This window comes from Cadophora gregata, assembly GCF_030347475.1.
Source record: "Cadophora gregata isolate MNR1 chromosome Unknown scaffold_19, whole genome shotgun sequence".
Classification (NCBI taxonomy): domain Eukaryota; kingdom Fungi; phylum Ascomycota; class Leotiomycetes; order Helotiales; family Ploettnerulaceae; genus Cadophora; species Cadophora gregata.
In genome coordinates, this window is record NW_026695942.1 from 1 (window position 1) to 229,811 (window position 229,811).

The following is a 229,811-nucleotide window of genomic DNA, read 5'->3' on the forward strand; positions in this document are numbered from 1 at the left end:
TCCCTAACCCTAACCCTAACCCTAACCCTAACCCTAACCCTAACCCTAACCCTAACCCTAACCCTAACCCTAACCCTAACCCTAACCCTAACCCTAACCCTAACCCTAACCCTAACCCTAACCCTAACCCTAACCCTAACCCTAACTAATCACCCTAACTAATCACCCTAACTATCACCCTAACTATCACCCTAACTATCACCCTAACTATCACCCTAACTATCACCCTAACTATCACCCTAACTATCACCCTAACTATCACCCTAACTATCACCCTAACTATCACCCTAACTATCGTTACAAACTTACCGCGAAGCCGTTATATATATAAGATACCGTCAAATTTACGGCGAAGCCGTGCAAGGCGTAGCCTTGTTTATTATATATTATATATTATATATAATACTTAGGGTCAGGCTTAGGGTCATACTTAGGGTCATACTTAGGGTCGATTTTACCTATTATACCGTCAAATTTACGGCGAAGCCGTTATATATATAAGATACCGTCAAATTTACGGCGAAGCCGTGCAGGGCGTAGCCCTTTATATTATATATAATATAATATTCAGACTTAGGGTCAGACTTAGGGTCACACTTAGGGTTATACTTAGGGTCATACTTAGGGTTATACTTAGGGTTATACTTAGGGTCATACTTAGGGTCGATTATACCTATTATACCGTCAAATTTACGGCGAAGCCGTGCAGGGCGTAGCCCTTTGTATTATATATAATATAATATTCAGACTTAGGGTCACACTTAGGGTTACACTTAGGGTCATACTTAGGGTCGATTATACCTATTATACCGTCAAATTTACGGCGAAGCCGTGCAGGGCGTAGCCCTTTGTATTATATATAATATAATATTCAGACTTAGGGTCACACTTAGGGTTACACTTAGGGTCATACTTAGGGTCAGACTTAGGGTCACACTTAGGGTCACACTTAGGGTCATACTTAGGGTAATACTTAGGGTTAATTTCACTTATTATACCGTCAAATTTACGGCGAAGCCGTTATATATATAAGATACCGTTAAATTTACGGCGAAGCCGTGCAGGGCGTAGCCCTTTGTATTATATATAATATAATATTCAGACTTAGGGTCAGACTTAGGGTCACACTTAGGGTCAGACTTAGGGTCACACTTAGGGTCACACTTAGGGTCATACTTAGGGTTAATTTCACTTATTATACCGTCAAATTTACGGCGAAGCCGTGCAAGGCGTAGCCTTGTTTATTATATATTATATATTATATATAATGCTTAGGGTCAGGCTTAGGGTCATACTTAGGGTCATACTTAGGGTCGATTTTACCTATTATACCGTCAAATTTACGGCGAAGCCGTTATATATATAAGATACCGTCAAATTTACAGCGAAGCCGTGCAGGGCGTAGCCCTTTGTATTATATATAATATAATATTCAGACTTAGGGTCACACTTAGGGTTACACTTAGGGTCATACTTAGGGTCATACTTAGGGTCAGACTTAGGGTCATACTTAGGGTTAATTTCACTTATTATACTGTTAAATTTACGGCGAAGCCGTGCAGGGCGTAGCCCTTTATATTATATATAATATAATATTCACACTTAGGGTCAGACTTAGGGTTAAGGATAAGGTTAATTAGATACATAGTATCTAATAGATACTATGTAATTTACTAGCGCAGCGGATATTACAGTAGTAATATTAACCTTACTTAGGGTGAAGGATAAGGTGAAGGATAAGGTGAAGGATAGGGTGAAGGATAGGGTGAAGGATAGGGTGAAGGATAGGGTAGAGGATAGGGCTAGATATAAGGCTGAAAATCAAAGGATAATCGAAGAATCAAAGGTAAAAGAATAAAGATAAAGGTAAAGGTAAGAGATAAGGTGAAGGATAGGGTAGAGGATAGGGCTATACTTAAGGTGAATAAAATTTATTAGAGCCGAAGCTTTGAAATCAAAACTTGAACCTTATAACCGATGCTTTGAAATCAATAGATTAAACCTTATAACTAATACTTTGAAATCAATAGATTAAACCTTATAACTAATACTTTGAAATCAATAGATTAAACCTTATAACCGATGCTTTAAAATCAATAGATTAAACCTTATAACTAATACTTTGAAATCAATAGATTAAACCTTATAACTGATACTTTGAAATTAATATTTTAAGGGTTAGGGTCGGACTTCGGGTCGAGCTTAGGGCCGAGCTTAGGGTCGAGCTTAGGGTCAGACTTAGGGTTATATAGAAGGCTATTCCCTTTCGATTATTCACTCTTCATCACTCTCTTAACTATCATCACTCTCTTAACTATCATCACTCTCTCGACGATTATCACTCTCTCGACTATTATTACTCTCTTACCTTATCTTTCTAAACTATTACTCTCTTACCTTATTACTTTCTCACCTTATCCTTCTGAATTATCACTCTCTCAACTACTTTACTATTATCGACCCTATACTTACCTTATCCCTGCCCTAAGCCTTACCCTAGGCCTCTCCTATCTACCTTACCAGCGCCTACCTTACTAGCGCCTACCTCACCGTCGCCCTCTCCGATTTTTTACCGTTTATTCTTCACTTACCCCCCTATTTCAGCACCTAAGGATTAATTTCCACCGTCTAAAAATCGATTCTACCGGCTAGTTTTCGAGATATCATCACTTTTATAAGTTATCTCGCAATTCTACTGATAAATCACTAAGTTTTCATATTTCCCCTGATTTTTACCCCGCACTTTACCCCGCAATTACCCCTCTACCCCTCTTTTACTATGCTGTTCGAATGCCCCGCGTGTAAAAATGAATATATCGATATTCTCGATCATATTCGTAAAAAACACCCTACTGATTCCTTTACAGAGCTTCAATTACAGCCTATAGGCCTTGTTCCCTGCCCTACCTGTGCTACAGCGTGTAAAGGAGCCCACGGGATTAAGACTCATAGCGCTAAAATCCACGGAATCACCGGTAGCTCTAGGGTATCAACGCAGCACCGAATCCATACTACCCCCTCTGCCTCAGCACCCTTAGACGCTGAAATCAACGATTCTATAGGCACCCCCTACCCTGTAATCGATTTCCCTCAGCTACTAGCACCCTTTCGAGCCGCTACCCCTAAGGCCAGAGCCTCTCTAGGCCTTTCAGGCTCTGAATACCCTACAGCTCCAGGGGCTACAGGCCTGTATAAGTCGCCTCCAGCACCTACAAGCCGAAATCTCAGTACCCCTCCACCCCTACCAAGCCCCCCATTCGATATCTACCCAGGCTTTACAGGCTCTCCGTCCCCTGTAACTTCAGCACCAAATAGCCCTAAATCGCCTACCTACGCCCAAGTTACCGCCACCCCTCTAGGCTCTAAGCCTTCAGCACCTACAGGCTCCAAGCACCCTACGGCTTCAGGCTCTAAGACCCCTGTACCTTCAGTACCTACAGGCTCTAAGCACCCTACGGCTCCAGGCTCCAAGTACCCCGCACCTTCAGCACCTGCAGGCTCCAAGACCCCAGCACCTTCAGCACCTACAGGCTCTAAGCACCCTACGGCTCCAGGCTCCAAGTACCCCGCACCTTCAGCACCTGCAGGCTCCAAGCACCCTACGGCTCCAGGCTCCAAGTACCCCGCACCTTCAGCACCTACAGGCTCTAAGCACCCTACGGCTTCAGGCTCCAAGTACCCCGCACCTTCAGCACCTGCAGGCTCCAAGCACCCTACGGCTTCAGGCTCCAAGACCCCTGTACCTTCAGTACCTACAGGCTCTAAGCACCCTACGGCTCCAGGCTCCAAGTACCCCGCACCTTCAGCACCTGCAGGCTCCAAGACCCCAGCACCTTCAGCACCTACAGGCTCTAAGCACCCTACGGCTCCAGGCTCCAAGTACCCCGCACCTTCAGCACCTGCAGGCTCCAAGCACCCTACGGCTCCAGGCTCCAAGTACCCCGCACCTTCAACACCTACAGGCTCTAAGCACCCTACGCCTTCAGGCTCCAAGTACCCCGCACCTTCAGCACCTACAGGCTCTAAGACCCCTGTACCGTCAGTACCTACAGGCTCCAAGTACCCGACGGCTCTAGGCCCCGACCTCCCTACAGGCACCCGAAGGATTCAGACCCCACGGGGTATTTGGTACTCGATTCCAGGGGAAGTAGACGCTATACTCCCAGCGTACGACGGCCCTACAGGCCCTGAACCAGACTCCCTCCCAGGCTCTCGACCCCCCACGCCTACAGGCTCTACGTCACCTACATACGCCCAAATCGTCGCTACAGGCTATATACCCCCGAAGCCGTCCACTAAACGCCCTGCAAGAACACCCTCCCCAGGGGCTCAACGCCCTACGACACGCCAAAAGATAGGCCCTACGCAGCCTATAGAGCCTATAATCAAAGACAGCTCGTCCGACGAAGATCTTTATAGTGCCTCTACAGCGCCATCGTCCCCTACCCCTAGCTTTGAAGACGCTATCTCAACGCCTATACCAACTACACCTACCGATAAGACGCCTACCACACCTAGCCTACCCTCTGATAGCCCCTACTTCCCTCGACTATCACGAGTAGGCTCCCCTATAAGCAACCGAAGCTACTCACCCCTAGAACCACCCCCTAAAGCTCCCCAAGCTTCAGCACCCTCTCACGCTAAAGAGCCTATAATAATAAGCTCTTCTCCCCCAACAACCCCTACAACACACCTACCCTCCAAAACTACCACAACTCACCTACCCTCTAAAAACACCACAACTCACCTACCCTGCGAAACCTCCACACCTAGCCTACCCTGTAACCCAACACTCCAGGGCCGTACTATAGGGCCTACAGCGTCTAAACGCCCTATATCAACACAAGGCACAGCATCTTCAGCGCCTAAACGCCCTAGAACGTCAACACTAAAACGCCCTACCGACCCCCTCACATCTGAGCTACCCTTTGGATTACAACAATCGATCCACTGCCCCCAGCCTCAGGCTACCTCAGCACCTACACCCCTACACCCACAGGCTTCCTCAGCGCCTACACCCCTAGACGAGAGCGCTAAAGACCACTTGAACGCTATAAGCTCAGCGCTAAGAAACCCCTATATGCAATCCCTCATGAGATATAGCACTATTAAGGTCCCTGAAACACGTCTCCACGCCAGGCAAGCAGCGCTATTTACAGAGGCCGCTAATCGAGCGGCTTTAGCGTTCTTACGGCAGCCTAGAGAGAAGCAATTACTGGACTTTTTACTGCTTCCCAGGGTTCTCGGCCTAGGATTACAGAAGGAAGAGCTCGCTAAAACGCTGAAAGCCTACCCTACGACTATACCGGATATCCCTGAAACTCAGGGACCTCCCCCTGAACCCCCTACCCCCTCAAACGACTCCCCCGCCAAAAGAGCGACTAAGCTTCTGGAAAAAGGCTATATAGGGCGTGCCTCTAGAGCCCTAATCGACCCTACGCCTCTAGCTCCTAGCACTCCAGAGACGCTAAATACGCTATACTCGAAGCACCCTATAGGGCATAATAACCCCTTCAGTAACGCTAACCCCTCCCCGGGGCAAAATATCACCCCTGAAACGATACGACAGGCTATTCGATCGATTAATAGAGAGAAAGCCCCTGGCCTCAGCGGCTGGACCCGCCCGCTACTTGATATAGCGCTAAATTCGGAAAACTCCCCTGTAACTATAGCGCTTACACACCTAGCGAATATGATTCGACAGGGTACAGCTCCAGGGGTCGACCTCCTATGTGCTTCCCGACTTATAGGCCTTCAGAAGCCTGACGGAGGTGTGCGACCGATCGCTATAGGGGACCTTATTTATAAGGTAGCCCTAAAAGCGATCCTTATCAGCTCCTTCAAGCCGTCTATGCTTCTACCCTGCCAATTAGGCGTTAGCACCCCAGGTGGTGTAGAGCCTATAATCTTCCTCCTTGACGACGCTATTACCGGCCCAAATACCCTAAAAACTCAGCAAATCGCCTCCTTAGACCTTATCAACGCTTATAACCGAATCGGACGAACCTCAATAGCAGCTGCAGTCGCTAAATACGCCCCTACTCTCTATCGGACCGCTAAATGGGCCTATAACCAGCCTTCAGTGCTAGTAACAAACGAAGGCCACACGCTAGCAAGCGCTGAAGGAGTACGCCAAGGAGACCCTATTGCCCCCCTCTTATTCTCTCTAGCGATCCGCCCCCTGCTAGAGCACCTCCAAAAGACCCTACCGAAGGCTACAATTATAGCTTATTTGGACGATATCTATATCCTTAGCCCTGAAACTACAGCACTACTCCCTGTAGTTATAGAAGCCTTCAGGGACTCTCCAGTAGCTCTTAACCGCCAAAAGAGCACCGAAAGCCCTATCTCCCAGTTACAAACCACTGGACTTAAGGCCTTAGGGACCTTTATAGGCCCTGTAGCACACCGCCGAACGTTCCTCCAGGGGAAAATCGACACTCTCGCTACAGCGCTATATACCCTACGAGACCTCCCTAAACAACACGCTACCCTACTCCTACGGGGTAGTATACACCTACTCCTACGACACTTACAGCGCCAATTGTACTCGGAAGACCTACTAGACCTCTGGAGGTTAGCGGACCTACGAATCAAGTACGCTGTACAAGCCCTAATCGCTAGGGAGCCAGGGGAGAAGACTACCCTAATTCGCCAGGCTTTACTCTCTCTTCCAGTGAGAGAGGGAGGCCTAGGGCTCCCTATACACGCCTTATTAGCCCCAGGGCTCTATAGGGCAGCTAAGGAAGCCTCTCGATCGATTCTAGTGGCTATATGCCCTAATCTCTACCCGGAACCCCCTGGACGCCCTGTACCGACAGCCCAAGAGGTCTTCTCTAGTGTTAACCAAGACCTAGAAGAGAAGATTCTACCTACCCTATCAAAACAAGCGCTAAAATCGAAGCTTGAGAACGCTAGCTACCTCGGACGATACTGGCTTAGAACCCTGCCCACGCAAAAACACCACCTTTTAGCGGATTCTACAGTTACCGAAGCACTACGGACTAGGCTCTTACTCCCTGTAAAGCCCCCTATTTCGCCCTGTACCGCCTGTGGAGCCTACCCTCAAATAGGCCACGAAGACACCTGTAGAGGTGCTGAACGACGCTGGATTATACGCCATAACCAGGTTACCCGTGCATTTATTACTACCCTTTCTAGCCGGGAAGACCTTAAAGTGGAATCGGAGCCTACGCCAGCTAGAACGCCTATAGCCCTAGAAAACAGCCAACGACCGGATTTTTCAGTGCTTATAGGTACTTCTAGGCACTATTACGACGTTCAAATAGTAGCAATCAACAAGGATTCAGCACGCGAAGAAGCCTATGCTACGCTATCAGAGGCAGCAAACGCTAAACGGCTTAAATACAGCGACTTAGGCCCTGTATTTCACCCCCTGATCTTCTCGGCAGGAGGCCTAATAGAAGCCGAAACAGCGAAGACCTATAAGGCCCTACAGGGCCTATTAGGGCACTCTAGGGCTAAGTGGTTAGACGGGTATATCGCTAGCACCCTAACTCAGGCTCGAGGAATCACTACAACCTCGATCCTAGCACGTAGGTAGCTCATAACACACGCTATACCTACCCTACAGCACACACTACACCTACCCTATAACACACACTACACCTACCCTACGGCACACACGACACCTACCCTACGGCACACACTTCACCTACCCTAAGTAACTCACACTTCACCTACCCTGTGATACACACTCTATCTACCCTATAGTACACACTCTACCTACCCTGCGACTCACACTACACCTACCCTTTGGTACACACTCCACCTACCCTGTGGTACATACTCTGCCTACCCTATGGTACAGACTCTACCTACCCTGTGGTACACACTCTACCTACCCTTTGGTACACACTTTACCTACCCTTTGGCACACACTCTACCTACCCTTTAGTACACACTACGCCTACCCTCTGATACACACTTTACTTACCCTTTGGTACACACTCCACTTACCCTGTATTATCTCCTTCTGTCTTAGTACTCTACCTTCTGTACCCCTGACACCTTCAGGCTCTTACCCTCTGTATTATTAGTATAGTCCTTCTGTATTTCAAGACTATTAGAGAGAGATAAAAACACTCGTCGCAAGCTAGCGTAGTTAGAAACAAATATAACCCAAACCTCAAACCCTAACCCTAAACCCTAATAATGGAGCGGTGCTATTAATAGGGTAGTACTAACTAGGGAATAATATAGGATAGCGAGTAGTACTGCTGTACACTTACGCTTAGTAGTAATAGTTACCTAGATTATAGTAGATAATAGGTCACGTGATAGATCCCTGGATCCCTGGATCCCTTTATAGGGGAACGGATCTAAGGATCTAAGGATCTAGTATCTTAAGGGATCTAAGGATCTAGTATCTCAAGGGATCTAAGGAGAATAAAGGTTCTATATGAGACTAGTATATCTGCTATTAGATAGGAGCTTCGTGCTTAACTTTAAATAGTATTCTGATACTTAGTAACTATCTTCCTATCTACGTGATACACTTACCTCTCGATTATCAGAGATTAACTGCAGCCTTCTGTATTTACAGCGAGTGAATACCGGACTGTTATAGTGAAATTATGTGGTTAACAGATGTATTTCTTGGACGTCTCAAACTATTGGATATCATTAGTATCGAAGACAGCAGCCTTGAGAGTCAGTCAGATAATTGGAAATGACAACGTGTCCGTAAACTACGGTACATCATACGAACCCTACTATTGTAAACTTTCCAAAGCTAGCAGTGCTAACTCAGCCCCTTTCGTGCCAGTAAGTACTTGTATAGGCACGGAGAGGTTGTCCATGGAGATAGACCTTACCAACAAGACCTTGAATTTCGACACCGTGCCACCTTTTCCGCTGACGAGGAGGTTGTAACGTTTCTAACTCGGTCGGTGTCGTGAGTACAGACTCGTCGGTTGGTATCAGCTATGAAGTAAGGTAACAAGACGCTCGATTCTCAATAGGAATTGAGACGTTACAAGCAGTGGTAAACTAGGTGTAAACTTGCTATTTGATTTGAGCACGAAGCTCTACTATCTAGGAAACTACCTACTCGTTATATAGAACTTCCGACTTCCTGTGCAAGCCGTGCAAGACGTCTTGCAGGGCGCGTAAGCCCGCAAGCCCGTCTAGCAAGCTAGCACATCACGTGACCCATGTCCACCGTGATCAACATAACTATTATTATGACAATGAGCGTGGAGTATGGTACTACTCGCTAATTCGTACCATTCTCTTGTTGGTGCCATTCTCTCAATGGTACCATCAACCCTTTGGTACCAAACACCGACTGGTGCCATCCACTTGGTAGTACCATCAGTATTATGGTGCCAACCCGTGACTTGTACCAAGACTGAGCCTGGTTCGTGACAGAGGTCTGCCAAGGTCCCCGACTTCGTCTATGGCTTATGTTACCAGCTTGCTGATCATATCAACATACCTAGTACCTACACCTTTCCTGGTATAGGTAAAGTCCTGAGCTTCCTTAGACCGCTGTTCCCTGATATCAGGTCTATGGTCACATACATGTGGATAGTAGGCAACGCTGCTAGGAATCCGGTAGCGAGGCTAAGATGCCTAATGCTCTGCGGACCTGGAGGAGCGGGTAAAAGTACCGCTATAAGAATGGCATCTGCAGCACTGTCTGGTTGCCTGGGCCTGCTACCAGACAACATACTGACTAAGACATATGAGGGGGTAGAGGACAGAGTAGCACAGGTGATAGTAAGGTCTAGGATGGTATCATGCTACGAACTAGACTTAGACAACAAGAAAGTCAACATGTCTATGTTCAAGAACGTGACAGGTTCTGACATAGTAAAAGTAGGAGAGTTTTCCTCCAAAGCTGTGTGTTCCATGATCATAGCCACTAACGGTCTACCAGACGTGGTAAGAGATCCGGAGTTCATGTCTGACGCCCTGAGCAGACGTATGATCTGTGTCAAGATGGACGTAGACACGGCAGAGGCTGTGTTCGAACCCGATCCTAGTGATCCAGTTGTCAAAATGGATTTTTTGTGCTCTTGCTTATATATCAGGATGAAGTACGACCATGTGCCTATATCTCCAGATAATTTACTGATTACACTATGCGGATCGCTATATTTCAAAGCTTTAGTGTTGGTGACAGAGGTACCCGTGGGAAGCGTAAGCATGCTACAAGGAAGGGAAGTTCTAGGCTTATTATCGGGTTTGCTAGGGACGACACCTACGAGACTTGTAGATAGATGCAGACTTATCTTTATGTCATGTGTCGAGAACACACCCATGGGGTTTATAATGAGGGGTATCAAAGCTACCGGGAACAAAGATCTCTCCTAAAGGTACAGATGCAACGCCGGAGGCTGTTGCACAACGTCACAGTCCAAACAAGCTGTACCATTTCATAGACTTGTTTTCACCCTTGTCACGCAACAAAATGTCTTATAACGTTGATAACACCAATCTTACAGATACCTACGAGGAGGAAGAGGAAGTAGAGATCACCGATGATGAAGCAGGCTCCGTAAATGGCGAGCAATATGAAGGCGTAACGACCCCTCCAGGTTCCGTTGCAACGCCCGGAAAGGTCAAGCCTACTGAAGAGGTTAAGAACATGAAGATGTCTTCTCCTCAGACGACCGCAGGCACCAAGGCCAAGGGCCAAGGTCTTCCTTCTAACAAGAACCCTTTCACCACATACGGAAGCTGGACAGAGGACACCATGTCACAGATCGAAATTGTGGTACCTGTCCTGACAGGCAAGAATGAGAGCACCAACGAGCTCACCAGGAGCACCAAGCCTGAGATGAGATATTGGAAGGCACCCATCGTCTTTAAGTATGGAAACTATACTAGCACCACCATGCCTTTTGACAATGTGCAGATTCCTTACCACACAGGTAAAGGTTACGGTTCTAACTTCGTCTACATATGCTTGCCTGGCTTCGCGGCATCCAAGTTCTCTGAAGCTGCAAAGGTCAGGCGTCCCACAGTGGTCAATGAGAAGAGCCTTCAGCCGGACAGAAACCGCTGGTGGAAAGTAGCCAACAAAGTGGAGGAGTCTTTTGGTGTCGTCAACGCTGAGACCAAGAGATTTCAGAAGAAGAGCTTGGAAGTCATCTTCGACGCCACTAACTCGGGCATCTCTGCCTCCGTGATCTTATCGTTCATGTCCAAGGCCAACACTGATTCTATGGAGCCTCTCAAGCCTACCACCAGCTGTACAATCTCTATCAACCTGGAGAGAGCTTTCTATATAAACGTACGCCTATAAACTATAGTATAAGTATATTTATAGAGAAATGCCCGATTATTAATAACCTCGAACTCTTGATACTATTTATGTATAAGGATACCGTTGATACGCTGGCTAGTCCTGTAAGAAATAGTTATTAATTTACAAAGCCCTAATGCTCGCACAACAGCCGTTTTAATGCCATCAACCCATACTCAAACTCTACAAAGTTCACAAAAGAGCAAAAGCAACCAACAATCCACCAATGAGTCCAACAATGGAGCCAGAGACGGTGGAAGCTGAGTTGCCAGATACAGATGCTGGTGTTGTAGAGCTTGGGCTTGAGCCAGTACCTGTTGGTATAGCAGTGGTCAAGAGGGTGTTGTTTCCTGATCCTGATCCACCAGAGACTGCCGTCCCAGTGGCAGTGGCAGAGACAGTTCCAGCGGAACCATCAACAGCAGGCTTAGTTGGAGAGAGACCACCTCCAGTAGCGACAATTTCACCTCCAGTGATAGAAGACGAGGCAGATGAGATAGCGCTGGATGCGGAGCTAGAAGCAGCGGTAACAGTGGATGATGGCTTGGCAGAAGAGACTCCAGAGCAGGAGAGATCAAAGAGAGGGGTGCTGCTGAGAGGTGAGCCTGGTGCAATACCGAAGCTTGGGTTGGGAGAAGCGTTGTTGTCGGTATCCTCAAGAGTGTACCACCAAGTGTTAACAACGTCAAATCTTGGGCATCCAACCTCTTGCCAGTACTTCTGGGCATTGTTGGTGTTGGGGACTGCTAGGTTCTCGGTCTTTCCTGATGCTGGCCATCCAGTCTCGGTGATCCAGACTGGCTTGCTTCCAACAGCTTTAACAGTGTTGTCAACAGCCTCGTTGAACAGAGCAGCACCATTCTCGATGCCGTTGGATTGGGTGTTCTGGAAGTATGGGTAGGCATCAACGCCGATCCAGTCACAGTTGTCAATGACAGCTTGGTTGGAACCATTGACCCAAGCAGTCCAAGTATCGACGTGTCCAACAGGGGCAGCACTCAAAGCAGTACCAGCAATGGCAGATCGAACTTGCTTGATATAGTCGACGATGGTAGCGGGGTCAGCTCCAACAGTGGAGGAAGCCGCAATACCAGTGGGCGAGATCCTGTAGAGATCCTCACTTCCAATTGAGATACCAGCAACACGAGATGTGAAAGCACTTCCATATTGAGCAATAGCAGTCTTAAGAGCAGTCAATTCATTGGGGAAGGCAGTTCCTGAAGCCCAGAGGGTAACGAGGAGGGAGATGTCTTCGGCGATGGCAGCTGGAATAGCGGAGGTTGGATCACTAGCAGTACCAGCTTGCTAGATACACGTCAGCTTTGATATAGAGTAGAGACTGGAGAGACGTACAATAGTGGTATAGAGACGAGCACTGGTGAAGCCAGAAGCTCCAATCAAGTTCTTGGACGTCTGAAAAAGAGCCTGGAAGTCGGATTGAAGTCGAGGAGCGTATCCATCAGACTTGGTAGCACCGTAGTTGAAGCCCTTATATGCGGCGGCAGAAGCAGTTGAGAGGGTGGCTGCAAGCGCAAGGAGACTAGTAGAGGAACGCATCTTGTTGATGTGCAAAGCGACTGTAGTAACTTTCGTCGATATTAAAAAGGTTTACTAAAGTCCACGAGTGCAATAGGAGGAAGTTGAAGCTGAAGCTGGAGATTTGAGTTCGTGTGAACCGCAGTGAAGTGGTGGAGGTGGAAGAAGGGGAGAGGAAAGAAGAAGGTGCTGTATGGAGAAGGAGGCGTGGCTATTTATGGCATGTTGACGTTGACTATGGCCTTAGTCTTGCCGATGCGTGTTTTTGCCCACCATTTGCATACCTAGATACCCACCATCCACCACGCCGAAAGGCAAAGTGCACGAGAATCTAAAGGGGAGTGTGAATATGGAGCTGGATCAAGAAGCTGGATCAAGAAGCTCGAGGATGGGGATTAAGTTGAGGTTAAAGCTCGAAGGCGGGGTTTTTAGCTGGAGTGTGTATTTTACCCCTGAATTGCTGGACATACTAAGCATGAGCCCAGCTCTTGGTACCCCATGGCCCGCTAGGTAAGGTTAAACCCACTCAAATTCACACTGCAGCCCCGCGCCCAGGCTGCTAAAATGCTTCGATGGAGGCCTTGAATGCTTTTTCCAATTGTAAGGCTTGGAGAGGTAATAGAGGGGGAATAATATAATCGAGAGAGAAAGGAGAGGTTGCAAGATTGCAAGATTATTTGTATAGGACACCATGGGGAGGTCCGGACTGTCGGCGCACCCGACATCTCTTAACTTACCCCCCCTTCGCTCGCCCCAATCAAGGGGGCTTCCCACCTAAATTGGGCTAGCCGCTAACATTCATCATCGCGCTAGAATCCTGAGCCTAAACAGTAGACACTAGTGCTCTACGGATTAGGCCAAACATGCCTTGTATTTTTGTTGTTCTATCCGAGTCAGAGGAGAGGCGTCGTACGATACCTAGGCTTTTCAACTCGGGTTGGCGGTAGCCTGCCTAGGTAGTCGTTGGTCAGGCAATATCAGCAACTATTATACCTACGCAGTAAGTAAGAGTGAAGCCAAGTCAAAGTATATACCTATCCTGCAACCCTTCCTAATTCAATCCAATACGTGCTACAAAGTACCACAAGATCTACAATAGGATATAATCACTTATTGAACCTCTAGTTCCTCAATTTTCATAGCTGTACGGTAGTCGTAAGCTCTCTGTCTGGTCCTCTCCATGCTTCTTGGCACTGATGGAAGGTGGCATTCCGGATCTTCAAACTTGGCACGAGTCGTCACAACCACGTGATCTCAAACTGATCCGCTGAACAAGCTCATGCTGAGCATCTCCTTTAAGGCTTTATTGTGCGATTGTCTACATAGGTTGCATGTCTTTTGCTTTCAAATGTCAGAAATAGGTGGAACGAATGCTATGATGCTATGTTTATCATGTTTGAGCAATAGGGCACGTTGTCGTGTCCTCATCAAACGAAACAACAGCCCTAACCCGCAAAGCACCGCCTCAGCACCGATTCAAAATGTTTGGTCTGACCTTGACATCTTGACATGAAGCCTGTGGACCTCAAGAACGTATCTGCATCCGTGGAACACTGCCCTGTGATTGGTGCTTTGGGAAGCCCCTGAATCTCGATCCCTCCCGCATCGCTTCGCTTAGGTCCTCGATGAAACCTCACATGTCTGGGGAATCTCATTTTCACCAATACCAAGACTTGGGTGTCTGACGAGCCCTACTCTCCGACTCCCATGAGACTGTTTGGTACGGCTTCCGTCAAACCAGAATCGTTGGCGCCTTGCTGTTTATGCTCCATCACTGCGTGGCTGCCGGGTTGACCGTGGCTTCTGCATCACGAAACACCTTTCGGGAAAGACTTACGGTTGCAATGTTCCAAGCTTAGTGGGTCCTTATCTCATCTGATCTTTCTCCTCTACTTTGCTTGAGATATCCTCCTACAGTTCTTGCGGTTTTACGTGGCGGCTCCAATCTTTCCTTTTTCGCTGCACCAATGCCATTCCGCACGGTACCGGATCACCTTCGATAGCGTTTCCGTTGTGGTACTGTTCGCATCACCCTTCCTTCTTGTAATTACACTTCGTCCTTTTACCTTCGTTTCTACAGCTGCCGGTCACGCTCATTTTTGAGATCCAAGACGTCTCTCTCCTTCCCACATACCACGGCTGGTCTGTTGGATATTACACTCTTTGGAATATTGTCTTGGCTCTTAATTATACTTCATCATGCGAAAACTTATATCAAGATCGCTGCTGCTGGCGGCCTTCTCAACATGTGTACAGGTAAGATAGTTGTTAGGATTAGGTGGCGATGGGGTTGACTTGTGGTTAGGGTGATCGAGCATTTGAACACACTAAACAACGAACTGGACTATCGGATCTCTTAGCAGCGCTGGATACATCACGATCAGGAGGACAAGGGCAGGGGAATGGAGGAGCTCAGATACAAGCCAGTCCGCAAAGGAATGGCGCAGGCCAACAGCAGAATGAGATAGCAGATCTATTAGCCATCCTTGAAGGCACGCAACTCGGAGGAGTAAAATCTGGAAACGGAGGAGCACAGCTGCAGGGAAGCCAAGGAAGCCAAAAAGGAAGTGGGGGAAACAGAGGGAGCATGCAAGGGGGACAAGGAGCGAAGACAGTCACAGTAACGAAAGGGACAGCGGCTGCAGGAAATGGAAGTTGTCCAGCGGAAAAGACAGTGACGAAGACAATAAGTGTATCTGGACCCGCGGCATTAGAGACGGGGTATGGATATCATGTTTTTGGAAAAAAGATGGATGCTAAAGCGTACAGGTTTCCTGCCAATGTCACAGTAATAACCACTATTACTGCACAAGTAGCGCCACAATCAGCTGCAGAAGCACCAACTATGCCAGCTGGTATAATGCCCCCAGCGGGAGCAGTTGGAACCGGTGAAGTAGCCTCGAGAACTTCCAGAGTTAGTAAGCCTTCGGAGGCGTCGACTCCGGGTGTTGGTAAGTTCAGTCAATATTAGAGGTAGGAACTCGACTAACAGCATATAGCATCTGAAGCTGCCGTAATGCCAGCCGGTGTGATGCCTCCAGCAGGAGCAGCAGCTGGTTCTGGTCCTCTGAAGACGGCGGGGATAGTGAAGACTAATGATGGAGCCAGTCCTCCCGCTGGTAAGACAAGGTCATGAGATTTCGACCATCAAACTAACAATGATGTAGCATCAGCAGTACCAGGAGTTAATCCTCCAGCAGGAGCCGCAGGAACAGCACCTGCAGGAACCGGAAAGACACCAGCAATAATTAAGACCAATGATCCTGCTGTTGGCAATATGCGTAAGTGACCCCTTGCTACTTATCACAACAACACAACTAACAACTACTAGCAATACAAGGTGGAGCCTCTGCGCCCCCAGCAATAGCATCCCCACCACCCGTTGGCGCCCCAGGTCAAATGGCCTCCGGAGTAGGAACACTCGTTCCAGGAGGTGCATGTGATTGTTCATGTCTCTGCGCTCCCGGCTCATTCCCAAACATGGAACAAATGGGTCAAGCACCTGCCGCTGCTCCAGCCGTCGCTCCAGCAATAGGAACAACAATGACAACACTGACCAGCGCTGCCATTGTTAAAGTCACACCTGGTGTCCAAGCACCCCCTCAACCTCAAGCAGAAAGTCCTTCCGTACCTGTGGCTCAACCTCAGGTCCAGCCGCCGCCAAGTCCGTCACCACCGTCTTCAGCTTCAACTTCGGCTCCGGCTAGTTCGACAGGAGCGTCGTCGATAGAGTTATCTGTTTCGGGGCCGTTCGGCCAGGCTGCGGCGTTAGTAAGGCCAAGTAGCTCGACGACGCCTGGTGGGGATGCTGCGGCGAATGCAGCGGCTGCTATTAACATTTCGACGTTTTTGTTGACCAGTAGTTTGGTGTTAGGGAGCTTGGCGTCTCCAACGAATCCGCCGAAAGCGTAGGGGGAGGACAGAGGTATTCACTATGCCAATGGGATATAAACCAAGGCGATATTGACATATATACTCTGAAGGTACAATTGGCCGAGCGGAGTACTCTTATCGATATTAATACAACCAGCTATGAACTTCTAGATATTACAGAAACTACCAACGATCTTTCCGAATTGGGCGCTTAGGTCGTCCTTGAAATTAGTAATGATATGGGTTATCATTTTTCAATGGGTTTAAGATTCGTGAGATTGGGTATCTCGACGTGAGCAGCTTCAACCTTTGAATGGTCACTAGTAAGACCTGGCAAGACCTTTGTAACGATAGCTAGGCTGAATCACAACAACCATACTTAAGAGAGTGCCAGTGAATCTCTCTATTCAGCCTTGAGCTCTGACTTGGTCAAGGAATCTTCGGATGGAGTACTTGACTTGGAAAACACTGCTGCCGACATACTTATCATCATGAAAGTGCCGTCTTACATGAACCAGCATTTGCTCCAGTATAGTTATGAATAAAGATAGTCAAGCCCTCGGTTTGATGCAGCGCGAGCTCATTGGTATATGCAACAATCTTCTTTCTTAGCAGTGGTGCTATTGAGATTGGCGAACCAATAGCTGCTCTTCCACGAGCTTCATTGAGCTGTAGGGCGTTCATGAAACTCTACAATATGAGAATAGTGCCACTGGTCAAAGCTTCTGAACAACTTGTGCCGTTTTGAACTTAAGGGAGGCTTATCCATAAGATCCAAAGCACATAATCTATTCGGGCGGTCTCTGGGACTTAGTATCATCAGGGCCGCAGGCCTTTGAAAACATGGCCCTAGCTGTCGCTATATCAACTTGATGTTCAAAGAGAAGACCTAGATTGAAGGAAGTGTCTACTGCTAAGACGTACGTAGAGATAAGATCTGGACCAGTTGCCTTCTCGTAGCCTTACAAGGAATGCTTTTCTTCCAGACTCCTAGCATAGTGACAAGTTCTTCCGCTTTGCGCAATCGGTCGACCTCAGAGAGTTTTTAAGCAATTCCATTATGCTTCTCATCTCTTCATAAAAGCGTTCCATCTTGTTATTAGACCAAAGGAGCCGATACCCAAATGTATCACCCCTGGAATTTACTGGGCCTTTTTCTGTTCTGGGTCATCACATCCAGAAACTCACTCTCCATGGATGCTCAAAACATGTCCTCCGGGATTTGACTTTGCTAGGATGTAAATGATAAACAAATGCCACCCTTTCAAAGTGTAGAAATTACACAGGATCTTGTTACAATTAATGCTGTTGGCCAGTCAAAGCTCCCTCAGAGCTCGAGGACCCTGACGTCACTCAAATCGAATGCACGCCGGAATCACAAGCTTCGAATCAGCCCCAGTCAACAAACCGCACCTCTTGCCCACCAACCCCAAATGGAGCACCGATAGCAGCGCTTCACGAAAGCTTCAATTCTAGCCCGGGATCATGAGGGCAGCCTCTCGCACAGGCCTCACATGCCTTCGTCAAGCGATCCCTCGACTGGAGCCTGCGCTGCAGTTCCAATGTCGCGTCCAAATCGCTGCCCATCGAGCATACAGCGGCGGACGGCATGGAGGTAGCAGAAAAGGGTTCTTCCAGTCTCCGCCGAAGAGGCCTGGATTAATGCTTGCGGCAGCAGTAAGCTTGAGTCCAGCGGCTTTCGTGGAGCTCTCGGAGAAGGATAATGATGGCACGGAACACACGGCGGAGCAGCGGATGTTGGAGGCGTCGCGGGCAGAGATCAAGAAGGAGGTCAAGGATGACTCTCATGGTATTTGGCGTGTGAGGGATACAATCATCGTGTTTTTAGACGTGTATATCTGGGAGCCGGTCTGTACTGGCTTACGATTCCTGCATTTGGTTGTGATATTCGTGCCAGTTATTGTAACCGTGCCAGCCCTCTGGATCGGGGCGAGGGACAAGAAGAGGGATAATGAGAGGTCCGGTACGCTGTGGTGGTACTGGTTTCTGGTGAAGTCTATGGAGCGTGCTGGACCTGCTTTCATTAAGGTATGAAATGCCCGAGTATCGAGGAGAGCTTTGCTAATAGGATGTAGCTGGGGCAATGGGCAGCGTCTCGATCAGATATCTTTCCGGAGCAGATGTGCGAAATAATGTCTCAATTACACTCTAATGCACCCGCACACTCATTACACGAGACGAAACGAATTATACGTAGAGCTTTCGACGGTAGACGGTTCGAGGACATATTCGAGGAGTTCAACGAGAAACCTTTAGGAGTTGGGGCTATTGCACAAGTTTATAAGGCGAAATTGAAGCCTGATCTGGCTGCACCTGGAGACACGGATTTGGAGGAGGAGCCTCGAAATCTACGAAAGAATGTGAGGAAGAATGTGGATGTTTTGATCAAGAGCACACCGCTGAGAGTACCTTCGACATATGTAGCTATCAAAGTCTTGCATCCTGGGGTGGAGAGAATGGTTCGGAGAGATCTAAGGATCATGGGCTTTTTTGCTTCCATGTTGAACGTCGTCCCGACCATCGAATGGCTCTCTCTACCCGATGAGGTTGAGCAATTTGGAGAGATGATGAGATTGCAACTGGATCTTCGAATTGAAGCTGCCAATCTCACCATCTTCAGGAAGAACTTCAAGGAGAGGACCACAGCTTGGTTTCCATATCCATACACTGCCTTCACAACCAGACAGGTTCTAGTAGAGGAGTTTGCTCAAGGGATTCCACTGTCAGACTTCATGGAGAATGGTGGCGGGGTGTTCCAACAAGAAATTGCCGATGAGGGGCTTGATGCTTTCTTGAGGATGCTACTGCTGGATAACTTTGTCCATGCAGACCTTCACCCTGGTAATATCATGGTCCGTTTCTACCAGTCGGAACAGCCACGTTTGCCATTCAGCAAGCACAAAGACGAAGATCCTCAGGCCCAGCCTGATGTCACCGAGCAGGTTCTTGCTCGGCTCAGACCCTACAGGCACAAGAAAGACCCCCAAGCCTGGGAGGCAGAGCTCTTGAAGATTGATAATGAGGGGTTCAGACCTCAACTTATCTTCATTGATACAGGACTTGTTACTGAACTCAATGCCACGAATCGAAGGAACTTCTTGGACCTGTTCAAAGCAGTGGCTGAGTTTGACGGCTACAAGGCGGGACATTTGATGTGCGAGCGTTGCAGACAGCCCGATGCTGTCATTGACGAAGAGATCTTCGCTTTGAAGATGCAACATCTAGTTCTAGGAGTCAAAAGCCGCACTCTTGCTCTGGGAAATATGAAGATAGGAGATATCTTGAATGAAGTTCTCGGCATGGTTCGCAGCCATCATGTCCGCATGGAAGGTGATTTCGTCAATGTGGTCATCAGCATCCTTCTGCTAGAAGGTATTGGCAGAAGCTTGAATCCGGATATTGACTTACTCTCTAGCGCTCTGCCTATCTTAAGACAGCTTGGCGCACAAAGCGGGGGTGGGATGTTAAGGCAAGGAGATTTCTCTATGCTAAAAGTTTGGGCTGGGCTGGAGGCTAGGAAGTTCTTGCAAGCGAGCATTGAAGATGTGAGTGTCTCCCCGTTCACTTTCGGACCTTCTTAACGAGTTTGCAGGTTGAGAGGTGCGTGAAATATGACTTATTATCGCCGAATGTATAAAAGGAGTGGGACTTTGTTAGGTAGTATAAGCGGCGTTTGGTTGTGGAAATAGGCTTGGATACCTTCCGCTCTTATATGGGAGATAGACGGTATCCCTTGCTCTTAACATATTTACTGTGTTGGGTTCTTGCGTTCAGCTTTATTTGTACGTGTTTATATGCACTGGAATCAAGTGGCCACATTTGAAGTTTCCACGTACTTCTTGCTATTGAAGCTCAGGGATTCGTTCATTGTCATATATTTCACTTAAAACCAGGTCTAAGTAGATCCATTGTGAGATAGATTTCCTGTTCTCTGAATCTACTTCTCAAGTCTTGCTGCTGGGTCAATTGTGTAGCTTCTCTTTTTCTTTCTTTGCTTGGTGCCTTGCCGTGGTCCTTGTTTACTTGTCACGTAGCAAGAAGCTGGTGAGTAGCAGACAGGCCAACAACAGAAAGGATGCAAGATCTCATTCACCGACTCCAACAAGAGTGAACTCGTCCACCTAGCGCGATTCAGCTGATGATTGATTTCTTGCGTGCTTACCTTCACTTCCAAAACTTCGAGTCAAGTTTCCGATCTCCAACCTCAACAGCGCGCTACCTTCCGTAGCAACGCGTAACAACGATGGCTTCAGCAACTTCGCCGTTTGCTGATCCAGAGAGAGACAATACCCTTCCAGCAGTTCCATCTTCCCTATTGATCACTCAAGCAAGCGGAACAATGGATCCTCAGCCCATCACCCGTCGCCAGCCATCTTCCAATCAATCTGCTGAGAATCCTTTCGCAGATCCGTCCAGAGAGCTAAAGAGCAATTTCGCATCATCCGTCACATCTTTTCCATCAGATTCAAGGAGTGCCACTCGAGGAAATCATTCACAAAATAGAACTGCGACTCGAGACTTCACCTCTGCAATGACCGGCGACCCCCTCACCAGAGATACAAAGCCCAGTAGTTCTAAGTCTACAGCAAGCACAGCTCCTTCATCGTCAAGAACCGGCACAAGTACATTAATCTGCAGTATTCATGATGGCGTGACATCTGCGGCCAACAACAGAAATCCGTTTGCTGATCCCAGAGCACAACCTCGAAATCAGGATCGTGGTCACGTTGGTACTGGCACTGGTCCAGCAACGCCGTTTCCAAGATCAATTGGCACACCGCTTTGCAGCCATTACACCACACCTACCGGTCGTGCCCAATACATGGGTTCTGTGCCATCTGGCAGCAGCTCAATTGGTCCGGCACCACCCCCGAAATCCCCTCTTCGAAAACTTGGGCCACTGGGCGCCAATCGATGGACCTCCATCTCTGCCTTTACCGATCGAATCTCGTCGACTCTCCATCCCCAAGGCAACGATTCCGTCAACTCTTTCGCGAAACAAGCAGTTGCGCTAGATTCAGCTCACCATCAAGACATTCTCCTCGCTGTCGAACGTGCCAAAGCCAGCGGATCGCATCCCAATCTGAAAGATCCACAGCTACGTCCTTCACCGTCTGCTATTCGTCTCGCAGCCGAGCTGATTCGCGCTCGTGATGCAAAGAACGTCTATCATTCACATGTAGTGCTAACTTCAATGCCGTTCTGGGTTGGAGTCATTTGGGCACAATGTGGGCTAGTATCTACAACTGCCGCAGTTGCTGTTGTTCTTGAGGACAGGCAGAATGGGACCAAGGCAAATATAGGTAACAGCAAAATTTTCTGGCTTACACTAAGTACCGTAGCACTTGTTCTTGGTTGCGGTATTACGAGCTTTATCTGGATTCGAAAGAAGGGTGCTGGGTTCTGCGGTAGTGATCAAAGCATCTTGAACCGCCTAGGTTGTGATGAAGTTGGTCTGTTGAACAGGGCAGTTGGGGATCTTGAAATGGGTAGGATAGAAGCTTTCGGTGAAGAGGAGGAGAGAGAAAGTGCTCCTAGCCGTCAAGAGAGCTTTAGACGCAGACAAAGAGGCCCAGTGCCTAGTACAGAAAGCCTGCGTCCTATCCGAACTACAGATCCAGAATGGCAGGCCATGTACCCTTGCCCTAAAGAGCTAAAGAAGGTAGTTTCATGGGAGACCATTGGAGATACGCCTGTTAGAAGAGGTGCTCACGGATTACACAAGGATTCGAATCTTACCCGCAGCTACAATGAGCAACGATCTAAGCCCCCTCCACAAAAGAACCAGCCCAAGCTAAAGAATCAACAGCTCAGTAGTTCTTCTTGTCGACAAAAGCGAGAGAAACAGCACTTTAATGAACAATCTCGGTATTATATGGATCAAAGAGCTGCTGCTTCTGGAGGACAAATTATTTTCGAAAAGCAAGGCAAGCAAACACTTACTCGTTCAGATATTAGCTGGCCACTTCGAAGTTCGCCAAATGCTCAACCTTACGTCAATATCCATCCAGAGTATCCATCTTTCCAAACTTCTGTCCCTGCTTCTTACCAGGGCCTGCCACAGCAATACTCAACAAACCCCTATCCAAGCAACCTTGGCATGTTGAAACCTTCAGCCGACCCGTTTCCCAATTTGAGTGCTCTCAAAACCGAGCCAAACAACCACGCACGCGCTGGAACAGAGTCTCGAGTGGAAGTTCTTTCTCCGCTATCTAGTCTCAAGCAAATCCTTCACGACGCTTCTCAGTCATCACTGCCACCACATCACCACCCAGAATATATTCATGGCCACCGAGTGGCGAGTGAAGAGCGCGTCCGGTCCCTTCGCCAGAGTCTTGATCAGTCTCATGGCCGAGGCCAGAGCGCTGGTCGGGATCTTGCTCGTGTTCAATCTACCACTCTGTCTGCTGCTACCGAGCGACTTCGAGAATATGTTGCTGAGGTTAAAGGTGAGAGCGAGGAAGACGGACGAGTTGGACGGCCCAGGTCTCGAAGTGTCCGGGTTGTTCTTGAGAAGTCTCCTATTAAGTATGCTGCTGAAGAGAAAGAAGCAGAGGCCTATAATCGAAAGACTGGAGTAGCTCTTACCAAGGGAAGGAGCCATTCCCAAGTCAAGGAGCAACCTCGATGTCGGTCGCTGGGCGAAGTTGTCAGAGAGAAGATGGCTCAGTTGAAGGAAGCTGGTGTTGAGTCGTAAGTCACTCTTGATCCCCTCTGCAATTCAAGACTTGTCACAAATTTATCATTGGCCCTAAGACTGACTATCATTCTCTTACAGGGAGCCCAAGCCAGCAGTGCCGCCCAGATCACCCCTTCGTGACCGCGAGACTTAATCAATAAGAGTTGCTTGTAAACTTGTCCTTGAATAATAAAGTTCTTATTGAAATTGACCGTGTTCAAACATTTATGGTGTAACTCGATAGTCTCGCTTGGTATGTTAGAATCAAAATTATCGTTATCCTAAGCCGGAGGATTATGCGTGCATATGCTAACATCTTTATACAAGGGCCAGGACATACAATTTCTCTGTCCTAGCTCAGAAGCAAGGATTCTATTTTTGTGACCTTGTTAATAGAGTGACATGCTCTGTGTAAGCCTGATAGCGATTGATATCAGGACTAAGCCTACGTCTGGATTCGGCGTTCCTTGCAGCAGGTTAGCCATACTGAGCAGCGCTTGAACAACCATAAGTTAGTTTGTAATCCATGTGAACCTCCACTCGATCTCCAATGTTAGCTTCAGAGATGTAGTAGAAGCGGGTTGAAAATGAGATGATCTCAGTTTGTTCAACCACTGGTTCCAAGAACAGGTGCTGTGGTAGCTCACTGAATCAATGAGCCTCTTGAATCTCAATAATAAATTCGCCTTGTACTGATGCATCTGAGCGATAATTCTTGCTACAGCTGAAGATTCTGCCAAGATGCTTAGATGCTTGACAGTGGCATCAGTCTTGCACTAACATTCTTGGTATGAACAAGTAAAGGTGACGAAATCGGACACGAAACACGGCCCTCAATCAGTCTACTTGGGGCATTCTCCAGATGTTGTGCGAATTGATGATCGCCAAGCATGAGAAGGCTATAGCCCAGTTGGAGAATCTAAGAATTAGCCTATGCCAAAGTACACATTTTGAACCAAGTCAGAGTTCAAGAGGGCCAAGGAATAGTACTTTTGCGTCGAAGAAGATCTTCATGACACTATTTCTCAGTTCTGCTGTCTCTGGTCATCGGCTGGCAAAGTATTGCAATGGATAGCGGCAAATATTATTTATAACTACATGCTATCTCTAAAACCAAATCAGCTGGAGACCCAAAGTCGTTTGCCGGCTAGCCACTCACAGTTCAGTCTTCCGCTTCTCCTTGATCTTTTCAAGCCGCGCTTTCGGTGATGGAAAATGACCCTCTAGATCCATCCATTCGCCTACAAACGCAGTAACCATCCTCGCCCAATCTTCTACAGTAGGCAGATCGAGATGCTCTGCATCATCTGCCATAGTGTGCCATACGCTTGGGAATGGCGTGGGTATAATATGTAAAACCTCAACACCGCGAGCCATAAATGGGATGTGATCGTCTTGTACTCCCCACGCAGCGTTGAATTGGTCCGGTCCTTTGTCGGTTTCTGGGAGAAAGGGGTGTCCAGCAGATGACTGCTGAATTTTTAAACCACGAAGCCGCGACTCAATCTTTGCTAGATTCTGATATGCCCAATGTGTTGTTTTGAAATACGAAGGGACATGCGGGTTTGGAGCTCCTAGTAAGTCGAGCAAGAGGAATAAAGTGATGGAGCTTAAATTAGAGTGGTATGTAGACATCGCAGCGTGAGGAGTCGCTTCCCATTCTTCTGCCAAAGATCTGACCAGTCAGTCAGCATTTAACAAGAATCAAATGAACCTAAACACTTACCTAGCTCCATACAGAGAATCCGAGTCTGTCCAGCTAACGAAAGCCTCCTCTCCATCAAGCAATATAATTTGCACACCCTTCTCTTCCTCTAAGCCATTAGAACCCTCCGCTTTTATAGCATCCCATTTTCGTGTCAAGGCCTCATCCACACTGCGCGCGGCATGCATAATCATAGCGCAAGGAGCAGCACTGTCCGTTGCGCCAATAAAGCCAGCTGGTGACAACTTGGAATCAAAATGCGCAACCAATGCCAGTCTTCCCACATCTCCAACTTTCGCCCATGGCGGATCGCGTGTTATGACAATATTCGTAAACGGAACTTGCTTTGTGCCAGTCGCAGGAGTCGTTGAAGTAGAGTTCTGGAATTCGATAGCCCAGTCTGGTAGGTTCGTCCGGAACCAATTCACGAAATGCTGCTGTACAGCCGTCGACCCGGGTGTCCCTGGTACCCGAGGGACCAAGATCGGTGCCAATATCGATCCTGTCTTTATATCGAAGTCCGCGCCTGCTGATGGGAGGTTTCGCAGGGTGTCGTCCGATAGAGGAGTATATGCAGTGACGCGTAGAAATGTACAGAGAAAGAAGAGCATTCGCAGTAGGCGTAACTCCATTTCGCGTCTAAGTAGGCAAAAGCCTAGATTCCTCAGAATAAGACTTCCGCAAAATCATAACCGATGTACTTCTTGCAATTGTTGAAGCTAAGGACATGACATCTGGCCCCGTGTAATTAGCCGCAATCTCTCGGTAGTGAGCTTATCGACACGCGCTAATCGCGTTTATGGGTTCAAATCAAGTCACCACCTCTAAGGAACCTCGAAAGTCCAGAGTCAAATAGGACTACATAGAAGTTCAGACTCGGGGTACAAACATTCCCGAGCCTTGACGAGCCTACTTAGGGGAGGCTCCCCTTCGAACCTCTTTTATCAACGTCCGTCTTCTTCAGGATACAAAGTACCACCAATCGACTGAGGCTTTGTTGTGACGCTCTGTACCTTTTAACAGATTACGCCCTTATTATCATAGTGTATTACTACCGCCACTTGTGCCTGATTAAGAAGCTCAGAGATACATCGTTGGTGTGACAGCACAACGTGTGTTTATTAGTAGCTATAATACAAAGCAGAGGATCGTAAGGAACCTCGAGTAGGAGTAAGAGAGATGCAGCTGCTGGCAAGGAAGACTAGTCTTACGTTCGCCGTATGACTCCCTACCTAAACGTCCATAACATTTAGCTTCCTAGCCTTACAATATCAGCCTCGTTATCATGATCAGTCTATTACATTGGATTGTCTACAATTTCGATTGTGGGCCAGGTTGCGAGAGGCTAGTGTTATACTTGGCAAATAGCTCCTTCGTGATAGCTTGTTGCTTTTGAATGTGTTCAGTCACGGCCTTCCCCCTCTTATTCTCATTCCTTCCTAATTGCTGCAGGTGGACCTCGTCAGGTCCATCAGCTAATCTTAATGTCCGGATGTTCGCCCACATGTTGGCGAGTGGGGTATCTTGAGAAACACCAGCACCACCAAAGGACTGGACGGCACGATCGATGACTGTGAGTCCCATTTGGGGGACTAGAACCTTAGCCTCACCGATCTCCTTGAGTGCTCCCTTGGCTCCGAAATCGTCGACCTTCATTGCTGCGTTGAGGACAACGAGACGAGCAGCATCGATTTCGATTCGGGACTTGGCCACCCATTCCAGGATAACACCATGTTCCTTCAACTGCTTGCCAAAGGTTGCCTTTCTAGGGTCATTAATTCGGAGAAGCATCCATTCCAAAGCTTTCTCGGCCTGAATTCTGTTAGCCTGATTCGGACGAATGATTGTCTGTTGATACTTACAGCGCCGATTGTTCTCATGCAGTGATGGATACGTCCTGGACCTAGACGGCCTTGGATGATCTCGAATCCTCGCCCAGGGCCAAGAACCATATTAGAAGCAGGGACGCGGACGTTCTTGAATGTGAGATGGCCGTGTCCGTGTGGAGCATCGTCATAACCATACACAGATAACATCCTGTTGATAGTGATACCTGGAGTGTCTGCAGGCACTAGAATAACTGATTGTTGCTTATATGGGTCCTTGTTTCCTGGGTCACTCTTGCCCATAACAATGTAGATCTTGCATCGTGGATCGCCAGCTCCACTTGACCACCATTTCTGTAAGCTATTAGCCCGATGTTAAGGCGAAGGGAAAGAAGCAAAACTCACGTCGCCGTTCAAAACCCAGTCATTGCCCTCCTTTCTCATGCTCAACTGGATGTTTGTAGCATCAGAAGAAGCAATGTCAGGCTCAGTCATCAGGAAAGCGGAGCGGATCTCGCCGTCCATTAGTGGCTTCAACCACTGCTTCTTCTGGGCTTCATTTCCATACTTCGCCAGTACCTCCATGTTTCCGGTATCTGGGGCAGCACAGTTGACAGCTTCGGAAGCACATCTCGACTTGCCGAGCCACTCTGCCATCAATCCGTATTCCACATTCGTAAAGCCTGGAGACTCCTTGTAGTGACCCTTAGGCAGGAACATGTTCCACAGCCCAAGCTTCTGTGCCTCCTTCTTAAGATCATCGATGACTGCAGGGTGGTGATTCCATCTGTTTCCGCCTTGTTCAACTTGTGCTGCAAAGATAGGGTCGGCTCTGGGAAGGGTCAGTGTCTGCAAGCAGAGGCAACTCAGGCATTAAACAGCAGAAGAGAGTGGCAAGGCTTACGGGATACATCTCTCCTCAACAAATTTCTTCACAATATCGAGGGTCTTCTTTGCGTTCTCGCTGACTCTACCAGCGGCCTAGAGCTCTCTCAGCATTTGTGGCCAGGAGGGTGGGGAGAGCTGAGGGGCAGCTTACAAGAATGGGAATCTGATCCGACATGATTGCTGTATTCTGAAATGTCCTGACGATGTGGGTGTGTAATAAAAGGATCAAGATGAAGAAAGTCAAATTCCAGTATGAGTAAGGAGAGCTATTACAAAGGCGGAACTAGATGTATTTAATATGGTGATCCCGTAACATCTAGCTTGTCCCTGGCTTTTCTCCGCACTCTCGGCTACAGGGGCTGCTAGGCCGAGGTCCATTCCCACCTCTGGCGGCAACAACCTCACAACACCAAGAAAATATATCTCAGCGCCTGAAAAGTAGTACAATGTGTATGATATTAATTGGTTTATTGTTACCATTTGCTTTCGGTTGATCTCGGCCAAAATGCTATCAACAAGAAACTCCTAGGCGTTTACCCCTCTGTCAGTATCATGTCTGCTTGTCCGGATCCTGGGGTAACAGGATGACTAATCATTATGTTCTTCAAAACATGCCTCGTGCTTTTAAACTGTCCGCGATAAAGCTATAGATGTTGTTTTTAACGAGTCAATCAACATTATCTTGTTTGTACTTGCTTCCTAAGCTACACCCAAAATTTGGAGATCTGAAGGAGATGCTTCTGTATTCCGGAGTCCGGCTCACGACGTTTAGCCCCGTTCACGTGATCGGTCTATCACACTACCATCCATCTTACACTAAGACTGAGAGTGCTTGGACAGTGGACATTGCTTCTTTTATTAACAGAAATGATTCAAATATAAACAGGATCATATGAGCGAACCAGACCGGATAGTCGCACAGTCCCAAAAGCCTGGAACCACTCCTTCAAAATCACTGTTACTACAGCCATCACTTAAGCGCCAGGGAGGTAAATTATGACATGCAGCGCACCATACCACACATGATACGCTGATAGGATAGTAGTATTAGTAACCTTACAGGCTAAGATCTTCACAAGTGTCATTTCCACAGCTACGGGATCTCGTGTTCTCGCATAAAATTATTCCAATAGGCAATATTTACGTATCGTGTGAAGCGAGAGGCTACGCACGTGCCGAATGTTGGGGATCCGAAGCCAAATGTCCGTACTGAGAGGGGTTTAGTGATATTTGCTTTTGGGGCATTTCATGGTCTACTTAAAGTGATGATCTTCATACATCGCATGAGAATAGGAAAACTCTTGAATGAGACTCGGGTTTTCTTTCATCCTGATTATATATATACTGTTTCCCACGCTCGTTTTTCGACGCTCCTGAAAGTCCTTAAAGAGAGCACGAGAAGTTCTGATTTTATTGAGATGGCGTTCCTCTTCAGCCCATCGATCTTGGGCCTTGCTGCGGTTGCAGGGCTCGTGATCTACCTACTCTTCTTCTCAAAACCAAAACTTCCTCCTGGAACGAAGAAACTTCCTGGACCAAAAGGTTCATATCTCTCTCCCCAGAGAACATTCAGCTAACATCAACTGTGTCCCAGGAATACCACTTCTCGGCTCAGTGCCTGACCTACCAGCAAAACACTCATGGCTTCAATTCTATGCGTGGACCAAACAGTACGGTCCAATATGTCAGGTCAAGCTTGGCGCAGATACATGTGTTTTAGTTGCAGATCCGAAGATTGTAGAGGATCTGCTTGTTAAACGCGCGGCGAAGTATTCGGGTAGAGTGCACTTTTCTGCTATTTGGGGGGACTGTGCAACGGACGGACATTATTTGCCTCTGATGACAAGTTGTCGTATGTGCTGAAATCCTGAGGAGTGAGCACGCAACGACTAATTTATTCCTCATTTCAGCTGACCACAAACGCATCAAGACATTTGCCAGGAAAATCATTGCCAGCATGCCCAAAGCCCGTCTCAGCGAAGTAGCCACCGAGCAGACCAAAACCCTGATCCTCAAACTCCTCCAGGAACCAGAAAATTTCGGTACATCGCTAGAGAGGTGTTGCGGAGGAATCTCCTCAGCTATGGCATGGGAGACGACAAGTCCCGAGATCGCAAAAGGCGTATGCGCAACATCACTCGGCCTCCTCGAAGTCATCTCCCCCGAAGCAATCCAGAACAAGCTCCCCTTCCTCGAACAAATTCCTCTCTGGGTGCCCAATTTCCTCCAGCCCTGGCGAGCAAAGGAGATCGCCCGCGCGACATTCGAGCGGGATTTCTGGCTAGGTCAGCGAGCAAAGACGAAAGCCCGCATTGAGAGCGAGAAAGACGCGCAGGAGTACTCGTGGACGCGGGAGTCGCTGAAGGATGCGTCGCTGCAGGATGAGGAGAAGGCGTACTGCGTGGGCATGATGACGCTTATTGCCAGCGTGCTTGAGTCGTCGCCGATTCAGGGCTGGGTCGTGGCTATGGCCATGTATCCCGAGTGGCAGAAACGCGCGCAGGAGGAGGTGGATGCGGTTTGTGGGGAGAGGATGCCCTCGTCGGAGGATATTCAGAGGTTCCCTGTTGTCAGGGCTCTGATTCGTGAGGTATTCCGTTGGAGAAGTCCTGTGCCTTTTGGTTGGTCGAATATCCGAGACGTCAACATTTGGCTAATTTGGGACAGGGGTGCCGCATATGCTCACGGAAGACGATGTGTATGAGGGATATCACATTGCCAAGGGAAGTGTGGTATTTGCTCTTGAGTGGTATGTGTTGCCTCGGCTGCTGTGCTCCTTTCTAATGTGCCACAGTGCGATGTCACGGGATGAAGCATTGTATCCGGACCCAGAGAACTACCGACCAGAGCGCTGGCTCGACCCAGCATTCCCCACGTACAAAGAACCACTGACTCATTATCCGTCCCTTAAAAACCACTCAGCCTTTGGATGGGGAAGACGGCAATGTCTTGGATTGGACTACACGGAGATAGTACACGTGACTATTGTTGCTTCGATTCTGTGGAGCTGCAACATCCAAAAGAAGATTGATCCAAAGACTGGACAGGAGATTGAATTGCCATGGATGGATTACTCTCCTTTCGTGATTGTAAGGCCGATGCCAACTCAGTTGGATATTTTGCCGAGATCTCAGGAGAGGATCAGGTTGTTGTCTTCTGGCACTTTTGGTTAGAAGGAAAACGTATCTTGTTTCACCACAATGAAATAGAAATAGCTGAATGAATTATATACTAAATCTGAGCTTTAATTTCCGGCGGGATTAAGTGGTCGCGGTTTGACGAGGAGCTTGCCTCGTATCTCACCGAAACCAATGATACAATTCGGATCCCACCGGAGCCGGCCAGACGCAAGACCCTGCACTGGAAATCGATCATCATGTAATCTATAAGTTTATAGGTATTGGACGCGGGGTAAATAACCCACTTTGATGTCGCTCTTGTCCTTCTGTTTGTCCGTCAAAACTCGTTTCGCTTATCTTATCGTTTATTAGCAAAGTCCCGAGTAGGCGGTTTTCGACGTCAGGGGACAGGCCAAGGCAGAAGGGAGCGCAGGTACATAAACCTACTTTTGAGGCCGAACAGTGTCAGTGTTGTCTTTGCGTCAGAGTACCTTGAGTACATGGGGCATACCTACAGCAGTCCAGCCACTAGAACCCCTGACCTGGTGCGACCACATCCTTCACCCCACTTCATATGCTTGATTTACCCGTATATACGTCACATATATATTCCAGGTTTCTAGGTCTGAACTCGTAGACTTAGCCTTAGGTAGTCATAAATCATTCTTAATGTTCAAAAGTATAGTAGATATTTATTCCTCTAGATTTGTCTGGCGTCTACCTACCTACCTATGCCTGTCCTGGTTTGGATCTGTTTCTTGCAACCCCGCCGCACGGACGTCGCATCTACGGCGCAGACTAGAAGCAGGGAACCAGCGGTCTGAAATCGACTGATAGCCACGTCTGTTATCAGGATAACTTCGAATTGGGAAACCTAGGGCCGCCTAATACTGCAAGAGAAAAAGGCATATTGCTCTTGCTTCCATCACCACTCAGGCATCTTGAAGTTCTGAGATCGGTCGGATATTCTTACCGAGGCACAACAAGCAAGGCTGGACAGAACCTGAATCAGGTGAATAGCAGGCCGCCAACATGTCTTTCACACCTTCAGAGAATAGCTCGGCTCTGCCGTTGAGACCAGCTCTCAAGGAAGACCAACCAGCGAGTCCAAAGAGTGGCCCAGCCAAAGGTAAGACATGATGTGATCGTGGGTTGGTCGACTGTTGACGCGTTTTCGATTCACCTACACTTCCCAATCTACTCAGTTTTCTTTGTTTAACAGCTAACACGCAAAAGCTAACCATGCTCAGTTGTCTCAATCGCAGAACCAGGAAGCATTACCCCTCTTTCCGGCTCCGAAGACTCGTCCCGACCAAAACAATTCAGAGCAGGAGTGAGTGAAAGAAGAATGACGGGTCGTCCCAGCATTCCAACGAGCTCCTCAAGGCTCTCGATGCTCAGTCAAAGCAGTGTCGATGAGCCTGTGCCGACCTCAGACGCGTCTTCTCCTGCTCAAGGAAAGCACCACAAATACCATAGCCCCTTACAACATGGCCACCACGAACATCGCCACAACAAACTCCTGTCGCAAGTCGCCGAGTGGCTGCAAGCAGAGAAAGCCAAGAGAGCTGCAAAGAAGGCACACAAGAGAGGAGATGAAGTGGAAGATAATGAAGACAGCCATGTATTTCGATCGCGTACTGCCAGCCAGAGCTCCGATAGTAGCGCCATATCTCTTGAGAAGCTCCAGCAGATCTTAGAAGACAACATGAGTTCTTTCGGACTTGAGACCTTGCCTGCGGCTTCTCCGACGACTGAAGTGCGACGTCCAGGTTATGGTCAGAAAAGACGTTCATCGATAAGGAAGATGTACATTGGAAGTTCGGACACGGAATACCAAGATGGTGATGTTGTGGTGCCTTCGTGCGACGTTGTGTTGGATAATTCCAAAACCATGTCGTACGGTGGAGGGGCATCAGAATCAGCCGTCGAGACGGTTACACTGAGTACAAGTAAGAAGGCCGAGAAGGAGCGGAAGTCATGGTTAAAATTCAAGAATGAGATTGTGCGGCTGGCTCATACGCTCAGGTTGAAGGGTTGGAGACGTGTACCACTCGAACGTGGTGGTGACATTGAAGTCAAGAGACTGAGTGGCGCTCTCACAAATGCAGTGTACGTTGTCTCGCCTCCCAAGGATCTTCCGATCCAGAACTCGAACGGCGAGCCACACATGCCTAAGCCACCCCCAAAGCTACTCCTCCGTATCTACGGACCTCAAGTCGAGCATCTCATCGATCGCGAGAACGAGCTCTCTATCTTACGCCGCCTTGCTCGTAAGAAGATTGGCCCTAGACTTCTGGGGACTTTCACAAATGGACGCTTTGAAGAGTTCTTTAACGCGGAAACACTGACATTTGATGACCTGCGAGTCGAGAGTACAAGTAAGCAAATCGCCAAGCGTATGCGCGAGCTCCATGATGGCATTGATCTCCTTGAGAATGAACGGGAGGAGGGCCCTTTCGTCTGGTTGAACTGGGATAAATGGGTCAACAATTGCGAGAAGGTCATAAGTTACCTTGATAAGGAGATTTTGAGCGGTAAAGAATCAAAGGACGAACTATGGAGATCCAGAGGCTTGGTCTGCGGAGTTGAATGGCCTCAATTCAAAGCTGCCATTGACAAGTATCGCAAATGGCTGGATAGCTACTATGGAAAGGGTGGCGTCAACAGAAGATTGGTCTTTGCTCATAACGATGTAGGTTCAGTCTGTCACAGATCGGTTCTAAGTAGGCTAATCAAATACAGACTCAATATGGAAACATTCTACGCCTTGTTCCTGAGAAGCTATCCGAAGGATCTGCTCCATCGCCACTTCTCCTCCCAGAGAACAGACATAAGCAACTGATCGTTATCGACTTTGAGTATGCGTCGGCGAATACCCCAGGCCTGGAGTTTGCCAACCATTTCACAGAATGGTGCTACAATTATCATGACACTACACGGGCATGGGCTTGTAACACACAGCGCTATCCCACATTAGAGCAGCAAATGACATTCATCCGCTCATACCTCAACCATCGTCCGCAGTTCAACCCAAGGGCTTCCGCTACCCCTAAAATGTACCCGCTCGAAGGCTCTAGTAGAAACAGTATCTCTGATTTTTATCTTGACTCTCGAACCCCAGGCGGCAGCACAGTCGACCTTCAAAGCTCCAACTATGCCGAGGAAGAGGCCAGAAGGGAGCAGGAAACAGAAAGACAAGTCCAGGAGCTGCTCAAGGAGGTGCGAATCTGGCGTGTGGCCAACAGCGCCCAGTGGGTGGCATGGGGAATCGTCCAAGCCGTCGTTCCAGGTCTCGACGACAAAAGCAATGCATCAGATGCTCCCGGAGACGAACCATCTAGCGGATCAACAACCGCCTCGGAGACGCTAGAAATCAAGGACGGCAGCGACAAGGCTGTGGAAGGAGATGAGGAAGAGGAATTCGATTATCTGGCGTACGCACAGGATAGGGCGATGTTCTTCTGGGGAGATGTCATCTCCTTGGGGATTGTTGACAAGGCGGAATTACCAGATGACCTGCTCAAGAAAGTCAAGATTCTAGAGTACTAGATGGTAAAGACTAGTTTTCTTTTCAGGCTGAGAAGGGCCTCGTCTTTCAGCAAGGAAGTAAGTTTTGACACCTTATGAATGATCGACTTGATCTTGGCAATGGCATCGATAATAGATAGCGTTGTAATCAGCGATAGAGGGGATATCTTTGAGAGGAGAGTACCACGGTAGACAATCATGATAAATACCATTTTGATTTTGACAAAACATGATAGTACAAGAAGAACAGATATATTCTAAAGTTGCCCCTTATAGCTCTCGTCCCGGAAAAACTACTGCTTCAGGGGATAGGAGAATTCTTCCCAGATCTGGCTCCTTGTGAGCGTGTAACATAAGAAACACGTTGAATCTGAATCTCAATAGGTTGACCATATATGCGGAAGTCGGGGCTAGATGGCAGAATCTCTTCTCCAAATTGCTCCACAGTGCTCAACTGCAAGGCTCTGGGACTCATTTACTTCTCCTCTTCAACTGAAATACCAGCTTTCTGATATCCACGAGTAAAGAGTGTTATGCGACCTTGACCCCTTCCCTGTCGGAGGCGAGCCGGCGGCTGCTCGGGCACAGGCGTATATATTTTGAACTTATGACACTCTTTTCATTACAGACTTTTGAACCAGACTTGTGCAACACCATGTATATAGACATACCTCTGTTATCTGCTTACTGATACTATACCGACAGTAACCCTATAGATGAGTTCAAGAACTTCACTCAAAGTTAAGTTCGATTGAAAGTCTACCCAGATAAAGATACGGCAAAATCCGCCTTGACTCCACCGACGATCTCACCGCCTCTGTATTAAGTCTAGACTAAAAAGCCACCCTTCCGATTCTTCCCAGAAGCTTCATCTATCACCTCACAGCTCTCCCTTCCACTTCCACGCCCATCTCCCTGCGTCTGGAAAAACACCTCTAATTCCTCAATTCACCATGTCGCTCCTAAACACCACACGCGTCGTCGCACGCACCGCCGTCCGCAGCCCAGTAACCCGCCGCTTCGAATCAACAACCGCCCAGAAGGCCACTGAAGCAGCCAAGGATACAGCTAGCAAGGCCGGCCAGACTGCCGCGGAGTACAAGAGTAAGGCGAGTGAGGGCCTGAGCAGAGTGTCGTCTGCGGCTGGACCTGCGATTTCGGGCGCTGCGAAGGGATTGGGGAATGCGCTGGGGAAGATTGGTGGAAGGACCGGGAGGGTGATTGCGTTTGTTGAGCGTGAGTATTCTTGATCCTGTGCCTGGGTGGAGATTCACCGTACGATTGGAGGGGTTGTAGAAGCTATAAGGAAGCTTCAGATAACTGGACGAGACCCAATTGATAGAAGTAGAGCTTTACTGATGATATGTTTCTCTACAGGTCAAATCCCACCTACAATCTACTACGCTCGCGTTGGACTTGAGCTCTCAAAGTTGGTTTTCAAGGGCCAACAGATGACTCCTCCGTAAGCTTTCTCCATCTCTCCCTCCTTCTCCTGTCTCAGAACCCCCATAGCTAAGAAATATCTCCTCCCTTAAAAACAGACCTGTCTCAACCTTCCAAAACTACTTCCAGCGCCTCCTCAAATCCGTCCGGAACCCCAGTGCGCTCCTTGGCACTGCTGAATCGACCGCCATCCAGGCAGCCGCGAACCCTACTGGCGTCTTACAGTCATTCCGTGATATCAAGAGGGAGCAGGTTGTTGCTAGTGCGGTTATAGGCGCGGAGCTTTTAGGCTTCTTCACTGTCGGGGAGATGATTGGAAGGATGAAGCTTATTGGGTATAGAGGTGAGACTGCGCATCATTAGATGGGCTGTGATTGATGAATAGAGCTATTATGGATGAACTGTCGGTGAGAGAAAGGGAGATTGGGGGAACGAGAGTATGATAGGTAGAGAGATGCTGTTGAGAGAGAGAAAAGTTGCATGGATCGACGGACTGTACCATGTAATACAATGCCCTTTTTTTTCCTTTTATCTGTATCAATCAATACACAAGAGCATAATAGAATGTTTGAGTACATATTAAAGCTGCCCTAACAAGTTGAACACTACTTTTTTATATATGGAGCTAGTCAAGCTCTGAAGTCTAGAATCACATATTACTGAATAATGACCAGGTATTCTTGAAACTTCTCTTGCTTGAATCTGTCCTAATCTGTCCTATTTAAGTCAGTCTAAAGTCCAAACTGACTTGAGTTGACAATCCACAATCACGCAAGGGTCTATTGTTGTCTTTAAATCAACTACAGCTTTACCGCAGGGTAGTAGTTTCCGATCCCACTGTTAGAGCATAGCAGGTAGAGAGCGCCGTTGACAAGGCTTGCAGCTCGTACGGCTATTCCATCGGCACTGCCAGATAGAGAGATATACTTCCCTGACGATAGTAGAGGTATTGCACTGTGGAAGCGCTGGAAGATGCCGTGGCCATCTAGTTACTGTCTCAGGACAAGAGTACCTTGGAGGGACCTACCGAGCCAGTAGAGTACGCTTGTAGAGTGCTAGAGGAAGCTAACGAGGTCAAGGTCAAGAGAGGCAGAGTCTATATGTAGTGCTATCAAACGATCTAGGTATGTCGTCCTGAGGGAGATTGATATGCTTCTGTACAAATGTATGTAGGAGGAACAGCGAACATTCGTTTGTCGTTAAGAAGGAATAGCAGGGATATCACTTGTTGAGATGTAAAGTATATTGAAATCGTTACTGTTTTTGGGGGGAGCAGAGCCCTGACTCTCTATCTACTGCCTATGAGAGTAGACGGTTGACGGTTTCAACAGAAAGTATTCGAGGTCTTTGTGAGTCAAAAGGACAACGAATTGATACCAATTTAGAGCCGAAAGATAGTGCTTTCAAAGGCCCGGCACTTATGCAAGGAGGTCTGTAGAGCTCAAGAAACGAAGCTGTCCTTGTAGCAGGTTCTATAATGAAGCTCAGTATCTAGCTACAGTGTGAAAAGTGCGCTAAGAGAAGAAGAACGTGTTGCCATTAAGATCTCGCTTGACTTCCTTCTGGTAGTCCTTTTCGGGATCGAACTCCTGCCACACGCTAGCAGGGAAGATATGCTTGTTTCTTTCATACCAGCGACGATCTACCACTTTGGTGATAGTTTGGTCATCGTTGAATCCTTCAAGTTCTGAGTTATCAATAGCCTCTGGCGCTAATTTGCTCCTCGTTGATAGCGTTGAGAGGGGATTATAGTTCTCTGCTTCAGTGGTCTCAGGTGTTGTAGAGATGTTCTTTCGGGGTTCGGAAGAATAGTCAAAGAGGAGCATGCCGTTTGGTCCTTTGGTGTGATTTATAATGAAGTAGTAGAAGTCGTAATGCTACTTTTGTCAGCAAATACTCTACACGCAGTGTTAAAAGGACTTACATGTGGGATGATGAGGCTGCCTCGAACCAACATTAAGTCGTCCACTCCGATCTTCGCCCATTCTCTCCTACTGTTGACTTTCTCACCAACTCCTAGCTCTGCTCCAACTTTCCTACTACGGTCCAAGAAGACCCAGATGAAGTCTCCTTTCTTGATCCTGCACACCCCTCCAGGAATATTTGTGCCGTCATAGAAGACGAATGGGATGGCGATCTCGGTCTGCTTTACAGCTTCTTGGAGTACCATGAATTCCTTCTTCAAACTCTCTCGAGCTTGCGCCTCTTTTAATAGGGTTCCCTTTGTCAAAGCCTTTGGCACAATACCAACGGAAGCATTAACACCCATCTTCTTCTTCACTATCCCTTCGCTCGGTGTCCCTGACCTCGGCGATGCTGTGTTCGACACATCTGCATCTGTCCCCTCGCCATCTTCCCCGTCATCTCCAAACGACAACTTCGGTGTCCCTGCTTTGCGCTTCTTCTTTTTTAAAGGAGGTTGGCTAGGTGTTAATGCACTGTGCTATAGTTATTAGCTGTGTTTCTTCCATTGAAGCCTAATATGTCTGTAGAGCTTACCCATCACTTGTAGGAGTAGGCTGTCCGCTTATGACGCCTAGTATCGCATCTTGAACATCGCGCTCTTTCTGCTCGATTGCCTCGGCGCGTCGTTTGCGATAATCAGAAAGGTTGACCAGGCCGACTGTCTGTGTACTGAGGAGATCTTCTGCTGTCTTCGTCTGCGACGTGAAGCGCGGAATGGGGGTGGAAGTGCCCGATGGGGGATTAGACATGGTTCGTAATATGTTGAGGTTCACAGGTGCGAAGTATGGATATGGACTTTACTGTACGAAGTAGCCCCACGGCCCCTCACCTAGCTGCCTACCTAGGAACCTGAGGGCCGCAGAGGCCTAGAGCACCAACATCCCACCGGAGCCGAAGCAGGCCAGACGCAAGACCCTGCGTTGTAAATTTATCATCATCCATGCCCTGGAAGTACGAATACCGAGACCGAGGACCTCCGTAAGGTACTGAAGGTAAGCCGCATGCATGCCAGCCCGCCGGCATCCGCGCACTCATCTGCTGCTAGATCCGACTCCCATTATTCCCATTCCCCATGCTGCTGCACGACGTTTTTCCTATTTTCTTATTCTCTCCTCTCTCTCACTCTCACTCTCAAATGCACAGTTTTCGCACTTCTAGCTAGGTAGCCTGGTGGATATTTCGTGTTCCCTGGTATTTTCGTACACTCCAGCTGTGCTACCTGCCGAGATATCTCCCTGCAAGCTTGACTTTGGTTTTCGCCCTGCACCCGGGATCGCTCGTTCTAAGCGGGGTACTACTGTATTCCGTACCTTACCTACCAGCTACCCTCTGCTCCAGCAACTTTTCTCGAAAGGCACAGCATAGACGATCAACACTCTCAGAGAGCTGACACCAAGACTCAGCAAATATGCCTTCCTCGGCAATCGCACAGCAGTTCGATAGTATAGAGGATACTATCGAAGCGTACAGTACGTCCATTGTCTCATTTCTCGCGCATCCTTAGTATCTGGGCTGTCTACTCTACATAACACAACACAACACACCATACTACACCCACTAACTCTCCCTCTTTCCTAAACAGAAAACGGCGAATTCATAGTCGTCCTCGACGACCTCTCCCGCGAGAACGAAGGCGACCTCATTATCGCCGCTCAAGACGTCACCCCCGAAAAGATGGCCTTCATGATCCGCTACACCTCGGGTCTAATCTGCGCACCCATGGCCCCCTCCCTAACAACGCGCCTCGACCTCCCGCAGATGGTATCCCAGAGCGAGAGCGAGGACCCGAACCGCACGGCGTACACGGTCTCCGTGGATGCCAAGAGCGCGCTCACAACGACGGGCATCAGCGCGCATGACCGCGCGTTGACCTGTAGGACGCTGGCGAGTGGGGAGGCGACGAGGGACAGCTTTAGGAGGCCTGGGCATGTGTTTCCGTTGAGGGCGAAGGAGGGGGGTGTGAGGGAGAGGACGGGTCATACGGAAGCGGCGGTGGAGTTTTGTAGGTTGGCGGGGAAGAGGCTCGTGGGTGCGATTTGTGAGTTGGTAGAGGATGGGGAGGAGGTGGAGGGGAGGGCGTGGAGAAAGGAGCCTGAGATGATGAGGAGAGATGGGTGTTTGGCGTTTGGGAAGAGGTGGGGGTTGAGGGTTTGTACTATTGAGGATCTAGTGGAGTATGTAGAGAGGAAAGAAGGGAAGTTAGTGAAGAAGGTTACGAATAGTTATTAGGAAGCGTTAAGAGGGAATTGCAAAAAGAATAAGGGTTTACACTTCGCACTCTTATCAGGTACAGATTTTCTATCTATCTATTTCAATCGAGTTTCTCTATCCTACTTGTACTACAGTCCGAAGACATGTTTATTGTGCTCGGTCTTGACTCACGCACTTGTGATATCGTAAACATTCTACAAGGAACTCTATGATTCAGATAAAAACAATATGCATCATTAGAGACGCTAGGACTCTGTAAAGGAGAAGGTGTATTGCAAAGTTTTGTTTCATTTTGTTGTATTTATTTATTCCGGGTATTCAGGAATTTCCTCCCTCCCAATATCTCATGCCGCTGAAAATTGCAAATTCGTTCTATTCAACTATCCTTAATCCCTAGCTATATCAAGCATTCATGCAGCAGAAGTCTTCTCCTTAGGAAGAGGAGTGAATCTGAGGTATGGCTTGACGATACGGAAGTCAGGGAAGAGAGTCTTAGCCTCCTCGTTCTTGACGCTAGGGTGGACGATAACGTCGTCTCCTGGGACCCAATTGATAGGGGTGGTGATACGGTGCTTATCGCCAGTCTGGAGGGAGTCGACAACGCGGAGGACCTCAGCCGTGTTACGGCCGGTGGAGGCAGGGTAGGAGAGGATGAGGCGGATGGTCTTTTTAGGGTCGATGATGAAGACGGAGCGAATAGTGAACGCAATGCCCTTAGAGTCAACGTTGGTGGTATCTTGGTGGTCAAGCCTGCAAGAAATTTGTCAGTTTTAACTGTCGGGATTTGCATTTTCACCAGGGGTTTGATATGGTACCAGGTAGGGGGCGCTTACATATCGTAGAGGTATGCGACCTGGCGTTGCTTGTCACCGATGATTGGGAAGCTCAACTTGCTACCAGAGATCTCGTCGATATCCTTGATCCATCCTCCGTGCGACTCGATAGTGTTGGCAGACAGACCAATCAACTTGACGCCGCGCTTCGTGAACTCAGGCTCGAGCTTTGCAAAGGCGCCGAGCTCGGTAGTGCAGACGGGGGTGTAGTCTTCGGGGTGGGAGAAGAGAACAACCCACTTGTCGCCGATGAATTCGTGGAAGTCGATAGGACCTTGAGTGGTCTCGGCTTGGAAGTTGGGGGCAATAGAACCAAGTCGGAGACTAGGAGTGAAGTTAGTTATTATACAGAGCAGACTTAAAAAGCTCTCAATTCTCCATTTGTAAATAGAGGCGTCACCAGCTCTTCTATACAGCGTGAGGCTTCTGGTATATGCTTCCCTTCTGTACTGTAGCTATAACAAGGAGTAATCGAGGGGCAAAATATGATTTCCAATCATTGGGTGGTGGGGTAACAATTCAGTGGTCGGGTAACAAGCCTGAGATCATGAAGTACTTACGGAGCAGCTCTTGAATCAGTAGCCATCTTGAAGGTATTTGTTTGTAAAGTTTGAGGTTACAGGTTGTGATTGACTTGAGGGGAAAGGAAGAGGTCGAGTTGATGTTACGGAGAGGTGGTACGATCTGACGACGATCGAGGAGCGTCCCTTTTAAAGAATAAGGTATCACATCCACAGCCTTGTAATCACGCAATATTTCCCAGAAGGCGCTAATGCCGGAAGAGGCCTAGCATGGAGGGGTCAACGAATGGGAGCAGATCGCAATTCTGCCCCATTATTGGATGCTGTACCGCTGTACCAGTGTACTACTTAGGTATGCGAGGTATGATACCTCCGCCTCCGCCCCCGACTCTCGGCGGGGACTGAATCTGAGAAACCCCTCTCACCGCCCTAGATTAGCCCAACTTCGTTAGCGTGGCTCGCTAACATCCCACTTCAGGTGGCAGAAAAGTTGCCCAAGCCAAGACCACCTTATGGAATCGAGCTTCTGTTCTCCTCATGTACTCAAGAACTGGAAACTTATCAGCTCACTACGAATAGAAAACAATCAAAATGTCGGGCAATGACACATATCAGACACCGCTGGCTTCGCGCTATGCAAGTAAGTCTATGGCTCTACAATTCTGCATTTTCTCTTCCAAGTTTTGACAATGTCATAGGCTCTGAGATGAAAACTCTTTTCTCAGCCCGTACTAGATCATCGACTTGGAGACAGCTCTGGGTTTGGCTGGCTGAGGCAGAGAGAGAGCTTGGTTTGCCAATTTCCGAGGAAGCTATCGCGCAGATGAAGGCAAATGTGACATTCACTGATAATGATTTCATTGTGGCTGCTGAGGAGGAGAAGAAGTGAGTGATTTTGGTGGCTTTGGGACAGACCAAAGATACTAACATGGGACAGGCGTCGACATGATGTTATGGCTCATGTTCATGCTTTTGGTCTGGTTGCACCAGCTGCTGCTGGGATTATTCACTGGGGGGCTACGTCCTGCTATGGTTGGTTAATGACTAGAGTTGCGTTAGGGATAAGCTAATTGTGGTCCTAGTTACTGACAATGCCGATTTAATTTTCTTGAGAAATGGTAAGTTGCATAAATTCAAGAAATATACAAGCATATTAAACTGGGACCACAGGATTGGATATCATATTACCAAAGCTTGCCGTTGTTGTGAACAGACTGGCGAAATTTGCTGTCGAGTGGAAGGATGAAGCTACTTTAGGTTACAGTAAGTTGCGATCGTGGGAGATTTGTCTTTTGGGACAATTCGAAACGGGACTACCAGACTAACCCATTTTTCTCAAGCCCATGGCCAGCCAGCACAGCTCATTACAGTCGGTCGTCGAGCTTGTCAGTGGTATGTCTTAAGGCTAGCGCATTTTGAACGAAAAAGTAGCGAATCTAACATTTGATCTAGGATTCAGGATTTATTGATGGATCTTGAAGACATTGAGCGAGTCCGTAAGGATCTCGTAAGTACAACTACTAAACATGTGGCGAATAGCCAGGACACAACTGACAGTAGAAATTCAGCGCTTCCGTGGTGCACAAGGAACAACTGGAACACAAGGTAAGCCTAAACCTGTTACTGCTCATAAACCAATATTATTAATAATGACATTTTGATAGCCTCATTCATGGAAATTTTCCAAGGCGACGGTACCAAGATTGACAAGTTGAACGAGATTCTCTGCCAGAAGGCTGGCTTCCCTAATTGCTATGCAATTTCCACCCAAACATATTCAAGAAAGGTCGACTTAAGAGTCATAAATGCTTTGTCAGCTCTAGGCGCTACTGCTATTCGCATCACTACTGATATCCGCCATCTTGCTGCTGAGAAGACGTTAGAGGAGCCATTTGAGAAGGATCAAATAGTAGGTTCAAGAGATAATTAAAGGCGGACCTCTGCTTTCTTAGTCACTATTTAGACATCACATGATATGAAACTGACTCCGAACAGGGTTCTTCTGCGATGGCATACAAGCGTAACCCTATGAGGTCAGAGCGAATTGCCTCTCTTGGACGTTACTTGTCACACGTCAATTCCCCTGTCTCGGATACATATTCGTCGCAATGGTACGAGCGGTCTCTCGATGATAGTAAGTATATCTAAAGGTTTCTGTAAGATTACTATAGACTGACTTGAAAGGTGCAATTCGTCGTATCACCTTACCAGAGGCATTCTTAGCTGCTGACGCAGTTCTGATGACTCTGGATAACGTTGCTAATGTGAGTATTCTTCACCGATCCTTTTGTAGAGGAGGACTGACTATATTAGGGCCTTGTCGTGTACCCTGCGGTCATCCGAAGCCGAGTTATGGCGTAAGTGACTCTCGCAATGCCTCATATTCTTCAGGACTAACAACAACCAGTGAGCTCCCATTCATGGCCACCGAGAATATCATCATGAAGCTCGTCTCTAAGGGTGGCAATCGCCAGGAAGCTCATGAGGAGATCCGAGTTCTCAGTCATCAAGCTAGTGCTGTCGTCAAGATCGAGTCAGTACCTATTCCTACTTACTTTTTAATCTAACATTTAACTCTAGGGGCAAACCCAACGACCTCATTGAGCGCATCAAAGCTAATCCTTTCTTCGACTCTATCAAAAATGAAATCGACGAGATGCTCGACCCCAAGAACTTCATTGGTCGCTCTGCAGAGCAATGTGTTCGCTACTGCCAGGACACCGATGGAGAGGTACAGACTGCTCTTAAACCATATGAGAAGTACATTGGTACAAGCAAAGCTGCTGAGTTGAGTGTTTAGGTGTGGAGTTTAGCATAAACATGTAAATATCTATGTCTAGCTTTCTAGGGATAGTCTTTACGTTTTACCCGGTCTGGGAAGTGCAGCTGTGAGATCTGTTTGTGATATGTTATGAGTTCTCTCAAGCATTCCATGTTTGTACAAAGATAGGGAGATCTGAGAGGCCGACTAAACACATCGATATTGTTTGATGTGAATAGATGAATGGAATGAAATTTCTCTCTAGTGACCAAATCCAGGGATAGCAACCCTACAGCGTAACAGAGATTACAAGTCGGGATAATGACTTGTCTAATTTGTACAATAAGGAAGACGAACGAGGTGATCCGAAATAAGCTTAACTACTCAACTCCCCTATCCCCTAGCTCGCTCAATAATCGAGCCCAAGCAAGAAGTCAATCGAACCAAGGGAGAGTGTTGGCATCGTACAAGTAAACAAATAACAAGTGCATATCAATATACGTCAAAGTTCAAGTGTTCAATTCAAAGGTGCTCAAAAGGGTGTATTGCAAAGAGTGTCTAAGGGCCAGAATATATCCGAATAGCCCCCGGTTCGCCTCCGAAAGTGGTCCGACACCCTGATTAGGATTGCCTGTCGCCTTGAATAGGTCTGCGGACCAACAGGAAGCTTTATCAGTGCCCTGGGACGAGGAGGGGGAAGGCCGGATTAGTTGTGAGGTGGCTAATAAGGGAGTTGCCCTGTCGGCTATAGACCTGAAGCTCAAGGCCTTTATATAGATCAGAGACTTCTAAACTTTCCATGTAGATTTAAGGGTTGTGAAGAGATAGAGAAATAATAGAGAGGTATCTAGAGTGTATACCGAAAATGCAGCTAGGCTAAAAGATCTTCATAATAAGAGTGTAACTAAGGAAATCGATCGCTCTTATTACACTTACACCCGGCCCTGCCCTACCTGCGTCTGTCGCTCTCCATCTCATTGAAAAACACCCTCTTCCTTCATTTCAATTCACGACCGATCACCTGTCTGCCCTATGAACCCCACAAAAGAGACCTAGAATAAGGTCAAGAGAGTAAATAAGCCCCTGCTCTCCTAACCAATCTTCTTCTCAATCTTTTTAAACATGCTCCCCAACCCCTTCTCCAACTGGCCCGCCCTCTTCTCTAGATTCCCCCTCGGCGGCTTCGCCTCCTTTTTCGGCTTATAGGCCTCATTCTCCGTCGGTCGGTACACCTGCTGATGGATACTGTAGTCCGTCATCAGCGGCTTCGTGTTACCGCTGTTGCTGTACTGGTGTTGCGAGAAGCCGCCCGGGGGAGCGACGTGTGGCTGCGGTGGAGGAGGTCCGCTTATGCCGGGGGAGAGAGGGTTCGGTCCTGGGGAGTAGATTCCCGGCGTGGAGAGGGAGGGTGAGAGGCCTGGGGAGAGAGGGTATGCGGCGTATTGGGTGACGGGGATGTTAGCTTGTTGTTGGGGGTGTTGTTGTGGCTGCTGATGTTGCTGTTGCTGTTGGTATGCCGGTGGAGGGGGAGCTGAAACTGGAGGGGAGACAACTTGTGGTTGTTGCGCGTAAGGACTTGATCCTGTAGGTGCAGTCGGGGGCGGCGCAAACGAGTTCTGGAAGTGTTGCGCATATGGCGATTGGACATTCTGTGGCGACTGGTTCGGATACTGGGCTGGTGGTTGGACTGACGCGGGAGGAGCGCTAGCTGGTGGAGGAGGATGGGAGAAATAGCTTTGTTGCTGTTGCTGCTGGATACGCTGTTGAGGTGGCCCGGAGAATCCTTGTTGTCCATACGGCGGTGCGCCGAATATTTGCTCTCGGTCAGAGGCAGCAGCTGCTACAAGCGGATTCGCAGCTCCGTCTTCAGGCGGTGGTGTTTTCTCCCTATGTCTGATAGCTTCTGGCGCAGCTGGAGCGGCGGGATTGTAAGCCAGCGGCGCGAAACTCGAAGCTTCTTGACTCTGAGGCGTAGCTGATATTGGAGGTCCAGGAAATGACGGAGCACCCCCAGCGCTGGAAGTAGTCGTTCTCGAATCTCGCGTCCGACCTTGTTGATACGAAGGATCCGTGATAGCTACATTCTCGAGCTTCTGGACCACAGGACTCATGTCCTCTGGGTGAGGAGGCGGTGTGATCGGTTCATCCTGAACAGTGATCTGATGTTGGGGTAAGACCCTCCTGATCCCATTCATTAATAGCACGGCATCCTCTTTTGTCCAGAAATATATGTCCAGCGTGTGGAGCTTGTACATGTACTTGTTCTCATTGTGGGGATCGAAAGTTGGCAGATGCCAGTCTTGGCCATCGATAGGTGAGTTGCGCTGGTTTGGAGTTCCATCTACAGTTAAGGTGACGAGTGTAGAGTGCTTGTAGGAGTATTGCACATGGGCGGCATCGAGATCTAGTGTGCTCTATCAGTCCCTAATTCCTTCCGAGGTCACATTTGTAGATGTTACAGGGTGTACGTACGACCAGTAAAAGCATCTTGCTCCGCCGTCCCGGCATTATTCGCAATTTCTATGCGCGCCCTCCTCTGCGACGCATTCTCGAATAGGTAGACGTACGAGCCCTTATCGAAGCGATGATGCGGCGGTTTAGCGCCCGGCGGACCGTAGTAGTAATGGATATCTGCGAATCTGCTCCTGATCAGACAGAGAACTTGCTTCAGAACAAAGGGACTCACAGTGTCGCAGCCAGATCTTCTCCCGGTCGTGCTGCCATAGCTGTGTCGAACAACTTACGCCATGCGCAAACAATTCTCTCACACTTGGTGGAGGAGGGGTCTCAACGACAAAGAAACAGAATTAATAGAGAAGGAAGTTGGCTGGCTGGCTCAGCGGATTATTGTACCTTGCCTACTTATAATTGGCGGGGTTAAATAATATGCAGCTTGCCTTGCGTTCCATTGCCTTACAGTATGTGCTTGTAGCCCGGCGGCAAGGAAGCGAATCATGTTGCTGCAAGGTAGATGTTTTCCACAGCTTCAATTTATAGGATTATGGCCTCGGCTTCTTTGGTAATAGGGGCTCACCACGCATAGGTAACGAACATACCCTCATCTTCGTCTGTTAGCTTATCTTCTGGCTTTATTCACAAGGGTGTCATCTAGGTATGCAACCCTCTAGCACGCGCGGCCTTTTTCTGTTGGTGTTCTGTGGAAACCTTCCTTTACTTTGACTTTATTCGCTAAGCACGTGCTAGCACTAGTACTTATATCTCAGGTCGTCTCACAAGAGCAATTCCTCTCACCCTAAGACCGGCAATAACCCACGCACAATAAGCAACTTGCCAGCTAGCATTTTAGCGCTTTCAGTGAAACAGATGGAGACACGGTGTTTGAGGAGTGCTCAAGAGCTTGATTCTTCTTGTGTTAGAGCGCTGGCATTGCGTTATGGGGCAGGCAAGCCAGCTAATGACTAAGCAGGCCTCACTCGAACCTAGCCTGCCAACAAAATGACAAGTGGAATGATGCTTCGCCTCCTTAAAGTGACAGCGAGACAACACAATGAAAACTCACATGCATAATGCAGCTGGCTCAAGTACGACATAGTGTTCAGTCGTTAAGAATGCAAAATAATACAGTCGTTAAGCTACCCCACTACTTTCAAACCTTCTAACTAAAACTGTATTTAAATTCCATATCTAGTTTAGGTACACTTAAGACTCAAAGTCTAGCCTAGTCTAAGATTAAATCTCTTCTGGCTAAAAGCTCTCCTTGACACTCTTCAGAGGGCAGGAAATTAGCTCACTAGGTTCTTGGTGGGGGATATCAGGGGAGGGGCTTATCTTATCTCCACGTGAACGACTTGCTTTTTACCTACCTAGTACAAGCAGCCTAGCTTAGGGTCTTTAAAACGACGGCATGCATTCTTCCAGCACTGAAGGTAAGAATAAAATAATGAATGATGGCGGATCTCGAGACGCCTGAAGTATCGATATTGCTACTTGGAGATGCTGAGACTGGGAAATCAACATTTTTGTCGTATGTATTGGCATTCTTCCCTTATCGTCTCTATGATGTCCTTGTACATTCCGATATCGTTGGCAGTATGCCTATTGCAAAGCTTACCAAGTGATCATATAGGCGGATAAGTAAAGGCTCCGTAGCTCACGATAAGAAGGGCCCCATTTCTCTCCTCCGAGATGGTGACCAGCCCTTCGTCTTCGACATCACCTTTTTCAACCGTCCTTACCGATTTGAGTTCTATGATACATCTAGTCCTGAGAACTGGACTCTGCTGCATCCAGATGTTATAGTTCTATGTTATGATATATCTTCACGTCTATCTCTTATCCATGCTCAAAGATTTGTAAGTCCTTCTTCACTTATCTGCTTTCATACTCCCCAAGCCTTGCTAGTCTAAACTGTACATGGCTGGGTAACCACGCCCTCTTTTCTCGTCTATCGTTTTCATTTAGACCAAAGGTTCTAGACTGACAATAATTACAGTGGATACAAGAAATTAAACGCATCTTCACTTTCCAAAAGGAGCTTCCGATCCTTTTCCTCGGTCTCAAACGTGACCTACGCAGCGAAGATGACCCGAATGGCATCATCTACCCACAGGAAGCGTACCGTATTGCCCAGGAGATGAGATGCGACCGGTACCTGGAGTGTAGTGCTATGACAGGTGAGCTAGTTCATGAAGTCTTTGAGGATATTTGCAGGACAGCTGCAATGAGTGGGAAGAAGGAAGGCACAGGAGGCTTGAGTGAGGGCGGATGTGAGATTATGTGATAGGGTCCAGATCCTATGTTATTAAGGCATCTATTCGAATTGCAAGGAGAATAGGTGTTGTGGACTGGCTGGTCGTCCGCTTATTGGGATCTTGTGGCAAATGTTCCCCGGCTGTAAAGGGATGGGTAGAGCTAGTGGTTCGGGGAGATGTATTAGCTTGAGGCGAATTGTGTTTTTACTTTAACATGCGAATTAAGAGCGGGTATCTGGCTCAGATATATATCTATATTATGTACTAAGGAGTGTATTATAACGCAGATCAGAGACATGTGATTTCTTTTATTACGTGCTTTAATTTCTAAGCACTGAGAAGGCAACCTTCCTAAATAAAACGTAATAAAAGAAACTTTGTTTCAAAATAAGCGTTAGAGACAATTAAAAGAGTATAGATCTAAAGAGCTTCCAAGCAACGATGCACAATCTGCACGTTTCATACATTGATGTCTATTTTTTGCATCGCCCTTTTGCAACTCTGAGCGGAACATTCGCAGCCTGGGAGGTCATGGAGGAGAATTTTAGACGCAAAGGCGCGAGATGCCTTGGTGTCTCTCAGGTCGGGCTGGAAACGCTCATGACTCTCGTCCAGCGAGCGGATATCCCCCCAGCTGTAGTACAGAACTACTGTTGCGAAGAGAATGCGTATGATAAACCGGTCGGGGCTTGTTGCAGAGATCATAAAATTGCTTATCAGGCGTTTGGTCTGCTGGGGGAAATTTCGAGTCAAGATAGGAAAGGTGCTTCTGCTGTTGAACCAGGACTTCTGTTGGCCACTCTCTTATAGTCCACAGTTTACAGTCCATAGGAGATAGTAGAGAGATGTTTCAGATACTTGATGGTTCAAAGAATCTAGCGCACATGGCGGAGAATTTGGAAGCTGTCCAAAAGTTATGCGCTGGAGAAAAGATTGCGGGGGAAGCGAACCTGCAGAACTTCGATCTCTGACAAGATTTTCCTTTTAGTCTTATATCATTGCTATGCGATAAGGATTAAGGTACTCGTACGTGTCTGGATTTTACACGGTACTACATGGGCGGCATGTGCAGTGTTCCCAAAAGTACAGATCCGACCTGTATAATAGAGCTGTAAGTCACCCTGACTAGTTCATCCTCATGCCTTCCATTGAAACACTTCAATGAGCTTTGTTATGTTAAAAATATTAAATTGCCCTTTCCGATCTCTAGTCTTGGTCCTTGAATGCGCCTATGTGGAATAACATCAAACGTGGAGGGCGTGCAAAAAGGCCGTGGGCAGTGGGCACCTTCCTAGCTGGGAACGAAGCCTCGAATGCGTCCATGAACTTCAACAACAAAGCTTCCTGGTAAGGCCGTGCGATAACTATCAGTCCAATCGGTCTACCATTGTATCCCAGACAGTCCAGAGGAACTGTCGCATGTGGGCAGCCTAGTAATCTTAGTCAACGGCGTGTGGCCAGATGATGGAAGGATTACCGAGAGCAGCTGAATATTGGCTCAAATAGCAATCTCCTGGTCCAATGATGAGATCTATACCGTACTTATTGAATGTGTCTTCAAGACTTTCGCCAACTGCTTTCATGTGATCAAGTAGCATTTTTCGTCTCTTGGCGTCGTCTCCAACGGCCAAACTTTTTACTAACAGGTCTTGGTTTGGATTCTCTAAGAAATGTCAGCCAGTTTCCCCATTCTCTGGATAATGCTGTTCAAATCTACCAGGGGGCAGCGATTTGTCGGCATGCGCGAAGTTCCACTGCACAAGCTCTTTCAGGGTTGAGATCCGGCAGTTCTGAACGGTTCCAAGAAATCTGTTCAGATCACTTTCGAAGTCCGTGACTAAGGATGTCAGAGGATGTAGGAACAATCAATTGCTTGAACTTACTCAGTGCTTCGCTGATCGAGTTCTCTCCGTCGATGTCAAAGCCATCTACGGAGCGGAGAGAGACATCAGAATGGTATGTTTTAGCGAGCGACTTAATCAAGTTGTAAGCTTCCTGCGTCTTTGAGACCTATGATGATGCTGTCAGAATCTATATCGCAGCAAAAATAAAATTTTCTTACTATCTCAACAGTAGCATCTGCTATTGGCTTGACCATAGAGTCAGAATACTTCCATGTTCTCGGATCGAGAGCTCCGATGTTGATTTCTTTCCAGCTATCGAGATATCCGACAGCAGACACATATCCGCCGTTCGGCACACTCCTAAATTCGACCATGGCAGACAATAAGTCGGCAACGTCTCTCGTGTCTTTTGCTAACGGACCGGCTGTGTCGAACCGGTGACTTATCGGAAGTATTCCGTCTCCGGGAACGAGCCCTAAAGTAGGTTTCAAAGAGTAGAGAGCAGCTCTAAGTGCAGGAGCACTCAGTGATCCATTGGTGTCGGTGCCCAATGCAGCAGGAGCCATACCAGCTCTGACCGCAACAGCGGAACCGGCGGATGAACCAGCACAGCTCTTGAGGACGTGTTAGGGCACTCAAGGGGAAGTCCAAGTTCGACTTACACTGTGTCCACGAGTTCCATCTGTAGGATCGAACCCTCCTCGAACATAAGCCTGACACATTGACCAGCAATTGAAGACCAGCCGTCATGCAAACCAACTCCCCTGTCCAGTTTAATGTCAGAGCATCGTAAATCTTGAGGCCAACAGGGATAGGTGACTCAAAGGCAAAACATGCTTACTTGCGGTTGGCCATCTCCTTTGTAAAAATTAGCATGTGTGACCGAGGCGGCTTAGAAAGCTTACAGATAATGTTGTCTTCCCGAGGATAATAGCCCCTGTCTCGATAGGTATAAAGGATATGGTCAACATCTTCTATTCTTAAGGGGGAAGTGTACACGGAAAGTATTCACCAGATCTATCACTCTTGCATTCCAAATCGAACTTGTTCCATCAAGTGCTAAAGACCCCGCAGTCGTGTTCATTCCCAATTTATGACTAGTTAGTAAGTTATCCTAACTGATGGTGAGTGTCTGATATGTATTGTTTTTGATGACAGGTACCTTGACAAGGATAGGCATTCCATGCAAAGGTCCAAGAAACTCCCCATTGGATCTTTTCACATCCATCTCTTGAGCGCGCTTCATTGCACCTGGGGCAAGGGTGTATACTGCGTTAAGATATTCATTGTAGGTATTTATGGCTCCATAGTACTCTTCCAAGATCTGCGTACTTCTGAGCCGTCTGGCGATGAGTTCATCCTGCACTTGATGGGCAGTAGCTGTCAAAACGTCGAAGGAAGGTTGCCTGCAGTGGGTGCCTCCGAAAACAGGTACCCACTCATTCAGGTTTGAACAGAAGATGAATCGAGCAGCAGTTCGCGTCATGATGATTTGATCGCCTTGTTGGAAGGTGGGTTGACATGAAGTGTTGAAGAACGTAGGCTAGCTTGTGATTGTTCCAAGAGTGTCGCTTACCAAAACAGGTGATTTTCATATTACACAACAGCGATGAGAACTGAGCGGATCGGACTCAACGCGTACCTCTATAAGATCAAACGATCAGATGCAATATAGCGCGAATGCGATTAAGTATACTAATCAGTACGCTATATCATCGAGGAATGCGACCTCTTTAGACAGGAACGACTAGAACAACTTAAATCTCATAAATGGCAGACGACCGACTAATTCTGAAGGACAGAGACCTTGTTAAAAACACCGTTAACTTTATGATCTCGACAGGCCTTTTAGGTCAAATGTCAGAAAGGAATAGTATCTGTTCGCTACTAGGCAACTAAGACTTGTTCAAGGGACGGCCGGTGAGGCAATTTGGTGATTGTATGAATAGAGCTAACTGAGGCCCTACGGGGCTTCCAGACAAAGTATGTAGTTGAGCAAAATATGCTCAATATGAAAATTTCAAGGTGCCAGATCTAGCCTTAAAAAATCAAAAGCTAGCGCGAACGAGAAAGTGAAAAAGTGTACAAGACGGTGCATAGGGAGCTAAACACTGCCGAGTGGGTGGACGTTGAGAGAAGGGTACTTATTTTGGAGAAATTTTCGAAGTCACTAAAAATGGGTATATCACAAACTGTTTCCACATATTGGTGGAACTAAACCATTTCCATCTCTATCTGGTCTGAGGAGCTGGTTCCCAGGACCGGGTGCCAGAAGACCCAGATAAACGAATTGGGTTTTATACTGAAGGATGGAATATGCATAAAAGAAGCGAGAATCCTTAAATCTGATATCTCTCGTGCTCTTCCAATCGGCGAATTTCAGAGGAGAAACGAAGTCTTCTTCTGTATTGCAGATAGTTCCAAATCGTGAAGTGTTGAGGGGGCAATTGATTATAAGTCGAAAGTCGGGATCTTGCCTCGATCTGTAGCAGATAACACAGCTGCCTCCCTATCTCCTCCCGTCTTGTCTGGACCTCGATCTTTCGTTGTGAAGCCCTGCCCTTGTAGCTTAGTTAACAGCAATTCTTCGATTATGAGCAAGTCTGGGTCGTCGTCGTGTTCGTTATTGTTTGCAAAAACAGTGCTGGTGCCTGATCAGATTCCCACAAATTAGTCACTGTTGCTACAAGCTAACGCATCTATCACATACCTCGAATTCTGGGCCTGTAACACCCGCTATTATCAGCTGCTAATGCTGTTGATGGTCGCGGGGTGCTGAGTGGTACACCACTCGTCTTGGTGTGCTGAAGCCTGTTTGATGCTATCCTGTTCCGAGGCAGATCTGCGAGGTATGGCTACGCTTTTGCACCGCAAGGGATTTGGCTCGTAGATATATTGTTTGAAAGCAAGAGTGGCCAACTTGAGCGCATGGAAGTGATTGAGATTATTCGAGGAGTTCTCCGCGGGCTGCTGGTTGGACAATTGGACTGCAAGAAGAGTGAGAGACACAGGGAAATCAATAGGTTCTTGTAAGCGTCTCGCATTGCTCCCGTAGAACTGGAATAAGCTCTGCGGCCCGCTGTCCACGCCTGCTTGCTATCTGGTCGTTTAATGTAAACAACCCAGAAGGCTGAACTGGAAAGAAATTAGCGGGCGCGCGGCCCTTAACTCGGCGAGTAAACTTGGACCTCGGCGTGTCTGATACTATACCTTGTAGTATGGAACTCCGATTCCAGATGTTAGGAGGTCGTGATAGCCTCACCTTATGCTATTACTGTATTCCACGCGCGGGGTAGGCACAACTGTGATCGGCTGCACATTTTCAGTGCAGTGAACAAGGGGTACCACGGTCATGTGACTAGCCTAGTGACATCATGACAATTGCTGAGCAATTGGAGGGAGCAATTTTTCGGGACAAAAAGAAAACATTACTATGCAACAAACTACATGAATCTAAAGCCTCGTTTTTGATCTCGATAAATCTAACTGGGGTTAGAGGCAAGTGCGAAACGACAGAACCGGCATCCTCGCTACTGTAACAAGCTAATTCAAAACAATGTGGGATCAACTCGAACCTACACCACCTCATGTGGCGTATCTTACTATCTCGATATTCCTGATTGTCTATGCGCTCCTGTCTCTATTTATTCGAAATAAACTTCATCTCTCAGGTCAGTCAGTAGTCACAGCAAATCATAAGCTTTAGTACTAACTTAATACGTACAGAGCCTCCTTTGGCAGTTCTCTATGGTATCATCTTAGGACCCAATGTCCTCAAAGTCATCGCGCCACGAGAATGGGGCATGAACGATGAAATATTACAAGAGATTACGCGAGTGATAGTCGGGATACAGTGTTTTGCAGTCGGTATAGAACTGCCCAAGTTCTACTTTAAGCGGCATGGGCTGTCGGTTCTCTATTTCCTTGGCCCTGTCATGGCATTCTCGTGGGCTATCACTGCCTTGTTCGCCTATCTGATATTCAAAACTTCGATTCCCACGGCGTTGATCATCGGAGCCTGCTTGTCGCCAACAGATCCTGTACTTGCAGCAAGTGTACTCTCCAAGTCACGGTTCAGCCAGAGGGTGCCGAAGCGACTCAAGCATTTGCTATCTGCAGAATCAGCTTCTAATGATGGGATATCTTTTCCATTCCTCTATATCGGCCTTGTTGCACTTAATTATTCCAGCACAGGAGAAGCGGTCAAAGAATGGTTTCTCATCACCGTTCTGTGGCAGTGTGTTTTCGGCATTACGATAGGTCTGATCATCGGCAACGTGGCCAACAGACTTCTCAGATTCTCCGATACAAGAGGGTACATTTCTCAGCCCTCATTCGTCGTGTTCTACCTTCTTCTCGCTATCCTCAGCATTGGAGTTGGCTCTACACTCGGAAGCGATGACTTCCTCGTAGCATTCGGCGCAGGAGTAGGATTTGCACACGACGGATGGTTCTCCAAAAAGACTAGAGAACTTCCATTTCCGACTATCATAGACCTCATGCTCAACAGCAGCATGTTCGTCTTCTTTGGCTCTATCATTCCATGGAATCGATTCGTCCCTAGCGACGTAACGCCCAACTGCGGCATCTGGCAACTGATCCTCTTCCTCGTCCTGGTCCTCCTCTTCCGCCGCATCCCAATAGTGCTCGCCATGAAACGCTTCATACCAGACATCAGAACTTACCGCGAGGCTCTCTTTTGCGGACACTTCGGTCCCATGGGTGTCGGAGCGCTATTCTTAGCCATGGAAGCAAGAGCTGAGTTGGAGAACGACTCTTCCATACCACTTGGTAAGCCCCGAAAGCTTGTTCCCCCGTACAGCGACAAAGATAAAGCGATAGAGTTACTGTGGCCAGTCATTTGCTTTGTCGTATTGGGGAGCACGTTCGTACATGGGTTGAGTACGGTGGGAATCAGTGTGATAGGGCATTTCGCGCGGGATAAGGGGGAGAGAGCGCCCCTTTTGGGGCAGGAGACTGATGCGTTGGAAGCGATGGACCATGAAGACGGAAATGGGGAGAGTGAACCAGAGGTCAGCGGCAGTGAAATCGAATAGGCGCCTGACTGTCAAGTCGAGCGATTTCGGGTTTGGATCGCATTGCGTTGTGTCGTATTGGAAACTGAGGGCATTCTAAATCAACATGATGGAGAGCAGGAACTCGTCCACGACGTCGTACCACATCTGTACAACCACCACGTTTGGGGTCTATCGGACATCAATTTCTCCTGACGCTCACTTGTACGTCTTTCCGGCACATCATTTCCTCAGCTCGTGCTGCTCGCCCCAAGTCAACATAGCGATTCGACAAAACCCCAGACGCGTAAATACCCGAATATCACAGCAACCAAGCAACCACGCAACCCTCTATCATCATCGATACAAAGCTCTCAGTCCTCCCGTCTCTGCCCGTCCCACGGAGTCAGATAGACAAACGACGGATGTATGACACCGTGGCGTATTGCATCCAACAACATAGAACACTTCCAATGGCCGTGACAAGATCAGACCGATCACTTAAAGTAGTCTCGGCAGTTTGTGCTTTGTTGCGCTGTACACGTTTAGAACACACAATGATTAGAATCAAGTTTCATTCTAAAAATGTAGGTGTGGCACCAGTAAACAAGTAAATAATGGTATAATCGATGTACGCGGTGTTGCAAAGAGTGTCTAAGGTAGAAGAACCCTCCCCAAATAGCGCCCGTATGAAATCCACATTGATGTTCCATAAGCTCGGATCATTTCCAGCTCAGCGGATGTTTCACCGGCAATAGTAAACAATGACCTGAGCAACGGCCATCATTCTCCACAACAAATGTCCATAAATAATCCACAAAAAAGATAAAAAAGAAAATTAAAAAAAAAAAAAAAATAGAACTCCATACGACAGCAGGTATTCGCTGGTGGTCACCCACCCAACTACTAATCTGCCGATCTGGTGCTTATGTATGGCAGAGCGGACGGGATGCCCAGTTCTCACCAGTCTATGGTCGTATGTGGCAGATTGACTATTGTTTGGATATAGATAGGGCTTAGAAGTTTGCCAGTAGAATTGAAATCTACTTGTGGAAAGACTTCTTGTCACATCAACATGAACCGCGGAGTGCAGATGGGTAATAATGAGCTGTCGAGGCAACTAGAGTGTTGTTCTGGAGTCGGTTCGTTCTCCTTGTCTTCCGAGGCGTAATAATCAAGGAAGGATTTGCGCGCTTGGAGGAGCTCCGTTTAGAGGACGAGATTACGCGGGAAGGAGAACTTTAAAAAATGCATTTCCGCTGGAGCTTGTAGGTTGGTTAAAGGAGTTCGACTCTAGAGTCATCCCATCTCGTTTCTGAAGCAGAGACGGTATCTTCGATTGTAATAGTGTCTTTGAGCTCCAGTCGACAGGGCTGGTAAGACTGCGTGTGAGACGATTGTAAGATCAAGAGGAGAAAAGAAGAAGTGAGTTGGGAAAAAGATACGATGCCTGCTCTTTGCTGCGCTAGTAACAGTTTTGGCTGAGATCTAGGACAGAAGCTTCGATCAATTGATATATACTACCTACTTCGTACAGTACCTACCTTATTTGATTCCACATAATATTCACGTGCATCTCACGCATGGTTCCCCTCATTCTCCGCATCACGAGGATCTTGGCTCGCTCTCTGGTTCCTGGCCCCTGGGCGCTAATCGCATGGCTAACCGCATGTTGCCCAGTGCGCCAGCCCCGCCTTCTTGAACCTCGCTTCGTCTCATGATGTCTTTCGCAAGCACCAGCACCAGCACCAGCACCAGCACCAGGCTAGGTAGGAATAGGTAATTTTACTACCTACCTCGCCTACATCACCTAGGTACATTTACTTCTTACCCAGCTAAACATGTGAAATCCCGAGCCTAGGACCGTGGACCACGCTTTACCTCCACGAATTTTAGGGCGAAGGTCGCCTCCCGGCGCCACATGGCTAAGGCTACCTACGGTTCCCTCTCCGAGCTGTCCGAGCATACTGTATATTCCATTAGTGCCCCTAATGTCTACTTCATTGGCTCGACAAGCAATGAAACAAACCTCCCAATCCCAAGTCTATCGCAAGCTTGTCGTCCAGTCAAAAGCCAAAAGTCAATGTCATACATAACTCAAGAAATCAAGAAGTCAAGATGTCAAGATGTCAAAAGCAGGGGCAGCTAGAATGCATGTGGAGTGCAGCAGGCATATCCGATCTTGCCTGCCCATACCCTGCCCTGCCCTGCCCTGCCCTGCCCTGCCCTGCCCTGCCCTGCCCTGCCCTGCCCTGCCCTGCCCTGCCCTGCCCTGCGCCTCTCTAAGTTGCGCTGCTGCCCCATGATCGACCGAATGTCGGTGCTTGACAGTTGACATGGCCCGATTTTCCACCGACCCACCCTGTTGCAGCTGTCCGTTTCTGCTTTGCGCGATGGGTACAAGTACTAGCGATGATCTCGTGTTACGGCAATTTGTGAATCTCATTTCAACGTGTGTGTGTGGTCTTGCTTATCAGGATAACATCTCCCTTCCTGGTAACATAACAAAGAGAAATACATTTCTGAAAGGAAGCACACGAGAGACGGCTTCCCTTCTGAGCTAGTTGACGGGAAGGAAAGTCTGCACATAGCTTTGTTCGAACGACATCCCATTGCTCCAAGAGGGCCTACGCGAAACCTTCACAAAACCTACACGTCAATCGCCAGGAACCGCAACAGCAATATCCCCAATAATGATTGAAGATATACTCACGCGCGTCTCGCTGAAGACGTTGATCATAGCAGTGGTCGCCATCTACTCTTTCATCAAAATCACAACATGGATCAATACAGAGCGCAAGATCCGGGCGTTAGGCGGCCATGCAAAGAAGGTCAACACGAAGTTTCCTTTGGGTGCGTAGCTTAAGGTCCTAGAATGACCATAAAATTGACCTATCAAAAACAGACCTCGACCTCATAGCAAGGGCTATCAATGCAACCATGAACCACAAGAACCTTCAAACCTGGAACCGGTGGTTCACAACCTCTACGGGGGAGAAGTGCTACACAATGGAAGCAAAGCCCGTCGGTCGTCGTCTGATCTTCACAGCCGACCCTGAGAATATCAAAGCAATCCTAGCTACGCAATTCACGGACTACGGCAAGGGCGAGCCATTCCATGAAGAATGGAAGGAGTTTCTAGGTGACAGTATCTTTACCACTGACCTCGACCAGTGGCATTCTTCCAGACAGTTGATCCGGCCGCAGTTTGTCAAGGACCGAGTGAGTGATCTGGACGTTTTTGAGACGCATGTCCAGGTCTTGCTGAGACAGATTGTCGAGGGAGGGACGCGATATGATGGGACCAGAGGGGGTGAGATTGACGTCAGCGATTTGTTCTTCAGGTACACGTTAGATGTTGCTACACATTTTTTGTTGGGACGGTCGGTTGGCAGTTTGGAGTTGCCAGAACAGGAGTTTGCGGAGGCTTTCGGAGAGGTACAAAGGGTGCAGAATATTATTGCTCGAGCTGGGTATATACCTTCTCTATCTACCCCTTTGACACAGCTCATGACTAATTGCAATAGGCCACTTAATCCGCTTGTCCCCCGCACCTCGTTTTACAAAGGCATAAAAGTCATCAACGAGTTCGTCACCCCATATATTGACCAAGCACTCAGTCTCTCGCCCGAAGAACTGGCTACGAAGACGAAATCTGAGGAGGGATATACATTTCTCCATGCTCTTGCTTCGTTCACACGTGATCGAAAAGTGCTCCGCGATCAATTGGTTGCTGTGCTGTTGGCGGGGAGAGACACGACTGCTTCCACTTTATCATGGACGTTTTATGAACTGGCGAGGCATCCTGAGATAGTGAAGAAATTGCGCGCCGAGATCGTGAGCCAAGTGGGCCTGGACAGACCACCTACCTACGCAGATTTGAAGGGGATGAAATACTTGCAGGTACGACATCTCCTTACACAGTCCAATAACTGTTCATTTTTACTTCCGAACTTATCTTACTTTCTAAGAGGCACTTGCTAACGTCCCCCAGAACGTCATGAACGAAACCCTCCGCCTCTACCCCGTTGTTCCCTTCAACGTTCGCCTCGCCCTAAAAGACACGACCCTCCCCCACGGCGGCGGCCCCGACGGTCTCTCCCCGGTCGGTATCCTGAAAGACACACCCATTGGCTACTCCACGCTCCTCATGCAGCGCCGCCCCGATCTCACACCCCCCATGCCCCATCCGACGTCCCCCTCCTCACCCCCGATCACGGTCCTGGACTACGTACCCGAGCGATGGCAAAGCTGGCAGCCAAAACCGTGGACGTATATTCCTTTCAATGGCGGCCCGAGAATCTGTATTGGTCAGCAATTTGCGTTGACGGAGATGGGGTATACGATTGTGAGGTTACTGCAGAGGTTCGAGGGTGTCGAGAACTTTATGGGGGTGGTTGATGGTGGGGACCCATGCTTAAAGGCCGAGATTGTTTTGCAGCCTGGACAGGGAGTTAGAGTTGGGTTTGTGGAAGGTGAAAAGAGAGGGCTGTGATTTGATGGGGTTTGGTGGAAGGGCGGAAAGACTTTGGATGGAGTCTTGACATGGAAGAGCAGGATTGTGTATCGAGAGAGGTCGACATTGGATGAAGTTATCTCCTCGATTGATGTTGGGAATGAATCGATGCCCGATTATGAAGTTTGATCATGGTTTGTATCATATGATACAGATTCACTGGAATATCCACATCCGAAGTATTTCAATACGAGGCTTAAAGATGGACAGCACTAGTGAATAGAACTACACAACACAGATTGACCTAAAAGCGTTGTCAAGTAGCTAAACCTATGGCTGACATATTCTTAGAGCACATGCTAGATCTTTACTTCATCCTCAGCTTACCACGTCATTTTCTCAATCCGGAACTCCAACATCGCTCACTTCACCTCACCTCATAATTCATTCTCATTCTCGATCATTAAATCGCCGCCACGCTACTCAAATTAATTTTTTGCGGTCTAACCTCGTTATTCACCGTCAACTCAACCCGCCTTCCTCTAGGAAATCGAGTATTAATCTCACTCGCCACTTCAATTTCAATCTAGTCCTTTCACTTTATTCCACATCAACCTCCAAATCTCGAGATTTCGAGATCAACAATTAATACTAAGATAGCAAAGACGATGACTTCTCAATACTATCAGCACCCTCCACAACCACCTCCCCCAGGACAAGCTCAAGCACAGGCTGGACTTGGAGATCAATCTCAACAGTCAGCTCAAGATCGAGTCATCCCTCATGTCTACGCAAGTCCCTCATTGAACGTGTTGACTTCGCCTCAGCGTCGATACTACGAAGCACTTCAACGAGCATACAGCCCACCAAGCGGACCAACTACAGGGAATGTACAGGGTATGGTTCCTGTCAATAGTCTCTCACCTCTAGTATCACCCAGCAGGCCTGCAACCAATGCTCCCACCAACGGCACCAATTCGGTTGGTACAAGCTCAATAAGCAACTTCTCCCCTCAACATCACCAGCAGTACTCTTCGTTTCACCAAGCCTCACTTCCGGTCCAGCAACCCTCACCAAGTGCGTCGAGTTCTCAAGTATCGCTCAGCAGCTATGAGACTGGCCCCAGTTCGACGAGCAGTGTCTCGCCGCAGCATCAGGGACAGTACAATCCAGAAGCACAAGTACAAGTGCAGCAAGTCAGGAAGCCGTATACATCGCCTTATAAATCTGGGGCTGGAGTGGCGTCTTCTCAGCTTTCTGTTGATAGCAATGGGTTTGGCAGTGGCTCCATGAGTAGCGTCTCGCCTCAGCATCATGGAAGGAATTATCAGCAGGGAATCCAAGGACAGCAAGTTTCGCCAGCTGCGTCAGGTCAGATGTTTGCGGTCGGTGGTAGTGGGTTGATGGGCACCACCTCGCCGCAAAATCAAGGGCAGTATTATCAGCAGGTTCAGCAAGTATTACCAGCTGCTGTCAATGGAAATACAAATGGCTATGGCACTGGTCCGGCGTTGAGCAGCATCTCACCTCAACATAGGCAGCAGCTTTATCATCAAGTCCAACAAGCATCACCAACTGCGTCCGGCCAGACGCTCGCAGTCAATGGATATAGTAGTGGGATGGGCACAAGGTCGATAGGCAGCATATCGCCGTCACGTACACAACAGTACTTGCAGCAAGCTCGACAAGCTCTCGGTCCTCCACCAGCTTTTGCATTGTCTCGTACCAATACTTCCAGTCCCCTGAATGCTTTTTCGCCTCTAAACCCAGAGCAAGGTCAATACAAAAGTCTGCACCAGCAGCCTCAAGCACAGGGTACAGGGTCGGTATTAGTTGGACAGGGATCTTTACGTGCAGGCGATGATCGTGATGTGTTTACCGACGTGAGAGCTGAAGTAGATGAGCAGGCCCAGCAGCTGTGGTATTGGATTGAGGTTGTCAAGGTATGTCTTCCAACCATTTCCTACGATGTGTCAATAATCCATCACAAAGCCCGCCCAACTTCGGACTTCATTTCCGAAGTCCAGTCCATTCCCATCGTATACGCAGCAAGATCTTCATATCCTCACCCATAGACAGTCCCAAGTAATTAACTGACCAAATCCCAGCTCTGGACCTTCCACGAAGCCCACATCTCCACCTCCTCAGCCTCCCACCTCGCAACCCTCTACATCTCCAAACTCCCACCCAACCTCCCCATCCACCACTCCGACCCGACCGCAACCGCGACCACCGCACACACCTCCATCGTCTCAACCCTCCTCTCCGAATCCCTCTCCCTCCTCCGCCACCTCACCCTCACCGTCCTCTTCCCCCTCGTCCACAAATGGACGTCTAGCCCGCAGTACCACATCCACATGTCGCAGTCTCAGTCTCTAGCCAAGTCCCTCACTTACTCGCACACGCACACGCAAACCCGCTCCCGCTCCCGCTCCCGCACAGCTCAGCTTCAGTCTCAGCCTCTACCCTCCTATCCAACCGACACGCGCTCCCACCGCCTCGCATTCTGGCGCGACAAAGCCCTCGAGCGCACCGCCTTCGCTTCCGACTTCCCCGACGGGAGCACCGACCTCAGCACGCCCCTGGAGAAGTTCACGGAAGTGCTGGAGACGATCCTGGATCGGAGATGGGTGTATGGTGGAGATGGAAATGGAGGTGCGGGGGATGGAGGGGATGGTGGGAAGATGAGTCGGGCGATGATGCGGGCGAAGATGAAGGGGTATTTTATGTGGAAGTTTGTGCTGAGTGCGGATGTGGTGTTTTTGGAGTTGGTGAGGAGGTTGGTGAGTGCAGGTGGGGGGGAGGCGTATTGTGCGGAGAGGTGGAGGGAGGTGTATTTTCCGGCTGTGAGTTTCTATCCTAACGTCCATTTTTTTTTATTTTGGATTGTGTTGTCTTTTTTGTGTTTTTGGGAGGAGGTTGGATACTTGGTGGTATGGTGTGGAGTTTGGTGTGTTTGAAGAGGTTGTTGAAGAATAATGTTTTGTTTTGCTGACTTGGTGTTTGAATAGATGATTCCGCAGCTGGCGGCTATCAACCAGGATCCTCTCATCATTCCCTATCTCGTTCGACCTGATGATTGGCCCTGCACTATGAGTATTGACGAGCATGTTTTGAATCGATGCGTAGCTGTGATTGCAGCTGGACCACGGTACCCTTAACCTTCAACTCTAGACTCAAGGTTTGGGAGGCGTTTAGGGTAGACTGGAATCATGCTGGGGATAGAACTGCATTTAGACACTAGACTCCTAATAATATAGATGATATGAGAACGTCCCAAGAGGCGTATCCACTGATTTGTTCCAATTCTTGCACGTTATCTATCTTAGTGTTGTCGTTTTGACGGAAGCCCGAGTCATTGTTGACTTCCACTTAAGATTCCCACCACTGCTCAATGACTCGAAGGCTCGCTTGACTAACTTATGTGACGGCGAAAATAGGAATCTATCGCTATAGTGACTAAGACGAGATAATGGAAGAATCTCAAAAGGAATCTAGGGGAGGTCGTCCTTAAGTATCCCCTCAACACGCACTTCGCAGTAGGTAGGTAGCCTGAAAGAACCCCCTCTACTTAAGCGAGAATCGCCAGAAAATATTCCTACACGTGATATGCAGCTTCAGTAACCCAGTTCCACCGTTGCCCCCTTTGAAGAGTATGTTTTCAGCAGTTGAGTGGCTCAGAGACTACGCTTGACAGTCAGTCTCTCTTTTTCTCGGGAGGAATGGAAACTGAAATTTTTGCATCCACACTACACTCTTGCGCAATGTGGGTGATTTTGTGAAGAGCTTGGAGGGGGAAATCTTTCTGGCCTTTGCGCGTTCATTTCAATTTTTTTTTGTTGCAATGAATAAGAAAGAAAATGAAACTGGGATGATGATGATGATGATGAAGACGAAGCATTTTTGGACGGATGGATGGGGATGGGTTTTACTGCGCGTTTCAAATGTGATCGATCCTGTGAAGATTGATCCCATCCCGCCTGTCTGTCTGTCTGATCGCCCACCCGCCCCAAAATAAAGCGATCGCGCCTTACTCTATTTATATTCTTCTTCTTCTTCTTCTTCTTCTATGGCCGAAAATTCGAAAAGTGCTTACGGCATTCGTACGTGCGGCGATTTTAGATGTAGATTCATCGGGTGTTTTCCTCGATCTGCCTTGTCGCCTAAGCTACCTAGTACCTACCTAAGGTAGGTAAGGTAGTTGAAGCATGACTCTCACGTGCCAGGCCAGGCCATTTTGAAATGGAAAGAATGAAAATGGAAGAACAGTAGGTAGGTGCAATCACGAGATGCATTACTTGAGGTAAGTAGGTATCATCGATACATTTATTTTATCTTCGTAAACCAATCGAAAGTGGTGGATTGATTCTATGTCAGTTTCTCGGAATGAATAATCTCATGGAAGAGTACAGTACCTATGGAAGACTAGCTAGTCGTCCGAGTTCATCCACTCAAAGCCTAGGTACTAAAAGAAGATAGGTAGTCAGAACCATGAATTAATTACCCGGTCATTTATATATAATTATACACAATCTCGCAAAAGATAAGTCACCAAAAGCATAACTTAGCGAGCAAACTGACAAAGTCGATTGTCTGTCTGTCTGTCTGACTCGACTCGGCTCGGCTCAGCAAGTAGCCAACAGGACGACGCATACGCTTCTACGCAGCCTATCCAGCGTACGTACAGGACTTCTAGACCCCTCCCTCTCATGTTATCCGAGTCCTGAAGGATTTAGAGTTGATCCTATCCTAAGCCAAGAGATATCAGTAGATGCCTAAATTGGTGACTGATTGATCTGTGGTGTACTCACATACATGCGAGTAATCATTAGCTTGCGATGACATCCTATCTAGGAAGGATTGCGTGAGGATGCTAAATAGTTCTCCATGTTCGAACTATGAGTGTCGAATGCGAATCTACGTCGGCTGCCCGCTGTTTGGAGTTGTTGATGGTTACTTGCGAAGGCGGATGGCGATATTTTGACTTTATGTTGTTGGTCTTTACCCGCCAGGTGCGAATCCAGATAAGCTCTTCGTTGGCCATAAAGGTAAGTACGCTGGTTGTGGATGGACTTTGTTGGTTTGGCTTCGGTTGTGTTATCCGACCGCGAGATGTCTTTCCGGCATCTACCTGACTGCTGTCGTCGGCTTCAAATCCCCCTATCCTTTAATCCCATCTCTGCTTCTGCTCAATCTTCAACTCTGAAACCATGTGTTCTCAAGTAGTTTTTGAGATACACGATCGTGGAATTTTTATCCGCAATCCTCGTCTCCGCCAACCTGATCAGATCGTCCTTCTCCACCATTCTGGTCCTCAGCATCTCAACCTCCAGCAACTTCTCCTCGTACCGCCTCTGGTAATTCTCTCCACTTCCCCTCTTCAACAGCCTGTTCTTCTCCTCCAGCTTCTCGTTCTTGTGCTCGAGTTTTGCATTGCGGTCTTCCTCTTCCACGAGCAGATCTTCCATCCTACGGACCTCTCTGACCTGCGCATCTAGCTGTGCACGCATGTTTCTACACTGGTAGTGCTCGTTGACCACGCGCTGGTGTTCGGCTCGCAAGTTCTGGAGGTGCCATTGATCTCTCTGAGCCATGCTGAGTTGGGTTTGCAGTGATGAGACTTGAGATATGAGAGATTGTTCTCTGGCTTCCGCTTCGTCAAGGAGGTCCTCGGCAGCTCTTTCTCTGTGAGATGAAGTACGACGATGGGAGGACGTTCGGCCTAGAACGAGACGTTCTCGTCCCCGGCTGTCCCTCTCAATGTAAGGGCTTCTGTTTGACATGTTGCTTGGTACGTTCCCTATTTTGATAGGTATCCTAGTCTTTTGAAGGCAAGACCAGTAACCAGTTGATAGTCGTGATAATTGGGTGTCTGCGAGATGATGTGCAGGAAGTAGTATTGGATAGGAAAGCAGGAGAATGGATCAATGAGGGAGGAGAATGTGGGTATATATGTGCGGCTGCCTGATTCTTTTTCGCGACCTTTTTCCGCGACCATCTGAGAGGAGAGCCTTGTCCCACATGATGTATCTCCCACACCATCTCGGTGAGAAGATTCTCACAAGGCTTATCATGGAGGGTTCATAGAAAAGAGCCCTACATGGGACATTCCAGAATCTACACCAACGCAGTAGTGATAGAGTGCCGCAACCTGATACTGTCTGAACAAAAAGAAGGGAACTTGCATTCTCGACCCGTGCCGCAGATGTTGTGACTGTATAGGGCAAGTATGCTTATGTCTGCTCAGCTGTCCATGGTTTCGCGGGAACTAGGAAGAGGCTCCTCCCTACGGAAACCAGCATGGCGGGATTATCCTGACTTGAATCCAATCATCTTCGCACTCGCCGAAGAGGATGATCTCGAGATGACTGGGGAACGTCCTGGCTATGCAACGGGTGATGGTTCGCCAATTGGCCTGTCAGCCTCGTGGGGTCCAACAGGCGGGGTGCACAGCCACTTGGCGCTCAGAGCTGAATGACCACTCCTGGATTTGGCGACCGAGAACCGTTAGAAATGCTGAACGGAGTGTCCCAGAAGAGCTTCTCATGTGAAATTCTTAAAACTGTATTCGCGTACTTGTGGCTGGGACAAAGTCAGGTGGGGTGTGGCGGTTTTGATGTAAATTGTGGCTTGACCAGGTCAAAGTGAACACGATGGGAGAGAGGGGATTAGCTAGATGATCCGTTGTGCAGTACGTTGAAAATCAACAAGGCTTGAGCTGTAACAGAGTTCTTGGAATAGGTGTTGTGAGATTGCTATCTCCAGGAGACGTTCGGTTGCCAAGTTTCGAGATGTGAAATCTTGGATCCGAGTCTCCAGCCCATGTCAGCAACAGCCTCAACAGTGCAGTGCAGTAGCTGCAATAAATATCCCGGAATATTGATAAGAGCTTGAAGCTTGACAAGCCGCTGTGAGCTACACTCGCCTTATGCCTGTTTGTGGGTCTGGGATTGTGGTAGCAAGCGGTGGAGCTCCTGTGGAGCAGCAGATGACTCCGCTCAAAAACGTCCATCCGCGACAATGAGCCTTTCTTCGGTGCCCAGGAGTGAAGCCTTTGCTTTCGAGCTGTCTGCAAGTTGGCTCTCTGTCCTAATGCCATCAGTCCTCGCCGAAAATATATACAATCTTCGAACTGATTCAAGGAGGTCGAAGTGGGCGCGTGTTGATCAGAGGAGGGTGAGAAGAGCTCGTGTTCGAAGGGAGATTCGATGGTCGGGATAGAGGTATATCGGGCAAGAGGAGCCTGAGCTTCTCTTTGGAGAAAGGTAGCAGGTTCCTACTTGTCTCTGGCCATGCCTACGCTTTCTTCCCTGCTCTAGAATGTTTGTGCTCGAAGATTGTGCCTTCGGTCCACAACCTTCCCTTCACCTTGATAACTTCTCCATAGTGTCCCCCCGTTCTGTCTTCGATGAATGGAGGTCCTGCAGAGAAGTGGACGTTTCATAGGAAATCCGCCTGTGGGAGTGATGGGTTTGCTGATGGTGATTTTGTCGAGCGGAAGACCGCAAGGATTAGAGACAGCTGTGTATCGTCGAACATCAGCTTGCGTGTATAATAATGACATTTCATGGAGAACTCCCAACCTTGAAGCCTGGAGCTATGGTAGAGAACCAATCTCCCCGCGTTGCGCGTAAGGTTACGCCCGGTCTGCTGGTTCGGGGCACAATTTCCCGAGCATGCTGCCTCACAGTTGGGAGCTGCCAACATCTAACACTTATAAGTATGCATACCTACTTTCGCAACTATAACTTTCAACATTGCCCACGCAGACAACGTTAATCCCACGCAGACAACGTTAATCCCACTTCTAGAACAACGATCCCGAACGAAAATAGCAAAGAACGTCCACAAGATGGCCGAAGAATCCCCCCAGTACCCCATCATCGACTCACACATCCACCTCTACCCCTCCAGCGAACTCTCCACCCTCGCCTGGTGCACACCCACCAACCCCCTCCACAGCCAACACTCCCTCTCCGAATACACCAGCGCAACCGGCTCGCCCCCTTCCCTCGAAGGCTTCATCTTCCTCGAAACAGACCGCAAGCATGATCTTGCATCTGGCGAGAAAGACGGCTCGGGCTGGGAGATGCCCCTCATGGAAGTCGAGTGGCTGAAGCGCATAGCGCAGGGTACGCCGCGCGAGGGAGAGGGCCACACAGAGGAGCAGAGGAAGTTGTGTTTGGGGATCGTGCCTTGGGCGCCGGTGCCGAGTGGGGGGGAGGTGTTGGAGAGGTATGTGGGGGAGGTGGAGAGGTGTGCGGAGGGGAGCTTTGGGAAGGTGAAGGGGTTTAGGTATTTGGTGCAGGATAAGGAGAGGGGGACTATGCTGAAGCTTGGGTTTGTGGATGGCTTGAAGTGGTTGGGGAGGAAGGGGTATGTGTTTGATTTGGGTGTGGATCAGCATAGTGGTGGGAAGTGGCAGTTGGAGGAGGCGGTGGAGATGATTGAGAAGGCTCATGAGGGTGTGTCGGAGGAGGAGAAGGTGACTTTTATTATAAGTATGTTCTATCTACATTTTAAATCAATCCAAGAAGTAGTTGCTAATGCCCACCTCAGACCATCTCTGTAAGCCTGATCTGTCAGTTTACAACCAAACAGACCCGGCATTTGTAGCATGGCGTACAGCCATGTTCCGTCTCAGCAAATGCAGCAAGACCTTCATGAAACTCAGCGGCTGTTTCTCCGAAATGCCAGAATCGCTCAAGAAGGCACCAGTAGATGAAGTTCTCCTTGCTCTTCAACCATACTTGGTGGTCATCTTAGCAACGTTTGGATCATTCCGCATCATGTTCGGCTCCGATTGGCCGGTGTGTACTGTTGGTGTGGATGATGCGTGGAAGAAATGGAGGCAGGTTGTGCAGAGATTCTGCGACCTTGCGAGTTTGAGTCAGGAGGATCAGATCATGATTTGGAGTGGAACTGCCATTAAGGCGTATGGGCTCACTGAGTTGATGTGATGTGATGGATTGCTCTAGGATGTGTCTAGATGATACAATATTGCAAATCCTCTGGAAAGCATGAGCTTCCATTCTTCTCACAACCATGAAATGTTTAACCTTGCCCTTAAACTTATGCACTTGTTGTCAGGCCTGAGCTCATGCTGAGGCATAGATATCCTATGAAGTTATTGCTAGGACTGGCTGCTCGGCTAAGCTTACAAGACACAGAAACAGCACAACCAGGACAACCAAGAGGTTGGATTTAACAAGAATTCTGGGCAATGTCCATAACCCACATAATTCTTTATAGAATTCCTTTGAGTGAATGAATTGGGATTTTCGGTTCCTGTCAATCAACGAAGGAGCTTCGAAATTTCTGTACGCATTGACTATCACCGACATCACCGACCTACCATTCCCAGCATTCCAACACCAATCTTGAAATAATCCCAGCACAGCCTCACAATCCAGAACAACGGTACTGGCGGGTCATTCTCCCTCGTCAAGTGCAACTGCAAAAGCAAACTAACCATGCTGATAAAGCTGGCTATCGAGAAGACGGAAATGGAAAGAGATGTCTCTTTCAATATAGCAAGACGTGGATGTGTAAGGTGGTACAAGAAGGTTAGAGTCTGGTCCTTGGTTAGTTACGACAGAGATGAGACGAGAGACGTACACTGGCAATACTTATCCACGCTGGGAGCAGAAGTCTGGGGTCTTCGGAGCCGCCAGATAGGTAGAGAACCCATGATGTTATGTATGCATTCATGGAGTTTATGGTGAGAAGTCGGACAAGAGTTGCTGGAGAAGTCAGGAAATATTACCAAAAGTCAAGAGTTTGTTTACCTTGAGGAGTATAGTTCAGGAGCCTAACACGTCCGTTAGCTCTAATCTCCAGAAGGAGCATGACGGGAACATACCAGCGGGACATCAGACAGTCCGTGAAGTAGAAGCTAAGCCATGCAGATGAACAGCACTTCCCCAAATCAGCTTTCTTTCTCTCAACCATCAATCATATTCTTCTCGCGACAGTATATCCTATCCACTGCTCCCCAATAAAGAAGATATTTCGTACCCAAAGCACCGCCAAAAACACCTCTGTGACCCTAAACCTCTTCTCCACACTCCAAGCCGCGTCAATCTCCTCCTTTCCTTCCACCAGCAACAACTCTCCCAGAAAAGTAAGCGCACATCTTAATCCCCACCATACCGCGGGCGCGGTGCTCAGCGCCCGGCAGAAGAGGAGGGGGAAGTGCCAATGCCTCTCCACGCCCAGCAGGACAGCAACACGCGGGTGCAGCACGGAGTTCTTGTGGTCTGGCTGGGCGGGGTGCCGGTTTGGCGGCGAGGTCGGCGCGTAATCGGGAGGTGGTGAGAGAGATCCACGAGGTGTGCTGGCGCTGGCTCGTGAGGGTCGGTGGGTAGCCAGAATGAGGGGCTGGGAGGGGATATGCTCCCGCTGCAATTGGGGGTTTCTGAGTGGAGAACCGCCGATTCGAACAGAAGACAATGGGATGATTAAAGATTGGGGAACAATGGAGGAATTGAGGGAATTGGCAGTTTTTCTTGTCCTGGGAAGTAGAGGGGGAGGTGAACTACCAGACGTTACGAGGAGCTCTCTTGCTCTGTTGACATGGAGTTGAAGCAAGGGCAAGGGGTTCCTGGAAGTAGTTGGCGGCTCGCCCCGTGCCAAGATTGGTCTCGATCGTCATGTCATCCGCCAACTCCACTTTGTTGCACTCGCCTTCATTGGTATCAGCGTCGCCAGATGTTGGTGCACAATAGTATAGAAGATCAGATTCTGGAAATATTGCTTAGGGGTTTGTCTAACCTGCGATACATACTGTGCCTTGGAAATCTATCGGATCAGGAGCAGGAGAACTAAAGTCGGAACACTTGGTGGCTCATGTACCCCACACTTCGCGTAACTGACAGGGGCTGTTGAGTTCTTCTAGCATGACATGTGAGCAAACAGAGGAAGGACTTTGTCAAGTTAAACTAATTAACACAGTGTGGTCAAGTCCAGCTGTTCTATCTGTACTAAGGAGACCGCTATCTTTGTAGCTAAAGAGGTGAACTTGTAATATCGAAGTGAAGATTCTTTGAAATTAGTAGATCTAGGATAAAGTTTAGTGACCCATTGCCTGAAGTGCTAGAGCATGTTCAGCGATTCTGCCGCCTGTCACCGTCGCAGCGGGATGTCTTGTGTCGTCAAGCTTCAAGCTTCCCAACTAGAGACCAGCTAGGAAAGTCAACGTACGGTCTCTTGGGAAACTTATCACTTATGGCATTTCCTTGCAGACCCCTAACTCAGCTTCTGGGTTCAAATGGTACCTTTACTCCTCTCTTTTCTCAGTGCAAACTCCTTCCGCAGACAAGGCTGACATTCCACAGGCCCAGTTCACGCCCTAACTTACTCTTCCTCACCCTCGACCTACATCCTCACTGGCTCAGCTGATCGCTCTGTCCGTCTTTATAACCCCTCACGCCCCTCCTCCGGCCCAATTGACCCCCTCGCGCCCCCAAAGCCCACCCAACTCATCCAAACATACTCCGCTCACGGTTATGAAGTCCTCTCCATCACAGTCGCCAGTGACAACGCAACCTTCGCCTCAGCAGGCGGCGATCGCTCCGTCTTCCTCTGGGATGTAAGCACTGCGCAGACCATCCGTCGACTTGGTGGTAATCAAGGACACACTGCCAGGATAAATACTGTTTCTTTTGCTGGCTCGGGAGATAGTGTGTTGATCAGTGGGAGTTTCGACGCGAGTGTGAGAATATGGGATCTGAGGAGTCAGAGCTATAAGCCGATCATGGTTCTTGAGGATGCGAGGGATTCGATAAGCTGTGTGCTTGCTGGACGAGGTGGTGGGGCTGGAGGTGTCGAGTATGAAATTCTGACAGGGAGTGTGGATGGGAGGGTGAGGTGCTATGATTTGAGGGTTGGGAGAGTGGAGACGGATGTTATTGGAGCGAGTGTGACGAGTTTGGAGAGGACGAGAGATGGAAAGGGGATTTTGGTAGGTGGGTTAGATAGTTCGATACGGCTCATGGATCGGGATAGTGGAGGCTTGTTGAAGAGTTATAAAGGGCAAGGATGGAAGAATGAGGAGTTCAGACTCAGGAGTGGATTCGGAAATAGGGACAGATGGATCTTGTGCGGCAACGAAGACGTTCAAGGACCGGACGGAGAAGTCGTGGTCTGGGATACGATGAGTGGGGAGGTGGTTGAGAAGATCAAGGTCGAGGGTTCGAAAGTCGAGTCAAAGAAGAAAATTGGCATGGATGGAAAGGAGAAGCAGAAGAGGAACGTGATCAGTTGTCTTGCATGGAAGGAGAATGGGAGGGGTGATCAATGGTGCTGTGCTGGAACTGATGGGATCGTTACTGTCTTCGGACCTCCTTGATACCGACGGATTTCGATTTCTGCTCATCAATCAGATATCAGCTTCAGTAGCAAAGCGGAAGCAGACTAGCACTGCTAGTCTGGATTGCCCGCCGCTTGGGTCCCGGTACCGCAGTCTCTGGAACCCCGATTCTATGCCGTAACGTCTACCATTCGGTCACACAAACGGCCTGGGCGATGCTCCGTGGGGTGTGGGGACATGCTTTCGCTGATGTGTTCCTATGTAGATTGGAGATCTGGCATAACAGGAAGCCTTGCTGCCGAACAATACTTGACTATACGAGATCAAGATGTATACCAAAAGTCAGCTTTTAAGTACTGTTGGCCTCTGTACCACGGAATCAGGATTGAAAAAGCTCGAAGCTCATTACAGCGCTTTTGGAAAAGCTTGATGGGAGCCTCGGGCCTTCCTTGAAATGTCGTGGCATGTAGTCGGAAATACATGCTCTACTCAAGCACTCACTTCGATCCTCAAGACTCTTCTTTTACTTTTGAAGTCACAAATACAATCTGTTGTGCAATGAGTCTGGAGCATCAAGTTGGAAATTCCCCATTCATAAACTGTGACAACTCTCAATTAAAAAATGCCCAACCCTCAATCTAGATTGATGAACGCAACTGAGTTCTCAGAAACGATTTCGTGCTCGCTATTTTTGTCTCGAATATAACTTGATTTGGTTTGAAAGCATATGGAATGGAAGCAACAAAGAAGAAAGATGAACCGATGTGGAGAGCAAGCCCGTCAACTGGGCCGAACCGAGCCGGGTTTCGGAAACGATCACGCCGAACCTGACAATATTTTTAACCAACGGAACTCCACCACAGCCTCACAGCTTCAATGAAGCCTCAGTGGACCGCCATATCAGCCAGCAGGCCACGGCTTCAACCAATCCCACAATGCACAGCTCGTCATGCTAGAATACAACAACGGGGCATCTCTGCCACCCAGCACAAATTCTCAGCCTCGCCATCTCGAGCTCCTGTGAGAAGAGCCCTCCATGATGGCTCTATCTCCCCCACGATTGCACGCTTTGGGTTTAAGAACACATCCCAGAGGCAGATCCCCACACGATCTAAAAGGCTTTCGACGACAAAGGCCCCAGTAGATGGCGCAATGGAGCAGCATAGGCAGGCTGTCGATGCCATCTCTGCCAGTGTCCGCGACTACCATTCCCGCGGCGAGAAATTCCGCATCTTCCACGGCTCGACGAATAGTACTCGACCGAACCTGAAGAAGAATCTGGTCGATACAAGCAAGCTCTCAAATGTCTTGCACGTCGACACGGAGAGGAAAACATGTCTGGTTGAGCCCAATGTACCAATGGACCGGCTGGTTGAGGCAACCTTGAAATATGGGCTTGTTCCACCAGTTGTCATGGAGTTTCCGGGTATAACTGTCGGAGGTGGATATTCGGGAACAAGTGGCGAGAGCAGTTCGTTCAAGCATGGCTTCTTCGATCAGACGATTAATTGGGTCGAGATGGTTCTAGCAGACGGAGAAGTCGTCCGGTTGTCTCCTCAAGAGAAGGCTGACCTGTTCCACGGAGCTGCGGGGGCAGTCGGAACATTTGGGGTGACAACTTTGGTCGAACTGCGCCTGCAGGATGCCAAGAAATTCGTCGAGACGACATATCATCCTGTGTCCAGCATGAAGGAGGCTATTTCCAAATCGAAAGAGTTCACTGCGGAAGGCTCGACGTACGATTATGTGGATGGGATCATGTTCTCCAAAAGCCATGGAGCTATCATTACTGGTCGACTTACAGATACCCCAAGAGCAGATGCACCCATTCAAAACTTCAGCGCAGCGAGCGATCCGTGGTTCTATCTGCACGTCCAAGAAGCCATAAATATGTCGTTCGAGGCCACCACAGAAGCTATTCCCCTCCCAGAATATCTCTTTCGATACGATCGGGGCGGGTTCTGGGTCGGAGCTTCGGCATTCGACTACTTCAAATTCCCATTCAACAAATTCACTCGGTGGTGGCTCGATGACTTCTTACACACACGCATGATGTATACGGCTCTCCATGCCAGTGGGCAGTCTAAGAAATACGTCGTGCAGGACCTCGCCCTACCTTACTCCACAGCTGAAGCGTTTGTGGATTACACCCACGAGGAGTTTGGCATCTATCCTCTCTGGCTCTGTCCTCTGAAGCAGAGTCCATATCCGACCATGCATCCACACTTCGTCCCCTCGTCGTCGAACGCCGCGAAGTCACCAAACAAGGCCGAGAGTCTCGAGCCAATGCTTAACATCGGTCTCTGGGGCCACGGACCAGAAGATCATTCAGAATTCATCCGCAAGAATCGGGCTTTGGAACGCAAACTCCAGGAACTCGGCGGCATGAAGTGGCTGTACGCACACACCTACTACGGCGAAGATGAATTCTGGTCGCAGTTTGACCGGCCGTGGTATGAGGCCCTCAGGGCTAAATACAAAGCACAGGGCTTGCCAAGCGTGTATGAGAAAGTCAAGGTTGATGTTGGTGGGGAAGTCACAGCAGGTACAGAGATGAGCTTGGCTGAAAAGATGAGGACTATGTGGCCATTTGGCGGGTTTTACGGGATTTGGATGGCGATCAAGAGTAGGAGTTATGTAGCTGCGAGGAAGAGTTCCTGGAAGGAGTATAGGAAGGTTGATGTGATAGACAAATAGACATATGCATGGGTCGATTTCTGTAGCTACCTTTAGTACATACCTGTACGATTTAAGAAGTGTACAATCAACTGCCTTAATTGTCATGCAACTTTCCAGGCTCAGCAGCGATTTGGGTGTGTGCGGCAGAAGCTGTGGTGGCTTCACCAGCTTAACAAGGACAATGATATATGTGGGTTGGACCGCTTGCAAAACACTGTAACAACAACTGAATGGCACCAAATCCTCAGCATGCCATCTCTTCTACAGAAGCTCTGGATACCATTTCCGACCTAGTCCGATACCAATCAGCTTCAGTTTCGTTATGAACAGACTTGAGAAGCCCACCTTCAGGATCATCTTTCATAGCATTCCGCAACTTGCCATTCAAATCCCCAGCATCTTTCAAACACCGACCAAGCATACTTACCGCCTCATCACGACCCATCACCGACAGCGGCTCAACATTCAACGGCAAAACCCCCTGAGTTGGCTTCCTCGCTAAAAATTCACCAGCTTCACCCAAACGCTTCTCAACAAGCCCCGGATCAACTTCCGGCGCTTTCACAGCAAGAAACTCCCTTAAGCCCATAACATCCAGCTCATCCGTAGTTAATGCTCTTGACTCCGCCTGCCCAACCCTGATCGTTTGCCCACGAGCACGCACAAAAGCATAGCGAATATAATCCGACCTCGGACTCCCAGGTCTCATCTCAGGATGCTCCGGATCCGGATTGAAAGCCCACTTGTTCGCAGCACGAGCAACGTCTCTATCCCAATGATGCTCAAATGAAACCAAGACCGTCCATCCTTCTGGGTGTAGATCCCTGATCTTGGGGCATATACCTTGAGGGAGGGAGAAATCGCCTAGTGCAAAGGACTCTGCTGGGATGGGAGAGATTTCCGCGGAGGAGGTTAGGGTGGACGAGGAGAGGGATGAGGGCGCGCTGGAGAAGGCGAAGAGTTGGGCGGAGGGGTTTATGTCGCCTGCTGGCCAGGGAGAGGCGGTGCGGAGGTAAGTGAGGAAGCCGGTGGCGAAGCGGGAAGGGGTGAGGAGGCTGTCGCCGAGGTAGATGGAGGAGGTGGGTGTGAAGTCTTTGGTGTTGTGGAGGTCGCCTTTTTTGGTTTGGTAGCGGATGAGGATTTGCTGGATGGGATACACGGATAGAAGTGCGACTTGACTTGTTGTATTGCTTGTTGAAAGAGATGGGAGCCAGAACTTCTTGAGGAGAGCGGCGGAGTAGGAGCTTGCGAAGAGGACTTTGACTCGTGATAAGAAGTGTGAGTAAGAGGAAAGGGCTTCGAGAAGAAGAGTGTCTGGGGTGTCAACTTCTCGGAAAGGGCTTTGCATGAAGTGTATTTCGCGGAGACTTTTTGATTTCGAGAGTCCTTCGATGAGTGAGCCCGAGAGGTCGCGAATACTGGTGGTACAAATAGAGAGTGATGATACGCTTCCCATTCCAGGTACATTCACAGCTGCCAGAATGGCTTGTACTGAGATATTCTGGACTCTTTCTAGATTTAAGCGTTCCCCATCCTCGAAAGCTAGTCGTAAAAGTAGTCCAGATGAACGTGTGTTCCAAAATCGAGTGGAGTCCTTTAGCAAGTTTCGACGTAAGAGTTCTGGGAAGTACGGAAGCTTCCGAACGTCATCGAATATATGAATATTGAAATCTTCCACGTCAACTGTGCTTAGCTAGATAGTAGGGAGCATTAGCTGCAGTGGGAGGCTCATCGAATGTTGGGCGCGAAAGGCAAGGTACATACTAGCAGACTTTTGATGGCATGTTCATGTAATGTCCTTTCCTTGCCTAATGACAGCCTTTCCATCTGAAGAACAGTTTCGTCCTCTAACTCAACTGAATCCGCTGGCCAGATAACATCGAAAGCGTTGGAGTCAACGAGCGGCACATTGGCCAACAGCTGTGTGATAAGAGCCGTATCGTCATTTTCAACCACATCTGGCTCGACGACCTTCTGCATATACTCTGCTGCAGACATAGCGACCCGTTCACGCACTTGATCCAGGACTCGAAACTCGCCTCCGCTAGAGCTCGGTGCCCCGAGAAAGTCTCGAGGTCCAAGCTGCCTGTCGAGTGCTTCCTGAGAAGGCACCCATTTCATGGGAGCAGAGGCAAAGCTGACTATACCATATCGCACTTCTTGCAATGACGTGATATCAATAACTACCATTGCCCACTCGACGTTGGTGTCCCTATACACAGTACCGAGTGGCTCAGGCGACGCTTCATAACACTTCCCTCCGTGGGCGTCAAATGCAACGCCTTGAAGCAGACAGGCACTTATGAATAGAAATTGTTGCACGCGGTCATGGTTCCAGGATCCTAGTTCGATGCTTAATTCGTAATAGCCATCAACGTTTTCTGGTAGCTCGCACAGTTCTGGACGATGAATTTTCTGGCCCGCATCTGTCAAGTAATAGCTTTCCGCAAGAGATAATTCAGCTCCGATAGCAGAATGGTTTGCATTATCTGAGAAGATTGTGATGAGTCGTTGACAAGCCGTAATTAGTGGTGTGCCTTGCATGAATTCCTCTGCGGGCTCTGTTGCTGCTGCTCTGCTGGATACCACTGCAATGGGGCGGCGGCGTCCGCCTATCTGGGCAACGACGAAGAAGACAAACGAGTAGGGGTTCATCGAGAGGCCAACTTGTCTCCAATATGGAGTGAAAGATGTGGATTCCATATTTCACGCTGTCAATATAAAAGCAATGCGACGATGTCTGTGGTGAGTAATTGGATTAATGCTCAAGGTGTGATGCTCAAGGTGTGAAAAGACAACAGGGTGGTGAAGCGGGGTGGGCAATAAAATGATGGTAGCCTACAGTAAACTCGAACCAGGTTGTCAGCACGATGTGACCGTTCCATTTTTTGGAAGGTTATGCGGCACAGCTGTAACACAAAGTAGAGGCTGTCATAGTAAGGATCAAAGTGGTTCCATAATAAGCCGCATGCCTTCGACTCGGGCGATGAAGTCAGACAAAGAAGGTTGAGAGCCAAGAACTACAGTAGACCTAAAGAGCATCGCAAGCGAGTCAACAATGCCCAGCCTGAACTCTCGCGTACACATCATAATTTTGCCTCCTCGCCGTGAAAGGCTGACATCAGAGTGTCGAGATTCCAATGCTCACCTAGGAGATATGTCCTTGTATGTATATGTAGAATTATGTATCAAATTGTTGAGAATTTACAATGTTAGAGCTTAGAATCTAGATGCTACTAAAACTGGATCCGCATGGTCCCTCTCTCTGCTCTTGCCTGGGATGAGCGGCACCAAATAGTGATGCAACATGTACCTCACTATCGTTGTATAGCGAAGAAGTCGGAATCGTCTGTAGGTAGGTAATTTAAACATTATAATATGTTCAGTGTTAGCAGGCTTGTCGATGAATGTATCACTACGAGTGTTTTGCATAAAAAACAGGTTCTACAGGAGAGGAGACGGCTAGAATAGCGATGCATTTTGTTCAAGCACTAACGTAATAATAATGATCGACCAGACCTGACCCAACGCCAAATAATGCTAGAAGCACTAACAACCAACTTTGTACGGAAATCCAAAATTCAGACCACCGACCATGTGTCCTAAAACGCCTACGCTTCTGTTTAATGCAGCAAACCTACTGATCATCGAAAAGAGCAGATACGAAAAGGCGCTGTGACGAAAGTATTCCGATTACTCTTGAGCTTGGTGCTCGAGATTCCCCGACGAGGACATCGATTTGAGCTTTGTGCGCCTCCTAGGAGGCGCTTTTGGAGGCAATTTCTTGCCGCCGTTGACTTGGATCAGAGGCGGAGCTGGAGGAGGGGCATGTCTCCTGCTCCGTACCGGAGGGGGAGGATGTCTCTTTGTAGGAGTCGTCCTTTCCTGGCTCTCCAGGTTTTCTTTCTCTCCCTTCTCTCTATCATGATCGAGCACTCCCTCCTCGAATTCCAGCTTCCTGCTTGGTGTCTGCACGCCTGGCTTTTCCATTACTCCTGCTACATCGACTACGCTTACCATGCTCGCGGTTTGTGTGGGCGAGAGAGAGATCCCAAGGAGCTTCCGCGCTACTTCTCCTTCGCTTACGACGTCGTCGTCTCGGAGCCAGGGTACTTTTGCAACGCGGTGTACGAGGCGGACTGTTGTTTCGTCGGCGGGTTCCCAATGTGCGTTTCCGGAGCCACCGAGAATGCTGAGGACTTTGAGGATCTCGTCATGCTTGTAGTAGGGTGGTTGGTTGAGCTGTGTGTGCGCCAAGAGGGGGTACATGACTCGCAGATAGGTATGGCGCAGGGAGACCAGCTCGTTCGGTAGGTCGAGAAGGTTACGGATTATGACATCCAAGAGGACTCGTAAGTCGTTGGTGTAGAAATATTCGTGCGTTGCTCGTGTAGTGAAAAGGAGGTAAAGTAGCTTGAGGATGAGGAGTTGGAGGGAAGTTTCTGTTTCCCGATTGAGGAGGAGGATAATATTCTCCCCGAATGTCATGTAAGAGGAGCCATGGAGAGATAGGATCTTGATTACACGGTTTGTGAGAGGTGTAGAGGGAGAATCAGGTTCCAAAGGTGATCGCGTAGATGCTACCATCCATTGCTCGTTCAAAACCAGCTAGAAAAAGTATCAGTAAGGTTTACACTTCGAGAGGACATATGCTTACTAGTACCCGAATGACTGGGTAATGATATGGGTCGTCTACGTCGTCGGATAATTCTTCAATTATCTGCAAGAGCATGACAACGAATTCATCGTCTACCTGACTCAGGTCCAGACCACTGAGAGGTTGGCAACGAGACATCTCATATAACAATTCTAATAGCATTCGATGTAACCTTGCATCGTCCCTCTTTCCCATCTTAATCAAATCCACTAGCCGTAGGAAGCAGCCCTCGGTATTCATCATCTCAAACGTTGCCTCATTCTGCCTCCCGTCAAATAGTAAGAAGCTCGAAATTACGTAGAGTGTCGCTGCCTCATCTTCCTGCAGTAGACTGTAGACAATCTGAATCCTCACATAATTCTTATTCGCCTGAAACAGCTCGCTCTGCAAGAGTTTCTGGAGACATTGCGCGAAGTCGTGATCGGAATTCAGGTACTCGTCCTTGAACTTTGTCGTAAAGTGGAGGAAAGATCGCAGCGCATTATCGATCAATTGGTGGGAAGGGCAGTTCGCAGATACGATATCCTCGAGTTCTACAAGCCGTCCAGACGATCAGTATGGTTTTTAGAGGGAGGGGCGAGTCGGCGCATTTACCGTCCCAGAACTGCTGCTCGTTCTCGAGAGAGTACTCGAACTCCTCCATCGTACGTCCGGCGTAGGTGTAGGGTCTCTCTCCTTGCTACCGGAGAAGCATAACGAGCACGATATCAATGTTTGTAGAGATAAGATACTGCACAGTGCCGTGGGAGAGACTGGACAACGACAGGCTTGGTGGGGGTGGTTGTGTCGGTTTCGTCAGGCACCTCAGGCAGCCTCGTGGAGAGGAAGTTCCACTCCCTGCTCGCTCCAGGTCTTCAATCTGTCTTTTGGATGTGGCGTAGAACAATTCCACCGACTTTTACATTGCTGTGCTGTCCTGTCCTTGCGGAGCAATCCCAAGATGCCAAATAGCCCTTATGACGCGGCCATTTATTGATTGAAGATTGAAGCAGGCAGACGGAAATTCGAAGTACAAAGGAGCCATGGAAGCCCGCCTCTACCCAGCGGTGTTGGTACGGTGTACGGTGCTCTGTCATGCTCTGACCACGAGACCAGGCCATACATCCCGATAAGGATAAGGATAAGGCAAGGTTCGTGCTCGTGCTCGTGCTCGCCCCTCCGTGTAACTCCCTCACTCCACGCCTCTCCCTCTCCCTCTCCTACAGTACTTCTAAATCCTTCATCCCTTTACCATATTTCCACTGACCGGCGGACGATTGCTCGTTCGTCTTGCTTCCTACAGAAACCCTCCACAGCAGTGATCTCAAGATAATCGCAGACCACGCAATGTTCTTCGCAACCTTCGCCAACCTCTTATCGTGAGTTGTATTTCTATGCCCCGCTATCCGCAACCTTCCCCGGACTTCAGCTGATACATAAGCAGTTCGATTCCAACTTTCCTCTTCCCCGTATTCGCATCCTATAAAGCTCTCAAGACCTCTGATCCTGCGCTACTGGCACCATGGCTCATGTACTGGGTTGTACTCGCATGCGCCCTCTTCTTTGAATCATGGACAGGGTTCATTCTCGTCTGGTGGGTATATCCTCTCTCCAGACCCTGTCAACAAGGCTGATGTGTGCTATTCAGGGTTCCCTTCTATGCCTGGATCAGATTAGGATTCCTTCTCTACCTTATCTTACCACAAACACAAGGCGCTAAAGTCCTCTATCAATCACACGTTCACCCATGGCTACAAACAAATGAACGGTCAATCGACGACTTCATATCCTCGGCACACGACCGCGCCAAAGCAGCAGGATACACATACCTCAAACAGGCCGTCGAGCTCATCAAGCAAAATCTGCTTGGTTGGCCTCCCAAAGAGCCTACTCCACCATCCACACCCTCAACCTTCAGCTACGCCCAAAGCCTGATTGCCCGCTTCAACCTCCCCTCCGCACGACCATCAATGCCTGCCACAAGCACTGCGACTGATTTCTATTCTCTCCTAGCATCCGCCGTCAGCGCAGCTACATCTCGAGACCCAGCCTCTGCTAGTTCACAACCACGAGACCTCTCCAACTCTGGCACGCTTATCCCTCCCACCGTCAGTGGCGAGGAGCGCCTTTCGTTTATTTCCGCCCAACGCGAGCGCCTCGCAATTCTCCTCTCCGCCTTAGATAAAGAAGCCAGTAGCCTACAAGGCCAATCCGTCAAGCCCTCTACACCCCGCCAAGTACCAAGTATGTTCTTCGACGGTAGCAGTGGTAGCGAGGAGGAAGAGCGGCCAGTCAGCTCCACAAGTGGTGATGGCCTGACTACCCGGAAGAGCGAAGGAGATTTCGAGAAAATCGAAGCTGAATCCGGAGCTGAAGAGGCCGAGAATACGCGCAGACGACAAATTAAGCGAAGCAGTGGAAGTGCCAGTTGGATGCCGTGGAGCTGGGGAGCGAAAACAGACGGTTCAGCTGATACTGAAATGAGCGGACCGCATAATGTTGAGGGAAAGAGTTCAGGCGTTGATACTTAAATGGTCTATAAAGTGTCGGAATATGTAACATTGGTCATCGGTCATTGGTGCTTTGGGAGTTTGGGAAGAGGTCTGGTACGTCGGTAGACGGGGTCTCACGACTTGATAAATCGGGAAAGATTCGGATTTGGGATGTCTACACACTGTCTTTTGAGAATGGGGTTCGGAATGGCAAGATACCACTATCATTATGAAGAGCGACAAGAAAGCAATCAAGGACTTGAAAACAAGTCACATTTGTTGATTTATTCTCATGACTATCTTCTCGCATTTGCCTCTAAACTGAGTCAGGCAGTGAGAAATTCGTCCATGCTACTGGTGATATCAACCAGACCTTACAAGAACGATGTCCCAGGGACAAGGTCAAATTCATCATCTATATTTGTATGTGCTTTATCTTTTAGATTTTTCCGCCTAAAGCAAAATGAATAATATACAGCTTTCGCTAGTTTTAAATGACGAACCGCTTATTTACTCAAAAACGATGATACAGATTAGCCGGTGTTATGTCTTCAACCCGTGTCCTGCAAGACTTTTAATCTGCTAGCACTACGTCTGTATATTTATAGGTTCTGCCATGCGCATTGACTGCTTCTGGGTGTTGGTACTGGTGAGAGTTCCAGAGAACACGAATGATTAGTCTTTGAAAGTGCGAAATATCGAGATGAACGACATTGAAGTAAACCTTCTGAGACAACACGACTTCACTACCTCCTTGAAGCGAGTCTGCTGTAGTGGTGAGGGTTCTTCAAGGGTTTGAAATGTATTTCGGGCTAATAGATATCGTCTAAGGTAGCTCAGCAGCGATATCAATGGCAGCCCAATCAACGAATCTCAAACACTTCCGTCACAGTCGTATCCCTACCCTCCATAGCCATAGCCTCTCCGTCCATCATCCCATGAACATAACACTCACCCACCAATTCCCAAGACGTCTGCCCTTGCACTTCTCTCAGCACGACCGGCACACTACACCCATGAAGGATACAAATTATATCGTTCTCCTGGGCCGCCATCGGCGCCAATCCAATCCACTTATTGTCCCTCGAGACCAGAAATTTGCGATTCCATATCACGCTCTGGACGCGCTGCAAGAAATCCACTACGAGAGCGGAGTCGGCTTCGCAGGCTTTGATCAGGGCTTTGGTGTTGATGTCACCATTGGGTGTGCTTTCGGCCAGACAGTGAAGGAAGGCACGGCGGTACCAGGACGGCACGTTTGAGCCGTTGGGTCCACGATTAGCGACGAGAGTTCGCCAGAATAGTTCTGGAACGTAATCGCCTTCGTCGGATAAGACACAGCCTCCTAGTTGAAGCCATTCGTATAATATGATACCCTCAGCAGCCCGTGGCCCGAGCCTCGAAATGGTGTCAAGCCGGAAGCCGTGAACGAAGAAAAGCTTTCTCTTATCGTTCGAATCTGATGGGGATTTGAACTCGAATTTGGCCTCGGTGTTCTTGGCTGCATTGTACCACCGATGATCGGGGATACCCACGAGGCTGTCGGCGTCGGTCCTTTCATAGTCGGTGCGTTCGGAGACTTTGCTGTCGATTTGAGGCTGGGAACTTGATTGTAGAGGGCGGATCCAGGTCGGCAGATTCTCTTCCTTCTCTGGAACGCAGCTCGCCCACCGCCGACACATGATGTCCAAGGTCTTGGAAGTTCTGACGACATGCATGAAGAAATTCTGATACACTTCGAGAATGCTTTTGCCGTAATCGATCCAAAAGGTGTCCCCTGGAGTTGGTTTTCGGGCGTCGAACAATAGTGGTCCATCTTTGGCGAGGGCTAGGACGGAGTATATCCTGTCTTTGTGATCGCCTGAACTTAGATCGCTGAGGTTGGATACCAAGGCCTCCAAATTCAGTAACCGTTGAAGTGATTTACCTCGAGCCTGCCGATTGTTCGGATCGCGGCGTAGAGCATTTGTCGTTATCTCGATAAAGCGTTCGACCATTGTAATTTTTCGGTCCGTTAGAGTCCTCGGGTCTTTTTCATCAGCCCGAAAGAGTGCCGAGATATGTTTACGACATGACAAGAATATTGTGACAGCATCGACGAAGTCTGTGTAGTGGATGGTTGAGGCACCGCAATGGAGGGTGACGTTCCAGGCGATAGCTACCTCTTGGACTAGCCAGAGACGACTGAAGACGTTATTCTTCAACAAAGTAACGAAAGCAAGCCACCTTTCAACCATACTTTGGTCTTCAACGAGCTTATCAACTTCCTTGAGATCAACAATTTTTGGAATGAAAGCAATAGCAGCCCTGTATATAGGGTCGTCTCCGAGCCAGAAGCAAAGATTTTCTGCCTTAAAGAAAATCAGGCTTTTCATGGCGACTTGATGGTTCGTCTCGTCCTCGTTACTTCGGTGGATACAAAGGGCATCGACCCAAAAACGCCGTATTTTATTAGGATGGCGCAAACTGTGGAGTGCTGAATGGACCATGGTTCTGATGAATATCCGGTAGGATTTAGGTGGCTGCTGATTGTCTAGCAGCTCAATCTCTCGAAACGTGAGCTGTTGGGTATCATTGCCACCCCAAGCATAAGAAATCGCTTCGTAATCTGTTCTAGGTCAGTCACCGGTTCACCTAACACAATCGGCGTTGAAGTGATCAAGGTACTCAAGTAACTGAACTTGGAGTAACAGCGGATTATATCCCAACCCTACTCGCATGGAGGTGGAAAATAATAAGAGGCTCGAGGTAAGAGTGAAAGAACTAGACTTGCCTGGAGGATTATCTATGGATTGTACAATGAACGAGCATCTCAGAATTTCATCCTTCTTGCCTGGTTCTAGCTGCAAGATCCTGAATTGATCGTCGGCTAGTTTCAGGCTAAGGGCAAGTCAGCAAAAGTACGATGTCCTGTATGAGTGAGAACGATTGAGGTAGCTGGTTAAATCTCAGAGTAACTTACTATAAAACGGCCGGGGGTTGTTCTTTCTCTGTGATTGGCTCCTTCTTCTCCGCGATAGATTCTATCGACGTCCCTTGCCTTTCCCTCTTGACTCTCTTGATTGTTATTGGGATAGGTCTGTCGTGAGTGACTTCGGTCTCTGCTTTTGATGTCAGCAATCTATCCGGGCAACATCATACATAAAGTCGTAGAAACATCGGCATGAGATGAGGCAAAAAGGGCGGAGAGTTACAGTCGCCGCCACGAGAAACTGTACGAATCGACTCGAGCGTTTCTCAGCTTAAAATTGTGGAAGCTTATGAAGGAGTTTCAATGTGCGTTCGTTCGTAAGATACTGAAGCTAAGAGAGTGTTCACGGTGGCACTACCACAATCCATATGTCCGAATAACTAATTAGAATCTAAATTTTGGAAAACGCCCATATATGTTTCGGACCATTAAAGAAAACCTAGGGGAAAATAAACAAATCCGAAGGACAGAAGTCCGACAACCTGAGACGTGATACACAAAGGAAAAGTCCTCCGTGTTTTGGAACTCACCTAAATCCTCGTTGTCGCTTACAACACGTCTTGGTTCTGATCTATCAGGAGTAGATGCAGTCTTCGACCGCCGGGGATCAGGCTTATCCTTTGGTACGTTCTTGCCTCTCGTGCGCGTGTTCATCTCAGGTTCAGAGCATTCCAGCTCTCCCGGGCGGTGCTGGAGACACCGGTTACATTTCTGAGGCCATACGCGACCCTCGGGCAAACACTTTATAAGTCCAAAGTCTTGTCAGCCTCGTTTCCATTGCCTGGCACTGCCGCTACTGCTGCGCAAATCCGTGGATATACACACCTTTTTCCGAGCCTCACGACATTGTTTACACTTCCAAAGATTCAGCTTGCGACGCTTCTTCCCAGGTTCAGTGCTGCCGTCGCCCCCTTCTCTCTCAGCATCATCGCTCGAGCCATATCCCGGGTCAGGCTCTTCTAGATTTCGCAACGTGAGCGACGTGCCGCCAGGTGTGGATGACCGGAGGCGCGGGTCCATCACGTCCAGAGTCGAATCCGCCATCGTGTTGTTGTCGCGATACTCTCGTCTGTCATCAATTTGCTGTGCGATCGACAGCTGAGGCTGAACGGAAAGGGCTGAGTCGCCGGCAAATTTGCCCTGCTGTCCGACTGGATTAGCAAGCGACGAAGCGTAATTTTAAACTTGCTACGTGGCAGTGCTACCAGGCTCACAACCACTGAATCGAGCTGGGCGCAGGCAAAGTGAGAGCAAATGCTCGGAGAGTCCGAGAGCATGAGGCAGATTTTGCTGTCGCTGAGCTGGAATCATGCTCCTGGACGCTGAGCCGGCGCAACCAAATCGAGACATGTCAGAAATCTCCAATTCAATGTTTATGCAGCGGTAGTATCCTATCTATTTTTTGAACCATCAAGCCATCATAATTCGAGTCGCAAAAGCAACCCTTAAGAAGACTGGATAAGAGGTCCTCAGGTACCAGGGAGGAGATCCACTCGCTAGAGGGAAACACCCAGTACAGTGCATAGCTGACGAACTCTGCTTTGATTTTGCTTGCTCAAGCGTGCTATATCAAAAGGTTTGATCTTATTCAGCAGATGGAATTTCTTGGGAGATATCCTACATTAATTAAGATGCCCTCGTTTGTTGTTCTCTATCGAGTATCAATTATTGACAACGATCCGTTTTAAACCATGTTGATCTCGCTAATAATTCGGCTCAGGGCCGTTGCCTGTATCAGAACAGAACCATTATCTTCAATTACTTGATTACTCCAGGCCTCTCATTTCACTTCCCACGAGGGTCTACTCTCTTGAGCTCGGTGCTCTCGGGCCTTTCGAAGGTTTCGGTCTCGCCTTCGGGCTGGGAAACAAGACTCCCATTTCGGTTCCCCCACCTCCACTCCGCCCGCGCCCACTTCCCCTCCCGATATCCGAACCTACTCCCCACCCCGCTGCCGTCGTGATACATTCCGTCCACTCTGCACCTACTTTACCACCTGATCATTATTTTATAATATACAGCTACTAGGAAACAGCTCTGTCTTACTGAAACCTTCATTTTTTCTTTTCTGTGACTTCGACAATCTTCTCCAGTTGTTGGTGCTCGATTTTGTACAGTGTATATACCCTTTGTTTGGAAAGTTTCAACATGACGCAAGACAAGTCCTTAACGCCTGTTCACTTCTTCTCCCATGGCTCGACGATGATGCTGGGTGAGGAATCTCACTCAGCCAACTATTGGAAGAAGTGTGGAGATGCTGCTCTAGCAAATGGTATCAAGCACGTGGTTATTATGGTGAGTAACCTCCCATCTCCTTCAGACTTTTCAAAGACAGCAATGAAAATAACAATGGCAACAATACTCACACCGACCAACAGGGCGCACACTGGGCCACACTCGGCGACGAGATCGAAGTAGCCGCCAACCCAACACCCGAGAAGTCCCCCGTCGCCTACGTGCACCCTTCCAAGTTCGAGCCCTACAAGCTCAACCCCGACCTCCCCATGGCATCACGCTGTGTCGAGATGCTCAAGAAGGGCGGCCTGAAGGCAAAACTCAACGAGAAGTTCGACTGGATCCACGACACGTATTTGATTCTCATCCGGATGTTTCCCGATGGCTGCCCGCCTACGACAATCATCAGCATGAACGCCAGGTATGATCCTCACTACCACGTTAAAGTCGGAGCGGCTCTCCGACCGCTGAGGAATGAGGATGTGCTTTTCATCGGCACGGGGGGTGCAGTGCATAATTTGTATCGCAATAACTGGTTCCAGATGCTTCGGTATCGTGGTAAGTTTATGACTTTTTTTTTACGCACTTACTTGTCACCTACTTTGTCGCTGAGCTAAGATTGACTCTCTCTCTCTCACACAGATAATTTCGCCATGGAATCTCCTCCTGACAGCACGATGCTTGATTTCCGCCAAGAGTTCGAGGATGCGATAATGAAGAACACGGGACCGGATCTTCGCCGCGCGATGACCATGTTGATGAAAGTGCCCAAGTACCGTGATGCTCATGGGACGGATGACCATTTCATGGCGGCCATGTTTGTGGCTGGGCTTTGTGGCTCGGTGGAGGATATTGGCACGCCTGCTGAGTTGGGTGCCGAGGATTGGGAGTTGAGGAATATGTGTAATAGTCAGTATACGCTTGGGAAGTGGTCTGGGTCGGGGTTGGTTACTGCTCGGTAGTTTTGGATGTGGTGGAATTGTTGGAATCATGTCAAGTATTCTATTGCAAGCGTATTATGTTATGAAGAATATGCACATTAAGTATGAATTAGCTTCATGTGGTAGTATTTCACATTCACCACTCGCTTAAATCTTGCAGAGAACATCCCTCACTTGCTTCGACAAAAAGCCTTGTAAGTCAACATATAGACGTACATTCTATCTAAAACAACCAATTGATCACTCATTCCTAGTTATCTTAACTATTCACAACTCTAAGATTCTTATCATCTAGATATCCACTCATAACTCCTTTCGGATCTCACTTCTTCCTCAACTTCATCAGCTTCTCTTTATTTTCATCGTTCCAAATTTCGTTTTCTGCTGCTGTACATCACGGTCTCCTAGATATGCTCTGACACTTGCTCTAAACGAATGCTTGGGTTGTGAGGGTCAGATATCTCAATACGCACAGTACAATATTCAAGAACTTAGTAAATAGATTGTCTCTTCAGACACGGATAGAATTGTCATCAATGGAGATCTACTCAGAGATGTGCTTTAATCACTTAAAGTAACAGAGAGGAGTCCAAATTAAATTGGATATAGACAAGTAGATCAAAGTTGCAGATGAGAATATAGCCATGTATTACTAGTATTCTAACAACTGGTTCTGGTCGCTCCTTACTAGGCCTAGACACGGTCAAGTTACAACGCCTCCTCGCCAAATTCCCCTGTTCTGTTCGAGCCTCATTTAGTTACCCTAAATAAACGGGGAGCTCCTGATTTAGTATTTGTTTATTCGCTGACACATGCAAAACACCGTCGTCAACTCAAACCCTACTCATCAATCCTCATCTTCCTCCTCAACCAGAGCAGGCGTCCTCCTTTCATTTCTCCTCTTCGGTCGTCTGTGTCTCGAGCTACTGATATTGCTCGCCGAGTCATCAGGCGCCAGCTCGCTCATCAGTTCAGATTCCGGCTCCCAGTCACTCTCGCTCAGCATTTCGCTTCCTTCTCCCCAGTTCTGTCTCTCGTAGCCGGGTCCCAGCCCGGATGGAGGGAAGCCAGGTGTACCTGCACTGATGATGTCTGGCTGGCTTGGCTGTCTGGATTGTAGTGACATCGAGAGACCGGCTCCACGTTCTCGGAGAGCCCTGCGAACTAACTCGGCCTTGCGGTGTAGACCTTCAAATGCATCTTCCAGCGCTTCCATGCTCAGGTAAATCTCCCGTTCAACTTCTGCAAGTACAGCGATCTCGGTCTCCTCATCGTTAGACACAGGCTGCCGAACCTGAGAAAATGGCGTTGGGCCACGGGACTGGAATCCACCCATTGATGGCGAGAAAGTTTGGTTTCGCATTGGCGAGAAAGGTGTGTTGTTTCGAGATGGGATGCCTTGACGCAGAGGAGGAGACATAGGGCCACGGAACCCACCTGCCGGCGTTGGTCCTCGAGATAGAGCCGGTGAGTTTGTAGAATCATCAGCTCCAGACCATAGGAAGCCATCGAAACGACCAGAAGTCAGAATCTCCCACTCGGATGCGTTGATGCTCGACATCGTAGCCAGGAGGTTGTGGAGATTCGGGTGCTTCAAAAGATAGATTGCAGCTTCTGGATCCCGTGGAGGGTTGGGAAGTCGATAGAGTCTTTGAATTGAGTGACCGGTCTTGATCATAAATTCAGATCTAGGCTTGGGTTGTGGTGCTCTTGATACTGGTTGCAACACCGTCAAGCCAGAAATTAATGCATTAAAGACTGGCCTGTCATGCTGGTCTAGATGTGTCAGGATGGCAAATGACAAAGTTTCGTCGTCGACCTCTTGTGGTGGAGTTGCTGCTGTTTGAGGGCAGCTAGACAGCCACCTATCAACCGCATGCTTGGTCTTCTTGGTTTGGGCAAGATAGTGCTCCCGGAACTCCTCTGCAATGTCAGGATCCATCTTGACGGGTGATCTAGGTCTCTCAGGACCACCTTCCGGAGATATTCCAACGCCGCTGTGCAGTGCTTCGCTAGCTCTGACTCCCAATGTTGCGAAATCAAAAGCTGGCCAAACTGGAAGCTCTCGTCGACCGCTGACCCATTCCAAAACCTCACCCCATCCGAGGCCTCGACTTCCTTCGTGTATTGCAAGATCAAGGTTTTGGCACATGACGCAAGAACAGCCTTCAGACGATAGATCTCTGTTGAACACATTCTCCAAACGATCAAGTAGTCTCCTCGCAACCGACCGATATCCTGTCGCCACAGCCATCGAGCCATTCTTGTTGATAACTGCCTCGTACTGGTCTAGAACATTGTAGAAGGGTCCAAATATCTTCTCGATCTCGGAAGGCATTGGTGTACCTCCTCTCGATCCACTATTTTGGGATGAGAAAGCTGGTCCAGCAGTGAGCAGAGTCTTCATAACTGGACGAAGTAGTCCACCATTTTCCATCAAGTAGTCGACTCGAGGAATGTTGATCGGTACATTCGGAGGGGGCGGAGGTGGAGGAGGCTGAGGCGAGTCAAATGAGCTTGACACCACACTGTGATCTTCAAAGTGGATGAAAGGCGACGGCGTAGGCTTGACACTAGGTACAGCTGACGGTGGAAACTGTGGAGTCTGTGTCGGAGTTCGAGGTGATGAGTCTTGTGCCGACTCTTGGGATGAATCTGTATCCAGGACTGGTGGTCGTTTCGAAGTTACCTCCTGTTCTCTAGTCTCCTGGTCCCGCTTCGGCGCAACTGATGTGACATTCGAATCCACCCCAGAACCTATACCTGAATCTCGTACACGCAGGTCCTCCGCAGAAGGTCTTTCATCCTTCATTCTTGGAGACTTGATAGTGCTAGCCTTCGAGCTCTTGGACTTCACAGAAACTTTCGACCGAGTCTCCTTGATCTGATCCTTGCCAGCCATCCTTCCAAACCACGAGTTGCTTGACACCGATCTACCCTCTGCCTCCACATCCTCCTGAACCTTTGACATGCGGCTTGTACTGTGTTTCCTTTGCGGCGAGATGTCGGTATCGGGAGGACTCGGAGGTCTGCCATCTTTCTGAGCAGTTCTTGACTTAGTAGGAGCAATGTGCTCAGCCGATTTTGATCTGTCCTTCGCATTGGAGCCTATATCTGTTGACTCTGGCGTATATGGATTCGTCTTATCCGCAGCTGGTAGCCGGACATCGTCCCTGCTGTTGACTGCTTCTTTGCTGAACGCTTTGTTGAAACTTGGGTATGGCAGACTACTTCTCGAGGTTGCGCCGGGGGCAGAAGCTGTTCGAGCCAACTCGGGAACTAAGTCGGCCATGGATGTTGATGGTTCGGAGCCTCTTTCGCTATTCTTCTCTGCCGTCTTCTCCTTCCTGCGTCGGTGTGATGACTTGATGACTTCGCCTGTCTCGGGGTCGATCACCTTCGGTCTGGAGCTTCTCGTCTTGTGCGGTCGATTGGGATCCTTCTCTGACTTCGATCTATGTCTCCTCTCACTTGGACGCTCTTCCACCTCATTCTCGTGGTCATCTTGGGCCATTGTTGGTTTATGGTGAGACTTTAGATCGGGCGCTTAGAGGGTCAAGCTGGGGAGTTGACGTGCCACACTTGTTGTTGCACCCCGCATCTGTAGCAAGCAACCTAAACGGTGGTGAGTTTAGACCTGAGCGAAAGCTATGGGAAATGTTTGTGGTGGCATCAGGAGTATGAGGAGTTTCTAGCAAAGGGAAGCAAGGTGATGTTGTTAAGGCAAGTGGTGGGTCGAGGTCGTGCTGATGTGTTGGGCGATGCTGATTCGCAGATTGATGTTGTAGAACGAGTCCTGACTTTAGCGACTGTACTCCAATGAAATGGATACCTGCCATACAACCAAACGACAGCGAGAACGGTATGTGCAAGAATTGAACTCGACAGAATGAATCAATGTAGATATAATAGATAACACGGCGGCGTCGAGCGAAAATAAAAACCTGACTTTTGATTTACCGGTGACAATAGAAATTAGAGCTACGGGAGCAAAACGCCCTCCCGGTCCAGAGCGGGAAGCCTATATTTTAGTATGAGTCCCAGGCGTCACCGCCACTTGCGGGCTAAAAGAGGGGGTTGGGGAACAGCAACAGCGCAGCAGAACAACACATTTGTCCAGCAACACATCAAGTCACATCAAGCTTTGTGCAACGGCGAATCGGTCGGTAGAGACGTCAATCTATTTATTACTTTTTGGTGTTTTCATAGATGTATCTTGAGAAGTTTGTCGGCGTTAGTGGTAGGTACATTGACTTTGCATCCATACCTACAGCATTGTCCGATAACGATTGCTAACCCCATGTTGCATGGCTGAGCAGGGAGTACAATAGCCTGGCGATATGATGAGGGGCAGATATCTCATTGACACCCATGCGGAAGTCTGGGAAAATTCACGAGTGAAGCTTTGTTATATTTCACACAACAAGCAACTCCCTGCACCAAGTGGAAATAGGCTTCTTTTGTTCTAGCAAGAAGGAGGTTTCAACCCGGTATCGGGAAGGCGAAGCTCTCAAGATTTGTGGACTTCATAATTCACAGAATCGGGTCTCGGAGCTGGTATTCATAACACAATGTATCATAGTTGAGGCTTCCTTTTCCTGTCAGCTTCAAAGAAACGGGAAGAATTTTGTGGCTTTCGTTTGATATCCCTAGTCTTTCAAAGGGCCGAGGCAGTTCGATAGACGTGTAATGATCATAACTAGCTAGGCACGCAGTTACTCCTGAATTGCGGCCCTTAAGACCTGACATTAGCTTTTGACGCGCAATATAGATCTGAGAAACAAACCCCATCATTTCCAGGCCCTCGTAACCAGTATATCTCCCTATCTGTCCCTTGACTGTTCTGCCCAAAGAGGCAATTTTCTGTAGACGCACGCGGCAATTCGATCTGATAATCGACATCGACCCAGCAGCTCGGATAAACCCCTCGGCCCGGTATCGTATCGCCCCCCAACTCGCCCAACCAAAGACCGTCTTCATTGGAAAGTGCCGGCGGATTTGGCCGTAACGACATGGGGCTGCATGGAATGATATAATCGAATTGTAATCGCTGACTTTTCCAGTTTATTCATTGTTCTCCACCACAACTCCGACTAGGAATTCAATCCACCAGAATCGGTCTGCTACGACTCTGCTTTGTGACAGCTTTCAGGAGCCGACTCGCGATTATCAAAACCGAAGCGAAAAAAAGTCTGTCGTCACAGTCAAACTGATTCAATTCAATGCGATAACTAGGACTGATCTCCTCTCGCCCGCGGACTCTTCCTCCTCCAACCCAGACCTCAAAACCCGACCTTCGTACGTGGTGTGAGGATATATCCCACCTTCAAACATCATGTCTCGACCTTCACCAATCCGCACAATGACAACCGCCCACTGCATCCCCGAAGAACCACAAACCTCATCAACCTCGGTTCCGTCCCTATCCTACTCTTCCTCGTCGTCTTCCGATGAGACGGAAGAGCTTCCTCGCCCACGTCGGGCCTCCACAATACTCATTTCGCAGAATGCCGCAGACGTAAGGAGGCTCATTGGCGAGTCGGGCACCAAACTTGTCGAGAAATGCTGTGGAGGGGGATGTTGTATGGCAATATTGAAGAGTGACGGTCTGACTTTCGAGCGCGTTCCCCTCCCCGACAACGACGCGTTCCGTGCTCTGCAATTGAAGATTGGACCGATCCCTACAACACTGTCTAGTCTTCCAGATGTACCAGCGCAGACTGTTCATATCTCTTCAATCAAGCAGGGCACTGCTTTGCCACCCGTGGCGGAATTGAAGATCTCGGCTGGAGAGGAGGCCAAAGATGCTGCTATCGATTTCACCCCCCACCTTACAACGGAGACCACTGAACTCGATACCACTATCCACCCACCTCGGTTCGTTCAACCGCATCCTCCTTATGATGTTTACTCGGCTCGCATTTACAATACCCGTGAACTTACCAAGCCTGGAGCGGAGAAGAGAACATATCATTTCGACTTAGATGTTACGGACTATCCAGAGGAGTCAGGTGTAGACTTCAAGGTTGGAGGCGCTATTGGCATGGTTGCTCCAAACGATGCTGCTATCGTCGATGAGCTCCTGGATCTTCTCCTCGTCCCTCGCTACCTCCGTGACCGAAACATCCTCCTCAAGACAGACGGTGGAAGATGGCCAACAGTCTGGGGCGACGAGCAGCCTAGAGAATTGACAACAACCCGACGAGACCTCCTAACCTGGTGCAGCGACATCCAATCCTACCCACCAACTAAACCCCTCCTCCGCCTCCTCGCCGAATACGCCTCCGACCCAAACGAGAAGAAGATCCTCCTCTTTCTCTGCTCCGCCGAAGGCCAAGGCGTGTTCTGCGACTTCCGCACCGGCCCATACATCACCATGAACCAGCTCCTCCACGCCTTCCCCTCCTCCAAACCCCCCCTCGACCACCTCCTCTCCCAGCTCCGACAACTCATGCCCCGCTTCTACAGCATGTCCAACGACCCACACGAGAACTGCGTCTACACAGCCGGCTGCCGGCGCCTCATCGAGATCGCCGTCACCGTCCACGAGACGCCCAACTGGAAAGGCGGTCCCCGCACCGGCGTCGGATCAGGCTTCTTCGAGCGTCAAGCCCAGAAGTTCCTCGAGGCCGAGAAGCGAGGCGAGAAGAAGATCGACCTCCGAGTCCCCATATTCAAGGGCCTCATGGCCAACCCTCTCGCCAAGGAATTCGTCTCCGATGGTCCTATGCTACTCATCGGCGCTGGGGTGGGCGTTGCTCCCTTCAGAGGATTCGTGCAGCGCAGACTCAAGAACGCGAACTGTGCGAACAAAGTCTGGGTTCTGCAGGGTGTTCGCGATTCCCTCCTCGACGAGCTGTATTCTGGTGAATGGGGCGTTCACGAGTCGGAAGTCAAGAAGGTTGTCCAGTCAAGGAAACACACCGGAAAGGGGAAATACGTGCAAGATGAGGTCCGCGCGCAAGCCGACCTGGTCTGGTTCATCATCAATGCTCTTGACGGCCGTGTGTTCGTCTGTGGAAGTAGCAAGGGCATGGGAGAGGGTGTTGAGGCCGCTTTGATCGACGCGGTCATGGCTAAGGGTAATCTGAGCAGGGAGGAGGCCGTCAAGTTTTGGAAGCTGAAGGGTGAGGCTGGTCAGTATATTGCCGAGACGTGGTAGATGTATATACTGCAGTCGTTTCACTTTTAATTGTACATAAGCGACGAAAGCAACAGCGCTTGTAATTATGGGGCCTGTTTACCTGCTGTTTTATCATAGGCGATAGGCGACAGGCATGGCGTTCTGGGGGGGGGGGTTTTTTGGATTATTAGGTTTGGGTGGACTTCTTCATTTTTTTTATTTTTTCCAGGAGAATGGAGTTGAGACGGGATGATATGGGTAGGGCATGGTACGGTGGCAGTTGCAGGAAAAACAAACAAATGAATAAGCGAGCGAGCAATCGTACTAGGATGGATGGATGGATGAATACCTTTAGATAAGGGAGGACATACATACAGACAAAATATATAAGCAATCAATTGAATTGGACGAGAGGTGACGACGCGTTCTTATAGGTAATTTCTTTTGTGCTTGCGGTGTTTGTGTAATGCCCGAGATTATATTATGAGTATAGCCGGTGAGAATTATCTCCGCTTCGGACTTTTCTATGGCTTGCTGTGCCACGAGGAATTGAAGGAAGACGTGGGAAGGGTTTCTGGTATGTCGGTGTGGGAAATACTGGTACTATTTCGGTTGCCCCTTTGCTAGATTGGGACGTTTTAGAGCAAGGTGTTGATCCTTTGATGGGGACGTAGATCAGGTCAAATATCCAGGCGATTTACAATAGATGGGCACTCGGACTTACAACCCCACATGATCAAACCTTTGATATATGTTTATACAGACGCTCCGGGGATTCAGGATATATTCCCAACGTATCCATTAATTACTAGCCCAGCTTCACAACTCCATCCCCAAAGCACGAACAACCTCTCCACTCCATCTCCCCTTCCAATGTCCCCCAAACCTACCAAGCAGAATGCCCCCCATCCATCCTCAAATCACTCCCCGTCATAAAACTACTCGCATCACTAATCAAGAACGCCGCCGCACCTCTATACTCCTCCGGATAACTCAACCTCCCCAACATATTCTGCGTCGGCCACTCCTCCTTCCTCTCAGGATACCTCTCGAACAGCGCCTCAACCATAGCCGTCACGATGTAGCCGGGTGAAATGGTGTTCACTCTGATGCCGTGCTCGCCCCATTCAGAGGCTAGGTTGCGAGCTAGTTGGATGACGGCTGCTTTGGAGGCATTGTAGGCGGGGCAGATGAGACCCTGGGGAGGAAATTGTTAGATTTAGATATAATACCAACTCGATACTTATACTTAAAGAAGAAGAGAAGAAAGAAACAGGGGTAAGTACATACCCGATTCGCAACCGTCCCACTCATACTAGCAATCATAACAATACTCCCCCCATTCCCATACTTAATCATCTGCCTCGCCGCCGCCTGCGCCGTCATAAAACACCCCGTCACATTAACGCTCATCATCAGATCCGCATCTTTCGCCTTGTACTCCAGCGCGGGCGTCTCCTGCTGGATCCCCGCCGCGGCAATCAGTCCGTCTAGTCGCTTGTGTTTCCTGGCTATCTCCTCGACGATGACGTTTAGTTTTTCGACGTCCCGCACGTCGATGCGTCGGTATGAGAGGGAGGTGCCGAGTTCGTTGGTGGCGCGCTGTTGGATCCGGGAGAAATCTTTGGAGGGTGTTTCGAGTCGGTCGAGTGCGTAGACTGGTTTGTATAATACTCAATCAGTACCTACCTACTCATCCCGGCAGCCCACAAAATAGGTTAAACTTATGGTAGCTTGGTAGACAGACCTGTAGCTCCAGCTTCTAACAAAGCCTCTGCTTGTACCAAGCCTAGACCTCTACCAGCTCCAGAGACGAGAACGACTTTGTCAACTAGATTGAATTCCGGGAGACGGTTTGTGGTTCCTAGGTGTGATGGTGCGTCTCCTTTGCGGGGGGTGGCTGCCGATGCGTCTGGTGCTTCGGGTGGGTTGCGTTTTGGGGAGGAATTGAGGAGACGGGGGGAGGTGGAGAATGGGGATTTGGCGAGGAGGGGTCTAGCTTTGAGACATCGAGATGCTGCGCGGGGGAGGACGCGGAGGGAATTCATGATGGTAGTTGTAGTGAGAGGATGAATTCAAGAGTAGATGTAATTGAGTTATTTGTCCAGAACCTTTGAACCTGGGAAGGAGCGAGACGAGCGACAACAAGATGACGGAAAGTAATGAGCTCTTATTAAAGTACTAGAGCTATTTACCTAGAGTACTTATATCAGAGTAGCACGGCAGTACCCGTAGCCGGGTTCCTCTTTCGAGCAAGCCGTAAATGATTCGAGGGGTAGATGGACTTTGGAACCGGAACATCTGGCGCCGAAACCCTTGACGTATTTTAGTTTATTGTCTTACATTTGAATATAAGGACGTATTCCGAGAAGGATATATCATACCTATAGATGCTGGACTTTGCTTGGTTGAGTGGTGGCCATATTCATGTTCATATCCAGGTGGCTTAATGCGGGGTAAAGTTTTGGCGGGGTAGAAGCCCAGGGTACAATAGATTTGCAGCAGTGGAGCTTCGCAACGCCAGTCTGATTTCGAAATCACTACATCCCTTCATTTGTTCTCGCAAGAATGGGGTTTTTACCCGATATCGGAAAAGCGAAGCTCTCAAAGCGTGGAGAGCTTTATCCGTTAGAAGTGGACCTTATAGGTTACGGAATCGGGTCTCGGAGCCGGTATTCATAACATGCAGTACCTATTATATCATATTTGAGGTTTCTTCTTTCCTTCAACTTCCAAAGAAATGTGCCTCACCAGTCCAATTCGAAATCCACAACACTCCCAATAACACAATCATGTCCACCCCTCACGTCCCCGTATCCGGTGTCTGGGCACCAGCAATCACATTCTTCAACCATGCAGAGGACACACTGGACCTCGTCGCCCAAAAAAAGTACGATACCTACCTCAGCCAGTCCGGCCTGGCAGGTCTAGTAATCCTCGGCACCAACGCCGAAGCCTTCCTCCTGACCCGCGAAGAGCGCTCCCTCCTCATCTCCACGGCCCGCGAAGCAGTCGGCCCAAGCTATCCCATCATGGCCGGCTGCGGTGCCCATTCGACAAAGCAAGTCCTCGAGCTCATCTCTGACGCCGCGAAAGCTGGCGCAAACTACGTGCTCGTCTTGCCACCTGCCTATTTCGGAAAAGCGACCACGTCCGCGGTGATAGAGAGGTTCTACGACGATATCGCAGAGAAGTCAGCGTTACCGATTGTGATTTACAATTTCCCCGTGGTGTGTAACGGTGTTGATCTCGACTCGGAGTTCATCACCAAGTTGGCGAAGAAGCACGAGAAGATTGTGGGCGTCAAGTTGACGTGCGCTTCGGTGGGCAAGATCACGAGGTTGTCTGCTGAGCTGCCGGCGGAGGAGTTTGCTACTTTTGGGGGACAGGCGGATTTCTTGATTGGGGGGTTGGCGGTTGGGTCGGCGGGGTGTATTGCTGCGTTTGCGAATGTCTTCCCCAAGACCCTATCGCGCATATACAAGCTGTATAAGGAGGGGAAGGTCGAGGAGGCGCTGAAGTTGCATCGCATTGCTGCTTTGGCGGAGAGTCCTTGCAAAGCGGGAATTGCGAGCACGAAGTATGCGGCTGCTATCAACTCTGCTAAAGCTGCTGGTATTGAGGGCGCCGAGGAGAAGTTGAAGCCAAGGACACCGTATTTACCTGCTTCTGAGGATACAAAAGCTCAGATTAGGAAAGTTATGGCTGAGATTGCGGCAATTGAAGGGTCGCTGTAGAGAGTCAGCAGTTAGAGCGTAAGGACTTCTTTAGATTATCAGAAACCGCTTAAAGTAAAGTCTTAGACAACCGATCGACGGTCGAAAAGCTTATATGACACGGACGATTGAGCAGCTGAAGAAAAGAGTTGACAATGAAGAATTAGATTGTTGAAGTGCTCGTTGGCGGGTCTCAAGAGGCATCAGACGTTACAGAAGGGTTGTACAAACTGCGCAACAAGCGAATCCGTTGTACAAACAGATCAACACCAAACTTTCTCTAAATCCTTCTCACAACATTTGTCAAATGTAGTCAAACATACGTCCTATACCTCCACAACTCTCGGCTTTGGTGCACATTATTCTATATAGCCATGATATATCTAGGGCGGTACGACTTCCTCCAATTGCCTAACGAAGTAAAGACTTCTGCAACTGTCACTGAGGAATCAACATCGTTTTTAAATCCCTCTACTTCTTCTCCCTCTCACCATACAGACAAACGACCTCGTTACAATTTACAAAGACCGAAGCCAATTTCTGTTTCCCATCTTGGACTAGAACTATTAAAGCTGAGGTGGCAGACGAGACGAAACGGCGAGGCTGACAGCTACTGCAGCTTGTACCTACCTATGGTCGCCAGCTCTCAGATAAGCTAGGGAAGATAAGACAGCCAGCCTGCAGCCGAGATCCGAGACCGAGTTATTAGCAGAAAGTCAACAAAGAAATCATTTGAGAGTTGGATGAAGATATGGCATGGATGATCCTTTCGTGCAAGGTAGATTCGACGGATGCTGGGCTCCAGATAGGGCTATAATTTATTACTTTTGCAAAGTTTTTTATGTATCTTGGTCTATTCTGAATTTGACTTTCACTTCGATTTCAAAGGATCTCGGCGTCTGTGTTTCCCCGTCATAATCTAGACCCCGAGAAGCTTTCCAGGTTCCTAAGGTTTTCATGTTTTAGTAAGCCGCTGGATCCCCGGGACCACTAAGAACACCCGTAGACTGCAACATCAACACGCATTACCTCACCCGCACGCACCTCAAGCACGTCACTTTCAGCCTGGTCTACCGTACTACTACTACCGTATCTGCCACTCTTTTTTTGCATGTCCTCTTCCTCCGATCGAACCTTACTTAAACACATCTTCACCCCTCCTCTCCTCTGTCCATGCAAAAATTCACTCTCCTCACCTACCGCACCAGCACAAGCAAAGTCGCAGCCACGGCCAATTCCCGAATCTCGTCCCTCGCCCGCCAATTCTCTTCGTCTGCAGCGAACATGGCGCCTATAACAAAAGAGTGCGACTACCTCGTCATTGGAGGCGGTAGTGGAGGTCTGGCTTCGGCGAGAAGAGCGAGTGGCTACTATGGCGCAAAGACCATTGCGATAGAGGCAAAGCGTCTGGGAGGAACTTGTGTCAATGTTGGGTAAGAAAAGCTACCCCTCTGTGCAATACGAAGCAAGAAAAGACAAAACGAAAGGACAAACAAACAAGAGCTAACACACTCGTTCATAGATGTGTACCAAAGAAAGTTACCTTCAATGCTGCTATGCTTGCAGAGGCAATCCACGACTCGAAAGCATATGGATTCTCCGTCAACCAAACCGCACCATTCGACTGGCCAAGCTTCAAGAAGAAGAGAGACGCATATATCCTACGCCTAAACGGCATCTACGAGAAGAACCTGGGCAACGACAAGGTAGAATACATCCACGGCCGAGCCTCTCTTACCGGCAAGAACGAGGCAGAGGTTACATTAGATGATGGCACGAAGCAGACCATTCGCGCAAAGAAGATTCTGTTAGCCGTTGGAGGACATCCTACAATCCCGCAAGGAATCCCAGGGTCCGAATATGGCGTTAACAGCGATGGCTTCTTTGACATCGAGACACAGCCTAAGAAGGTTGCTTTAGTAGGAGCAGGATACATCGCCGTCGAGTTCGCAGGCATGTTCAACGCTCTTGGCACAGAAACCCACCTGTTCATCCGTCACGACAAGTTCCTCCGCTCCTTCGACCCCATGGTCCAAGACACCGTCACAGCAGAGTACGAGCGCCTTGGTGTCCACCTCCACAAGCAATCCAGCCAGAGTAAGGTAGAGAAGGACCCCAAGACCGGCAAGCTCACCCTGCACTACAAGGACTCCAACGGCGAGGGGACCCTCTCCGACCTCGACGCCCTGATCTGGGCCATCGGTCGCTCTCCCGAAGTCGAAGGTCTCGGCCTGGAAAAGGCAGGCGTCAAGCAGAATGAAAAAGGGCAGATCATCGCAGACGAGTACCAGCAAACCAACGTGGAGAACATCTACTCCCTAGGCGACGTAGTCGGCAAAGTAGAGCTCACACCCGTGGCCATCGCCGCCGGCCGCAAGCTCTCCGACCGCCTCTTCGGGCCCGAGAAGTTCAAGTCCTCAAAGCTAGACTACAACCTCATCCCGTCCGTCGTGTTCGCGCACCCTGAGATCGGCAGCATCGGGCTCACGGAGCCGGAAGCAGTCGAGAAGTACGGGCGCGAGAACCTCAAGATCTACAATACGAGTTTTACGGCCATGTACTATGCCATGATGGAGCAGGAGCAGAAGGGCCCTACGAGGTATAAGTTGATCTGTCAGGGGCCGGAGGAGAAGGTGGTGGGGTTGCATATTTTGGGGCTGGGTAGTGGGGAGATGTTGCAGGGGTTTGGGGTGGCGGTTAAGATGGGGGCGACGAAGGCGGATTTTGATAGTTGTGTGGCTATTCATCCGACGAGTGCGGAGGAGTTGGTTACGTTGAAGTGAGAGGGTGTAAGTGACAAAGTAAAGGGAGGAGGGGAATGGTTTGGCTTGATTGATATCATGTTACCGAGCTACTGAAAGAATTGTAGAGTAGACCAAAACGTATAGATGATATGCAGCATCACCGTATGCTGAACCACATGCTTCTAAGCTACGTTTCTATCGTCTCGCCCAAGTCCGTGTGAAGCTCGCTTGTGACTCCCCACCCAAAAAAACAACTATGCCCACCAAAGATAATTGAACCCAACTCAAAACAAACCAACACAGCTAGCTCATTTCCGTATCCACCGGGCATGCTTCAACACATACTAGGTACCATTCTTGGCCAATGTGTTACAATTTAGATTTCACGCTGTTTAATCATACTATACGGATTCTGCTCAAGAAGCGAACATAAATCTCATATATATGTAGCTATGATTGATACCAGCTCAACTTTGAATTAGGAGAGATAAATTCTTGAGTGTCAGATTCCGCTAGCTATCTCTCTCTCTCTATTAGCTGCTGTATAGGTATCGACCTGATGGTGGGGCTGGGGTGGGGGGGAATTGAAGGCCGGGTTGCGGTGGGCGAGCGTGAGCGTGAGCGTTGCTGGTGAGGTGGAAGGGCTGGAAGAAGGGAGGGCAGGGGAGGATGAGGATGAGGATGAGGATGGTGGTGGGTGTTTTGGGGTAAGTGGCTTGCTTGTGCTGGGGAGTGGAGGTGAGTGTGGGGATTTTTCGGAGTGATGATGATGGCTGGTTGGGTGGTAGTGGTGGTTTGTGTGAATCTTGGGTGAGGGAATGGGTGTTTGGTTCTGGTTGATGTTTATTTAGTAGATTGGGTTGGGTTGGGTAGGGTGGCTCTGGGTGTGTATATCTTTAGGAAAGGCTTGAAAGACACTTGCTCTTTTCAAAGTGCAAGGAAGAATTTCGTTACCTCGTGGACATTGTTTGAAGTAACAGATTCATCTAGGACAAGGACAAGGTGCCAGTGTTTAGGCATCACCATGCCAGCTATTTGAATCACCAGCTGCATGCAAGATTCGCCTTCAAAAGAAGCAGTGAAAAGGAAGACAGAATAAATCCTTCCCTCAAGAGGAGTCAAGATGCGTAACTACCAAGAATCGCACTACCTCATGGCAAAATTAACGACACAGGTCTGAAATTCAGGACCTTCTGCAAATGATCCTAAGGCATCCGACCACATAAGCGAGACAAGTAAACAAAGCATCACATAATATGTGGACTAACATCTACAGGTAGTCAAACACGCTAAGTAGGTATCGGTGGTGGTTTAAAGCTCTTTTTGAGAGACAGACAGAAGTCATTTTACAAATCCAGAAGATGGTTGATGAAAAAAAGTCCCGTGTATCTTTGCTGTAATCAACTGCACGTTCCAAGTTACGGGGGTCCAATCTCATAAGGTACTGGACTCAGTGACATTAAATGCATTGCAACATGACGTTCAAATGATAACCATAATCTTGAGACAAATCACTTCCCATCAAGGATCCACACGTACATGTCTTCCAAGTTCTGAATATCAGACAAGTCAGCATACCCTGCTGTTAGAAGTCGAATGATTCAAGAATCTCTTTGACCTTCCCTCGACACATGGAAGACTTTTAGCCTTTTCTATGTATCATATTCATAGCAGAAACATCATTACTGTTTCACACAGACTGTACCTACCTTCAACTTGTGCCCGCCATCCCATTTGGAAGCAAGCTTCCTTTGATCTAATTGTATGGCTTATGGCTGTCTTCCTATGGTCTAAAGACCGCATCAGTTGAGCTGGAATGCATTCTAAAGGTGGTGAGTAAAGTGGTGCTCTGACCTGTGCACTATTCTTGCAGCTTGGGCTATGAGAGTGTTGAACGAGACGAGGTAATATTGATTATTGGCGCGGAAGAATGTATTTAAGCAACCAGGTAATTGGTTGATTGATGCTCAGGATCGGTGTTCCTCCCAGATATGATATCAGGTGAGTGATTTGGGTGGCTATTTCGTGAGTATCCATCTGTTGGATGTGCGAATGTGGAGTGGTGTGGTTCTGGAAAGATGAGGAGTCCAGGCAGGTGAAGCTGGGCATTTTGATTTTCTTGGTGTTGATGCTTCTTCGTTCCCTGTACTCACTTGACTGGGTAATAGAGAATAGATCGGTGGGCACGGAGATATGATATTACTCGTATCATACGGAGTAAGTTTGCTTTGAAGCTTGGACTTGGTTGTGTGGGATGATGGAATGGAAATCATTTTTATAATTTGCAGCAGAAACTTTTGACTTGATAGACTGATATACTTGGATGACTTGCCACGAGGGTAAATGGTCCAAACTACATAAGTGTACCGTAGGTGAGGACAACGATACTGGAAGTCTCAACATATTTGTAGGGGGAAAGTTGACGTGCTGGAAAACGTCGTTAGCTAGAAAAAAACGAGAAGATGCTGAATATTGGTAGCCGCTTGCAGCAGGCAATCGAGGCATAGAGCATGGTATCCATGGCATCCCATCCGTAAGATAAGACATCTGAGAGATAGTTCGCAAGCTGGAAGGCTAATGTGCAGGAAACGTGTTTTGTTAAATATCATTACATTGTCTGACGAACATATAGTACTTTACCTCGCCCCTCCAACCCTCACCACCCCCGGAAAACTCCTTGCACTAAGCAACACACCCTTGACCCCCCTAATCTCCTTCTTCACCTTCCCAATTTCATCATCATCATCCTTCCCCGTCCTCCCACCCCCTCCATACCCATTAACACCATAACTGTAACTCGGCTGCACAAACGCCAGCTCATCCAGATACTCCCGTAGGATGCCCATCGTGCCCTCTAACTCAGCAGTCTCCGCCCCTTCGCTAGAACTATCTTCTACCAGCCCGTCGAGTGTTGCTTTGAGGCTTTCGAGACGTAAGGTGTGGCCGTTAACTGGTGAAGTGTCGACTGGCGAAGAGGGCCGAGATATGAATGGTGAGGTTTGGATACCGATGTCACGGTGGAAGAGCTCGGTAGGGTCTTCGTCGCTTTCACTCTCGTCGTCTGCCTCGCCAGTTCCCTTGTTTCGTGTATTGGTTGGGACTTCGGACACTACGCCTTCGAGTTGTGATATCAGTTTATCGAGGTTTGTTTTGGATGTTGAGGCGAAGGAGAGGCGGGCTTCGGTTAGAGAGGCGAGCATTGGGGTGATCAGATAGTTGTGTGTCCCGTATAAGAGGGCTGTGAGGCCAGAGAATGCGTAGAGGGTTGTGAGGAGGCGGGGTTTGGTTATTAGAGGTGTTGGGTGAGGTGGCGTGGTGAGGAATTCAGGATATGTTATTATGGGCGGTTGAGAAGGTGCTTGGTATTGTGGAGGAGAGTATCCTGGTTGTGGAAGCGGGGGAGATGTCTGTGTCTGTGTCGATGGCGGAGGTGGTGATGCTGCTGAAGTCTAGGAGCGGGTCAGTAGGAGCTCTTCGAATGTCGCGGGGAACGTACTTCTGAAGTATTGCTAGCCTCTGTATTCCTCGCAATACCTAGCAGCTCCTGTATTTCTTCGTTTCCTAGCCCCTTACTCTCCAAGAAAGCAATCTTCTTATCGGTAGAGGCATCTCGGACTTCGTCCTCCTCTAGGAACTTCTGCGCCTGTGCAATCACCACCTCGCGACTCTCCTCTTTCTGCGCCGGAGGTTCCTCTGGTCTTGCCTCTTCAGATGCTTTGATCTGCCATGCAGGTATTCCCGCTTTCGCTTTCTTCTCTGTGTCGGAATGGCTCATTGTGGGGTGTTGATGAAGATGCGCGGGATGAGGACTCAAGGTTGGAGAAGGCTTGATGTTTTGGATGCTGTGAGCCTGTGGCTGGGCTACGAGCCTCGGCCCCCGGATTTCGCAGGACGCGGGCACTAACACGTCTATGTCCGAGCAACCTGAATTGAGCACAGATCCATGCCCTGGATCGGATGTCCAAATAAGCGGAGCTTTCCGCTGCAGGGACGTGTTTTGATTTGCCAGGCTGAGATTTCTCGCTGCAACCGCCCGCATCCTTGCTGGCTTGCTGCAGTGCAATCATCCAGCCAGAAAAATTCACTTTTTATGCAGCCCGTGAATCGCCTCGTTCTCGTTTACCCCTCCATCTCTTCCTGTCGTCTCTCCCACTCCACATCTTCTTCATACCGTACAAATCTTGGTGGATTTCCTCAGCACATCTTTGGATATTCCAGTTTCTCTTCTAGAACAACATTTACTCTTCAAAACCACCCTCTTTCAACACGTTCAGTTAAGATGTCTGAAATCACCCACCCCACCATCAAGGGTAAGTTTTCACCTACGTCACTCTGCCATAGTCTGCGAGATATCTATCTCCTCTGCCGGAGGGTTTGTGTTATTGTAAATAAGAGGCTACGAGCAAAGGATTCGGATATATCAATTCACTCCCACGGCTTTACGGTTGAGAGACACTCCCTCAAGCAAATATCTAGAGATGAATACAATCCATGCGTTTGACCGCCATTGCTAACTTTTCAACCCCTACAGATGGCTGGTTCCGCGAGATCTCCGACATGTGGCCAGGTCAAGCCATGACTTTGAAGGTCAAGAATGTCATCCACCACGAGAAGAGCAAGTACCAAGACGTCCTCATCTTCGAATCCACCGACTACGGAACCGTCCTTGTCCTCGACAATGTCATCCAATGCACCGAGCGTGATGAGTTCGCATACCAGGAGATGATCACCCACTTGGCCATGAACTCCCACCCAAACCCCAAGAAGGTCCTGGTCATTGGTGGTGGTGATGGAGGTGTTCTCCGTGAAGTCATCAAGCATGACTGTGTTGAGGAGGCTATCCTGTGCGACATCGATGAGGTGGGTTAGGGCTACAAAACAGTATTGGGAAAGAGAAAGAATATCTGCTAAACATCCACAGGCTGTCATCCGTCTGTCCAAGAAGTACCTCCCAGGCATGGCTATCAGCTACCAACACCCAAAGGTCAAGGTCCACGTTGGAGATGGATTCAAGTTTTTGGATGACTACAAGAACGAGTTCGATGTTATCATCACCGACTCCTCCGACCCAGAGGGACCAGCTGAGAGCTTGTTCCAGAAGCCATACTTCGAGCTGCTCTTCGGTGCTCTCAAGGCGGGCGGTGTAATTACCACTCAAGGTTGTACGTTCTCCTTCGTCTGCGGAGCCAAGTGGTTCTTTCGATTTCGAATTTATTTTTGTCCTTCATTCGGGTTAGGGAATCTGCGATCCATATGCTAGTTTTGTCTTTATGATATCCAAGCTTTTGCTCGCTCCTGGTACAGATTACCATTCATCAGATATACACAGCAATACTGCTTTTCGTTCTTTTGATTAGTGTACTTTTGAAGATAACGTACTAACGTGTATGAATAGCCGAGAACCAATGGCTCCACCTTGCTATGATCACCAAGCTCAAGAAAGACTGCAAGGAGGTTTTCCCCAACGTCGAGTACGCCTACACTACCATCCCAACATACCCATCCGGCCAAATCGGCTTCATGGTCTGCTGCAAGGACGCCGAGCGTGACCTCAAGACCCCAGTTCGCAAGTGGACTGTTGAGGAGGAGGAGAAGCTTTGCAGATACTACAGCTCTGATATCCACAAGGCCAGCTTCGTTCTTCCAACCTTCGCTCGTGTTGCTTTGAGATAGGTTGGAATGTTTCTTTGAGAGACAGGGGAGGTAGATGGGGATGAAGAAATCATTGGATGGATGCTTGCTATGATACCATGACGATGATGAATGTTGGGAGCCGGTGGCTGACGATATAAAAGTTTCTTTTGTGGTGCTTTCTTGACGGGAAATACTTCAGAATAACATAGACTTGATAGGCAGACAAATCGATTGCAAAAGCATTGTAGACTGTACGGGCCACTGCAAGGAATCATTTACGTGAATGTGAATTGATTGTGATATTTCTAAAATCAAGGTGCATGATCTATCTTGAGGGAAAAGTCTACATGAGGTACGCCTTGGTGTATTGAACTCGTCGAGATGATGTCGATGTCTAAGGCCGCAATCAGCGAAGATTTGTCAATGACACTTCCACACTTACCATTATTGATATAAGTCCCAACATTCTGCGCTGTCAAACCTCCACTGCACTCAAGTAGAAACTCCTTTTTGCCAGCCCACCTCTGCTTTATACTCTGCGCCGCAACCTTCAATCCCTCTCCATCAAAATTATCCAGCATAATGATATCCGCACCCGCCGCAATCGCCTCATCCGCATCCTTCTCACTATCCACCTCAACCTCAATCTTCAGCGCAAACCCTCCCACAGACTTCGCCGCCTTCACAGCCTCAGTAATACTGCCTTTCGCCCAGATATGGTTATCCTTCAGCATAATCATACTCGACAAATCATGCCGATGCCCATCCACACCCCCAACCAACATCCCATACTTCTCCACCAGCCTAAACCCCGGCGTCGTCTTCCTCGTCCCAGCCAATATCCCCTTATACCCCGCCTCTCTAACCAGCTCATCCACAGCCCTCGACTTGGTCGCCACGCCAGAACACCGACTCAACGTATTCAGCGCCACGCGCTCCCCCAGCAACAGTTTCCGGACGGGGCCCGTGACGGTAGCTACAGCGATTTTACCTGCTGAGCCGGGATCGACGAGTGATCCTTCGGGGAGGTGCCATTTCACTGTACAGCCAGCCTGTGCGAATACTTCGTCGAAGAAGGGTACGCCTGCGAGGACGCCTTTTGATTTCCCGTAGAGGGTGGCTGTTCGTTCGCTGTCGCCGACGACGAAGCCGCCGTAGTCGAAGGAGGGCGTGTCTTCGGCGAACCAGGCGGTTATTTGGGACTTCCAGTGGACGGGGAGGAGGTCGGCGGGGTTGCCGAATTGAGATGCCATTGCTTGTTGAGCTTGAAGTCTGAGGTTCGGTATAAAGTGGAGAGATGGAGGGGTACTCGTAATGGCGAGGCTGTAAAATGGAGATGCTGACTTATGTAATGGATATAGCGCTCCACCATTGGCTAGCTGCGATTCCGATTTCGAGCTACCTGCTTAAGTCATCATGATTCCACCAATCACAGCATTGGTCCAGGTCTGACGTTTGAGTTTGGGGAAGGGAGGGGAAGGGAGAGGATGGAATACTCAAAGTCACGACTTAGAACTGAACGAGATTCATTAGAATATTCATCCGTATTAACAACGCTTCATGTCATACTTCAGCTTACGCTAGCTTCTACCCCTTCACACGCCCACCACTCCTCTCGCTTCTGTCTCGAAGTTTGACACTTTTCAAGCATATATCAAAAGATCTGCGTGATCAAGCCAACCACTCCCATCATCGTCCAGACACCACGCACTCAGCCGCCATCCAATCCAACGCATCATGTCCGGACGACCAGAACGACCCAGTAAGAAGCTCCGTACGCTGAGTACAGACTCGGAGGGCACAGCGGACCCCATCGACTGGGCTAGTACAGGTACAGGTGCAACGGGATCAGCTGCAGGCTCACGGGGAGGCAGGGCTGAGAAAGCCACGAGCGGGAAGAATGAGTGAGTTGAGATAGTCGTTCATTTTGTTATCGCGTTTCTTGTTTGTTCTGTATCAGTACTTTACTTACCCGGTCAATTCATCGCTGCCTTCAATTCCAGCCTTCTGATTGATCAGATTGTTGGTGGCGCATGTCGACTGGGCAGTGTAATCCCGCTTGCGGTTCTCATTTGCTGTGTGTTGCCGGTTTGGGTTTTTTTCTGGAGTTGTACGAGACGGGATATTGTGGAGGAGGGATGCGGCACCTTTCATCCTCATTTATTAAAAGAGAAAGGGGGCAAGAGTGAGCGACCGAGAAGTCTCGTATCAACCTCCAAGCAGAGCACGGGACGGCGTTTGCCAGACGAATCTCATGAACTACTTAATTAATTATTCGTACGGCGATGCTGTTGGCTGAAAGAACGCGCTTATTCGCATGGGTTGGATGACATCTCATCTCCTACATGCATACGACGCGCCTATCCCACCCGTCTTGTCTTCAATCCCACGCTGCATCTTTCTTACTTTATCGGGGCAATATCCCGATGGCCCTTGCTGCCAACCTCATCTAAATCATACTCACATCCACCTCTACTCGTCATCCAAGCGACACCCCACATAAATCGTCAGCTTCAACTCGGACCTGCAGGGCACATATCTTTCCCTTGAAATCCTACTCAAGCAAGTGCATCGAGTTGAGATAAGACAATAACCCGACACAATGTCATCGCGGCGCAGTCAACGCTCAGCAGCCGTGAAGGCCAACGAAGCAATCAAAGTGGCTGACTCTCCACCTCACGACAGAACATCACGCTCGCGTCGCAACACTGCAGAAAATGTATCCATGGCCACAGTTTCACGTGGTCCTCCATCCGGCTCATCCAGGAGCCCGACATCGATGCGGCTCACAGTGAAGACTTCATCAAGCAAACTGCGCGAGGCAACACGCTCCAGTTCATCCGGAAATTCAGGATCCAGCACTACGACTAATGCGCGTGATCCATTTATCGGCGGTCAGATTATCGAGGGCAAGAGGGCGAGGAATGTGAGGAAGAGTTATGTGTTGGAGAGTGATAGTGAGGAAGAGGACGAGGATGAGGAGATGGAAGAGGCTGGTGATGAAGATGCTGAGATGGAGGAGGATGACGATGAAGATCTAGATGCCGAGGACGATGGCCTTGGCGATGAAGACGCTGAAGGCGATATTGACATGGAAGTCGATGTCCCGCCTCCACCGCCCGTAATCAAAGTCTCCCGAGCAAATGGCAAAGCCAAAGAAGTCATCACCGTCAAACCACCTGTCGTCAAAGGCAAAGTCCTTCCAGTTGAGCAGAAAGAGATGGAGGATGCTAGTGACGATGAGGAATTGAGCGAGTTAGACAGCGATCTCGCTGAGGAAGTCGAAGAGGAGGAAGGCATGCAAACGGGTAATGAGGAAGATGCCGAAGGCGAAGATGAGGAAATTGAAGTTGAGGAGGATGGTGATGAAGAGGACGATGATAGTCTGGATAGTGATGACGAGACGCCGGGTGGTGGAAGTAGAGCCTCGACTCCGGATCTGAATAAGTTGACTAAGAGACAACGTGCGCGATTCGAGGAGAGTGATGGTGGCCATTTGTTGGCTTTGCCTGATGGTATGTCCCGGTCCGCATCATTTGTATCGTGACCAATACTAACACTGCATTCAGAGGTTCAAGTCAAGAAACACCTCACAGCAGAAGAACACGCCATGCGCCGCGCAGAAATGGCTCGTCGTCGTAAAAACCTCAGCGAGAAGCGCAACGAGGAGGAGAAGGTATGTGCTCAGCTTGTCTTTATCATTTAATTTATCACATCCCCAAATAGCCCACGCTTTTCTTGAAATCCCTTACACTCACACATCTCCACCGCTCCGCTCCACATCCCGTTTCAATCTCCCTAACCTACCTATCCACACACCCCAAAAACAGCGCCCACTAATATCCCCACCCCACCCCAGCTTGAAACAATCAACAAACTCCTCAAAAAACAAGCCCCTAAAACCAACGCCCGCCGCGCCGGCATGACCGCCTCGGACGCCAATAACGCAGCAAACTCTACTAACAACTCCGCCGGGGACGGCGAGCCGGTAAAACCTAACGCGATGTTTGTTCGCTGGGTGAGTACGAAGGAGGGGAATAGGATTGGTGTTCCGGAGGAGTGGTTGGATGCGCCTGTGGGGAGGGTATTTGATGGGAGTGTGAAGATGGGTGGAGGGCATGGGATGGGGGGAGGGAAGTTGATTGAGGAGGTTGCTTAGATTGAGATTTTCTCAGCACTGACAGGTTGGTTGGTTGGTTGGTTGGTTCGTTGAGGGAAGAAGATGAATAGCTGGGTGTCCTGAGAGCCGGTTCAATGGGTTATTGGTGGTGGGGGTGAGTATGACGGGAGATGTATTTATATGGGTTTAAAAGACTAGATGAATATCTTAAAATTGATTTATTACTCTTCACAGTTTACCACATCGCATCAATTGGTTCAATATCAATGACTGAATGCCTCGTCAGCTAATCTACGATATGAGTTTGATTTATCGCATAATTTCAAGGCAGTGTAGTGATAGCAGTCCTGAAGTGATGCTAGGGAGTGATGATCTACAAAGGAGCACAGTGACTAAGCGAGGCTCCCAGCCACCAACTTACCTACCAACCTTTGCGTTTCAGCCCCACCGAGCCCAGCCTTCCCCGCCAAAAAGTTTCCAGCCTTGCCCTAAAACAGAGCTGCGCCAAAATTTCTCGAAGCAGCTCGATGCGCGATTCTTTATCCTACCATCACAACGTCGTACTCTCCATATAACAAAGGAAACCACTTCTTACTATGGGCAAAGGCAAAGGAAAAGCTGGTCGCAAGGAAACGAAACTAGACGCCAAAAAATTAAACCAGGAACCAAAAATTCCAGGAATGCCAAAACCACCGAGGCCAGAAAAGAAGGCGAAGAAAGTCCTGTCGAAAGAGGCGAAGAGCGCAATACAGTCTAATCTTCTTGGATCTACAACTCTCTCGCTGCCAATTGGTCATCCGAAGCCGCTCGTGAAGAGTCCTGTGCATGCGAAATGGCCGGCGTTGTTTAAGAAGCACCTGGGGGTTCTGGAGTCGCATATCAAGGCGCTCGATAGAGTGATGCAGAATGTGAAGAGTGAGATGGCAGACTTACCTGAGAAGGAGAGGTTGGATTTTGAGTTGGGTGAGAAGGGCAATTGGAGGATTATCTGCGGTATGATGGACAGGGCGCGCGAAGCTTTTACGACTGCGCGGAGTGCTGCGCAGGGTATTGTGAGTTTACATGAGATACTGTTTGAATATATATTGATTATCTACAGATTCATGCGAAGCATCTGCAAGATAAGAAGGGCCTCGGTGTGGTTGGAACGTCTTTCGAACGCCTCGAACCAGAACTCGACAAGAAAGCTGCAGATATTGGATACAACCCTGCCGGAAAGGGCAAGCTGGGCAGAAACCCCGAGGATGTGGATGAAGACGGCGACAGTGAGATGACAGACACATCAGATGCTTCAGACGACTCCGATGCAGAAGAAATTGATCACGACGTAGTAGCAGACAACACAGATTTCATCCAACTCAGCATCGGCTCCAAGATGTCGCGCTTCCCATCAAACGGCGCCAAACCTGCGACAGCGGAGGAGAATGCTACTGCAGTCGAGCCCAATCCCTACTTCGTCGTCGATATCGAACCCACACCCGTCAATCTCCAACCCGCCGAGCCGAAGAAGAGTCGCAAGCAGCTCAAGGAAGAAGCAGCTCTCGCACGAAAAGCCGCGCGAGAAGCCAAGAAATCCGCATACGAAGCATCTAAACTCGCAGGCCCCAAAAAGCCCACCCCACAACCAGAGCCAGAAGTCGATTTCGCAGCTCTCGAAGCAAGTTTACAGGCTGAGATTGCGGCGGCGACAAAGATACAAGAGGAAGATGCAGCTAGAGAGTTGTCGAGGAAGTCGAAGAAGAAGCGTAGGCGGAGCAGTGGTGTGGATGAGGAGGTTGTGGAGAAGAAGATTAGGCTGGATAAGGAGAAGGAGAAGGAGAAAAAGGGCAAGGGAGAGGAGGATACTGATGCGGATGGTGGTGCTGTGGAGGAAGCGAAGAAGGTTAAAAAGGAGAAGAGAAGTAAAGAGAAGAAGAGGAAGGCGGACGATGGTGCTGATGGGGAGGAGCCTGAGGAGGGGACTAAGAAGAAGAGGAAGCATAAAGGGGATGCGTAGATGGGAGTGAGCTGGGAAGGGAAGAGCAGGTCTTTGCTTTACGATACCATGGTCTTTTTCTTTGCTGTTGTATTGTAGATAGCTGGGTTGGAGGGGGGGTTGCATAGCTTCGGGAGTACAAAATAGGAGTTTTTGCATTGTCATTTTATGTGTCTTTGACTTCATGGATCATTTAATGGTCCTGAATGTTTCATACAAATGTGCGGTGACTCCTCCTACGGATAGATGAGAAAATTTCAACAGGCTTATCAAAGTCTGCCGGCCATAGTTGAGGTTTGATGGTATTACTTACTATGCCAGGGCCGTAACGTGGATTCCAGTGGCGTAACCATAAGTCCTTTCTTTCGAACATGTGGAACGCTCAAATGGTTCCTGATGGAACCTTTTCAGCCTAGTCATACATTCATTCCCTTTGAATTCAGTTTGGGAATCCTTGGAAGCTGGATTGAATAAGGGAAGAACGATTGTTTTGTTGAAGAGGTCTAAACCGAATGATAATCGTACACAGTAAGCTTAGACAAATCCTGTGAACCCTGGAAATGACGTATAGAAGCAAATTGCGAACGAGAATCAGTCAACTTTGTAATAGTTATTCATTACGGAACTATAAGAGAAAGAACTGTAGTACACACAGTAGCTATACGGAAAACTGAGTAGGACATGAAAAAATGTAACGCGGGACACACAGAGCGCAGGCGTGCAACGAGGGACAGGATGCGCTGTGGGGCGATGCTTCAAGAACATTTTGGAAAGCTAGTTGATCTCTCACTTCCATCAAGATAGGCCTACTCAGATTTGGACATGAAGGAGGACGTAAAGTTGATCTCTCACTTCCATCAACATGGGCCTACTCAGATTTGGACATGAAGAAGGACGTAAGTAAACATGCTGTGCACAATTAAACGAAGAGAAAATAAAGTGCGGGTCTTGGATGGTTGCCCCGCTTGAAGGAGTGCAAGGCTTAGCGGAAGCGAAAAAACTCAAACATATCAATCACCAAGAGCAAAAAGAGAATCTCACTTTACTCCATCCAAAAAGCAAAAGAACGTCGAAGGCAGGATTTGAACCTACGCGGCCGAAACCATATGATATCTATCGGGTCCTGAAGAAGACCGTTCGAGTCATACCCATTAACCACTCTGGCACTTCGACTGGAGTTCTTTGATGACGACATTTGTGCTTATTTGAATACATACGAGGAATAGCTTTTTCAGTCGAGTCTGGCTGTGGCTGTGCTGTCAAGATGGCGCTAAGGCGGGCCTGCTTCGGATGTGGGTCTAGGAGCTTTTGCCCGGCCGAGGCGTCTTCATATCCCGAGCGTTCACCGTTCCGGCACCGGCAACACCGCGCGCCAGGCCATCTGATGCTTGTTTACTGAGCGAGACTCTGCGGTCCTGCTGGTACTTTCTGTTTACTACTACTGTACCAGATTCCTCAAGCAGAATACCTCTTTGTGCCTGGAAAACCCAAATCGTTCGGTCTACGACTTCTAACTGCAACGTTCTAGCAGCACGGCCACAAATAGACTGGCACTGTCTATCGGCCAACTGAAGCTCACACCGCAGTGCCCAAACTAGGAACCCATTCATGAGGTCTCCGCCATCGATGCGCAACAATGGATTCCACCCAGTATGGTTCCGAAATGAAGGACTCTTTTAAAGAAGTGTCCTGGCAAACCGCCTGGTGGTCTTTAGTACCTCTTGCTATCGGAACTATGATCCAGCCTTGTGGCAATATCCTTGGCTACAAAGACAAGAACTTCCGATTCTACATTCGCGCATCGCCACTAATATGCATTGCGGACGTCGTCCACTTTACCATCATCATTCTGCTGGGTTCAAGCCTCAATCGTCAGAGATTCATCAAAAATATCAAATACGAACTCAATGTGCGGTTCAATGGCGATAGCACGGAACACGACATCCAAAATGCCGAAAACACAAGGCTGATGCGAATCGTTCTTCTTGTGGTTGCCGGGATTCCCTGCCAGACTATCAAACTGGTTGCTATGACGGGAATTCCGTGGACTAAGACCTGGGCACTAATGTACTTTATCTCCATCTGCTTCGGAGAATCTCTCATCATCCTTGCGCGTTCAAATAGATTGAACAGTCCTGTTATCCTGGCACCTCCGAATTGGCGAGGTCACGGAGCAATAAGCACGCTCTCGAGCTTTACAGAGGGAAATACGCTTGCCATTCCGGTAGCGATCTACTACGGCGTGGCGGTGACAACAATCTTTAGCATCATGTGGCATTACTGCGACCATATCACAGAGTCTGTAGCTATTTGGAGAGGTCCTGTGGTAGCTGCTGTTTTGGGATTTCTATTTATAACTATTCCGATTGCTTTAACGTATTGCCTCTTACTTTACCTTGCTTCGAAGCCGTACAAAGTCTGGACTTTGAAAGTTTTCTTCCTTATAGGGACATCTCAAATTATATGTACTACTGCGCTCTTCACTTTTCTGCAGCGGTTTGCAAACTGGAATGCGCTTATCACGTATAATTTTCCATTCGCTGGATATGCTGGTTATCTCCATTCAAAACTCATTGTTCTTGATAGGCCTCAAGTTGCTCTGCCTGTTTATGAGTCTTTGTTTACACTGGGAAAGTATATTTTCGGGGGGTTTGTGCATGTCACGGTTGTAGCTTTGAGCCTTTTATTAACTTTTATGATGCCTGTATCAATTCTCGACAATAAATTTCTTCTGAGAGTGTTCAAGATAGACACCTTGGAAGGTGCTCAAGCAGTTGTTGTTTTCATAACTACATTTGGTCTCAGTTTGGGATACTATTCTGGCCTATATCTTGGAGAGGGAACTAGAAATCCAAGTTGGGTTGGTGTGTTCGGATAGTCAAATTATGATTATGAGGAAGGGAGGATGTTTAATATATACAGTAACGAACTTAACTGTTGATGATAATACTAAAGTAGCTATACAGTATCATGCCCCTGTCTAAAAGCCTAAGAGAATTCAAATCTGGATGGCCAAGATTGTGAAAACGTAAACTCATCCCCATCAGCTAGATAGGGTTGAAAAATATGTAGCGGTTATGTGCCCGAAGTTCAGTCTCCACGACCCAAGTCATGTATCTGTATCTCCGAGCACAGCGCTTGATTCCCAATCGGTCGAGTTCTTGTGTTCTTATAACGACAACTAATCTTCAAAGCCTGGACACACATACAGTATTGACTCTTCAACTTCTCGTCTTGTAGCAATTTTGAGCTGTAACAGCTAAGTGATGAAGATTACATAGGTAGAGACATGCCCATTAACATTGAAAACTGATGGACTGATGGTGAGTCACGTGCTTAATCATCGTTACCATTCGTAGCAGAGTACGTAGGATAACATCAAACGTTAATGGCGGGCCTTCGTATATTGGTGCTAGGAAATAACATGGTCAAGTTGGTGGAAGAGGTACCTTAAGGAGGTACTTGTTCACATGTAATAGGTGCGGAACCACATCTGGCACATGCAGCCTACCGTTCCACAGGGCCCACTACTAAGTGGAACGGGAGGCCGAATCTGTCGCATCCGCGAACGGAGGTTCGCGCTGAATCTCAGTGGCCCCTGAACCCCCACGCACTGCAGAAGCACGGGCGATGGCAACGGCGTCCAAAAAACTGGCTCCCGACTGGATGCTGATGACGATCTCTGACTCTTCTCAATGACTGAACACTCAGAGCCACTCAATTATTTAACCTCCAGCATTTCCCCGAATACTCCATTGCACGGCAATTCTTCTCAACATCTCACAATGGCTAGCAATTCGCAATCCAATGGCAGAGAAATGCCAATGCCTCTAAAATACGGTCAGTCTTCCCCCCACAATTACCCCTCCATGAAGACCAGTGACTGAATACGTCCAAGAAAGAACGCAACAGCAACCCGAGAACCCATTCGCAGCTTTGATACCCGACCAGACCATTGCAATCATTCCATCTTTTACCCTCGAATCGGGTGTGACTCTGCAGAATGTCCCTTTGGCATACAGTACTCGGGGCAAACTCTCGCCAGACGGAAACAATGCTATGGTAATCTGCCACGCCTTGACTGGCAGCGCAGATGTGGGAGACTGGTGGGGTCCTTTGCTAGGGGGACCAGGGAGAGCTTTTGATATCTCGAGATTCTTCGTGGTGTGTATGAATAGTCTGGGAAGTCCTTATGGGAGTGCGAGTCCCGTCACTTGCAAAGATGGGAATCAGAAGAACGAGAGATATGGCCCAGAGTTTCCCCTCACAACAATAAGGGACGATGTCAAGTAAGTATACCTCTTGTTATGTTCGGATAATCGACTGACTATCTCTAAGTATACACAAATTATTGCTGGACGATCTAGGGGTCAAACAAATTGCTGCAATCATTGGCGGATCTATGGGAGGCATGCTAGTTTTGGAATGGGCATATTTTGGCAAAGACTACGTCAGATCAATCGTACCGATTGCAACCTCGAGTCGACACAGTGCTTGGGGTATAAGTTGGGGAGAGGCACAAAGACAAAGCATTTATACGGACCCGAAATATGACGACGGATACTACCCCTTCTCTGACCCTCCTACGGCTGGTCTCGGTGCAGCGCGTATGTCTGCCCTACTCACATACCGAAGTCGCAACTCTTTCGAGGCAAGATTCGGGCGGAATACACCAGATGCATCAAAGAAGCAAACAATCAGCCAAGATCAGCACCCGTCGACTCCTTCCGAAATACATCTAGCAATACACAACGACGGCCACCGTTCTAAACGATCGCCTCTCTCAAGACCTGGCAGCTCGGCAGACGTTACATCTCCTGCTCCACAAACAAACGGCACCAGCGAGTCGTCAAATTTCACTGATCCCCAATTCCATGGCGCCACCGTGTCGACTTCACCTAGCACGAGCAGTCCTCTATCGGACCAGAAGCGGGGAACATCAACCTATTTCTCAGCACAATCCTACCTCCGCTACCAGGGCGAGAAATTCGTCAAACGCTTCGACAGCAACTGCTACATCGCCATCACCCGCAAGCTCGACACCCACGACGTCTCGCGGTACCGCGTTTCCGCCGAGTCAACCACACCCATCGCCGACGCACTCGCCCAGATCCAGCAGCCGACTCTTGTTCTCGGCATCGAGAGCGACGGACTCTTCACATTCGACGAGCAGAAGGAACTCGCCGCGACGATTCCGAACGCGAGACTGCGTAAGATTGATTCTCCTGAGGGCCACGATGCTTTCCTATTGCAGTTTGAGCAGGTCAATCGGCATATTTTGGAGTTTTTGAATGATGTGCTGCCGGATATTATGAGTGCGCCTGGGAGGGAGGCTGTCGATGCTGAGAGTGGTGTTGGGGCTGTTACGAAGAATAGTACGTTTGGGGAGGCGGAGGTTGAGGATATTACGGCTTGGTGAGGTGGGGAAATGGTTTGATGATCTGGTATACCCAACAAAAAAGCGAAGACTTTTAAATTTTATGTCGTGTTTTATATATATATACTTGCGACCTATAGTTTTGTGAAGAACTGCTACATTTTCCGGAATTTCCAGGTGGCCGTGTGCTCGCTCTGCTACAACCGCCCAGCTAGGAAGCAGCAACACTAGTATTGTCATTTGCTTCTCTTGCTTCATGACTCATCGCATTTTCTCACGGCAAGTGTCCCGCAACAATGACCAGGCGGTGGTGGGTGAAGCATCGGGTAGGCTGAGATGAGCCCAAGCCCAAGTGAAACGACGAAAATATAGGATTGTTCGAAGCAAAGGACAGAACAGGAGAATTGAGAAGTGAAAACTTGTTTTGGTTACATGACTGTATAATTTGTAGCATTGTACTTTCCAAGCTTGCAGTAATCTTGGCTCAGCTCAGTGTTGAGCCATAAATACTACTTCGGCTAACGATACACTACCCACCCCCTTCCTCGCCGAACATCTCGATACAATGCAAACCTATGCACAAACATGTCCCTAAATCTATCACCCTACTTCCTCTGCCTCGTAATCTCAAAAGCCCTCAACAACCCCTCAACCGTCGTCCCCACATTCTCAACAATAACCGGCATCTTCCCATAACTGCCCTCACGCATGACCGCCACCAGCGCAAGATACTTATTAACCTCCCTTAGCATAATCGGTCTCTTCCCATCCGTCAGCACAATGGTGCTCTCCGCCTCCTTACACGCAATCTGATCCTCGAGCTTCTTATTCCACGGCGGGCCCTCCAGATACTCCGTATACTTCGCGGGGCGATTCCAGCCGTAGATCTCGGATATGTCGACGATGACGTCGATGTAGTCGGAACAGATCTCGTAGGAGGGCATGTCGACGGGGGAGCTGTCGGTGGCGATGTAGATCTTGGAGAGGACGTCGAAGAGGTAAGCCTTTTCGAAGCCCGAGGCGCGGCAGAGGTTGTTGAGGAGGGCCTCGAGGGTGGGCAGGTGCGGAATGAGTTTCTGGATTACCTTTGAGAAGGCCTCGAAGATGCTGTGGTTGTAGATGCTGGTGAGGTGGAAGTTGATGGGGGCGTTTTCGACGCCGTGGTCCGAGAGCTCGTCTTGGATGCGCTGCGTGATGTCGCGCTGGATGTCGAGCTTGTAGTCGTCTGAGAGGCCGTCCACTTTGTGGATGAATACTTCGATGTTGACGTTGGGGTAGGAGGGTTGGAGGTTGAGGATTGTGCTGTTGAGGCGGTTGATGGCTTCGAGGTAGTCGTCTTGGGCGTCGATTACCCAGATTAGAGCGCCGATTTCGCCGAAGATGGCGTCAAGGTCGAAGGACGGGTCCATGAAATCTACTTGGCCTGGGAAATCCCAGACTTGAAAATCCATAAAGGAGCTGGATCGTTAGCGGATGTTGAGAGGGCAAGTAGATTCCTTACTGCATAGAGTCTTTTTGTATCCTGGCTGTAGATTCGAGGAATAACGTTTCGTTTGGTGGCATCTTATGGAATACCACACTGGAAATAGACGATTTGCCGCTCCTGTTTTCTGTCAGCGAGGTCAAGAGGCCAAAGGATAACCACAAACCTTCTCTGCCCCATCAACAGCAATCTTGGCTTTCCTTTTGCAGCAGGACCAGGTGCTGGACCTGGTGCTGTAGCAGCATCTTTCTTGGTGGCATTGAGGCGGTTCTGTTCGTAAAGACGTTCAAGATTTAGCTGGGCTGGACTGATATAACGAACTGGACCTTGACGAGGAGGACCATTGTAACTGCGATCCATCTTGGTTCTCCTCCTCCCATTATGAAGAAGCGTCATGATAGAAAGAAGTAAAGTACAAAAGTAGATAATTGAGACAGTGGTGATGCCTGCATAGTACAAATGTGATGTGATATTTTCACATGTGAAGGGGGAAGACGAGTATGAGGAACTGCCTCCAGATGACAACAACCATGCTACACCTCCAACTCTAACGCCCACAAGATACAAAGCTAATCTCCAGGTACTCTGTTTGCACGACAGTCTACCGATTATGAAAGTCTCGGCTCGATCCGATCCCGAGAATTCGGCATGTACTAAGCAGCAGCTCGAGATGTGATAGCAACATGCAGGAACGTTGCCCACCACCCAAGAATTTTGGAGATACTTATCAGACGAGTATCCAATAGAGCAGGACAGGAAAGAAGCAGATTTTCAAATATAACAGACAGACAGAAATAAATAAAGCAGGAGAAGAGATAATATTGCCACTATGGCTGAGCGCAGATATGACTTAGGTCGTGCTGTCTGCCAGCTGCCATCGATGGTTGGCTCAATCCGAACGATTCATCTTGAATCATGAGCGTGTACCACATCTCCCATCGAGTCAATATCCAGGACAGCAAAGGAAGAGCTGCGCCCTACTCAAGCCAAGAGACGTTGTGTACCATTGCGTCTTCTCGCATTCCACAGATCTTACTCTCGTCTAAGAGGGAAAGCACGCACGCTATAAACAGATCGTAACTCTTGATACCTGACACAAAAATAGTAGAGAAGTTGCAAAGCAGGAAGGGACACTGTTTGAATCCAGTGACAGGAGAAACGACTCGACTTCATGACGTACCTCCATCGTGATCTGTACCACGCCCTTAATGCAAGGGAGATGACCTTAAAGGTACGGTACCTGTGTCGTCCCGTGCCCCCTGATTTCGCTCGTTCGATCTGTCTGTTTGTTGGAAATTAATTCTAAGGCTGTAGGTAGGCGTGGAAGACCTCGAGAGGCTACCTCTCGGAAGTGTCTGATCAAGAGCGGGCCGTAGCTTGTTGGATTATTGCATCCGAATCAAGAGCCTCTCAAAGCTACAGTACAATACTGGGAGTCCCTTATCAGTGATTCGGCTCGGGCTGGAACGACAGGTCACATTACTTCACGGCCCTGGCTTGCCCCCGCAGCAGATCTCTGTACGCTGCACGTAATTAATGTGATGTCTTGTGTCCCAATGATCAAATGATGTAGGACGGAACGCTGCGGTATGGCGAACAGAAATGATAGAAGATGGATAGGCGAGGATTCCGAGATGAAGTGAGGCTTTGGACCAGGATCTCTACTGTACGAGAGTTTGGCGGCGGGGGGAAGCGAGAGATCGCTGGCTTAGCTAGCCCAGCTAGCCTGGCTGGCTGGGGCTGGCTGGCTGGGGCAGGGGAAATAGGTAGAAAGTGCCCTGACTCGACTTCAGGGGAAACTTGATACTTGATAATTCAATTCAATTCAATTCAATTGGTAAGGTAACATCAGAATATTCTTATGTTTTTTAACTCGACATCGACTGAAAGCTTCTCCAATCCAACTATTTCTACTTCCCACCTACCTATTTCCGCTCCCCCTCCCCTCTACAACAATGCGAGTTAAACCCTGCCACTTCGGGGCACAGGCCAGGAACAGCAAAACTTTATCGCAGCATGTCTTAAATTGTTTTTAGGTGCAATTTGCAAGCAGAGAATAGACAGAAATATCTCTGCATAAAAAAGTGCTTTTCAACGCACTCCCTACCTTATGTTGTTCTTCGCCAAGTTTTCTGATGATCTGGCACTAATCGGCCTGCCAATGGAGTTGACTTCCAAATATAAATTTAGGTTCGTATCTATTTTCATTCCTGCATACCATAGGTTACTTCGTTACCTTAAGGTTACCCCCTTCTCGTACTCTTTCCCATGCTCTTGTCACGACATTCTCTCCCCTCTCAACATCTCCATCCTCACGCACGACTTTACGAACCTGGTTCTCGGCGCAGTCCCTGACAAGACGTTACAGTATGGACAATACCCCTGAATCTTAATTTGCGATTTGATTTGATTACCTTAGATACATTCCCGTCCAGTCCAGCACTTTCTTTTCTGGGCTGGGGCCCATCCCCGTCCTTTCACTCCTTTCGGCTACGCCACCAAGGCACTATCTACCCGCTGTCATCACCAACAGATTACCGCCCGCGCGACCCTTTCACGACTTTTTCTTCTCCTTTAATCTTCCTCTCCTCCAACAATACTTTCATGAAGATATCGTCGCCCATCGCAATGACCTTCTCAGGTCCCCCTCGACGCGCCGGAGGTATCGTCCGTTATCTGGTGCTATCCGTAGGCATAATCGGTATTCTCTTCTACTTGCGACGAACGTCCCCGACATTCAGCTCTGTCCACCAACCTGTCGCTGTCACTCCAGAGCATCTGCCGATTATTCCTGGCCCACAGAACCCGACAAATCCAGATGTACAGCCTGCAGGACCAGAGAGGCCAGCAGGCGGCGCCGAGAAGCCCCTGGAACCAGTCAAACCAGCAGACCCTCTGAAGCCCACAGAACCAGTCGCGAAAGCTCCTCAGCCAGCCCATCCGATCGATACTCTGATTGGAAATGCAGGGGACGTGTTTGACGTTCTGCTGAAGAAGGAGAGCCATGATATTAAGGGGGCAGCGGCAGAGTACAGGAAAAGGAGAGGGCGTCACCCACCGCCAGGATTCGACCTATGGTATAAGTTCGCGGAGGAGAATGGAGCGGTGATGGTAGAGGACTTCTTCGACCAGATCTATCATGATCTTGCGCCTTTCTGGGGTCTGCCACCGTCGACGATGCGAAAGGAGGCACACGACTATGAGATGACTATCAATGTCCGGAATCATAATGCTTCGACAACTAGTGGATGGTTCTGGACTCGGATATGGCAAAATATGACACAGACGATTGAGCATCTGCTGCCGGATATGGACATTCCCCTGAATGCAATGGATGAGCCAAGAATTGTGGTCCCCTGGGAAGAGATTGATAAGTTCATGGAGATTGAGCGCACTACCAAGACTATGCCTCCACCAAGTGAGGTTATTTCGAGTTTTGGATCATTAGGAGACAACCCAGATCCAGATGTGGAAGTGCGGGACAAGAACTGGACTGACACCAGTATGTGTAATTGCCAGGTTATGATTGATCGCTGACATTTGCTAGGGCCATTTTGGAAGATTGCCGCAGCAGGATGCCATCCTGACAGTCTCGCGCGCCAGGCAGAGGAGCAGACCGATTTCTCGAACACTCCTCAAATCTCCCTTGCGCATACGATCCCCCATACATTCAAAGGTTACGTCTCCAACTACACCCTCTCTACGGATTTTTGCCATCAGCCAGATCTACAAGGTCTCCATGGAATGATGATTGATCCTCTTTCGGTTTCCTCTACCAAGACCCTTTTCCCGCTCTTCGGAGGATCCAAACTTCCTACGAATAATGAAATTCTCCTTCCCGCGCCGATGTACTGGAACAACGAGGAGCGGTTCTCGGGTGGTAACGACCACGGAAAGCCTTGGCTGGAGAAGATGGATAAAGTGATATGGAGAGGAGTCGCAACAGGAGGCCGTAACAAACCCACGAACTGGAAAGGTTTCCAACGCCACAGATTCGTCGCCATGACAAACGCAACCCAAGTATCCGCCGCCGAAAACTGGAGCCAAGTCCCCAAAAATTGGGCCATGCCAATATCAAGCTATAACCTCGCCGCACAGCAAGAAAACAGACTAGGAGATTGGACAGGCGAATGGGCAGACACAGGATTCGTAGACCTGATGTGTGTAGTGCCCCAAGTAAACGGATCTTGCAACTACACGTCCCCCAGCTTCTCCCTTACCCCAGGCATGAAAATGGCGGACCAGTTCGACCGGAAATTCCTCCCCGACATAGACGGCAACTCCTTCTCCGGCCGCTACCGCGGCTTCCTCATGTCGACGTCCCTCCCTATCAAGGCGACCATCTTCCGGGAATGGCACGATTCGCGCCTCGTACCCTGGAAGCACTTCGTGCCCATGGATAACCGGTTCATGGATTTCTGGGGTATCATGGAGTACTTTTTGGGCTATCAAGGCGAGAATGTCAAGATTGAGGGGCATGATAAGGAGGCGGAGAGGATTGCGATGGCGGGGCAGGAGTGGGCGAATAAGGTGCTGAGGAGGGAGGATATGCAGATTTATGTACTGAGGTTGTTGTTGGAGTATGCGAGGATTAGTGATGATCATAGGGATAAGATGGGGTGGGTGGGGGATTTGGTATGAGGAGAGGAGAGGACAGCACTTATTCTCTTTGAATGACTTGGGGAGAGATGTGGTTTGCAGGACATTTCTTTTGTTTTGGCTTCGATTTCGGCTTCGGCTTGGGATTCGGGGTGGTTGGAGATGGGTGGGGAAGATACATACGCATCTTATGACGCGATTTGACTTCGGCTGGGCTGGCTTGCTGGTAACTGGCTGATCGAGGGATTACAGGACGGCAGCAAGAGAATCCAGGAACACGAGCCCGAACCCTAGAGGAGACAGGGTGAACTTGTATCTGGGACCAGCGCTGGCGGGAGCATGTACAATTTTGTTGGCTTGGCTCGGCTCGGCTTGGCAACGAAGCTTTTTTTCTAGCAGAACAGAAGACGGGTTTACACTGTGGGCTTGCATGCTGGCATGGAGAGGAGTACGGCGTACCCATGGACCGGCCTAAGATGCCTGTATATATGCTTACTTTGTTTGTGGATTTGCTATGTACTTATATAAATACCAGGAAAAGACAGCCTGTGGTCTAGGATGGAAGGGTTATGGCGTTTTGACTTGGGGTTTCCAAGGTTTTGGTGTGGGGTGGTGTGGGATAGAATATATATATTCAAGAGGGCGACTTGACGGAGAGCGGGGAGGGTAGAGTGAAGTTGCTAAAGTGGAGAAGTGAGATGGGAAATAGAAACCATACTTTTAATCAAACCGTAATGTGTGTGTGTGTGTGTGCTTCGATATTTTCTTCCGATCGTTTGATTTGGCTCTGACTCTGGGTTTCTCAGTGCCATGGTTTTAAGGTCGAAGAAGCTAGGTAAACTATCGAACCACAAGTGCAACTCCCTTTCCCTGCCTTTATCTCTTATTAAATTCCAATTCAATCCAGTACCCATCGTCCTATAGTACGAGATTTCTCCAGAGAATTCAGACGATCATAGTTTTGTGAATAGGCCAGAATTGCATTTACAGAAGGACATCGTTGAGGATATTTGTTTGCTACCTAAGCGAGGAGCTCTTAGAGTTGACGGCCAAGATATCTTGGCTCTACCTACCTCACCACTACAAAGTGGAGAAAATGGCGTGATTCACGTGATTTGGTGGGGTATCCTACACCGGCGAACAATTGGAAGTTTTGGTTTCAGGGAAGAACTTACATACCCAGAAACACAATACAGCCCCTACCCTTGATTGGAAATTCCGAGAAACATCGCGGTCGATAAATCAAGGTGAATCTCTTTATATCTCCGAGAATAAAAGTTGAAGCACTTCGCAATGGCAACGTAAGTACGCATCTTCACCTCACCCCTCTACCCCGCCAACACAAGATCAATAGGAATATTACCTGGCACCCATCGCTCTCACGACACGAGCGCAACGAGCTTCGAAAACAACGCGGCTTCACAATCTGGTTTACTGGTCTCTCTGCCTCTGGAAAGTCGACCGTTGCAACAGCTCTCGAACAACACCTCCTCCACCTTAACCTTGCCGCGTACCGTCTAGATGGAGATAACGTACGATTCGGGTTAAACAAAGACTTGGGGTTTTCCGAGAAGGACAGAAATGAGAACATCCGTAGGATTGCAGAGGTAGGGAAACATCTGCTCGAGAGTGCTTATATCATTTTTTTTTCTTTTACTAAAGCATTCGGAACTTAGGTCGCGAAGCTATTTGCGGATTCATCCACGATCGTTCTTACGTCTTTTATCTCCCCATATATCGCCGACCGAAAGATAGCCCGAGACCTCCACGTATCCGCATCTGCCAGCCAGGACGGAGACGACGCGATCCCGTTCATTGAAGTGTTCGTTGATATTCCTGTCGAGGTTGCGGAGAAGAGGGATCCTAAGGGGCTGTATAAGAAGGCTCGGGCTGGGGAGATTCCAAACTTCACGGGTATATCTGCGCCGTATGAGAAGCCGGAGGACCCGGAGATTCATATCAAGACAGATGAATTGTCGATTGAGGAGTGTGTTGTTAAGATTGTAGAGTACTTGAAGTCAAAGAGCTTGCTTCCATAGAACTATTGAAAACCTTAATCCTCTGCCTTTTCCTCACAGCAGTTTCTGGGTACTACTCAACGCACTTCTCAGAAACTCATAGTAATTACAATGAGCTCAAACATTTTGGTCACCGGCGCCGCTGCTTATGTGTACATTTCACTCAATCGTCCCGATACATCGAAATGCTAACGAATTGCAGTTGTGGCTCCAATGTCGCCGACTTTCTATCCAGCAATGATCCAGTGCTCAAGGAAAGTCGTATCATCGCAGCTGTCTGATCCGATGAGCAAGCCGAGTTTATATGAAAGTGGGGCATAAACGTGCTTCAACTAGATCTCACAGACGAGAAAGCCGTTGTTGAGACTTTCGTAAAACATCACAATAAGTTGCTGAAGTGTTACTAGAGACAAATTTCGTATCTGACAAAATCATAGTCAATGTTGTGATCCACACTGCCAGCTCCCTGGACCTAAATTTGGGGTTGAACCTTCTTGCTGGACTAGCTGAGCAGCAAAAGAGAAGCGGAAGTCAGGCTTACTTCATACATGTGAGTTTATTCCCATCTGATCTGTGGAATCTACATTGATGTACTAACCTCCTCCTAGCCCTCAGGACTGAGTGCATTCTGTCCAAAGACTGGATGGCCAGAAGCTGTGATGCAAGGTTCTGGTCCAATCTTTGACACCGAGAAACAATTCGCCGATTCTTTCGCTATTCGGAATGTGAGATCATCCCGTCCTCCAATAAATTCACTGACCTAACTTCTCGAAGGTCGACGTTACTATTTTTGAAACTGCCAAATCGCTGGGAATAACTAGTTTCATAGTTGTACCTTCCACAGTTTGTATTGTATGTACAGCTCTAAGAACTTCATTCCAGATGTCCTACGCAGACTAACCATTTTCGGCAGATGGAAAAGAAACAAGAAAGTTGAACCAACTCTCTGTGATGCTGCCGCTAGCAGTACAAGCCAGTATCAAGGAGAGAGAGATTTGTCTCCAAAATTCCCCGAAGATGGCGTGAGTAAAAGCCATTCATGGCTTGAAATAAGTGACTAATCGTCTTCCAGAGAACTCTCAGGCGTACACATCTTCCTACTTGACAGATCTGTACAGATTGATCGTCAATAACATCCTTCAAGGATCCGCAGAGGGGTCATTAAATTCCCGGGGTGATCACGGCTGTTATTTCGCCATCGCTGCACGAAATGACATGGGGGGAGACCTTGGGCTGTCTTGCTGTTGCGATGAACGCTCGTGGGCTTGTGACGGGCTCCGAGACACGGGTGTGGACAAATGACGCTGCAGCCGGGGAGGCGATGGGCATTCCAGCGATGTTTGTTGACATTCTGTTCAACTCCAGGTTTGTGCATATCTTAGCTCGGACATTGTTGTGGACAACGCGTTCAAACTGGGGTGGACGCCTAAGTGGGATAAAGCTCACTTCTACGATAATATTGATGATGAGGTGGCAAGTGGGTTGGAGCTTGGGAAGGCGAAGAGCAGTTTGGTCGACTCTTTGATCTTGGCTGCTTGGGCTTGAGTGGGTACTATCTGTCCAGGACAGAGCACAAGAGAGCCTCCAACTTTTCCCCCCCACTTAATGTTAATAGAAAACACAATAATAGATTCTTAAAAGCAAATCATATTTCATGCCATCAAAGACTGTAGATGGTTTGGAATGACTGGGTTTGAAATGCTCTAGTTTTGACTATCCTAATCTCACTTCAACGCGAGGACGCTTTTCTAGGTTCTCTGCAAGTCCTCGTCAACACCCACACAAATGGGCCAAACGATCCCAACGCGTAATAATAAAGTGATTGTAGGGTGACTCTCCGGCATTAATGTGGTCATCTCAATTTTCTGTTGCACATTGTGGCGGTGATCGTTTGTCGCGGTTCTGAATGCCAAAGACCGCTTCCCGCTGTGCCACCATTGAGATGTCCATCCCAACAGTCCGAACACCGTAACGAAGCACACGGGCGAACAGAAGAATCTACCCGATTCGATATATCATTTCCATTTATACACGAGCGACCTGGGGTGTAGAAATGAGAGAATATGAGTGGTCATGGAATAGGCGCCTGATGATATCGGAATAGGTTAGCACAGAACTCAAGTCGCATCCAGATTTCGGTTCCAGTTCAACGTCCGATCAAGCGAACAGAAGTAAGAAATAAGTTTTAATTATAAATTAGTATTTCGCAGAGTTTCGCATTGTCGAAACAATTTTCGATCAAGCCAGCGACGACGGGTTGCAGAGCATAACAGAGGTACACCCTTTGGGTGTCAAGAGAACTGGAAGTCAAGCTCTATTTTTCGACGTGCGAAATTTATTTCGCCTTCTTATCTGTATCTAAAGACACTCTTAAAGAGTTTTCTCATTGGTATAAGAAGATCTGAAGTTTCTGGAGATTGATGAGAAATGAGAATCAGCCAAAAATATGTTCCTGCCAAGTTTATACTAGACCATCCCGCAGTTGGTAAGTTGGAGCTCTCTATTCCATGCTTCATAAACATTAATAGTGTCTGATACACTGATAATTCTTGAGAATGAATGTTAATAAGTAGAAGAAATTATGAGACAAGGAAAGGGCGGAAAGGGGAGAGGCAAAAGTAATCCCAGGCAGGCACGAGCTCCCAGCTTTGCCGTACAGTCGCAGCATACGAAGAAGCCTATGCTTCATATGGAAGTAGAGAATACTAAATGTTTCGTTAATAATTCCAAGTAATATGAATAGTTTTCGAAGCATTGAAAAATAGGGGGGTGTAAGCTGAAGTGAGACGATCTGGCCTGAGATTTGTAACTCTTCTTGGTCTAATGTGGCGCGAAATATTCAATATAAATAGAGATTACCCCAACTAGACTGATTATTAAGACAGAGCAGATTTTTGATTGATTTCGAGGATTTTCGACGAAGTTAAGTGCAGATCTTGGAAGTAAACAAACTAAGCGAGAATTGAACCCGTTCAGGTACCCCGCAGCACCAATCTGGCGCGGGTCCGGGATTCCAGCTACAGCTCGACCAACCTGACACAATTTCTTATTCCGGCTTAATATCTCTAGCACGGCTCATTCGGTGGTTCAAGGACATTTGTCTGTTTTCATTTTCTTTTTTGGTTTCTCGGTTTTCCAGGTACAGTAAACTTACATGCTCATGTGGCGGGGCATTAGCTTTGGATAGAGTTTGCTTATAGTTCAGAAGCCGAACATTCATGAACTTTGCAGCCATCATCCGCTCAGCGGCAAGCATATCAGCCGATATCTGTCCGTGCAGAATGCACTAAGTTCCAACGACATTCCTCCTGATATCTTAACAGCGGCTTCAAAATACACGGGCTGCATGTATTCTCTCCTGATTAATAGTTCAACCCGATTTTCGGCGCCAATTATGTCACTCCGAAACATCTCAAAGGGGTTGTTGCCCAACAGCTTGGTGATGACTCGAGTGGTGGAAAGACGACGACACTGTTCCCTTTTTCTATGTGCTTCCACACTGTCTGTCAATGGTGCAGCTATATGTCGAACCGTTTCTTTCTCGACATCCACCCCACGGAACAAAAAACAGACTCTCGCTGCTTCCCCTCTAACAAAACTCGAAATAGAGCAAACTTGTGAACTCCTAAGGAATGGAGTCCAGGTCTGGGAAGTTGCAAAGCGTATTGGACGAGATAAACCGGTTGTTCGGCGCACGATTGAGGAACATGAAGACATAGCAAAACTCCTCAAGCCATTCAAGACCGGGAAGTGGAGCACAGAAGAGGTCGCCTTCCTCTTTCAACACCTTAACAAGAAGATCGTGCCTGACAAATCTAAGATCGCAAAGGAGATGGGAAGGAAGACTGGAAGTATTTACCGGGAAATAAGAAAGCTCTGGGAGAAAGGAGAACGTCAAACCTCGTGGTTACCTTCGGATTTGTCTTGTGATCTTAGTGTGGAAGAAACTGCAATTCTTGAAGCCCGGCTTGATCGGATCCTAGAAGGGCTGTTCAGCGCAGACAAGATGGACTCATGGGATCATGTTATTTCGAAAATACCTAGGGAAATATGGGCCAATCGAATCTTAGAATTAATTCCCACACCAGTGAGACACATCCTCGCCGCACCTTCACCACCTTCAGTCTCTGATCTGGAAGCTTTGGACTGGGAGGACACAACTGATTTTGGTGTATACGGTCGATTGCTGAAGCGTCGAGGCTCAAATCCATGCTACTCGTGCCGCTTTTTCTGCGTCGGCTCAGCCACGAGGTACGACTTTGGCCTTTCTGGACGAAGATCTCAGCATGAATGGGGCAGATATGGCGGCTCTCCTAGATTATCGATGGAAATCCGAGATAAACAACTAGAGAGAAAAGGTCATTTCATTACCCTGCTTTCCATGAAACCTATGTCCAATGATCCAAAGGAGATCATAGAGCTTAGGCATCTAATTACACTAGCCGAAGCGGTGTTCACGGTGTGGCTGGGCGGGCTTCCTTTTCCGCTTCGTGTCAAGCATGCGAATTTAAACTGTCCTTGGCGAGAGAATGAATTCGCGTATGATGGGTTGTGCTCACATAACCCCCTCGAGTCTGATATTACTTATCCCTTGGGGTATGGTGAGCAGAGTTCGATCCCCTCCTAGTCCTTAAATTAGTTTGATGCAGTTCATTGTTTTGTATCTGGTGAGATCGTCTGCCAGCTACTATGAAAATGTGATGGTATATTTACGAAGTCACTGCATTCAACTTGATTGGTCCTTAAGCACTCGGTTTTCTTTTTTTCTTTTCTGTTTATGTTTAGCCTATTTCATAACGTTCAAGATGCATGCCAAAATATCAACAATTCAATCTTCTTCATCGTACCAAAACCGACTTAAACATGGAGAAACATTTTTGGTCAAAGATGTCAATAACTAGATTAAGGGGTTGCCGTAACTGCCAGAAACACGCTTTTACAGGGCACAGCGTTGAAGGGGGCGCTCAGGCGCTTACGAACTAAGATCGTAGTGGCAACTGACAGTTACGGTAAAGGGATGATCGCAAATTCCGAGCTGCTTATCACTCAAGATAAATTCCCATCAAACAGTTACCAGAACACCAAGTCGTTCTCATTGCATCGAAATTGCTAAAGACGAGAAGACACATGTATCTCTTGAAAAAGAACATAATAGGATTTTATCCATAGATCTCGCACTTTCGAAATTGTTTCCCATCTGCCATAAGATCGTGCCAGAGCCCAGAACGAGATTAACTTCCTCGAAATCACCATCACAAATATGATATTTCCCGAAAAGCATTATAAATGCTCTCAGAATCAGAGCACAAGCTTTCGCATCAATTGCGGCTACTTTCCATTGTCGAAAGACTGTAGCTGATTACTTGAGGGAATACATGGTTAGAAGTCCGGACTTCAAAATAAAAGCCCAGCACTAGAACACTACTCGTTGAGGTAAGCTATTATCTAGGCCTTCAAGAAAAAAGTTTCGCATGTTTTCGGGCTATTTCGGGCGATTTCGCATTGTCGAAAGGGCTTGGTTGGCTGGGAAGGTTGTCCTTCAGGAATTTGAATCTGCCACTAGAAACTGTAGAACAGAAACGTTCCGGGAACTTCTCCTTCTTAAACCTGGTTAAGGAGACATGTCTTCAAACTGAGAAATCTCACTTTCGTTTATTTTGCGGTAAGATGGCAGCAGCGAAATGATCTGGTCAGCGAGGAAGTAGTGTTTGAGTGAGTTCGCCCGCCAAATCATTCTGCAGACGGAAAGAATCGAAACTAATTTTGATATCTCAAGGGAATAATCCCAGATCATGAGGTTCAAGCAACATAATTTCGTAGAGTTTGCGGCGAGATGGCAGCATCGGGAGGACTTCGCAGAGCAAAGCGGAGGTCTTCCAACTAAGTCTTTTGACTCGATCATCCTAGAGTCGAATTTCATCGGAACCTTGTTCTATTATCCCAAATACCTGTCTTATGTCTCTAGACTGAGACCTCTAGATTCCGCAGATTTCGAGTTTACTTTGCAGCGTCGAAAAGCTCCAGTCAATGGATCGATGAGGAGGGGTTACTAAGTGATGAAGCAACCAAAGCGTTTTGGAGCCGAAATGCATCGGAACTCTTTTATACTACCCAGACCATCTGTCCTATATCCCTAGAATTGGATCTCTGAATTTCGCAGATTTCGATTTTCCTCTGCAGCGTCGAAAATCTCCAGTCGATAAGTGGATATTGTAGGAGTGAGAATCGGTAGAGCAGCGAAAGCATCTCGGGGCCGAAATACATCGGAACTTTTTGATACTACCCAGAACATATATTCTATATCTCTATAGTTAGATGTCTGAATTTCGCACATTTCGAATTTCTTCCGCAGCGTCGAAACTCTCAAGTCAATAGATCCTTACGGAAGGGATGCAGTGCTAAACGGCGAAGCGATCGAAGCACCTCGGAAACGAAATACATCGGAATTTCATTTAGATTGCGCGAAATATTACTTCCAGCTTATACAAATCATCTTGTTTAATTTCGCACGAATTGCGGCGTTGTAGCGTTGTCGAAAAGTTCGGGTTGAGTCAGGTGAGATTTTGCTGCTTTCCTGGAGGATATCATGACGATGCTAGCGAAACAAGTCGAAACTCCTTTCGATTATTATGACTGATATTGGCTTCCTGGAGACTCTGTAATTAAATTTCGCAAGATTTGGGGCCGGTCTTGAGAGTTCAAGAGTTCAAGAGTTTGGAAAGTGGAGGAGGCGTGGCGAGGATACATGCAGGAGGGATTTGATAGCAACGCGCTTGAAGGGCCTTGCAGCTGTGCACAAGTACGCGCCAGAGTATAGGGGAATAATCACTTACTTGATCTAGAATTGAAAATTGTTGAGAGTCGCATTCTCGCAGGGCTGGCTGAGAAAGTGTAACTGGTTCGGACTCAGGACCTTCAATGATAATGTGAGCGAAAAACATCGGAAAACATCGCAATTAAATGAAAGATTATCCAAGCGACAGCCAAAAGTGAATGGAGTCAAATATCGGCATTTCGCCATATTCCGAATGTTCGAAATGTCAAACATTGTTATTGAGTTGACATTGCTGTTTTTAAGCGAGGTGAGGACTTTACATCCATAAGCAAGAATGAATCCCCTAGAGCTTTACTTTTACTGATGGAGACAAGATTGGAAGACGGATTCTCCCACTATATGGATACGGGAGTGGTGTACGGCTATCCGGCACCGAAAACCCAGATCCTGACTCCGATATCTTATGAAGAAGTTCATTGAATTCATTGTTTGCCCATCACAAATCCAAAATCGACTTCAAAACACGCAATAACTTCTCCTCAGGATCCTCAATCATTCCCATCGACCGCCAAGCCACAAACCGATCCGGCCTTACAAGAACACATCCATCTTCAGCAACTTCCCTCCTCCTCGCCCAATCAAAATACACATCCTCATAATCCTGTCCCCATCCAATCGAATAGGCATTGATTTCCACCCCCAGCTTCCCTGCAACTTTCGCAGCACTCTCTTTCCATGCAGAGCCACCTATGTCAGTGAGCAGACAGAATGCACTATGGCCAGCGAGATCGATAGTCGATAATTTCTTGCCAGGCATCTTAGTGTTGAGCCAAGCATGCGGGAGTCGACTGCCAGGGTAAGTGGTGACTTGGTGATCAAGGACAGGATCGTCTGGCAGAGGAGGACGAGGTCCTTCGTCTGCTAGGTAGATCGCTGGAGAGGTGTAGCGCTGATTCATCTCTACGCCTACGCCGTGAAACTCATGAGCGGTATGAGCCACTGCCTTCTGGAGGCGCTGCCGTCGAGCGATGCCCTCGGGTGTAGCTTCGGACAGTTCGGCAAAGTGCTTTTGTCGGGTTGATAAGGAGGGATCGAGCATTCCTAGAGCTTCCCAAACGGGGATGTGGTCGCGGAGGCCATCGTTGGCGCGGGTCACGATTGTTGCGCCGACGGGTTGGCGTTCGAGACTGAATGAGTTGAGGAGGCCTGGTCCGGATTTGCTTTTCATGACATATGCGATTTTCCAGGCGAGATTGTAGGCGTCTTGGATACAGGTATTTGAGCCGAGACCGTTGATGGGAGGATGTCTGTGGACAGCATCGCCGAGACAGAAGCTGGGATTATTAGTTGACGTTTAGAGACAAGGATCTCAACCCTACATGTTGCCGTCTGAGTAATATTCAGCTACAATTTCATTGATGAACCATTTTGAAATTCCGAGGATTTCAACGGGGATCAAGTCATCTCCTACGATTGACTTGACACATTTCAAGTAATCCTCGTGAGAAGGATTGAAGTCAATACCAGCTTCAGGATGAGGAAACAGGATAAACATCCATCTAAAACGTCAGCAGGTTTCAAAGTGTCCGTTTACTGACTTACTCCTTCCAAGGCTTCACCATACGAGCAATACAGCTCCAATTATAAGCCGGACTCTCTTCATCTGGTCTCATAACCCAATGCAAGTTCCCCATCCTATTCTCAACCACATGCGATAGATCCACTTTCACAAGGACATTTATCGCTAAACCCTGACCTGGCTTCTTAATCGAAGGTATTTTCAATTGCCGAAGAACCTGGCTCCTAGCTCCATCACATCCAAACAGGTATTTTGACCTGATCCGGTACACCGCTTTCGTGAGGTTGTCTTGCAATGTACTGAGAATGGTTCCGTTCGATTCACGCTCAAATGAGAGGAATGTGGTATCGAATCGACAGGAGAAGCCATTGTGAGTTGCATGGCCAACAAGAATAGGTTCAAGAAGCGTCTGAGGGATATCGGTGTGATTACACGGACTTGCAGCATCGTATAATCCCTGGAGAAAGTCAGAATGTCTCGCTTGGAAAAATGCCGGGCTACTCACTGCCCGCGCGGGGTCATTCCCCCACGAGTATATCCTCGCAAACTCCTCACCGGCCATACTTCGACACCATCGTGTATGTTGCATGGAATCGCCATGTACGGCGACTTTCAGACATTCGTCTTCGAGTCCGATATCTCGCAGACATTCCATTGCTGCCATATTTGTGATGTGTGCTCGTGGTGTGTCGGCCGTGCTGGGGGTAGACGCTACCATGATTCCTTTCAGTCCTATGCAAATTAGAGATGTTTCCCAAGCTCGAGAGCTCTATTTACCATGTTGGGCCAGGAAGCAAGCCAGTCCTGCTCCAGCTGGACCAGCTCCAACGATCAGTAGATCAGTTTCGACAATTTCTGTCGACTGCTTCGTGGGTACAGGACCTTCAGTAGTGTTTCTGTCGACCGTCGCCATGATTACGTTTGGTTTTCCTCAAGATCAGAGACCCAAAGACTCCGAACAAGAAGATATATTGACATTTCGAAGACATCTTGAACGATTATGTCAGGTTTACTTCAGCCTTGGTCATGCTAAAATGCTAGACCAGCAAGGTACAGGACCTGACAGCTAGTATCCTAGGCTAGCGCATTCATGAATAGCGTAGGCAGCGTTGCAGAATACACTTGCAAACGAGATTTCCAAAACAACGGCTTCAGAGAAAGTCCCTACATTTCCTAAGAAGCTTTGCGCGTATAAGAAGGTTACTTTGTGCCCTTTGGATAAGTAGTTCGTTGTTTCTTGTATTATAAATGCTCTGAAAAAGGGACGAAGGCGAAATCTCGCTACACCCCGATAGCAGGTTACCTAGAGTTTCTGGGCAAAGTATATTTCTGTCTGTTAGAAATATGGGGATTATAGGCGTAGACTCAGTACTATAGGCCGTACTACTGAGTACGCTACCCCTTTATATAGGAGATTCTCTCTCTCTGTAGTAGCTCCTTATACAACTGCAATTATGACATAGTAGCAATTCCAATCGATCGAAAAAGACCTCAAAACTTTATTTTTTATCAAGATCTCTACTTTATCAACTCTTAGTGTATCTGCTACTACGCCACGATATTATCCCAATTAAAAGCACTAATTCCCCACGTCGCCGGAGCCTTAAAAGGTAAAACTCTACTAGAGTTCGATAACTTCTTTGAATAAGAGCTTAAGACTGAATAAGAGCTAGCTAGGGCTAGTGTTCTTCATCATGTTCTTACTGAAGTTAGTGTGCCGAATAATATTAATCAGTAGAATACTCACGCTAAGGAAAAGAAGGAAGCTTTTAAAATAGTCGTTAACTCAATCTCTAAGCTTCTCTTTCCTAAGTATAGAGATATTATTAAACTGAACGACGCCAAGCCTCTCTAGGAAGCTATTCACGCAGACGAAGGTAAAGTAGTTCAAGGGAGTCTTGCCTTTACTAATATAAGAGACGATTTCTTTAAGATGAAGTTTATCCCGGGGGAGGAAATATCCCGGGGGAGGAAATACTTCAGAACTACGTTATGAGGCTCTTACTCTTTAAAGTAAAGCTCAGCGGCGATAGTAAACCTCTTACTAATAAGGATATACGTCTTAAGCTATTGCAGTTGTTACTAGCGTCCGGAGCTTAGATTACTATAGCGCTTACCCTAGAATCGTAAGACCTAGATCTTAGAGATACTATATGAAAGCTCAACGAATATTAAATTCAATAGAGAGAACAGCTTCGACCTGTAGCTACTAGCAACGCCGCGAACTACGCGAATAGAGGCTATAATAGAGGGAGAGGTAGTAGAGATAGTAGAGGCTAGAGAGGTAGAGGCCACTCACGTGGGAGAGGTAATATACGTGAGAACAGGAGAGGATAGGAAAGACGGAATAATAACAGTAAGGGTGGTAGCTAATAGAGATATAGAGGGCGCGTGGAAAAGAGAGGAAATCGCCTTAAATTGGGCCGAAATTAGTATGCCTAGTGTAAAGGCTACGGCTACTGGTATATAGACTACACGGAAGCTGAGAATGCCTACGCGAGAGATAGCGCTAATAAAATAGAGGAAATTGAAGACGATGATACTTATCCTGTGTTCCCTTCGGAAGAGATTTACTACGCTGAAGATATAGAATATGCTTTATTAATAATCTCTATTATAGAATCTATCTGGAAAATCGACTCTAGTGTTACTCGCTACTTTAGTGGAGTTCTAGCTGAGTTCAAGTAACTTAAGCGCTAGCGTAACGCTAAATACGTTAAAACAGCGACTAATTCATACTTAACAGCTGAAGGTTATAGAGATATTACTGTTAATAGGTTAACCCTTAAAGACGTGTAGTACGTACCTGACTTCGGAGCTATAAAGCTAGTATTAATATATTAATTCTCAGATAAAGGAATTAATACGGAACTGACTAAGACATCAGTAAATAGATACCGGAATAGTGAACTAGCCTTTATAGGCACAAGAAACGGAGGTTTATACATTCTGGATACGAATCCTCGATATCAAGTTACGTATAACGTAATTCCGTTAGACTTAAAGCTACTGAAGGAACAAATAGAGAGTCAGCCTAGTACAGAGGAAATAAAGGCAGATCTACTCCATAGGCGTTTAGGCTATATAAATTACGCCTATTTAAAGAAACTAGTTACTTATAGCGGTTACAGAATAAGACCGATTTCTATTCCGGAGCTAAAGGGAGAGAGGTGTTACGAGGCTTACCTTATAGGCCGTATAAAAGAGCACTTCAATAAGAAGTCAGATAGTAGAACTAACGTACCTATTCGTCGACTACACGCTGATATCTCTAGTATCTTACTACGCTTAATTCGCGGCTATAAATACTTCCTTTTAGTAGTAGATAATACTATAAGGACGTGTTAGGTAGATCTTTTAGTTAATAAGTCTGCGTTAACTATTTAACTAGTTATTCGGAAATTAAAGCTATAGCTTGAAACTTAAGGGTAAAGTAAATTCCGCATAATTATCTACTAGAGGACTGATAATAGTAAGGGAGAGTTCGGTCCTAAGTTTATTAACTAGCTGTAAGAGAGTGGAATCGTTCCTGAACCTCTCCTTCATATAAATACTCTCTAAATAGAGTCGTAGAGCGATAGATATATGAACTAGCTAAGATTACACGCTTAATCCTCTATGACACGAAGATGCCCGAGAATATATAGTACTACGCTATTAAGTGGGCGGTAAAGCTAAAGAACAGACGCCCAACTACTGCTTTGCTATATAAAACAGCCACTAGACTCACTCTAATCGAAGCGTACAGAGGACGGCCTGCAAACCTCTCTAAAATAAGAGTATTTAGCTCTATAGCGTACCCTTTGTATCTACTAGGGCTATATCAGGGCAAAATGAAGCAAAGGACGATTCCGGGGTGTTTCGTATTAGTAGGTATAGCTAATACCTTAACCTATAGGCTCCTAAACGTAGAAACCTTCAAGGAACTAGAAATAGCCGACTGCGGCTTTAACAAGTATATAATATACTTTATACACACTAGTAGTAAGGAAACTACACTAAAAGGCAGTGACAAGGCAGTAGAAAGACCTCTGCTATCGGCTACCAGTCTAGCACTTGCTAAGAGGCTAGCTAGGGGTACTGAAGGCTTAGAAAGACCTTTAAGAGAGAGGCTAGCTATAGAAGCTGAAAGACCTCTAGGAGAGAGGCTAGCTATAGAAGCTAAAAATCCTTCAAGGGGAAGGTTAGCTGTAGAAAACACAGTAGGAGATACTAAGAGAGCGTCTGATTAACGCCTCCCTGAATAGACTTAACTAGTAAACGCGTCTAACAATACTCTACTGTTAAGATATAGTAGGAAACAGCGTAGAAAACAACACTTCGAGTAAGCTGCTCAGGTGATAACTACGAAGCCATACTCTTAGTAAATCCTTAACAAGGCACTAACCTGTTAAATAGCGCTAATTACGCTAGAGGGTGAACTTATACGACCTCTTGAGGTTATAACTATCGCAGAGGCTCTAAGGGAGAATCTAGTAGAATAGAAGGCCGCTATTCTCAAGGAATTATAGGCTATATAAAGCGCTAGAACCTATAGAGTATGCTTTAGTAAGCCTCCCTCCGGCTCGAAACTAATATCTTTAAGACTAGTTCTACGCAATAAAATCAACTCCGATAGCTCTATAGTACGGCGAAAGGCTAGGCTTATAGTGAGAGGCTTTGAGTAAAAACACGGCCTTAACTACTTCGATACCTTCGCGAGCGTTATACGCTATTCTACCTTACGAGCACTACTCGCTGTTACGGCTAAAAGAGACCTGGAGATCGAGCATATCAATATCGACACTACCTTCTTGAACGTGTACCTGAAAGAAGATATATATATGACGATTCCGAACGACGAGACGCTAGAGATATGGAATAAGCTTTACCTAGAGCTGAATAGAAGGAAAGACGTATATCTGAAGCTCCTACGCTCTCTCTACGGCCTGAAATAAGTACCTAGGGAATAGTAGCTCTTTATTAAAGATAAGATAGAAAAGCTAGGTCTAGAAGCGTTAGAGGCTGACCCTAATCTCTTTATCTTTAAGAATAGAGCGTATGTATTAGTCTTCGTCGATGATATACTGATTATAGGTAACCCTGCCGACTGCGAATATCTTAAGAAACAGCTCTTAAAGACCTGGAAAGGTAAAGACCTCGGAGCTATTGATACGTTTATAGGCCTATAAGTTGAGAGGGATAGGAAGAATAAGACTCTGCGGATTCATCAAACAGCCTACATATAAAAGCTACTAGAAAGGTTTGGAATAGCCGCAGCTGGAGGCAATGCCTTACCTGTAGCTGCTGGAACGGTACTAAGGGAGTCAGCTAAAGATGAAGGTGTTGTACTAGCCTCCCCTGAAGAGATCTCACTGTTTCAGCAGATTATCGGCTCTCTAATATACCTCTCGAACCTCATACGACCTGATATTGCCTATATAACAGGCCAGCTGGCGCGGTATATATTAAATCCCCTTAAATCTCACCTCTAAGACACGAAACCTCTCCTCTGATATCTATAATATATAGAAGGTAACGGAATAATGTTTAGAATCGGAATAGAATATAGGGGAAAGCTAGATAATGATATATTCGATATTTGGACTAACGCTACATAAGGGACGGAATATAATAGGAAATTGTTCCAAGGATAGATAGTAAGGTTCTATAGGGGTCTAATCTCTTAGGCTACTAATAGGTAAAGGTCTATAGCTCTCTCCAGCTTAGATTCTAAGATAATAGCTACTAGTGATAGCTCTAGAGAAGTAGCTTAGTTACTTAAGCTATAGAAAGACCTTGATATAAAGCTATCCCGAATTCCTACGCTATATCTTAATAACGCTAGAGCTGAATCTCTTTTAAAAGAACGGAAATTCTATCTAAAGGTAAAGTATATTAATACCCGCTAGTTCTATATTCGAGATAATATAGTTTTATATAATAAGTTAGTAGTAAAACATGTTCTAAGTAATAATAATATAGTAGATACTCTTATGAAAGCTTTACCTTTAGAATTGTTTAAACGATATAAGATGTATATAGGGTTACCTAGTAATAACTGATTCTCTGATAATAACTCTAAGATTAATAATAGTTAGCTAATTAACAGTAGACCTGTATAAATCAAGGCTATTTCTAGTAGTGGAACCTATAAAAAAATAGAATATTCTTCGCGGAAAATCAGTCCTTTAATAAATATCTTCCTTAATAATAATATATAACTACGAATTAAGTAAAACATAATATATAACCACTATACCTAATAGTTAAGACGAATCTTGTTCCGCGGTTAAAGGAAGAAGGAAAGGAAATAGAACTAGAAGAGGACGACCTTTATATACCCTAGAGGCTAGAGAGAAGGCTAGTAAGGAATATCTTAGTAGCTATAAAAGGAAGGTGCGAGATAGCTATAAAGAAGGGTGAATAAGAGTAGTAGGAGCAGGAGATTATCAATAAGGGAGCGATTTAGGTGCACTCTTATACTGTTTTATATACCTTAATACTGCAAAGTTGCTAAACTCCTAGGAAAACAGGAGACATAGGCACTATATATATACTAGTATATTACAGGAGTTAATGAGGCATAATCGAGGCTCCTTATATAATACAAGTTATCAGTAATGCTTCGGCGATACTCTGGCGTCGCTTCGGGAATATTCAGCGCTATACTGCTTTAGAAGGCTCTATTTACTACAGATATAGAGAATAGGGGGGCTGTTAGAAATATAGGGATTGTAGGCGTAGACTCAGTACTGTAGGCCGTACTACTGAGTACGCTACCCCTTTATATAGGAGATTCTCTCTCTCTGTAGTAGCTCCTTATGCAACTGCAATTATGACACTGTCACTCCTCTCCTCCTCCCCCGCATTTCGGGCCTTTCATCTGTCCGTAACTCGCTCGCGGGGCATCTCTTTCCCCCCTGGAGTTCACCCGCATCATTGTGCAGCAGGAGATCCGGCATTCCCCCTCTTCTCCGCGATACCCGCTTCCAACCCCACATGCCCGTCCCACATACATCTCCAATTGTCGTCTTACAAGACCGTCATTCAATGCATTAGGCAAACTGTCGGAAAGGCGGAGAGATCTAATGACGGCAAATAAGAGCTGAGTATATATCGCTGGCTGATGATCCTTCTTTTCTCAATTACGAACAACTGATCAAGCGTCATCACACTCTCAAACACTTACAACAATCATCAACACCATGTCTCCATCAGCTTCAAAACAAAAGATCAACCTTGTTCGGATCGCTCATGTCTACTACACTCATAAGAATCTTGAAGCAGCCAATCAATTCCTCCTCGACTTTGGTTTAAGTCCCTGCCAAAAGACGGAAAACAAGATATACTACCGCGGCTATGGAACCGAACCATTCGTAGTATGCGCATCCAAAGGAACGGAAGACAAGTTTGGAGGAGCCGCTTTCGTAGTTGAATCAATGGAAGACCTCGAATTGGCAACTTCTCTTCCAGGCGCGACACCAATCCACGATTCAGATGCTCCAGGAGGCGGGAAGAGAGTCACGTTCTACGAGCCCGTGGACAACTGTCCATGGCACCTAGTGTACGGCCAGACCCCCGTGGAGATCACAGAGACCTTCCCAGAGCTTGCCTACAATTTCCCCACAAACAAGAACCGCCCCGTGAACCAGTACCAGAGATTCAAGAAGGGGCCTGCACCAGTTCACAAGCTGGGACACTTTGGGCTGTGCGTTACGAACTACAAGAAAGCATACGAGTTCTACACCACGAACTTCAATCTCAAGCCCACGGAACTGATCTACGCACCAGATACGAAAGAGGACATCACGACGTTCTTACATCTGGACCGTGGTTCCGAGTGGGTTGACCACCACACATTCTTCTTCTTCGAGGGCCCCGAATTCCACGTGCATCACTCCAGTTTCGAGATCTTTGATTTCGATATCCAGATGCTGGGGCACAACTGGTTGGTTGAGAAGAATTACGAAAATTGCTGGGGAGTGGGTAGACATGTGATGGGGAGTCAGATCTTTGACTATTGGTTTGATCCGAGTCGTTTTGTTATGGAGCATTATGTTGATGGGGATTTGGTCAATGATATGACGCCGATCAATAGGACCCAGGCTGGGCCGGGTAATTTGCATGTTTGGGGTGAGTTGATTGGTTTCTGAGCTTTGAGTTATGCTGACTTCTTTCAGGCCCGGAGGTCCCAGCTACTTTCTTGACGTGACTTGGGATGTGTGATGGATAATGAAAATGATTGAGTTGGTGGGAGTTCTTTGACTGTTGTGCTTTGTTTTGGTATTTGATCACTTGATTTGGGAACTCAAGAATGATACGCGGATATTGCTGTTACCCGAATCCCGAAGCAGGGAAATTCTCTTGACTGATGGTATTTTCTGATTTGAGAAATATTTTCTTCTGTTCACGAACCTGCAAAGACTCCAATAAGAACTGGCTTGCTGTGAAAGTTTGACTGCAGGAACAAATCGCGGGGTACAGTATAATAAGCATGGGCCGGAACATCTTCCTTGGCCAGCCACCATCATTGGACCGTTTCGCGGTCTTACACGCGGCCGAACGCACCGTTTCTCAGCTATATCAACGGACCTCCCAGTAATTCGACCGCTCTTTCTTGTTTACTTCGCTCGGCAGAAAAATGGATGTACCTACCACTCCACCCACACTTCCACGGCCAACCCTCTCATGTGAGAGATGTAAAAGGTCAGCTCTTAAATTCCGTCCGTAGGTAGTAATCACGCTAACCATAATCATTGGACAGGCGGAAAATTAAATGGTCTGTAAATCGGCATTGTGTCAGGGAAATAGTTGCTAAACCATTCAAGTGATCGCTCCCTGCCCAAATGCTGGACTTGTGTGAAGACCTCACGAGAGTGCTCGTATCCACTTGTTTCGAACAAGCCGGGACCAAAGCCAGGTTAAAATCCCGCACAACTTGTAAAACATTACTCGAGTTCTGATTTGCCTAGGCGTCCTTCAACGTCGAAGAGCTAGGACGGACAATTCAAGTGAGGGTGGAGCGAGCTCCTATCAGAACAACAACCATGCTCCTGGATCTGTATCGATAGAGCCTACTACGCCGGCGTCTCTTCCCTCCACAGAACCGAGAATCGAAAGGTCGCCGTCAAGAGGTCTTGCATTGTCTCAATTGCTGCAACTTTCTCATGAACCCTTTCCTCAGAACACGACTAGTGCCAGTGGACAGGGAGACCGAAGTCAGAACTATCACCTTGTCATTGAGAACATTTGCAATGCTTTTGAAATCTCAAGTGAGGCGTATAAATTGCTGTAAGCAATTATGTTCCAATCCGAAGACATGGCTGATGACAGAAGAATGGACGCCTATTTCCAGAACATGACTTCTTTCTCGCTTTTCCACAAACCCTCATTCGATGCCAAACTCTCTGCTATATCCTCATCAACCCAACTCCAGGCACTCGTCGCATCAATGTTCAGCTTCTCGTCACGCTTTATCAAAGCATCAACTTTAAAGATCCCCACTCCTCGTCATTTCTACGATCTCGCCTCCAAAGTTACAGAGACCGCTATCCAAGACTGTGCCGACGAAGTCTTCCCGCTCCATCTCCTCCAAACCCTCCTACACATCACTTTCCAACAACTCACCGAAGGTGTCCGAGGTCGCGCATGGCGTTCACTCGGAACGTGCGTCCGCACTGCCTATGAGCTCCAACTCCACCTCATCGACAAACTTCAAAACAACCGAACCAGCAGTAATGCGGCACTCGACGAAGAGAAACGACGTGCGTGGTGGGTGATTTGGGAATTCGATGTCTTTGCAAGCACGATTCGCCGACTTCCTACTGCGATCGATTGGAAAGAAAACGAAACCTGGCTTCCTGTGGATGATGAAGCTTGGTTTGCGAACGAATCCGTCAGCAGCTGTAGACTTGAGCCTGATCCAGCTCTGGCGTGGAAGTGCCTACAAAAGAGCGGCAACACGAGTGCAAAAGCTTGGTTCATCGTCGCGAATGCCCTCGTGCGATGTGCGCATCTTCTCTCGTACCCACAAACATACTCGGCCGCCTCAGCAGTTGAAGCCGGTGAAGTTCCCCGAGGACTCGACATCCTCGCCAACTCTCTCTACTGCCTCACGACCGCCCTGCCACCCGACCTGATCTACAAAGGAGAATTCCTCAGCTTTTCATGCAGCTCTCTTCAGACGGATACCGCCAAGCACTGTGTACACATCATGACCCAACTCTCCCGCTTCATGTTGAACCACTACCAAGTTTTCGACAGTACATCCCGCCACCTCGGCGAGAAGGCCTCCTCATCCACCAACACCACTGACTCATCAACCCTCACACCCCTCGACCAAACTGCGTGGAACCACTACCTCACTGCCGCAGCCTCCATTGTTACTCTCCTCAGGAATTGCCCACTCTCCCACGTCCAGTACGCCAACCCTTTCCTCGCAAGCACCATCTGGCTCGCCGCCGCAGCACAGGTCGTATCCAAGAGCTTTGGCGACAAGCTGGTGGATCCACGGGTGGCAGACTCCAATCTCGATGTCCTGCAGATGAATCTGAATGCTTTCGTGGAGTTCTGGGGAGTTTCGGATGCATTGAGGGTTAAACTCCGGACGTTGGAGAATAAGCTGAAGGTGTTTGCTGAGAGTAGGGGGGCTGAGAGTGAGCCTGGCGGTCCTTCTCAATTACTGTCTGCAGCTCGGGCGGATGATATGGTTGTACAAGGTTCTCAGAGCCAGATGGTGAGTATGCAAAGTACGGGCTGGATCGGTGGGAATGAGGGATACGTCAACAATATGTGGGCGGAACCACGATTTGACATCCTGAATCCATCGATGATGCCTGATATGAATCTGAACCTGTGGGGATGGGGAATGGATGAGCTAATGAATTATGGTGGTATCGAATGAATCATCTTGCTTGCCGAATTACCTCATGCATCTCGAACCCGTTCTATGATTTCATTCAAACACTGCACAACCAAATTTCTCAGTTGCGGTCAAAATATTCAAAAAGCGGGCGAACTGTCTCAAGCGGACGAATTCGATGTGGGGTAATCCAGGATACCCCGCAATCCCCTCCCTCAACTCATCACTTACCCAATCACTTACCAATATCTCACCAAAGACAGAAATGCGGGTATTGCGGACATGTCAGAGTTTACTAGATTAAAGTTTCGGATAGTCCCTGCAGTTGTTGACATGCGGGCAGTATTTATTCTTCCGTTGATCACGTTCCGAAATTTTTGATCAAGATATACCCAAGATTTCGACTTCGCTGAGAACTGAAAATATTCTGAAAGTCAATAACTATGAGCGTCAAGAGATTCCTCCGTTTTGTTGATCAGAGCGGGACGATTCAATATGGCGAGCCAACAGCGTCAGATATCAAAGGAAATTTAGAAGGGAAGTCTGTTGAAGTTTTATCGGGAGATCCATATCGTGGATTGAGCAAGACTGGAAAGCAGGCTACGATCAAGCAGGTAGGTCATACTCTCATTTTTAGAGATATGTAGACAGGCTGACAGGATAAGCTCCTCGCTCCAGTAGAATCAACACCAATATTCGAATGCATCGGTCTGAATTACGGTCAACACGCCAAAGAATGTAATGTAATCCTCTCCACTCTCTTCACTCCATCACATCCCATCATCCCTTCTTCCACTTGATTTACCTAGAACAAGTCAAGTTAACCACTCCATCTAGCTCACCGTCCCCACATACCCCATGGTCTTCACCAAACCCCCCGACGCCCTCGCCGCCCCCTACGAACCCATCCCTATCCACCCCTCCGCCCAATCCCAACTCGACTACGAAGGCGAACTCACCATCCTCATCTCCCGCACCGGGAAAAACATCCCCGAATCCTCCGCCCTCGACCACGTCCTCGGCTACACAGTCGGGAACGACATCTCCGCGCGGAACTTCCAAGCCCCCGCCTCAGTGTCAGGCAACCAATTCGGGTATGCCAAATCCTTCGACAAATTCGCGCCGATCGGTCCATGTGTCTTGCTGGCTGATGGAGGAATCGATCCGCAGGATTTGTATTATGAGACGAGGGTTAATGGGGTGGTGAGGCAGAGGACGAGGACGGATGATATGATTTGGAGTGTGAGGAAGATTATTGCGCATTTAAGTAGGGGGACGACGTTGAGGAGGGGGACGCTGATTATGACGGGGACGCCGAGTGGGGTGGGGCTGTTTATGGAGCCGAAGGGGTTTTTGGAGGATGGGGATGTGGTGGAGGTTGAGATGGAGGGGGTGGGGGCGTTGAGGAATAAGATTGTTTTTGAAAAGTGAGGTGGAGGAGGGTGGTGGATGGGGTCGCCAAGGTGGTCTGAGTTGTGAAGAGGACGTTTGGTGACAAATAAAAGTCTTAGAACTTAGGTGTCAAGTGTCCGGAATTCCCTTTTTGAGACTCGTGTGCTTTGTTTTGTCGCCCTCGACTTAAGCGAAGACTTTGAAATTTGGATTTTGATCCTGCGAGCCACCATAGGTGTCAGTGGTAAGATAAGTCTGCCCTGTGCTTTATCTATTAATATTAACTATACATCTACAATTCCAACTTTTGGCTATCTCTCCTTTTGAACTCCAGCACCCCAAGTAACACCTAACCACGCCATGTTTACCAGCATAAGCGAGCCGCCATGCACCTCACAACCTCTCCACCCAAACCCTCTTATCCTCCCACTCCTCCCTCCACCCAACAGCACCACACACCCTCCCCAGTACCTCGAAATCCTCCCACGGAATATTAGCCAGCTCCACAACCTCCAACGGTCCCGTCTCCCTGCCAAACAACACAGATTGTTTAATCATGCCCTGCTCTTCCGCTGGAATCGAGCTCAGATTCAAATACCTCAACGTTGACCCCCTCGCTCTCCTTCCTTCTCTAGACTCCGAAACAGTCACGGAAGACAATCGTCGCCGTAGTCTACACATCGCAACAGCGTTCCTCATTGGCTCTAGAATCGCCTCATGCTTAGCCTCCTCTTTAGTCAATTCTCGCGCCGGACACGAGCGGTACTCGTCGTCGAAATCGTAGCGGGGTTTCAATATCATGCTCTCGATATTGTACATGTCGAAATTCTGCCCTACGCTCAACTCTTCCAGCTGGCTGCATAGTTTCTGCAGATATGGGATATTGCTTGGCCCCATACTCGACATGCTAAGGTCTAGAGAGCGGAGAGTGGGTGGAGCCTGGGAGAGGAAAGTGTTGATTTGGCGCTCGTTGAGTGGTGCGCCGTCGGCGATATATCCTGCTTTGAGGACGACAAGTGAATCTTTCACTGCTGGGTGCGAAATCAAGAAATTTACCAGCTCGTCTAATTCAAGATCTCGACATCCCCAGACATTAAGATGAGTGAGTCTCGCAGTCGATGGGATCGATACCAGAGCGTCGACAGTCACACACGTCCTACTCACATCCAGGACTCGCAATTTCCTCATTCTCGGGAGGAGAGATTCCAACACCCCAGGTATATGCAACCCCCCAGCACCAGACCCATCCACAAACCTCAAACTCTCAATACCACTCTCCAACTCCCCCGGTAAACCCTCAAACGCACCCCTTAACATCCTCGTCTTCTCACTCAAACAACTCACATCCAGCGTCAGTGCCTGCAAACTCGGGAACCCAAACATCAATCTCTGCAGCATCCTCACATCCTTCACGTGGCTTAGCGATAAGCGGAGATCGCGCAGGCGAGGGAGACGCGAGATCTTCTCGAGAGTGAGGGTATACCCACAGAGTGCAGAGCGCGTGATGTCGAAGGTGCGGATTAAGGTGCTTAGTGAGGGGTTTTGGTCCAGCGTCTCGAAGAAGCGGGTTATGGATGAGACTTTGGGGGTGCGGATGTTGGGGTCGCGGTACATGATGAAGATGGCGATGTCGTGGATGCGGTGGGAGATTTGTAAGGTTGGGAGGAGGCTGTTTGGACGGCTGGAATGTTCACCTGGGATTTTTTTTGTTAGATTTGGGGTTTTGTTTTTGATGGGAATTGAATCGTACCTGGTAAGGCGTGAGGGATATCCCAGCCTTTTCTCATTGTGGGTGCGGCGACGTAGAGTAGGATTCTGGTTAGAATCTCGGCAGGGAGACGTTCGAGGGGGGATGAGCCGGCAGCGTGAGCTGGTGCTCCTCTGACGCTGGATACCCAATCCATGAAGGATAATGAAGCCATTGTGAAAACTGGTACTGAAAGTAGAATGAAGAAAATGTAATTGTGTAATACCGAGCAATAAATTGCTTAAGGACAAAGAACAATAGTGATGACGATTGGCTGATTGGATTCCATAAGGTAACTAACTCACTGTGCTCAGATGTGTGTTTGTTGACTTTTCTCAAATCCAACCACAATCCGGATGACCGCTTATATATGAATGACAGGAAAAATCCCCTCACGATGCAGGTGCATCAGAGATCTAGACTTACAGCTGTTCCATTCGCCTCAAATGCCTGAGTGACTGACTGACTGACTGACTCTCCCGTCCAAGCATCCCCATCCTCGTCATCACGACACAATCGAAACAAATTTGCCTTTCCCTGACCCATAACCGTTCCAAGGCCCCTCCCCCCTCCCCAGACATCCAATCAGCCCAGTCCCTTCCCCAGCTATTATAAATCGTGCACCAAAAACGCTCTCCCATCTTCCTGTCGTACAGGTACCAGTCTCAACTCCCATCTCATCATCCGCATCCCTACCTCTACCTAGCGAGCCTACCTAGGTAGGGTCAGAGTGTTCTGCTCGACAACAAACTATGGGGTAATACAGCGCTAGGTTCAAGCAGCACGAGGTGCGAAGTTTAGTCAGTGCTACGCACGATTTATAAAAGTGCGGGGGGTGATTGGGTTGCTTGGCTGGGGAGGGGGACTTGGCGGGGTTGGCAAGGGCAGAGCGGGGCGGGTTAAGGAATGTAAGGAAAGGGTTTTGTGGTTTTGTACGGGTATCGGATGTCGTGATGAAAGTGGATGAAATTGGTTTGATAGATCATGGATGTGGTGCTGCGGTATTACCCCATAGTATTGAGACTTTTTTCATGGACAAGGGATGAGTTACGTAATGCGGCGTTCTATGTTTGGATCTTTGGTGCCAAGAAGGGGTTCCATGGTTTTGAAGGGCACGTGGAGGAAGGGGAAGCAGGGCGAGGGCATGAGTCGTCATAGGGTTGGTAAGTAAATACGCGGATGTGGAAGAAGTTTTTGATGTTTTTTGCTGTTCCAAGCCTTCCAAGGATTTGGTACGAAGAACATATTTTCAGGTACCAGCTATCCCGAACGCCGAAACATATCTCAAAGTGGCGTTGAAGGTTGCAACCCCGATGAGCCGGCTGCCGAGATTCTTCAGGCAGTATCCGAAAGAAAACACTCGACTTTGAGAGAGGACTTGATTCCTGGATGCCAATGAAACCAAACATGTAAATTCGAAGAGAATAAGGCTCATCGCCAGGTATTGATTACAGTTCTATAAAACTACATCTATGAATGCCAAGTACGCTCATGCCTTCCTTCGCCTCTTCACAGTCCCAGTATTCCCAACATGTGACTCTCCATCACCCGCCAATTCATCCGCATCATCATCCTCAGGTGCTTGTCTAACAGTTGAACCCTCCCTCATCTCCTCACTCCTCCGCTCCGCACTCCTGAGACTCCCAACAACCTTCTCGACATCGGCAAACATAGCCTTGGTATCCTTGACAATCCCATCCACGTCGAACTCGTAACCGATTACATCTCCTTTGTCCTTCCCATTCTCGTGGAAGCGTCGACCGAGTCCTCGATCTGGATCCGCGTTGAACATGATGGCGTTTGCGAACATCCGCATCAACTCCTTCTCCAGTTGAGCATAGTTGATGATGCCTTTGGGCGGGATGAGATCTTCGGAGATAGGTAGCAAAAGACTTGATGCCGCGGGGTTGACATTGAGACTTGGATCTTCTGCCACGACGGCAGCTGCAGCACGAGACCCGGCTATGATTGCTGATCGAATAGATTTCAGATCTTGAGGTCGGAGAATGAGATTCTTGTAGCCAGGTGCATCTCGTTCCTTGACTGGATACGAGAATGTGCTTGCATTCTTATGTCCTGCAATCGATTCCAACGCCGAGGATGAGATCTTTGGAAAGGCTCTCGTCCACAGAACCTGAGTAGGTGGATTTGACGGTCTGGGTTCGATAGGTGCAGATGGAACACTAGACTGCCGCTTCCTCTTCATTGATTTGCCAGGCGAAGGTCCGGTTCGAGGATGTCGAGGTAACTCATCGGCCGTAGTGTCGCCAGCGTCATCAAGTCCAACCGGAGTTGCGACTTCTTGCTTGACGTTCCGGGTTATGTTTTCATTGTCCAACGAAAGTTCGTCAGCATGTGACATGACAGACTGGCTCCGATGAGAGTCAGCAATTGCTGATGATGCCGTGCTTTCTGCCCGACCACGATAACTGCCACGAGGTAATTTAGGTTTGGTCTGCTTTTTGGGTTGCTCGACTGATGGCAATGGCTTGGTAGGTTCAGGCTTCTTTGGTGTCTGCGTTTTCGGGGTCTTCTTCTCTGGCGATTTGGCTGGGGCCAGGACAGGACTGAGGGGCTCTATCTCTGGGGGATCGAAGGCCACGAAGTTCTTGGGTGTAGAACCAGTGGGATTTGGCGTCCATACCGTTCCGCTTCCAGTACTGTGGCGAGGTGGCCCCCGTGAGAAGGGCGTCTGTGGTAGAATAGAAGTTTTGCGCTCTTGGCCCGCATTGTAAGGAGAATTGTACGTCTTGGGCTGCTGCTGAATGATGTTTGGTTGCTGAAACGACGTACGATGAGGAGGTTGTGGCGGGTATTGTTGATTGCCTGGGAACGGTACGTATTGTTGATTGAATGGAATCGGTCCATTACCAGAAGGTGATCGCTGATGAGGTGTGTATTGGCCACCAGGTGGGGGACCTTGCATGATAGGGGTTCCTGGGTATATCTGCTGATTGTGTTGCATCATTTGAGACCCGTGAGGAGGATACTGCATCATAGGAGCTCCGTGGGGAGGCTGTATGATCTGAGATCCATGAGGCTCCTGCTGCATCATTGGCGATCCGTGAGGACCTTGTGATGGTCGAGGAGAACCAGAACCACGGTGCTGGCCCGCTGCATCAGCAAGTGCATCAAGAGGCATAGCCGGAGAGCCTGGTGGTCTGTGAATTCCATTTGGAGGAGGTAAGACAATCTGGTTAGGATGTTGATTGACTGGCGATGATGGTACATGTGGTTGAGGAGGTGGAATGCCATGGGGACTGGAGAATGGTCTTGGATGATGGATCTGAGGTGGTTGATGTTGATTGTATTGTGCATTAGGGCCATTTGGAGGTTGAAAGTGAGACGGAGAGAGTGTTTGCCATTGTGTGTAGTTTCCTGGCGGTTGGCCGGATGGAATAGCATGCTGAGGCTGATATGGAGGCTGCCCTTGCCCATATCCAGCTTGGGCTTGTGGTCTCTGGTCTGGAAAGCCTTGTAAAGGAGAAGGTCCATGTGGCCCGGTACTGCCCGTTCTCATCGGGGGAGGGAATCCATGAGCTCTAGGAGGATCTGGGCCTCTGGTAGGAACAGGTGTAGCATCTTTGCTATTCAGGACATCGCTGATAGGTAAGCCTTCTGGTCTTGGGGACGCCAGTGGAGTATTTGGCTTGGAGGACACCTTGGAGGACATCTTGGAGGACTCTTCCCGGGCTTCCTGGGGTAGTGTCTCTTGTGCTCCATTCGTTTGTGGTGTCTCCGTAGCATTTGCATTCACAAGCCTGTCTTCTTCCAGTATCTTGTCGTCCCATTCTCCACTCTCGATTTCGCGAATCTCTTCCTGAATCGCGGCATACCTTCTCTCATCTTCCTCAATCGCCTTTACCATAACATCTCGATATCGCGCGTAGAGTCGGTCCACTACCAAAGGCAACTTCTCCTTGTATTCCTGGGCATCCTTGATCGATGGGGGAGGAGGTGTTGGTAGCTTTCGTTTCCTTGACATCGGGTCATCCACAACCTCATCCTCCGCCCTTAATTCATCGCGCAATAATTGGAGATATAATTGACGCAGAGCGTCGGCACTCAATCTCTGTGCATCGTACACCTCCGAGCTCTTGACCAGATCATTATTCGTTAGAAGGCCAGAAATTCGATCGAAATCTTGCTCTTCCGTGCCGTATGCGACCAAAGTTTGAAATAACAATAGACATTCGAGTGGCGTGTAGGTTGCTGCCGTGGAATTCATGCCCCAGTGACCTCGCCAGCGTCCGAGGAGAATGTCGCCGCTGGAAGACACGAGATGGATGGGAGCCACGACGACGAGGGCCTGTCGCTGTGAGGGACTGAGCACGTTCGCTGGCGCAGAGAGCTTACCTAGGGGGACAAACAGGGTTACTGATGAGCTTCGATCGCGATTTGATAGCTGTCATGGGGGTGCGTGATGTTGTTGGGACGTTGTCGCAATTGATGATGCTATTCAGAACGATTTTCGAAGAATCGACAGTGTCACGTGTCACTACTTTTTACCAGTTGAGGCGAGGGGATCTGACACGACGATTCTCTTCCGGTCAGCATGCACCAATTCTAGATTGTCCAAGGCGAAAGAGGTACAGATACCTGAGCACGTTGGCATGAACAGTTCCTGGGTCTCTTTCAACGTTTTCTGGTCGTGGTACTTGATCGAGGTTGAGAAACAACCAAATTCCGTGCAGCTTGAATTATCAATATAGTTGATACTGGTACAGGATGAGAGCAGTATTGCTATTTCTTTTCCCCGTTCAAGCATGAACCGTACTTGAATACTGTCTATCTCTTTTCGTTGTTAGGAGTGCCCATCTGCTTTCAACAAAAGCCTACGATTTGCTGTCTTTCACAGATGTTTACTTTGGCGCAAGCTTCCTGTCTACATTTTCCTTTATTGTATTTCGGCCCTTGTATTTCACAACTTAGGCATCCCAGGACAATTTTTTTTGGAGCTTTCTCAAGCAAAAATTGATACTTTCCTAGTACGCCAAATTTGCGTCATTGAGCTCTTTTGCATTTGTTTTTTAGGGGCTGTGTTTACATGGCAACACGTGGGCCGTTGGTAGTTCCGAGCCTATATCCAACAGTCAATGATACGCTCACCATACGGAACCATATTATGGAATCGATATGATCTATAGACTTTCATTGCACAAAGTTTGTTCAAGAATACCGAGATATTCGCTGTGAAGATTGGCCCGGTCTGGGAAATATTGTTCTGTTTCATGGAAAGCTGCAGTGTGCAATACAACCCATCTGAATATACCTTTCTGTTCATCAAGACCTTTTGCATTACGAATTTACGTTAGATGTAGGTCAGGATGACTGGATAGAAGTGTTCGAGATTATTGCGATCATGGACGAAATGCTCTAAAGTTGAAAGTGGTTGAGGACGGACATGCCAGTTCAGGGTGATGTAGTAGCGATCGAGGAAGTTAGTGGTCAATCCATTTGGGAGGTAGAGGAAACTTTTTATAACTGGGGGAATCTTGTGTAGTCAAGGGAGTCTAGTAGTTGAGGGGATTTAGGTGGTCGGTGATTGTGTGTGGTCAAGAGAAATCTGGCGGCCGAGGTAGTACATCATTGTTTTGTCGTGATAACAATCAACTGAAGAATGTTTATTGCCTTGGGCTCAATATACACTTACTATCGCCAGTTCCTCATACATACTGATTGACTGGTAAACAGGCTTCCCATCTACTTTTCTCAGTGTAGACTGCACCTCCAACAGATAACCAAAGTTCGCCACTAGCATTTGATCAAAATAGGCGCTCATCCAGTAGGATATCAATCCCTACCTGTCTCTTTGCTGTGGCCATTGGATATCTCGCACTTACTGCAGCGCCTTAACCCAGCACTCCAGAACCATCACGTGTATTTATGCCGAGGCTATTCCCCATACATTCCAGATAACAAAACTAAGCAAGTCAGTCAAGCTAGTCTCAACTTCTGGAATCTATCTTCTTTTCCATGAACTCCATGTCTCAAGATCTCCTCGAAAATACCACCTCAGCATGAACCTTTAATGTCGCCATCCCATGCCTCAATCGTCAGGCTGGGTGCGGATCATGCTGCTCCAACCCAAGCCATTTCGCGTATCAGATTGCAGGCATGAGGGTGGTCAAATTGCGGTCATGCCCCCTTTGTGCTGGAGACTCCGCATGACATCCCCTAATATCTTCTGACGACCAGCTTGCAAACAACAGGCACCTCCCTTTCACGATTCCTTTCCGATCTGGAGCTGTAACTTCAGCCTGTTCAGCTATTCGTAGAAGAAGCAGAGGAAAGGAAAAGGAAGGGAAGGGAGAAGGAAACAGGGAGGTCGAGACAAGACAACCTAGAGCGGGCACTAGCAGGATACCCCTTATTTATCGCCAGCAGCCAATTTAGCCTTGAAGATCGGCATACTTTATTTACAGACTGGACTGTCTCGACTGTGTCTCTCCTCTGTTGTTTCGACATTCCTACGATCCCTCATTCCTCCCCCTCTTGTTTATCCCTCACTATTCTATTTAAAATGTCGGACGAAGACTTGGACCGGGAGTGGAAGCCCAGTAACAGACCGCAATCGTGGGTAGCCTTGGCCCGGCTGGTACTTTGACAACGCTGACAGCTATAGAACTATGGCCAGATCATTCTCCCTCGCGCTCAACGATCTTTTCAAGATAGATAACAGCATCGCAGACCTGGATGCAGCTGTGTCAGAGAAGTGCGACCCCTCATTGTCCTCTGCGACCATGCTCTGACATTCCCCCGCAGAAAGAAAGCAGTCTCCACCCAAACCTCAGAGCTCGAAGCCCTCGAAGCCAGATTAAAAGCAACCGAAGAGAGATTGAAGCTTGCAGCAAACGGGAGTCCAGGGAAAGCATCTGGCAGATCCAGTCCGCGACCACGAGTGCCGCTAGGCGATACCTTCAAAGAACACCCTACCAGCCCTCTATCCGCAGAGTTTAGAAACAAAGACGGTAGCAGATACACACCAGGAGAGCTTCCCCCGACTCCAGGACCTAGCGAAGGTGAATCCGAATCCGAATATGTCCTTGTTGAAAGGAGGACTAGTGCTGACAAGATGGAAGATGGAGATGTCCCGCAACAGAAGTGACCGTGTTTTTGCTGCATTATTCTTTTTCGGAGTACGGTGAACTTTTTGGGGACCTTGCACACACTCGTTGGATAATGGGTTGCATTGTATATACCAGTGATTGCAATAGATGCATTCATTTTTTGTCGATGGGGACTGCGATTGCCCCGCGTAGTACGATTTATACCAGAGGGTCGGTTTCAATTCCACGGTTATTCTTTCTACGATCTACGATACTTGGCGAGTCCTAATGTCCATGTGGCTTCTGGTACATGGCTTGGATAAGCGTTGGACAGATTATGGTGAGACAGCAGAACTCTTGGACTACGTGCTGTACCTGGTGATGGAAACATAATCGCCCTGGGGCATGTCTTGAGTAATGCTTCTGTCTTGCGATTCCCAGCGAAGTTCCGGCATGCAAGTACGGTTTTCTATTGTCAAAGTTTACCAGTGGGTATAAAGCAAAAGTTTGCAGAAAGCGGTCTTCAGAACCGAGACACAATTTCTAGCTTGTTGTCCTTCTTCCACTGGCTCTAATTCCACATCAACTTGTCACCCATTTGCCGCTTTTCTTGGGTTCACTGAAGTCGTTTTCTGCCATCTTTACCCGTCGCCATTGTAAACAAGCCCAATGATCATGGTAGAAGTACCTCCAGTACGACTAGAAGTCGATGAATAGGAAAAGCTTGGCTCTCCATGTTGCTTTTGTCTAACTTATGCTCTGATCTGTACCAGTTGCTAACTTGTTACTGACCAGTTTCACCGTATCCGTTATCTTCATCCTCGTTCTGCGGATCGCTGAAAGAAAGGAGGGGTCATAAAACAGGTGACTTGACTGCCTGTTTGCATGCATGCAGCTAACCGAGCGAGATGAACTTCAACATCATGTTCGTTGAAATAACTTCTTCTCATCGAAGCATATTGAAATTCCACGACTTGCCGTTTTCCTTGAGTAATGTACCTCCCGAAAGTTCCTATATTCAGTTCCGTCGCTACAGGCTCGCCGCAACCTTTCAAGCACTCTCCTCTCGCAGCCTGGTTGAACGGCCTCAGATCACGCCAGAAGTTCAGCCAGAGTCGGGGATATGGCCTCGGTTTCTGAAAGCACTGCAAGGGAACAGCTACCATCAGTCGTGCCACTTGGTCGTATGGACCATCACCAAACATGCTCTCTGCATCGTGACGAGGGGATCAGAGTATGTTGGGTGAAATCCAAGGAAGGCGAACCATGCACAAACAACGCTTCAACCCCAGGCTTCGTGGGTGTGAGGCAAACCCTATCTTTTGGGCAGGAAGTCAATACACTGACTCCGACTTCAGGCAGTCCCTACATGCGAAGTCCATCACCGCCTTGGTGAGAAATCATCTACATGCGCTTTCAAGCTTCCCTGTGGATTTCAATGTGGGAGGATTTGTGTATTCAAGATCCATGCATTTCACCTTTGCCCTCTACATCGACAAGTCTCGACGCCCTGCTACCTCACCACTAAGATACCCATTGAGCTCCGCCAGCGTATCTTACGATATCTTTTGCCGGCCAAACCTATATCAGCTCACGAATCATTCGTCAAGACTTCTCCAGCATGGCTCGAGATCTTACGTACCAATCGCCAGTTCCACAAGGAAGGGACTCAGCTCTTTTACGGTACTGGACCATTCGTGATTGAGATCTCCACGGACAGACTGAGCATGTGCTATGCACCTGTAGCACCTCTGCTCTATAATCCAGACAGGTATGCGTCACAAAAATATCGAAGGCAAATCTTGCGTTTAGGGCAATACGATAAGGAAATGCTCATCTTTTCAAGAGAGCAGCGCGAGAGACCTGGACAGGTGCCACGACAACCTACAACATCTGTTAATGGCTTGATGTCCAGCCCTCCACCACTCACTCCCCACCAATTCAGCATGATCCGATCCATCATCATCAATATCATCATCGACGACGGAGACGAAACTGCGAAGCCCAATATGGCAATTTACTCAGCCAAGATGGAGAAGACGTCCTTCGATCTCTGCGACCACCTGCAAAAATTGGTAGGTAGGCTTCAACTGCAACCACTCACCAAACTTCAGGTCGCAATTCGATTCGGTGAGAGTGATACCCAATTGCAGGAAGCCTTACGCACGGCACGAATCCTGCTCCAACCATTTCGACGCCTGCGAAACATTGACCACGCAGGAGTCCTCTCCATCACAATCCAGCCAATAGACAGGCCGGTCACAGAGCTCCTCCACCACCTCCCAAAATACCTCCACGAATGGTCCAGCGATCTGAAAAGCTCAACGCCGTTTTTCCAGTCCCCGATTTTCGAAGCCTACTGGCAACTTGAGGATATGGTCCGTCTGCTGAAACAGCATTACCGCCAGGACAACAGATTGGATTCGATGGACGAGTATTTGCATAGAGCGAGAGTGGCAAGGGAGAATGGTGATCGGGAGAGTTTTGGTGTGATTTGGGGACGTGTGGTGGATTTATGGGTGGATTATTTGAACTATCAGAAGGAGTTTCAAGAAAATGTGGCGATGAAGATTGACAGAATAAATGGGCTTCTGGTGGGATGATTGGGAGAGTTTCCATGTATTCTTCGCCAGATCGGAGCTGGGTCTTGGCACCAGGCCATTACCTGGGCTGTGTCTTGACATCGTGTTTCTTTAAAGAAAGTTTTGGCAGACCAGGTCAGCGGCTTCAGGCTTTGGCGTTCTCTGGGCTGAGCATGGACATTGTCAGCAGGAAATCGAAGGTGAGTAGGTTAAAACGACCATCAAAAATAAATCATATATCATTACACTTGAGAAGCAATGTGCAGCACGGATGCTTTAAATCGATACCCCTTTGCGGTACAACCAAACCAGAACACCAACAATCGTGTGAGATCGGCCTCATTCTCACAAAACACTTCCTTACTTGCCAGTATCCCCAACTACGCCATCACACCCTCCATCCAAGGGTATACCGCCGAGTTCGCCAGAGGATATCCCATATGCAATGCCTTGTCAAAGAATCTATGATAATCAGACATCTAGTCATACCAATCGGAAAAAACCTATCCCCTTACCTCGCTTCCTTCGGACTTCCATGCTCAAACAACAACATCGAATCTTCAATCGGCATCAACCCATCATGAGTCCCCTATTCCCGTCAGTCTAAGACTCCAACCATTCTTTTCAATCAGGGGGAAACACGTTTATCAGAAGCAGTCTCGTTGACGGCTGATCAAAAAGTCCAGTTTCAAGAAGTGAGAACTTCTTCTGGACACCGTTCTTGTAATCCTCCACATTCATATATCCATGTTTCCACGCCATCGCCGGACTCAATCTACGGGGGGAAAAGTCAGCACCGACTTCAGTTCTCACGATCCCGTGTCACTCACTTGAAAGGATACTCATGTCCATCCGCCTTCTCAATCCACTCCCTCCCAAAGAACTCATGGACCCCCGCCCCCTGAGCAACCACGCCTCTCAGCCTCTCTCTATGCGTATGCGCCACCCTCACCGCATGATACCCTCCTGCACTCAACCCCCAAACCATAACCCTGCCCATATCAAACCGGCCATCCTGCTCCATCCAGTCCAGAACACTACTCCACAACCTCTCGCTCGCAACAGGATCTTTCGGATCGGCGGGACAGTCTGCAGTCCCAGGAATCTCAATAATGACTGAAGCCCAGCCTCGGGCGAGGAACTCGTCGCTGCGAGTAGTGTTATCGGGTCTATACCCATCGAGACCAGTCATGAGGAGGACAGCTGGGGATTTATATTTTCCCTTGGGGATTCGCACGTAGGCGGGGATATCCTGCTTATCGTCGCCAGATCGGTGGATATGTGGAATAAGGACTTCTGTCATAGGGACTTCCCATTTCGATGCACCTTTCAGGTAGACTTCTTTCTGCAAAGTCCAGGCATGCCATTTTGTCGAGTCGTTCACGAATGGGAATGAGGAGATGTAAGGAAAGCGAGAGATGCGATAGAGACAGGCGGCGCGGAGATACAGCTCACTGGCGAGTTTGGGATCGGCTTCTTGATCAGCTTGTCGTGTGAGAGATGCAGCGGTGGGGAAGAAGGCTCGTGTGTACTCGGGGCTGGTTCCGTCGTTGATGTTTTTCTGAAAGAGGGATTTAGTTGGTACCGTGATAAAAGATCTGAAGCTTACTTGGATGAGTTCGAGGAACACTGGCTCGAAATCTTCGATTTTGCCGTCGTGGAATGGATATACGCTCTTAGAGCACTGCATTTGTGAGTCCTGGCCGTCCTCTGGGAATCTGACTTACAGGAAACTTCCATTTCGTTTCCCATAATTGTTTTATTCCTTGATGATGTGGCATCGTTTTCTCATACGCATCGCCCATTCTGCATAATCTTGTAGGCTTCTCAATCGGCTCTTCAACCTTGCCGAAGAAGCTCTTCCCAAGCCCCAAACCATTCCATAGACCCATCATTGTGAAATGGCTTGAATTGAAATTTGCGAAATAATAATTGCATTAAATTTGCAGAATCATTTCTCATAGTTTCTCGTTTTATCTCATGAGCGAGCGCGGACTGGTGAATATGGCTGGATTCGGAGTCCGGGTTGCAACAGCCGAATTGTTATGCAGCTTGCGGACTTCCCCACCTTGACGACCATTTTGGCCTGTTTCGCGACAACATCCTTCCAAAAGTACTTTGATTGGAGAGCGTGATAAGGTTATCTCTGTAAGTGATGAAGCGCCTACGACATCGTGTTCTGAACTGTCTGTGAATCGCAGGGTAAATATGACTGCGGGGTGGACGATTTGAAGATAGATGTAAACAAACCAAACCTACGGCCTGGACTCCAAGGACTTACCGTTTCAACTGAGCTAAAATCACACAAACGAGGAAAGAATTAGAGATGGATTGATTCCATCACCAATCGGATGAATACCGGAGCAGCAACTTGAGTGATGCTCGTATTTCATTGCCAAGTTAGACTATCTCTGAATCTGGTCCACTAACAGTGCAACAAACTCCTGATCCGCAACAGAAAGGCTTGATCTGGATCCCGACCCCATAGACAGACCAGCTTCGCTTATTTCATCCGAGCTGGGGGGCACAATGCAGATGGACTAGAATGTCAATCATGGTCTTCTTGCAGCAGAGTCATCTGTGCCTGCTGCGGGTGGTGGTGGTGGTGGTGGTGGAGGAGGAGGTGTAACTTGAAAGAAAACCCATCCGTCAAAAGTGTGCCTTCTGATCAACTCTGCAGTCGTGTCCCGGATCATGGGGCCGATTAACGGTATAAAATCTCTCTCAGCCTCCTGTGCTTTTCTCACCTTGCGCAGAAATTGACGTTCAGCGTGCGCAACACGACACACGGCTACCAATTCAGCCGGATCGTTGATGAGGAGCGGATCTTCTACCTTTGTAGCACGAACGTGAGGTATCCATCTTGCTACATCGGTATCAGGGAAGGTAGTGATGGTGCCGACAGGTTGTGTGAGCCCCGTAAATATTCTTCGACGAAGGAACACCAGACCAAATACTTCTGGCCCTTCCATTGGAGTAGCAAGTATTTGTATCCGATTGAACCCAATAAGTCTTGGACGTCTGTCTGCATTTGAGAAATCAGATGCTCTCGTTGGAATGTGACGAAGGTCTGGTATCTCGGGTCTTGCGAAGTCGTAAAGTGCGCGTAACGAGTGCAGGTCCATAAAAATGGTATCAACTACAGCGTTGAAGCGTATGGGGGCAGTTGGCCTTCGGTCTGGAAAATGCAGATGTAGAAAATTCGGGAAGAATTCTCGTCGTACCTCTCGATTAACAAACTGACCGTGAAAAGGCGCATCCTATAATCTCATGAGATTGGAACGTGATTCAATGGTCACGGGAAACGTACAGACGGAGCGCCAGAGAGAGAATACAGAAATCGATATTGAGCTTCTAAGCCCCATTGAGGTTGACCAGCAATGCCATTCGGCGATCTTAGGACGAGCCTTGCGGGGTCATGATCCACGTGTTGGTAAAAGATAATTCTAATAGTCCGTCCGCGTGTATCTGGATCGGTACCGATAGCAAATCTCCATATTCGAAGTCGCAGTTCGGGTGGCAGCCTTGGAAAGAGTTGGAAGTCTGTTGGCGGATTCATCACTATGCAGTGAAATGAAACCTCAACACACGACTTATTGATGTATCATCTGGGCCAGTGAAGAGCTCGTTCAGTAATAATCAGACATTTGCTGCTTGCCCCAATGTTGACAAATGAAGAAGTGGATGAAGATGATAGATGTCTTTACTGGGAAGGAAGGCTTGCACAGGCAAGAGCGAAGGACGGAAGAAAGGAGAAAGAAGAAGAGCTTGGATGGTAATGAATACTGAATCATTATTCTGTTCCCAAAGCATAGCCTGTTAGATAGGGATGTCGTCGCATCGAACATTTAGGCAAGGTCTACGATTTGCAAACCGCGATGAACATCACCAGTAAATGATACGTCCATGTCTGGGAATTTGGTGATTGCCATAACCAAAGACATAGCCATAGCCAAAGAATGCCCTGGGTCCAAATCCAAGACACCAATCTATTCTTCAATTGAAAATTCCGAGGGGTACTTGACAGGTCGCTGTGCATCCTGGGACCTGGGGCATCGACAACACGCTCCACACCTGTTGCCGAAATACCTTGGGAATGGCTTGCCCACGATGATAGAGTGATTGTTTCAGACACATCCCACGACACTTGTCTGGTCCTCTCCGCATGAAATCCATATTCCACAATCACTTTATCTCTACATCGTCCAGAAGCTTAGACCATCTGGCAGAAATTTGCTTGATTCCGTCGCATTCCAAGATATCCAAAACCGAGCTGTCAGATCCAATGTTCATGCCTTGAACTTGTGTGACTCTCGCAGATTTCGTGGACTATGTGGAAAGGAAGGGCGCCATCGATGGTGTAGAATCACTGTAGATCTTTTGCTTGCAGAGGAGGTCATGAAAGCCGTTCATGTTGTGTCAAGCTCAGTCGGGGGCAGACGTGAAAAGGCCAGACGAAGTTGTTTGCCAACAACCAGAGGTCAAAAAGGATAGAAGAAATTCGTCTCTGCCGGTAGCTTGCAGCGACTCCGAGATGCTTTCCACGGCCATTATGGAATGGAGAGAGCATTGTTGATGTTGGAGACTCAGCCCTACTCAGCCGCTGTCCTCAAGGTCCAAGACGGAACGGAAGCCTAGCGCCTTGGCGGGTCACTTCCTCAATGGTCGAGGTTCAGCTCTCCCTCCCTCGATCTTTCTTTGCCCGTTCATTCTTTGTGAGACCAAAACAAGAGGCTAGAATTGCAGCAAGGCAATAATACGACTCTCAAGACACATATCAGGTTCCGGAAGCATTGTTGCTGAGGACCAATTCACCGTCAAGTATCAAGTCTCCACGCTTCTGAAACGTGACAGAGCCTCATCGGCTTTCACTTCAGCTGCGAAGATCCATCAACTCACCCGTTTTCATCAAGAAACGGTAAAAATGTCGGGATATCCAGGTCAAGGATATGGCGGTGGATATCAACAGCAAGTATCCCGTACCGATAGAAGCTAGCACGCACTCACGTCTCCAGGCAAGGCTATGGTGGCTACGAACAAGGTGGCTATGAGCAGCAAGGTGGATATGACCAGCGAAATCAATACAATGATGGCTACTCTCAGGTAAGCTCAAAACTACCAAATGGGAACAGTTTCTTATAGCATCAGCAAAATCGAGGTCAATATGGTGGACATGGTATGTGCTGTCTCCCTCCGGACGTACCCCGCTAATAATCAGCTCCCCCACCACCACAAGGAATGGTCAGTTTTGGACATGGAGCTCCAGATGCATATGCCTTCCAGTACTCTAATTGCACTGGTCGTCGAAAGGCGCTCTTGGTCGGCATCAATTACTTTGGCCAAAATGGGGAACTTCGAGGTTGCATCAACGATGTCGGAAACGTCTCCAGATATTTGACCGAGAATTTCGGATATGCCCGAGAGGACATGGTGATCCTCACCGACGACCAGCAAAATCCAATGGGCCAACCTACCAAAGAGAACATCATTCGTGCTATGCACTGGCTAGTCAGAGACGTCCAGCCCAATGACTCCTTGTTCTTTCATTACTCGGGCCATGGAGGTCAGACTGACGATGTGGATGGAGATGAAGAAGATGGCAATGACGAGGTTATCTATCCAGTCGACTACAAGCAGGCTGGTCACATTGTTGACGATCAGATGCATTCAATCCTGGTCTCTCCCCTCCAGCCTGGTGTCCGATTGACTGCAATCTTTGATTCATGCCACTCTGGTTCGGCCCTGGATTTGCCATACATTTACTCGACCCAAGGAGTCCTGAAAGAGCCCAACCTTGCTAAAGAAGCTGGTATGGGTCTCCTCGGGGTTCTCTCATCTGCTAGTCAAGGTGACTATGGAAGTGTTGCCGGTCATCTGATTGGATTCTTCAAGAAGGCGACGGACGGTGATGAGGCTTACGAGAAGACTGTTGCTACGAAGACATCGCCCGCAGATGTCGTGATGTGGTCTGGCAGTAAGGATGATCAGACATCGTCAGTCCGCCTGTCTTCCTCCTTAGAAATGTATTGACACTGGCAGGGCCGATGCAACAATTGCTTCTCAAGCCACTGGTGCAATGTCATGGGCTTTCATCAGTGCCATGAAGGCCAATCCTCAGCAGAGTTACGTTGAGCTATTGAATAGTATCCGTGATGTTCTCGCTACGAAGTACACCCAAAAGCCTCAACTTAGCTGCAGTCATCCTTTGGGTAAGTAAAATCCGATTGGCAGGAAATCTTGCTGACTTCTTGTAGACACCAATTTGCTTTTCATCATGTAGACCGTTTGAGAAAGGATAGATCAAAGATAGGAATATTTTCCCTTTACACAAGCGCTGATGTCTAGATAATTGCGAGACTTTCTCAATGAACTTTACATCCACGCGGGGGGTTATCGCCTACAAGGTATTGGGGCCATGAGCCACACCCCTGTTCCACCTCTCTCTTCCTGCGGTCAAAGATTACCGATTACTTCCATAGGCCATTTATCATCTTGCGTTGTATCTGAAGCTGTGCCGCAAAGGATTTACTCCCTGAAACTGCGGCACGTGAGTTCCGCAAGCATTTATCCATCCATAAAAAGCTAGTGCTGATTGTACGTCAACGAATCCTCAAATAAGTGCTATCGACCACGTTTTCTTCTTTCATTCATTCCATCTTCAAAAAAAAATTACACGGCAAAAGATATATTCCTTTCGTCATTATGGCCGAACAATCAAAGCAGCCATTCATCGTAATGGCTGCCCACGCAGTCAACGGCCATGTTCAACCCATCCGCCTCGTCGCCAGCGAACTAATCAAGCGCGGGTACGAAGTCACAGTCCTCCTCCCCAGCGCCTACAAAGAATCATTCGAAAAGCAAAACCTCACATTTGTGCCCCTTACCGGGATAGCCGACTACACAGAAAAAGATTTCGACACCCTGCAACCCGAACGGAAATTCTGGCCCCCAGGTATCCATCAGATGGCCTATCGAGCTATCGCCCCGACCCGCGCCATATTCCGCCAGTCCAAAGGCTTGCAAGCCATCTTTCGAGATCTCAAGGCCCGAGATCCGGATAGGCCTATTGTCATGGTGCAGGAGTCGTACTTTCGAGGAAACGTCCCTATGCTCCTCCGCATCCCGGGCCTCATCCACGTGCCGGTTATCTCTCTCGGCGTGACTCCTTACATGATGCCCAGCATGGACTTCCCTCCTCTCGGCGTGCGCGCATTCCCAGACACCTCGGAAGAGGGCCGAGCAAAGGCAAAAGCCCAGACGCAAGCCCTTCTGCCGCACCTTGAAAGAGCTCAACGGGAATTCCGCTGGGTGCTGGAGGATCTTGGAATGGGAGAAGGGACGAAATTTCCTAATCTGATGGATCATTTCCAGCTCCCTGAAGCGTATCTACAGATGTGTATTCCTAGTTTGGAGTTCCCCAGAAGTGATGCACCGCCGAATCTCAAATTCATCGGAGGCGTGTGGGCGAGTGATGTTGATGAATGGACAGCCAAGCCAGCTTGGTGGGATGATCTGGGAGGGGAAATCATTTCTGTCACCCAAGGGACCTTGGATCTTGATTACACGGAATTGATAATTCCTACTATCGAGGCTTTGAAGGACAGAACCGATTATCCCGTGGTCATTGTCCTTGGAGTTAGAGGGGCGACGCTCCCAAAGGAAATCACCATTCCTCCTCACATCCACGTGATGGACTACGTCCCGTACACAGAACTCCTGCGAATCTCCAAGCTCTTCATAACAAACGGCGGATTCAATGGCGTGCAACAGGCCATCGCTGCAGGTGTTCCGATTCTCAAGGCTGGGAATGATGGAGACAAGATGGCGACGGGGAATAGGATTGAATGGGCTGGATGTGGACTCGATCTTTGGACGAGTCGGCCGACGCCAGTGCAGATTCAGGAAGGTATTGATACTGTACTGACGGATCCGAAGTATAAGAAGAGAGTGCTGGAGATGCAGGAGGAGTCGAGGAAGTTTGATCCGATTCAGGCGATTGATGAGGAGATTAAAGCGGCGGCGAGTGGGAAGTATGATGGTAGAGTTCCGAGTTGGAAAAGTTTCTATGATTAGCCGAGCTTGAAGGTTAAGGTACAGGTACTGTATAAGCATCTCAGTGGTTCCTTGATTAAGGAAGGATGCATCCGTTCTTATTTTAAAGTTCTGGGAGCGAGGAAAGTTAACAGAAGTTAATGTTGTGTATCGGAAAACGATTTTCGTCCAAGATGTGATCATCTGGTTTCTTGAGCCCTGCGCCACATTCCAGAAGTGTACCAACTCTGCATTTCGACTGCGCTGCAAATTTGGAATTCATAATAAATGTCATGTAAAAGCGTGAATACTTGAAGGAGCCGGCGCTGCTCCTCCTTCGCCTCGCTTGGGAGTCAATGTTTACTTGAAGTCCCAGACCCACCCGTGTCTCATAATTTCTTTGTGACTTGAGCAATATTCAAGAGTCCACCATAATTGCGAAAAGAAGGAACATTATCAAGATGTCCGCTGACTGTTCTCCACAGTCATGTCGAGTTCATCGCAGCGAGGGAGTATAGAATGGCGGGGAAATTCCATTGAAAATATCTACAAAGTCTGATCTTCCCAACTAAACCTCTTACTTTTCGGCGGCTCAGTCCCACTAGTCGGGGAGCGCACCTCATTACCATCAATCTCATGTATCCGATCTTCCTGTACAAGTTCGTGCCTTCCATAATGCCCTTCATAAGCAGCAAGTTCCGGGGGAACATAGCGCTGCTCTGTCATCTCGTGAACGTCCGGTTTGTTACTCGCGTCTAGCTCTGTTTTTGCTGCGTCGGGTGTCATGTCCACAACGTTGTGGTGTGTTTCGTCGAATGGAGGGGGTGGTGCGATACTGGTATCGGCCAGCTCAGCGCGCTGCTTCCGTTTCCTGTTCCAGAGGAAAACTGCTAGTCCTATTAATGCCAACGCTGCTACTGCCCCGATGGCGATGCCGGCAATGGCGCCGGCTCCTAATCCACTCTTCTTGGAGCTGGATGATGTGTCCGTGGAGGTGGAGTTTGTATCGTTTCCGCTGCCAGGAGTGCCAGGAGGGACAATAGCGGTTAGACTTGCTGCTAAGGAAGTGGGCGGGAAGAGAGCTTGTGAGACCGAAAAGTTCTTCCTCTCATAATCCGCTATCACATATGCCTCTTGAAGAAAAGTCCTTCCAAGCGTATACTGTGTGGCGTTTTGGGCCTGCTTCAGAGGGAAATACCGCGTGTCGTTCCCAACGATCGGAGCTGTGAGAACAAGATCAAAAGCTGCGTAGGGCAGGACGATTTCCACACTCTCCCCGGCGCCGCCAGCTTGGCCAATCTTGAATGTAAAAGATGGGTTCTGCTTCACGAGAGCAGCATGCGCGTCCGCTCCTACGATGTAAAGCTGGCCTGACTCGATCCATGTAAGATTAAATTGCTGCGCGAATGCTTCGCATACATTGACAGGAAGCCAGATCTCGGATACCAAGGAATTGATGAAAATATCGATACTGCTCGCAAGTAGTGGCGAGCTACCGGCGGTGTCGTATGTCACAGAACGTAAGCTAACCAACAGATCTCTTGAGAAATCGGCACCGAACGCAAAGTGGAGATTGTTAGATTGGAAGCGCGTGGTGTCGTATCCTCCTAATGTCAAGCTTCCAAATACTGGCGGGTCCTTGTAATGTGCTCCGGCGGTATATGCCCAGCTGCGACTTGGAATCAAAGACTCATTGTACAGAGTGCTGAGCATACTCGGCTGGGGATCGTTCAGGTTTGTGAAATTGAAAGGGACTGGACTGAGGCCTAGGTTTCCGAGGTAGAAATCATTAGTCCAAATTCCCGCGACGACTTGTTTCTGGAGAGTCGGCAGGCCAGCGCCCGGGATTCCTAGATTGATGGTATCATAGCCGTATGATCCATTACCAATGCGACCGAGAAAGCTTTCTTCATAAGTATTCAGGGAATAGATGGCGCCATCAATACCATTTTGAAGGCCTTGCGTGGACCATGTTGTTGAGAGGTTGCTCTGAAAAATATATCCTCGTTCATCCGGGCAGTTCGCAAGAGTCGGATTAACATCCACGCAGCCTTCAGAAATGACCTCGACTTATCGTTAGCAGAATGGTATGTTTGAAGGTAACAATACTGACGACCCAGGTAGTTGAGCCAGCACTGGCCGATGTTCCTGGCAATAGCCTTACAGTTTGCCCTGGCGTTCCGACTTGTATCTGAAAAGTCGACCACCAACCATCGTCGCCGTCCCTGTCCAAGCATACATGAGCGCCATAGCCGCACGGGAACACAAGCCAACTTACCAGTAAAGACTTGGGGGAATGCTCAGTGGCGTCAGTGATGCATTCCCGGCAGCATGCACGAGATGGGCACAAAGAAATGCCAGGAAAAGCGACCCCTTCATCGCCGCGATGTGTACCATCTGACGGAAAAGATTGATGGGGGGTTGACGGTGAGGATTTCTGAGTGAGTAACTTACCCGGTGAAATGCACGGAGAGTCTAGAGCTCACTACTCAGCCCCAAACCTTAGTCTCCGGTGTTTTGGCCTGTGCCTGTGCCACGTTAGACGGCGCTTAGAGGATGTATGTAAGATGCAGGGCGAGCAATTTCCATGGTTTGGGTTACGGATGAGCCAATTATATCCCTGTATTCATTATGTAGCTCCGAAGGATTCCAGGCTGTAGGGCAAAGACATATATTAGAGTTTTTCAGCTTACTGATAATAGAACCCAGCCTTGCAGATCGAAAGAGCCCCGCGGGATTATCCTCCCGTTCTTCATGAGCTTGCTCCCGCCGCCGTTTTTGTTTTACTTTAGACATTTTAACATTTAAGTTAAGGTATTCGCTTCCTCATACTGTACCATTCGTTTCCTTGGGGAGAATAATGGCTCGTCTCACTCTTTCCACTGTCGCTACAATCGCCAGTTTATGGCTACTGAGTGATGAAGTTACTGCTCAACATTGTAAGTAATAAATACCGACCGAACGAGGCCACCGCTCATTTCACAAGTTCCCAGACAGACAGGGGTCAACGGGACGGTTCCCACGAAGACTTCCTCGAGTTCTGGCTCAGTCACATCGTTTTATTCAGAAATCTATGGTCCATTCATCGCCGCAGTATCATCAACATGGTCTCAAGTCATAATACCAACTACAGTGGGGACCGTCTTGGTAGTGGTAAATGCAGCTACAAACGAGACAACATCAACAACCATCTATCATACAGATTATCTGAAAAATGGCTCATCAACATTGTTATCTCGAACGGACACAGATGGTGCAGGAACCGTTACGCAGGTTGTCACTGACATAGTAAATAATAATACAGTGACAGTGTATGTGCCCATTTCCCTTCTCAGGGACGAGACTGATCAGTATTAGGACGTACCCATCAAATTACTTTGAAGTGGCAGACTCTTTGACATGGAACGCTGTTTTGCCCACTGCGGTCAATGAAACCACATGTTGTTTTCCAACTCCGACTTTGTCAGCAACGCCGACTCATACTCCATTCGTGCAGGTGGGAGAACTGGACTCAGAGGATACTCGGGGTTGGTATTATACCTTGGTTGGTGTGAATGTCGGGGATCCATATACAGTCCTCGACTCTACCGAAGTTTCCTCGCTCTGGTCTGGTCAGACACTCGCCATTGAGTACGATGGATGCCCTTATACGTTCTGCCACCTTTCTGTCACCTCGGTCGCTCCAGCAAGTGGTGTGAAAGCCCAGCCAGGTGCAATACTGGCAACAAGTACGACGACGATATCGATTCCGTCCGAAACTCCAGCAGAGCCCACGCCTAGTCCTTCGTCAACATCGTCCTTTACTGCTATACCAGATCAAGACTCAACGACATCCACACCAGCTCCAGCACCTTCTCCTTCACCCCCGACCACGCAGCCGACGAGTACTCGAGTATCAGGTGGGTCTCCTCAAACTAGTTCAAGTCAAGCTCCTCCTGCGCCTGAGACTTCAAAATCCTCTGAGTCTCAGCCACCTCCACCTGAGACTTCACAGGCGTCTGAAGTCCAGCCACCTGCACCTGGGACTACTCGAACGCCTGTATCTCCACAGCCTCCAGCTGGGACTTCACAGACGCCCGTGTCTCAGCAGCCTCCAGCTGGGAATACACAAACACCTGGGACTCCGCAACCTCCTGCTGGAAGTACACAGACTCCTGTGTCTCCGCAGTCTCCGAGCCCAGTTCCCCAGCCAGAAAACTCAAGTCCAGCCTCAGTCCCTGCTCAGCAAATACCCACACCTGGTTCTGTTACCTCTTCTAACGTTATCTCATCTCCTCCAGCTCCGACCCCAAATCCCGCCCCCATCATCACCATCGGTTCAACCGCCATACCCGCCAACACAGCTTCTCAATTCATCATCTCAGGACAGACACTTGTACCGGGATCATCTATTACCATCGGATCTGGATCTTCGACTACAGTTATAGCTCTTCAGACGAGTAATTCAAACACGGTGGTAGTTATTGGAGATTCGAGTTCTACTCTCGCGCCGGCGGCCACAACTCCAGCAGTTGTTACAGTGGGAGGATCAGTAGTCACAGCCGATTCTTCATCGAACTTTATCGTTGGTGGACAGACATTGTCTCCAGGAGGATCACCGATTACTGTCAGTGGGACCCCGATCAGCCTTGCTGCGGAAGGAACGCAGATTGTTGAAGGCACAAAGACATTTGTTCAGATGACAGGTATTGGGGGGATTATCTGGAGTGTTTTTGGTGGGGAGACTTCCACGCCTACTGTGTCTGTGACTGGAGCTCCTGGAAATGGATCTTCTGCATCACCGACATATGTGCAAGCTTCGGGAGTCATTAGGAATACGCCTTTCAGGGCCTTTGGAGCATTGGTGGCGTTATCTTTTATGATCTTACTGTAGCTATTGGGTGGTATACACACAGCATTTTGATGATATCATGAACTAATGAGATAATAAAAACTATTCATGAATCCACCCGCTCTGTACTCCTACCAATTTTGATATGCGAAGCAACCTGTCGATCTACCCCTTTCTTCCTCGCTTAAGCAATCTCTTTTCTCCCGTCAGATTGTCCCACCCAGAAAAAAAGGTACCAAGTTCTCACCGGCAGTTTTCATGCAAGTAAGATGCAAATCGCGGCAAGATCTTCGACAAAATTTATCGATTTTCGTCAGCTTACTCAGAGCCAACACCCCCTGCATGGGATCCAGGCCACTTGCACCCCGCGAATCACGATTCTCGAGCTCACGAATAAGTACCCCAATCTCGTCATTAAACCTTTTCACGAGTCAGATCCACAGGTCCAATCATTGTGTTTATGTGTTGCTCATGTTGTTATCAGTCGTTGCAGTATTGTCCAAACCATCTCGTCTCGTTCGTGAGCCTAAGCCAGATATCCAACCAAAAGTCCTACCCCCCTGGACAACACCGTCGAAAATCAATCGAAACCCTTCGAGACTTCATCATGCTTCAATGCGTACATGTCTAAGCCCCTGACACAATCGAAAAGAGTTTGCATTTGTCGAAATAACGTATGACCTTCGCGCACTTCGGCCCCTAGGTGGTGCCACCAGCGCCCCAGATCTTCATCCTTGCAAATCGCGCAAAGTTGCGTCGAAATCTCTCGAAAAATGCGAAATAACCCAGGAGAGACTTGTACATCCTTGTCCTTGAAAGCGGAAGTCGTTGGTACTTTTAACGTGTTCTGTCTTTGCGTATCTGCCTACAGATGATGTGACTACCCTGAGGCACAGGCTTGCGAAATCGTCGAATTAGCCCGGAAACCTTTGGAATTTGCGAAATAAGATAAGATTTAAATGTGAAACTGTCGAAATATCTTACAAGTCGATCGTTATTAAGAGATTACGATGAAGTGTCTCCGGCTATCCTGTTGACTACGTATTCCAACCAACGTGGATAGCAAGCTTTACTAAACCCTCGAAATAGCCTCGAAAATGTCGAAATCTGCGAAATATAATCTGAAGCTTCGTACAATGCCTTGTAACAAGTCGAAATCCGACTGTTGTTAATGTTTACCAAATAAGGCATCTCCCTGTAAGCTACTGATCGTACTTCAAACCACTTTGAAAGTCCAGCGTCGCAAACCCTCAAAATAGCCTCGAAAATGTCGAAATCTGCAGAATATAACGTGAAGCTTGTAGAAATCGCTCGAAAGGAATCGGAAACTGGCCGTTGGCAATATGTTCCAAACCACGCATTCACCTTGACAGCTGACTTTGCTCTGAACCACTCAAACAGCCAACCTCGCAAAACCATCGAAATGGCATCGAAAATGTCGAAACCTGCGAAACAGAACTTAACGCTTTGTAGAATCCCTTAAAATTAGGCGAAATCTGGCTATTCTCATTATGAACCAAATAAGGAAGGGGGCTCCGTCAAAGCTACTGATCATGCTCCCAACCACGTAAGTAGCCTACCTCGCGAAATCATCGAAATTGCGTCGAAAATACCGAAATCTGCAAAAAATAATGCGACCCTTCCTAGGATTCCTCGAAATAATGCGGAATCTAGATCTTATAAATGTGTTCCAAATAAGACCTCTTCGCTTAATGTGTTTGTTGATAGTGTCCCGAACCACACAGCTAGCCAGGCTTGAGAAACCTTTAAAATTGCCTCGAAATTGCCGAAATCTGCGAAATATAATAGGAAGCTTCTTACAATCCCTTAGAAGATTGCGGAGTCTGTTTATCGTAAATGTAGTCTGAACCACGCGTCGTCGTCTTGATAACTGTACTATGTTCGAACCACGCTAGCATCCAGACTTTACCAAACCCTCGAAATAGCATCGAAATCTCCGAAACTTGAAATACTCGTCAGATACTTAACATACTCAGTCTTTGGCATCCGCGAAAGTCTTCAGTATCTTCTATTCCGAAATTTCATCTCGCGTCTGGCAGGTGGAATGAAGCCAGCTGGAATTGTCCAGGTTTACGAAATCTCAACCATCATGTCGAAAAATTCGAAATTTCCAAAGGATGGCGAGAACCACGAGAACTTCCATTTCGAGGATTTCGATGGCAATCCGTATTAATTATGGTGAGTAGTCGTGTATTTTGAAACGAACATTAGAAAAAGTGGTTAAGCGAAAAGCCCGACCTAAATAGGTCCTGGTGCTCCCAGAGGGCGGAACCTGTATCGAAACTCGTCGAAATGGTCAGTATGCCGAGAATTGAATATTAATTCAGTTTGTATATTGCATGTTTTGTCAAAATGTCTGGAAAGCACGCTTTTCATGGTTTGTGATGGATGGGACATTCGAAGCGAAGACACATTATTTATCGTGGATCCGAACTTGGCCGAAATTGATCTAAACTGAGTAAGGCTTTTGGAAACGATAAAATAATTGCGGTTCAGAATTATGTCTGTTTTCCGCATCCTCGAAATGAAGTATAGTCGACTCTTCGTAGCCGGAGTGATTATGGCGGAATCATCAAGGCCCGATATATTCAAAATCATTTCGACTCAGCGAACTTGCCGGAAACTTTGCGAAATTTATCAGTTATGACGAAGATCTTGTTGGCAAAACTTGGATAAAGGTCTCAAGACTCGAATAGTTTCGGTTTCGTTCGGGAGACCAAGTCTCCAGCAGTTCGCTAGCGATTGGGGGAGCACACAGAGCCTCGGGCATGGAGATGGGACATCCGTACCTCGATTCTGGATATTCTTATGTCTCGAGTCTTTCTGAAGTACTTTCATCATTGGGAGACATTGCATGAGTCATCCTTGCACGGTATTGGTCCTGATGGAGCGAGTGGGTGGGTGGACTCGTCTCTTCACATTTCAGAAGGGTCGGAATAGAACTTATCTTGGGAACCAATACAAGTCAGATGTAACACTCATCTCGCAAAGCGAAATCTGTTTCTAGGTTTTGCGAGGTTACTTTCTGCGTTTGAGATCTTGCCAGAGAGGTAAAAATTGGCGTGAGAATGAAGAGCGAGAATGTAAGTTGTGATTCGCTGACGGGCTAGAGGGAGGGCTGTGTGTGCCCATCCGTATGGATATGAGATGCTCTTTGGAAAGAAATTGAGGAAGAAGACAATCACGAGGGAATCTGAGAATGCGGAGAAAGAGGTGTTTGAAAAAGTATGACCAATCCTGAAAATGAAAGATGAGATCGCTTCACATGGCAAAAATACTTTTTTTTTTATCTCAAGGCATCCTCATATTTGACGATGAAGTCTCTCGTCGCTTCCTCAAATCGCCTCACATGCTCATCCGTCAATTGCAGATTCGGCGCTACAAATCCTCTCTGCGCCACATAAATGCCGTAGTCAAGCATATGATGCCAAAACAGAGTCTTGAGAGTGTTCTCACTCGGTCCGTAGAAATGTATGTTCATCATACTTCCTTGCCCTGTGACACCCATTGAATTCGTCTGAAGCTGAGAAGAAGGAATTCGTTTGCCGTCCGGGACCAGACCGGTAAATGGGCATTCGAGTTCACTTTTCTGTGTGATGGAGAATGAAGTTTTTGGTTTCAGCTTCCTGATTCCGAACTCGACGAGGAGATTCTCGATACGCTGGCGTAAATCATCACCAAGGGCATTCAACCTTTCCACTTCATGCTCGTCATAAACGTCCATCCCGCAACACCCAGCTGCCATCGTGATGACATTGTTGTTGAATGTGCCTGAATGTCCAAGGATCCCGTATCTAGGATCAAACATGCTCATGATATCTTTCCTGCCGCCGAAAGCACCGAAAGTCATTCCTCCGCCTACCCACTTTCCTAGTGTGACCAGATCTGGCTTGAGTCCTAAGGATGCAGAGAGGCCATTGTACGCTAAGCGAGAAGTCATCACTTCGTCCATGATGAACACAGCCCCAAGTTGGCGGGCGGTAGTTTCGAGGAATTTTAAAAACTTGGGATCTCCAACTATACATCCTCCACTTCCTTGGATGCCCTCAACGAGGATGGCAGCTAGCGTATTTTGAGGAAGGAACGACAAGGCTGCTTTCGTGCCTTCGATATCGTTGTAAGGTGCGAGAACGAAGTCGTGAGGAAGGTTAGTGTTGACAGGGTTCAGAGGGTCTGGGAAGGAGAGAGTTCCTCCGTGATAGCCGTTTTTGAAGACGAGAATCTTCTTGCGTTTGGTGAAAGCTAGTGCGGCTGCCAGAGCCATAGTGTTTGATTCTGTGCCTGAGTTTGTGAAGCGGACGAGCTCGACGCCGGACGGGGAGAATCTTTGGGTGACCTGAGACCGCTTAGCAATGAAACTGGAAGGATAAAATTAACAGGATGCAATATTCAACTTGACTTCAAAGTGAAATGACTAGATGACGCCAGTGTTTCTCTTCTGCTTCAGATCTTGAGAGATGACTATCGTGTTACAAGGTAAGAAATACCATTTAACAAAACATACCTTTCTAGCAAGTTCTCTTTCATACATATTTGGTCCTCCATAGTTCCATCCTTTGCTCATAGCCTCTGCAACAGCCGAAGCAATCTTATCATTCGAATGGCCAAAAATACCCGCCGTATACTCACCCAAAAAATCCACGTACACTTTACCATCAAGACTGGCTAGTTCCGCACCTTCCCCACTTCCTATGTACAGTCAGACATGTAAAGCAACGGGTTCTGAGGTATGACTCGCCAAAAGTGATAGGAAAAGGACTGGCGTGTAGCACAGTCCTCGTATTCCCTCCTGGAAAGTTTGAGCATGCTTCATTATGAGCTTTGAAGCTTTTTGGATTGGAAAGAGAGTATTCTTGCTGAGCGACGCTGAGGGCGGCTTGGAGTGTGTCTATGGACATTGGACTGGTTGATTTGGAATTTGAAGGAGTGGGGTAGTCCACATTCATCATGTCGCTTGAAGACATTGGTTCAGAATTTATAGTAGTGAATTGAATAGGAAATATAATCACAATATTGTCTTGAAGGGGAACCAATGTTTTGCTCGAATTAAGACCAACGATGGAGATATACCTCTAGGACTTTGAATTGTTCCAGTTGCGAAGTCAACATGAACCCACTTTTGGCTACGTATTGTAAGCCGAGATGGGATGCAGGGGTCGGGTCATTGATGCTCCATGCCGAGGTCGAAAGCCAATTCAACTATTCAGAACTATCTCAAGGTCCTCTCGCACTCACTTCGAGATATAAATCCACACAGATCTGCGAGGTCCTCGATTCTCTTGGCCACATACAAAATGGCAGAAACACCTCAAGATGAAGCCGCCAAAGCGCGCATCATCAAACACATGAACGCAGACCACGCCGACTCCCTCTCCTACTACCTGCAACACTTCTGCAAGCTATCCTCTCGAGTCTCCCACGGAGCCACCCTCTCCTCAATCGCCCTCTCCTCCATGACACTGGAAACGACCGACGGGAAAACACACACCATCCCCTTGAACCCTCCCATGAAATCGTGGTCCGAAGCACGAACAAGAAGTGTAGAAATGGACCGCGAAGCCCGCTCCGCTCTCGACATCTCCTCAATCCGCATCACAGAATACGAACCACCTCGAAAAGCCGTCCAGGTCATCCTCTTCGCTATCTTGACTCTGACATGGCTGGCATGTCTATTCCAGTCGTTTGTCGTGCCGGGGACTGAGTTGTATAAGATCGCCGGGTTCTATCCTGGGGGCGCGGAGATGTTTTTGTGGATTGTGCGGAAGATGACTCTGCCATTTATTGGATTGCATATCTTGGAGACATTCTTTTTGGATCGGTTGAGGTTGAGGAAGCATGGGGTTGTGAGGGGGACGGCGGTTTGGTGGAAGTGGATTGGGAGTTGTTTGATTGAGGGGTTTGCGTGTTTTCAGAGGATTGATGCGACGATCGAGAGGAAGACAAAGGAGGCTGAGAAAGCGGAGCATTAGAGGACGATGCATTTTGTCAATGTTGAGAACGTGTGATTATTTGACAGATAACAGCACCTTGAGTATGCGCGGCACATATACCCTTAGATCGTTCACCAGAAAGATATGGCGCATTAAAGGACTCCTAGAAATAGCGGAGGGCGATGAAGGATACGGAATAGATCGGTTGGTTCTCCGAGAGTCCTTTATCGTTATAGAGCTTTGTTTCGTTCCAATAGACGGTGGTTTGTTCTCTTGCCGTACATTTCTGTCTTTAGCAAGATCTGTCAAATTTTGGCACTTCATCTGCCTTTTTTCTACCTCGATGACCTAATTCCACGCTGCGCTATAAAGACTTACCGCGAGACTTGTGTTTGTATCTTCGTCATGATTATCTTTGCTATTACAAGCGAGTTGGCACAGCCCGGGCTCGACCCGAATGTCAACAAACAGACCAAAAGCATGATTTCATCTTTGCTCTCCCAAGTAGTGAATCATTTACCACGCGGTATCATCTCCTTAGATCGCTAGCATACCAATATAGTGTTACGAAAATGGCCGATTCATTCATCGCCTTTCGATGCAATCTTGCAACAATCATTTCCAGCATCGGAGATCGAGCTTGTTTCAAGGAACAAACTTCGCGGCCAGGAAACACACCAAACAAGACAAACTCGTGCCAAACAAGGTATGATATCTTGAATTTCTCTGAAAACTAAGATCTGATACTTTGTAGGCTCAACCCAAGACTTGTCCACAATCTCTCGATCTCGATTTTGAATTCCCAGATCGATTTTCAAAATTGCACCTTACCTTCAACCTTGTTCAGAATGTTACCAACAACCAAGTCTGCTCCAACTCTAAGTACCAATACTCCTACAACTTCGACCACATCCACCAAGCGTCTCTGGTTCTCCCGCCAACTCAACAAGCTCAATACAAAACTGCACAGGCTACACCCAAAGTACAACCGCACTAACAACTGCGAGGCTGAGGGTCCCACCCGCGATACTGCTCGCACTTCCTCAATTGGTGGAAGTAGAGAGGTTGGGATCAATGTGCTTGAACATGGCCATGACAAGGAAAGCGAACACAAGGCTGAAGGAATTGCACAAGTTGTTGAAGAGGCCGAAGTAAAAGGAAAAGAGAACATGCATCCCCCTGACCTCGCCAGACTTCAGCCTCATCCTCCTGACCTTGCTCCAGCTTCTGCTTCTGCATCTGACGATGAGAATTTGCAACTCCAAGACTTTCACAAGGAGACAGCTCAGAAGAATGGTAATCCAACCAACGCCCCTCTTTCAAGCTCTGGTGGAAAGACCGCTGGCTGTTGTGCTATCTCAGCATCGAAGTCAACCTCCATTCTAGGCTCAAGTCTGGGAGCCGGAACACGTACAATCGATTTCGCTCATCCACGGCAAACCATGGTGCCCTTTACTGGCGGTAAGGGTGCCGAGGAAGATTCAGACGCTGTTGCTGGTAGTACAGATGGAGATTTTGGTGCAGTTGTTTATGGAAGCGCAGGAGGAGGACGCACGATCGAGGGTGAAATCACGAAGAATACGGCGCTGAACAGTCATCCTGTTGCGGGGCTGTTTAGGGAGGTATAGGGAGCTGGGGTTTGGGTTGGGGTTTGGAGAGGGATGGTATGGGATGGGATTGAACGACGGTTTGGCGATTTGAGGGTTGTGTGGTTCTCTGCACACGAGAGATGTCAAAGTTGATCATTCATCTGGGAGCAGAAAACGCACGTTCAGACTGCGCTGGAAGAGTCCATTTGCCTGGCGTTGGAGGTAGTATTTATGTTCCCCCGAAACTTAGACATAAAGCATTCACGAAGTCTGCGATGAGATCAGGGGAAGTGCTCCGTGCCTGATCGGTTGCTACAGGATCATTCTCCTTGAATAGAAAAGCTTTCCTGGGGGAAAAGAGATAATATTCGAATCACGTTTGAATAGTTGTTGCTGGAACTATTCTGAGCTTATTCAATGTACCGTGGGAATCAAATGAGTTTGTTACAAAAATTTGGATGACTTGGCTGGCTTATAAATAATCACGTCTATTTAGGGTACCGACAAAGGAGTGGTAAGAAAAGTTCTATAAATATCTTCCCAAAGCACCGTAATACTTTATCCAGTCTTCATCAAAGGCTGCGGGCATGAAACATTCAAATTCCCCTCCATTAATTCAATACTCAAATCCTAGTCCCCCCTCATCAACCCTCATAAACATTAAAACGCATAATGGCCGAACCTACTCCAACACCCATCACCCCAACACCCAAAACTCCATGGTGGAAACGCCAACTCGCGAATCTGAAGCTCAAGCTCAAGACAAAGAACGCGCAAAAAGAAAAGGAGAAGCAAAGGCTGATTCCCCCTTCAGCATCACCATCATCATCACTATCTCCATTCCCAGCTTTCTCAGCTACCGACGTCACTCTCAGCCCTCTTTTAACCCCCACGACTCAACTAACTCCCACGTCAAACGGAACTAACGCTCAAGCAATGACAAGAAAACCCGTCCCTCAAAGCCCTGGAAATAGAGAGGTATCACAAACGAGTCAAGAAGCCAAGCCCAATGTCGATACCCATAATCCCAAGAACGAAAATCAAGAAGAAGACTGGGAACTAACAAGCTCGAGTTCAAGTCGTACGAACAATGTGGATGACATGCCCAACGAGAGGGTTCCGCAAATCGAGATCTCAATACCAGTGCTGGCGCCAGAGCCAGAGCCAGAACGAGTCCCAGGAGCAGGATCGGAGTTAGACCCACAACGAAAATCAAGCGCAAAATCAAGCGCAAAAACGAGCACAAGAGAGTCGGTATAGTGCACCGTCACGGTGGACGCTGAATGGTGTGAATTAGAGGGGGGAGAATGACTCAGTGGCGATGAGGAGGAAAGGATGTCTGGGTGGGATGAGTTCTGAATAGGGAGGGGTTTGCTGTGTGAGTGTGGAGGGTGTGCGAGGATTAAAGGGAGAAGATACCTAGCTTCGGGTGGGCAGATGTATGAGAAGAAGGGATGGCGGGAACGTGTATTCGTGAATTCAAATGACAATAAGATTTTGGCTTATCTGAATGACAGAGGTTTAATCAATAAATGGATAGCTTTGAGGGATTCCAAATACTGTACCCTCCACTCTCCTCATAGACTCGCCTTGCCTTGTGACTCGAAAGGAAGGGCCAGGACGAGAATACCCGCAACGAGGAATAGCGCTCCGCTGGTATAGACCGGCGCTGAGGTCTCCAAGTTCGCGAACATAGCGATGATAGGCTATTCTCGTCAGTCAAATCTCCAAACCTTCAAACAAAAATACTTACAGCCATAATCCCAAAAATGCGATTGGCAGTCGCCGTCAACGCATTTCCCGTCCCCCTATCCTTCGTTGGGAAAATCTCGGGCGTAAAACCATACAGCACTGCAAACATAATATTACTCGCAAAATTAAACCCACAATTCCAGCCCAGCAGCGAATTACTCGTTAACGCCGTGGTCGTCCCATACAAAAACACACCCGTCAAAATGGTAAACACCGCCAACGCACCCTTCCTCCCAAACCTCGGGATCTGCACCAGGACACCACCAAGCAGCGCGGCGGGAACGCCGACAGAGGCAATGATGAGTGAGTTGCGGTAGGTGATGTAGGTTGAACCGTCGCCGAACTCAGCGCCCTTGATGGCTTGGAGGTAGGGCAGGAAGGCGTTGTAGAGAGGGTAAGCGAGGCCGATGAAGCCCCAGACGAGCATGATGAGGGTGGTTGAGAATCCGAGCTTCTTGGTGGCGAAGAGGGCGCGGATGTGTGTGAAGTTGAGCTTTTCGAGTTTGCGTTTGAGGGCGGCGGCGGCGTCAGTTTGTTGGGTGGCGGTGCTGAATTCTTCGCAGGATTTGAGATCGGAGAGGGTGACTTTTATTTTCGGTTAATATCGTGACAGGGAAAGAGAGAGGGGTGCGAACATACGATTCGAGGTCTTCCCGTTACGACGAGCGACTTCGTGAACGATCCTTACAGCATCTTCGTCTTGACCCTTGCCCATGAGATATTTTGGAGACTCAAAAACGGTGAAGCATAGGAAACGAATGAGGAACTCAATCAGAGAGATTCCGCCCATCGTGATAACGAAATATCTCCAGCCCATGTTCTTAGATTTCGTACAAACTTCATCCTCCTGACAAGTGAGATTGCCCAGAAGTGGCCATGCGATGAGCGTAGCTACGACCTGAGCAAGTGCCCAGTCTACGGATAGAACTGTCAAGAGATATTGATGACTGCCTGGGAGGAACTCGAGGAATACGGCAGAGTCGACAGGGAGGTTTCCTCCTACTCCGAAACTCCAGAGCGCAACGAAACAACCGATACCTGCGAAATTGGGAGATCCTGCTGCGATCATTCCGAAGATGGCTGTGATACCTAGAGTTGCATTGAATGCCCACCTTCGACCGAAGACGTCGCAACCAAAGCCCCAGAACATGGCTCCGATGAGGAGACCGATATTCTGGGCTAGAGCGAGGTATGGTTTACGGGTTGGGTGGAACTCATTGACAATCGCGGGCACTGTTGGAATTAGCAGTGCTCAAGTCCCAGGAAGGAAAGCATACGAATGAGTGACGTGACAATAGGCCACAAATTGTCATTCGCCCAACCAAAACCTACGACTATGAAAAGCTGCCATTGATACCATCCCATACCAATCTCTTGGATCTGTACACCATCAGTACGAATATCACGTGTGGGTGAGAATACAAACAGCATGGTTCAAGACTCGAGCTTTTGCCTCGTAGACTGGATCTAGGGAGCCCTTCTCAAGTACAGCGGTGTCATCAATATCGCTGAGAGCTTGACCGTCTTCTTTGAAATCACCACTGCCTGAAGCTGCAGTCTTCTCAATTGTATCTGGTCCTTTGGGATTAATGTTGAAGCCTTCAGCCTTGGTGGCCGGAAGACTGGAATCTATCGCCGACAATGCCATTTTGAATGCACAAAAAAGCTTGTCATGTGGAGGAAGTGTGGTTCTGGAACCTGAGAGGAGTCTGGGGAAGTGATGATCTTAAGAAAGCTTGGAGGCAAGGGATATGAACGAATGAGAAGCTACAAAAGTGCATCGAATACAGCGTTATTGAAATATGCTTGCACAGTGCATCGATGATCACAGATAGCGTCATTGAAGTGCGGATGGTATCTTTGGGGTTGAGGCCATCATTGGTTAAAAAGAGTGACGATCCCTAAAGCAGTGTAACCTTTGTGACGGCCTGCCCGAGCTATCAAGCTGTGGGTGTAGGGCGGGGGGAGGAGATTTGATACTGAGAAATATACGCGGGAACTGAAAAGAGAGAGCTGTGAATCAATGTAAGAGCACTTGCTCAATGTATGTTTATACATAATTACACGAGAGGATAACTGTTTTGCTTGAGTGGAGGAGAGGAGGAGGATGAACGACGTTGTCGTGGGAATCTGGGGTTCACAGGGCTTGGATCCACTCAGCCACTGAAGCTTGTTACAGTAGCCGAACACCTAAAATTGGCGGGCGGACGAACTCCCCGCTACCTTGTCCTTCATGCCTCTATCCTTGAACCCCAAAGCTCGACTATCCACCTACATTCAGTTCCACGGCGACCTTAACAGTCTCGTTTCGACAGCGAGATATCCAGATATGCGACGGCCTACTTTGCGGACCTTGTCTGCCGTGGAAAGACACGCAGAACTTCAGATGCGATTCCGGCGTCGCAGCGCCCCCGAGATACACTTGCGACTCTCTCCGCACCATGAAGGACCTGGGACTCGACACGAACTTGGCGGTTGGAGATGTATATCAGAGAGGGTAAACCATTGTATGACTGCAAGGATGCACCACAAACATAGCTAGGGCATCAATGCTGCTCGAAACGCCCTCCGTCTTCGACCACGACCCAACCCTCGACCCTGAACGCCCTGGCGCACCTGTCTCTACCCCAGGATACAAGACGGACATCACAGCGGAGAAATAGTAGCAAGTGCTGGACACAGATACCTGTATGTGAAAGACATAAAAGGCAACAGATAATTGGCCTGGGGATTGAGAAGAAGGCAGGTAGATACACATATCCAAAGTTGGAAAGGTGCTCGTACCTCTTTACAGTAAGTGCAGAGAGTGCGTCTGCGATGATGATAGCGAAAACGTCTACGCTTCATGGACTTTCTCTTTTAGGTTACTGACAGCATTGAGGAGATAATGTGTTGCCTCTAATGATCATACCCAAGTTGGTGTTGAATGGCATCATGAACCTCCTTTCATTGGGCTCTATCTCTGCTGGAACAGAGCAGCGTCATTCCAATCATTCCAATTCGACGAGCTGATACCCCCTCTGTTTGTTTTCTCTGTTTGTTTTCCACCTTTTATATAACGAATTTCTTTGGATGATCCTGACATGGAACTGGCTCGCGTCTGAAGACTGGCATAAATTTTCAACCATCGCCTCGGAATTTCATAGAATGCGTTTTCGGAAAGCTTCTAGTTCCAAATCCTAAGCATATTGATTTCCTTATTTCATCATTTGATTTCGATTGGCATATATGCCGTACCAAATAAATACCCATTTCATATTCATCATCTGTACCCTAACCTGGGTATGCTTTCCAAATCAAATGATATCCACGCTATGAAACAAACTCCAAAAAACATCAGATCCGAGCTATGAACCAAGCCCAAGATACACCAAACGCCACGCTGATGATTAATATGCACCAAAATGATTCCCAACACAAAAGATCCATCTACCCCTCCCCCGACGACCCCGAACTCCCTGCCTGCTTCTGTTCATTTCCCAGTCTCTGTTCTTTCTCCTCCCTCTTCTTCTCCCCCTCCCTTCCCTCCCGGGCCATCAACTCCGCATACTCCCTAAACTGCTCCGCTCTCCTCTCCAGAATCACAATCGGCCTCCTCCTGAACGTGATAAGCGTCGCAAAGACACAAGCGGCCGAGACTGCTGCACAGACTTTCATACTCTCGCTGAAAGCAGTGGAGTATGCCTTGCGGACTGCGAGGAGTTGGGTGGGTGTTAGTGTGTGAGAAGAGGATTCGAGGGTGGAGAGTTGGGATGGGGTGAGCAGCGTGGAGAGGTAGCGGTGTTGCATTTTGCTGAGAATGGCGGTGGAGGCAGCGATACCGATTGAGCCGCCGAGGACGCGGGCTTGGGCTATGATGCCTTGGGCGACGGCTGGGCGGGTGTTAGCTTTCACTCAGCTGTAGAGAAAATGAGATGGGTAACGACAGGATGTGTACGTACTTCGATCTCTGAGCTCGCTTTCGAGACTAGCGCCCAAGGAGACAGTGGACACCATGAGCCCGAACCCGAGGCCAACGAAGACCTGGAATCCATACATCTTTGCCTGGACCTGCGGGACATCGCTGAGTGTAGAAAGACACGCACAGCCAATGACCATGAATAAAGACCCGGCAAGGAGAGTGATCCATATGAGGTCACGTTTGCTGTTTACCATTCCCCCAATCGAGCTCGTGATTGCCACCGCTGCGAGCATAGGGAGCAATGCTACGCCTGAGACCAACTGACTCTTTCCATTCACGACTTGGAGTCTAAGTGGCAGAGCAAAGATAACCATGAAGTATGGAAAGCCGGCTAGCAGCGTGGTTAAGAAATGGCCCATGAAGATTCTCCTCTTGAGGAGTCTCAAAGGAAACATTGTCGCAATGCTAGCCTTCCATTTCTTTGCTACGAGGATTTCCCATCCGAAGAGAACGAACCAGAGAAGGATACCGACGAGGAGTGGAGCGATGAAGATGCCGCGTGACCAGGAATTGGAGTGTATCCCTGCTTGTTGGAAGGAGAAGACTAGAAGGACTGAGGCCGCGATGACGAGGATTGCGCCGAAGAAGTCGAGTTCTTTCAGAGGACGGAGTCGGACTGGTGGGAGCATGTCTATGGAAGGCCAGGCGATGATGAAGACGAGGAGGGGAATCATTCCGATGGGTGCACTGTGAAGTCAGCACAAAAGGTAACCTAGGAGTGATTATTCTGGGAGACCGCAAAGATCTTACTTGATCCAAAAGACCCATCTCCAAGTCGTGTAATTTGTGATGATACCTCCTAAGACTGGTCCTAAAACCCCAGCCATTGCAACGACAGCACCAGCCAAGGCTCCGGTCAGAGCTTGCATCTTGGTAGGACTGATCTCTGGCATGATGACAAAAGTCAAAGAATACAATCCCGAACCTCCTATTCCCTGTAGAATTCTCAGAGCAATCAATTGATCCAGTGTTTTCGCGAAACCACATCCGATAGAAAATGCAAGGAAGATGACGAAGGCTGCAACGTATGCATTTCTTCTTCCCACGATATCTGCTACTCGGGCGAAAATCACTGCGCACCCGAGGTAGCTGAGTGTGTAGGCTAGGGCGACCCAATTGACGGTTGTGAGTGATGAAAGGTCGACTCCTATGGTGTAAATAGCTGTTGCGACTATGGTGGTATCGAGGAGGGAGAGGAATAGGCCAAAGCAGATACTATGATCTTTGGTCAATCAAAAAGCTTTGCACAAGTGAGGGGGTAGTTACCATATTAAAAGAGATACTAATCGCCATTTCGGAAGATTCGCTTCCTGTTGGTTGATGGGAGGCTCCGACGGAAGGACTCCAGCTTCTTCATTCTGTAATGCTTCATCGTTCGCTGACTTCTCTGAAGTCACCACATTGCGGACTGAAGAATTATGTTCCTTAACGAGCTCCATTATGAGTACCTGCTCTCGCTCGACTGGCGTCAATATCCGGACCAAGAAGCTTTAAATCCTTCCCAACCAGCTTCCGATGTAGTAATCAATGACCCATCGTTCAGTTCATATCCTGGGTACTGAGACCGTCGTCGACGTCGTCAATCTTCAGACATCAAAATTCACGGGCCAGACGCTGATACTTGTACCTCAGTAATCTCACCTGTCGGGCCCACCAGCCCAAAGCACGACGAGGGGCATCAGATTCGCAAGCTCCCCATGACCTGGAACTGCATGGCGGGTGGACCCGAGACGGGCTACGGCCGAATTTGGGAACTAGCCGAGCCATCAAATCTCCATTCGCATAATGCTATTCGCGGGCTGTCATCAAAAACGGGAGATCTGTAGCGAGTGCGACAACTGACATTAGGCTAGCCTAGGGTGTGAGTAACATCCCAGTCCCGCGGCACCCAGTCAGCTTCGAGAACGTTTCAAGAAGGCTGCTGACATCGAGGCCAAGATCACACCCTGACCCAAGCCTGAGGCTCATGATCAGGCTGTGGCGGCAAATTCATCGGATCGAACGAAGGTACCTTTTGAGTCCGGGGCATCATGATTAAGGATATATTTCCGATGCAGTACAGATCGTGATGTTACCGTACCTTTTGACCGCTAGATAGGCGAGACTGGATGATGGCTATTGGTGAGACTGTGCATTGCAACTAGCCTTATGCTATGCAGGCTAGAGATTGTCCAAGGCATCATGTCAGGCGTAGGGTTATTTTGAGGATGTCGATCCCGGAATCGCTTCGCTCTCATCCTTATTGGGTCAGTCACTTCTCAATAAGCAATCCTTCCGCTAATGTACCAGGAGCTGAACCCAATCATGCTCTGTTGGCTTCGACATGAAAAGGTTAAAGACTGCCGGGGTTTCCCCAATGTATCATGACCCCGCCATGATGCATTTCGATTTGCTTTTATTTATCTTCATAGGGCAGCTCAAGCGAGTCTTGCGTTTGCGACTGACTAGACGGTGAGCGCAATCCTCCGGTCACTTGAAGTTTTCTGCTGAATAAGTTCTGGCACGAGACCCTGACCTCTGAGTAGGTAGAACACTCCACCGTCAGGCATATGCTGCATCATGCACAGTCGCTTGGATTCTATCTCTATTGGGCAATCGACTTTGAGACCATCTCTGGACTGCCAGCTCATCGCCAATGGCGTCGTCGACAGGTACAATGCCGCTAGAAAAGCTTCTGTGGACCCCTCCTTCACCGTAAATAACCCCGCGTCCAAAGGTGGGGTTGTTCAGGAAAAGTTTCCTTTCGCCAACGGACCACCAACCAAGATGCTGGAATGTTGGATGCATCAAAGACTTCGCTTGTGCCAGGATCTTTATGTCCAATGAATTTCGACACTGGTCCTCTCCATCAAATAAAGGTGGAAGCTCAGCAACTGAAGCCTAAAACCACAAGCCTGATCCTTCGCTTGATGATACGTCGAGAGACCAAATGATTGGGGGTTCTATCACTGCGCCTGGAACTTTCGCTCCTCACGAGCTTCTAGGGCCAATGGATCTCTCACCGTTTCCCATCGAATCCACATATACCACGGTAATTTCCGAATCACATACATGAAAAAGCTTGCGTGGCATGTTGCAGGAGGCCAAATATTGTCGTAGCTGGCGAGATCCAGCCCCCAGGGCTGAAAGACTGTCGCCTCCGACTCTTGTGTCCTTGATTATTCCGCCATGCCAAACGAGATCGGTGTTATTCATATACGGAGCACTCGTCTGGACGAAACTGAGTGACAGAAGGACTGTCCCGTTGGTGACGGACGTAAGACCAGGACGCCTGGGAGGGTATATGTGATATTCAGGAGCGCGAAATGTTCCCATGTTGCAGAGCAATCCTCCCAGATCGAAGTCCGTGTGCCATCCCGAGACTTCTCAAGTTTCTCGTACGCTGGAAGAATGCTAATCTTTGTGCTGATCGTCCGTTGTGCATTCCTATATCCCAAAAGCAATATGTCCCGGTCCTGGAATTGCATTTCCTCCCCTTTCTCTTCAAGCAGCTCATTCTCGTGGGGTCTGCAATTCGACATTGTGTCGAACTCGTAGGCTACGGTGTTTGCAAGGGATCTGCGGCGGTGTGCAATTAATTGCATCGGCCTGTCTCTTAGTGAAGATAGCAATGCAGACTTTCGGCGCAGATTGTTCATCGTGGAGTGCCGGGACCCAACGCCAGCCAGCCAGAGATGGCTGTTTGCTTCCCACACTCAGACATGTTTTCCGATTGCAAAACAGCACCTACCGCTTGTACCTCCCATGTCTGCTTTCTGTTACCCGACTCTGAGCAGTTGTTGTGCTTTTGGCCTTCTGGCAGACACGTAAATTGCTAGAACCCGCGTCGGAAGCATAGCAATGAGTGCTGCATCGAGCTTGCAGAGCTGTAGATGATATAGACACATAGAATGGTATCTGAGGCATGTTAGTTGGACATGCAGCTGGGACATTGGGGAAGATGGCTTACGATGTCGCTGTGCTGAATAGAGAGACGTGATCTTGGGAGAAGGGGAAGAGCAACATGGAGAGCTCCGTATTGCTGACTCAGCATAACCTCCCAGATGTTGACTTCTCTTCCTTTCCGTCAAATATGAACATCACCAGAGTCTATCAACTTGTTTGAATATGGCAGCACAATCTCTTGGAGAGCTGCTTGATAGATACTGCATCTATCGGTATCTTATTCTCAACTCTTGAAATCATTTTGCCCATGTCGGCGAAGCCCAGTAGTCTGGACAGCTTGAGCTTACTCGGGATCTCAATCGATCAGTAAAGCTTGGGGAAATGGGCATTCACATTTGCTTCCAGTTTAAAGTCATTTCTCTGCCCTCCTAGCATATCTGTATTATCATTTTGGCGAGAGATTCTTGACGCCTTTATAGACCCCTCTTTTGTTCGCGTTGGAGCGCAACGCTTTTTCTCTTTTAGAAGTTTAACAATGTTTATTTTAAGTTTTTGAAGAGTCCATTCCGATTACTAGCATATTTCGTACTTTTTCTCAAGTTAAGATGCCTGAGACATCATACTTCGACATGCTAAAAATTTAGTTCACAACTCTTGACCTCTTCTAGCTTAACTTTTCCTAGTGTCTGACGATCTTACCGGGAACTATGAGGTTCTTGAACCTCGATAAATTGACGTCGCTCGAGTGTCACATCGTTTGACTTTGCCCGACTGTGCCTCGTTATTCCATATTTCTATCAAGCTCAGTCATGCCGAAGCCGCATGGTTGGTTCGGCAGCCAGGAGGCAGGCGTCGATGCCCCCATGTCTACACCTGTACGTCAAAGACGGTCCCTCGGTAACACTACAACAGGCTGCATAACATGCAAGTAAGTTTCAGTCCCTCTTTAGACTTGTGTTGAATCAAATCTATTTGGCACCCCATGTCGACGAATTTCCAGGATACGGCATATCAAATGCGATGAGACCAAGCCAAATTGTCGAAAATGTACGAGCACAGGTCGACAATGCGACGGATACGCCCTGCCGAAACCAAGACCCAGCAGGAAACGACTGCCTCCAAACTCTTTTACTTCGATCTTAGTTGCACCAAATCACGATATCCGAGGAATGGACAGCCGGTACTTCGACTTCTTCCGTTCCTATGCTCTCCAAGACTTGTCATCAGCTTTCGATTCGACGTATTGGAATAGATATGTTCTTCAAGGGTGCCATTATGAACCTGCAAATCAGGCATGCAGCGATAGCTGTCGGCTGACTATATGAGCAATTTCGATTTCGCGGCGCCTACAGTATGAAATTTGCTCTTGCTGAAGATAATCCTGCATTGAAGCATTACCTTGCTGCGATCTCTCTCATTTTGAAAGATCGCGCAAGTGAGCATACTTCCAAGGTTGCTCTGATTGTCTGTATATTGTTTGTCAACTTCGAGGTTCATTTTCCTACTCGCCCTAGAATCAAGCTGATTTGGATAGAATCTTCGAGGATATTATGGCGCTGCACTTCGTCATGTAGATGGGGGAATCCGTATTCTCTCACAAATGCTATCTAAGCAGAAGTCAGAAAATCGAGGACAGTCGCTAAAGGGTGCGGATTCATACGTTCCAATGTCACTACTTATCAAAATGTTCACTCGTCTCGACGTGGCTGCTAGCCAAATCGTGATAACCCGACCGCTTTTACTGGAGGGTGCTGATTTTCCGGCTCGTCTTGACTTGCCCAGTTCCTCTCTTGATGAAATCAACAATACTCTCGGCGACATCCTCACCGCAGGATTCAAGCTCGTCCGATACGCTTGGATGTGTCCAGCTGGCGCTCTCTACGAAAAGCTCCGTCAAAGACATCTCCAAGAGCTGTAGATACTGCGATCAGACTTAAGAAATTTGGCTCTCGCGTTTCAACATTTCCAAAATCGCGAAATGTCGAAACCAGACCCCCGCTTTCTGGAGCGCATACGAGTTCTGAAAGTAGTCCCGATTGTCATCGTCATCATCTTGGACGTGGATCCTGCCGAAGCTAGAGAGCAAGGCGAGATGGTATGGGATCGATATGAAGCCGACTTCGAGTCTGCTATCTCTATCTCTAAATCAATTGTTGATGCGGCTCTGATCTCCTCCCCAATCAATGGCACCATTGCCCCACGATTCATGCCAGACACGGGATTCGTCAATCCGCTATTCTGTGTGGTCATTTGGTGTCGGAACCCTCACCTGAGACGCAAAGCTATTGACATCCTTGAGCGGGCAGCATGCAGGGATGGATTCTGGGATAGCAGTATCTGTGCTCGAACTGGTCGGATTATCATGATGCTTGAGGAGAGGGATCTTGGCGTTGTGAGTTGCTCGACGGATATTCCGAGTTGGAGGAGGATTTGTGTGATTGAGCCGAAGTTTGCAGAAGAGGGAGGCGGGGCTTTCATTCGGTATATGAGGGCTGCGAAGGGTGGGGAGAAGGATGACAATGGGTTGATCTTGAAGGATGTGTTTGAAGAGACGGTTCATTGGTAGGAGTGGCTTCAGACTTACTCCGAAGATGCCATCCCCGCTCCGAAGGTCTCCTCTGCTTTCATTGATGAGGCCAAATGAATATCTCTCCGGGGTTCCTATCACTTCCCGACCCCATTCCATCAAGAGTCAAGAATACCTGCAAATACACCATCGGCTTCGCCGACGAATCGACCCAAGCTTTCTCTCAGGTCTCAGTCGATAAAACCGTGAGAGCAACCAGGTAGACAACAGCTCGCGTGGCATGTTCCACACAGCCCAGTATTTGGTCCTACTTGTGGCGTTGGGGTCATAGACCAGAGTCTCGATGGATGTACCATGAGCCAGGCGTGTGGTTCTCAGTGAGATGGCTTAGTGAGCCAGATGTTTGAGATGGGATGCTGGGGGCATGTAAATATGGCTAGCGAGGAGTCTGTGTTGCCGTTCATCGAGGACGCTGGCCCAGTGAACTATACTTTTGGGGATTGCGATTTACAAAGAGCTAGAAGCACATAGTGCTTGGATAGACAACAGATCAAAGAAATCGTTGATGTTGTCAAATTATGAATAGAGAATATAAGTTTACTTCTCTTGATGTGAAGACACCGGAATCCTGTCGTCAGGGGCCAATCGCTAAAGCCATGGCGCTCCACTGTTATTCTTCAGCGGTCATTCGCTAATTCTGTGTTGCCATGCGCAGTCTGGCATGCTGGCAAGACTCCCACACAACGCGATACGAGATTGGGGGCTTCGGGTCCCATTATGTCATGTTTTGAGTGCGAGGAATACCTGCTGAATAATTACAAGCAAGTACCGCTGGGAATGCCGTCTCCAATGACCGTATATTCTTAATGCTGAGCGGAGATTACTCATGCCTGTACAGCCTGGATACGAACGACATTGGCCAGTTGATCTGACGTCGGACGACAACGTCTTTTGAAGAGCCTCATTGTATTCTCGCTTCGATCTTTGCATTGTTTTTTCGATGGTAACTTTTCTGCTTGATTTCCTTCTCATAGGTGCTGTTCAATTATGGTTTCGACTACATGCCGAGGATGGTGTTATTTCTTTTCATCCTCTGAATTTTCTATCGTGTTCACCGCTCAAATATTCTCCCTACTTCAGTTACAAAACTACCACCACCTCTTTCTTCTTCTCTCCAAAAGCAAGCGCTCACAATACTTAGAATCGTCCGAAAATAAGCGGAGAAGTCTCCGTGTCATAGGTCAAATCCAAAAATATATATTTTTCACGAGTCATCCTAGCCTAATTCGAAAGAAGGGCCAAGATTCTAGAATCTCGATCTCACATCCAAAGCCACGGGCTTGACTCTCACGCATGTGTGCCGAGCCGCTGGAGTTTCCTCCTAGTGACAGCCCCTTGCATCACTATTGGCTCTGCCCCTCACGAGAATTGGATGTCGCGACAGGCCTCCTAGTCTCCATTCGGAGACATCCGAGTAAGACCCTTGCAAACCAAAAATGCCGAATTCTCTACCCTTTTTTTCCAAATCGAACCCCCACGACGCACAATTGTCTGAATGGATTCTGCAACGACGATGATCAAGAGTGTGAAGAACGCGACGCTGACGTTCTAGTCAGCGGGAGAACATGTCTGTCATCAGGGCGCAGCTTTGAGGATGGGAGGGGTAAGAAGAATGTTCTTGGACAGAGTTTGTCAAAGAAGTATATATCTGAGGAAGATTTCGACAAGATTGAGTTTTGCTCGACACACTATATCTTCTCTTCTCTCAATCACCAGGACAACTTCACACTCAAGACTTCTTAGCTTACGATATTCTCTTCAACCTTCTCAGACAAGATGGGCATCTTCAAGCGACAAACACAAAAAAGCCAATGTTCGGCTGTTGGACCTGAGCTCCTTGCTGTGAGTATCATGAGATGCCAACATAGTACGGAGATTGACTCCTCCAGGTTTTACCAAAAGACTTGAAGCCATGGTACAAGACGGGACATCTGGTTCGGTTGAACCTAATCCTTCTGGTACCTCTCCTTTCAGCATCGACTGTTGGATTTGACAGTAAGTTAATACACATGCTCCCATTTCATTCGAGAGACCTGACGGATGTTAGGTGCCATGATGAATGGGTTGCAAAGTCTCCATCAGTGGAAATCATACTTTGACTACCCAGATGCTTCATTACTCGGCATCATCAACGCCATTTACCCGATCGGGAAATTACTTGGTCTCTCCCCCGCAGCCTGGATCTCAGATCGTTACGGAAGGAGAAAATCGATGCATGTTGGATTCTTCTTCTTGATTCTAGGAGCCGGTATTCAAGGCGGTGCTCAGACACTGTCGATGTTCATCGTTTCGCGGCTTATTTTAGGCTTGGCAACAGCATTCATCTTGTTACCTTCTCCGCTTTTGATCTGCGAGCTTGCATATCCCACACAGCGAGGAAAGCTGACTGCGCTTTATAACACGTTCTTTGTAAGATTCTTGAAGACGCTTGAATGGTCCATGCTAACTTCAGCAGTATCTCGGAAGTGTCTTTGCGGCTTGGTCAACATACGGGACATTCAGAATCCAGTCTACTTGGGCTTGGAGAATTCCTTCAACGCTCCAGGGTGCATTTCCCCTGATTCAACTATGCTGCTTCTACTGGGTTCCAGAGTCACCTCGGTAAGCAACCTCATCGTGGTCTTCAACACATCACTAACACTTCCAGGTGGCTCATCGCCCACGGGAAATACGACCAAGCACGCAAGATCCTCACAAAGTATCACTCAGCCGACGACGCGGACTCACTATTAGTCGAATTCGAGCTAGCTGAGATCGAAACAGCTATCCGAGCAGAAAGCACCGCAATGTCCCAGAGCTCGTACATGGACTGCATGCGCACCGCTCCAAATCGAAGGAGAACGTTCATCGCAGTTACTCTCGGATTCTTCGCACAATGGAGTGGTAACGGAGTAGTGGCCTACTATCTCACTCTCGTTCTCGACACTATCGGCATCAAAGCGACATCTTCCCAGACTCTTATCAACGGCATGCTCCAGATTTTCAATTGGACCATTTCAGTGGTTGCCGGCGCCCTCATGGTCGATCGGCTTGGCAGACGGACTCTCTTCCTAATCTCGACTGTGGGAATGCTTCTCTCGTATATTTGCTGGACTGCACTGAACAGTGTCTTTGCTCGCGATAACAATCAAATGGCTGGGTATGCTGTCCTCGCATTTATATTTATCTACTACTTCTTCTACGACATCGCTTGGACTCCTCTACTTTGGGCATACCCTGCAGAGATATTTCCATATACACTGCGAGCACGAGGTTTGACCATCACTCTATCGTCGGCATATTGTGGATTGATACTAGGACAATTCGTGAACCCAATTGCCATGGTCAATATCGGGTGGAAGTATTACATTGTTTTCTGCTGCCTGCTTGCCATGCTCTTAGCAATGGTATATTTCTGCTACCCCGAAACAAAAGGCCACACGCTCGAGGAGATCGCCGAGATATTCGATGGGAAGAGAGTTGGTGTCGTCGGGCGAGGGGAGTCAAGTGATGATATCGTGACGGACAAAAGTGCCACGACGGAACGCACTCCTGAAAATTATATAGGAAGATGAGAGCGAACGGGAATACTCTTTGATCACTATCATTCGTGCTAAAAGCCATGTATTCTGTGCGCAAGGGGTTTGCTCGTGTACTCGTCGCAACAATAAGGAGATGCACTCCTACTCTCAGACTAGTTCCCTCAATAACAGTTTGACTTTACGTGTCAAATGCAGTTTGGAGTTTGGGCCTGTTCCACGCACCGGGAACAACATCATGGCTTCCAGAGTATGATTTCTTGATTTGAGGGATCCCTTATTCTTCCCCCACTCCCCCCCCCCTCTATCTCGCTAAACAAATGTAAAGATGTAAAGATCGCATCCCAAAGGACTGGAAAGCTTGTATCCCAGACGAAACATTTATTATCCGCACGAAACTAATCTCGCTTGTCACTGTCACCCACAGATAATCTTCAGCTTCCCCCCTCCCCCCTCGCCCCCCAAAAAACTTTTAAAGTTAAGGTTTGGGCGATCGTTCATCGACAGTCCGGGATCTACCCTAGTGCATTTCCTCAGAAACAAACTACAATTGGCTCAAACGCAACCTAGAGCGTTCAAAGACTGGACTAAACCTTCTACTCCGTAATGACACAAACCATCAACGGGGAACATGCCGACAAAGAACTAACGAATCACTTGTCCAGTTCGGTACTTTCAACGTCAAGGAATCTCGGTACCTGCGGCAGTCAGATTTTGACGTTGACATGTCAAATGCATGAAAATTCCCATGACGGCGACGGAGCTGCCAGACGTGCTTTTCTTTTCTTTCTTTCTTCTTTTTTCCCCTTGATAAGAGGTAATCATCTTGGAGATGGAGAAGAAGGAGAGGACGAATGTCACGCACGCGTGTGATGCGTGTCGGAGGAGGAAAATGAGATGTGAGAGGGTTCAGGGACAGGCTGGGCCGGTGGTGCAGTGTAAAGCCTGTCTGAGTACAGGGTTGCAATGCACATTTGATCTACCTGCCAATCGACGAGGTCCCCGTCCAAAGAAGTGAGTAGTCTTCCCTACACTATCGAACAGATGACTGATGTGGATACAGAAATCACCATATGAGCGGACACAGCACTCCCGGCAAAGCTCCAGCCATCCCAAGCGAGAGAACCAACTCAATGAGCACCGAACTCTCATCCCACGAGACCATACCATCCATAGACACCATCTGTCCCCCCGAGATATTCACCCTAATAATCCAAGATTACCTCGAGCGGCAATACCCCATCCACCCACTAATCCACATCCCGACCTTCAAGCAGCAAATCTCCCAAAACCTCCACCAAACGGACCCCAAACTCTTCAGCTTCACCATCTCCCTCTGCGCGACCTTCTGCGCCGTGCAGCCCCGCCGCTTCGCCCACTACCAGTCCCTCTGCGCCGCGTTCAAGACCGCGTACCCTACGATCCGGGACTTCGTCAAGCGAGTGCACCTCGTGATCCAGAGGCAGCGGGATCCAGACGCGTATGAGGACCTGACCATGACGGACTGGGCGCTGGCGTGTACGCTGTTTATGTCTCATGCGTGTATAGGGCAGAGCAGCAGTGCGAGGATGTATAAAGCCGAGGCGACGGCTATTATCATTGAGTTGGTAGGCGGGCATCGGTTAGGGAAGTATGCGAATCCGATTGAGGTGCAGTTGAGGAAGAAGGCGTTTTGGATCACCGTTGCGGCACATATGTAAGCTCCTCAATTTCCTCTTCACCTCTTTGCTTGTCCTTTCGTAATCCTGTTCCCGAACTGTTTTGCAGTGCTTGCTTGGAGTACCTACATAACCCGTGATTTGCTGATTTGATGTCCCTCTTTTCTCAAAACAGCTGTCTCCGCATAACCGGCGAATCCCTCGAAACCCTAACCGACCGCTCCGTCTTCGAACAAGTCGACGCCGAAAACCTCCAGATCCTCCCCCTCGACGACGAATACATCACCGCGGACTCCATCCTCGCGCCACCACCCGGCGAACCCCAACTCACAGCCGCATTCTGCGAGACCACCAAACTGATCAAGACCATGGCAGCTATCACTAAGGATCCCACGCAGCCGAAAGCCGTCACGGCGGGTGGCGGTCTAGGTCTCCGCCACATGTCTTCTTCTTCTTCTTCTTCTTCTTCCTCTGAGTGTTTTGTGGCTGAGAAGTTGGGTGCTTGTGGGGGGTGTGGGAGGGTGATTCGGATGGCGCCGAGGATGCTGGTTTTTAGGAATAGGTTGGGGAAGGTGGCGGGGTGCTTGAGGGGGTTGCCGGGGTATTTGGCGGCGGGGTATGAGTTTGGTGGGGGTGGGGGTGGAGATGAGGATGAGCGAGGGAGTGGTAGAGGTGGTGCTGGTGGTGATGGGCGATTAAAAGCGAGGCAAATTGAGACAGTGAGGACGAATATGCATGTTGAGCATCTGTGGATGCAGAATGTGTTGATTGAGAGGCTGAGTATGGCGTCTAAGACGGAGAGTGACGGCGCGATGGGCCCGAAAGACATTTGGGAGTTGAGGGAGGAGGTTTGTAGGAGGTTGTTGGGGGTGTTGGATAGGGCGAAGGAGGAGTTTGTGGAGCCGAATGGTCATGCTTTGGTATGTATTCCATCTCGTCGAATTTTCATGATGAGAAATTTTATACTGATAACATTCAGATCCTTAAAATCCGGCAAATCGCAGCCTCACTCCTCGATTTCCAACCAAGTGATGACCCAGCACAAATGGAAATTGTGCGTAGCGCTCAATTATATCTGAAACGCTTCACAGACGCTCTGAAGAGACTGGATAGCAGCTATCTCCACGGCCAGGTCATTGATATGAATATCATGAATCAGCAGCACATGGCTCTAGCAGCGAATAGGAATGCTGGATGACATGGGTGGAGAGGATGTTAGTTCTGGGGAGAAGAGGGCTGGGAGGATTTCATGGATGGGTTGAGAGTATGCATAGCGATTTAGATGGAAATTAGCTATAAATTGAGTGTGTTGCTTCTTGTTGTTGACTGCTAGTCCCCAGAGCTTTTGACGCTTGCCTCCAGGGAGGAGTGAGGGGATGAAGACTGAAGAGGCGAGCGCAGGTCCCAGGGAACAACGATCGAGAAAAAAGGTTGGCAGCCAACTCTCGACTATTGGGAGGGCATGAATCACCTTGTAGAAACAATGCCGTTATTTTCGCAAAACCCTAGATCCGAAGACTGATGTCAAGTGATGAGGATGATTGAGCTCTCCAAGCAAGCTACACCGCTGAGAATACGAACCGTAGTTCTCCCAGATTTGCATTCCAAGCCATATGAGACTGATCTCACTTTCTTCGTGATATTTTAGGTCAATTTTTACTTTTCATTTTATCTACCGTCACTACTTAGGTATTTCCCCAAGACACCACTGTCCCTAAATCATTTCCAGACGCCCGCCCACAGTGGATAACAATGATAGCATTTGCACTCATCCAAACCATCCGAGAAATTTGCGAAACTCCACTCCACCATCACGTACGATGAAAATTCGCCTAAGACGCCACCCAACCTCCTCGCTCTCAACCAGCTACTATAGCGCACCAAAAGCTTATGACAATCATCCCGGCCATCCATCTCTCATTCAAGGTCAATCTTTCAACAATGAGTTCAACTCGTCATATCATTCAAGTCATGGTATCCATCAAGTTCGTTCGTCCACAGGAAGCGTAGTATACGTTCAGCGGTGCGGTGGCTTTTCATCGCTTCCACTCAGACTCAAACATGCGACGATTTGACCTTCTTCGAGCTCATGCCGAACATACGCTTGAATCCCCACCATGGAGTGTTGATTGGTGAGTCTCCTGCAACAGAAATTAGCCTTTGTCTTCCAAAACACTGCCACGATACACTTTTCACAGTCAGGATGAAGAAAGAGACCACATACCAGTGAAGATGAATACATCGTACAACCATCCACCAAACAAGCATCCAAGGAATGGCGCTACCATAGGGATCCAGAAGTAGTACTTTCCTGCGGACCAGACTTCGTGACCGTAGCCAAGGGCATAGGACATCAGACGAGGACCTATAAATTTCCTATGTCAGCCACGTCCTCACCACCACATTTCCACATACAGAAATAAAAGCAACACAAAGAGCAAAAAGCCAACTCACCGAAATCCCTCGCCAGATTAATCGCATACCCCGTCTCCCACCCAAAACAAGCCCCAATCCCAAAAATGACAAAGAACAATCCCAGCGGCGTAAGGTTCCCCGCTCCCAGGTTCCCGTTATCTTGTAGAGAGTAGATGCAGAACATGAGGATGGTCGAGGCGATGAACTCCGAGAAGAACATGCCCGTGCGGGTCATGAACTCGGCTGGGTAGGTGCAGAAGATGCCGGCGGTGGCGTTCTCGCTGAAGCCCGGGACGGTGCGGATGTTGGGCCCGCCTTCGTATTGGTTGATGGCGGATTTGTAGTTTGCTGTAGGGCGTTAGCCATTGTGTGTAGTGGTGTGTGGGTGAGTGTTTGTGTTTGAGAATATGCTGGGACAATGTTTCATCCCAAACTTAAGATGAACTGAATTAGAGTGTGGGGTGAGTTTGGCAGGGAGTGAAATCGGTGTGGGGGGAAGTAAAGTTCCCCAGGATGTTTTCATGGGTGAGCATAAGCGAGCCCCAATAAAGTGAATGATCGACAATAAGAAAGAGGGGTAAGTAATTGAAAATAGACTCAGCTCACCATACACAACGCCCGAGGCGCAAAAGGCTCCTAGGATTTGCGCAAGCATGTAAATGGGGAACTTGCGCCATGGAAATTTGCGGTAGACGCTGGTGGTATCTCGGTGTTAGCTCGGTCTGCTTACTCTTGGCTATGGGGGAGGAGCCCATCTTGCTTTGATAGGGGGGCTCTCGTGGCCGTATTCTCGAGAAGGTATTTTGGGGAGGTAAAAGAGGATGGAGCTAGACTAACCAGTTTGCAAACGTGACGGCCGGGTTGATGTGTGCGCCACTGACCTATATGGCTGTTAGTAGGTGTAATGCCGAGTTTTGGTGGATTGCGGGGAAGCCGGTGGGCTAGAGAGGCGGTACGAACCCCTGATGCGTAGACTCCTAACATGACGCCGATACTATACAGATATCAGCATGTGTTATTGATGATGTTGAAGATGGCAAGAACGTACCCCCATCCCCAAGAGATCGATTGATAGTCTCCTTTCGTGCCTCGACTGAGAACAACTTGAGCGACGACTCTGTTTAGAAGTTAGCCGAGGTTTCGATTTTTTGACATGGAAAGAAGACTTACCCATCGCCGAATAAGATCAGGATGAAAACACCAAAGAACTCAGAGAGAGGCTCGCGGAATCGATGGCGCATACGACTCCACCAAAGATCTGGTCGAGCTTGAATGGCATCCTTCTGTGGAATGTCATGATCAATCCCAGGACCATGTTCTCCGTACGCCTCTTGAATCTCCTTCTCGTTTAGAGGCTCCTTTTGTGCTGAGTGTGAAGATTCGGCGTGGTCGTTGAGATGAGCTGCATACTCGTCGTGAGAAACTGCCGGACTAGGCATCGAAGTTGGCTTTGTGTCTGCCATGTTGGTTTGAAGGTTGGAACGTTGGAGAATGTCGATATCAGAGGAATGTTGAAGTTGAACAAAGACTTGAGAAGGTCATATAAGGGTTGATGATCTGGATTGCTTCTAACGGTGATCGACAGCTTGACAGGTAAAAGAAGATGGCTGCTCCGGAACTAGATATAGAAAGGGTCCAATTGTGTAAGACGGTGGTAGCTGCCGTGGAATGCCAGGCATTCACAGGTCAAAGAAAGGCGTTCCCTTAATTGGAAATACACCGACTCCAGTTTTTCTTTCAAGGAGATAGCTGGAGTGGAGAAGGAAGAGTTTAATCATAGCGTGAGATGGGGTAAGAAGATGCGCGATGATAGCGAGAAAAAGCGCTCCGAAGAGCAAATCTTGAGCCAGACGGATCTGGCCACCCAACTTAGCACAACAGGACAAGAAGTCTGCTGGTCTGCTACTGATCGGGGGCAGTCTGCAGGATACAAGGATATCCTGTTCAAAGCATTGAACTGACAGGTGAGCAACGTGACATGGGGCTAATCTTGACTCAAAATGGGCCTTCATCTAGGCATCGTCGGCGGCATTCCGCCCAACCACACGATATACCAACATTTAGTTTACCGTGGCGGTACGAGACTGTCGAGAACCTTGAAAATAGCCAGCTAGTGACTGGACAGAGATAAGATGACATTTGTTTGCCCCGAGTAATCTTTCTCTCCTTGACATGACAGATCTGGGACCGAGGTAAGTCTCGTACGACAAAGCCCAAAGCCGAAACGAACCATGCTAGACGACTGTAACAAAGAAGATAGGCAACTTTTCTGCATCCAAGCCCAACCCGAAAAGGAAGTTGTCTTTGGAGCGGTATGAAGTCCGAGTTTCGTCAAGAATAGTAGTACCCCCTGAAAAGATCACAAGATGCTCACGCCTAGTTAAAGCCTCTTGTGCCCGGGGTGGCACATGGAAACGGTAGTGGTTCTTCGTAACAACTACGCCTCTTCGATTGGCAAATAGAAGGAAGCCATTGATCTTGTCCCTCTTAGCTATCGGCTCCAATGTGTCATTGGATTGTGCTTGGCAGCATCACGCCGTCACCAGGGAAAGCTGCTACCTTAGTACGTCAATACCAACCCCGCGATCTGGCGGCCAGCTTTGGGGCTTTCGCCTCTCCCTTGAATCCGAGAGGCACAGTCAGCACTACAGTCGGTTACTCGACCGAGCTTTTCAGTCTCAGATGTTGGATTGCGATTTTGAGGCGGTGCTTACAGCCGGCAAGCGGGGTTGTACGAAGACGGCTATGATGCAGAATTGAACAGTACAAACTGGCAACTGACCGATGTGATGAAATTGGAAAGAACAGCAGGGCATAGAGCTTTCAGCAGATACTAGACAGCAGCACTTTCAACACCTGTCCTAGTAGATGGCGCCGATAGTCGTGCGTGTGTACCAGACTGGTAACCAACGTAGTAATCGAATTGATACTGCAGTGTACCTAGTTAATGATGAAGTCTTGCCCGTAGCCGTACCCTGCTTACGTAGAAAGAAAACACTGGCAGCCAACCAACGAATTGCGCGATGAGAGCTGAGCATGCTGGGCTTCCCCGCTTTGGCTTGCCGTCCGAGTCTTGCCTCCTCCCTAGAACCTGGGAGCCGTTGAACTTGGAGACAAAGCTACTGCCTTGTCCCGAACGAACGATCCTGATACTGTCCAATGAGGCAGCTGTTCAAGGGAGGCTGCAGCTAGAGAAGTGAGCTACCAGTGAAGGCAGGCCGGGGTTCCCGAAGGATCAGGAGGAGGAGACGCAAAAGCAGAAGAAGAACAGGGAGCGGGGAGGAGATAGGCAATTGATGGATGCATGCAATTGAGTGTGCAGTAGTCAAATAGGAGTGCATGAGGGCATCCAGACTCCAGCCCCTTCTCTTCTGTATACCATATCTGCTGGCGCTGGCCATGGTGGTACTATGAATGCACTGCAAAGTGGTGTCTGGTGTCCCCCTCGACTAGACCTCTCAGCCTCGTGGCCGTAGTTTCGTGAGGTCAAAAGAATGCGCAAAGAGGCTTGCAGAGTGGCGCGATGTGGCTGCTTAGCGAGAAGTGAAAAACCCCTCAATTCGAGAAGCCGACGCCGAGTGGGGAACAGCCTTCAGGGCATCTTGGGGCATCTAGGCCTAACGTGGGCAGTAGGTAGGAGAGTTTTCCCCGCTGCGTTGATCCGGGGTTAGTGTACTTAATCACTGTAGGGTTCGGGGAACAGGGGATGATGGGAAACCATACAGGGGACTGGCTTGATGCCGACTACCACTGCGCGGAAGGGAGAGGGGAGGGGAGAGGAAAGGGAAAGTGACGAAGTAACGTCAACCACGGGATGCCGGTGCCAATGCAAATGTAGATGCCAACGTCCGTTCCCTGTCGTCTTACCTCATGATTTTTCATCTGGTCTCAACTTTTGTCCTGTCCAGTCCACAGGAATGACAAGCACAAGGTCTGTGCAAAAATGCCATCACGAGCTGCTTACTGCTACTAATCCTTCCACTTTCACTTACACCTATCCAAGATTTTGGACACTGTCCTCGTATGCTATTCGTTAGAATTCCTTACATCCTCTACACCCGGCCTTCCTCGTAGCTATACGCAGTTTCCAGCCTCCCTTCTGCTCTCCTCACCCCTCAGCTCATCTAGACCATCCCGAGCCCTCGGTCCGGCGGCGCAGCACTTCAACATGAATCCAGTAATTCTCACCGTCTGACCCGGACGCTCCAGAAATCAAAAATATGGTGGAGACAACCACTTATCCACTCTTCACACATCTAGGCCCCAAGATGTTGGCAGTCCCGACAAGAAAAGTAGTTTTTGTCGTTAGTCTTGGCTTATCCCTATCGAGCATTTTCCGATGCTATGCGGATGCACTGCATGTTAAGTTTGTGTCTTGTCATGCAATTATACGAATTGTATGTAAGGTATCAACTGATTCCCTCCTTTTCTCCTCCTTCTCTCCGACTGGAGTCCCAGAAAGGTATTATCTTGCAGCGGCCTGCACTGCCCAGGTACATTGAGATACATGTGACACATGCAGGTAGTTGTCAAAGCTGCACTGTGCTCTGGTATCACATAGGGCATCCAGACTCTGAGGCAAGCTGCATGTCATGACAACGAGTGTCTTGAAGTCGGACATTGATAAAGCTTTGAGATCAAGAGAACGGAGAGAGTACATCTACGCTTTGCATGTAATAAATGCCAAGATATCAACTTGAGAACCGACTAGTCAAAAAACAAGATATCATAAAACTCGGAGTAAATTTACTATCTCCCCAAGCCTCAAACCCCGAACTAACAGCGGACGGCGTTCCGTCATGTTGGATCCTTGAACCTGACGAGGAGGCGTCTAGTATGGCCGAGACTAGCGCAACCAAGCATAGCGCAACCAAGCATACGCCTTTCCAAACCACCTTCAATTCGTCTAACATACGGACAGACATCGATCCGCCACCACCTACCCTCACCATCCCCCTCGAACCCCTCATCTGCACCTGATACTGTACCAGATCCTCCTAGCTGACAGGCGTAGTGCCAAATTCCCCCAGCACTGAAATTCCTCGGTGTATTTCTCTTTTCAGAAATACCTTCGGGCTATCTACGCCCTCTTTATCCTGACAAGTCGATCACATGGAGCGCTATTCCAGGGTCCAGAGGGGAATGCGGGGTCTAGATAAAGAAGCTCGAGGTAGCTACCCCAGCTACCCCAGCTCTCCAGTTCTCAAGCTGTCATAAAATCACATTTTCCCACAACAGAGCTTTGTTCTTTGTTCCTCACCATCAATTCCTCCTCTCATAACCATTCATCATGACTGGTGACTCTCCCGTACTCGTTGCTCCACATGAGGCGTATGTTGGATCAATTGATCAGGGCACGACTAGTACTCGATTTCTGATCTTCAATCGAGATGGGGAGCCGGTTGCTTCACATCAAGTTGAGTTCAAGCAGTATTATCCTCAGCCAGGGTGGGACCCCCGTATTTCTCATATCTCTGAGAATATACATACACAATTTTGAGCAAGACTCACTAACACCCCCCAGATGGCACGAACACGACCCTCTTGAAATCATAACCTCAATCGAGACCTGCATCGAAGGAGCCGTCAAATCCTTCGAAGACAACGGCCACTCCGCTCGCTCCATCAAAGCAGTCGGCATCACCAACCAGCGCGAAACAACCGTAGTCTGGGACACCAAGACTGGCGAGCCCCTCTACAACGCCATCGTCTGGACCGACACGCGGACTCAAGCCCTCGTCCGCAAACTCAAACAACGTCTCGGCTCCGACAAACTTCAAGACCTCTGCGGTCTCCCTTTGTCAACTTATCCCTCGGTCGGCAAACTCCTCTGGCTGATTGAGAACGAGCCAAAGATTGCTGATGCGTATGCTAAAGGGACGCTGGCATTTGGTACGATTGACGCTTGGGTTGTGTACAGACTTAACGGCGGCGTGAAGAAGAATGTATTCGTGACGGACCCGACGAATGCGTCGAGGAGTATGTTCATGAACATCCACACTCTGAAATACGACGAGCAGCTCCTGGACTTCTTCCGCTTTGACATGAAGAAACTCAATCTCCCGAAAATCGTCCGCTCTTCTGACCCAGAAGCATACGGGACTTTGACTACGGGCGTCTTGTCCGGTGTGCCTATTACTGGATGTCTAGGCGATCAATCCGCTGCTTTGGTAGGTCAGAAAGGCTTCTCGCCTGGAAGAGCAAAGAATACGTATGGGACGGGCTGTTTCCTGCTCTACCATGTAGGCGACAAGCCTGTGATTTCGAGTCATGGATTGCTTAGTACGGTAGCGTATGATTTCGATGGGAAGCCGCAGTATGCACTGGAAGGTAGTATTGCGGTAGCGGGATCGAGTATCAAGTTCCTGCAGAATAATTTCGGGTTTATTAAGGAATCGAGAGAGATTAGTACGTTGGCGGAGACGGTGGAGGATAATGGGGGGTGTGTGTTTGTTACGGCGTTTAGTGGGTTGTTTGCGCCGTATTGGATGGATGATGCTAGAGGGACGATTTGTGAGTTTTTTCTCTCCGTTCTGTACTTTTTTTTTTTCAAGTCATACCTGTTTCATCTCAACCTGTCTTTTCTCAACTTTTCCCACGTCTCTCACGCCTCAGCTAACGTCTAACCCCACAGTCGGCATCACAGCCTACACCAAGAAAGGTCACATCGCACGCGCTACACTCGAAGCTACCTGTTTCCAAACCAAAGCCATCCTCGACGCCATGGAGAAAGACAGTGGACACGCTCTCGCAGAACTGGCCGTCGACGGCGGAATGACAAACTCAGATCTCTGCATGCAGGTACGCCTCCCCATTCCCCATCTCCCTCTTCCACCCTTTCCCTCCCCCCTAACTTCACCCTTCCCAACTCTCTCATAAATCCAATCTAACCCCTCCACCAGACCCAAGCCGACCTAACCGGCATCCCCGTCTCCCGCCCCCGCATGCTCGAAACCACCGCCCTCGGCGCCGCCATCGCAGCCGGCTTCGCCATCGGCGTATGGTCCTCCTTCGAAGAACTCAAGAACGTGAACACCGCCGGAACGACCGTGTTCCAGCCCAAGATCGATGCCAAGGAGAGGGATAGGCGGTTTGGCAGGTGGGAGAAGGCTGTGGGGATGTGTAGGGGGTGGGAGGGGAATGAGAAGGTTGAGGAGAAGTGAGTGTTCCTGACCTTGAGGATGAGAAGAAGGAGAGGGAGGGGAGAGGTTGAGAGGGGAGGAGGGGTGGTATTATTTGATATACATATACCAATTCGTTTGTTTTGTATTTAGTCTCGAGGAGTCGTCTTCCACTGGGGGGTTGACTCCGATTTCCAGCAGCACATCGACGTCGCAGGCGCAAATGAAGAGCAAGCTTTGAACACCGTCCGATCCCGTACCTTCGCAATCCCGATCCCCCGTTCGTCTCGTCTCCTCTCGTCTCGTCTCGTCTCGTCTCACTACCATCCTACTCGACACTTCTTCGTCTAGAATCTTCATGGTCCGTGTCTACGTGAGTGAATGAGTCCATCATACTACCACTCCCATACTCTGCAACGACGAGCACTCAGCCAATCATTCCCACACCACTCCCTCCGCCCACGCATTCCCCGTCTTCTCAAAAACCCACCTCCTAAACACCTCCGAATCAGCATCCTCATCAAACCTCACCTCCCCCTCCCTTACACTCCCACTCCCCCCCTCACCCTCCCCCTCCCCCCTCCTAAACCAAAGATACTCACTCCCCACGCCCACCACACACTTCGCACCGACCTTAACACCAACCCCCCACTTCGAACTCCCCGCCACACCCTTAAACCTCAATTCGACATCAAACGGCAGCCCATCCGTCTGCAACAACACCGCGAACCTGACCCGATCGGGAACTCCAGATTTGAGAAGCGCGTTTTCAGAAAGCTGTAGTTTGCGGCCTTGAGTGCCGGCGGAGGTGGTGGTGAGTCTTGCGCCGTGGTGAGAGGTGTGCGATTTCTCTTGGCTGGCGCTGAGGGAGAGGATGGAGATGTTGTTGAATGTTGGGGAGAGGGAGGTGCTGAGGGAGGTGGTGGTGAGGAGGGGGGTGAGGGGGCTGCTGGCGGAGTAGGGGTAGATGGCTTTTATGGCGAGGTCGGGGGAGGGGGCTTGTGTGATTGGGGGGGTGAGGATTGCTTGTTGCTGTTTTGTGGTCTGGTTGGGTTGGTTAGTGAGGATGTTCGTATGGTCTCTTCTCTCATCCCCTCTCGTTTTAGGTATACGGACGTTCTCAGAATCATGTGCAGGGCAGCGTCAAACTCACCTGTCTCTCATCCTCATCAACCTCCTCTACCAAAACCCACACTCCCATCTCTGTAATCCTCTGTCCACTCTCCCTACTCTGCTCACCAAACTCTAGCTCAAAAACAACTACACAAGCCTCTCTCTTGCCATCTCCTCCTACCCTCTCATCCCTGAACCAGCACCGTCGCAGATCAGTGATCTTCGTACTGATACTGCATTTCCGAAAGGGTACTGTTGAGATGTGTTCGGTGGTGCCGTGGCTGAGTTGCAGGGGTTCAGGGAGGATTTCAAGATCGACGTCTTGAGAGAGGAAAGGGAGAGCTGATGGAGGTGATATGTCTGAGTCGCCAGGGTTGGAGGTGGGGCTTGAGGTGTCGTTGGATTTGAGTTCTGAGTCGGCCATATTGTGGATTTGAAGTGTGGATGTAGGACGTGGAGTTTTGTGGGTTATTCGTCCCAGTTTTTCTCATCGATCAAATGTGAGTCTTGACATGAAATGTGGATGTGAGCTGTGGGGTACAGATACGACTTGCTGCGCGCCACTTTTTCACTCAGAGGTGGGATAAGAGTGGATAGAGATGGTGATGATCGTCGGTCGAATCTTGGCGGTGGTTGATTTAACCTTAGATCTGCTGAGGAGTGGAGTATATCTTCACTGACTCGTGTGGTTTTTGAGTTTGAAGTTGAGCTGAGTTTAAGGAGAGACAAGTGGGCGGCTAAATTCGGGGCGGGCCGCGTTGGATTGGCTCGGCTGGACTTGCTGGGCTGTCAGGTGTGACAGGTTCAGCCGCAGCTGAGTTTTGACTCTTTCCAAATATTCTGAAATGTCGACGACGAGGAAAAGTTCAAGACTTTTTTTACTGATATTCTTGATGTATAGAATATTGCTCAACGCTTTCCGAAATCACGATTCTGAACGGACAAAACAATTCGCCGATTGAGACGACAGCAGAATCTGAAGGTCACGTTCTACGACTGTCGCACCCACATTCCAACCTTTTCCTGGGACTCGAGAAATGAAGCGTGGTACTTTTGTAAGCTAACTGAGCTGAGGTTCGAGGACATCTTCATAATTCTATTGCCATCAGCCGTGCCCCTTCTTCACCTTTTCTCTCATCAACCAGAAATGGATATCTAGGTTCACACATCAACATTGAGACCAGCCCTGAAATCGCAGCAGATGAAGAACTTAGCTGTTTCCATACAGCATATTGAAACTTATGTGCACCGGTTGTTGTGTTCTTGAACCATTTCACACCTTCGCATCCCGATCCTCAGCCAGAAAGCCACAGCGCCTCGACGGTTTCAGCCTCCACATGCACGCTGCTTTGACAACCACGTTGTAGCCGCCGAGGGTTATTTATTACAGCTACGAGTCTCGCGGGAAGTTACCGAGCGACCTAGCTTTCTTATTGACACCGGGACAAGCTTCAGACTTCAGCCTTACGCTATCAGAAATGCAGCGTCTTGAGTCGACTGGCCCACTTGGCCAAGGACCAGAATTGAAGCCCCTTGAACAAAACAAGTATTGGGCAACTGGAGGATGGAATCAGACTGATCTACGAGAACAATTAGATGCCGATGCGATCGATCTGGTCAAAGTCATCGAATCAAGCAAACCATGGGAGCAACTCAAATTGCCAATCGTCTGCAAGATATGCGAGAAGACCAAAGCGAATCAGCCATATCTCGACCAGGTACACTGGTGTTTTCAACACTGCACGCAATGCGAAGACTTCTATATCTGCATCGACTGTTACCCTACGGAGGAGTTCGACAAGCTGAAGGGAGATCATAAAGATCACAAATTCGTCCAAATCACCACTCGACCCCTCTCAGCTCCTCTTTACGATGGAAGTGATCTTGACCACCTACAACTATTCCGAAACTCCAAGACTTCTCAGCAGTTCTTCTCATATTTCCCATGGTTTTTTCACTGCTTCGTCGGCTTCCAGGAAGTACGGGAGTTCAATCGCAACCAGACCATTGCTGCATTGCAGACAAGTCCGGATATAGGTTCGCAGGAATGGTTGTGCTTGATGGAGATGCAGAGCTATCCTGTCGATTGGTATACACGAACATTCGGCAGAGGGGAATGGGAACTTCTATTGGAGAATATGAAACCTCTTCTTGACGCGCGGGTGGAGAGTGCAAGGGCTTCGATCCAGTTGCACGGTTTGCTTGGACAGCTGAAGAAGTTCAATGATGAGAAGGTGGCGTTGTATGGGGCAGGAGATATTCCTTGTTTGAGGGAGGCCGGAAGTTGGAGACCTGTTGCTGCCAGTTTGGCTCCGAACATGGTGGACTACATCACCTATACGATTCCATTGCAATTTATGACTGTACTGGATACTGAAATCGACCATACCAAAGTGGACCGCTTACTTGATGGGACTACGAGGAATCGGTCCGATTCCTCAGGTCGAGAAGTATCAATTTCTACGGGGACGGGTATTGAGGACAGAATCCAGAATCTTCATATTGAGGCAGGAGAAAGGGATGATGCTGGCAGTCAGAATCATATTAACGATGGGGTTTCGCTTGATATTCACAAACTACAGCCCGACACAACAACAGATCCATACCGAGAGATGCTAAGACTCTGGCCAATGTTCTCCGTCATCTTCAAAGCTCACCCTGGATACGATGAATTGATTTCTCCTGTCATGATGAGTGACCTCTCTAGTCACTTTGAAAAAATGGTAAGCTCATATCCATGCTTTCTATGTCGATGCTAATCCAGATAGAAACCTTCTTGGCATTCATTCCTCTCCAGAGATCATCTGATACGAGAGCGACTGTGGCAGACCGATTACAAGAACGTAAGAATCGTATTCGAATATGTTCATAACATGCTAAGTGTGCAATAGTTACCAGAGATGACAATTAAGAATCTCAGCGTCCTGGTATCGGCTACCATGAATCCTTGGCCACCGACTCATCTCAATGCTGAGTCTCTACTTGAAGCACAGAAGCGCAGAATGAGAGGTAATTACGAAGAAGCAATCGCAATTCTCCGTCCATTTCACGATGTTGACCCAACGGATGTTCATATTGCACTAGAACTGCAGCAAGTCTATCTTCAACAAGGTTACTTTCAGAAAGCCATGGCCTGCGGTAATGGAGTTGCCAAGGCGGAACTCGTCGCCTTGAAGTCACGGATGGACGAAGCTTCTCAGGACATGGAAGCTGGAGACATGACTTCCGCCACTCGCACAAGCAGAGAGGTTCGAGTGTCTAGTCCAATTGCTCGCGCTTTGCTTCGCATGATATCGAATTATCTTAGATGCTTCGTACATGGAAAATGGGAGGTCGCCGTGGCGGAAGCTGCCGAGATGTTCGATAAATACCTGGTTGATTGGAACCCAGGAGCGGAAGATCCAACACTGCTAGTATGTATATTATCAGCCATTTTCATCAACTTCACTAACCTTTAGATTTACTTGGAACTCTACTACCACAAGATTATTCTGGCAACTTGCCGCGATTTGGAACACTCTACGCCAAGAGATGCTGGACTGGCCAGACTGAGAGCTATTCGTCACCATCTTTGCAACAAGCATCATAGCAGTGGCTTGGCCCCACTCGCGTGGGAGGTTCTGTTGACAGAGCTGGAGATGTTGAAGCGAACTATTCGTGACCAGTATTTCGACATGGAAGACGCGTTCAGTGTAGCGAAATATGTCCACACCGAGTCAATTGCACGGCCCATGATCTCAGATTTCGAGCGTTCAGATATTATGACAGAAGCGCGGACTCATATTACAGATATTTGGGCCGCTATGACCTTGCTCAATGCAGATATTTTCAGCGAAAACGGTGCGCCTCAGGTAGCATTATTGATGCTGCGTTTCGTGGAGGCAGAATACCACAATCTGAGCGAGTCATCAGGACTGCCACCACACGCTGGACTTTTCGATGTCCAACTTCTGGACATCAAACTTGCAGGAAGATCGATCGCTTTCGGTAGAATTCAGAGCCTGTATGATGATTTGAGGCAGCGGAACGATCTCACACGGCTGCGTCAGCTGCGGCGGTGTAACGTCACGTATCTCAGCAAAGACTCTCCAGCGCACAATTGGGAACTATTCCAAAGATCTTCGCTTCGAGAACTGGCCAAAGAAGCAGGCGATAACATCATGTATCAGAGATGGAATCTTCGCAAGTATGCCGGTGACACTCTTTCGGTAGCATCAATTAACGATGCGGAACGAGTAATTGCAAATGACGATTCAGTAGCTGTCCACAGCAGTTTTCTGGTGGTCTTCGCATCGTTCAACCTGAGTCGAGCATATCTGTCTGTCGGGAATTTCTTCGAAGCCGCACTCAATTCTCTCCTTCACCTTTCCCTAACAGCACAACGAGGAGATGTTGAAAGTCATCAGCGCGCGATGTTGAATGTGCTGCATATCTATTCAGAAGCCGCAGCGAACAACACGACGAATCCAGAGGAGACTCTCCAAATACTTTCAGTTCTCTGGCCGGGGTGGTTGACACCAAAGTCGTACGATAGATGGGAAGCTGGTCAAGCTCGCTGCGACGAAATTGATCGATTTATTGATGCCGCTCTGTTCATCCCGAATCTTGCAGGCCGTGTAGGTCGAGAGAACCAAGGAGCAAGCAAGATGATCCCGAAACCGTACAATTCTAATTTTATCGACTACATGATCACTCATCTTCGCCTTGCTTTCGCTCTGTATGAAGCCCTTCCAAAATACCTCGCACATACCGTCATTCCAAAAATCGCTCTTGGACTCGCAGCAGTCGCTACATATGTCTGCAACAAAGAGCTCGCCATTCGTACGTATGCCATTGGACAGACAGCAATCCATTCTCAAGACTTCCTCAGCCTCGCGACATTCCGACTCAGAGCTGGAAAGCTCATGACACTCCTCGGCGAGGAGGATCCAGAACATTGGATGCACGTTGTTCCGGCTGGCCGAGCTCTGCTCAAGAGTGCAGCTGAGAAGTTCCTTAGCATTCGCCAACTAGCTGGAGCACAAATGAGGATTTGTGAGGCGAATGTCGATTTGTTAAGAAGTGTTGTCGCGGAGGGGAGAGCGAGGAAATTGTTGTTGACTGAGAGGTGGGAGAGTCTTGGTGGGGGGGTAGATGATCTCGATCGTTATGTTTATGGGCAGATCGTGACTGTGATTAATCTTCAAGAGGAGGCGCTGATGCCTATGACAATGACTGATATCTTGATGTGAGTGTGCGAATTTTCCCTACTGATTCTGGCCCCCATCGAGTTCTTTCGTCACTTACAGACGGACTACCGACCATTGATCTGCTTGCTCTAATACTGACCGTCAACAGTTTGAAGACCGCGCAACGACTGGTCATGGCTTCACCGTACGAAGCCAGCCAGAACCTAGCATATCTGGCTTCCAGCCCTATCCCCCGGAAAAATCGAGAACTGGTCATTGAATTATGTTATATTCTCAGCGATTTGGAACCATTCCAGGGAAAGCCAACAGGATCGGCACTATGCACCTTCATCCAGAGATACAAAGCGAATATTCTGTATCGCCAATCATTCTCAAACCTCGTACCATCCCGATATCTAGAAGCCATCGAAGCAGATCCGACTGCTTTGAAGCTGTATCAAGAAGAACAGAGACTCATCAAAGAGGGTCCACAAGCTATGGGAGATAACAGACTACAGGACCTGGAAGGAGAGATGTTGGAGCATCCTACTCTAAAGCCATTGTTAGATCATCGACATAACACACTCAAAGTTGTGCCTTCCGATTTTCATTCTCTGGCTTCGGTATCGAAACTTACCCAGGGACCGGACTCGGATCTGATTCTCATTGACTGGATGAAATATCACGACTACTTTCTGATTACGGGATACAATGTCACGAAACAGAAGATCTGTATCTTGGAATTGATACCAGACTGCGAAGTCATCGAAGTCGAGGAGTGGGTCACCATCCATTTGAAAGTCGATGGCAAACTCCTTCCAAAGACGCTAGATTCTTCAGATATCTTCAAGCCACTCTATCCTCTCGTTCGTGCCATCGCTGGATCTTGTACCAAGGAAGATCTCCTCGTTTTCTCCCCTTCCCAAGAACTTCATTCAATTCCTTTACACGCTCTGCCATATGCAAACGAGGACGACAGACCAATCATCGACTTCCACCCCATTGTCTACACACCAAGCAATCTCATTCTGAAACAATGCATTGTGCGCGTCCTAGAGTCAAGCACCTCTCCACCTTCAACGGCGTCCCTGTTCGGACGCTGGGGATCCGAAAGCACCAACGCCGAGGAAGAAGAGCGTAACATCTCCACTTCCCTCGAAAACATCTCAACACAGCTCTCAACAGCCAACATAAAATCGACAATAATTTCCGGCTCGTCACTAACCCACAAAGCTTTCTCATCCAACATGTCTCAGTCCGACATCCTCCACTTCCACACTCACGTCAACGAAACAGGCCTCAAGCAACACTTGCAGCTCGAGCCTGAAGCCTCATCTTCCACTCCCTCATCCCCTTCGATTCCGAGGAGTCTAAATCCATTTGTGCATCTTCACCAAACCCATCAGAACAATACATATAATCTACAAGACGCCTTCGCGACACAGATCCGCGCCAAATTGGTCGTGATGATGGGCTGTCGGTCAGGACAACAACATATTTCCTCATCCGAGGACGCTTTAGGCTTGATATCAGCGTTCTTCGCCGCTGGTGCGAGCAGTATTGTGGCCACGTTGTGGCAATTCGAAACGGCTGATGCGTCGAAGTTCTCGAGCTTCTTTTACAAGGAGATGTTTGCTGAGGAAGCCGGAGGTGGAGATGCAGGGAAAAGATTGATTGACGTTGCTGGAGCGTTCAGAACGTCTGTGGTGGAGATGCGTGCGTGTCAGAAGAATATGTGTAAGAAGAAGAGGAGTCTGGAGGAGAGGCTGGGGTGTCATGTTGGGGAGGAGCAGGGAGAGCCGTATCATTGGGCGAGTTTTGTTTTGTGGGGGAGTTGGGTTATGAGGGGTGTTGGGAGCGGAGAGGAGGATGGTGAAGGGGGAGGTGATGTGTTTGAGGGTGTGAGGGAGGAGGTTCTTGGTGGTGGGAGTGGGGATATTGGGAACGGGAGTGGAAAAGGGAAGGAAAGGGAGGTTCGAGCTGAAGCTGAGGTGGATAACTCAGCTGAGGATTCATATGACCGTTGTAGCGTTCAGTAATAGATGAGATTCAGTTAAATATAAGCGATGTTGTTGTTTTTTTCATAATTTCCAACTTTTTTGGGGAAGAAGTTTCGCGAGAACAAAACCATAGAGTTTTGTGAGAAACCTCCTTTGGTACGTGCATTCTTTTGCGAGACTTTCTACTCTTTTCTTGTAAGATAAGAAAAATAGGGCTCTGAGGAAGTCACCCATTCATTTTTCGGAAAGTACCAAACGGTGCATTTTTCCATGACGCTCAAAGCATTGTCAATAAAAATGCGTTGTCTGAGTTTATGAAACAAAACGAACGAAAATTGGCCCGAATACCGTGCTTTTCCTTCACAACATATTTACATACTACCATACTATTTGCTCTTGATACACTAACGGCTACCAAATGCCAAGCGTACGTGACTTGACAGCAGTAGAGAAGAGAAGTGCCCAACGCCTTGTGAGGTTCGGTAAATTCTGCTTGATGGTATAAAGATGGCATTAATCAATTCTGATATCACTTTTACAGCAAGCAATAGTTCAGAGCATTCTGTGGCAAGGCGTCACGCAGTTGAGGCATGTCCTGCCACCCAAAGGAAAATCCCCTCCACCGCTATCCTTGAGCTATGGCGCCAATCCAGATATACACTTCTAAACCGCCGCAGATTCAGTTGGATGTCTTTTCAGGCGGGAGAACTTGGGAACCAAGCATTGGGACAAGTTCTGTAACGCATCTGCCGCCACAGACCATAAAACCCGTGGATATATCCGTATAATGGGGACAGCTTTCAACTTAGGCTTGATCACAATCCAGGTATCTTCCGGTTCAATATTGGCCAGGCTGCGGCGAGCAACGGAATATTTCCTGTACAAGTAACGACCGATTAAATCGTCATAAAGTATCTTTATGATAGATGCATTGGCGGCTGATGGGTCATCAGTCCTGGACACGTACTTGGCCCTCACACCACGTAGTGCATCAGAGAGCTTTGTGGTAGCAAATTTGACGAATCCTGCCACGACAGCGGCGATAAGACCAGAAATAATGGCAGTCAAAACGAACCACTTTACGTCGACATCACCTTTCAATTGAGTGATGTTCATTCCAAAGAAGGAGGTGGCGAAACTGAGGGGGATGAAGACGAAAGCTACGACCGTCAGCCTGAAATATGCAATTAGCAATTTTATCAAACACGGTCCGGAGATTGAATGAATACCTGCGAACAGACTCAGCCTGACGCACACCCAGCTTGGCTTCTTCAATGGCGTTGCTGGTTTGCACAACTTGCAAGCGATTTCTGAGATCGACGGCGACTCTTTCGCAATCATTCATGAGTGCTTTGCAGTCGCTCAAGATAAGTTTCCACGTCTCGGACACGGATATAATTTCCTGGGCTCGTGTCGACAAATAGCGGCGAATGCTCTCTGAAGAAAGTAATAAACACTGATGGTACAAACGATAGGTGTCATGCCGCCGCAATATTTTCTGGGGATCCTTGCTCAAATCCGTCGGGGGCCCTAAGCAGTCCCACACATCCTTGAAAACCTCTCTAGAGATGCCTTGGAGACATTCGCGAGTATATTGACTACATAGGTCTAGCAGGCTCAGGGTACGTATGCTCTCTGGACCAGAGAAGCTGTTGAGAACTTCAAGGACAGATTTAACCGCACTAGGGCCTTTGGGATCAGCTTCAAGAATGATGACTGTTGCCATTTGTTAACAAGGAATACATAATTGAGCTAAGGTTTTTGAGAAAGCCTACATATCTTCAAATCAGGCGAGTGTACTTCAGTTGCAGTCAAGTGACCCCATCGGTTGCCTTTGATCTGGAGATAGCGTTGCTCGGACGCCGTGATTGCAGGTGCATATTTCCGGCCTGGCAAATGATCGTCGAAAGTGTCGCTACCTTCAGGAATAGTATGAACCTCGAACAAAGAGAAGTGCATTTCAAGAAAGCTAGGGTGGAGGTTGTATTTGTGGCCGATAGCGTTATGCGAGCCAACATGGCTAGAGCAAAGCTCTGACCACTCCTGAGCAATCAAAATCCTTATCACACTCCCATCAGGAACATTATCCAGGGTCTCGAAGAGCTCGGGGCTCGCAGGGTAATATTCCCATTTGAGGTAATAGATCATAGTTATGGATTTATGAGTGAAGCTACCGTCGTTCAGCACATCGAAAACATCAACGGTGTGTGGTAGTCCAGCATCGCGAATTTTTTGTGCTTCGGTGTCATCATCGGGCAGTCGCAAAAAATTGGCAAGCCATTTGTGCTTTTCCTGGTCAATCGAATCCACGTAGTCTGGGTAAGGACGGGCGTTGCGGTGGCCAGTGTTGCACCCAGATCTGCCAGGAAATTCGGCTGTCATTTCTTAAGTTGAATCGAACACAAGAATTGGCAAGTAAGATTCCTGGGGGATTTTAAGATTTTAAAGCAGGTTTTGGGGAATTGGTGTCCACGCATGCAAGCTAGCAAGCCCACTGTTGGTTTTGACATTGTGTTACGCTCCCTAGTCGAATCGGGCAGCTACATTTATCCGTCGCGTTACACAATTTGACACAATAAGTCGTAGAATGCGAAGTTCGCCTAGAATAAGGCGAAATAAGACCTCAACTTAGCCGCTTGCCTTTGGTGCTGCACCTCGTAGGCTCCGGCACAAGGCGCTTTTCGATATCGTACCAGAGTATTTGATCCCTACGACTACTAGCCGGCCAAAATGAAAGGGGTGCATGAAGATAAATGACTTCAGCCTGTGATAGTCTCCAACGTTGGCAGACTTTCCTGTCGCAATAATTGCTCATCTAAAGTTGAAGCGTTTTGGAAATGTGTGACTTCATTCACGATTTCGTCTGAAAGATGAGAGCCAATTTTCGACATTAGAAGGGAGGGACACACACACAAGATAATAATCCTTTTGTCTCTACTAAGTACTTGGGTAAATTTGTAGCCAGCTGTCCAAATAACTGGAGATACTAACGGCCGCGCCTATTCTCAGCCGAATCTACCAATCTAATACATGGTTAACAATGCAATGGAGAGCTATTGTACGTATGAATGGATACTGGGAGCTTCTGAACAATGACAAAGTTGCTTCCCCAATGCAAATCGATTGGCTTTGCCTGGGATTACGGCTCTATGATTCGAAACTGGATTGCGGAAAAACGGACGTGGCCGCGCTTCTCGTGTAGGAAATGCTAGCATGGCCACAAATAGACTGCTCTACCGAGATCATTACCTTTACTGACCTGGCTGTTCCAGTTTTGTGACGACTCCAGCTGTTGGATCTGCCACTAAGGCCCTGAAACTTTTGCTTAGCGGAACGCTTCGATACGCGAAAACGAAGAACTACTTCCTATTCGGGAAATACAAATACGGCCAAAACCGAAAAGATGCCGACGCTTCAAGATATAATTCCTCTGCCCTCTGCTGTCAAGCTGAAGCTGTTCATAGAATTCAAAAAATCCTCCCATTTTTCATGATCTTCGATTTTACTTTCTATCTCGGAACACAAATACCTTATTCAATTCTGCAAGTCTGGCCGAAACTCACTGCCGTCTCAACCAAACCACGGACTAATACAGCATTTCGGCTACTTCCCCGTCGAAAAATCATGAACGATACACATGCTCCAAACACCGGCAACGGTCCATTTGGACCTGTTGTCAACGGCACTCAAATCGTCTTCTTCGAATACCGTCCCAACAAGGCGGCGGGGTACAGCTTCGTAGTTCTCTTCGGCATTTTGACCCTAGCACACTTGATACATATCTTTTGGAAGCGGGCGTGGTTTTTCATCCCTTTCTTCCTTGGTGGAGTTGGTAAATCAAAATTCAAGTCCTGTGATGTCAAATTGCTGACTTCCCACAGCCGAAACCTTTGGATACTATGGCCGTGCACTTGCCTCTGTCATAATTACAGTTGCATAAGGAGCTACTACAGAGAGAGAGAATCTCCTATATAAAGGGGTAGCGTACTTAGTAGTACGGCCTACAGTACTAAGTCTACGCCTACAATCCCTATATTTCTAATAGCCCCCCTATTCTCTATATCTGTAGTAAATAAAGCCTTCTAAAGCAGTACAGCGCTGAATATTCCCGAAGCGACGCTAGAGTATCGCCAAAGTATTACTAATAACTTATATTATATAAGGAGCCTCGATTATGCCTTATTAACTCCTGTAATATACTAGCATATATATAGTGCTTATATCTCCTATTTTCCTAGGAGTTTAGTAACTTTGCAGTATTAAGGCATATAAAACGGTATAAGAGTACACCTAAATCGCTCCCTTATTAATAATCTCCTGCTCCTACTACTCTTATTCACCCTTCTTTATAGCTATCTCGCACCTTCCTTTTATAGCTACTAAGATATTCCTTACTAGCTTTCTCTCTAGCCTCTAGGGTATATAAAGGTCGTCCTCTTCTAGTTCTATTTCCTTTCCTTCTTCCTTTAACCGCGGAACAAGATTCGTCTTAACTATTAGGTATAGTGGTTATATATTATGTTTTACTTAATTCGTAGTTATATATTATTATTAAGGAAGATATTTATTAAAGGACTGATTTTCCGCGAAGAATATTCTATTTTTTTATAGGTTCCACTACTAGAAATAGCCTTGATTTATATAGGTCTACTGTTAATTAGCTAACTATTATTAATCTTAGAGTTATTATCAGAGAATCAGTTATTACTAGGTAACCCTATATACATCTTATATCGTTTAAACAATTCTAAAGGTAAAGCTTTCGTAAGAGTATCTACTATATTATTATTACTTAGAACATGTTTTACTACTAACTTATTATATGAAACTATATTATCTCGAATATAGAACTAGCGGATATTAATATACTTTACCTTTAGATAGAATTTCCGTTCTTTTAAAAGAGATTCAGCTCTAGCGTTATTAAGATATAGCGTAGGAATTCGGGATAGCTTTATATCAAGGTCTTTCTATAGCTTAAGTAACTAGGCTACTTCTCTAGAGCTATCACTAGTAGCTATTATCTTAGAATCTAAGCTGGAGAGAGCTATAGACCTTTACCTATTAGTAGCCTAAGAGATTAGACCCCTATAGAACCTTACTATCTATCCTTGGAACGATTTCCTATTATATTCCGTCCCTTATGTAGCGTTAGTCCAAATATCGAATATATTATTATCTAGCTTTCCCCTATATTCTATTCCGATTCTAAACGTTATTCCGTTACCTTCTATATATTATAGATATCAGAGGAGAGGTTTCATATCTTAGAGGTGAGATTTAAGGGGATTTGATATATGCTGCGCTAGCTAGCCTATTATATAAGTAATATCAGGTCGTGTAAGGTTCGAGAGGTATATTAGAGAGCTAATAATCTACTGAAACAGTAAGATCTCTTCAGGGGAGGCTAGTATAACACCTTTATCTTTAGCTAACTCCCTTAGTACTATTCTAGTAGCTATAGGTAAGGTATTACCTTCAGCTACGGCTATTCTAAACCTTTCTAGTAGCTTTTATATATAAGCTATTTAATAAATCCGTAGAGTCTTATTCTTCCTGTCCCTCTTAACTTATAAGCTTATAAATATATTAATAGCTCCGAGGTCTTTACTTTTCTAGGTCTTTAAGAGCTGTTTCTTGAGATATTCGTAGTCGGCAGGGTTACCTATAATTAGTATATCGTTGATAAAGACTAATACGTACGCTCTATTCTTAAAGATAAAGAGATTAGGGTTAGCCTCTAACGCTTCTAGACTTAGCTTTTCTATCTTATCTTTAATAAGGAGCTACTATTCCCTAGGTGCTTATTTCAGGCTATAGAGAGAGCGTAGGAGCTTCAGATATACGTCTTTCCTTCTATTTAGCTCTAGGTGAAGCTTATTCTATATCTCTAGTGTCTTATCGTTCGGAATCGTTATGTATATATCTTCTTTCAAGTACACGTTTAGGAAGGTAGTATTAATATTAATATACTCGATCTCTAAGTCTCTTTTAGCTGTAACAGCGAGTAATACTTATAAGGTAGAATAGCGTATAACACTCGCGAAAGTATCGAAGTAGTTAAGGCCGTGTTTTTGCTTAAAGCCTCTTACTACGAGCTTAGCCTTTCGCCGTGCTATAGAGCTATCGGAGTTAATTTTATTACGTAGAACTAGTCTTAAAGATATTAGTTTTAAGCCGGAAGGAGGCTTACTAAAGCATACTCTATAAGTTCTAGCGCTTTATATAGCCTGTAATTCCTTAAGAATAGTAGCCTTCTATTCCACTGGATTCTCCTTTAGAGCCTCTGCGATAGTTATAACCTTAAGAGGTTATATAGGTTTACCTTCTAGCGTAATTAGCGCTATTTAACAGGTTAGTGCCTTATTAAGGATTTACTAAGAGTATAGCTTCGTAGTTGTTACTTAAGCGGCTTACTCGAAGTGTTGTTTTCTACACTGTTTCCTATTATATCTTAATAGTGAAGTGTTATTAGACGCGTTTACTAGTTAAGTCTATTTAGGGAGGCGTTAATTAGACGCTCCCTTAGTGTCTTCTACTATGTTTTCTACAGCTGACTTTCCCCTTAAAGGATTTTCAGCTTCTATAGCTAGCCTCTCTCCTAGAGGTCTTTTAGCTTCTATAGCTAGCCTCTCTCTTAGAGGTCTTTCTAAGCCTTTAGTACCCCTAGCTAGCCTCTTAGCAAGTGCTAGACCGGTAGCCGGTGGCAGAGGTCTTTCTACTGCCTTGTTACTACCTTTTAGTGTAGTTTCCTTACTATTAATATATATAGAGTATATTATATACTCGTTGAAGCTATAGTTAGCTATTTCTAGTTCCTTGAAGGTTTCTATATTTAGGAGCCTATAGGTTAAGGTGTTAGCTATACCTACTAATACGAAACACCCCGGAATCGTCCTTTGCTTTATTTTGCCCTGATATAGCCCTGGTGAATACAAAGGGTACGCTATAGAGCCAAATACTCTTATTTTAGAGAGGTTTACAGGCCGTCCTCTATACGCTTCAATTGGAGTGAGTCCAGTAGCTGTTTTATATAGTAAAGCAGTAGTTAGGCGTCTGTTCTTTAGCTTTACCGCCTACTTAATAGCGTAGCACTATATATTCTCAGGTATCTTCATGTCGTAGAGGATTAAGTGTGTAATCTTAGCTAGTTTATATATCTATCGCTCTACGACTCTATTTAGAGAGTATTTATATAGAGAAGAGGGTTTAGGAATGATTCCACTCTCTTATAGCTAGTTAATAAACTTAGGACTGAACTCTCCCTTGCTATTATTAGTCCTCTAGTAGACAATTGTACGGAATTTGCTTTGCCCTTGAGTTTTAAGCTGTAGCTTTAATTTCCGAATAACTAATTATCATATACTATAGGGAGGAGCTTTATATAGTATGAAAGTCTTGATTTATTAAGGTATTCTAGAGCTCCCCTATAAGAGGAAGCTCTAGGAGTTCTAGTTACATAAGCAGCCTCTAGTTAGCTGAAGCGCCTTAGGGAGTACCTTAGGTATATCAGGTGCACGATATACCCCCTCGCTTAGCTTTATAATAGTAAGCGAAGTAATATAAATAATACAGATAATACTACCTAAACTATAATAGGAGTTAATACTAACTAACAGCGTCAGGTCTTAAGCGCCTAGTAGCTCTGAATATATAAACTAAGTAGGTCCCCTGGAACACTCTTTCCTTAAATAATAACTTCGATGTAATATTAGTAAATATAGCTAAAAGCTCCCGCGCTACCCGCGCCTCGCGCGCTTCTAACCTCGCCGCTACTCGCGTAGTAAAGAAGAAGACTATAAGTTATTAATTTAAAGATTCTAATATAGTTAGCGTTATAAGGAATCATTAGAACTACACTAATACTTATAAAATAAGCCCGTGGCCGCTGTAGCTCCCCCGCCGCTGCTACTCTACTACTACTACTATCACTATTACTACTACTAGTACTAGCACTAACTCCTGCCCGCTGCCCCGCTATAGTAAGGGCTATCTATACTATGCCTTACAGCTACTGTATTCGCGGTAGTTTACGAGGTACACTAGGCGACCCCTGTCGCGACAAAGAGATAGCTTCGCGCTATTTTTATTATTATAAAAATAATAAATCGGGTTATATCACCGCCCCCGCCCGCGCTACTGAACTCTTCGCTAGCTACTTAGTAGCCCGGGCCCTCCCAGAGGGTATACGCGTAAGTGTTTCCTTATATTATAGTATTAGAACGACGAAGTATTAAGGTATTAATATTAAAGTGCTAAGCGAGGCTAACTCTATGATATATATAGGCTCTCACGGTCCGCCGGGCCGCTATTCGGAAGGCCTTAGAAGCTAAGGAAGACAAGGATAAGGATAAGGATGAGATTCGTGCTACTATCTGTAAGTCGTAATAGTAGTCTTACAGATTTCAGATGTTATCTAACTATTAATATCAGCTGCTACCCCTACCCCTGCCTCTGCTCTCTGTAGAGAGACTACTATTCCCCCTCCCTGCCCTGTTTTTAGCGCTATAGGAATAGGCTCCGGCTCTACGGGAGCTACTATCGTCGCCCCCGCGGCGCGTTTAGCCTTATATACCTCTACTTTAGTAGAGGTTAACGTTATAGCTAGCGCTGCCCGGCGGTTAATTAACCTTCTCCTCCCTCCTTAGTAAGCGGTATAGGCTTTATAACCTTTAAGTAGCAGCTTAGGAACGTTACCCCTTTATTATTATAGTTCGGGCTAGCGTGTTAGTATAGCTTTATAACCTAGAAGTCGTAGCTTAGGATCAAGTCCCTTACTCTTCGCGTTATTTTAGCGCGGCTTTATAACCCTGAAGTAATAGCTTAGGATCAGGTCCTATAATTCTACCTCTTCTCTCTTCTCTAATAGCGTTTAAGAACTGTAAATATAAAGTAAAAGAAACGTGACAAAAGAAAGTGTCTGTATAAATTATATAGCTTAAGCGAGCTTCTTAATATCAGCTTAAGAGTCTTAAAGGTTTAAAAGAGTAATGAACACTTTAAACTTCTGCCTTAGTAAGTTTTTAGTTAAGCTATTAGCTAGTATATCGTTTATCGGGAGATATATCACCTAAAAACTCCCCTTTTTATACTCTTGTCGTAGCTATATATTCTATATATCGATATACTGAAGTTTCGTCGAGATTCGCTAGTTCTCTTTAACTATTAGCTGAATCGTCTGTTTATTATCATAGAATATATTCTACGGAGCTCCTATATTAAGCCTTAGCTCTTTAAAGAACTTTTGAAGCGCTATTACCTCCTTAGTAGTCTGTTCTATACTAAGAAGCTCTGCCTCGGTTATCGAAGTAGTGATAGTGTCTTATCGGGAGGCTTTCTAAATAATAGCTTCTCCAAATAGTATAATTAGGAATCCTTAGGAGGAATAACGCGATTTAGCGTTATCTGTAAAAGACGCGTCTAAGGCAATAAGAAGGTATATCTCTCTATCTTTCTAACTATAGATAATAGCTAGGAATCTTGAGCTGAATAGATATCGTATAGTCTAATTAACCGCCTCCAAGTGTAGCGCGCTTAGGTTAGTAAGGAAGTGTAATAGTTAAGAGGCTGTAAAGGCGATATCTGGCCGGAGTATAATAGCTATATATAGTACTAACTTAACCTTCTCTTAATATTCCTTGATTTACTTAAAAGTTACTATACTAAGGTTCTTAACTAGCTTATAGTATAGAAGAGGCGTGCTAAGGCACTTCCCGTCTACTATATCAAACTTCTGAGCTATCTTCTTAATATAGATATCGTATAAGAGAGATACTATCTTCTTTTCCCTATTCCGTACTACTTATACTCCTAAGAACTATTCCACATCTCCTAGGACTATTAGCTCATACGCCTTATATAGTCTGTCTATAATTATCTAGCCCTCTTTAGCGTATCTGATATAATATAAGACCTGAATATCGTTAACGTAGAACGCTACAAAGACAGTCCTATACTAGTTTATAAAGATATATAGCTCCTCTGCAAGTAGAGATAGGTCTAGCTTACTAAGTGTCTTTATAAAGTCGCTATACTAGAGTACAGGTGAGTCCCTTAAGCTATAAAGCGCTCAGTTAATTTCCACTACTATTCCTAGTCTTTTCCAGCTTTCTAGAGGGAAACACAAGACTAAGGCGCTTCTCTCATCTCTCTTTACGTTAATAAAGGCATTAATTATATTAAACTACTTCACTTCTAAGTCGAATTAAGCTGCTAGTGCTATTACAACTCGGAATAACCTCGCTACGAGTATAGCTGCGTAAGTTAAGAATATCATAGAGTTATCTTATATATCACCTCGTACTATAATCCGAGACTTATAACGCTTAAGCTATCCTATAGAATCTACCTTATAGGTAAATACCTACTTTAAGGGAATCGGTGAGGTAGCTACGTCTTCCCTAGGAATTAGTCTCTAATAATCTCGAGCTTCCAAGTTTAATATCTCCCTTTCCGCGTTAGCCTTAAACTGCTCGCTATATAAGTGACTCTCTAGCTCCCTCTAGTTCTTAGGTAGCTTCAGGAGCTTCCCTTAATATTAGTTTTATAAGTTAGAGGCTCCTGCCTCTACTCGGATATCTAACACGGCGCTTGAAACTACTACGTGAAGTATAATAGTATCGTAGCTATCAGCTTGTATTAGAGTCTTACTATAAAAGGTTATAGTAAACTCTTAAAAGCGCGAGTAGCTATCTTATCTTAGAGCTACTACTATAGAGTAATAGCCGCGTGCGGTAAGCCTTTTATATTCTCTTTAGGCTTCCTAAGTTACCTAGATTCGATTATACTCTATTACTTACTACTGTTAGCAGCTATTTCTAGCTACCTATAGAAACTTAGTCCTTATCGCTTTAGGAGGAGCTTCTAGAAGCTTAGTAACCTGTTACTTAAGGTCTTATAGCTATCAGCTAGGTAATACGACTTAAGGGTATATTCGTTAGCGTGCCTTCTTAATACCTAGACTAGTATTATTACTACTTATAGCGTCCCTCCGGTGCTGGGGCAAGAGATAATTAGTCTCCGCAGCTTTAGTATCTCTCAGGGCGCCTTAACTTAACCTCTCGTAAGGAGTCAGATCTCTACTACTATTAGCGAAGTTATTATTATAAAGGACTATATCGTTACTCTTCACCTCCGAGGTCTGACTCTTATAAGGGGGTAATTCAGAGGTCTAAGGGAGCTCTAGCAAGTTAACCTCTATCAGCTCTTATACCTCTAGTACTACCCCTGAGCTTTATAGAAGCTCTATCAGAGTAATATCTATTAGTTCTAGTACCTCCTTAGCGACTAGTATAGTAGTCTTAACACTAACGTTAGCCTTAAATATAGCTTTATTTAGTTTAGCTATATGTTCCGCTGTAACTGCGTTAGTAATATTACTAATACTATACTCTACGTCTGAAGTGATAATATTCTCTTCTAGGTCCTTAATAAGCTCCCTTAGAGTAGAGGTAAGTTAGCTAACCTTCCTCTTTTTCTTAAGGGAATAGAACGTTATCTTATTAAACCGGACGTTACACGTGATTACTACACGGCGTAGCTAGAGCACCTAGATCCTATATAAGTTAGAAGTAATATAACTAACTAAGTATCTAACATGCGCCCTAGGGCTAACTTTAAAGCCTCTATAATTCCTTCTAGCCTCTTTATTAGTTGTAACTAGATATATACGCGCCCTATACGTGTACATTCTACTCTAGTTAGGTCTTAAGTTAGTTGAGAGCTTCTTTACTATTAGTAGATTATACTACTGAAAATAGTTCTGAAACTATTCTTAGAGTACTTGATTTAGACTCCTTATCCCTCGGCGTATGAGAGGACTTATATTATAAAGGTAGATTGCTATATAATATACTTCTAAGTAAAGCTTCTCCGGTAGGTTCACCTAAACGCGTATCTTAATAGATTTAGTAATAATCTCTTATCTTACGCGCTCCGCGCTACCTATAGGTTCTTTAGTATATAGCGGGGGATTCTCTACTTCTATCCTTTCTCTTGTAGTCTATTCCTTGTACCTTAATATGCCTCGAATAGCTATAACTAAAGTGTTATTATCATGCCGAATAATATAGACTAATAGTCTATATTAACACTTAGTCTAACGCTCGAAGTTCTCTAAGACTAGTATAACATAGCTAGCTGACTTACTTAGTAATATATAGCTAAAGAGCTTCCTACTGTACTCGTCCTTAATAACAAGTAGCTAGCGAGTGCTATTATAACTTACGTTAAAGTCGAATAAGTCCTAGAGGATTCGGTAGAACAGCCTAGCTACCTTATTCTCTAACTCCTATCTTAACATAACGTTTCCGGCGTATATAATAGTATAGTCTTTATACTGGATTCTCGATACTCTATCGAATTATACGCCTCTCCTTACTTTAAGTAACGCCCGTAGAGCACTCTCTCCTAAATAGCTAGTACGTAGGTACTATAGTTGCGGAGTTACAGAACACTTCTTAAGTAGTTAACTTAATAATTAGAAACCTTACTTATTTAAGCTACGACTTAGAGTCGGGTATATTATAATAGGCGTGCGTATTAAGGTCACTAGGTTATAGGAGCGATAAGAGTATCTGAAAGACTTATATTTAAAGAAAGTCAAGTTGAACTTTCGAACTAGCTATCTAATAACTACGCTCGTCTGAACCTCCCTGTATTATAAAGTAGTATCTTTCCCTAAGTACTATAGCCCGGCGTCTTTTAGTAACGCCTCTGAGATAATATTAATATAGAAATCACGGACTATAGCGATATTATTAAGTGACAGATCTTAAGTATTTAAACTGTTCAGCCTAGCTAAGGAGTTCTTAAATACTCGTTTCCCTCTACTAACTACTGGAATTCGTTATATTTTAGCTTTCACGTAGTCGTTATTAGTTAATCTCTTAAAGGAACCTGAAACTAGCTTATTCTTATAATTAACTAAGTACTAGGCGCTGCAGTTATTAACTAAGGTACTTTCTAAGAGTGCGTAAGGAACGTTGATAAAGTCCGTAGCGTAGATTCCGAGCGTCTCTTTAAGGTCTAAGAGCTTTGAATTAATAGTAGCTACGTTAACATTTCCGGGGTACTTCCCTTTAGCTTACTAAGACAACGGTTCTTAGTCCTTACTAGGCTTCTTTCTAGTAATCTGAGCTATAGAGATAATAGTCTAGCTTTCCTTAGAGATCTCTCAGCGTAGTTCTATGTACTTAGGTGCCTAGATAGTCTTATGAATCCTCTTAATTTGCTTATTATTTAGATAGAATCTTATACTATTAGCTTAAAAGCTGTTATAAGTGAAACGGAGCTTCTAGCACTTGATTAGAGGGTGCTAGTATCTGATTCTATAGAGGTAGTTAGTCTTCCTATCTCCTTGATTTAAACAGGAGTAATTCCGAGAGCTTCCGGAATAGTCTTACGAGCCTCCTGTATTAGAATAACTACCTAGTATCAGCGTGGCGTAGAAACTATTAGCTCCCTTGCCTCTGTTCCGGTAGTGCTCCTTTATATTCGCTATAAACACTAGACTATACTCCTCTAGCGTTATACTATACTAATGTCCTAGAGTGTTATCTCTTGTAATATTAGTAAGTGCTTAAGCGGCCTAAGTCTCTAACTAAACTAATACTATATTTAGGAAAGCTCGTATACTATATACTTCTTATATATCGGGAATATTATACGCTCTCGTAAGACGGAAGTTCTTTTACTATAGCTTATACTACGTGCGAGGTTTAATTCGCGACTTCTTATCTTAACGTGTCAGTAGGCTAAGTGTATTAGTGTAGTCCGAAATAACAGAGGTTAGCACTGCCGTATCTAAAGGTGCTATATCACGCTTGATAGACCTAACTAGTGCTTATAGTCCTGTAGCGCCCTCAGCCGTGTTATTATTAATTGCGTTAGTTAGAATAGACTAGCTGATAGTACTATTTACCTAGTTAAAGAGGTTCTAAATACAGTTGTTAAGCGCTGTCTATTTAGCTAGCTTATTCGAGTACTCCCTTATTCGAGCTTCCTAGAGTACCTTAATATCTTTAAACTTAGCTTCTAAGGGCTTACTTATAGACGCCAGCGGTTCTATTATACTCTCTCTTTCCTTAGTAGTAGCAGCGTTCTATTTCACTAGTAAATCTAGGTCGGCTTATGTTAATAATACTATCCACTTACTAAGGCGACTATTCGTCTCCTCTTATATAAAATCGTTAATACTCGGGAGATTCAGTTATTACTTGACGATATTTCTAATATCATCGGTATTAGGGTTAATAAATCTTTAGATTCCTTTAAGTTCGGTATAGTACTAGAAGGTCGTTTACTACTAGGGCTACTGCTTTCTCTAATTAAAAGTATCGCCCTTGTGTTTAATTAACTTATCTTAAAGGTACGTTAATATCTTAGAGAGGCTTTCTATAGAACTAATAGCGTTAAGAGTATTTCAGGAAGTTCGGGGAGGTATTTAAAGGAGTTCTTTAAGTAGCGGTGTGAGTATCTCTTAACACTACTTGCAACTCTACCTGTACTATATAGTATACTTGTATAGTAGCTTAAACGAGCGAATATAGCTCTTAACTATCGTGTACTATAGGGAGGAGCTTTATATAGTATGAAAGTCTTGATTTATTAAGGTATTCTAGAGCTCCCCTATAAGAGGAAGCTCTAGGAGTTCTAGTTATATAAGCAGCCTCTAGTTAGCTAGAGCGCCTTAGGGAGTGCCTCAGGTGCGTCAGGTGCACGACACTAATTGAATAGTTAACGCAGACTTATTAACTAAGAGATTTACTTAACATGTCCTCATGGTATCATCTACTACTAAAAGGAAGTATTTATAGCTGCGAATTAAGCGTAGTAAGATACTAGAGATATTAGCGTGTAGTTAACGAATAGGTACGTTAGTTCTACTATCTGATTTCTTATTAAAGTGCTTTTTTATATAGCTTGTAAGGTAAGCCTTATAATACCTCTCTTCCTTTAGCTCCGGAATAGAAATCGGTCTTATTCTATAACTGCTAT

The 229,811-nt window shown here is 47.7% G+C and overlaps 76 protein-coding genes and 1 non-coding gene across 84 annotated transcripts; 47 read left to right on the forward strand and 30 right to left on the reverse strand.

Annotated features, from left to right (window-relative positions):
- Positions 1–2,779: 2,779 nt before the first annotated feature.
- On the forward strand, positions 2,780–4,731 carry ONS95_006980 (uncharacterized protein; the record flags this gene model as incomplete). The annotated part of the gene is made up of 2 exons (XM_058500467.1): positions 2,780–4,558; positions 4,663–4,731. The coding sequence occupies 2 exons, from the start codon at positions 2,780–2,782 to the stop codon at positions 4,729–4,731; spliced, it is 1,848 nt and encodes a 615-aa protein (XP_058349283.1).
- A 4,090-nt stretch (positions 4,732–8,821) lies between these two features.
- On the forward strand, positions 8,822–11,275 carry ONS95_006981 (uncharacterized protein; the record flags this gene model as incomplete). The annotated part of the gene is made up of 3 exons (XM_058500468.1): positions 8,822–8,888; positions 9,396–9,843; positions 9,905–11,275. Exon 3 carries the CDS (start codon positions 10,439–10,441, stop codon positions 11,273–11,275), a length of 837 nt encoding a protein of 278 aa, XP_058349284.1. The 5' UTR covers positions 8,822–8,888; positions 9,396–9,843; positions 9,905–10,438.
- ONS95_006982 (uncharacterized protein) lies at positions 10,834–13,531 on the reverse strand. The gene is made up of 3 exons (XM_058500469.1): positions 13,338–13,531; positions 12,629–13,271; positions 10,834–12,580 (listed from the first exon to the last, which is right to left on the reverse strand). The coding sequence occupies exons 2-3, from the start codon at positions 12,830–12,832 to the stop codon at positions 11,468–11,470; spliced, it is 1,317 nt and encodes a 438-aa protein (XP_058349285.1). The 5' UTR covers positions 12,833–13,271; positions 13,338–13,531; the 3' UTR covers positions 10,834–11,467.
- A 1,479-nt stretch (positions 13,532–15,010) lies between these two features.
- Positions 15,011–16,723, forward strand: ONS95_006983 (uncharacterized protein; the record flags this gene model as incomplete). The annotated part of the gene is made up of 6 exons (XM_058500470.1): positions 15,011–15,067; positions 15,117–15,532; positions 15,581–15,762; positions 15,811–15,930; positions 15,979–16,092; positions 16,143–16,723. 6 exons carry the CDS (start codon positions 15,011–15,013, stop codon positions 16,721–16,723), a joined length of 1,470 nt encoding a protein of 489 aa, XP_058349286.1.
- Positions 16,724–18,169: 1,446 nt separating this feature from the next.
- ONS95_006984 (uncharacterized protein) lies at positions 18,170–20,286 on the forward strand (the record flags this gene model as incomplete). Its single annotated transcript, XM_058500471.1, has 2 exons — positions 18,170–18,733; positions 18,781–20,286. 2 exons carry the CDS (start codon positions 18,170–18,172, stop codon positions 20,284–20,286), a joined length of 2,070 nt encoding a protein of 689 aa, XP_058349287.1.
- A 662-nt stretch (positions 20,287–20,948) lies between these two features.
- Positions 20,949–23,538, forward strand: ONS95_006985 (uncharacterized protein; the record flags this gene model as incomplete). Its single annotated transcript, XM_058500472.1, has 2 exons — positions 20,949–23,398; positions 23,484–23,538. The coding sequence occupies 2 exons, from the start codon at positions 20,949–20,951 to the stop codon at positions 23,536–23,538; spliced, it is 2,505 nt and encodes an 834-aa protein (XP_058349288.1).
- A 617-nt stretch (positions 23,539–24,155) lies between these two features.
- Positions 24,156–25,776, reverse strand: ONS95_006986 (uncharacterized protein). Of its 2 annotated transcripts, none has more exons than XM_058500473.1 (3): positions 25,111–25,776; positions 24,544–25,059; positions 24,156–24,485 (listed from the first exon to the last, which is right to left on the reverse strand). In XM_058500473.1, the coding sequence occupies exons 1-3, from the start codon at positions 25,719–25,721 to the stop codon at positions 24,479–24,481; spliced, it is 1,134 nt and encodes a 377-aa protein (XP_058349289.1). In that variant the 5' UTR covers positions 25,722–25,776; the 3' UTR covers positions 24,156–24,478. The 2 variants fall into 2 exon arrangements, with proteins under 2 accessions (XP_058349289.1, XP_058349290.1); XM_058500474.1 differs by having other exon boundaries at positions 24,160–24,489.
- Positions 25,777–26,400: 624 nt separating this feature from the next.
- ONS95_006987 (uncharacterized protein) lies at positions 26,401–27,978 on the reverse strand (the record flags this gene model as incomplete). Its single annotated transcript, XM_058500475.1, has 5 exons — positions 26,401–26,901; positions 26,952–27,269; positions 27,321–27,747; positions 27,820–27,896; positions 27,955–27,978. 5 exons carry the CDS (start codon positions 27,976–27,978, stop codon positions 26,401–26,403), a joined length of 1,347 nt encoding a protein of 448 aa, XP_058349291.1.
- A 693-nt stretch (positions 27,979–28,671) lies between these two features.
- Positions 28,672–31,334, forward strand: ONS95_006988 (uncharacterized protein). Its single transcript, XM_058500476.1, has 5 exons — positions 28,672–29,345; positions 29,398–29,677; positions 29,734–30,424; positions 30,471–30,552; positions 30,598–31,334. Exons 3-5 carry the CDS (start codon positions 29,761–29,763, stop codon positions 30,974–30,976), a joined length of 1,125 nt encoding a protein of 374 aa, XP_058349292.1. The 5' UTR covers positions 28,672–29,345; positions 29,398–29,677; positions 29,734–29,760; the 3' UTR covers positions 30,977–31,334.
- A 226-nt stretch (positions 31,335–31,560) lies between these two features.
- On the forward strand, positions 31,561–34,768 carry ONS95_006989 (uncharacterized protein). The gene is made up of 3 exons (XM_058500477.1): positions 31,561–32,051; positions 32,173–33,617; positions 33,668–34,768. Exons 1-3 carry the CDS (start codon positions 31,955–31,957, stop codon positions 34,472–34,474), a joined length of 2,349 nt encoding a protein of 782 aa, XP_058349293.1. The 5' UTR covers positions 31,561–31,954; the 3' UTR covers positions 34,475–34,768.
- Positions 34,769–35,256: 488 nt separating this feature from the next.
- ONS95_006990 (uncharacterized protein) lies at positions 35,257–36,488 on the forward strand. The gene is made up of 3 exons (XM_058500478.1): positions 35,257–35,689; positions 35,831–35,915; positions 35,995–36,488. The coding sequence occupies exons 1-3, from the start codon at positions 35,407–35,409 to the stop codon at positions 36,257–36,259; spliced, it is 633 nt and encodes a 210-aa protein (XP_058349294.1). The 5' UTR covers positions 35,257–35,406; the 3' UTR covers positions 36,260–36,488.
- A 922-nt stretch (positions 36,489–37,410) lies between these two features.
- Positions 37,411–38,610, reverse strand: ONS95_006991 (uncharacterized protein; the record flags this gene model as incomplete). The annotated part of the gene is made up of 3 exons (XM_058500479.1): positions 37,411–37,773; positions 37,821–38,334; positions 38,396–38,610. 3 exons carry the CDS (start codon positions 38,608–38,610, stop codon positions 37,411–37,413), a joined length of 1,092 nt encoding a protein of 363 aa, XP_058349295.1.
- Positions 38,611–38,831: 221 nt separating this feature from the next.
- RIB3 (3,4-dihydroxy 2-butanone 4-phosphate synthase) lies at positions 38,832–40,365 on the forward strand. Its single transcript, XM_058500480.1, has 2 exons — positions 38,832–39,330; positions 39,444–40,365. Exons 1-2 carry the CDS (start codon positions 39,270–39,272, stop codon positions 40,088–40,090), a joined length of 708 nt encoding a protein of 235 aa, XP_058349296.1. The 5' UTR covers positions 38,832–39,269; the 3' UTR covers positions 40,091–40,365.
- A 117-nt stretch (positions 40,366–40,482) lies between these two features.
- Positions 40,483–41,491, reverse strand: PRX1 (peroxiredoxin 1; the record flags this gene model as incomplete). The annotated part of the gene is made up of 3 exons (XM_058500481.1): positions 40,483–40,822; positions 40,906–41,229; positions 41,466–41,491. The coding sequence occupies 3 exons, from the start codon at positions 41,489–41,491 to the stop codon at positions 40,483–40,485; spliced, it is 690 nt and encodes a 229-aa protein (XP_058349297.1).
- Positions 41,492–42,017: 526 nt separating this feature from the next.
- ADE13 (adenylosuccinase ade13) lies at positions 42,018–44,226 on the forward strand (the record flags this gene model as incomplete). Its single annotated transcript, XM_058500482.1, has 14 exons — positions 42,018–42,066; positions 42,125–42,311; positions 42,364–42,458; positions 42,509–42,544; positions 42,597–42,689; positions 42,767–42,818; positions 42,879–42,933; positions 42,995–43,031; positions 43,091–43,335; positions 43,422–43,560; positions 43,611–43,690; positions 43,740–43,783; positions 43,834–43,959; positions 44,007–44,226. 14 exons carry the CDS (start codon positions 42,018–42,020, stop codon positions 44,224–44,226), a joined length of 1,458 nt encoding a protein of 485 aa, XP_058349298.1.
- Positions 44,227–45,278: 1,052 nt separating this feature from the next.
- ONS95_006995 (uncharacterized protein) lies at positions 45,279–46,911 on the reverse strand (the record flags this gene model as incomplete). The annotated part of the gene is made up of 3 exons (XM_058500483.1): positions 45,279–46,591; positions 46,660–46,826; positions 46,874–46,911. 3 exons carry the CDS (start codon positions 46,909–46,911, stop codon positions 45,279–45,281), a joined length of 1,518 nt encoding a protein of 505 aa, XP_058349299.1.
- Positions 46,912–48,092: 1,181 nt separating this feature from the next.
- On the forward strand, positions 48,093–48,928 carry ONS95_006996 (uncharacterized protein; the record flags this gene model as incomplete). The annotated part of the gene is made up of 3 exons (XM_058500484.1): positions 48,093–48,172; positions 48,275–48,500; positions 48,641–48,928. The coding sequence occupies 3 exons, from the start codon at positions 48,093–48,095 to the stop codon at positions 48,926–48,928; spliced, it is 594 nt and encodes a 197-aa protein (XP_058349300.1).
- A 1,177-nt stretch (positions 48,929–50,105) lies between these two features.
- Positions 50,106–51,465, reverse strand: ONS95_006997 (uncharacterized protein; the record flags this gene model as incomplete). The annotated part of the gene is made up of 6 exons (XM_058500485.1): positions 50,106–50,329; positions 50,377–50,562; positions 50,617–50,736; positions 50,783–50,909; positions 50,962–51,357; positions 51,406–51,465. 6 exons carry the CDS (start codon positions 51,463–51,465, stop codon positions 50,106–50,108), a joined length of 1,113 nt encoding a protein of 370 aa, XP_058349301.1.
- A 392-nt stretch (positions 51,466–51,857) lies between these two features.
- On the reverse strand, positions 51,858–52,229 carry ONS95_006998 (uncharacterized protein; the record flags this gene model as incomplete). The annotated part of the gene is made up of 1 exon (XM_058500486.1): positions 51,858–52,229. One exon carries the CDS (start codon positions 52,227–52,229, stop codon positions 51,858–51,860), a length of 372 nt encoding a protein of 123 aa, XP_058349302.1.
- Positions 52,230–54,170: 1,941 nt separating this feature from the next.
- ONS95_006999 (uncharacterized protein) lies at positions 54,171–57,317 on the forward strand. Its single transcript, XM_058500487.1, has 3 exons — positions 54,171–54,414; positions 54,470–56,595; positions 56,621–57,317. The coding sequence occupies exons 1-2, from the start codon at positions 54,300–54,302 to the stop codon at positions 55,798–55,800; spliced, it is 1,446 nt and encodes a 481-aa protein (XP_058349303.1). The 5' UTR covers positions 54,171–54,299; the 3' UTR covers positions 55,801–56,595; positions 56,621–57,317.
- A 1,134-nt stretch (positions 57,318–58,451) lies between these two features.
- On the forward strand, positions 58,452–60,253 carry ONS95_007000 (uncharacterized protein; the record flags this gene model as incomplete). Its single annotated transcript, XM_058500488.1, has 4 exons — positions 58,452–58,611; positions 58,664–59,231; positions 59,286–59,661; positions 59,753–60,253. The coding sequence occupies 4 exons, from the start codon at positions 58,452–58,454 to the stop codon at positions 60,251–60,253; spliced, it is 1,605 nt and encodes a 534-aa protein (XP_058349304.1).
- A 629-nt stretch (positions 60,254–60,882) lies between these two features.
- On the forward strand, positions 60,883–63,375 carry ONS95_007001 (uncharacterized protein; the record flags this gene model as incomplete). The annotated part of the gene is made up of 3 exons (XM_058500489.1): positions 60,883–62,157; positions 62,323–63,060; positions 63,226–63,375. 3 exons carry the CDS (start codon positions 60,883–60,885, stop codon positions 63,373–63,375), a joined length of 2,163 nt encoding a protein of 720 aa, XP_058349305.1.
- A 1,189-nt stretch (positions 63,376–64,564) lies between these two features.
- On the reverse strand, positions 64,565–65,997 carry ONS95_007002 (uncharacterized protein; the record flags this gene model as incomplete). The annotated part of the gene is made up of 1 exon (XM_058500490.1): positions 64,565–65,997. One exon carries the CDS (start codon positions 65,995–65,997, stop codon positions 65,404–65,406), a length of 594 nt encoding a protein of 197 aa, XP_058349306.1. The 3' UTR covers positions 64,565–65,403.
- Positions 65,528–70,002, forward strand: ONS95_007003 (uncharacterized protein). Its single transcript, XM_058500491.1, has 3 exons — positions 65,528–67,934; positions 68,004–68,715; positions 68,774–70,002. Exons 2-3 carry the CDS (start codon positions 68,067–68,069, stop codon positions 69,172–69,174), a joined length of 1,050 nt encoding a protein of 349 aa, XP_058349307.1. The 5' UTR covers positions 65,528–67,934; positions 68,004–68,066; the 3' UTR covers positions 69,175–70,002.
- Positions 70,003–71,440: 1,438 nt separating this feature from the next.
- ONS95_007004 (uncharacterized protein) lies at positions 71,441–72,563 on the forward strand (the record flags this gene model as incomplete). Its single annotated transcript, XM_058500492.1, has 2 exons — positions 71,441–71,486; positions 71,551–72,563. The coding sequence occupies 2 exons, from the start codon at positions 71,441–71,443 to the stop codon at positions 72,561–72,563; spliced, it is 1,059 nt and encodes a 352-aa protein (XP_058349308.1).
- Positions 72,564–73,408: 845 nt separating this feature from the next.
- Positions 73,409–75,278, forward strand: ONS95_007005 (uncharacterized protein). Its single transcript, XM_058500493.1, has one exon. The coding sequence runs from the start codon at positions 73,677–73,679 to the stop codon at positions 75,219–75,221; it is 1,545 nt and encodes a 514-aa protein (XP_058349309.1). The 5' UTR covers positions 73,409–73,676; the 3' UTR covers positions 75,222–75,278.
- ONS95_007006 (uncharacterized protein) lies at positions 75,279–78,187 on the reverse strand. 2 transcript variants are annotated; one of them, XM_058500495.1, is made up of 3 exons: positions 78,046–78,187; positions 76,968–77,943; positions 75,279–76,896 (listed from the first exon to the last, which is right to left on the reverse strand). In XM_058500495.1, the coding sequence occupies exons 2-3, from the start codon at positions 77,904–77,906 to the stop codon at positions 75,448–75,450; spliced, it is 2,388 nt and encodes a 795-aa protein (XP_058349311.1). In that variant the 5' UTR covers positions 77,907–77,943; positions 78,046–78,187; the 3' UTR covers positions 75,279–75,447. The 2 variants fall into 2 exon arrangements, with proteins under 2 accessions (XP_058349311.1, XP_058349310.1); XM_058500494.1 differs by having other exon boundaries at positions 75,279–75,493; positions 75,549–76,896; positions 76,968–78,187.
- Positions 78,188–78,896: 709 nt separating this feature from the next.
- ONS95_007007 (uncharacterized protein) lies at positions 78,897–80,503 on the reverse strand (the record flags this gene model as incomplete). Its single annotated transcript, XM_058500496.1, has 3 exons — positions 78,897–79,811; positions 79,861–80,393; positions 80,455–80,503. The coding sequence occupies 3 exons, from the start codon at positions 80,501–80,503 to the stop codon at positions 78,897–78,899; spliced, it is 1,497 nt and encodes a 498-aa protein (XP_058349312.1).
- Positions 80,504–81,186: 683 nt separating this feature from the next.
- ONS95_007008 (uncharacterized protein) lies at positions 81,187–82,370 on the forward strand (the record flags this gene model as incomplete). The annotated part of the gene is made up of 3 exons (XM_058500497.1): positions 81,187–81,218; positions 81,284–81,433; positions 81,488–82,370. The coding sequence occupies 3 exons, from the start codon at positions 81,187–81,189 to the stop codon at positions 82,368–82,370; spliced, it is 1,065 nt and encodes a 354-aa protein (XP_058349313.1).
- An 824-nt stretch (positions 82,371–83,194) lies between these two features.
- Positions 83,195–86,346, reverse strand: ONS95_007009 (uncharacterized protein; the record flags this gene model as incomplete). Its single annotated transcript, XM_058500498.1, has 5 exons — positions 83,195–84,939; positions 85,105–85,211; positions 85,294–85,432; positions 85,833–86,043; positions 86,128–86,346. The coding sequence occupies 5 exons, from the start codon at positions 86,344–86,346 to the stop codon at positions 83,195–83,197; spliced, it is 2,421 nt and encodes an 806-aa protein (XP_058349314.1).
- A 903-nt stretch (positions 86,347–87,249) lies between these two features.
- ONS95_007010 (uncharacterized protein) lies at positions 87,250–88,619 on the forward strand. The gene is made up of 3 exons (XM_058500499.1): positions 87,250–87,597; positions 87,681–88,095; positions 88,180–88,619. Exons 1-3 carry the CDS (start codon positions 87,451–87,453, stop codon positions 88,497–88,499), a joined length of 882 nt encoding a protein of 293 aa, XP_058349315.1. The 5' UTR covers positions 87,250–87,450; the 3' UTR covers positions 88,500–88,619.
- Positions 88,620–89,325: 706 nt separating this feature from the next.
- ONS95_007011 (uncharacterized protein) lies at positions 89,326–91,992 on the reverse strand (the record flags this gene model as incomplete). The annotated part of the gene is made up of 1 exon (XM_058500500.1): positions 89,326–91,992. One exon carries the CDS (start codon positions 91,990–91,992, stop codon positions 89,326–89,328), a length of 2,667 nt encoding a protein of 888 aa, XP_058349316.1.
- A 1,569-nt stretch (positions 91,993–93,561) lies between these two features.
- Positions 93,562–96,013, forward strand: ONS95_007012 (uncharacterized protein). Its single transcript, XM_058500501.1, has one exon. It carries the CDS (start codon positions 93,814–93,816, stop codon positions 95,638–95,640), a length of 1,827 nt encoding a protein of 608 aa, XP_058349317.1. The 5' UTR covers positions 93,562–93,813; the 3' UTR covers positions 95,641–96,013.
- Positions 96,014–96,487: 474 nt separating this feature from the next.
- On the reverse strand, positions 96,488–97,649 carry ONS95_007013 (uncharacterized protein; the record flags this gene model as incomplete). Its single annotated transcript, XM_058500502.1, has 3 exons — positions 96,488–96,799; positions 96,892–97,259; positions 97,349–97,649. 3 exons carry the CDS (start codon positions 97,647–97,649, stop codon positions 96,488–96,490), a joined length of 981 nt encoding a protein of 326 aa, XP_058349318.1.
- A 744-nt stretch (positions 97,650–98,393) lies between these two features.
- ONS95_007014 (uncharacterized protein) lies at positions 98,394–99,338 on the forward strand (the record flags this gene model as incomplete). Its single annotated transcript, XM_058500503.1, has 1 exon — positions 98,394–99,338. The coding sequence occupies one exon, from the start codon at positions 98,394–98,396 to the stop codon at positions 99,336–99,338; it is 945 nt and encodes a 314-aa protein (XP_058349319.1).
- Positions 99,339–100,288: 950 nt separating this feature from the next.
- On the forward strand, positions 100,289–102,247 carry GLR1_1 (Glutathione reductase). The gene is made up of 2 exons (XM_058500504.1): positions 100,289–100,750; positions 100,840–102,247. Exons 1-2 carry the CDS (start codon positions 100,491–100,493, stop codon positions 102,098–102,100), a joined length of 1,521 nt encoding a protein of 506 aa, XP_058349320.1. The 5' UTR covers positions 100,289–100,490; the 3' UTR covers positions 102,101–102,247.
- Positions 102,248–104,343: 2,096 nt separating this feature from the next.
- On the reverse strand, positions 104,344–106,044 carry ONS95_007016 (uncharacterized protein). The gene is made up of 2 exons (XM_058500505.1): positions 105,558–106,044; positions 104,344–105,510 (listed from the first exon to the last, which is right to left on the reverse strand). Exons 1-2 carry the CDS (start codon positions 105,834–105,836, stop codon positions 104,698–104,700), a joined length of 1,092 nt encoding a protein of 363 aa, XP_058349321.1. The 5' UTR covers positions 105,837–106,044; the 3' UTR covers positions 104,344–104,697.
- Positions 106,045–107,971: 1,927 nt separating this feature from the next.
- Positions 107,972–108,972, reverse strand: BNA6 (nicotinate-nucleotide diphosphorylase (carboxylating)). The gene is made up of 2 exons (XM_058500506.1): positions 108,138–108,972; positions 107,972–108,089 (listed from the first exon to the last, which is right to left on the reverse strand). The coding sequence occupies exons 1-2, from the start codon at positions 108,946–108,948 to the stop codon at positions 108,007–108,009; spliced, it is 894 nt and encodes a 297-aa protein (XP_058349322.1). The 5' UTR covers positions 108,949–108,972; the 3' UTR covers positions 107,972–108,006.
- ONS95_007018 (uncharacterized protein) lies at positions 108,973–112,140 on the forward strand. Its single transcript, XM_058500507.1, has 4 exons — positions 108,973–109,599; positions 110,381–111,210; positions 111,265–111,371; positions 111,555–112,140. The coding sequence occupies exons 1-4, from the start codon at positions 109,433–109,435 to the stop codon at positions 111,852–111,854; spliced, it is 1,404 nt and encodes a 467-aa protein (XP_058349323.1). The 5' UTR covers positions 108,973–109,432; the 3' UTR covers positions 111,855–112,140.
- Positions 112,141–112,335: 195 nt separating this feature from the next.
- On the forward strand, positions 112,336–114,289 carry ONS95_007019 (uncharacterized protein). The gene is made up of 2 exons (XM_058500508.1): positions 112,336–112,867; positions 112,915–114,289. Exons 1-2 carry the CDS (start codon positions 112,412–112,414, stop codon positions 113,809–113,811), a joined length of 1,353 nt encoding a protein of 450 aa, XP_058349324.1. The 5' UTR covers positions 112,336–112,411; the 3' UTR covers positions 113,812–114,289.
- Positions 114,290–114,857: 568 nt separating this feature from the next.
- ONS95_007020 lies at positions 114,858–114,963 on the reverse strand. Its single transcript has one exon. It is a non-coding gene; the product is annotated as a tRNA-Ser (tRNA).
- Positions 114,964–115,140: 177 nt separating this feature from the next.
- ONS95_007021 (uncharacterized protein) lies at positions 115,141–117,214 on the forward strand. Its single transcript, XM_058500509.1, has one exon. It carries the CDS (start codon positions 115,427–115,429, stop codon positions 116,666–116,668), a length of 1,242 nt encoding a protein of 413 aa, XP_058349325.1. The 5' UTR covers positions 115,141–115,426; the 3' UTR covers positions 116,669–117,214.
- A 361-nt stretch (positions 117,215–117,575) lies between these two features.
- Positions 117,576–119,209, forward strand: MET2 (homoserine O- acetyltransferase; the record flags this gene model as incomplete). Its single annotated transcript, XM_058500510.1, has 3 exons — positions 117,576–117,630; positions 117,689–118,079; positions 118,129–119,209. The coding sequence occupies 3 exons, from the start codon at positions 117,576–117,578 to the stop codon at positions 119,207–119,209; spliced, it is 1,527 nt and encodes a 508-aa protein (XP_058349326.1).
- A 383-nt stretch (positions 119,210–119,592) lies between these two features.
- Positions 119,593–122,489, reverse strand: ONS95_007023 (uncharacterized protein). 3 transcript variants are annotated; one of them, XM_058500511.1, is made up of 6 exons: positions 122,134–122,489; positions 121,980–122,079; positions 121,831–121,928; positions 120,817–120,920; positions 120,669–120,770; positions 119,593–120,625 (listed from the first exon to the last, which is right to left on the reverse strand). In XM_058500511.1, the coding sequence occupies exons 3-6, from the start codon at positions 121,834–121,836 to the stop codon at positions 119,773–119,775; spliced, it is 1,065 nt and encodes a 354-aa protein (XP_058349327.1). In that variant the 5' UTR covers positions 121,837–121,928; positions 121,980–122,079; positions 122,134–122,489; the 3' UTR covers positions 119,593–119,772. The 3 variants fall into 3 exon arrangements, with proteins under 3 accessions (XP_058349327.1, XP_058349329.1, XP_058349328.1); XM_058500513.1 differs by having other exon boundaries at positions 120,817–121,928; XM_058500512.1 differs by having other exon boundaries at positions 119,593–120,920; positions 121,831–122,079.
- Positions 122,490–123,254: 765 nt separating this feature from the next.
- ONS95_007024 (uncharacterized protein) lies at positions 123,255–125,291 on the forward strand (the record flags this gene model as incomplete). Its single annotated transcript, XM_058500514.1, has 2 exons — positions 123,255–124,152; positions 124,198–125,291. The coding sequence occupies 2 exons, from the start codon at positions 123,255–123,257 to the stop codon at positions 125,289–125,291; spliced, it is 1,992 nt and encodes a 663-aa protein (XP_058349330.1).
- A 1,128-nt stretch (positions 125,292–126,419) lies between these two features.
- Positions 126,420–127,384, forward strand: MET14 (Adenylyl-sulfate kinase). The gene is made up of 3 exons (XM_058500515.1): positions 126,420–126,550; positions 126,604–126,856; positions 126,926–127,384. Exons 1-3 carry the CDS (start codon positions 126,543–126,545, stop codon positions 127,286–127,288), a joined length of 624 nt encoding a protein of 207 aa, XP_058349331.1. The 5' UTR covers positions 126,420–126,542; the 3' UTR covers positions 127,289–127,384.
- On the forward strand, positions 127,379–128,204 carry ONS95_007026 (uncharacterized protein; the record flags this gene model as incomplete). Its single annotated transcript, XM_058500516.1, has 6 exons — positions 127,379–127,419; positions 127,470–127,528; positions 127,705–127,817; positions 127,876–127,992; positions 128,042–128,119; positions 128,181–128,204. 6 exons carry the CDS (start codon positions 127,379–127,381, stop codon positions 128,202–128,204), a joined length of 432 nt encoding a protein of 143 aa, XP_058349332.1.
- Positions 128,205–134,274: 6,070 nt separating this feature from the next.
- Positions 134,275–136,921, reverse strand: ONS95_007027 (uncharacterized protein). Its single transcript, XM_058500517.1, has 5 exons — positions 136,399–136,921; positions 136,127–136,353; positions 135,645–136,078; positions 135,422–135,601; positions 134,275–135,376 (listed from the first exon to the last, which is right to left on the reverse strand). Exons 1-5 carry the CDS (start codon positions 136,532–136,534, stop codon positions 134,539–134,541), a joined length of 1,815 nt encoding a protein of 604 aa, XP_058349333.1. The 5' UTR covers positions 136,535–136,921; the 3' UTR covers positions 134,275–134,538.
- A 5,887-nt stretch (positions 136,922–142,808) lies between these two features.
- On the forward strand, positions 142,809–143,815 carry ONS95_007028 (uncharacterized protein; the record flags this gene model as incomplete). The annotated part of the gene is made up of 2 exons (XM_058500518.1): positions 142,809–143,736; positions 143,784–143,815. 2 exons carry the CDS (start codon positions 142,809–142,811, stop codon positions 143,813–143,815), a joined length of 960 nt encoding a protein of 319 aa, XP_058349334.1.
- A 429-nt stretch (positions 143,816–144,244) lies between these two features.
- Positions 144,245–146,506, forward strand: ONS95_007029 (uncharacterized protein; the record flags this gene model as incomplete). The annotated part of the gene is made up of 5 exons (XM_058500519.1): positions 144,245–144,309; positions 144,368–144,382; positions 144,432–144,523; positions 144,576–144,894; positions 144,940–146,506. 5 exons carry the CDS (start codon positions 144,245–144,247, stop codon positions 146,504–146,506), a joined length of 2,058 nt encoding a protein of 685 aa, XP_058349335.1.
- Positions 146,507–146,907: 401 nt separating this feature from the next.
- ONS95_007030 (uncharacterized protein) lies at positions 146,908–148,097 on the forward strand (the record flags this gene model as incomplete). Its single annotated transcript, XM_058500520.1, has 3 exons — positions 146,908–147,078; positions 147,130–147,207; positions 147,302–148,097. The coding sequence occupies 3 exons, from the start codon at positions 146,908–146,910 to the stop codon at positions 147,893–147,895; spliced, it is 843 nt and encodes a 280-aa protein (XP_058349336.1). The 3' UTR covers positions 147,896–148,097.
- A 152-nt stretch (positions 148,098–148,249) lies between these two features.
- Positions 148,250–149,778, reverse strand: ONS95_007031 (uncharacterized protein; the record flags this gene model as incomplete). The annotated part of the gene is made up of 2 exons (XM_058500521.1): positions 148,250–149,550; positions 149,607–149,778. 2 exons carry the CDS (start codon positions 149,776–149,778, stop codon positions 148,250–148,252), a joined length of 1,473 nt encoding a protein of 490 aa, XP_058349337.1.
- Positions 149,779–151,092: 1,314 nt separating this feature from the next.
- Positions 151,093–153,831, reverse strand: ONS95_007032 (uncharacterized protein; the record flags this gene model as incomplete). Its single annotated transcript, XM_058500522.1, has 1 exon — positions 151,093–153,831. The coding sequence occupies one exon, from the start codon at positions 153,829–153,831 to the stop codon at positions 151,093–151,095; it is 2,739 nt and encodes a 912-aa protein (XP_058349338.1).
- Positions 153,832–156,126: 2,295 nt separating this feature from the next.
- ONS95_007033 (uncharacterized protein) lies at positions 156,127–156,711 on the forward strand (the record flags this gene model as incomplete). Its single annotated transcript, XM_058500523.1, has 4 exons — positions 156,127–156,179; positions 156,229–156,318; positions 156,369–156,625; positions 156,686–156,711. 4 exons carry the CDS (start codon positions 156,127–156,129, stop codon positions 156,709–156,711), a joined length of 426 nt encoding a protein of 141 aa, XP_058349339.1.
- Positions 156,712–157,775: 1,064 nt separating this feature from the next.
- On the forward strand, positions 157,776–159,255 carry ONS95_007034 (uncharacterized protein; the record flags this gene model as incomplete). The annotated part of the gene is made up of 2 exons (XM_058500524.1): positions 157,776–157,955; positions 158,011–159,255. 2 exons carry the CDS (start codon positions 157,776–157,778, stop codon positions 159,253–159,255), a joined length of 1,425 nt encoding a protein of 474 aa, XP_058349340.1.
- A 199-nt stretch (positions 159,256–159,454) lies between these two features.
- Positions 159,455–160,947, reverse strand: ONS95_007035 (uncharacterized protein). Its single transcript, XM_058500525.1, has 4 exons — positions 160,065–160,947; positions 159,877–160,009; positions 159,750–159,823; positions 159,455–159,696 (listed from the first exon to the last, which is right to left on the reverse strand). Exons 1-4 carry the CDS (start codon positions 160,922–160,924, stop codon positions 159,615–159,617), a joined length of 1,149 nt encoding a protein of 382 aa, XP_058349341.1. The 5' UTR covers positions 160,925–160,947; the 3' UTR covers positions 159,455–159,614.
- Positions 160,948–161,613: 666 nt separating this feature from the next.
- Positions 161,614–163,817, reverse strand: ONS95_007036 (uncharacterized protein). Its single transcript, XM_058500526.1, has 2 exons — positions 162,545–163,817; positions 161,614–162,494 (listed from the first exon to the last, which is right to left on the reverse strand). The coding sequence occupies exons 1-2, from the start codon at positions 162,791–162,793 to the stop codon at positions 161,787–161,789; spliced, it is 957 nt and encodes a 318-aa protein (XP_058349342.1). The 5' UTR covers positions 162,794–163,817; the 3' UTR covers positions 161,614–161,786.
- Positions 163,818–163,945: 128 nt separating this feature from the next.
- Positions 163,946–165,887, forward strand: MCA1_3 (Ca(2+)-dependent cysteine protease). The gene is made up of 5 exons (XM_058500527.1): positions 163,946–164,202; positions 164,250–164,337; positions 164,383–164,410; positions 164,453–165,227; positions 165,274–165,887. The coding sequence occupies exons 1-5, from the start codon at positions 164,159–164,161 to the stop codon at positions 165,449–165,451; spliced, it is 1,113 nt and encodes a 370-aa protein (XP_058349343.1). The 5' UTR covers positions 163,946–164,158; the 3' UTR covers positions 165,452–165,887.
- On the forward strand, positions 165,888–167,617 carry ONS95_007038 (uncharacterized protein). Its single transcript, XM_058500528.1, has one exon. It carries the CDS (start codon positions 165,937–165,939, stop codon positions 167,305–167,307), a length of 1,371 nt encoding a protein of 456 aa, XP_058349344.1. The 5' UTR covers positions 165,888–165,936; the 3' UTR covers positions 167,308–167,617.
- A 194-nt stretch (positions 167,618–167,811) lies between these two features.
- Positions 167,812–169,644, reverse strand: ONS95_007039 (uncharacterized protein; the record flags this gene model as incomplete). Its single annotated transcript, XM_058500529.1, has 3 exons — positions 167,812–169,329; positions 169,379–169,490; positions 169,544–169,644. The coding sequence occupies 3 exons, from the start codon at positions 169,642–169,644 to the stop codon at positions 167,812–167,814; spliced, it is 1,731 nt and encodes a 576-aa protein (XP_058349345.1).
- On the forward strand, positions 167,842–172,185 carry ONS95_007040 (uncharacterized protein). The gene is made up of 6 exons (XM_058500530.1): positions 167,842–169,706; positions 169,759–169,823; positions 169,975–170,204; positions 170,252–170,576; positions 170,623–171,164; positions 171,546–172,185. The coding sequence occupies exons 3-6, from the start codon at positions 170,126–170,128 to the stop codon at positions 172,136–172,138; spliced, it is 1,539 nt and encodes a 512-aa protein (XP_058349346.1). The 5' UTR covers positions 167,842–169,706; positions 169,759–169,823; positions 169,975–170,125; the 3' UTR covers positions 172,139–172,185.
- Positions 172,186–175,329: 3,144 nt separating this feature from the next.
- Positions 175,330–177,342, reverse strand: ONS95_007041 (uncharacterized protein). The gene is made up of 3 exons (XM_058500531.1): positions 176,856–177,342; positions 176,622–176,806; positions 175,330–176,453 (listed from the first exon to the last, which is right to left on the reverse strand). The coding sequence occupies exons 1-3, from the start codon at positions 177,079–177,081 to the stop codon at positions 175,404–175,406; spliced, it is 1,461 nt and encodes a 486-aa protein (XP_058349347.1). The 5' UTR covers positions 177,082–177,342; the 3' UTR covers positions 175,330–175,403.
- A 69-nt stretch (positions 177,343–177,411) lies between these two features.
- Positions 177,412–178,086, forward strand: ONS95_007042 (uncharacterized protein; the record flags this gene model as incomplete). Its single annotated transcript, XM_058500532.1, has 1 exon — positions 177,412–178,086. The coding sequence occupies one exon, from the start codon at positions 177,412–177,414 to the stop codon at positions 178,084–178,086; it is 675 nt and encodes a 224-aa protein (XP_058349348.1).
- Positions 178,087–178,619: 533 nt separating this feature from the next.
- Positions 178,620–179,675, forward strand: ONS95_007043 (uncharacterized protein; the record flags this gene model as incomplete). Its single annotated transcript, XM_058500533.1, has 2 exons — positions 178,620–178,753; positions 178,802–179,675. The coding sequence occupies 2 exons, from the start codon at positions 178,620–178,622 to the stop codon at positions 179,673–179,675; spliced, it is 1,008 nt and encodes a 335-aa protein (XP_058349349.1).
- Positions 179,676–180,198: 523 nt separating this feature from the next.
- On the forward strand, positions 180,199–181,094 carry ONS95_007044 (uncharacterized protein). The gene has a single exon (XM_058500534.1). The coding sequence runs from the start codon at positions 180,309–180,311 to the stop codon at positions 180,894–180,896; it is 588 nt and encodes a 195-aa protein (XP_058349350.1). The 5' UTR covers positions 180,199–180,308; the 3' UTR covers positions 180,897–181,094.
- Positions 180,287–183,630, reverse strand: ONS95_007045 (uncharacterized protein). Of its 2 annotated transcripts, XM_058500536.1 has the most exons (5): positions 182,815–183,630; positions 182,666–182,768; positions 182,028–182,621; positions 181,390–181,973; positions 180,287–181,342 (listed from the first exon to the last, which is right to left on the reverse strand). In XM_058500536.1, the coding sequence occupies exons 1-5, from the start codon at positions 183,034–183,036 to the stop codon at positions 181,214–181,216; spliced, it is 1,632 nt and encodes a 543-aa protein (XP_058349352.1). In that variant the 5' UTR covers positions 183,037–183,630; the 3' UTR covers positions 180,287–181,213. The 2 variants fall into 2 exon arrangements, with proteins under 2 accessions (XP_058349352.1, XP_058349351.1); XM_058500535.1 differs by having other exon boundaries at positions 181,095–181,342; positions 182,666–183,630.
- A 1,187-nt stretch (positions 183,631–184,817) lies between these two features.
- On the reverse strand, positions 184,818–186,788 carry ONS95_007046 (uncharacterized protein; the record flags this gene model as incomplete). The annotated part of the gene is made up of 4 exons (XM_058500537.1): positions 184,818–185,260; positions 185,330–186,036; positions 186,100–186,564; positions 186,616–186,788. The coding sequence occupies 4 exons, from the start codon at positions 186,786–186,788 to the stop codon at positions 184,818–184,820; spliced, it is 1,788 nt and encodes a 595-aa protein (XP_058349353.1).
- Positions 186,789–190,587: 3,799 nt separating this feature from the next.
- On the forward strand, positions 190,588–191,152 carry ONS95_007047 (uncharacterized protein; the record flags this gene model as incomplete). Its single annotated transcript, XM_058500538.1, has 2 exons — positions 190,588–190,725; positions 190,769–191,152. 2 exons carry the CDS (start codon positions 190,588–190,590, stop codon positions 191,150–191,152), a joined length of 522 nt encoding a protein of 173 aa, XP_058349354.1.
- A 60-nt stretch (positions 191,153–191,212) lies between these two features.
- ONS95_007048 (uncharacterized protein) lies at positions 191,213–191,800 on the forward strand (the record flags this gene model as incomplete). The annotated part of the gene is made up of 1 exon (XM_058500539.1): positions 191,213–191,800. One exon carries the CDS (start codon positions 191,213–191,215, stop codon positions 191,798–191,800), a length of 588 nt encoding a protein of 195 aa, XP_058349355.1.
- A 1,797-nt stretch (positions 191,801–193,597) lies between these two features.
- ONS95_007049 (uncharacterized protein) lies at positions 193,598–195,375 on the forward strand (the record flags this gene model as incomplete). Its single annotated transcript, XM_058500540.1, has 5 exons — positions 193,598–193,663; positions 193,711–193,816; positions 193,869–194,230; positions 194,277–194,422; positions 194,469–195,375. The coding sequence occupies 5 exons, from the start codon at positions 193,598–193,600 to the stop codon at positions 195,373–195,375; spliced, it is 1,587 nt and encodes a 528-aa protein (XP_058349356.1).
- A 979-nt stretch (positions 195,376–196,354) lies between these two features.
- On the forward strand, positions 196,355–198,543 carry ONS95_007050 (uncharacterized protein). The gene is made up of 3 exons (XM_058500541.1): positions 196,355–197,035; positions 197,173–197,917; positions 197,977–198,543. Exons 1-3 carry the CDS (start codon positions 196,413–196,415, stop codon positions 198,193–198,195), a joined length of 1,587 nt encoding a protein of 528 aa, XP_058349357.1. The 5' UTR covers positions 196,355–196,412; the 3' UTR covers positions 198,196–198,543.
- A 96-nt stretch (positions 198,544–198,639) lies between these two features.
- On the reverse strand, positions 198,640–202,341 carry ONS95_007051 (uncharacterized protein). The gene is made up of 9 exons (XM_058500542.1): positions 202,195–202,341; positions 200,583–201,593; positions 200,461–200,529; positions 200,373–200,406; positions 200,250–200,293; positions 200,019–200,107; positions 199,452–199,760; positions 199,222–199,362; positions 198,640–199,138 (listed from the first exon to the last, which is right to left on the reverse strand). The coding sequence occupies exons 2-9, from the start codon at positions 200,873–200,875 to the stop codon at positions 199,053–199,055; spliced, it is 1,065 nt and encodes a 354-aa protein (XP_058349358.1). The 5' UTR covers positions 200,876–201,593; positions 202,195–202,341; the 3' UTR covers positions 198,640–199,052.
- Positions 202,342–204,363: 2,022 nt separating this feature from the next.
- On the forward strand, positions 204,364–207,112 carry GUT1_2 (Glycerol kinase). 3 transcript variants are annotated; one of them, XM_058500543.1, is made up of 3 exons: positions 204,364–205,925; positions 206,047–206,213; positions 206,315–207,112. In XM_058500543.1, the coding sequence occupies exons 1-3, from the start codon at positions 204,803–204,805 to the stop codon at positions 206,573–206,575; spliced, it is 1,551 nt and encodes a 516-aa protein (XP_058349359.1). In that variant the 5' UTR covers positions 204,364–204,802; the 3' UTR covers positions 206,576–207,112. The 3 variants fall into 3 exon arrangements, with proteins under 3 accessions (XP_058349359.1, XP_058349360.1, XP_058349361.1); XM_058500544.1 differs by having other exon boundaries at positions 204,364–204,860; positions 204,937–206,213; XM_058500545.1 differs by having other exon boundaries at positions 204,364–204,860; positions 204,937–205,925; positions 206,047–207,112.
- On the reverse strand, positions 206,969–208,070 carry ONS95_007053 (uncharacterized protein; the record flags this gene model as incomplete). Its single annotated transcript, XM_058500546.1, has 2 exons — positions 206,969–207,577; positions 207,687–208,070. The coding sequence occupies 2 exons, from the start codon at positions 208,068–208,070 to the stop codon at positions 206,969–206,971; spliced, it is 993 nt and encodes a 330-aa protein (XP_058349362.1).
- Positions 208,071–209,124: 1,054 nt separating this feature from the next.
- ONS95_007054 (uncharacterized protein) lies at positions 209,125–214,853 on the forward strand (the record flags this gene model as incomplete). The annotated part of the gene is made up of 5 exons (XM_058500547.1): positions 209,125–210,369; positions 210,415–210,489; positions 210,538–211,059; positions 211,105–212,873; positions 212,984–214,853. The coding sequence occupies 5 exons, from the start codon at positions 209,125–209,127 to the stop codon at positions 214,851–214,853; spliced, it is 5,481 nt and encodes a 1,826-aa protein (XP_058349363.1).
- A 116-nt stretch (positions 214,854–214,969) lies between these two features.
- On the reverse strand, positions 214,970–217,280 carry ONS95_007055 (uncharacterized protein). Its single transcript, XM_058500548.1, has 3 exons — positions 216,590–217,280; positions 216,044–216,530; positions 214,970–215,988 (listed from the first exon to the last, which is right to left on the reverse strand). Exons 1-3 carry the CDS (start codon positions 217,194–217,196, stop codon positions 215,478–215,480), a joined length of 1,605 nt encoding a protein of 534 aa, XP_058349364.1. The 5' UTR covers positions 217,197–217,280; the 3' UTR covers positions 214,970–215,477.
- Positions 217,281–218,303: 1,023 nt separating this feature from the next.
- ONS95_007056 (uncharacterized protein) lies at positions 218,304–218,754 on the forward strand (the record flags this gene model as incomplete). The annotated part of the gene is made up of 2 exons (XM_058500549.1): positions 218,304–218,646; positions 218,696–218,754. The coding sequence occupies 2 exons, from the start codon at positions 218,304–218,306 to the stop codon at positions 218,752–218,754; spliced, it is 402 nt and encodes a 133-aa protein (XP_058349365.1).
- Positions 218,755–229,811: the final 11,057 nt, after the last annotated feature.

Bases quoted from the DNA above. Each gene is read 5' to 3' on its own strand.
- ONS95_007006 (XM_058500495.1), bottom strand. From the start codon at position 77,906: ATGGAATCCACATCTTTCACTCCATATTGGAGACAAGTTGGCCTCTCG. The intron at 76,897-76,967 runs GTATGTACCTTG...CCTACTATCTAG, and splicing joins ATGCCATCAAAAGTCTGCTA to CTAAGCACAGTTGACGTGGA.
- ONS95_007041 (XM_058500531.1), bottom strand. From the start codon at position 177,081: ATGTCTTCAAGCGACATGATGAATGTGGACTACCCCACTCCTTCAAAT. The intron at 176,807-176,855 runs GCGAGTCATACC...GACTGTACATAG, and splicing joins TCCTTTTCCTATCACTTTTG to GAAGTGGGGAAGGTGCGGAA. The intron at 176,454-176,621 runs GTATGTTTTGTT...AAGCGGTCTCAG, and splicing joins AAAGAGAACTTGCTAGAAAG to GTCACCCAAAGATTCTCCCC.
- ONS95_007003 (XM_058500491.1), top strand. From the start codon at position 68,067: ATGGCCGAAGAATCCCCCCAGTACCCCATCATCGACTCACACATCCAC. The intron at 68,716-68,773 runs GTATGTTCTATC...TGCCCACCTCAG, and splicing joins GAAGGTGACTTTTATTATAA to ACCATCTCTGTAAGCCTGAT.
- ONS95_007023 (XM_058500513.1), bottom strand. From the start codon at position 121,046: ATGACGCTTCTTCATAATGGGAGGAGGAGAACCAAGATGGATCGCAGT. The intron at 120,771-120,816 runs GTTTGTGGTTAT...GACAGAAAACAG, and splicing joins CTGTTGATGGGGCAGAGAAG to GAGCGGCAAATCGTCTATTT. The intron at 120,626-120,668 runs GTAAGGAATCTA...CTAACGATCCAG, and splicing joins ATACAAAAAGACTCTATGCA to CTCCTTTATGGATTTTCAAG.
- GUT1_2 (XM_058500543.1), top strand. From the start codon at position 204,803: ATGGGGAGCCGGTTGCTTCACATCAAGTTGAGTTCAAGCAGTATTATC. The intron at 205,926-206,046 runs GTGAGTTTTTTC...CTAACCCCACAG, and splicing joins TGATGCTAGAGGGACGATTT to TCGGCATCACAGCCTACACC. The intron at 206,214-206,314 runs GTACGCCTCCCC...CCCCTCCACCAG, and splicing joins ACTCAGATCTCTGCATGCAG to ACCCAAGCCGACCTAACCGG.
- ONS95_007005 (XM_058500493.1), top strand. From the start codon at position 73,677: ATGGAGCAGCATAGGCAGGCTGTCGATGCCATCTCTGCCAGTGTCCGC.
- ONS95_006982 (XM_058500469.1), bottom strand. From the start codon at position 12,832: ATGCGTTCCTCTACTAGTCTCCTTGCGCTTGCAGCCACCCTCTCAACT. The intron at 12,581-12,628 runs GTACGTCTCTCC...ACGTGTATCTAG, and splicing joins CTCGTCTCTATACCACTATT to CAAGCTGGTACTGCTAGTGA.
- RIB3 (XM_058500480.1), top strand. From the start codon at position 39,270: ATGCCTTCCTCGGCAATCGCACAGCAGTTCGATAGTATAGAGGATACT. The intron at 39,331-39,443 runs GTACGTCCATTG...TTTCCTAAACAG, and splicing joins GGATACTATCGAAGCGTACA to AAAACGGCGAATTCATAGTC.
- ONS95_006990 (XM_058500478.1), top strand. From the start codon at position 35,407: ATGTCGCTCCTAAACACCACACGCGTCGTCGCACGCACCGCCGTCCGC. The intron at 35,690-35,830 runs GTGAGTATTCTT...GTTTCTCTACAG, and splicing joins GGTGATTGCGTTTGTTGAGC to GTCAAATCCCACCTACAATC. The intron at 35,916-35,994 runs GTAAGCTTTCTC...CCTTAAAAACAG, and splicing joins GGCCAACAGATGACTCCTCC to ACCTGTCTCAACCTTCCAAA.
- ONS95_007044 (XM_058500534.1), top strand. From the start codon at position 180,309: ATGGCCGAACCTACTCCAACACCCATCACCCCAACACCCAAAACTCCA.
- BNA6 (XM_058500506.1), bottom strand. From the start codon at position 108,948: ATGGCATCTCAATTCGGCAACCCCGCCGACCTCCTCCCCGTCCACTGG. The intron at 108,090-108,137 runs GTAAGTGTGGAA...TTGCGGCCTTAG, and splicing joins TGGGACTTATATCAATAATG to ACATCGACATCATCTCGACG.
- ONS95_007016 (XM_058500505.1), bottom strand. From the start codon at position 105,836: ATGAGCCATTCCGACACAGAGAAGAAAGCGAAAGCGGGAATACCTGCA. The intron at 105,511-105,557 runs GTACGTTCCCCG...ACCCGCTCCTAG, and splicing joins AGGCTAGCAATACTTCAGAA to ACTTCAGCAGCATCACCACC.
- ONS95_007010 (XM_058500499.1), top strand. From the start codon at position 87,451: ATGACGCAAGACAAGTCCTTAACGCCTGTTCACTTCTTCTCCCATGGC. The intron at 87,598-87,680 runs GTGAGTAACCTC...ACCGACCAACAG, and splicing joins TCAAGCACGTGGTTATTATG to GGCGCACACTGGGCCACACT. The intron at 88,096-88,179 runs GTAAGTTTATGA...TCTCTCACACAG, and splicing joins CCAGATGCTTCGGTATCGTG to ATAATTTCGCCATGGAATCT.
- GLR1_1 (XM_058500504.1), top strand. From the start codon at position 100,491: ATGCAAAAATTCACTCTCCTCACCTACCGCACCAGCACAAGCAAAGTC. The intron at 100,751-100,839 runs GTAAGAAAAGCT...ACTCGTTCATAG, and splicing joins GGAACTTGTGTCAATGTTGG to ATGTGTACCAAAGAAAGTTA.
- ONS95_006986 (XM_058500473.1), bottom strand. From the start codon at position 25,721: ATGGAGTTACGCCTACTGCGAATGCTCTTCTTTCTCTGTACATTTCTA. The intron at 25,060-25,110 runs GTAAGTGTTTAG...CTGACTGGTCAG, and splicing joins GATTCTCTGTATGGAGCTAG to ATCTTTGGCAGAAGAATGGG.
- ONS95_007035 (XM_058500525.1), bottom strand. From the start codon at position 160,924: ATGCAGTGCTCTAAGAGCGTATATCCATTCCACGACGGCAAAATCGAA. The intron at 159,824-159,876 runs GTGTTTCCCCCT...TGACGGGAATAG, and splicing joins CGAGACTGCTTCTGATAAAC to GGGACTCATGATGGGTTGAT. The intron at 159,697-159,749 runs GTAAGGGGATAG...TGATTATCATAG, and splicing joins GGAAGTCCGAAGGAAGCGAG to ATTCTTTGACAAGGCATTGC.
- ONS95_007019 (XM_058500508.1), top strand. From the start codon at position 112,412: ATGGGCAAAGGCAAAGGAAAAGCTGGTCGCAAGGAAACGAAACTAGAC. The intron at 112,868-112,914 runs GTGAGTTTACAT...GATTATCTACAG, and splicing joins GGAGTGCTGCGCAGGGTATT to ATTCATGCGAAGCATCTGCA.
- ONS95_007012 (XM_058500501.1), top strand. From the start codon at position 93,814: ATGTCTCGACCTTCACCAATCCGCACAATGACAACCGCCCACTGCATC.
- MET14 (XM_058500515.1), top strand. The intron at 126,857-126,925 runs GTAGGGAAACAT...TTCGGAACTTAG, and splicing joins ACATCCGTAGGATTGCAGAG to GTCGCGAAGCTATTTGCGGA.
- ONS95_007055 (XM_058500548.1), bottom strand. From the start codon at position 217,196: ATGACAGCCGAATTTCCTGGCAGATCTGGGTGCAACACTGGCCACCGC. The intron at 216,531-216,589 runs GTAGGCTTTCTC...AAATGGCAACAG, and splicing joins CTCGCCTGATTTGAAGATAT to TCATCATTCTTGAAGCTGAT. The intron at 215,989-216,043 runs GTATTCATTCAA...TGCATATTTCAG, and splicing joins CAGGCTGAGTCTGTTCGCAG to GCTGACGGTCGTAGCTTTCG.
- ONS95_007051 (XM_058500542.1), bottom strand. From the start codon at position 200,875: ATGGCAGACACAAAGCCAACTTCGATGCCTAGTCCGGCAGTTTCTCAC. The intron at 200,294-200,372 runs GTTCGTACCGCC...ACAGCCATATAG, and splicing joins TAGGAGTCTACGCATCAGGG to GTCAGTGGCGCACACATCAA. The intron at 199,363-199,451 runs GTGAGTTGGCTT...GGAAATTTATAG, and splicing joins TAATCTGGCGAGGGATTTCG to GTCCTCGTCTGATGTCCTAT.
- ONS95_007018 (XM_058500507.1), top strand. From the start codon at position 109,433: ATGTCCGGACGACCAGAACGACCCAGTAAGAAGCTCCGTACGCTGAGT. The intron at 109,600-110,380 runs GTGAGTTGAGAT...ACCTCACGACAG, and splicing joins GCCACGAGCGGGAAGAATGA to AACATCACGCTCGCGTCGCA. The intron at 111,211-111,264 runs GTATGTCCCGGT...CACTGCATTCAG, and splicing joins TTTGTTGGCTTTGCCTGATG to AGGTTCAAGTCAAGAAACAC.
- ONS95_007050 (XM_058500541.1), top strand. From the start codon at position 196,413: ATGAGCGGACACAGCACTCCCGGCAAAGCTCCAGCCATCCCAAGCGAG. The intron at 197,036-197,172 runs GTAAGCTCCTCA...TTCTCAAAACAG, and splicing joins ATCACCGTTGCGGCACATAT to CTGTCTCCGCATAACCGGCG. The intron at 197,918-197,976 runs GTATGTATTCCA...GATAACATTCAG, and splicing joins AGCCGAATGGTCATGCTTTG to ATCCTTAAAATCCGGCAAAT.
- ONS95_007038 (XM_058500528.1), top strand. From the start codon at position 165,937: ATGGCCGAACAATCAAAGCAGCCATTCATCGTAATGGCTGCCCACGCA.
- MCA1_3 (XM_058500527.1), top strand. From the start codon at position 164,159: ATGTCGGGATATCCAGGTCAAGGATATGGCGGTGGATATCAACA. The intron at 164,203-164,249 runs GCAAGTATCCCG...TCACGTCTCCAG, and splicing joins TATGGCGGTGGATATCAACA to GCAAGGCTATGGTGGCTACG. The intron at 165,228-165,273 runs GTCAGTCCGCCT...TGACACTGGCAG, and splicing joins AGTAAGGATGATCAGACATC to GGCCGATGCAACAATTGCTT.
- ONS95_006988 (XM_058500476.1), top strand. From the start codon at position 29,761: ATGCCCAAAGCCCGTCTCAGCGAAGTAGCCACCGAGCAGACCAAAACC. The intron at 30,425-30,470 runs GTTGGTCGAATA...AATTTGGGACAG, and splicing joins GAGAAGTCCTGTGCCTTTTG to GGGTGCCGCATATGCTCACG. The intron at 30,553-30,597 runs GTATGTGTTGCC...AATGTGCCACAG, and splicing joins GTGGTATTTGCTCTTGAGTG to TGCGATGTCACGGGATGAAG.
- ONS95_006999 (XM_058500487.1), top strand. From the start codon at position 54,300: ATGTGGGATCAACTCGAACCTACACCACCTCATGTGGCGTATCTTACT. The intron at 54,415-54,469 runs GTCAGTCAGTAG...TAATACGTACAG, and splicing joins AAATAAACTTCATCTCTCAG to AGCCTCCTTTGGCAGTTCTC.
- ONS95_007027 (XM_058500517.1), bottom strand. From the start codon at position 136,534: ATGGCGACGGTCGACAGAAACACTACTGAAGGTCCTGTACCCACGAAG. The intron at 135,602-135,644 runs GTAAGTCAGTAA...CTGACGTTTTAG, and splicing joins ATGGTGAAGCCTTGGAAGGA to ATGGATGTTTATCCTGTTTC. The intron at 135,377-135,421 runs GTAGGGTTGAGA...TAATAATCCCAG, and splicing joins TATTACTCAGACGGCAACAT to CTTCTGTCTCGGCGATGCTG.
- ONS95_007021 (XM_058500509.1), top strand. From the start codon at position 115,427: ATGGATTCCACCCAGTATGGTTCCGAAATGAAGGACTCTTTTAAAGAA.
- ONS95_007036 (XM_058500526.1), bottom strand. From the start codon at position 162,793: ATGAATCCGCCAACAGACTTCCAACTCTTTCCAAGGCTGCCACCCGAA. The intron at 162,495-162,544 runs GTACGTTTCCCG...ATGAGATTATAG, and splicing joins CTCTCTCTGGCGCTCCGTCT to GATGCGCCTTTTCACGGTCA.
- ONS95_007045 (XM_058500536.1), bottom strand. From the start codon at position 183,036: ATGGCATTGTCGGCGATAGATTCCAGTCTTCCGGCCACCAAGGCTGAA. The intron at 181,974-182,027 runs GTATGTTCGCAC...CGAAAATAAAAG, and splicing joins TAACGGGAAGACCTCGAATC to TCACCCTCTCCGATCTCAAA. The intron at 181,343-181,389 runs GTAAGTATTTTT...TGACGAGAATAG, and splicing joins GCATTTTTGGGATTATGGCT to CCTATCATCGCTATGTTCGC.
- ONS95_007040 (XM_058500530.1), top strand. From the start codon at position 170,126: ATGGCTCGTCTCACTCTTTCCACTGTCGCTACAATCGCCAGTTTATGG. The intron at 170,205-170,251 runs GTAAGTAATAAA...TCATTTCACAAG, and splicing joins TGAAGTTACTGCTCAACATT to TTCCCAGACAGACAGGGGTC. The intron at 170,577-170,622 runs GTATGTGCCCAT...GATCAGTATTAG, and splicing joins AATAATAATACAGTGACAGT to GACGTACCCATCAAATTACT.
- ONS95_006989 (XM_058500477.1), top strand. From the start codon at position 31,955: ATGTCTTTCACACCTTCAGAGAATAGCTCGGCTCTGCCGTTGAGACCA. The intron at 32,052-32,172 runs GTAAGACATGAT...AACCATGCTCAG, and splicing joins AAAGAGTGGCCCAGCCAAAG to TTGTCTCAATCGCAGAACCA. The intron at 33,618-33,667 runs GTAGGTTCAGTC...AATCAAATACAG, and splicing joins TGGTCTTTGCTCATAACGAT to ACTCAATATGGAAACATTCT.